The 243,793-nt window shown below is 42.7% G+C and overlaps 4 protein-coding genes and 4 long non-coding RNA genes across 20 annotated transcripts; 4 read left to right on the top strand and 4 right to left on the bottom strand.

Annotated features, from left to right (window-relative positions):
* Nucleotides 1-11,114: 11,114 nt before the first annotated feature.
* EXD2 (exonuclease 3'-5' domain containing 2) lies at nucleotides 11,115-24,076 on the bottom strand. The gene is made up of 9 exons (XM_080992707.1): nucleotides 23,920-24,076; nucleotides 20,321-20,674; nucleotides 18,755-19,014; nucleotides 15,827-15,953; nucleotides 14,645-14,964; nucleotides 13,950-14,056; nucleotides 13,249-13,384; nucleotides 11,836-12,192; nucleotides 11,115-11,564 (listed from the first exon to the last, which is right to left on the bottom strand). Exons 2-9 carry the CDS (start codon nucleotides 20,648-20,650, stop codon nucleotides 11,348-11,350), a joined length of 1,854 nt encoding a protein of 617 aa, XP_080848833.1. The 5' UTR covers nucleotides 20,651-20,674; nucleotides 23,920-24,076; the 3' UTR covers nucleotides 11,115-11,347.
* Nucleotides 24,077-29,563: 5,487 nt separating this feature from the next.
* DCAF5 (DDB1 and CUL4 associated factor 5) lies at nucleotides 29,564-72,897 on the top strand. 3 transcript variants are annotated; one of them, XM_080972254.1, is made up of 9 exons: nucleotides 29,564-30,220; nucleotides 38,757-38,900; nucleotides 40,764-40,800; nucleotides 41,879-42,018; nucleotides 46,258-46,387; nucleotides 54,135-54,348; nucleotides 62,123-62,189; nucleotides 64,069-64,196; nucleotides 70,055-72,897. In XM_080972254.1, the coding sequence occupies exons 1-9, from the start codon at nucleotides 30,007-30,009 to the stop codon at nucleotides 71,834-71,836; spliced, it is 2,856 nt and encodes a 951-aa protein (XP_080828380.1). In that variant the 5' UTR covers nucleotides 29,564-30,006; the 3' UTR covers nucleotides 71,837-72,897. The 3 variants fall into 3 exon arrangements, with proteins under 3 accessions (XP_080828380.1, XP_080828382.1, XP_080828381.1); XM_080972256.1 differs by lacking the exon at nucleotides 29,564-30,220 and adding an exon at nucleotides 31,057-31,663; XM_080972255.1 differs by lacking the exon at nucleotides 29,564-30,220 and adding an exon at nucleotides 32,346-32,369.
* On the bottom strand, nucleotides 62,198-95,153 carry LOC308474391. The gene is made up of 3 exons (XR_013984683.1): nucleotides 94,850-95,153; nucleotides 89,665-89,841; nucleotides 62,198-62,999 (listed from the first exon to the last, which is right to left on the bottom strand). It is a non-coding gene; the product is annotated as an uncharacterized lncRNA (long non-coding RNA).
* Nucleotides 95,154-103,214: 8,061 nt separating this feature from the next.
* On the top strand, nucleotides 103,215-191,912 carry ACTN1 (actinin alpha 1). 5 transcript variants are annotated; one of them, XM_080982294.1, is made up of 22 exons: nucleotides 103,219-103,689; nucleotides 149,504-149,618; nucleotides 151,693-151,812; nucleotides 157,171-157,257; nucleotides 158,370-158,457; nucleotides 159,404-159,482; nucleotides 161,648-161,729; nucleotides 163,481-163,566; nucleotides 171,366-171,458; nucleotides 172,543-172,773; nucleotides 174,295-174,442; nucleotides 175,913-176,063; nucleotides 176,708-176,816; nucleotides 177,623-177,763; nucleotides 179,288-179,470; nucleotides 180,132-180,266; nucleotides 181,730-181,909; nucleotides 183,613-183,759; nucleotides 185,184-185,264; nucleotides 185,792-185,857; nucleotides 188,199-188,357; nucleotides 190,096-191,912. In XM_080982294.1, the coding sequence occupies exons 1-22, from the start codon at nucleotides 103,585-103,587 to the stop codon at nucleotides 190,252-190,254; spliced, it is 2,745 nt and encodes a 914-aa protein (XP_080838420.1). In that variant the 5' UTR covers nucleotides 103,219-103,584; the 3' UTR covers nucleotides 190,255-191,912. The 5 variants fall into 5 exon arrangements, with proteins under 5 accessions (XP_080838419.1, XP_080838420.1, XP_080838418.1 ...); XM_080982293.1 differs by lacking the exons at nucleotides 163,481-163,566; nucleotides 185,184-185,264 and adding an exon at nucleotides 165,350-165,435 and having other exon boundaries at nucleotides 103,215-103,689; XM_080982292.1 differs by lacking the exon at nucleotides 185,184-185,264.
* On the bottom strand, nucleotides 118,167-128,032 carry LOC308460706. Of its 3 annotated transcripts, none has more exons than XR_013978739.1 (4): nucleotides 127,954-128,032; nucleotides 123,517-124,060; nucleotides 121,085-121,659; nucleotides 118,167-118,806 (listed from the first exon to the last, which is right to left on the bottom strand). It is a non-coding gene; the product is annotated as an uncharacterized lncRNA (long non-coding RNA). The 3 variants fall into 3 exon arrangements; XR_013978740.1 differs by having other exon boundaries at nucleotides 121,085-121,503; nucleotides 123,513-124,060; XR_013978741.1 differs by lacking the exon at nucleotides 127,954-128,032 and adding an exon at nucleotides 125,421-126,947.
* A 4,884-nt stretch (nucleotides 191,913-196,796) lies between the features above and the next one.
* On the top strand, nucleotides 196,797-214,031 carry LOC308471698 (serine/arginine-rich splicing factor 5-like). Of its 2 annotated transcripts, none has more exons than XM_080995993.1 (9): nucleotides 196,797-196,941; nucleotides 197,333-197,390; nucleotides 197,984-198,120; nucleotides 201,757-201,827; nucleotides 203,440-203,532; nucleotides 205,448-205,520; nucleotides 211,260-211,333; nucleotides 211,725-211,835; nucleotides 212,564-214,031. In XM_080995993.1, the coding sequence occupies exons 3-9, from the start codon at nucleotides 197,995-197,997 to the stop codon at nucleotides 212,811-212,813; spliced, it is 798 nt and encodes a 265-aa protein (XP_080852119.1). In that variant the 5' UTR covers nucleotides 196,797-196,941; nucleotides 197,333-197,390; nucleotides 197,984-197,994; the 3' UTR covers nucleotides 212,814-214,031. The 2 variants fall into 2 exon arrangements, with proteins under 2 accessions (XP_080852119.1, XP_080852120.1); XM_080995994.1 differs by lacking the exon at nucleotides 196,797-196,941 and adding an exon at nucleotides 197,041-197,181.
* Nucleotides 214,032-217,924: 3,893 nt separating this feature from the next.
* Nucleotides 217,925-238,111, bottom strand: LOC308473810. 3 transcript variants are annotated; one of them, XR_013984337.1, is made up of 6 exons: nucleotides 237,889-238,111; nucleotides 234,299-236,619; nucleotides 233,057-233,200; nucleotides 229,258-229,322; nucleotides 221,222-221,439; nucleotides 217,925-221,069 (listed from the first exon to the last, which is right to left on the bottom strand). It is a non-coding gene; the product is annotated as an uncharacterized lncRNA (long non-coding RNA). The 3 variants fall into 3 exon arrangements; XR_013984338.1 differs by having other exon boundaries at nucleotides 217,934-221,069; nucleotides 234,299-234,440; XR_013984339.1 differs by lacking the exon at nucleotides 221,222-221,439 and having other exon boundaries at nucleotides 217,935-221,069; nucleotides 229,268-229,322; nucleotides 234,299-234,440.
* On the top strand, nucleotides 221,437-243,556 carry LOC308474078. Of its 2 annotated transcripts, XR_013984494.1 has the most exons (5): nucleotides 221,437-222,129; nucleotides 224,526-224,592; nucleotides 238,122-238,232; nucleotides 241,869-241,929; nucleotides 242,055-243,556. It is a non-coding gene; the product is annotated as an uncharacterized lncRNA (long non-coding RNA). The 2 variants fall into 2 exon arrangements; XR_013984493.1 differs by having other exon boundaries at nucleotides 241,869-243,556.
* The last annotated feature ends 237 nt before the right edge of the window (nucleotides 243,557-243,793 follow it).

Below are 243,793 nucleotides of genomic sequence, written 5' to 3' on the forward strand. Positions count from 1 at the left end.
AAAAAATGTGAGCGATGCAGAATTGGCATCCCGGGAGAGTCTGCAGACAGTCTGCAATACTAACCAAAGGATCAACGTTGCCTTATCCATTTTGATGAATAAATCTCAGGGAGACAATTTGCATGGCCTGAAGTTTCAGAGCAAAAAAAAGAATCCAGCTAGTTTGTATTCCAGACTACAAAACTAGCATATTAATTTGGGGAAGACGTGAGGTTTTCTATATATAGTCAATATATATTTTTATGTGGAAGAGCATTCTTCAAGCATGCAATTCCCTCATTTCCAGCCTCAGTGGTACATCTCAGAAAATACTCTCTGTAGAGCATGAGAATTTTAATCTCAGGGTTGTGGGTTTGGGCCCCATGTTGGGAAAAAAGATTTCTGTGTTGCAGGTAGTTGGACTAAATGATCCTTGTGGTTCCTTCCAACTCTACAATTCAATGATTCTTTGCTCCATCAGACTATGTGTTTCAGCTCAAAGTCAACCTGGTTGGCTGACATGATTTCCAGCTTGTCCCCAACACTTACCCTCAGACTACAGTGGTACCTTGGGTTACAGTGCTTCAGGTTACAGACGCTTCAGGTTACAGACTCCGCTAACCCAGAAATAGTACCTCGGGTTAAGAACTTTGCTTCAGCATGAGAACAGAAATTGTGCTCTGGCAGCGCGGCGGCAGCAGTAGGCCCCATTAGCTAAAGTGGTGCTTCAGGTTAAGAACAGTGTCAGGTTAAGAAAGGACCTCCGGAATGAATTAAGTACTTAACCTGAGGTACCACTGTACAGGGCAAAATACTGCTCCTCTGCCACATTTCATAGATAGGGTGGCTTGTGATGCATTGCCAAAGAAGAGAACTTGCATCACTGAAAAGAGAATGCCAATCTGCATTAAAACTGCACAAGGTAATTTATATGTATAGATGCAAATTTAGAAAACATTGCTATAATTTAAATAGATATAATCTCACCATAGACACCAGATGTACCTGCTTGGTCTGCTGTCTTTTGATAGGCTTCTACTCTCCCTTTTGATGGTTTCTTACCTTTAGATCAAGCTTGAACACTTCAAATAGAGGACTGCCCTCATATGTCACATGGCCACCCTAGCCATACCCTTAGCTATTTTAAATAGAGAGCAGGCAAGCCTGGAAGTGTTGGATAGGTGGATTTCTATTCTAACACACCTGCACACACACTAACCTGGGTTTTGTGTTCATTGTTTTTCGCTGAACAGGCAGCCTGATTCACAATCCAGTTAAATCTAAACAGTTTATGGGGCAAAACAGTCTTAAATTCAAGTAATTTAACTGAGTTGTGAAACAGACCTTGGAAGCAGAAAATAAAGACCTTGGCTTTATTTACATATGTTAACAAGCCCTGTAAAGATGTAGCCAGGGAAACTAAACCTTTGCATGTTGATTTGCATGTAAGTCACACTGTGTTTAATTGGGCTTACACCAGGTAAACATTTATAGGGCTGTAGCCTCGATTGCCTTCACAACTATTTTTATTTATGTATGTGTAAAACATCTTCCTGTCTGAACAGAGCCCCAAGGCTGTGCACAATTAATTAAAAAAATGACGGCATCAATAGAAAGGAAAGCAAAATGCAATGGACGTTTCTTAGCTGCCAGTGCTAGTGAGAGTAAAGATACCTTTCACGTGGCTCCTGAGCATGGAGCTGTGGTGCCACTGCTAAGAAAGCCCTGCACCAAACCCCACAGGATTTCGCATCACACAAAAGAGTACAGTCACATTCATAGGCACCAATTATATGGGGCTCTGGCCCCTTCAGCTCCCCAATAAAATATTTAGGGGGGGAACACCACCCAATATTTTTTGCACACTGGTGCCTCCCTCCCTTGGGCAGCCACCTCCCCCTCAGCCCAGTGCCTCCTTCTTTTCCCAGCTTGCCTCCCAGGTTTCGATGCCATTTCTGAGCATGTCTGAGCCAAGGCAGCTGGGGAGAGGCAAGTAGGCAGTGGGGTGGGCATGGGGGAGTGGGCAGAAACTTCTTGTATACAGGTGGGGGAAGAGAGACCTGTGCTCAATTGCATGTGGCAGAGCAAGGTGTGCTTTGCAGAAGTGGAGGGGGGGGGAGATGTGCAGGGGAAGAGGGTCTCCCCAATATAGTGTTCAAGTTGGCGCCTATGGTTACATTACAGTACTTGGCTGTGGCATACAAATTGCTGCTACAGTGGAGGTTCATTTTTAAATTCTATTCTTAGGAAAGAAGCTGTGGCTTTTCAGCGTATGTCCGCATGTCAAGACCTTTAAAGGCCTGGCTTCCACCAACCCCCCGCCGCCAGTTTGACAGGAACCAATTTTTAAAGGCAAGAATACTGTCAAATAAGTGCCAACTCGAATCTGACATCTGCTAGGCTCATTAAAATGAGATGTAAATTAGACTGCTTACATGCATGCAGCTAATGTATTCCAATCACCTGTGCTCCCCCAGGTCTGGATGCGGCCTTTAGTCCAGCCCCCTCCTCTGCAGTGCTGGGAGCAGGAAGCAGGCGCAGCAAAGTGCAGAGCTTGTGAAATAGGCGTTCGCTCTGCAGCTCCAGGAGCAGGGAAGCCCCAGGGCCAAGACGTGGTGCAGTTGCAATAAACACAAGACAACCAATTGGGATTTAAATAGGCCACAACTTTATTGATTACAGATGTCAGCAGGTTTTGGCACAGCAGGTTTTGGCACCTGAATTAACCAACTCATGCACTGCCTCATTATTTGGCAGGGTTAATCCCCCTGGATCCATTTAAAGGGATGCCCTGGCCCTTTAATGGGGGGGGGGCTACCAACCCGTCCATGTCCACCTAGACTAAGGATCCAACCCTATGCTTTATCCGCTGTCATATTGTAACAATTGCTATGAGGCAGGCAAAAATCCAGACAAGCCCCAATTATCTGAAGGCGAATTCTTCCCTGGCCCTAAATGCGGTGTCCCACAACATGAAGAGTAGGGTGTCTGGGGACTCCAGTGTCCACAACCCCATGTTTAGGAAGCCACAGTGCCTGCAGGAGAGAGGAAACTTTCCATCTGCCACCTTCATTGATTTGTTTTAGGATCCAGATCACAGAGTTTGGGGTGTATAATAATAATAAGAATAAGAATTTATTATTTATACCCCGCCCATCTGGCTGGGTTTCCCCAGCCACTCTGGGCAGCTCCCAACATCATCATCAAGCAACAAACATTAAAAACTTCCCTAAACAGGGCTGCCTTCAGATGTCTTCTAAAAGTCAGATACTTGTTTATTTCCTTGACATCTGATGGGAGGGTGTTCCACAGGGCAGGCGCCACTACTGAGAAGGCCCTCTGCCTCGTTCCCTGGAACCTCACTTCTCACAGTGAGGGAACTGCCAGAAGGCCCTCAGAGCTGGACCTCAGTGTCTGGGCTGAATGATGGGGGTGGAGAAGCTCCTTCAGGTATACTGGGCCGATCTTATGCAGCTACAATTAAAAAACGATTCCTTAATAATCACGATAGCTTTTAAAATGTCAATCATGGAATTTTTAGGAGAAAAATATAGCGGCTCAGCAGCCTTTGGAAAGAAGGAAAGGGAAGATGAAATCATTCCTTCTGCACAGTCCCTCCGACTGCACAGTAATTAAATGTTCCTGCTGAACAAGCTCTGAAGCCTGCTCCCTATGGAAGGTTGCAGAGGCTGTTTGCATCCACTGTGGAGAAGGAGGCCATCTGTCCAGTCTTTTTATCACTTCTGTTGCTCTGGGCTCCTCTGCACGTTTGTTCTCAGAGTCCCCCGAACCCCCTTCATCAGCACCACTCTCGCTTTGTGTATCTCACGGTTGCCTCAGGCTGAAAACTGTGCTTTGATGCACTGGTGCAGGGTCCTTTCTTGTACTTTCTTACAAGTGTATGGCATAGGAAAGGGAGAGATAGCTCCCTTCCATTACAAGGGACCTGAGAACAAGGTGTGCATTGCAGCTAGCACACAGAGGCTGGCTGGAACTGGAGGCTGGAACTAGCACACAGAGGCTGGGCAGAGGCACTGGACTATTTCTCCATGGGCCCACAAAGGTTGCATACATGCCATAGATTTAAAGCACAAGACTCCCCCTCCTACAAAGAGCCCTGGGAACCGTAGCTGGTTAAGGCTGCTGGGGATCGTAGCTCTGCAAGGGGTAAACTATAGTTCCCAGGGTTCATTGGCGGAAATGCTTAAATGTGTTTTAAATGCATAGTGTGTATGCAGCCAAGGAGTTCTGCTGGCTAGATCAGTAAAACTTTGGCTGACTGACAACCTTTTGTTTTAGGCATCTTTGCCTCTTCTCTCCTCTGAGGCCTGCTTGCAAATTAGAAGAAGAAAATAGAAACGTGGGTATTTTTACATCTCTTTATAAAAAGAAACAAATCCATTACCTTTTCTTCTTGGCATCATTCTTAATTCTGCTTGCCTAGACCACTGGAACTGAATTCATGTTGATCGATTGTATATATCTCTCTACATATTTGATTGATTTCAAATTGATTTCATGTTTAATCTCTCTCGCTCTCTCTCTCTCTATATATATATTCATGTTTATTTGATAGATTCTATATCTCGGCATTTTAGGCTATGCTCTGCGTATCTGTGGCTTATTTTGGAGATCAGGAAATTGTTTATGTCTTGGTTCCTGCATAGCATTTTCCAAGATGCTTCTGGCGTTCAGAGTATCTGCATCTGTCCCAGATAAGCATAGCTGGACAATGTTCTCTTCTCAAGAGCAGAATCCTCTACCTTTACCCAGCATAGAGACGTAATTCTAAAACAGCCACACCTTTCTTTTTGCCACAGGGGCAAAGCAGAAAGGAATGATGACGATGATTTAATCCACCCTGTGCTATTGTGGGAAAAAGATGAACATGAAATATTATAGTGCTGGAACACAGAACCTTTGTTTTTCTTTTGAATTATTCCATTTGTATCCTGCCTTTCCTCCAAAAGGAGCCAGGGTGGCATTGGTCTTGCTGGCCGCTGCTGATGGTAGTTGTAGTCCAAAACATATGTTGACTCTTCCTGACTTCTGTGGATCGATGGCCCAATTATTTTGTGGCTTAAGACAGAAATAAAAATTATGAATGTGCTTAATTTCCACATATTGTGAAGCTGAGGCTCCAATACTTTGGCCACCTCATGAGAAGAGAAGACTCCCTGGAAAAGACCCTGATGTTGGGAAAGATGGAGGGCACAAGGAGAAGGGGACGACAGAGGACGAGATGGTTGGATAATGTTCTCGAAGCTACCAGCATGAGCCTGACCAAACTGTGGGAGGCAGTGGAAGACAGAAGTGCCTGGCGTGCTCTGGTCCATGGGGTCACGAAGAGTCGGACACGACTAAATGACTAAAGAACAACAACAACAACAATTTCCACGGTTCTCTTCTCTTTCACCTTCTCATCTTTCTTTTCCCCTCTCTTCTTCCGCTCCTTATAATGGCTTTTTAAAAAATCAACCTAAAATGCAATTCCAGCTTGAATTCAGAGGACTTGGTTCTATTTAATCCACGTGCTATACTAAAACATTCAAAACATAGCCTTGTATGGCAGTGGAGAACTTCTTCATGTTTTGGCTTTATTTTCCAAAGGATTGCTTTTTGGAAACTTCCTAAGCGGCTATATAAAGTAATAAATTACTTTCCAAAGCCCCCCCTACTTTGCTAAACTCAAGCCATATGTTCTTAGCGAAGCATTTAGGCTTTTGGAATGAAGCTGAAGGCTGAATGTGGTCAAGGATTTGATATGCCAATCTGCGTGACTAGTGGAAATGGACAGCTGCGTGGTTACCAAGAGGTCATTTTCCAAACGAATGCATCAGAATTGGCAACTGCCTGGAGGACAATATCATCTGGGACGTCAGAGACCATAAGATAACACCTTAACAGCTACATATGGAAAAAAATGTTTATGCCATAAAAATGGAAATCATGCAAGGTGCAAAGAAAAAGGGTTAAGAGTACTACCAGCAAAACAACAGGATGCCAATAATATCGGCTGGAGTGAGACAAAGATACTGGACACTCTGACTGCAGAGGAACGGAATGTGGAAAGAAAAGGAATCTATGGCAAGTGACAATGGCCAGAGAGGTGCCTCCTAACCTGGACACCAGAGTCACAGAAAATCCAAGTATAAAATTGCCATAAAGTTTGGGTCTGACAGAACAGAAGGCTGCACTGAATTGCAAACAACTCCCACTCAACCCCACCCAACCAAAACCTAGAGATATATTGAGCTCCTCCCACCCCGATTCTGCGCTTGAGTAAGTATGAATGTACTGTAGTTAGCATTGTGAGCAAAATTAGCATTGTAAACTTGCCATCCTGGTGTTAAGAATTTAAGAGGTTAATTCATTACTGCTTTGAACTTCCTTCTCCGCAAGATTCCTGCTCCCTGCCCAGTGGCCTGATTGCCAGAGGGTATTTCAAGAGATAAAATGACTGACAACATTGATTTGCTAGCAATTAAGGACCCCAAGTTCATTGTTTCTAGGAACACACCAAGTCCTGGCCTCAAATCCCACCTGCTTTGAAGGAGAATACTTTGCCTTCTGTCTGCTTAGGCAATAAATCCCAGGTAGAAAATTGGCACTAAGGCAGGTCCTTATACACAAATTCTGTTTTTCATTCTCTTGTATATTGTCTGTAAACTGTTTGTGTAGGAAGGCTAATGTAACGAGCAAGTGGAACTATCCCTCACCCCCTCACTTTTAAAAAGCAAAGTCAATATGATGTTATCTTTGGGGGTTAATTCAGCATCGTGATATATCGGCACATAAAAAAATGAAGTCTTGTAGCACCTTAAAGACTAACAATTTATTTTCTGGCATAAATTACTGTGGACCCTTCAGGACTTCCTCCTCGTGCTCCAGTTTTCCTGATGTGGTGGAAGTGTGGTTGGCAGTGACTAGAGAGAGGAGCAACGCCAAAATCGTGGAGCATATTACCCGTTAACATGTGGCTGGCAGCATCTCTTAGAGTTTTCAAGACCTTTCTACTCCAGCAGGCTTTTGCCTTGCAAGGTTACTAACAGTGATGGCTGGGTCCCATTGAGACTGGTACAGTAGAAAGCAGGAAGGCCCAGGGGAGGTGAAGGCAGATCTAATTCTAGTTTTGTCCCCAATCTCTTCCCTGATGAAGTCTACTAAGGAAACAGTGAGACGAGGGAGGAGAAAGCTAACAGGCAGCGCCACCCTCTGGCCTGGCTGTAACTAAGAAAAACAGATTGAGATTAGCAGGGCACCGTTCCCATTTGCCCTGAAGGACCAGACTCTGTTGGTCATTAATGGTTTTAAATACGGAGAATTGTTTTATCCACCATTTCTGCCTCTATTGCATTTTGCCAGTGCTTCAGTTTTATTGTGTGATTGTAATTTTCATTGTTGTAAACTGATCTGAGTGACGCGTAGACATCAGAAAGGTGGGGTAAAATGATTTAGAAGTGGGAGGAGTGGAGAAGGGTCTAGGGGTTCTAGGTCAAAAAGGCGTGAAGAATGAGGCAAGCAACCCTCCACTGTAGTCTATTAAAAGTCAAAGGAAAGAAACTGAAAAGGTTCACGGCTAGATGGCTCAGTTGGTTAGAGCATGGTGCTGATAATGCCAAGGTTGCAAGTTCAATCCCCATATGGGGCAGATGCATATTCCTGCATTGCAGGAGGGTGGACTAAGATGATTCTCAAGGTCCCTTCCAACTCTACAATTCTATGATCTCTAAGACTTGAAATGTGGAACCTGTGGCCCTCCAGATTCTGTTGGACCACAGCTCCCATCACACCTGACTATTGGCCATGTTGACAGGGGTGGATGGGAGTTAAGAGCCCAACAATGGTTGAGGGCCACAGGTTCCCTATCCCTGTTCTTCTTTAGGATCCAGGCAAAGGTGATACACTGCACTGGAAGCAGAAAGACACCCTTTCCAAACCTTGCAGAAGCAGCAGCACCCATAGTAGGTTACGGGACAGCTTGCACCTTTTCTAGTAGTTCCTGTCTTTGAAACATTAATTACAACATTAAGATTCCTTGGGTGTCATCTAGTGACTCACTGACATTAGGTTGCTTTTAGCACCAGAATCAAGTAGAATTTTGTACTCTGAAGGGAAGGGAAGACACAGAGAGGGATGGAGGAGGAACACTGTAAGAAGGGAAAAATAAATAATATACCTGCTTAGACATCTCTTAGGGGCTATGAAAGAAATTCTGTTTCTCTCATTATCTTGATGAGAACATTCACTTTTGCTCAAAACACAATACTCATTCATCTAATGAATTTAAACAGTGGGAAAGAGGAAAAAGAGGTAGAGTAGTTTTGAAGGAAACAGTCGGAGTTTTCATCAGGAATAGCTAAAACAGATCAGTCAAAAATGGATAGTACTCATGTGCCTGGATCCAAACCTGTTAATGCGACAAACAGAGGCACTTCTGCCCATGCATGTGAGCAGTGATTTATTTATTTCCTTCCCTTGTTTCAGCTAGGATTGCAAAAGAAACTCAAGTTTTGCAAACTTAATGTGCACTGATTTGATCCGCACCTCCCACACTGATGTGTGGATTAGAACAGAGCTATTTGGTTCTGCTCGTCTCCAAATGCTGCAACACAATTCTTAGCTAATTACAAAAACATATAGAAAAAGTATAAAACGTGTCTAAAGCTCATACTTGGGAGAGAAAAGGAGCTTTGTATCCTTAAAGAAAATGTTCACAATGTGTGTTTAAATGTGCTGATTTTCAGGCAGGTTGGCTTTTTAAAATATCAAATTATATGTGAAAATAAGACAAAAGGTATTTATGAGTCGAACAGATGGGGAAATGACATAGGCCCTAAAGAGACAGATTTGCCCATTCCTCTTTGTGGCCCTCAGAAGTCACTTAAATCGCCCAGGGGACTCACTGGAGGGGCATCTGGTGTGGCAGGGAGCTGCAGAAATATGGGTGACCTTACCAAGCACTTCACAGAATTTCCACTCAAATTAATGAAGTTTGGCGCCAACCCAAAGAGAAGAAAACAAAGCAGCTGGTGTATCATTTCTTTAAAACTAAGATTTATTCAACAATGTTAAAATGTGCGAAAATGTTGACACTCCTATCAAAAATTAATGGTGAACACAAATAGCCGGTAGTGCAGTTTTTCTTTCTTTTCTTTTCTTTTAAAAAAAAACCAATTAAATTCCCTAGAATGTATAAATAATGGTTAGATCTCACAGCACCCTGTGAGGTTAATTAAGTAAAGATTCATGTAGCCATTCCCCCCTTTCCATTGCAAGGCAGCTTGTTTCAATTTATTTACAGTATTTGTATGCCGCCCAATATCAGTGTTCAGGGGGCAGCAACAAAACACTAAAATACAGTATCAATGAAACAATAAAACAGCAGCATGAAAATGTCAGCGGCAGCCAGTAAAACATTACAAGATGCACAGCATCACAAAAAGTACACTGCAGATCTGAAATTCATTGCATTAAGAGGCAAAGATTTAAAAAGCCTGGGTAAATAAAAATGGCCTTCCTCCCGCACCAAAGAGAGCGTAAAAGTGACAGGATCTGATCAGACCGAGAGCCAGTACAAGCCTGGCAAACCTCAAATATCAGGATCATGTCAATGAACTATCAGTCCAGATGCTGGACTAAGCAAGTGAAGAAAAGTCTTATTTTTAGTTCTAGCTCTAAAGAGCTAATTGTGGAAAGCAGAAAAGACCCTATCTTGTAGCTTGTTAAGGGTATTAGGATTCCCCTCACAGAACTACAATTCCCAGAGTTCCCTGGGAAGAGGGACTGATCATTAAACCACTCTGGCAATTGTAAGTGTGAAAGGAATGGGACCTCTTAACAAACTACAGTTCCCAAGATTCTTTGGGAGAAGCCATGACTGTTTAAAGTGGTATGATACTGCAGATGAGGCCTCAGCCACTTAACTTCTCAAGATTCATATGCCACAGTGATTCTTGGTTAATAAGATAGCAGTCGGTTGTTGTTTAATTTTGCAGTAAGTTTTAGTAACAACCTCCTCTTTCATATGTCTGAAGTAGGGATGGACAGACCTGTCAGTCTCAGTTCTCTCAGATTAATATTTCTCCAATCTTAAAATCAGTTTGCCACATTTCTGCAGTAATTTGTGGGTTTCTTTTTAAAACTGCATGAAAATTGATCAGCGTTGATCCTCACACACAGACATTCTTGTATATCGTTTTGACCAATGCACATTTTCCCCTGCAAATATAATCATTTTTCTGCACACTTTCCCCTGATATATGTGTTTCTGTAAACATTGTTTGGCTGGAGAGCGGCATCTCAAAATTCAGTGAGGTGTGCATTTTGAAGGCTGGCTATGTTTTGGATCTTGTAATGTTCTGGAAAGTTCAAACTTAGGTAGGTTCACATTTAAATCCGATTTGAATTTCAACACCTTCCAGAAGTCAAGGTAGAGATCTTGCTTCAGACTAGGGATGACAAATTCATTCAGTTCACCTTTAGAGGAGAACCTACCTAATTTGCACTTTCTGAAACAGAATGAGAACCAAAAGAGCAACGCACTTGCTGAGAAGCTAGCGGACTGGCTCCTCCATACTTCATAGAGAAAAAGTGGCTATGAGATGCTGTTAAGGCAGTTTGCACCTAGTATTTGCCAGTGTGTCTTGCTTGGGTAAGAGAATGATGGACAGAAAGAAACAAAACATCCACATGCCTCAGTCTTTCAACAAAGGAGTGGTCTTCTCGAAACTGCCTGTGGCTTATACAGGAATTCCTGAACAGTCCCTTCCCTTCCCCTGGTGTCACCGGTCAAGTGAGTGCTTGAGCCTGGATGGATGGGAACTTGAAAAGCCCTTGTGTGGATGAAATTCAAGCACTCAACAGCTTCAAATACACCTTGTGCTGTAGCACCACCAGTCTGGCATTATCTTCTATTGCATACAAGGCTTTTTTCCAGTTACCACAAAGGTAAAGTTAAAAAAGGCTTTCTGCAGTTCGCTAAGGAGACCGGGACCAGAGGGAACACACTTGCTACTTTAAAACAGTATTCATTGCCACCATGACATCCTTCCTGATCCTGGAAGTTCCCCCCCCCCCGACAAAAATCTGGCTACTGTAGCCTTTGTGTAACAAAGCAGCAGAGAAACAATGGGTTCAAATGGTACTTAAAATTTATTCAGAACTTAAAAAAACGCACGTTTTAACCATTTCACACGGTTTTGCCGATTTGACACAGCTGAGCATTTCCTAAGCGACAGGCAATCTGAGCAGGATCCCGCACATCCATTATAGGCGCGTAATGGAAAACAAAGAGCCCCAGTTTATTTCCCAAGTTTCCCAAGTATATTTCCCGTCACCTTCTTAGCGTATTAGTCCTCATTACGCTTCAAGAAAGTTCGACCTGGAGATGCTCCCCATATTTTTGGATCAGCTTCTCATGATTGTGACTGACAGACCACTGCGTCGGGAGATACCTGGGCTGCATAACGTCCAAGAAGTGTTGTCGCCAGCGTCTCTCCAGCTGCATGAGAGAGCGAAGGCCCCCGCGGGAAAAACACTGGACCACTTTTAGGCCATGTGGCATGTAGTTCTCGTTACAAATCCTGAAAGGGCAGAAAGAAAATGTGGATTCAGATACAAAGACAGGACCCCATGGAATTCCAAACCACACACAGGCCTGTTATGCTTTGGCCTCCTGTATGCACTTTATAAAATTATCCGTAACACGAGCAGGCAGGGGACAAACAAACAAAAGCCTCGAGAGCGTGTTGCAAAGAAACAGGCAGAAATGAGAAGTGCTGGGGGTGAGGATCAGGTCTAGCCTCTCTCCATCACCCCTGCAACCTAGACACAGAGCGAAGTTTCCGACTGTACCTGGTTTCCAGTCCGGCTGCTTCCTGCAGCATCTCCGGAGAAACTGTCACAGAGTCAAAGTAGTCCTTGATCACCTGTAGCAACTCCTCCTTCCTGGCATGGGGAAGACTGTCTGCATTCAAGAGAGCCCTGGCGCCTGAGCGGACCTGCCTGCGGATGGGGTCTTCCAGGAGGCGGACGCCCTCCTCGCAACCAATGGGGGCGCCAAACTCCTCAGCCAGCTGCTGCTTGAGATGGTTGTCATAGTAATTGGAGATGGCATGGCAGGAGGTGCAGAGGAGAAGCACGTCGTGGGAGTTGTGGTCCTTCATCTGGATGGGGAAGTGCTTCCGGTACTCGTGAGGAACTATGTTCTTCCTGTTGAGGAAACAGCAGCGGTTGCCAACAGTCAGCTCTGAGATTGCAACAACCCACTGACAACCTGATCTAATGTGGTATCCTAGCCTGCTCATCCCCGATTCCTCCTTCCAAAGGCAGTTAATGGCACAAAATGTCAGTGTACAGAGCAGCAAAACACAGTAAAATGAGCAAAGCGATAAAAAGGTAGGGTATACTGTACATGTTTAAATTTTGAGGAAGTCTACAGGGTCTACAATCATGCTTGGTTCTAGTTACATTAAAGCAAACGCAAATAAAAGCCCTTGTCACGGGTCCCTTGGTTTCATCAGGACTGGGCATGGGGTGGGAATCCCAGACAAGGGAAAGAGGATGGAGATGGAGCAGATGGGGGACACGTGGAGATGAAGAATGCAAGTCCTCCCCCTTTTTACTCTAGATGTCAGGGCTGGGGAAGTACAGCCATCAGATCTCGCCGCCACCCCTCCTGTGCAGCAGAGAGACTCCTTAGGAATGGAGAGGATTCTGTCCAGCCAGAGGGATGAGCTGAAGAAACAGGAGCTCAAGGTAGACAGGCAGGAAAGTCTTTTCGTTGAGAGCTCAGGACCACCTTGGTAGGTGGGATCAGTTGCACCTGCCCAGGAGGAGTTGTGCTGGTGCACATGTAGAAGACAAGTCTCATAAACGCCCCACCTCATATGAGAGAGGTGTGTCAAACATTGAGACATCTTCGTAGTTCCTGTTCCTGAACTCTTGACTCGTGGACCTTATGTTTGATTCTGAGCCCATACTGCTATTAGCCTGAGTAAAGATCTCTTCCTTACCCCGAAGGAAGCGCCACTGTTGTTGTGTTGTGGGACAGGAGCCTGACAGCCCTTGGCAGACCTTTCCTGACCAACATGGGGAAGGCCAGAGACTGAGTGGGCAGGGCAAGGTGTATGAGGGCATTGTGGGATAGGGCACTGAGTGCACCCCTGCCCCCATAAATAGTTTCAGCAAACACCTGATCCCCTTTCAGCCTCTAGTATTTTGCTCTACCATAATAGAATGCCTTCCCTGGATTACTGGAGAACTCACCGAATATAAGACTCTCTTTTGCCACACACAACACACAGGTTTTCTTTGACAGTCAAGTAATAATCCACTTTAGATTCAGGGCGCCCAGAAGGTTCAAACTGTAGCTTCACAATAAATGGGTCCATGCTTACTAACTCTGTAATGGCAAAAAAAAAGTTGTTAAAATGTTTAATTTCTGCTTACGTGCCTTCTCTAAATAATGGGTTGCACAAAATAATAATGAATGTCTGAAGATGAATGCTTAGCAGTGGCAGGGTGTGGTGTATGTGGCAAATCTTGTTTTCCAAGCCAACATCTTCAGCCTCTGCATCTGTTTCAGTGTGGCCCAACTTTAGCCCACAAACCTCTTGTTGCCTTTCAGATACCTTTCATCCCTCACTTCCTTCATCCAGACTGAGGGATCTAGATCCCACATTGGAGGAAGAGGAACAGAAGAAGATAGAAGGGCATCATGTGGCCAGGAATGGGTTATGAAGTGAAGGAGGGCACACTGTGGTGAGCCTCAGATAAGCAACTTGATGGATTTTAATTGGCATGAATGGGAAGAGCATCTGCATCCCAAGAGACTGTCCAACAGATATGACCCAAATGTTGATGCACATTAGTGGGCTGTTTTCCGTATGTAGCTGAGCTTCTAAGTCACCATAACATTGGCCAAAAAGCTCAGAGTTGTTGACTAGTAAAATAACAGGCTCACAAACCTCCAATGCCTTTGTCAAGGTACCACTGAGCCTTCTTGCGATCACAAGTGCATAGAGGCTGCCCGTCTGGAGCATGTAAGAAGCAATTGTCATACAAGGGAGATTTTCTGCAAAAACAAAGTTTAACATTACATTGCCCAAAATATACAGTGGTAGTACCTTAATACTTCCACTTACTGCACACAAGTTCACGTGTAATAGAGGTGAATAATACTGTCACCTCAGTCTTTGGATTTACTCTGGTGCAAGACCTAACTTCAACAAGATTTCCTTCCAAGGAAGACTGCAATTTTATGCACACTTACTATGAAGTAAGTCCTACTGAACCTTTGAGTAAACTTTCACAACATCAGCCTGCAAGTAGATGGCCCTTCCCCTTAGCAGGCAGGCATGCTCATTGCCACCACTAACAAGCTGGAGAAGGGCTGCAGCTCAGGGGTAGACCACCTGCTTTCCATGCAAAAGGTCCCTAGTGCAATTTCCATCGTCTGCAGGTAAGGCTAATGATGTTCTTAGTCTGAAACTCGGGAGAACCATTGCCAGTCAGTGCAGCCAATACCAAGCAAATTCTGATTGGGTAAAAAGACAGCATCCTATGTTCACAAGTTAACCTGCAGGGCAGGGACTTAATTTTTATCTGGTGCCAATTGCTCACTATTTAATGAAAAACTATACAAAGCTGCAAACAGTTTTACCTGACAGAATATCCAATGCCCAACGGCTTTCGCTTGAGCTTCCGAGGATCCTTTGATTGTTGATTGACAGGGGAGTGTCCATCATTTACTGACTTTGGAAAGTTTCTTTTTTTCTCTGGGCCTCCTGTATTCTCGTCATCTCCAAAGCTACTCCTGTTTATTCCTTTGAAAGGTACATCTGCCAAACCCTGACACATCTTCAGGACTTTTTCCCAACCAGGAAGAAGAGCATATTTACTGCCTGCTGGAAGGAAGGGCAAGTTCAGCAGGTGGAGGAACAGAGCTACTGACACCTGGGCATCCCTGGCAGCATAAGCAACCTGAAGAGGAAAAGCAAGAACTCCGCGTTATAGTATGCAGGAGGGCCCAAGAGGAACAATTCCAAACATGAAAATAATGAATGCAGGTTAATAAGATAAGGAAATTAAGTTCCCTTATTCTACTTAGAACCCCCACACTAAAGTGTCAACACCAAAGCTCCATGAAGCTATGGTAAAACTGACTTCCAACAGTGTAAGAAAGCACCGTTTCCATTCTGCTGCAGTTCATCTTGCACCAACTACATTACTTGCCTTGCTGTCTGCTGTTGAAAAATTATGAAACTTACGTAATAAATTATGCACGTTAGGTTGTCACTACATTATTGCACCCCATTCATTTCAATGTAAAGGAAATGCAATTCAGATTGGGTGGGGAGGAACATAATCAATTGCATATCATCTGTGGACTGAAAGCAATATCATCAACTATTGATTGTATTCACTGAATTGATTTCTGTTCTGGACAAACAAGCAAACACCAGCAATTTCCACTCCCATTTCTGTTTTCACTACAATTTTCTGACATCCTTCCTTGCAACACAGCCACAACTGCTCCCGACCTTCATTTACACCCTCTGTTGTGGCAGCTCCTTATGTCACTCTCTCAGTTTTTACGTATTCACATCCTGGCTTAAGCAATGCAGTCCTAATTCAAATCAATATATATATATATTTAAATCCTTAAGATGTGCTTCAGTCCTCCTCATTTCTGTTTCTTGCAAAGCCTTGCTCCCATTTTCCCATGGGAAAAATGAGACGTTCCAACTGCCACAGTGAATGACTGCAAAACTACTGTGAGCTGCCTTGGCGACAAGACTCTCCAACCACTAACTACTACCAGTGCAGTGATGAAAAACCAAACCTGTTCTGGAGTCAGTTCTTCTTCTTCCCAGTTGCTGCAGCGCAGGTGAAAAGACTTGTCAAGTTGGTAGCTGAGGATGCTCTCAGAAAGAGCTTTGAGGCTGAGTCCATTTTGGAGAAGGACCTTACTTTAGGTTTTGTAAATGGGAGAAAGAAGAGTTATTTTTTTACACAGAAAAACGAATTGACTTCAGAACAGAATGATGCATATGTTTTTGCAACCACTATGAAAGTGCCATCTGTGTCTAGAACTGTCTTGGCGAGTATAACCGCTCACTGTTTAATCTGGGGATTTGACATCTAAATTGTCAGTGTTATTAACATGAAGTTGTTTCACAACTGCAGTTACTTGAAAAACGTAGAGTAACTGTATATAAAACAAATACAATTATTAAAGAAGAAAAAGCAGGCGATCTTCCCTTATGTATATACGAGTTTTCTATCCCACCTTTCTTGTGCCAGTGCACTAACATCATGGAAAACTAGAGCTAAATATTTAGGGATATGGCTGGATGGTGATACGAATAATATTTCAGGGATAAATCATAGCAAATTCATGACAAATTTAGTGAGTAATTTCTGGTTGACATGGGCCATATCATGGATGGGCAGAACATTGTACAGTTTGTTTTTATTTATAAATATATTCTTAATTGCTGCTGTCTCCAATCTGGATGCTTGGCAATGGCTTTAGTAAAAACAACAACATGCACACACCCTGGAGATTTGCATTGCAATCTTAGATATGGTTACTTGTAAGTAGGTCCCTCTCGGTTTAGCATGCCTTACTCCCCTATAAAAATGTTTAGGAACGCAGCCTTAAGATCTAAAACATCTTCTGAATTAGAAATAACAGGAGGTATTTCTCAAAGCGCTAATAGTAAATGTATCAAATGTGACTACATTGGTCAGAAAAAGAACTGTGGCTCTAAGGAGAAATAAGGAAAATATGCAGGACAACCTATTTTATAAGCTTAAAGGTAAAGGGACCCCTGACCATTAGGTCCAGTTGTGACCGACTCTGGGGTTGCGGCACTCATCTCGCTTTATTGGCCAAAGGAGCCGGCGTACAGCTTCCGGGTCATGTGGCCAGCATGACTAAGCCGCTTCTGGTGAACCAGAGCAGCGCACGGAAACGCCATTTACCTTCCTGCCAGAGCAGTACCTATTTATCTACTTGCACTTTGACGTGCTTTCGAACTGCTGGGTTGGCAGGAGCAGGGACCGAGCAACGGGAGCTCACCCCGTCATGGGGATTCGAACTGCAACCTTCTGATCGGCAAGTCCTAGGCTCTGTGGTTTAACCCACAGCGCCACCCGCATCCCTTTTATATACCGTATTTTTTGCACAATAACACTCACTTTTTTCCTCCTAAAAAGTAAGGGGAAATGTCTGTACGTGTTATGGAGGGAATGCCTACGGGTGGCATGCCTACGGATTTTCCTCCTCTAAAAACTACGTGCGTGTTATGGTCGGGTGCGTGTTATAGAGCGAAAAATACGGTATATATATATATATATATATAAGCTTGGGGTCTATATTGGGAGGAATTTATGTTGGCAGAATTCAAGGGAAATATTTTCAAAATATTTTCAAATATATCTGTGGTATATAGGGTGACCCTTTATGCATAGACAAAAAAATAGCCAGATAGGACACAACTTTCCATTTGTTGATCTCTCTCTCTCTCTCTCTCTCCCCCCCCTAAAGCGGGAAAGACTGTGATCAGGTGGCCTAAGGGCCCATTCAGTCTGCTGTCCTGATGCCTTTCAACTAGAAGACTCTCCTCAGAAAAACAAGGCACCTGGCCAGCAGAGTAGTATTCTATACATCAGCAAATGTGAGAGGCTTGGAGGAGAAAGGAAAGATCCCAGGCAAGAGCTGGGAGGGGTTACTACCTTCTGCAGGTGGTAAGGGTTAAGATCTACCTTTAAAAGAGGACTCTGTATTCTACTTGTACTTTTCTTAGATGTTTTTCTTACTCTTTTTTTATTTGCATTAGTTTTCTATATTGTATTATGTGTTATGAAAATCCTAACCCCTGCCCCCCAAAATGTGGCAAATTTATAAATTGGGTAATGACTTTTCCCATATCTTCCAGGCATGCCTACGTATTAATCTGTTTTGGAGAATGATTGATATATAAGATAAGTATAAGTGTGATAGTTATAACTTTTTTAAAAAAAGAAAACTGAGCCCAGAAGTAGTTTTATAATATTATCTGAAGGATTTAGTGCCAGAGACTAATTTAGAATTCCTTAGTAATTAATCTAACTACAGCCAAGTTAACTTACCAACTACAGCCAAGTATCACAAGTAATTGGAAAAGAGGTAATGCTCACCCTGTTTTGGAGTGCGAGCATATGGCAGGTTGCTGTGATGCCGAAGATAATTGGCAGAGCAATCCTAACAGACCTGCTGACTGCAGGCAGTTAGGATGGAGAGGAGGGGTTTCTTAGCTGGTTGGAGAACCATGTCTGTCACAGAGGTCACTGTTATACCTGCTGCTCCTGCCAGCACTAACTGGCCCCAAAATGTGGCATTGTGGGGGATAAATGTAAAGATGATATACAACAGTTTGATTTCCCCCTTTTATTGGGAGTTGTTGTATGCAATATGTGATTAATGTATTTTATATGAATTACATATAATGAATTCTGGGTTAATTTTATATTCCCCATATATGTATATATGGGGAATATAAAAAAAATAGTTAGCAACACTAAAAGGAAAGACCAACACTATTATGTACCAATTGCAATGAATAACACTCTAGGGAAAAACCATGCTAGCATCCGTCTCTGGTAATCATCATTAAAAATAAAATTTAAAATGTGAAAACACAATTCTATCTTACCACCAGTGCATGTGTGCGCGCGCACACACACACACACACACAAAAAAACCCTTTCTTGCAAGGATACATACTTCTGTCTTATAGCTAGATACCGAAGGTCCACGCTCCCTTTCACTGTTACACCGTAGCCATGAAGTAACTTGCAAGCATCTTCCCAACACCCTACTCCAACTTTCAGGATGCCACCATCTGCCAGAATGTCCAGCAAAGTCTTTGGAAGAACCTGTCCACCTCTGGTCAGCTGGGGCAAGCGAAGAATAGTGCAAAAACCACTGTAAACAGCCAGTTGCAAGATAGACACAGGCGGATCCTTCTTCCCTTTGACTGAGACCTTGAAAAAATAAAAAGATAATTTCTGGATTATATATATATATGCCATAACAGAACGGAAGTACAGAGTTAATTTTAACAACCTTTTCGGCTATCTAGAGCAAGCCTACTGGGAACATTATGCATTTTCAGTCAATATTTCTTGCCTATACTAATGTAAATTGATACAGGTTGTATCACCAGTCGTTAAATTTGCAAACTGACTCTGGGCTCTAAGACTGCTAAACAATACACCTTGTGAAGCACACAGCTTTCTCCTACTTGCATAATGTATGGGGCTGGCGGTGAACAAGCTCAGAAGCACTCCCATATTCAGACAGTAACATCATGCATTAGCCATTATTACAGTCGTACTTCGGAAGTGGAATGGAATCCGTTCTGGAAGTCCGTTCTACTTCCGAAATGTTCAGAAACCAAGGCACGGCTTCCAATTTGTTTCCAATTGTGCAGGCGTGCCAGAAACAATAGCAGAAGCTGCGCTGGACGTTCAGCGTCCCCAAAAAATTTGAAAACCAGAATACTCACTTCCGGTTTTCGATCGTTTGGGAGCCGGAACGTTCGACTCCCAAGTCGTTTGGGAGCCAAGGTACGACTGTATTGTGTTTCATTCAGAACCCTTAGGCTAAAATCCTAGCCAGCAGCTAGTAGTTCTTTTATTCTGGTGGGCCACTAATCTAGTGCCATAAACCTGTTCTACTTTCTGTCTTTATAAAGGTAAAGGTACCCCTGCCCGTCCGGGCCAGTCATGACAGACACTAGGGTTGTGTGCCCATCTCACTCAAGAGGCCGGGGGCCAGCGCTGTCCGGAGACACTTCCGGGTCACGTGGCCAGCGTGACAAAGCCGCATCTGGCGAGCCAGCGCAGCACACGGAAACGCCGTTTACCTTCCCGCCAGTAAGCGGTCCCTATTTATCTACTTGCACCCGGGGGTGCTTTCGAACTGCTAGGTTGGCAGGCACTGGGACCGAGCAACGGGAGCGCACCCCGCCGCGGGGATTCGAACCGCCGACCTTTCAATCGGCAAGCCCTAGGCGCTGAGGCTTTTACCCACAGCGCCACCCGCGTCCCTTCTGTCTTTATAGATTAGTTATATTTTAATAGTCTGCCATAAAACATGTGTTGTGATGTATTTTTTAGAAAAACACACACCAAAGGAACCTAGACAATTGCATCCTTTTTAACATCAGTAATAACAATGCAATTGCATTGGTAACCTCAAGACTGGATTATTGTAATGTGGTTGTCAATCATCTGTTTCTGCCCTAAGATGTTAAAGGAACAGACCTTCCCATCGTTTATGACTTACCCACTCACAGTCAATTCCAAGGACTGGACAACGCACCAACACTTTCTGAATAAAGGGTTCCACTTCATTCCACTGCTCTGCCTCAGAAATGACCACTACGTCTGCCCCAATAATCTTCTCCACCCAGGGGATTGTGGAAGAAGAATGGAGTGAGAGAAAATTCTCTTCTGAGGTGTCTTCCTTTTCTCTTTCTTGGACTGCCCTTCCTAGGTTAAGTGCAACACAAGATTTGTGTTTCTGACGGCGGATGAGTTTCCAGAAAATCAGGCCTCCTGCTGCAATGCCCAGCAGAGAGGCGACAGTAACAGCAACGGTTGTTTGTCTTGGCATCTTTCATTCCCCATACATCTTCACCTACAGAAGAAATGGCATTATTTAGAGTTGCCTTGCAACCTACAAACAAAATATTATGGAAAATATATGAAGTCCTAGACAGGCTTCTGGGAGAGGGGACCATTATGTCTCCAATCTTATACCTACTTACCTGGGAGTATGTCTCACAGAGCTCAGCAGAATATGCTTCTGCGTAAACATCCGTGGGATTGTGTCATATATTACTTTTAATTCAATCAAACATGCAACTGAGATGTTCAAGATCTGACAAACTAGCTGTTTAGAGCTTACTAGGTAAGGAGGCTTATAGTGATATAACCAACACAGTCTCGACCCAACATGGTCCTTTCGCAGGAGAACATCCATTTTAGGGAAATAAACCCAGCTTCAACTTCCTGCTCTTCATCAGATGCCTAACCCCTTAATGACACCATTTCTATTCCTCCAAATCCCTCCTCAATACTCTACTTTGGCACAATCTCCTGGCTCCTTTGCCCTACGGTAACTAAATCTATGTATGCAAAATGCAGTAACTGTGCATTCTCCATCCAATTTCCCCTCACTCCGTGTCCCTCTCCTTTCTCTGTTGTCTCCCTTGTGTCCATTTTATAGACAATTAGCACTTCAGCATAGGGATGTATCCTCTCATTCATTGTTACATGCCACATTCCATGGATGGCACTGAATGAATGAATGAATGAATGAATAATACCAAACAGTAAAGGAAAAAATATTAATATTTTAAGTTATAATGAGGGCTTACAGCCAGTTAAGTAACTTGGAGTTGCTTGAACAGCCTTTTAACAAAATCAACTAATTAAATTTAAATGAGCATGTAACGCACAATATATACATTTTTGAGATCCTAAGTTCAGTGGAAATCACACATTGTGCATGCTTACTCACCATTACAACATTACAACGTCACAGAACTCCAAGGTTCCATGGAACACAGTTTGTAAAATGCTGGATTAATTAATTCATCTACTGAGTAAGGGCCTACTGTATCCAGGCCTCGTCATAACAATCTATCATGCATTTTCTAAAATCGTGCACCTCAAGTTTTAAAATGAACTATTTTAAAAGTGTATTGCTTAGTTGTGTGTGGCTATTTCATTGCCTAAGACGTTAAACTGGTATAGTATTGGTTGGGAAATACCTTAGTATTTTGCACTCAACTGGCAAAAGAAATAGCTCTGCACTTGGTTGTGGAAATCCCTTTTAGATTTTTATTTTTGAGTTTTTTCAGTTTTACAATTACAGCTTTTTTCCATAATATATACCTTTTTTTTTTTTACTTCCTACCCAGCATTTCATGACAGCTCTTTTTACTTCTTGTTTGACTGCATATATATTAATTCCTTCACCCAATTCTCCACACTCTCTTATCTTTCATATTATCAACTGTTGGTCACAAAGTGCCTCCTACCTGGAATTTATATTTAAGGTCCAATTTTTGTAAATATTCCCCTGGGTACTCCCACTCACTGCTCATCAATGTGTCATCTTGATTTCTTATTTTAGATGTCATAGTGGCAAACTCTGCATATTCAACTAATTTGTATATCCACTGTTCTTTCCCTGGGATCTCTCTTTGTTTTCAATCTCTTGCATATACGGTCCTTGCTGCTGTTGTTGCGTATAAAAATAAGTTATGGGTTTTCTTTGGTAATTACACCTAGAAGAAATGCTTCTGGTTTCTTGGGAAAGGTAAATATAAATATTTTCTTTAACTCATTGTACACTATCTCCCAAAATTTTCTTGCCCATTTACATTACCTCCAGACATTTCCAGCACTTCTTTTATTTTATTTTTTGGTACATTTTAACCAGTTTGACCAGTGTCAAATACCATCTATACTGCATTTTGTACGTATTTTCTCATATTTGGTAACATGCTGAAAAGTTGCATTGTTGAATTCCATAATTTTTTCACGCAACAATTTCAATATTACACACAATATCAATAGCCCATTTTATCCCTGCCTCCTTAAAAAGTTCATCTTTAGTCTCCCACCCTAACAGTACTTAATATATTTTAGAGATTAGTTCTTTATTAGGCCCCAAAATCGCTTTTTCAAATTCTGATCCTTCTTGCACAAATCCTCTGGAAACCCCTTTTAGAATTCAATAGAAGTGACAGTTGAAGAGAGTTGTGAGGGAGGAAGATAGGAAGGAAGGAAGAGCAAACACAATGGGTTTAAGATAGAAAATGGCATTTTTTTAAAGGACTGCTTGAGAGACTGCTCCAGGGTTTTAGCTTTGTCACTCTGTGCTTCCCATGTGGTGGGATATAATAATAAATGTAATAAATATTTTCTCAATGCCAATTTGTGTCTGAGTTGAGCAGAGTGGCTTCAGTTTCCATTGTAACAATTTTGAGTGGCAGAGAGACTGCCACTCCATTACAACTGACCAACCTTCCTTATGTTTGTAAATCTTAATAGACTCAAGATAATTGGCTTCCCAGTCAGTCAGTTTCACTACAGGAGCTACCGACTGTTTTATATCACCATTAAGGTTTCTTAAATGGAGTTAATGGCCAGTAAGGTAAGCTTTGCAAGAGGCAAGCCTTCAGATCAGTCTATTTCACCTTATAAGACCTCCCTCCCTCCGAGTTTTAATGCAGGGACTTCTTTTTTTGTATCTGGTGCTTAGTGTTTTTAGGCACTTTGAATGTGTTGCATAATACGTTTTTTATAAAAAATAATAATCCGAACACACATATGGCGTTTGCATGTCAGAGTGAACAGATAACAACTAATAATAATAATAATAATAATAATAAAGTAACAGTTTAATCTCTCCCCCTACACCGTGAAACTTTGTTGAAGCTGAGAGAGGTAAGAAAGGCGATGAGTGAGGAAAGATCGCACAATATTATTTACTTGGGGAATGGGATGCACCTTGTTGAATTAGGACCAGGTTCAGAGATCGCCTAAGGAGCAGGAGGGTATCCTAGCTCCACTCGAGTAGACCCGATTAGTCTAAAGCCCCCTTTGCATCTTGAAGTTTTTTATACTAGCATTCTTAGGGCTACAGTCGCAGGCAGAAGCAGAGAGCTCCACCAACCTCTGAACGATATTACAACAATCTCTAGGAAAGAAAAATACCACGCGACGAGGAAATCAAACGCAACCATCTCACGGCGATTTCCCCTTCCCGCCAGACCCAACAATCTCGCTTTTTTTTTTTTTATCCTCCCCAAGGGCTGAACCTCTCAAGAAACGCGTATCTACTATCAACAAAAGACACGTGCATGTTACCTGCTTCTGTTGCGCGGGGCAGGAACTCCTTCTCCGTGGCCTGCGCGCTTCCCGGAGCCTGCTCGTAAGCGAACGCTTCCGTCCTTCGGGGAGAGGAACGTACACGTGTGTTGCCGAAGCTTCCAGGAACGCAGGGAGTCGCCATGTTGTACGGCAATTGTGACACTGGTTCCATCTGTCTGGGCTTCCGGGCTGGTTAAAGGAATAGCGCCTGGTGGACGAAGTTTTTCTTAAAACCAGGCCAGCCTTTACTAGAGAACAAGTGCGGTTGGGATTCACTGGTGTGTGTGTCTTGCGCGGGCTGTGCAATCCTATACACGCGTCAAATGTGCTTCGGATCGCACTAACCGCGCTTTTAGAGTGCGGAAAAGGAAGCAACCAGCCCGATCCTATCACGGTTTGTTTGGAACGAAGTTAATTGTGATGGGGTTCAAAGGAAGCGCCCGTAGGATTGCATCTTTGCACCTCAGTTTAATGCTTTTTCTTTTTTTTTTTAAATCGCCCTTTGTTCCTGGAACTCACAACTATCACTGCTGAGGCAACATGTTGGAAACTGTTGCCGTATGGATTTCCTTCATAATTTTTTTAAAATATGTGCTTGTTGGTGATTTTGTTTTAATGTAGATCCCTGTCCAGCAGGCAGGAGTTCCCCAAATATCAAATTTGCAGGTTGCACTACTGATAATGATTACATCACGGGACAGCAGTAGGTAGACTGGTATCTGGTCCAGATCTTTGAATGAATTGTAGACTAGCAGGATTCAGACCCTGGCCCTCTTCTAAATTAGGCTGCAAAGATGGAGAGAATGGGGCTGGGGAGATTTTTATATGACAGGACTGTGACCTCCATTATGATACTGACAACAAATTTCTGGGTCCTCAGTGACAACCTGATCAAGAGCATCTCTGTTTTGCTCCTGGCCCTTGTTGACCTTAAAATAAAAAACATCCTGCAGGCACCAATTCTTCCCTCACTTGGATTACCTAACAGAACAGGGAGCAAGTAATCAAAATAGGGGTTCAGAGAGCAGAGCTGGCCCCTGTGCCAAATCTAGCCAGAAGGTTGCTGCCTGGTTCTTCATTTAGTTGCCAAGCCAGAGTGAGACAGAAGTGCCTGTACCATAGAGCTTCCTGGGAAACTACTGTTGGGAAGAGGGTGGAGCTTTGGTCTCCTGTCAGATAATAATGTATACACAAGAACATATTATTACAGTATGTATTAATTTATCAGGAAAAAGTACTAACCTCATATTCTGTACTCCAAGACATAAACACAGATTAACCAGATTAAATAATAAACTGACAGGCATTGGTGTAACTGACATTTACCTAAACTTTTCAGTTTCTCTGGAGAACAGAAGGGGAGGTAAAGGAAACAGAAATGAAACAGACCAACATGATAGTTGTGAGACTGCATTTTCAGGGCAGATGCACTGAAATAATGTGAGGGGCACAGGAATGCATAGTCTAGCCCCTCCCACACCACTATATGGCATGGTCACACCTACACTGTAGCTTCCTGCAATATGAAATGTTTACCCAACATCCATGTGTTCGGCAACATGAGCAAGGCATCTCATTTGGAGATGTAGTAAACCTGTTGTCTAGTTTAGCATGAGGTGAGCAGCTTTATCCCCTAAGAGCTTCACAAATTTGTCTCAGTAGGCCTCCAAGTGCTCCACATTTCATTGGCCAGGAAAAATGACAAAAAAACTCACCATGTGGAACAGCTCTGCAGGATGGCCACCTGAGGCTGCAATGGAAGCAGAATAGTAAGACTGATGCAATAGTCATGATTAAGAACTCTAATTCATGTTTGGTCATCTTCACAATGAGATTTCCACCATCTGCACTCTAGCCATCATCTGACCTTCATTTTCCACAGTTCCCCAGAGAGCGAATGTGGGTTCATGATGTCAGTGTATCTTCTGGCTCCATAATTCAAGTGGGCTTAGTAGCAATTCTATCCTTGTTCAGGAGGCATAAGTCAGAAACAGGAAAATGAAAGCAAAATAACAGCTGTTGGATTGGAAAGCTTTTATTCTTCATAATATCAATATCACAAACATGTTCCCCAGTATTGTAACAGAGTATTCAAGTGTAAATGTTGAATGAAAAATAAATGAGAGTAACTGATGCATGAGTTGATTCTGGTAAAGGAGGAAATATTGAAACTCCGAACTAAATTTGACTGGCACATAAGACGGAAATGGCCACCAAGCTTTGGCCAAAAGCTCATCTGCGACTGTTTGTGCTTGAAAGCAACTGAACTGCCTTCTCAGATTAAAAAAATAATAATTTAACTTTCAAGTCTTACAGAAGATGTTATACAACACCGCCAATAAATCAAATTGCAAGCCATGACATACCCGAGGACAATTCCTCATTTTGTGATCTTCTGTGGCACATTAGTTGGTACCTAACAATTAAATGTGCATATAGGAAACAAAGATGATTCTTTGGTGCTTTTTCTGGTATACATCAGGGCTCTCCACCATCCTAAGGTGCTAGAAGAAATGTTAGAAGTATATAGATACTTTTTCTGAAACACATTTGAGGTCTACACCCACCATTCTTCCCATAATGTACCACACATTTGGGGATTCTCCCCTCTCTACATTTTTACCACTTCTCCCTCTTAAAAAAAATATGTAAGCACTCTTATCAGTTTTACTAATGCCAAGGTCTCCCTTCTCTGATTTCTGGTGAACCTGACAATGCTGGGGGAAAGCTTAGTCATTATCTCTTCGCTCTCCTTGTTCTCAATGAAACAGGAGAAGGTTGGGTGAAGGCCTTGTCAAGGTCACCAATACAGGAAATCTTCCATCTGCCCATCCCTTTCCCATCTCCTGCTCCAAGGGTCAGAGGATGTGTGTGTGTGTGTGTGTGTGTGTGTGTGTTTTTCTTTTAAAAAGTAGTATTTGTACACAAAATACTTTAATTTTTAAAATAAACTGGCAGGCATTGGTGTAACTAATAAGACATTTCCCCAAACTTTTAAGTTTCTCTGGAGAACAGAGGGAGGGATGAAGGATAGAGAAATGGAACAGGCCAAAATGATATTTGTGGGATTGCATCTTCAGAACAGATTGTCTTGGGACAATGAGTGACAGATACTGACAATGACCACAGTTTAGCTGGGTGGGAATAACTGACTGGGGAAATAAAAGATCAAGCTGTTTCTCAGTGAGTCTGTTAGTCAACTGAGGCTATAGGTAGCTGCTTGGCTCTAGATTTTTATCCACTGTTTTTCTTTTCCATATTTTTTTTTGTTCTGGTGACTGGTGCTTCTGTCAAGGCTCTTGTCACACTGTGGAATGGTAAGCACCAGTCACCAGATGGAAATCCCTCAAAGCATTCAGGAATACATCAGATTCTCTATGGGTGGACTATCTGATTTGGTTTTCCAGCCCTGCAGAGTGAAGTCATCTTGTGTTTTAATTTGTTGGAAGCCACCGAATGGCTGGATAACCCAGTCAGATGGGAGGCATATAAATAATAAATTATTATGATTATTATTATAACTGCATTCAGCCCAAATCTCAACAGTGATCTGTCCATGACAATGGAACGGATTTATGATGAGCTGCCCCCTCCATCAGCTGAGTATTGCAAGTCTGCTTTGTGGCAAATACCGCAAATGAAGGGGGAGCAGTGAAATAGCCATGTTTGCTGATACAATTTTTTTTTTCAGAATTGCTAAAACAAAAATAGATTTTAAGGAGCTCCAAACTGGGTGAATGGACACTAAAATGGGAAATGTAAATTGAAGTAAGCAAGTGTAAATTGATACAAACTGGGGCAAAAAGTCTTAATTTCACATATATACTAATAGGGTCTGAGTTGGCAGTGGGTGACCAAGAATAAGACTTTGGAGTCATAGTGGGCAGCTCAACAAAGACGTCTGCCCAGTGTATGGCAGTTGTAGAAAAGGTGAATTCCATGTTAGGGATCATTAGAAAAGAAATTGAAAGCAAAGCTGCCCATTTCATAATACAAATCTATGGTGTGCTCACACACTGAATACTGTGAATAACTCTGGATGCCACCTCCGGAGTGGAAAACACTCAGAAAAAGGCAAGCAAAATGATCAAATGGGCTCAACTTCCATATAAGGAAAGGTTAGAACATGGGTTTTCGCGTAGAAAAAAAGAGTTAGTTGGGGGAACATGGTATGAAGAAAGTAGACAAGTCCCCCTCTCGTAATACTAGAACACAGGGTCATCCAATGAAGCTGAATCGTGGAAGATTTAGGAAAAGCAAAAGGCAGCACTTCTTCACACAGTGCATAATTAAATTGTGGAATTTGCTACACTATGTAGTGGTGCATTGTGTTTCTATTGTAATTATCTCTAATTTTTTACTAGATCATATGTGTGTGTATTTAATTCCATTAATGTTTAACTGATCTTATTTTATCTGTATGCCACCTGGAGTCCCTGTCAAGGATAAAAGTTGGGTAAATAATAATAATAATAATAATAATAATAATAATAATGGTTCTATACTACCTTCAAGCATCAGAGGTGGTATTGCAAGTTGTTGAGGAACACAACCAGGAGACTGCTATTGTTATGTCTTACTTGTTGCCTTGTGGGAGGAACAGGATGCTGCACAGTACTAGAATGGTCTTTGATCTGATCCAGAATGAGTCTTTAAAATTTTTACTATGTTATAAACTTTTATGGACTTGGGTCCACTTCATCTGATACGTGTAGTGTGATTCTCAGTTACACGTATGTTGTTGTTGTTTTTGCTGCAATACACTAACCCAGTCACCTCTCTAAAAATATTTAAAATTTTATCATAATTCACAATTAAAAAAGCACATTCTACAGAAATCCATTTTTAATCTTCTCTAAAATTGAACTGATAAATAAATCCACTGTTCTACAAAACCACTGGCATTCCTTGAATGTACTGCTTAAGAAAGAAGAGTTATGTACACTTTAGATTAGTTCCTATGTCAAACTTGTCTTCATTTAGTGTTCTTTCTAGCTAATGCCTTCCAAACGTGTTCCCCATTGACCCCTTTCTCTTCGAATCTGCTTTGTCTGAATCAATTTCTAAGAAGCCCTTTGAACAGCTGAAATACTGGAGATTTTAAGAAGATCCTTTGGTGATCCAAAACAAACTTATCATGTTTCCATTTTATCTACGGGGAATATATTAAATGCTAGCAACTGTCTCAAGAGATGGATTAGAAAGAAACCAGAAAATCCGGGAAGCACACTCTTTCCCCAAAGTTTCTTCCACCTCATTTCTAATAAGGCTCAGGGAGAAGAGGCTAATGTTGGCACAGCAAATCAATCTTATTTCCGATTTCAGTCCTCGGATGGGCTTTGGTGATGGTAGAGAGCTCAAACTCCAGCAGGAAGTTTGAACCTGGCTGCCTCTTATTACGTCTGTCCAACTTCATAATTAAGTGTTGCTTTAAATTATTATGAGGAAGGGCCCGAGGGAGGTGCATCGGCAGTTCCAGGTTCACCGTCGTCGTCGTCGCCCCCATCTCCTTCTCCCTCCTCTGGCCCCACCCAAGCGCGATCTAGCGCCTTCCCGCTGTTGCAGCCCCTTAAAATAAAAGTGGATCCAATAACACGTTGATTCCTAGCGGGAGAGGGATGTACTTCCGCAGATTGTTCTTGTGGGGAGGGGGAAGGCGAAGGCGACTGATATAAGAAGTTAGGCAGCGTAAATATCTTATCTTTATTTAAAAAGCGGAGGTTTGGGGGCTCCGCCTGGGATCGGGGGCAAGTGAGACAAGAGCCACAGTCCAAACCTCCAAAGCCACTGACACCCCCGATCAACGTTCAGTCCAGGGCAGCAGCCGGCCGAGGAATCGCATTAGGAAAGGGGCTGCAGCTGTGGATCAGCTGCTGCCGCCGCCGCCGCCGCTGCTGCGAGGCAGGGGAGGAGTTTAAAGGGGATCAGGAAGCAACGGAGTGTCTAACACCTCTCCCCTGCTATGGCTGGCTAAAGAAAAATCATCATAACCATAACAAGAAGGGGGGGGGGAGGCGGAGAGAAGGCAGAGGGAGTGAGCCAGCCGAGCAAGCGAGGGGGTGGTGGGGGATCAGCAGCAGCAGCATGAGAAGGCGAGCTGATCTGGGGGGCAACATGAGGTCAGTGGTGGGCTTCTTGTCCCAGAGGGGCTTGCAGGGAGACCCCCTGCTCACCCAGGACTTTCAGAGGAGACGCCTGCGAGGCTGTAGAAACCTCTACAAGAAGGATCTCCTGGGCCACTTCGGCTGTGTCAATGCCATTGAATTCTCCAACAATGGAGGCCAGTGGCTGGTCTCAGGTAATGCAACCCCTCCCCCCTCCCTCAATTTTTATTTTCTTCTTCTCTTCTCTCCCCCACCCCCCACCCCGCCCGCATCCCCGAGCCCGCATCGGAAGACGACCATAGCGGCGTTGAGAGGCGTATTCTCTCTCCTATACACACAAACACCCCCGATGTTTCCCAAATAGAGATCTAAAATGGTTGACAGGTTTTTTGGGGGGGTTGTTTTTGTTCCCCACCCCAAGTCCTGTTTATGGTGGCGGTCTGGTTTGTGGGAGTGGAAGTTTCGTCTTCCCGATCAGAAAGTGTCGGCTACTCTGCGAGGCTTGATAGTGTGTTTTTTTTAAAGAGAGAGATAAAAACCGATGTATATTAATAACTGACTGCCTAGTCCTCCTAGTGTCGGGGGTGATTGGGAACAAAATGGATAAAGACCCGAAGGAATCCCAGGGGCAAATGACAAAAGTAAATAACGAGAGACGCAACATATCCCAAATGGAGACCGGGGTCGGTTTTTGTGGCCGGATCCGGAAGGATCCGTTGTTTCCCCCCCTCCACTTAATGGGGCGTGTGTGGTTTTGAAGGCAGCTGGCTAATTCAGGGAGGGGGCAGCCCTGCGGGGGGGGCACTTGTTTATTTTAAAACTGCGGGGTGATTTTATTTTGCGCAGCGCCTTTCTGGAAAGAGGTGGTGCAGACACTCGCTTCGTACCCACCCCCCCCCCCCGGTTTTAACTGGGGAAGAGTGTGTTTTGGGGGGGGGCTTCCTTATGGGGAGGGAGATCTGCTGTCAGGTGTCGGGGAGCCTCGGAGTTGATACGAGAGCTGCGCCCGGGTGGGGGAGGCGTAGGGAGGCGCCCCTTCCGGACGGGGCCCAGGGAATAATAACCCCTTCGGCCTGCCGCCCCCTTTCTGCGCCTGGCATCAGGGGCAGACCCCCGGGAGGTGGGCCAGATCCGTCTCCCTCCTCCCGCCTGCCCCGCTATAGCCGCCGCTCCCCGCTCTGAGAGGAAATGGCTAACTCCAGGCCGGGGCTTGAGTGGGAGCTGCAGGCCTCGCTCTCCTTGAGCTCCTCATAGCGACAGGCCTGGGAATCGATGGCCTATCCAGGGAGGGGAGGGCGACACGCGAGTGGCACATCGCAGCCCTTGCCAAGTGTCTCTCCCGTGTGTGTGTTTCGGAGTCGGGGTTTCCCTCTCTCGCAGCCGTGGCTGGGGTGTCTTGACAGGTGGCCAAAGGGAGGCAGCCCTCGCCTGCCTCTCCCTCTCCTCGAGGAGGAAACGTAGGCCACGGATAGGAGAGTCAAGATGCACAAGGATGCTTAATCCGGAATAACTACCGCCAAATGGTTCTCTACACCATTTATAATCTCACACTTGGCGGCTTCATCCACTCGAGTGCCTTCTCTCTTTAACCTATCCCGGCTTGGAAAGTGGCCCAGTGGCTGAAGCCTGTTTAATTGGTAACTAATAACCAATGTTAAAGGAGCCCTTTCCCTCTTTTTCCACTCTGAAGGCTTGTTGCATCTGCAGTCTGAAGGCAATTCTGACACAGCAAACCCTTTCTTCAAAAGGAAGAAAGGGAAACTGAGGCAAAGGGGGACCTTGCTCTTTCTACTGCCTTTAATTTGAGATAAGCGCAAAGAAGGGTTTTGGCATTTTACTTTTAAATTCTATAATCATTTTGGAGGGACAAGAAGCCTCTCTGGCTCCAAGTGCCTTATATAAGCTTCGGCCTCATCTGGATGGGCATAGCCTGGCATCAGTAGCCTATGCTCCTGTAATCTCTAGGTTACATTACTGTTTTTATAAATTGGGCTGCCTTTGCAGGTTGTTTGGAAACTGCAGCTTTTGCAGAACGTTAACGGAGACCAGGTGATCTGGACATAAAACACCAGATCTGGCCTAGCTGCGTTGGCTCCCAGTTTGTTTCCAAGCCCAGTTCAAAGGACTGGTTTTAACCTATAAAGCCTTACACAGCTCAGGACCCCAACAGCTTGCAGATGGCCTCTTCCTATATGAGCTTCCCCAGATCCTAAGATCATCATCGGAGGCTCTTTGTATGGAGGACGGCAGCAAGAGCAGGAGTGTTTTCAGGGATGCCCCCACCCATTTGTGAACTGCTCTCCTCGGGAAGGCTTGCCTGGCACCAATATTTTTTTGGACCAGGTACTTGAATGCTAATATAATTATAGCTCCTGCGGGCATTCTGCCTGAGTATTTTTAGGGAGTGTGCTTATGTAGTGGGTAGGGGAGGAGTATTCATCTATTATAATGAGTGGATAATCTATTTTAGTGTATGACTGCTGATTTTGAATGTTGTATTTGTATATATTATCAGTTGCTTTGAGATCCTGAATAGTGGCATAATAAAGGAAATATAGGAAGCTGCCTTACAGTGAGTCAGACCATTGGTCCATATTGCTCAGAGCCATCAACGCTGAATGGTAGCAGTTTTCCTGGGTTTCCAGCAAAAGTCTTTTCCAGCCCTGCCTGGAGAATCCAAAAATTTAACTTGGGACCTTCTACATGCAAAGTGTGTTCTGTACTATGGAGCTGTAACCCTTTTCCTAAATATATTTCAAGGCACTTATAACATGCTGTGATAGGGTCACTGTTTCCACTTCTCAGATATGAAATGGAAACTAGCACAAATTATTTGCCTCAGGCTGTCTGAGTCCATTCCTTAGCCCTTTATAGTCCTCTGCTTGGAAGGTAATCTCTCTCAATATCAAAGGGTATTTCTGCTATTACTGTTCTAGCAATAATTATGTTCCATTTGATTTAACTGGGCTTTAATCTAAGGTGAACAGATTAAAAAATTAGCTAATTTTCATTTTGTCTAGCTTTCAAGTGACTTAAATTTGCATATGGTAAAAGACACAGTGTGGGTGCTAGGAAGGAACAGTTTTTGTGAAGCGTGAGAGGTTTTAAAGTGGAAAAAGACAAAACTCATTGTTTTGATGAAAATGACATCTTTATTGCTTTACTACATCTCAGGATATTCCATATTCTACTAACATGCCAGAGCTAAAGTGCTTTCAGAAATAAACAAGTTCAATGCCCATCATTATTGTGGAAGCTCCAAGTTTAGAAGACATGTTAATAGAGATTTCAAGTGAGCCCTCACTACTTCAGATGTGTGATCTATATTTAAAGAAACAGCTGTTTCATTCTGGAAGTTGTCTACATCCCCACCCTACCCCCACTAAAAAAAAACAACAGCCTTGGTGTGTGGATGAAAGCTGCTGTTTGATGTGCAATATGATTAACCCTTTAGAATCTTTTTTTAGTCCCTGATTATTGGTAGGAAAATGTTCACCAACTTTTAAACACAAGCTAATCTACCTATAAGAGGCAATAATCCTAAACTACTCCTGTCCTATTTTCAATATTATTCAAAGGCTGCTTTGTTGTGATTAACTAAGTAATACATAGTAATCATATTTAGGCAATTGCAGGTTCCATCAGCTGCAGCTCCCAAAACGGGTGGATGGAGTACTATGCAGTATGTGAATGAAGAGGGTGAATAGATTGTGGGATTATGATTTTTCAGGAGAGGAGAGTGCATAAAACTAGCCTTGGTTGCAAACCCTTTCCCCTCTCTACAGCAGAAATAAGGCTATTTAATATTTTAATAATATTTAATTTATTTCTCAATGATTTATCAGTATCGATATTAAAACATACTAGCAGCATTTATACACTTTTGAGCGTATCTGAATGTTATGGACAGAACTGTAACGAATACTGGGTTTTGGCTTCAAACATTCATCACTTGTTGTAGAAGTGTATCCAAAAAATGTGGACTTGTAAGGTTTTTGAAACTTAAGCACTCTAGCAAGAAAGGAAAGAACGAGCTCTCCACTGAAAAGAGTATGGCTGCAGTTTGGATAATTAGGTTCAAATATATGGGAAAACACACATTTTATTTAGAGACCAGATTCACAAGACTATGGTTTGTGGAATATTTGTTGCATAGAAGAGGACTGTTGGCAGGTATAGCCTTTCCCCCCTGTACAAATATGACAGGATATTTCACTTGCAGACACTCTCTGAACTGCCCAGCTAGTAAATGTACTGGACCCTTGTCCTCCTCCACAGTTGTCGGACCATGAGGCAACTCACTTGAGATCCCTATACAGTACTGGTTCTCGCATATCTAGTACAAAGCCTTTAACTTCAGAGGTTTCTGTAGCCTTGCTCCATCTCCTGCCTTAGTTCAGATGATATCCTGCACGTGACCTTCGTTATTCAACTCTTACCAATTGTCTAAAAACCTCCAGTTTGCCCTCCCCTCTCCAATCATTGCACTGCCCACCCATGGATGTTGAGGGGGGGTGTTCTGTCCCTCCTGGCATACTGCTTTGTCCTTCTTAAATACCTCCTCAAAGCCTACCTTTTCCTGGCCTGTATCTTTAGTTACCTTTGGTTCCCCAGCTGCCATCTTGCTCTCCTTTGGTAACTTTGTTTTTCCTTGATGTTTAATGTCTGTTGACTGCTGCTGTTCTACTACATTTGAATCCACCTTTCCTCTAAGGAGTTCAGAGTGGCGAGCATGCAGAGGTGTATCTAGGGGTTGATGAAACTGGCCCCTGCAGAGCAGGGTGCAAAAATCACCTACCGGGCTATGGAGTGTATGATGTATATGTGCTTGGTGATGCAATGCCACTGTTGCAGTGAGATCAAACACAGGCTTTCTCTGCAGGAAAGTGATTTTTTTTTGGGGGGGGGTGTGCCAATACAGCTTATTGCCAAGGGCTTAAGGGACCCTTGGCACACTTCTGCCAGCATAGTTTTCCTTCTTCCCATTTTAGGTAGGTTGAGGTAGGTTGGCCTGGGTGTATTTGACTGCCCCAATAAGTTTCATGGCCAAGTAGGGATTTGAACTTAAGTTTCCTCCATCCTAGTCACGCATGAGCCATTATTCCACATAGTGTCTCTCTTTTGTCTACTTGACAGAAAAGTTGCCCACTTCCTAAACTTGTTACTAGGCTCTTCTAAAGTGAATAGGTTTCCTTTATCCTGAATGAAATAAAAGGGTTAGACTACTTCTAGGGCTTGATTCAATGCATCCTTAAAAGCACACCTTAGAATATTTGCCTTAAAGTAATATTCTGGTTATGACTTTCCCTTCTGTGAAACATGAGCAGGTTTCAAATATGACAACCATTGGTGAATTTGCAGCAGTCTATATTCTTTAGAAATGAAAAGGAGATGGTACTAATATTCAAAAGTGAATTTTATCTATTTGGAGCTATTAATTTTATTAGAGTGTAAATTGGTTAGTTCTTTACTTGATATAGACAAATTCTTAATGAAAAGTGTAGCAACGTATTTTAATGAACAGAATGTGCTTAGGCTTCTCATGTTAACTGTTATCTTTTTACTTGTCTTTTCTATTCCAATCTTTACCTTCTTAATTGAACCCAGAATTCTTCTGCTAGAATTATCTGCAGCTGGTTGGACCACATCAAACAGCTGTTGTTTTCTCTTTCCACCCCAGCAACATCTTTCTTCAAAACACTTATCTTGCTCTCTTGATTTCCCCACCCTTCCCATTCTCTCTCTCTCTCAAATTTTGACAGTCTCCAAGTTCTACCATTCTTACTCATTCTCCTATCTGCCTTTCCTAGATCAATCCACAAAAGTCCTGAGTTCTTCCTGAGAAATTCGGAACAATATTGATCTTGAAAGATGTACAAATAGCCTCATATCTGAACTGTTTCTCTGTGTGAAAACATTATCACTCCTTTCCTAGAGCAGCTCCCTGTCACAGAAGGAATGACAGCCTAATTCCATATGAAGAATATAAGAATTATAAGTGGGGCCCTACAATGAAATGTTGCAGCATGAGCTGCTTCTGTTCAGAGGTCCAGCCACTCCACTCCATTCCATTCCCCCTCACCCCTTGTCCAACCCCCTCGGCAACAGGAAGTCAGCATTTTGTGTCCACTGAGCATTCTTAATCCTAACTGGGGTGTGTTTGGGATTTTTTGGGGGGTGGGGTGGGAGGTAGAGCAGACGAACTAATGCTCAATCCTATCTACTTAAAAATCTTGAAATCTCCCTTGATTTCTATGTGCACTGTTAACATCTTTCCTGAGGAATATACTTAAGTGCATTTTATACAGGTGAGCCAGAGGAGTTTACCTCAGTGGGTGCAGAGAGTAGTGAATGCCTCAGTACAGGTGCAGGAGGTACCACTGGCCCTTAGATAAGCAGTGGGATGCCCCCTTAAGAGGACCTCCCTGGACCCAGAAGTGTTAAGCAGCCATCACCCAGTTGTTAGTTGTCCCTTGTTAAGCAAGGTGCTCAGGATCCTCATGGCAGTTCAGCTATAAGAGTGCTTGGAAGAAGTAGATTATATCAGGGGTTGGCAAGCTAAGGTCTGTGGGCCAGATCAGGCCCAATTGCCTTCAGGATCTGGCCTGCAGACTGTTCGTGGATCTGCGTGGGGATTCTGTTCATTTGGGCTGTGCCATTCCCCCCCCCGCGCCATTCCATTCCATCCCCCCCCTCACACACACCGCTGCACCCCCTCCTCCCTCCTTCCTCCTGGCTTCTCCCCTCCCTGCCTAGAGCAGGAAGGGGGCTGGGCTGGGCTGGGCTGGGCTGGCTGAGCGCCATTTTAAGCAGCCCCTCTCCGGAGCCAGCCCTTTCACGCCACTCATCTTCCCTCCACCACTGATGCCCTGGTGCTCCTGTGGGCCAGAGAGTGGAGCGGATGAGCTCCCTCTGTCTACCCACAAGAAGCAGCAGCGGTGGTGGACCCCTGGGAAGGTAAGCGCAGTGAGTGGGGAGGACGACTACTTGCCCCCCTCACCTCTTCTTCCAGCTCCCCCTTCCCCGGTGCCGCTTCTCCGGCCCATCACAAGGTCTGAGGGACAGTGGACTGGCTGGCTAAAAATGTTTGCCGACCCCTGGATTATATGGACCATTTTCAGTCTGTTCAGGCTCTGGTAAGGCACCTGAATGGCCTTGGTCACCAGTCTCTCTGCCTCTCTCAAATTCTTCAACACAGCTATTCCTTAAAGAACAGTGCACCAAGGTCACACCCATGACTTCTGTCCAGCAGTCATACATGTAACTTACAGTTCAGTACACTGTCCTCTGTACAGTAGGACACATGGCCAACCTAGAATCATTGAATTTTAGAGTTGGAAGGGATCCCAAGGGTTCTCTAACCCAAACCCCTGCTAGGCAGGAATCACAAGTAAAGAATCCCCGACAGATGGTAATCTAATCTCTCTGAAAACCTCAAATAAAGGAGAGTCCCTTGAGGAAACATCTGAAGGCAGCCCTATATAGGGAAGCTTTTTAATGTTTTACTATGTTTTTATATATGCTGGAAGCCACCCAGAGTAGCTGGGGCAACCTCAAGAGCATTCCACAGGGTGGGCACCACTACTGGGAAGGTCCTCCGCCTGGTTCCCTGTAGCTTCACTTCTCGCAGTGTGGGAACCGCCAGAAGGCCCTTGGTGCTGGATCTCAGTGTCTGGGCTGAACGATGGGGGTGACTTGGCTTCTAGACCCTTTGTCATCTTTGTCGATATCCTTCTTAAACTGTGGTGCCCAGAGCTGGACACAGTACTCCAGGTGGGGTCTGACCAAGGCAGAATAGAGTGATACTATTACTTCACTTGTACAAGTAGATAGACCTGTGGCAAACAGTTGTTGATACACTAGGGCTATAACTATGTCCAAAAGCTGAAATAGACCTGTAGTGCTCACTTCCAAACACTCCATCTTTGGGGACATCTTTGGAAGCACTGTTAGGAGTTACAATTATGCCTGTAAATAGATGAGATGTGCTCAGAAGTATACCCTTGGACTTGCTGCTTGGATTTATTATTCTGGCAAGCTATGTAAACACATCCAAGTATATTCAGTTCATAACAAGTCTACTTAAAAGGGCAAGATTGGAGATTAAGTACAAACCCAGTAGTAAAACCTTAATTTTCTCAAGTCTCCTCAAATTGTAGCCTGAGGTTGTCAGAGGATTTTGTAGGCTTTTGTTTCTTCCATTGAGCACATCGCAGATATCCATGATTTAATTGTTTTGGGAGCTAATTTACCTTAAAAACTTTCCACTTAATCATGGTGCATGTTGGAAAAGTGTTTCCTAGTATGATGTGGTGGTTAGACTTGGAACGGGGAAGCTGGAGTTCAAGTCCCTACATGACCATGAAGCTCAGTGGGTGACTTTAGCCAGTTACACTCTGCATCACAGTGCTGTTGTGGACAAAAACTTGGAGAGGGGAACCGTATATGCTAATCACGAGCTCCTTGGAGGAAGGGAAGGATATAAATGCAATAAATAAAACACGTAGTGTTGACTCTTGTCTCTAATCACAGATGATGCAATTGTTGTATATGATAGCTTCTTTCTGGAAAACCACTGAGCAACAGTGAAGAGATTTTGCTTATAATGGGGCTGTTCATAGTGCCACAGCAATAGAGGCTCCGTAATTTGGCTTTCATGTTGTAAATGCTGGTTTCAGCAGAAATTGTGCAGGTGCTTATAGTGCTGTTTTTCTCCACTCTCCCACATAGGTGGAGACGACCGCCGAGTTCTACTGTGGCATATGGAACAAGCCATCCACTCCAGAGTCAAGCCTGTTCAGCTGAAAGGGGAACATCATTCAAATATCTTCTGCCTAGCTTTTAATAGTGGCAACACCAGAGTATTTTCTGGAGGTAAGGAAGAAAAGCTTCAAGGGGAACATCTTCAATGGAAAATTAGGGTTTCAGAATCTTTCTGTGAATTTATTTTCTTTACAGTATACTTTTGGTTTTTCACTTGTGTAGGCTTGGCATCCTAACAACAATCCCTGCAAAGGGAATTCTGCCTTTTCTGAGCATAATATTTTGGATCGGGGAGAATTGTGTTCCTCCTCCCAGGTAGTCTGTGAATTGCTATTTGGGCAGTGGTTGTGGGAGTCTCAGAGACTCTGCTGGATGCTGCCTGTGACTTGGAGTACAATATGTTGCCTGCCTCAGTTAGCATATAACCACCATATTTTAAAAGGAGGAGAACATCAGCAGCAGGACACTTCCCCACCCACCATCCACCCCTGGTGCAGTTCTCCTTAACAGGTTGGCACTGAAGAGTGCATGAACAAATATAGACAAGCAAGGATGAAGAACAAGTTCTTCTGCTCAGCAAGATTGTCCTATCCTCTAAATCCATTCTGTGTGGATGGGCTATAAGGTAAAGGTAAAGGGACCCCTGACCATTAGGTCCAGTCGTAGCGGGCTCTGGGGTTGCGGCACTCATCTCACTTTACTGGCCGAGGGAGCCGGCGTACAGCTTCCGGGTCATGTGGCCAGCATAACAAAGCCGCTTCTGGCGAACCAGAGCAGCGCACGGAAACGCCGTTTACCTTCCCGCCAGAGCAGTACCTATCCATCTACTTGCACTTTGACGTGCTTTCGAACTGCTACGTGGGTAGGAGCAGGGACCAAGCAATCCCCCCCATCGCGGGGATTCGAACCACCGACCTTCTGATTGGCAAGTCCTAGGCTCTGTGGTTTAACCCACAGCGCCACCCGCATCCCATATGTGGGTGGGCTATATCACACTCTTAATATGCAAGAGGGGCATGTGGTAAGGAAAGGCAACTAGCGTATGCTTGGGCTGGATAAAAAAAATCATGTGACTTCAGCTAGGCTGGGATAGCTTAACCTGTTTGGGGCTGAACTGACCCATGATCATCAATCCTTTAGGAGCTGCATGTCAGAGTGGGTATTCCCAGAGTGTCAAACTGGGTGTGAGAAGAACTGTGGTAGGGGGCTTGGAAGGTCACACAGAAGGTTTTGATGCAGGGGATCTGCAGGAGCTGTCAGTAATGTTTTAAAAACTATAAAAAGTTGTTTAAAAAATAAATATTTAAGGAGTAGTCTTGGGCACTCACAAAAACCTTGGTGATGGGACTGGATATGGCCAGCATGCCATAGGCTAGCCAGCCTTTAGGCTGTCAATTCAGAGACAGGCAAAACCATGTTGAGCAGCAAACAGGAGTCCTGATCCTGTGTTTTCCTCTAGCATGTAATGTGATGGCATTGGCAAGACCAGGAGGGTAAGTAGGCTGGGGGAATGCTTGAGCTTCTTATTTCCCAGCCACTTTCCTCCACTCGATGGGGGCTAGCACCTAACCCTGGAACCAGGCAGAGGGCGAGATTGCGGAGGTCCGAAGAATGAGCACTTGGGTGGAGGGCGCTGCCATTATGATCTAGAATGGAGTGCAAGAGGTGGGGAAGCGCTGAAGTTTGGTGTTGCACAGGGCGCCACTGAAATTTGAGACCCCCCAGGTCTACCACTGTGAGCAGCACTTCCTCCCTGTACTTCTTCTCCCGGACAAATGTTGTCTCATTTCTGCTACTGGGTATGTCCAAGTCAAGCAAGCAGGGAATTGGGAGGAATTTTACCCTGGACACCTTGTGCTGCCATGAGAAAAAAGTAGCAGGCTCATCTTTTTTTATTTCAAAATGAAAATTGCAAGCACATTATTTCTCAGTTTTCATTACTAATATGCTATAAAATTCTGTTTCTTCATCTAGGTAATGATGAACAAGTGTTGCTCCATGACGTTGACAGGTAAATGCATTACCTGCAATGCCTGAACACTCTTGGTGTGTGTGTGTGTGTGTGTGTGTGTGTGTGTTTGTTTCCTAAATGCTAACCGGTTGTTGTATGATATTTTCACTAATACAGGGGTTGCCAGCATTGTGACCTCCAGATGTTGCTGGGGTCCATTTCCCGCCATCACTAACCATTGGCCATGCTTGCTGAGGCTAATGAGAGTTGGCAGTTGAGCTGCATCTGGAGGGCACAAGGTTGGCTAATCCTGACCATGTTGGCTGAAAGCCTATGCGAACACCCATTCTTGTTTGTCTTCTATTTACTGCTTTCTCATGATATTTTATCTTCGTCCTCTTGTCTTTCCCCTTGATATGGTTACTAGATAACATACTATGGAAAAACTGTATCAGAGCCATTAGGCTTGTTAAGCTATACAGCAGAATCTTAACCACGTCTACTCAGAAGTAAGTCCTGTTGAATTCAATGGGGCTTATTTCCAGGTAAGGGTTTAGAGCTGCAGCCTTCCCAAATAATGTAAAATAGCCAAAGACCCTGATCTGGAGAGATCCTAATGTATGTGCTTTCTTTCTTTCCTTTTTTATATTTAACCCTCCCTACCCTGGGGGCAGATTCACAAGCAGTTTTTAAAACATCTGAGTTTAAAGAACTGGTGATTTTTATGGATGGTGTGGGGAAATAAGTTCTGCCAGGTGTATAGGACCAAAAATATTCACTTTGCATACCAGCCCCCATGTGTGTTGATATTTCCTGCTAACTGAAAGCCCAATTCTATGCACAATAGGTTGCGCTTATTTCAATGGGGCTTACTTCCAAGTAAGTGTGCATACAATTGCAGGGATAGGCTACAATCCTTCCCTCATTTACCTGGGATAATGTTAGTGGACATGTATAGGATTGTACTGTTCAATCTCCAAATCTCTATTGTTAAATTTTCTACCTACTGCTACTCATATACAGGATAATGGACTTTACATATTTTCAAGTAACATTTTTCAGTGCTACCTGGCAGACTGTCCTGCCTAGCCTTAAATGAGAAAGAAAGATGAAAAACAGATGTCTGTGTCTTTTTCAGCGGTGAAACCTTGGATGTATTTGCCCATGAAGATGCAGTGTATGGGCTCTCTGTGAGTCCCGTGAATGATAACGTTTTTGCAAGCTCATCTGATGACGGCAGAGTTCTCATTTGGGATATCAGAGAGTCTTCGCAGGGAGGTGAGGGCTATGTTTGAGTGTGAATGGTGGTGAGCTCTCTCATTGGAGGGAGTTCGTCCTGAGATGTGAAAGTCCAGAAAAAAACAGAGGGAGAGGGAGAAAGAATACCTTTCTAGTCCCCCTCCCCACTTTTCTGAGGGCGGTTAAAACTTTCCAACAGAAAAAAAATGAACATTTTGGGAATGTTGGGGGGACTATTTTGAAATGTTTTCTTTTTTATAAATGAAATGCTTTACTGTAATGTATTATATAATCATAGTATCCACAATCCATGTTACTTTAAAAGTGTCATTGTATTCCTGCTAATAATTTCAGCTGTTTACAATGGTCTCTCAAATACGTTAGAAGGTTATTCCAGTCTTTTAAGAATACTTGGTCTTCCTGATTTCTCATCTTTCCCACCAGTCTAGCTATTTCTGCATATTCCATCAGCTTGGTCTGCCACTCTTCTCTGGTCGGTACTTCTTCTTTCCATCTCTGGACAAGAAACATCCTGCTGCTGTCGTTGCATACATAAACAGTCTTTTATTTTCTTTTGGTAGTTAAAATGCCTAACAAAAAAGCCTCTGGTTTTTTTAAAACAAAAGTTACCTTAAACATTTTTTTCAGCTCATTCTATATCATTTCCCAGAAAGCTTTTACTACCCCACATGACCACCACATGTGATAAAATGTACCCTCTTTCCTTTTACATTTCCAGCACACATTTGAACTGGTTCTAAACATTTACGCAGTTTTACTAGGTGCCAAATACCAACGGTACATCATTTTCATATAATTTTCTTTCAACGAACAGCAGGCTGTAAACTTCAAATCCTCTTTCCATAACTTTTCCCATGAAGAAAACTGTATATTATAACCAAAATCTCTTGCCCAGTGTATCATTACTGATTTAACTTCTTTGAGAGTGATCATTCTTATATATGCTGCAGACAGAGACAATGTGCAAATTCAGGATGCATTTCTGCACCTAGGAGGTGTTGTCATCTTCATATCTTCATGAGGGGAACACCTAGAACCTTAGTTGCTTGTGAGTTGCTGCTTGCCACCTTCTGGTGATCTTTGTTCTCATTTGGAGATACCTGAAGGAAGAATGAGGCATATGCTGTCCTTTTGGCATGACCCTTCACATCTAGTTGAACTTCCCACCTTGCAGACACCTTGCTACATAACTAAGCCATTTATACATCTGAGACTTCAAGCCTATGTGTGCCTACCTGGGAGTAAGTGCCACTATATTTCTGTATAAACATTCATAGGATTGTTCTGTAAATTTTTTAAAAAATACGTTCAATAGTGCAATTTTATATGCAAACCTAAAATGATGCATTCCATGTTAAAGCAGTAAAACAAGTGAAGGTTTAATACAAAAGTTAGCATTGCATATATTTAAATCGTCCTGGAATTTACCGTATTCTGTGTTCTTGAAGGGGGAAGGTCCTCTTTCCACCCCTGCCCCATGGCTTTGAGATTTCCAGAAACTTCACATCTCTAGAGTGTGTTAAAGGGTGAAATGGATTGCTTTATCCCTGTTGTGGTGGAGTCTTATTTGATTTTACAAGTATTTCTAGGGCAGCTGACACTAATAAAAACCAATGAAATGAAATGAAACTCCCACAAGAATAAAAGAGCAGGTCCATTTGTACTCTAAGCCAGTATCAGTGGAGATTTAAAAAGCCTGGGAAAATGAAACATCTGTACCTTGGGCCAAAAAATAATCATCATAATCCTAGGAATATAAGTGCACTGAATTTTGTGTTGGGGGGGGGGATGAAGGGAGGACTGTTGTTAATTGTAAGATTCTTGAAAACCTGAATAAAATGTTAATGACATGTTAAAGCCTCTCAAGGAAAAGCAAAGGAAGATAATCACAACCAAGAAGCGCCATCTCTGCTAGTTGGGTCACCTAGAGGACGGCTTCCAAAGATTACTTTAGTATTGTATGGGCTGGTTCATTGGGCATAGGCCCAAGGATGAACTGTGTCTGCCCGGGTTATACCTCTGCTTTTAAGTCTTTTCATGCACTGATTTTCAGAATGATTTGCTGAGCATTTACAATCGCTCCCTGTGCTTTGTACACTGGGAACTTGCCTATTGATCTGCAGAGGACTCTGTTGAATTTAACTCGCTGGGTTAGGTTTTGGACAGGGGTTGTGTAGAAGCCATGTGTGAATTCTTGAATTTCCTCGTTTAGTTGAAAGTTCAGCTAAATAAGATCTTTTCTACGATGTTCTTGTAAGCTGCTATTAGGATACCATACATATCGGTACAAAATGCCTCCAACTGTGAGTGATTTAGGGACTAGTGAAAAGAGAGTAGGGGAGTAGATGGCCCTTGAATATATTTCTGCATAACAGAGTTGCTTTTGTTGTAGAGTAGAAAGGGAGCTGCCTCCCAAGGCAGCTTAGCTTGATCACTGTCTAATAGCTCTTGTTCATTAGAAAGTTTCTCATCCTCCAAACCAAAATTTGCTTCCCTGCAATTTCTACCCATTGGTTCTAATCTTGCCCTTTGGCAAAGCAGAACACAAGTCTGATCCATCTTCCACATGACAGCTCTTAGATATTTGAAGATCTCCATCATAGGTCCCTGTAAACACAGGCAGTGACCATTTTAGATGTGTCTGATGTATGCACATTGTGCCAAACCCAGAAGTGACCTGAAAACACTGCAGAACGGGGCAGGGGTGGAACAGGGTGTTTGCAGGCTTTTCCTATGATGTTTCAAATATAGGCGATTTCACTTAAACGCGTGGTGCCTTGGAACGTAACCGACACATAAATTGGGAGTTGCCTGTAATGTAAAGATGGATCTGTGGATCCTTGAGGTTTGAAGATTTCTGTAGACTAGGTGTGGCTATTCTGTGTCCCTCTGGAGCTTGTTGGTATCCCAACTCCCATCTGTCTCAGCCAGTGAATAAGCTGCAGCGAAGCATCTCATGCTCCCCCAGCTCCTGACTTCCTTCAGCACAAGCATGAGTAGTTCAGAAGTTTCCGCCTTCTTTATTTTTTCCTTAACTACTTTTGCCTAGCTACAACTTCTTGTGTCATCTGAGGTCGTGTACTATGGTTTGTTAACAATATTTTGCAACATCAGTCACGTTGAAAGAAAAGGGGGAGTATTTGAGCTAAAGGCTCCCTCTGGCTTTCTTTCATCATGCTAAAGCTTTGGTTTACTGTAATGTCTGTCCGTTGGGTACGGGATCTATGACTCAAAAGGGCAATAATTTTATTTGACTTTTGACACAATCCTAAGCATACTTACTTAGAAGTGAGACCAATTATGTTCAATGGGTGTTATTCCCAGCTGAGTGTGGATAGGATTGCAGCCACAGTGTCTGATAATTCACAATTTTAAATATGGGTGTCTTCAGCGGTGAAGGGATTTGTGCAATGAGGATTTTTTTTTTGTCATCTGAGTGAAGTCTGTCTGATGATTTAGGGAATGAAAATAAATGGGTCAAATAAGGAAGCAATTGTTCATAGAATCCTAGATCTTGACCTATATTTAGAAATGCTAGACATTAAGGATTTTATTACAAACAAGCCTTTGGTAGAATGGCGGGAATGCTGGAAAACTGAGTAACAAGGAAAGTGTATGGATTTGGCAAAGATATTTGGGATTCAGAGTTCTCTCAGCAACTTGGACAAGTAATTCCAGCTTTAGGATGTTGATGGGGCAGCTACACTTGCTTGTTGTAGCACATTAAACTCATGAAATAAAACTGTTGAAAAACCTCTACTCTATTGAAATGGTTTCAGTGTCACATTACTTTTAATGCCATAATCTAGTTTTAATTAGATGAAATGTCAAGAACTTATGAGAAGTTCCCTTGTGGACTACCACAATGTTTTGTGTGCTAGTAAATGCAATGTTTATGGATTATACTAAAGTAATTTATTTAAAACTCTTTCAATAAGACACAAATCTAAATTAAAATATTTTCCACTCTGTCAGAGTTCCAAGATCTCCCACTTAGTAAAAAATGGTTTCTGTAGTAGATACTACTTCATCAGTACACTAGCACTGTACATTTCTGAGCCACAAATTACCAATTAGTATGTGGGAATTCTGTTTAATGCTAGGGAAAGATGCATAAAACCTGACTACCAACACTAAATAAATTCTTGAAAGGGTTGACAAATTTCCCATTAAGAAAAGGTTTAGCCAGCTGTCAGCATTGTACAAGAGGTGTTGTGCCTTTAAAAGTAAATTGATCTTATCTTGTTTTGTTAACAGAGCCCTTCTGCTTGGCTAATTATCCATCAGCCTTTCACAGTGTGATGTTCAATCCAGTGGAGCCCAGGTTACTCGCCACTGCCAACTCAAAGGAAGGTGTAGGACTCTGGGACATTCGCAAGCCTCAGAGGTAAGACTCTTCTTTCTTATGTATTGTTTTGTGAAAGTGGGAAGACAGAAAAAAGCTCCTACTGGAACTCAGTTGAACTTGGTGCTTGGTAATGTTGTGGGGAAAATACCCACCCAGCATTCACTGCCAGGATTGATCGATTAGGCAAAGAATGGTGAGTGGGTCTTTCCCCCCACAACAGTAATGTGGAGTAATTAAACTTCTCTAAGTGTGTATTTTTTCTTAGTTTATAAAGCTAAGTAATATTAGCTTCTCTGTTGAAACATTTCAGATAAACTGGATATATGTGTGCCCATGATTGAACATAAATCTGTAGCAGCTGGTTGATCTGTATTAGGCTTTGAGGCTTTTAACTGCATGTGGTATTGCTTTGAGTTCTTAATTCCCTACAGCTCACCAATAGCTCCTATAAGTTTTGAACTGCCTGGGCTGTTCATATTTGAAATTTCCATGGACCACATTTTTATGTTGAAAATTATGTTTGACTAGTAGTTCCGTGACTAGTAGTTCTCCACACCTAATGGCAATTTGTTGATGTATCCGTGTGCTCTGTATATGTTTCTCAAATCACTTTGTTTCAGAATGGAAGGAACCTATGGATCATCTAGCAGAATTAACTGCTCCAAGTGTGATAGTCTATCCAGACTTTATTTTGAAAACTGCTAGTGAAGAGGGCATCACTAAGCAGTCTCCCATCCTCATTCTGTATGGGGCTGTCCTTTATTGTCACTGAAATGTCCTATTCAATCCAAGTGTGTTTTTGTTCTGGCTTTGAAATTTGTTCCTCCTTGCCCTATTCTATAACAAATGAAATTTACTAAATGATCTATTGAACCCCTATGCTTCCACTACATAATGCTGGGTGCTTCCATGCTGGTCATTTTTCTTCTGTAGTTGACATGATTTGCTCACTCACGTTTCATAGAGAATTTGGATGATATCGCTCCTAAACCGTTCCAACACTGACCTCCCACTTAATCTCTCAGCCATTTGTAATCAAATGTTTTGGCTTCCAGCTAGAGTGCTCTACATTCCTTGCATACAGAGATTGCTATAATGCTGTCATTTCTCCTTTTTTGGAAGAGACTTGGATGATGTGGGCAGCGATGTAGCTAAAGACCGTGGCTCTATCTACATTGCCCTATATCTACCATTGCCTGCCTGCACCTCCACCACTACCTTGCCAGGAATGTGCCCCTCCCCGTCATTGCCTCTTCCTGGCTTGAATCTGCCAATTTTAAAATCTCAGTACAATAGTGCAACAAAAGTCTAATGTGATAACAAGCATGTTAAGTTTCACTGCTAATATTATACAGACATACGAGCTAGGTTCATCCTGCCTGTACTATACAAACTCCCAGGATGTACAGAACGACTTTGTATCTCCCTACTATTCTAGTATGAAAACCCAGATGTCACATACTCAGTTGCTAGATTTTGCACTGCCATGATGGACACACCGTATTTTTCCATGTATAAGACGCCCCCATTTATAAAACGCCCCCTATTTTTTTAACTCAAAATTAAGAAATTAAGTTGTTTAGCTTTTTGGGGGGGTGGGGGAGGTCACTTACACCAATCGCTCACCCACCTGCCCGCCACTGCCGATTGCTTGCCACAGCCACGGCCGATCGCACACCTCGCCGCTGCTGCCAATTGTCTGCCTGCTTACCGCCACCAACAGCCCACCCGCCCACTTGCCGCAGCCACCAATTGCCTGCCCAATAGCCACAGCCAATTGCCAGCAGGCCATGCTGCAACCACCAGTCACCCGATCAATCGCCACTGCCAATCTCCTGCTTGCTGCTGCCCTTATTCGCACGTTCCCCCCTCTGCATTCACTATCCGTGTATAAGACAACACCCAATTTTTGCCTATTTTTTTTTAGCAAAAAGCTTCGTCTTATACACAGAAAAATACGGTATGTCAGAGGATTGTTTGTGTCACAAACCAAGCCTAAACTTGAAGGCCCATAATGCAAGTCCTGTGCTGCTTCACATTCCCTCCCTTATAGTTGCTTTTAACTGCTTGTCTTTTGTTTCTGTCTACTTTAAGTTTATGTGAGTTATAACCACTTTTAACTATTTTCTTTTATCCCTCTCCTCTTTAAGTCTTATGTGCTTTATTTTATTTGCATGTTTGTATCTCATGATGGTCTGCGACCGCATTAAGTTTGTATGTTATGTACTCTCATTTTTACACAAATAGCAAATTGTGTGAAACCACACAGTGGTAACTTTTTGCCTTTCTTTGAAGGTTAAAAAAACACCTGTGCATTTGTAGTATGGGCAGGAGTTACAGCAGGGGTGAGAAACCTGTGGCCATCTAGATGTTGTTAAACTCTAACTCCCATCAACCCCAGACAGCATTGCAAATGATTGTGGGCTATGGGAATTGTAGCTCAAGAGCATATGGAGGGCCAAAGGTTCCCCACCCCTGGATTACAGGATTTGAGATAAAGGAAAAATAGGTTCTGTGTGGAAAGTGAAAGAGGACTGGCTGTATAAGCCCTGTAAAAGCACCTGCTGTCTCCTTCCAGGCGCCAACAAAGGGATCGTGGGAATCATTTACTGAATTTATGTCCCCCTTCCTCTCCAGAGTAGCAAACAGATAAATAATAAAAAACCAAGAACATTCTAAAAGAGGTAACATGTTCTAAAAACAATTGTGGTTAAAAGCTTCTTCCAACCATGCATGCTATCTTCCAGCCTCTCTCCTCTCAGCCGTGAGCTTCCCTTTCTCCAGTCTTAACTACAAAAATGTTTTTAGGTTGGTCCAAACGTAGTTAATGCTTGTCAGAAATGCTAGGGAGCTGCTGCCAGTCAGCATAGGCAATACTGAGCTCAATGGACCACAGGCCTGACTTGGTGGAAGGCAGCTTCCTGTGTCAACAGTGCACAACTCCTATCCAAACCTGCTGTGCTGTTCTGATATAAAAGAAGCTCTCAGAAATGGAATGCATGTAGAGTGTTGGCAAAAGACATGGCATGGGCTGTCCCAGGCCTTTTTTTGATTTCTTTAGGTCATTCAAGCAACCTCTGCTCTTGTTTGAGACCACAAGCAAACATTTCTCTTCTGAATAGCGTGGGTGGTTTAAACAAAGCTGTTATGAGGCTTCTCTGCCACAAGGAGGTGCCAACAAATCACAATGTGCGTAAGGCCAAGACATGGTAGCATATATAGAACTAAGTGTGGCAATTTATACATTGGTGAATATTATCCATCCAAATCCTAAGGCCACAAAGCATAATCATTCCAGGACTGTTTTCTAGATTTGGACTTCCTAGACTTGTCGATAAAGGTTTATGCCATTGTAAGGTTTTAAAAAAAGGCTATACTTCTGGAATTGTGAGACAGTTTGCTTACTTAAAACAAGGGTGGGGAACCTCAGGCAAGGGAGTTAAATGTGGCCTATCAGGCCTCTATGCCTAACCCTCAGAATTCTCCCTAGGCCTCACCCCTCACTGCCCCAGGTATTTTGACTAGGCTGCAATGTGTCCTTGAACTCTGATAATGTCTCTTGCTTCTCTGGATGGAGGAAAGGAGTGTGCAAAGAAACTAGCTTGCTGTACAAGATTAAAATTGCTTCACCATGGTCTCCGCCCCCTCTCCCAGCATGTGGCCCTTGGAAGGTTTCTCATGAGGGAATGTCTCCCCTTGGGCTGAGCAAGGTTCCCCACACATGATTTAAAACATCATGTGACATTTTTGCCTGTTTCAGCGGTCTTGCTAATGGCTGGCAATAATCAGTCATCATGTGACTTTTTTTTTTAAAGGGGCCTGCTCTTCATGGTTTGCATATCTGGGTACAAGGCTCATGTTGCTTTTAAAAAAACCTTGACATTTTTACTTCCACATAAAGCAACGTGGATGGTTCAGTTTTGGTTTGCTAACAAATAGGCACTTGAATATTCTAAGCAAATTTAGTCCTTCAGGTCGGATCTGCAACAAACGGTTGCCATGTGTGCTCGAGGGCAGGGTTCTAGCTGTGCCTTGGACTGGATACTCCCTTCCTCTCTCCTCACCCCATTTTTCCATTTCTTCCCACAACAGCCAGAAAGGATCCAGTGCCTGCGGAACATGCTTTTAAATATTGTTTTGTGCTTCTTCAAGCCTGCTTGTGGCTGTTTCTTGTGCATTGATGGTGCCATGTTAGTTGCATAAGGATAAGCACTGGGAGAATGAATTTGCTATCTGGGATGTGATAGGATAGCTCTGTAAGTCTGCACAGACTTACCTTCCACCTTCAAAGGCAATTTAAAATCCTGCCTTGCAATATCCTCTTCTCCCCTAACCTTTTGTATGCTTATCGTTCACCTTGATAAACCATTTTGATCAGGCTTAGGCAAACTTGGCTCTCCAGATGTTTTGGGACTGCTACCCGCATGATCCCTAGCTAACAGGACCGGTGGTCAGGGATGGTGGGAATTGTAGTCCCAAAACATCTGGAGGGCCGAGTTTGCCTATGCCTGATTTAAATTAACTTTACTTTTCCTGTTTAACTTTTGGGTCTCTCTCTCTCCCCCCCCCCCCGCCCATGCCATTCTTACTGTAAATCATTATTGCACAGTCAAAAAATATCAGATGGGTTAAAATATTAGCTTGGCAGTTGTATTAACTACTGTGTATTAGTCTGTTCTTGTGTGTTGAGTGTTCAGGGCATTGAGTCCTCCTTCTCCTTTAAAGTCTCTCTGCTTCCCCCACCCCCATTATACTGTAAACAGCAGTGCTAGAAACTGTCAGCTCTTTCCTGCCCATTCCTCAGCCCTTTCCTCCTCCGCCTCAGTGACTGTAATTTCCTGACACCCCTGGCAAGCTTGCAATTCAGTCAGGTGTGTCAGATCACGATATGCAGATTTCGTATTATGAATACAATTGTTGTCATTTCTTCCTCTCGCTTTTCTTTTTCTTTTAAAAAATGTCCCAACTTCGTGCTATGCCTTCCTTCTTTGCACTTTGTTGGCAGTAAGTGGCTGTTTTCAAGCCTCAGGAAAACAATCCATCCATAAAACTTGCCAAAGGGAGAAAAGCTTTATTTAGACTATCTTGTCTATTTTTCCTGGAAAGGAAACCATTAGCTGATGCAGACAGTAGCTCCCATTTGTCATATCCTCTCTCTTCTCATTTGTCTGTTAGCTACTGGTAAAAACTGATTTAACCTTTAAAAAATCTATTCTTGGATTAAGACCCAAAATGTTGCTGTTCCACAGATCCTGCTTCATTTGTCATTTTGTATAGGATCTGTGGCAAATGACATCACCATGGCCTGTTCACATATTCTGCTGCAGTGTAGAGGGTTAAATGTTTAGAATCATAGAATCGTCAAGTTGGAAGGGACCGTGAGGCTCATCAAGACCATCCCCTTGCAATGCGGGAATCTTTTGCCAAATGTCTAGCTCAAACCCTTGACTCTGAGATTAAAAGTTTCAAGTAAGAGACCAGCTGAGCTAATCCAGCTGTTCCGTTTCAGTTAACTTAGACATATGGTAATATATTTGCAAGTTTAATAAACAGGAAATACTTTATATGTAGAGAAATTCATAATATAGAATCATAGAATCGTAGTGTTGGAAGGGACGACAAGGGTCATCAAGTCCAACCCCTTGCAATATCAACTAGATCAGGGCTTCAGCAAACTTTTTCAGCAAGGGGCTGGTCCACTGTCCCTCAGAACTTGTGTGGGGCCGGACTATATTTTGATATGATGCAAGAGCACCACGAGCCACCTGTGTCTTGCGAGCAGCAGGCACTGGTGGCGGCAGTGGCAAGACAATGAGCGGCGCACAAAAGGACTCCAGAGAGGGGCTGCTTAAAATGGTGGCTGCTTGAACGCTGCTGCTGCTGGCACCAACAAAGCCCAGCCTCCTTCCTCCTCTAGGCAGGGCGGGGAGAAGCCAGGAGGGAGGGAGGGAGGAGGCGCTGCCGCCCTATGAGGGAGAGGGAAAGAACGCACGCTCTGCGATCCACGGAGCGATTCCCGGACCGTCTGCGGGCAGGATCCAGAAGGCAATTGGGCCTGTTCCGGCCCACGGACCTTCATTTGCCGATCCATGAAATAGATCATACAGGGCAGGTGTCCATCCAACCTCTGCTTAAAAACCTCCAAGGAAGAAGAGTCCACCACCTCTCATGCGAGTCTGTTCCCCTGTCAAACAGCTGTTAGAAAGTTCTTTCTGATGTTTATGTGAAGCAACAAGTAAGGCTAAAGGAATTGCTGTGGAATAACCGTCTTCTTGTTTATATAAATTGGGATGGGGAACCAAGCTAGGTTTTCAACCTGGTTTAGCTGCTGCATATTATTATTTAGCACCAATCATATAGCTGGGGCTCCATCCTTGCGCAGAAGATTTAATTTACCATTGTAGCTTGTATACAGTACTGTACGTTCTGTTGAAAACTGTTAGTATTTCCAAGCAAATTGTCATGTGAGCAAGGGGGAAATAGATTGATGATAGGGTTGCTACCAGACCAGGAAAAGAAGCAAAGCTTGGCTTGGCTTGGCCTGTCACTAACAGCAGTTTTGATCTGTAGACATTTGTAACAGTATAGAAGAGGCTGAGGACGTTACACTCCAGTATAATTTTTTTGTGAAAGATTGAAGAGAGGTTTGAAGGGGCAGGAAGCTGGTTGGAAATGAGAAGGAAGAATCACATTCTTTTGGCTTCTCTGACTGCGAGACTTCATTTGGATGAACTGAAAACTGTTTTTAGTTACAATGACATTCAGTAGCTGGGAAAGATTGATTTTCAATAGTTTAATACTTTTACCACTGTAAATTTAAAATTCTAATCCTGCTGTATGTAAAATCATTTTGTGCTGGCCTCCATGGTACTTCTGATCAGTGTGCAAACCAGCATCTCATTTTTTTTAGCAAAAGAAAAGCACTGATTATGATACAGAAGGTGAATGAGTTATGAATGCTTTTGCCGCAATAAATTCTGTGGTCCACTGGGAGCCAAACCCTATTTATATTTACTATCTTAATATTCCTCTGTGACTTGGATAGACAGTTTGTATCCATCTGATGCCATGCATTGAGTATTTTATTCCCAATTCTTTGGAACGCCTTAATAGATGTGATCAGAAAGGCTCCCTCCCTCTTGAACCTCAGAGGCTATTCAAGAGGTTATTTAGTTTCCTGTTTTGTGATTAATTTTAAATTAATTTTATCTACTGTACGTCTTTTGTAATTTGTATGTACACCACTGAGAAACCTGTATATAAATAGCTGAAATATTATTGTTCATTTATTAAAGTCCTCCTGAATTCAACAAGAGATTATTTCCTTGTAAGTGCAGGGAATTATAGTTGTAGACCATGAGCCAGTTTAAAGTTGAACCTGCATGTCCGTCTGAAATTATTAGAATGAGTTAGTTGTGGCCAAAGTTTTAGCAAATACTCTTAACTGGATTTGGGACTTGAAATAAACATTGCTACTTGTCTGAGATTTTGCCAAAAATCTAACTGAAATTTTGCGACACATCTAATTCATAAGTTAGTCCTAAGTATAGAGCTTGGGTGGCTTATTGGATACTCAGTAACGTTTCCTTCCTGGAAATTTATTTAGGACGTCTGAGTAATATATGGAGAAGTGTGGTTCATGGAACACAGTTACACATCTATAGACATTCTGCCTCCTTTGAACTCCTTCCTGCCTTGTTGTGATAAGGAGGGATGGCTGATAGATGCTTCATGGTAGTTAAATTGCGGCAGCCCATCTTATTCTTTCTGGTTTCTTGTTTCCTAGTTCCCTGCTCCGGTATGGTGGGAATCTATCACTTCAGAGTGCCATGAGTGTGCGGTTTAACAGCAATGGAACACAGCTGCTTGCTCTCAGACGTCGGCTGCCACCAGTCCTTTATGACATCCACTCCCGTCTGCCTGTCTTCCAGTTTGACAACCAAGGATACTTTAATTCTTGTACCATGAAAAGCTGCTGTTTTGCAGGTGATCGCGATCAGGTAAAGAGCCTCAGTTGCCAAGTCTGTGAGCTGAATAAATATTTCACTTGTGGCATTTATATCCCACCTTGCTCTCCAAGGATCTTAAAGTGGCATATATGGCTCTCTCCCTCCTTGTTTAATCCCCACAACAACCCTGTGAGGTAGGCTGAAGGGGAGTGACCGATGCAAATTAATCCTGTCAGTTTCACTGCCAGGTGGGGGCTTGGACCCGTCTCCCAGGTCCTAGTCTGACAATATAACCTCTACACCATACTGGCTCAGTGGGCACTTCAAGAGCATTGATGGCATGGCATTAAAACACAGGGTCAGTGTGCCTATATTTAAGTTTCCCCCTTGCTTAAAACAAAGAAGGGTGTTAAGACTGAGAGACCTGGACAACATACCCACATAACTTAGCCAACCCTGTGGGGTGAAGTAAGCCGAGAGATGGTAGTTGACCCAGGTTGTCCACTGAGCTCCTCACCTGGGTGGTCATTAGAAATTGTATGTCTCTGGTTGAAATCCACTGTCCACTTCACCCCACTAATGTGACTTTCAGACTAGACACATTAAAGGGGGGAAATGAAATACTTTGATACTAAACAAGGTAATGGAACTGTGGTGGCTAAGGCTCTGTTTCCACTCCATCAACGCATCATACGAGTTTATTCCAAAAAAGCCCCACATGGCGAGCTGTTTTAGTGCATACAGCTGCTTGCAACATGGCTTTGCTGCGTTTCACTATTTTACTGTGGTATGCAAGAATTTGGACCATGCTTCACAGCAAATAGTTGCAAGCAAATGGCACACCATGCAGAGCTGTCACATGGCTATATTTCCATACGAATCGTGCCTTGGCTAATGCAGAAATGTTAATTGGGAGTAGGTTGTACACCATGTTGCCTTGATTTGAGATGACTGGTGCAAATGTTTAGAAAGATGATAATGTGCTTATTTGCTTTCCCTTTGTTTCTACATATTTCTTAAACTTATATCCCACGTGTTTTCATCATGGAATCCAAAGGGGGGGGGTGCATGTGGTTCAGTCACCACCCAGGCACCAACCAGACTCAGAGCTGCTTTGTTTCTGCATGGTGATGACCCCATGTGTCTTCAGACCTACTCTTTAGGATATTGATGATCTAGCAGGTTATGATGACTTATCTGACCTCATGTGGCTCAGGCCAGTTGCACCACCATTTTTTTTGGAAGCGGGCGAGTGTTTTCCTTTGTTACAGAGGAGGAAAGAAGAAGCCTGGTGCAGTATGGTTGGGAGAGGGGGAGAGGGCTTGAGAAAAATTAAAAATGAATGCTGTTGGGAACTTGCATATATTTTATTTAGGCAGCGGAAGGGAGAGGAGAAAAAGCAGTCTTCAGAATGCCTGGTTTTGGTAGCATTATGGGAGGGGGAGTCTAGTTTTTTGTAGCCGCACTGATGCTATCACATAGGCGCCAACTCTAAGGGGCCCAGGTCCCTTCACCCCTCCCATAAAATATGGGGGGTGCCACCCCAATTTTGAGAACAATCAGTTGCAGAGGAGGCAGTGTGTGGAGCTGAGTGCAGTGCTGATTCAGTGGTTGGACGCTGCTTCTCCTGCTGCCACAGAGGGGAAGCAGCCCCGGGCAAGTGGCAGGAGGAGGAGGCCAGGCTCCAGAAAGGAGGAGTCACCAGCCATTGAAGCTGCACTGCTATTGTGTTTGGCTCCACCCCTGACTCCTCCCTGTGTCACACGGGAGTCATGCATGTGTCATCTCCCTCCAATTTTCTACTTAGGTTGATTCCTCTATCAATAAAAAGTGAGTAAAGTTTGGTGAAATATGAATTTCTTTAGCAAGATCTCAGCCTTCTAGGGAATGACTCCCAAGACTTGATGAGAAATTTCCTTTGTTTTAGATCAGTGCTGCCTCTTTCATTTCTCCTTAGTTCTGAAATTCATTTTTCCCTCTCCCTTTTGCTTCGCTGAAGACGTAGCAAAGCTCCAGGCCACCAGTAATAAAAAGCACTACTTTGCTGCTTTTTTCAAGCAAGAGTTAATGTGTGCTCTCTGAATAAAACTAAAATTATCTTTACTCTGTGGCATGTCCTCAGACATTACATCACCACTCAGTCTCCTTTGTTGATATTATGCGTGTGCAGGAAAGTTTCAGGAATGCAGCAGTCACTGGGTTGCTCTTCCAGCATTCCTTAGGATGAGTTCTGCACACTGAAAGACTCTGGTCAGGATGCTTTGGGTTTTGCCTTTCAACATGGTGCTCCTAGAAAGAGCAGTGGCTAAAACAACTCATTTACATGCTGTTTTGTTTTGTTTTTAAATAAACTAGGGAACTTGCTCAGTGCCACTTAAGAATAGAACTGGCAGCATTCTCCCCCCCCCCCCCCAACCTTGGGGAATTTTTTTTGCATGCTTTTGCAGCACTAGGAATTTGCCTTGGTTCAGGGTAGGAAACATTAAGCATTCTGAGGCTAGTTAAAAAATGGAAGCATTCACTTCCGGGTTTTCAGCGTTCGGGTTCTGAATCGTTCAGCTTCCAAGACACTCAAAAACCGAGGTTGCACTGTATCAGTTTTAGTTGGAAAGGGCAGGCACTTGACTACTTCATACCACGTGAATTCCCTCTCAGAAGCAGTGCTGTTCTCTAAGTTTAACTGATAAGATTTCCCTAATTCCACCAGGCATACAGGCTTGTTTTCAAATTATAAACTAGATGTGGACAAACCATTTTTTACAAGCCTAATGTTGAAACAAGGGACGCGGGTGGCGCTGTGGGTAAAACCTCAGCGCCTAGGACTTGCCGATCGCATGGTCAGCGGTTCGAATCCCCGTGGTGGGGTGCGCTCCCGTCGTTCGGTCCCAGCGCCTGCCAACCTAGCAGTTCGAAAGCACCCCCGGGTGCAAGTAGATAAATAGGGACCGCTTACCAGCGGGAAGGTAAACGGCGTTCCGTGTGCTGCGCTGGCTCACAAGATGCAGCTTGTCACGCTGGCCACGTGACCCGGAAATGTCTGCGGACAGCGCTGGCTCCCGGCCTATAGAGTGAGATGAGCGCACAACCCTAGAGTCTGGCAAGACTGGCTCGAACGGGCAGGGGTACCTTTACCTTTAATGTTGAAACAGTTGTACTTCTATGATGAACAGGGGATTGCAGGGAATAATGACCTAAATACACCTTATGAAGGTTTTCTGAATATCTTCAAATGCATTTACAATGATTAATTTTGAATGTTTTCATTAAGGCCGTAAGAAATATATTCTTGGTAACTTTAAGTAGCAAGCTTACTGAGGTGAAACGCTGGAATTACCCTATACTGCCAGTGGGGGGCAGCAGTGGCTATTATGAGACCTATTACATTGAAAGCAAATATAGACAGGGCCATGTATTTAATTTCTGATATTGACATGATATATACTGTTCAAACAGCTGAAGGCTAGGATTTTTTTTGAAGAATTATATTTGAGTGGTCAAAGAGTGAGGGAATTAATCTGAACATTTGAATGTTGAAGTAATTTTTATCCCCAATAGCTTACTCTTATTAGCATACCTTTATTTTATGCCTTTTCTTGCTTCCAGAAATATGTCATTCCTGATTTTCTGCCTAATTATCAGTTGTTATATTTTGGGTGCACATGTGTGTGTACAGAGCTGTAGAATGTGTTTGTTTAAATAAGCAGCATATCACAAAACAGAACAATTGGTTTTGCAGTTATCAGTATTGAAATTTATAGCAACCCTCATTTGCTTCAAAATTTATGGAATTTTATATTATATATCTGAAGAGATGTAAAATAGGAAGCTGCTCTTTGTCCTGTGACTATTTTGAGAGTAGGAACTGGCTTTTGCCACAGACTTGAGAGTTCACGCAGAAGAACAACCTGGGAAACTTTTTCGAGTGCTGCTGTTGGCAGGGTGGGGAACTAAGGGAAAGATTCAACGGCACTTAAGTGTGAAGATGGCAATCCAAACTGAACCGAATTTTTGAAGTTGCATGTGCTGGGAACGGTGTGGGTGGCTTTAGACAAGCCACTCTTCTCTTAAGCCCTGGTCTAGTTGTCAGTCATATCCCATACCTGTGGTGTCAGGCAGGCCATCCATTTTTTAAAGCAACATTTGTTTATTTGTTTCCTTATTTGAACAACAGCAAGCAATTAATTGAAGTGTAAAAGTGCTCTGGGGAGGAGAGGGGATTTCTTGGTGTCATAGCTGAGAGATTAAGGGTTAATAACACTCCAGTCCTCCACATTAGGGTGCTAATAAGCATTGGGAGCCCTGTGCTGGTGAACTGTGTAAAAACAAAAAATCTTAAAAGGCCCAGTTATGTAGCTAACCTAATGTGTAATTTGGCTCTTTAAGATGTAAGAAGCTCTGTCAGTCATGAATTGCCTTACACAAAAGAAGCAAGCAAATGTGGAGCAAGAGAAAAGGGCTGGCTTTAATTTTCCTCTTTAATACTTTGCATTCAGCAAAACCTACGGAAATATAAAAGCTTCAAGATGCCGACCATTTTCCAGCAGACAGTAGTTAAGAAAAATTTATTCCTGTTGGTGGCTGAATTCCAGAATGTGCAAAAAGCACTGCTATTAAGACCGCAGTAACCGCTGCTGATCATATTCCATTTTGCATAAGTTGCCTATAGTATGTTCTCCTTTTGGGGCAGAAATGGGAGGGGAGGTTCAGGCAGGCAAGGAAGCAGCAGAGCCAGCAGTCTGAGGATGGCTCATTCTAAACAATTGAGGCATGTTTATAGAGTTCTGGGATTGCTGCTTTGTGCAGCAACAGCTATTAACCATGCCTGGGAATTTTCTTCCTTCTAAGGCAAACTTCTGAATCAGCAGCTTGTCATCCAAAAGCCTTTCCTCCCCTCCCCTTTCGGTTGTTTGCAGCTAGTCACAGATGGAGGATGATTTACATCTTTGCTCATCAAATGACTTTGAATATTTTCCCCCAAAAGACTGTTAATGTTTTGTTTGAACACATTCTTTTAATGTTTGGAGATCTTGATGGGAGTAGGAAATGGGGGGGGGGGGTTGGCATGAGAAGCACTTTTTTTGCTGCTTTAGGTCACACACTTCCTGAGAGTAGGCTTGGGCCTGATTTGCATGAAACGCTAAGCTAAACCTTGAATTAGGGAAACCACGCAAGTGTGCAGGATCCCAGAGAGCAGCTTGCAGCACCTTTTCTCCCCTCCAGTCCCATTTGCTGCATGGCTTAGCGTGTTGTCTGAACTGGGGCTTGTGGTTCAGCTCTCTGCTTGCTAACCACTAGGTTAGGAAGGAGAGAGCTTAGCCATGAGCCCCAGTTCAGACAACACACGAAACCAACCCTGACGTGCTTTGGCACAGTGCTGCAGCAAAAATGACCAGGGAGGAGCACAGCGGCTATAAGCTTCTCTCCAGGAGCCAGCACAGGCTTAGTAAGGTAAGGTCTGGTTTTGCAGGCCTTGTGAACCAGGCCCATGGGGTCTCATGTGATGTATCCTCAGTGCTGGAGACACAGCAGGCAGCATATATTTCTTAACAACTTTCTTCATATTATCCTACAAGAGCAGCTTCTCTGACCACGCTCCTAAAAAACAACTGACTAGAACAGAGATGGGTCTTCATTTTTCCTTCTTTTAGGAAACGTCATCTCTTGAGGAACCTTCACGCAAACAAGGGTGGGGAATAAATAATAGAATTATTATTACTGCTACTTCTTCTACACTAAGACTATTAAACTGAGTGACTATGCTACAACTGTGTGTTGGGACACTTGCAATTGTGAAAGCTTAGTGAAACTCACCAACCACCAGCAGAGTGTTGGCTGCATTTGGCTGGCTGTTAAGTGCAAGATACTTTTTAGTTATTGGGAGGAAATGTGTAGTTGCATTCACATCTACAGCCTGAGCAACTTTCCTGTGCTAGATCCTTTTTTGGACATTGTTAACATTTGCCAAAAGGGACTCCACTGGCAGCACTTCTCTAAAGCTGTCCTCTTATAAGCAGATCTCTATAAAATTTCACATAGAAAGGAGTTCCTTGTGTGACTATTTTCTTCTGGCAGTAACTAGGCTGGAGTGCCAGAACACCTTGACTTTACATTTTGAGAATTCTGGTTAGGGTGAGGACAAAATATCCTTGCAGTTCGAATGAGCACATCCAAGTTCGGTAAAGCAGCTAGGCTTCTCCACATTGGAGTGTACTGTGTGTTTTACAGCTGCTTGTTTTTATTTCTCAGTCCTTGAGAATGAAGGATCTTCATCTTATTTACTTTGTCAATTTGTTTGGCTACTCTAATTGTTTAGTTTCTGCCTGTAAAGTATTTTAAGTGCTCTTTGATTAAAATTGAATCAACTTTGTATAAGGGGTAAAAACTAAACTTTTGCCTTATTTTCCCTTCTTTCTTTGTGCTACTGGGTTACAAATATGAGGAATTCTTTGTTGGCCATCAGGTTGGCACAGACTGGAGATTGGTCAAATATTGTAAAAGACATAACTTTCTGTATCCCCACAAAGTTGCTCTCAGGTGTTCTTCCTTTTTTCGTAACACTTCAGCTCCAGACTGGAGATTGGTCAAATATTGTAAAAGACATAACTTTCTGTATCCCCACAAAGTTGCTCTCAGGTGTTCTTCCTTTTTTCGTAACACTTCAGCTCCATATGCAACTTTTAAAATTGTGGTAGGAAATGGCCAGTTCGTTAGCACTTGCATACCTCTGCAGTTTCCCAGTTCTTCTATAAGTGTACCGTATTTTTCGCCCTATAGGACACACTTTTTCCCCTCCAAAAATGAAGGGGAAATGTGGGTGCGTCCTATGGGGCGAATACAGGCTTTCGCTGAAGCCTGGAGAGCGAAAGGCTCTCACTCTCCAGGCTTCAGGAAGCTCTGCGCAACCCTCCGGAGCCCGGCGCCAAGCCGCGCCGGCCTCCGGAAGGTCGCGCAGAGCTGCCTGCCCTCCCGGGGTCCGCACAGCTCTGCGCGACCCTCCAGAGCACGGCGCCAAGCCGTGCCGGCCTCCGGAGGGTTGCACAGAGCTGCACATTCCGAAGCCTCGGGCGCACTGAAGAGCGCGCCTGGGCTTCGCACAGCTGTCCGCAAGCCTGGGGAGACCGGCGCGGCTCCCTAGGCTTGCAGATAGCAGGCTGTTCTGGGGGCTGGGGTCGGGCGAAGCTCGGGCTTCCCCCGTGCCAGCCCCGTGCCTGGGGGGGAAATAATTTTTTTTCTTTATTTCCCCCCCCCCCCCAAAAAAAACTAGGTGTGTCCTATAGGGCAGAGCGTCCTATGGGGCGAAAAATACGGTAAATGTGTTTTATTTTCTTTTTTCAGCTAAACAGACTAGTAATGTACTTTGAGGAAGGAAGCTTTTAAAATTATCAGTACTGTACTTTGAACTTTCATACAGTGGGCATATTGAGTGAATTTGAGGGAGAATTCCATTGATGTTAAAGCAAATAAATCATAAATGAGGACTAGAACAGGGGCAGGTGTTTGACTTGTGTAGCATGATTTTTATGGGTATAATTTCAATGGGACTGGAAAGTAAATATGCATTAGATTGTAGCTTATCATTTTTGTTGATTTTGTTGATTTTTAAAATCAAAGCCTTCCCTCTCCCCACTGGTTTATCATGAATCCCTGGTCTTTATATTTTCAGTCCTTGACCTGCCACCACACGAACAATACGAATTCTAGGCATGTAGACTATATATGTATTGCTTCATATAATCAAGCTATTGGAGCTTCCAAATATGTATATTTCAAGGGCTGCCTTAGTGGTGAATTTGTTGTAACTTACTAGTATTTTTATTTCTAACAGTACATCCTCTCTGGCTCTGATGACTTTAATTTATACATGTGGAGAATTCCTCCGGATCCAGAAGCAGGTGAGTGTTCCTGTAGAATCTTCCAAATTAAGTTAATAGCACTAGGAAAAGCAATCTTCTAGAACAGTGTTTCCCAAAGTGTGGTGTGCATACCCCAGGGTTACACTGAAGAGTTTCAAAGAGTACATGGCAGAATTTGCTCTAGTCTAGATATTAAAACTACAAATTATCTTCTCCCAAAAAGGCCTACCACTGGTATAACCTCTCAAGAGAGGTATACAATCATTATAAGTTTGGGGAACACTATTCTACAATATTAGCAATTTACGCAAGAGGTGCATTATTGGGGCCGCCTTCCTGTACATGCGTACCTTTGTGTAAACTCAGTGATGTTTGCAATCCTTTGCATGTCTGCTTGGAAGCACTGAAGTTCTCCTGATTTGTGTGTGACGTGTATGTATATATCCTCGTCCCCATCGCCTTCTTAATCAAAATCATCTCTCCCCGTTAGCTGCTCTTTGCCTTGTAGGGGTGGGGAATACAGGTATCTGTATTTTTCACCTAACACTGTGCTATTCATTGATGCAATCAAACCGAGTATGTAACAGTTTAGAAATGCAAGAGCTAAAACACAAAAAAAGCATTACATATTCACAATATTAACAACTACTGAAACACACATGCATTAAGTTTAGTGCTTTAATTTTAGCTCTTTGTTGGTCTATGTATGTTGTCATGAGTATTACTGCTTTCTCACTTTTGTGTCCCCAACATGGCTGTTTTTTAAAAAACAAAATGAAGGTTCCTTCATGTTCCACTTCTGGGCTTCCAGAGGCATCGTTTGTTGAGCAGTGCGGTTGAGTGACCAAGCTGAAATACATGAAGTAATAAGTTCTTTACTGTGCTGCCAAGCGCTACAGTCAAAGGGCTTTTTGGAGAAAACTTGGTTCTCTTCAGTACTTTCAGCACTTCTAAGTAATTGTCAAGACTTGCCTAAAGGTCCATGGTTTTGATGACCGAACCAACCCAGCCTTATATTTGTATGACCAAGTGAATGTAGTTCTCCTGTGAAAAAGGAGACACAGACCTGTTGGGTTCAGAGACCTGGAATTCTTAGAAACATAAGAACCAGGACGTGTACTGTGTCTTATTAGATAGCAGGTTTGTTTTAGAGTTCCTTCCTTACTTGCAGCTACGTGCAGATTGCTGTTCTTCCTTCCAGAATTCCCTTTCCCCCAGTCTGCCTACTGTAAGTCCTGGGGGGAACTAGTCTACACTTAACTCAGAGCAACCTGGAATCCTGGTTTGGATCAAGGAATGGATCTGCCATAAGCATTACAGTGACTAATCAATTGGTAAACCACCAAGAGAGTAGATAAAAACAAAAGCATTTGTGTTGGCTTGCCCTTTACTTGAAGTAGCTTTTCTTCCCATCTCTGTTGAGGCCATCACTACTTTACTTTCTGGATAATAGTTAGTACCAACAGTATAGTAAAATGGAATGGCCATCTATCTGCCTGCCCATAGTTCTGAAGTTGCTAAGGGAAAGACTGACTATGATTTGGAAGCTTCATCTGATGAGAAATGCTGCTGTACGTCTCCACAAGGCATTCCTATCTTCAGCTTGTTCTGTTCCAGTTACATTGGTTATCAATATGCTGTTTTTCACAACTATATGTGGTATGCATGCATGCAGGCTTACTGGAGTTTTTGAATATTTCACCACTGGCATAGTCCAGAGTCAGGGTGTCCTTGACTTAAGGCAGTTTTACTTGCTGCCAATGAAATAGTGACTAATTTAGTGGAAGGTGCACAGTGGGATAAGGGCAGTGGTGGACTTATGGCCTGTAGCTGTACACAGCTAGTATTTCAAATTCAGTGCAAACAAGCCATTCTTTGGTATATGGAGCTATTCTCTTCTGTTGCTGTTTTTTTCCAGGTGGAATCGGCAGGGTGGTTAATGGTGCATTTATGGTATTGAAAGGTCATCGTTCAATTGTGAATCAGGTCCGATTTAATCCCCACACCTACATGATCTGCTCCTCAGGTGTGGAAAAGATTATAAAGGTGAGCCCTTTTCCTCCGCTTTGCCGTGGCTGTTGAGTATCCTCTTCTCAGATCTTAAAGTAAATGAAACTTCTTTTGAATGTGTAAACGTTTCCTTGCTCGTTCTCTGTGATGCGTGTTCTTAAGCAGAACAGTTGGTTGCTATGATCATGCAGGACTTGTGTTCTTTGCTAGAATGTGCTTCATATTCTTCATTTATTGGGGAATACAAGTTAAGGCAGCCACACACACCAGCAAATGGCATGTTTAATATAACTGCACTAATCAAAGCTAGTACAGTCGAGACACCCACACACTTTATCCCCCTCAGTGAGAACCAAACTAGATAAAATGTTGGCAGCCTGCTCATGTCTCCCACATATTTGGGTTTTGTGGGGGGTTGCTTGTTTACTGAAATGCAGCCATGGAAGGGGGGCGCTGAAAACTTGATCAAGGAAACAAAGGGTTTTCTTGAGCCGATTATTATAATATTTATTCATACCTTGCTTTTCCCCTTATAGGTTTCTAAAGTGGCTTACAGATAAAAACATGACTCACTAAAAACATTTTTAAAAAACCAATTAAACATCAATAGAATTAAAACTATATACATATATGAAATCTGTTTAGAACATAACAAATAATTGCAATAAAAACCACAAATGAGTTGTCCAAGGCATTTAAGCAGTTGTCTTTTATCAAGAGCAGCAACTGTATTGAGGGGTGCTTTTTGAGAGAAAGCATGTCCACTCAGGGAGGCCCTCTTCATAGAGGAGGCTTTTTCATTGTCCATGGATGAATACATGCCCTTGGAGGCCTTCCCTGACACCTGCAGGGTCCCATCCTCCCACCCCTTCCCTGCTGAAATTTGGCTTGGGAAAGTTTAACTTTTGCTCCCCAGCTGCACACTCTGGGTTGGTCACCCTCACTTAAGCTTAGTGGGGAGCAAAAGGGCGTTCCCAGGGCTAAATACTGGCAGGGTGAAGGGAATGAGTCTACACCCATGTGCATAGTTGTGGGATGTACATGGTGCTCCCAATAGTTTCTCCACTTTGTAAATATGTCCATAGCTGGCGCCCCCTGTTCTGTGGGTAAATAACCCTTAAGATCTGAAACAACACTCAGCTTCTCCAGATGTTCATGCAAGACACAGTTGTAAGGAGTGATAACTTGATAAATATTTATGAAAATAGTAGATGGTCTGAAATGTTTAATTGCTTGAAACACTCTCAGAGGCTACTGCCTGTGCGGCAGTGAGGTTATCGGAGTTGGGTGCAAACCACGACATGAGCTGTTTTGGGGATGGTGCACATACTTGGTTTTGGTTCTACCACAGAACACGTTGGCCGCATTTGCGTCGCCTTCCTTCAAATCCAGGATTTTACCCATTCTAAACGCCGAACAAACCTGTGAAGTAGCCATTTAGCTGGGAGAGAGGGAGTTTCATGGGTGGAGAGGGGCTTGAAACTCACTCTTCCTGGTCCAAGTCCCAACTCCCTTGTTGCTGCACCACACTGGCTCACTGACGTTGAGCTGAACCCTTGAGTAGATCGTCTTGTGCTCTTTTATGTATATACAGGTGCCCTGCAGGCTTAGAAAGCAGGTTCAAGTAGATTTAATTCTACGCCTGTTCTGTTTTCAACCATCCGCTGAAGAGCTTTGTAAATGTCTTTAGGGCAGATGGCAGTAATTGAGGTATATCATGTAAACACTTTAGTCAGTTGCACATTGACTGACTGACTGTAACCCTGTTGGCCATTTACAAGCTGGGGGTCATGGCTGGCCCAAATCCTGCCAGCATGGTCCACTGCCTGTCTGCATAATACAGTACCAAGAATCTATATTCAGTCAGTGTCTCTGGCTTGCTCTTTGAGTTTGCTACTGCTTTCTCACCCTATTCTCCAGATACTAATGCATATTTAAAAAGGGATATATCTGGCAGCAGCACAAGCAAGGATTTTAATTACACTGTGTTGTATACCATTGAAATGCCTTGCTTCTTGTTTTCGAGACGTCTGCCCTAACTGTATTTACACCAGTTTCTGCCAAACGGGTATACAGTACGCATAGACTTAATTGGTTCAGTTTGAAGCCTCTTGTGAAATTTGGGTGTAATAACCAATGAAGCTCTGAATCTTTCCTGGGTGACGGTACTTGGTCTGTTGGATTAATGTATGTATATAAACAGCCCCTGTGTTGCTTTTGTTGCACTTACATTTTGGGGGGGGGGGTAGTGATTCAGTTAAGTGTCTTTTTCAAGAGCTCTCCCAACCTGAAAGGTTGTGGTGCTTGAATGCCTCTGGAAAAGAGAATTCATGTTAGATCATAGGTTCAGCATGTGTATTTGTGAAACATGCCTATCTTTTCTAATGTACAAGCTTAAAACTAATTATGAGGAAGAAATATTGATGTATGTAACTGCCATGCTGGAACTCCAGTTTTTCTGTGCCTTGTTCTCATTTTTGCAAGACAACCTATTTTGGGACAAGAATGGCTCAGCTTCAGATTGCTCGCACCTAAGCTCATATCCTACGATCACACATTGTAGGCCAGCCTTGTGAGCCCCTTATAGACTTTCCCGCCTGTTCAGATCAAAATGTGAGGCCCTGCACTGGAATTTTCACCTGGGTAAGGTTGAATTGGCAGGAACCCAACAGAGCAATTCTTTGCAAGGGCTCCCAATTTTAATAACCCTTCAGAAAGCTGATCTATCTGGCTCCTAAATCCTTAGAGGGGTTGCCAAAACTTGGCCTTGAGAGTAATTTGAGAGGTGGATGAGCGGGTGTGGACAGCTGCTGATGACTTTTCTGTTTTGGCGTGTTATGAATTAAAGTAAATTTAAAATCCAGCTTTATTTGAATTGTTAGCATGGCTTGATGACAGAGTAATTTTGTGTAAAGTTTTTATGTGGACGATAGCCTTTGAGAAGAGACTTTAAACTAAATGGAGATTATGAAGCAACGCCATGATTCAGAGAGAACATAATGGTGAGTCAAAGGAGGAGACTGCAGAAAAGCTTACTTGGCAGGCAGATGTTGCTCTGCAAGCGGTAGAAAGGTAGAGTTGTGTACACTATTGAGAGAAACTGACTGAAGTCTGTAGAGGGCTTGACAGCAGGAGGGCAGTGTTGAACTGAATATTGATGGTAGTGGCAACTTGTCAAACTGTGTGGGAGGGAAAGTTGTAAGGTATTGCTGATTTATACTTTAATGAAAATTGAAATGCACTACTATGTAAGAGATGGAAGGTTTTTTCAGCCATGTTTCTATGGAGACAACCATAGAGACAAGCCACTATCTGTCTCTTGCTTTTATAGGATAATTTGATGTAGCACACCTAATTATATACACTTGCAGCAAAATCATAATTTAGCCTACCTGAACACAGCATAAAATATCTTGCTGGCATGTGACTTAACCTGACATCTCTGAAAGGTCACCTTCCTGCATGTAAAAGGAGTCTGAGGCTTTCCTGGCAACTGCAGGTGATAATAAAAAAGGTTGCTCCTTTGAAGGGCTTTGCTTACTTCTCAACTTCTATCCCAACTCTAAAATCTTCCCAAAGAGTAGCTGTGTTCATCTCTTGCAACAAAAAACAATCAGTCTTGTGTCTCTTGTGTCTCCTTCAATACGAATGCATATATCGTGACATAAGCTTTCAGGGACTCAAGCCCACTTGTCAGATGCATGAAGTGAAATCTTAGTTGGCAGGTAAACAAAGGAGAAAATGGTACGGTGGGAGTCATGTCTATCTTGTTACATTCTTTGGTAGTAAGTGCCTTTACAAGGATTTCTTCTGTAAAGTCATGTTTTTAGGATTCAGGTTTTCAAAGTGGGTGTGGGGACTAGGCTTGAGGATGGTATGAAAGAATGGAGTGAAGGAAGGGTGTGAAGTTCCTGACTTTATTTTCAAATAATTGAAGGGGAAATTCAATAGCCATTAAATTTTCTCCCTTTTGATTACTGCCTAACCTGTTCTTTGGTTTTGATATTACCGGTATCTTTCTAACCCAAACTTTTCTACAGATGCATGAGAACTAATGACTTGTATGTATTTTTTTTCCCCTTACTGACATTTGGAATCTCCCCAGATTCCACATTCATGTTGTGATCCAATGGGTGTTCCTTGCAGGTCTTCCTCAAAGTTGGACTATTCCGTTATTATGCAGAATTAAAATAGGAACAACCTCCGCGTGTCTGTACTTTTTGTTCTGGGGGAAGTAATTTGAGGGAGGCATTTCTGAATTCAGCTGCTTACTGAACTGGTTCCTTTAAAGGACTGTTAAGAGGACCTATCAGGACTCAGCAGGACTCAGACCCAGTCACAAATATCCCCTTCTTGGGCAAGGTGATTAAAAGCATGGTGGTGGTCCAGCTTTAAGCCTGTGCGAAGGAAGCTGAGCATCTGGACCCAATTCATTCTGGCTCCAGGCCTCTTCATTGTACTGAAACTGCTTTGGGTGCCTTGTCTGATGACTTTTGTTGAGAGAGAAGGGGAATGCAACCCTGTGCATTCTCTTTGACTTCTCTGACTTTTGGTAGTGATGACTATGGAATTCTTCTGGACTGACTGGGGGGGGCACCATTTTACTGGGGTTCTGTTCCTACCTCCAGGGTCAGTTCCAGAAAGGAGCAATTGGGGGAGGGCTGTTACTTGAAACCCTGGGAATTGACCTGTGGAATTCTGCAGGGGTCCATTCTATTGTCCATCCTGTTGTTTACTTGGCCTGGCCCCTTGGGGTGAAAGGCTGATAATAAATAGCAGAACTAAAATAAGATAAATATGTAGAGCACGTCTCTCGAAGGCCCCAACCCACAACTTAGGTGAGGGCTAGATGAAGGTGGGGAGGTAGGGCCTGCTACAGAAGGGCTGGCAAGCAATTAATTTTTTTAAGAAGCGGATTAGGATAAATGGGCATTACCTCCAAGCCCTACTATGCTGTTTACCTCCCATGTGCATAGATCTGCTAGCAAAAGAGGATGGATCATGTCTGCTGTTGGTGATTAAATGAGCACAGAGGTACACTAACAGGCATGATCATCCTCTTTTGTAAGCACAGCCTTCTGCCTGGGAGGTGAATGGTGTCAGGTGGTTCTGATCATCTGTGCTAATTCAACCATATAATTGTCTTTTAGTGCTAGCCTAGGTGTATTTTTAAGAAATACTTGGTAGGACAGCAAAATTCTAAGCACCCCCATCAGCCTCATAGGCATACATGATTGGAAATGGCTGCACTGCTGTTATCATGGCATTTGAGTATAGGGGAACCAACAACAACAACAACTGCTATTTTATTACTTCTACCCCACCCATCTGACTGGGTTGCCCCAATCACTCTGGACATCTTCCAACAAAATATAAAAGCACTGTAAGACACCAAACATTATAGATGTTCAGCTTACATTGTGCAGCCATCCACAACTGCTGAGATGCTGAACCATGCAACTTATTGAAACACCACAACACGTCTCTAAAACAAGCTCTAGCTTTAGTTTCCTGGGAAACAAATGCCTTCCTTACTGCCTAGACTTTTATTCAGAAAGCAACCTAGTATTCTTACCACCTCCTTTCTCTCTCTCCCCCCCCCCCCCACTTGTAAACACCTATTAGATAAAAATAGAGTTCTGCAGTCTGGCGTTCATTTCATTTCAAGCTGGAAGCATTTTATGAGTTGTGAATCCTCAAGTGTAGGTGGGGAAACATTTTGCACGTGAAATGGAACATCTTTGTGAAACTGAGTAAAAAGAATGGTTCTTTAAGATCAGCTACACCAATAGTCTTGCAAAATGATATAGGTATATCAGTAGGCTGCTGAAAAGCCTTAAAATAGCAACCGGGTGATATATATAAAGCAACACTTCTTTTTATTCTTTTTACAGATCTGGAGTCCTTACCGGCAGCCTGGTTGCACAGGAGATCTGGATGGTAAAATCGAGGACGATTCCCGTTGTCTGTACACACATGAAGAGTACATTAGCCTTGTGCTAAACAGTGGCAGTGGCCTGTCTCATGACTATGCCAATCAGTCAGTCCAAGAGGATCCACGGATGATGGCCTTTTTTGACTCCTTGGTCCGTCGAGAGATTGAGGGGTGGAGCTCTGATTCCGACAGTGACCTTAGTGAAAGCACAATCCTGCAGCTCCATGCCGGAGTAAGCGAGCGTTCAGGGTATAGTGAGTCTGAGTCCTCCACATCTCTGCATCACTCCCCACCTCACATGACGGAAGAATCTGATGAAGCTGCCTATAACTTGGGAACCTTGAGATCTACCGAATCTCCACCAGCCAGAGAAGCTGTGGCTTCTCGCCAGCAACGTTTGTCTGCACTGAGGAGGTACCAAGACAAGCGTCTCTTGGCCCTTTCTAATGAGTCTGATTCTGATGAAAATACTTGTGAGACGGAGCTAGATGCTGATCTCTTCCCAAGGCCCAGGTCCCCAAGCCCCGAAGAGAATGACTCGAGCAGCTCCAGCAGCAGCAGCAGCACAGAAGATGACGAGGAACTGAATGAGCGCCGTGCCTCAACCCGGCAACGCAACGCACTAAGGCGCAGGCAGAAGCCACAAAAGGAAGAAAGGACTAATGCAAATGCCAGCACAGAAAACACAAGTACCTACTTAGGCGAAGACCTCTATGATTATCCCCAGATCAAAGTGGATGACCTCTCCCCTTCTCCAGCCTCATCTCCCGAAAGGAGTACTGCAAATACTGAGGTCCGCAAAGAGAAGGTCTCTCCTTGCTCAGAAAGTGAATCTGTAGACAGGAAGATCTACAAAGCTTTCAGGTGGCTCCACTATTCTTATATGTCTTATGCAGCTAACAAAGATGGCGAAACTTCGCATGGAGGTGGTGAAAGTGAAGGGAGACCTGGAACGAGCAGAAAAACCCAAGGTGGGCAGGATCCCTCTACTGAAAACCGCAACAAGGAAACCTTCAAGGAACGTAGCTCGGCAGAAAATTCTAGAAATGGTCAAGATCATGAATGCGATAATCAGCGGCAGCTGGAGGATCAAGAGAACGTCACCCAAGGGAACGGAAACAGTGGGACTGTGGAGCATTCGTTTGAGATGAAGAAGCTCAATGGAAAAGCCACATGCAAAGGCCGAAGTAGTTGCACTGAAGAGCCACGCAGCCAGCCTGCAGGATTTGTGGAGCAGAAAAGTAACCAGAATTGTCAACCTGCCCCCAGCCACAACCCACTGGTTGTCTCGAAGGATTCATTTTCCACCGCTGCCACCTGTAGTGGATCTGGAAATTACTCTAGAAACCCAACAGATGACAATGAGGACAGGAACACGGACAATTCCTGTGCAAACCACAATAATGGTCACTTGCACCCTCGCTCTTCTTACCTTAGTAACGGACAGAGTTTTGGAGAGCAGGAGGCTGTGGCTCAAGGAAGACAATTACACTTAAATGCTGATAATGGCAGCCTTGTGCAGACATGCACATCCTTGCACAAGGAATGCAGCCTGTCTGCAACAGACTCTCCCAGTCACACCGTGAGCACGAAAGAGGAAGCTGCCGAGTTGCATCTTCCAGGCAGTGATGGCTCGCAGATCCGTGGGCGACAGAAAAGGCATAGAACAGAGTTTGAAGACACAGATTCTGAGAAGTCTTCCTCAGAAAAGAAGTTAAAAACACACGCAGCCTGGGTTTGAAATGTCACATTTCCAGTTCTCCATTCCATTCTCCAGTGGGTCTATTTTAAATTGCCAGGGGCTATGTTGTATAAAAAAAATCTAATCAACCTTTAAAATGAGACTGAGTATAGTGTACCCTTACAAGGTTCTGTTCAAGTAAATCCTTATTCAGACAGTTGACTTATTCTCGTGTGATGTGTGGTGTTTGTTCAGCTAGCTACCTAACGTGGCTATTGTAAATCTTACTCTTCTGAAAAGAATTATTTGCGTGTTGATACTGTGGGTTTTATAGCCTCATTGACTTGAGTGATAGGCAACTGACATCTATGACTGATGCTTCTGGGGTGTTTTTCTGCACATGAAAATGGGAGCAAATTGGGTGCAGCCTTCTAACCCTCTCCCATGCTTCTGAAGTCTTAAAGAAGAGTGACTGTTTGATTTGGTGGAAGCATTCTCATGGTTTATGTATGTAAAGTAACATCACACAGCTGTTTGTACTTAAAGTAATCCAATTACTCATTCAAGAAGCAGGAGATGGTTTTGTTTGAAACTGTTAAGGTAGTATCCAGAATGACCTTGCTCTTTTTCCTTCTTCTAAAGTTAAGCCTCTCCTCCCACAAAGTAGCCATATTTGTCATTGGATTAGAACGTAGACTCCACTCCAATTGAAATTCACTAGAGGTATAATCTGGAAGCACTGCTGTACTTCCCATGGCTTCATTTGCTGTCCCTAAGCTATTACCTGATTTACAAAATAACTTGCAGGAAAGCTACACGAAATCTTGTATGTAGCTACAACTCTTGTGTCTGCATGAAACTGGTGATACAGTCCAGGAAAGATGGTTAGTGTAACTCGGAGGAGAAAAATGCATATTGATGTACCTAACAAGCTAACTGTGAGCGTAAACTGAATCTTGAGACCCGGTTCTCTCTTCTTTTCTTTTCCTTTTTTAAAATAATTGATCTTCTTTGGAACAGTAGGCTGACTTTAGAGACCCTGGTTTTACAAGTCCTGCACTACTGTTCAAAAGGTGCAGATTGATGTATGGTTTCCAATTAAACAAATATTTTTGTGTGTATTGACTATCTTGTTTTTTATGGTAAACCATAACATTGGTATATATTTTTGTAATACAATAGTTATACACTGGAGAGGGAATGGCCTTGCAGTTCAACACTTGACACTGGTAAATTCTTCTGGGATTCCAAGTAAACAGAAATGTTAATCAGCCAATTTCCGTACGTTACCTGCAGAGTTTTTAATAATGGTGGCTGGCACAACCGTACTCAACAGGGTGGGGGATGGGGGGAGGGGTTCCCCTAGATGCTGTTACGATTTGTGCTCTGCTTTTGGGTGGTTTGCCTGTCCCTTCCCACCTTACAAAGTAGGTTGGTAGGTGCCAGCCCTACTGCTGTGTCCTTTAGTGTTAGCTGGAGCTCTTTTCCTCTAATACTTCACTGCTTATAGCGTGTCTTAATGATTTTGTGTGATTTTGGAAAGTCAAATATGGATTAAGGAGGGGTGGGAAGGGAAGATTTTCAGTAGGAGTCCTACTCCACACATGTTTAAGATCTCTTCCCTTTGGTCTCTTCCTGATTTTTGTACATATTGAGCCATTTATGAAATGGGCACCTATACAAATGTGAAGGAACTAATCAACTTTATACCACAAAACAAACAGCCATCTACTTTGCAGCCTAGTTCTATGCATCTTTAGTCAGAAGCAAGCTCCACTGAGTACATCTGGACTTAGTGTTGCATCTAACAAGGGCATCCCATTTGTGCAAAGACTTCTGTGCTTCCCCTCTCATGCTCCCCAAATATGCTCTGGTGGTACCCCAATACTGAAGAGCAGATTGGGCAAGGGAGGGGAAGGTTTGTTGGGCAAGCAGAAGTCCTTGCAACAACGGGACCACTTCATTGGGTACTGCCCTTAGTCCCACATAAGTTTGTGTAGGATTGCTGGCATAGTTTGCTGCACAAGATTTAGGATGGCTGTGTGAAATATTGTACTGAAGTGACTCTTACCCAGGGCTTTCCAAACTAAGTACATGAACCAGAGTTTCATTCAAGAGACCCACAAAAGCTCTCTTAAAAATACAATTAAAAACCATACAGCACCTGGCACGGCACATTACAATTACTACAACCGGTAGTGGTGGGGAATCATTAAGTGGCACCAGTATCCTCAGCAATATTCAAGTTTGGGGGGGGCGGTTTGGGAACACTGTCTTAAACAATAAATATAAAAATAAAATGCTAAGCATTGTGGCGGAGCATCACTAGTGCTGAAACTGCTTGAGCCTTCTCTTGGAATTTGAGGAGTTCTCCACGTTCCTTGGATCATCACTTGCTAGGGGATTCTTCTAATAGAAGCATCCTGCATTGCCGGGTCAGTGTTTTAGAACCAACCCAAAAATGACAGAATGAGGTGCCCTGTTGTGTAGTACTTTGCACAATTTTCCTTTGTGTATATTGTATGCTACTGTGTCAGTGGTTAAAGGGTGGGGGCAGTCATTAATTTGGGGGGCCTTTTTAACGATGAATGAAAAGGAAAGTATGTCTCTTGAATCTATTAACTGGTGTTTAGCTTTTCATTCAAAGGGTCTTCTGTAATACACAGCTGCTCAACTAAGCTCTACAGCCCTGGTTTTGGAAGCGTTGCTTTATGGCTAAGCTTTTACTGGGGAAAGGGAAGGGGGCTACCTTCATGAAATGAAAAGGGGGATTTCAGAAGAACTGGAAGACGAGGTAAAGGAGATGGAAGAAAATATACTGCCCAAGGGAGAAATGAAAGCCAGAGTGGATATGCTTCAAGTCGAATAACTTGATCTGCTTTACAAATAATTAATTAATATTAATCTGATTGTGGTGTGGTGAGTGTGTAAGTGCATTGAGGAGGGAGTTTCTTCATCGCAAAGATTTGAAAAAGCAAATGCTTATGGTTTTGCAATTGGAAAGCATTGTGTAATAGCATAATAGTTAGCAGATATATTTTCCTCTCCTGTCACTGTAACTTGAAAGCACAAAACTTGGGGTAAAACTTTTTTGTGTGTTTTGTAACTTGAACTTACTCATTCTGTAGTTTGGAGCTTTGCAGCTCTTCTCTCCCCCCCCCCCCCCCATTATATCACTTAAACTATTCTCTACAGGCACATACACTGGTACTCAAAACAGGTGGAGTTGCAGAGCAGCAGCTCCCAAACCCAACCAAGTCAACAAAGACTTTTCCTTGAGGACTATGTTGTCTTGACTGTTTCTCCTCTCCACCTCTTATTCCTCATTAGGAGATCTTATAGTAAGGTGCCAAAATTTCATTGACTTGTATCTCCCCAGTAATTTTAAAGGAAATGGGAACAAGCTTTGCCATTTAAAAAGCCAGGAAATTACTGAAATTTTTACTTGGAATATAAAATCATGGGTGGTTATGAATCATGTTGACCCGAATTTCTATGGTAAAAGGTCACATGGCCCCAGTTGCTAGGACTATAGCACCACCATGCCCATAGATGAGAAATCCCCTCTATCATTTGGCCAGTGGATATTGGGAGACATAACACTGAACCAGCTTAATTATGGGTTTGACAGAACACAGCAGTTCTTACATTAAAAAAACAAAACATCAAGCTTTAACTTACAGCTGCATTGATGGACCAAATCTGCAATTGATTTAAAGAAGGGTATATTTTTAATAACTGCAGAGTAGTCGTGTATGTGTTGGCTAGTTTGGCTCTGTTATGTTTCTCCTTATGGGGAACGAAGGATAATACTGCAGATGGCCTTTCCTTCCAATCATAAGTAGCAGCTTTCTGGAATTAAATTCTTTTACTACTTTCAATGTTCTCAAAGACACCTTTATATTTTGGTCATAGGTATGCTTGAACACCAGATAATTGTTAATCTAACTGCAGATAGCTCTAGTTTGTGTAAAAATAGATTAAAAATATGCAATGTTAACTGCTGCAGAAATATTCAGCAACCATCTGTGATTGATCCAGGGCTCATTTTAGCCATGTGAAAGAAAATACCTTCAGCAAAACTTTTATGGATATTGTACAGATGGTTTGAGAGACTTGTTGCAAAACCTAAAATAATAACATAGCTCTCCAAGTTACCTACTTGCACTGTAAATGAGAACCTCTGTTAACCAAAGATGCTGTAGGAGCATGACATCCTTAATTCTGCTGCAACATAGTTGTGGCTACGTCAAAGTTGTGCAGAATTAAAGACTGCATCTTAGTGCAACTTGCCAATTTAAGGTTAGCCTAAGCCAACTTAGACATATTGTATTCATAGGGCATGTTCAAGCCATCCGCAAGGTTGTCACTAGCAATTCATTTATAGAAGGGCTTTTAAAGAGTTTGAGAGGCCCACTCCTCGAGTCCAAAGACAACTGCCATCAACTGTAATCATGACCATCGTATATTTGTCCTGCCTTTGGGAAGGCTAGCTACTGTTCCTCTATGAACTGTTTTCAGTTCTGGGACCTGACTGTAGTGTACCAGACATTGCTTGGTATTCTCCATTTCTCCACTATTAAAATGGCACCCTTCAGGAAACCTCTGTTTTATTTGATTTTCAGCTAACATTATTACAGAGGAAAGAGAGAGTGATGTGCTTGCATTGTGCAAAGTATGTCCTTCCAATTTCTCCTCAGTAACCTTGTGAAGCAGGCCAGTGCTGCTACAATTTGATATAGATGGAAATGAGCTGAAAATTAGTGACTTGACTGAGGAGTTTGTGGAAGAACCAAGTAGAAATGAGTATGTGTTGCCCCAGCATAGACAGAAAAATAGGCAAGATGAATAAACCTTTCCAAGTATCCTACTTGCATATATGTACAACTTGGGCCTAAATTTGTTTTCATTTGAAATAAATAGATCAAGAGTTGTTATGCAGCCAAACTGGTCTGCAGTCCACTAGGTTTAACTTAACAGACTTGTGCTGGCTAGAAGCTTATGGCAACATTAACATCTGAAGAGACAGATTCCTCCATATGTTATTTGTTTCTGGAACTTAAAAATGACCCAGCCATGTGTTTGGGGTGAAGCGTGTGCTAAATTTTCTTTCACTCCAAGAGCTAAATTAATTTCGTGCCAAGTTCTGCTCTTGAAAGCAAGAAAATCGACTCGGCCATAGTGTAGGGGTGTGTGGGTTTTTCCCTCTATTCTGAAGAACACAATTATTGGCTTCAAGATTGGAAATTTCTGCTGAAGGCTATATTTTATGGTTTGAATCTAAAGTCATTTTGTAGCTGAAATCTGCTGAACTGTTGTGGTCTCACTGCAACTGTAATCCTAATTTCAAAAGGTGGAATAAATTCAATTTCTGGCAACATGCCATTAGGCCATGCCCTTCTAAATAAAATTTCACCAACAGTCTCTGAAAAAAGTCTTGGCTTCATACTTTTTTCTCAGTGAATGTCAATAAATGGTCATCATTTGACATCTGCTCTGCATCATAATAATAGTTTTTTTAAATTTCTATACTGCCCTTCATCCAAGAATCACAGGGCAGCTTACAACATAAAATCACAAAAATACATACCATAGGAACAAACAAAACCAATAGTCCCTCCATAGTTCAAAAGGCCATAATTGTTTAATTAGTAAGTACAGTAAGATCTTTGAATGGAATGAAGTTTAAGAGATATATTAACCCTCCTGCATGTGGTTAGTAAAATCACTCTTGTATCTGATAGTGGACCCAGACACAGTTCCACTTCTAATGTGAATCCGATTTTAGCCTGGCCAGTTCCTGGGAAAGGGAGTCGACAAGAAACCCTATAACTCTCAACTAGAAAGAGGACAAGGTCCACCATTGCAAACAGCTACCATTAGCCACACCATGCCAGCTATTTGATTAAGTCAGCTAGGTGCATTCATCGTTACAAGATATTTTGCAATGCTAATTAAACTTCTAAGGTAGGACTGGAGGACCTGTAGTTCTTCAGGTGTTGTTGGACTCCCAAATCCCATCATCCCTGACCGCTGGACATCTGAAGTCCAAGTGCATCAGTGGGGTGGGGGGTGGGGCACAGATTCCCCTTAAGGAATAACTTGGAGCAGGGTGGTTAGTAGTTGGAGTTTCAAATTTATTTATTTTTTAAGAGAAAACTATATCCTACACAGAATTAATAGAAGACAACCATGGTCTTTCATGTCCTCTTTCACCTACCCCCCCTCTGCCCTGCTATGCTTAACATATCTTCTCGAACAGACCTGCTCTCTGTCCCATCTGGAAACATTATGGCAAAGACTGACAATTGGTTCAGCATGTCTTACTAAGCAGATTTCAGTGGCACTCTTCTACTGACCAGCTTTTGGAACTGATATGGTACAAAAGCCTTCTCCAAAAGTGGCAGTTTTTAACGTTTTAATAGATGTCTCAAGTTGGGTTTCCAGAGTCTTCAGCTGTCCTTGTGTGCTGCTTTTGTCATGGCTATGGCAGCTGAAATCCTTGCCCTGATACCTTTGCAAAGAATGTAAGCACCAACTGTACTTGTGCACTAAGTTAAAGCATGTGTGAAAGCTTTACAACTTATTTAGAGTACCTTGCAGAGTTCAGGAGCCCTATATCTTTTTACATCAGACTTGATAAAAGGGCCTTTATGTTTAGAAAGCTTGCCTGTTAATATTGCACAGCCAGGCTACCAGACTTCAATATAATTCCCAAGGCGTCTTGAATAATAACTGCCTCTCTGGGTGTCTTGGTTTGGATCGAGAGACGAAAAGGAGAGCACACAGGAACAAGTGTCTCTGGTGCACAAACCAAAGCCAAAAACATCTATCTCTGATTTGCTGGAAATTTAGATGTTCCTTACCATGAGCCAGCCAAGGACTGGAACTGAGCCACATCAGTGTAAGTATTCCTGAGAAACATGTTGAAGCCTCTATAATAGATAAAACATGGAATGGCAGAACTGATTTGAAGTCTGCAGATCGACATCATTTATTATTTTTGGCTGGTGAGCAAGTAGTGTCATTAAATATGCATAGAATTTAGTGAAAGACTTTTAACATGTCTGCCTTCTCAGTCTGTGCACTAGTTGCTCGTGAGATATAACCTACGTTAGTCAACTGAGGCTGTTGGTTGGATATGCTCAGTACTTAACTGAGTTTGCATTTCAGTTATACATAGTAGTAATACCCCACTTGCTTTGGTCTAGTGTTTCTCCATGCGGCATCAAAAAGAATTAACACTTCAGACATTTTTGTTTCACCTGATTGCGACTGTCCCACAGGCCCTTTATACATGGCCCCAAAAGAGGAAACAAGTCTCACACTTGTGTGTGAAAGAGGACAAAACTGGGCCATGACTTTGACTAAACAGATGCATATGCTCATCTACATGAGCAGATACTATAATTTAATTTAAATACAATCCATTTCTCCATAGCAGGAGAAGAGAGTGGGCAGGTGCCAGCACAGAATCCTATACAAATGCTAACTATTCAAGGCCTCTAGTCTCCCTTCTTTGTCTTGAAAGCTGGCACAAACGAGACAACCCTTCAAGAGGACTGCCCTCTGTGAAGTAGGAAATATGGCCACCCTACTAGCTTTCAGTTCCTTCATCAGTTGAAGGTTTGTTTGCCGAAGAAACAGGAGCCATGCAATGACAAAGAATGAAGCATTCTCTGCTTACGAACACTCTTCTCTTATTTCAAATGTACAAAATTTGAGATCCAGTCCAAACGAAAGCAAGCTTAGTGGGCAGGATTTGGCCCAGGGGGGCTCCCATTCTTGATCCCTAGTCTATGACCCCCTGATTATGGCCTCTTGCTTAGAGCATATTCCTTACCATGTCTGCTCAGGTCCTATTGAATTCACTGGGGTTTACTTCCAGGTAGGGATGGGGTAGATGGCCAATTCAGTTCACATTTAAAGGTGAATCGAATATCAAATTCAAAATTTCCAAAACCATGCAAAAACCAAAACACACAGTTATCCTTTGAAATTTGCACTCCTCTGAATTTTATGATGTAGCTCTCCAACCAATTTTTACAAAAAAATACAAATATTAGGGGAAAGTGTGCATAAAAATATGTTGGTGAAAATTATATACCAAAATGCATTTTCTTGGGGAAAACTTGCAAAAATGTGTACATTACAAAAAAGTGTCTATTAGAACAATTTCACACTGAAATGCTGATGAATTTTCATGAGGTTTTTTAAAAAAGTTTTCTAATTACTGCAGAAATGAGAAACAGAGAAAACCAAAATCGCCAAATCTTCTCATCCTTACTTTCAGGTAAGTGGTGTTAGGATTGCAGCCTGAGTCCACTGAAGGGGTAGATGAACATTAGGGTGCAAGAGAGAAAGAGGCCACAACATTTTCTACTTTCTACAAGTATTTGGAAGAAGAATGACTTCTCTTCTGTGGCAGACCTAGTTGTGTTAGGATTTTAGACATTCTTTTGAGCTGGAGATAGATTTTAGACATTCTTTGGACTAGAGATAGTTGCAGCCTCTCTCCCCAGTTTTTTAAAAATCACATGCAATCTCCTGCTTGCAGGTCAGCAGCAGTGATAAAAACCCACCATCTGGTCATGTCTGAAGTAAATATTTAAGAAAACTAAATGCTATATATCATTAACTGGGCTGAGAACTTGCACGACCAAATTTAATCTAGGAACCTCAAAGAGAGCCAGCATTTGAAGAGCCATCTCATTAGTACCTTTGGTGAACTGAATCAGGCTCCATTTCATTTTTGTGTCTATCACGATGTAGGAATTGATTAGACTAGCTAGAAAAGCTGTCACCGTGCAAACAAAGAAATGGGCTGAACTGGCACAAGTACAGGATATGTGAAAATCCACTGCGTCGTTCAATTACATTAGCAAAGAAAGCAAACTTGCAAGAGTTCCGATTTTTTGACATCACTCTAGCATAACCCTATGCACCTTTCCCTGGTTATAAATTATCTTATTTCATCAAATTTATATCTTCAGTGCAGGAATATGCTTGAATGAAATTCTTTTCTTCTCGCACAGCTGATTACACAATATTTAAACTATTTCAAAATATACTCAGGCAAGGATGCAATATACCAGACCCACATTTTAAAAGCAGATGCAACCCTCTCTTATGTCAAGTTTGGTCCTGATTGCCATGACATTAAGCAGTTGGCTGGCCCTTGTATTTTGGTTTGCTAAATAGCAGCCAAGGGGCTTGATCCAAACTGCTGCTGTTTAAGAACCAGCAAGATGCACTGCTAACGGGCTGTTCCATATCATAGCCTACATGTGTACAATGCATTGCAGAAGGTATAAGAATATGGATGCAGGAGTAGAGGAAGGGGGTGCAGTGGAAGTGGTCCGCCCCAGGTGTCACCACTGAGGGGGGTGACAAAATGCTGGCCGGCACTCACCGTGCGGCCTGCAGTGCGCCTGAGCCACGTGTCTCTCCTGGGAGTGGCGTGCTGGCTTGGGCACCCACAGGCTCCGCGCTGCCCAAATGGTTCACCCGCTGCCTCCCCTCCCAGCTGTAGGGCGGCTGAGTGGGAGGAGGCAGGCAGACTCCAAGGCCCTGCGGAGCATCCTGCCCCAGCTGGCCCTGCCCCTGCCCAGGTGCCCGATCAACTTGCTCTGCCACTGCATGGATGACCAGACACAGGAGAGAGGGGCCGCTGCTGGTACCTCAGCTGGTGGAAGGCTCTACATGTCACGGTAGCCAGTTGGGTGTGTTAGATCAGCAAGCACTCACAAACTACAAAGGGAACTTTTTTAAATTGCAAAACTGCTCTAGAGATTGGTGGGAGAGTGGGACAGATGTAAAATGTGGGCAGGGTAATTGGCATGTATCTTACCTTTAGACACCCTGCCTGCCGTGGGCAGTTGAGAAGGGATGCCAGCATTAAGAGCTTTAGAGTCTCTAAGCACTTAATAGATTGTGGTGCACCCATACCTACTTACTTACCTACCTACCTAGCTACTTACCTCTCTCTATGACACTTTACCAGTTACCAGAATCTAATTTTGTTGTATTTCCAAGATTAAAGCATATTATATTATTTTATTTCATTTTATTTTATTGTGTGTGTATATGTGTGTGTATTTTTCTTTTATTGTGGGAGCCTTTTTTGTGGAACTTGGTTCAGCTACAACATATGGTCCAATGTAAATCTAGCACTGGAAAAATTCTGTGGTGCCCTCCTTCCCTTGATGTCTTAAGCACGTGCTTATTTTGCTTAATGGTTAATCCAGCCCAGATCAGCACCGATTTCAGGTAAGGTGGTGCTGATTTCCATCAGTATCTCATTGAAATTGTGTGAGATCTTGCAGAGTGCGTGAGATCTCATGCAATTTCAGCAAGCTCTCACCCAAAATTGGCACTTCTCTGCCACTAGCGGAGGTGGCAGGGCAGGTGGCACAAACAGCAGCAGTGGCAGGGTCACACTTCCTGTTGTGCCTCAAGTAGTGAAACAGGACAGGCCATCCCTGTTTACCTTTGTACAATAGGCTACATTCCAGTCACATAAAAGCCAGAGGTTTCTTTACACTGCTCCCCAGTGTGGATGTAGTGTGCAAGATTAACTGTCCTCTATTGGTGAATATCCATCAAAAATGTTTCAGACTGGAAGCAAAAATGTTCATTTCTGCAGTTTTGAGCAGTTTAAGTGCTTCATTTGTTGTGCACTAGTTTAATGGCTGGCTGTTGCAGTGTATTTTTTTTCATAAAGCCAGAAGGATGACATAAAATGTATTTGATTTTAAAGCAACCATGACAGAAGGCCTCTCAAGTTTTCTTCCAGACATAACGTGCTCCTGAGGAGTGTATGTGTGCAGGGCTTGCTTCTGTGCAGACTGGATGGAATGCCGACAGCTTCAGTATTAAAAACATGACTAAATAGAAGAAACATTTGCTGTTCATTAAGCAAGTCCATAAAAGTGTTCACTATGAGAAGGGAGCCAGCATTTCTGCTTTCATTGTTTGAGGGTGGAGGAAGGAGCGTCTTGGATCAAGAAAGGAGTTCTTCTCTGTCACTTTTATCGCTTGGCACAGTCTCTGGTTTGTCTGCATCCAAATTGAAATGAAAAACAGGGGGTGTCAGGAGCCCTATCGCTAGGAATGCAATCCAGTATTCTAAAAATAATGTCCAGAGGAAGTTTCATATCATTTTTAGAACATGCTACTTCTCAGAACTAAGGGAAGAATCCAACAAAGCAGGAATGCAAAAGTGATCCTCTTTTGCCTGCCTGTGCAGCTGACCAGCTCAACCAAGTGTGTATATTCATATCTACAACTAGGCAAAAGTGGCTCAATATTGGATGCTGGGCTAAAAAGTCACAATAGTCAGTTTCAGTGCTCTGCCTATACAAACAACTGCAATTGTTGCTTCAGTTCAGCCATTTGAACAGACCTTGCTGTGCTGTCTGGCAGGGGTGCCAGCTCCTGGGGGCCGAGCCCTTTTGGGTCTCCCAATATTTTGGGGGTGGGGGCCACCCCCCCATGTCCAAAAAGCATGGAGGTGAAGCATGGAGCCAAGGGCAGTGCGATTCCAGTAGCCGATTCCTCCTGCTCCTGCTGCCATGAAGGGGAAGGAGGATCAAAGAAGCCACCTGCCACTGGTGGTACCAGGAGGGGGAGCCACTGGCCACTGAAGCCATGTGGCCATCACATTCAGCTCTGCCCCCAACTTCTCCTGACATCCTGATGTCATGCACATGTTACCTGCAACATCATGCATGTGATGTTGGCCCCCCCATTGCCCTTGCAAGCTGGAGCCTCTGTTGCCAGGCAAGTTTTCCAGAAGTGCAAGAGTGTTTTTGCAGACTTAGCAACATAGCTCAAGACCTAGCTTAACAAAAGTGGGGTGGTAACATTCAAACAGAGAGGAAACCAAGAAGCGTGGAGCATATTTTGAAGAGAGCTTCCTGCAATTCTGGCCCTCTAAATGCAATCACATGGGAGTTAATATTTTTGCCCAAACGTGTAAACTATCCTCTGATCTCTTCCCTACCCTCAAGCAGGTGAAGGTGTTCTTTTGGGGCAGTTCATATATGGAAGTTAAGATAAACTACTGCCACATTTCCCTAAATTGCTTGGAGGAGAGTGGAACACTGCCAATAAGAAAAGCACAACAGATCTGAAGCGCCATGGGATGCTTTGCTGCTATTTTGCCAGGTAGGAATCCTCATGTTTGAATGGAGTGGATCCAGAACACAGATGAATGCAGGGGAGTCACTGGAGGTGGATGAACTGCTCCTGAAGGTGCGTAAATCTTACTCTTGCACACACACTAAAAATAAACCTTCTGTGTAGTATAGGGTGGAAGCGTCCCTCAAGTTTTAATTCCGGGAAGGGGTGCTCTTTAGTCATATCAGGCATTTGGGAAACAATGCAAACAGTGCTGGCCAGAGGCTGGTCATGATTCCTAGTTTTGAAGAAAAAAGCTTGTTCAGAGTTTCTGCAGTGGATTGGAGCAAAGGGGTATGGCTGGCAAGACAGAACTTGTTCTTGAAATAATTCAAAGCTCCTTTCAGAAGTGTAAGGAGGGGCAGGCAAGGGAGCACACAGGCTTGGTCTACAGAAAGACCCAGACAGTTCCAATGCCCAGCACTTCCAGTTCAACAATCAGGACAGGGGAAGGCTCCTTTCTGAAGACCCTTGAAAGCCAAAGCCATAAGACAATGCCTAAGAAAAGCCTTCTGCACCACAGTAAAGACCTATCTAATCCCAGTAGCAGCATGTGTGGTGTGATGGATCCACCTTCACAACACGGGTGTTGCTGCTGCTTATTCGCTTACCAATCCAGCAATCCTGTTCATGCAACCACATGACCCCAACGTCCCCCTTGCCCACCCCCATCCAGGTATGCAGTGGAGATTTCAGTGTTGGGAGGGTGGATCTGCAGAAACCCCACTATCTAGCTCCCACAGTGCTAACTAAATACCTATAGGAAACCCACAAGCAAAGCATGAGTGCAATAGTACTCTCTCAGTATTGTTCACCAGCAATTGGCATGGCACATAGAGTTAAGACATAACCAGAATGTCTACTATCCAATGGTTGATTAAAGCCATTCAGGTTGGTGGCCATCATTACACAATGTGGCTGAGTGGAGAAGTGCTTCCTTTTGTCACTCCTGAATCTCCCACCACTGAGCTTTGTTGGAAGATTCCAGATGCCAATATTATGAGAGAGGGAGAAGTGGGTCTCCTTTTTTTCTACACCGCACATAATTTTACACACATTATCTTGCTTCCTATTTACTTGCCTTCTCTCCCCCCCCCCCCCGCCATTGGCTCTTCATCCATCTAAGCCATATCTACCATTGAAATTATTCTTTGGAAAAGGAATCTGACTTTGAGGATGTGCACCACAGGCCCCAGGTCCTTGAAACCCAGTTTCCCCTCCTCTCAGTATCACTTCCCTAACCCACTGGGCAAACCAAGCACAATGTGCTGCCCCCAACCCCAGCAATATGCAGGAAATACATGCAGCAACCTTTGCCTATTGTGGTTGGAGGGTGGAGAAAGGGGTCGTGCTGGCCCCTCTTGTTTTTCTATAGGGTCTCTTTCTTCCCCTTCCCCGTATTCTACCATCAGACTCTGCCCATGGATCTTCTTAAAATTGCACCACATTTCTTTGCACTCTTGAGGGTTGACCAGGTTGCCCTATCACACTTCGATAATGGCTTGTTGACCTTCTAGAGAGATGAGGGATATGGCAAAATTAGATGTTCAGATCACCATCAAACTGAGGATTCCTCAAATACTCCTTAGCCAATCTGCCTTCCTGCCTCTCCAGCACAGTTCCCCGTTTCCATAGCAATGGTGTATTACTTTAAATAGGTTTCATTCCAAAACAATATTGTGGTTCCTCGTCTATTGTGGTTTAATTAAAAATAACCTTTCTTTCCTGAATCCCCCTGGCATAAGTCTTTGTTTTGTCTGCCGAGTGAGATGTTAGAGATGACCTTCCTAATTAGCTGACTCCTCTGTCCAAGGACTAGAGTTAATCATGATATGTTTTGTAAATGGTTTCAGCAGAGAACTGAACTTGGACCATCATGATTAGAATGCATTTTAAACCTTCAGCAAGATGAGCTAAAATGATTTTTCCCATTACCTGAAATTTCAGTGAATGCAATTATTGTTCAGAAGCTGCACAGCTCAGCAATGGTCTTAATATGCCGTATCTTGCATCAGCATGTAACTCTGATTTTGCAAAGAGAAGATGTGGAATCAGAACATAAGATAAGCCTGCTGGATCAGGCCAATGGCCCATCTAGTCCAACTCCTGTTCTTACAGTGGCTGACCAGATACCTGTGGGACGCCTGCAAGCTGGACTTGAGTGAAAAGGTATTCTGCCCACCTGTGATTCCCAGCAACTGGTATTCAGAGGCATTGTGCCTTTGACAGTGGAGGCAGAACACAGCCATTGTGGCTATTGATATTCTCCCATATTTGAATTGGGGTGGGGGGAGAAATACCTTGGGAGTATTGTTGCTTTCCTGTTGCTTGGTTGAACCATTCATCAACATACAACATTCATCAGCTGAAAGCTGAAAGCACTATAGTTGTGATCTGATTTGTTGCAACAAGGGTCATAGATAGAAAAGCATTCCCACATGCTGGAGGATATATAATAAACCAGGGGTCAGCAACCTTTTTCAGCCATGGGCCGGCTTAGAGTCTAAGGCTTAGACCATGTGGTGGGCCAGACTATATTTTGAAAAAAAATATGAACGAATTCCTATGCCCCACAAATAACCCAGAGATGCATATTAAATAAAAGCACACATTCTACTCATGTAAAAACACCAGGCAGGCCCCACAAATAACTCAGAGATGCATTTTAAATAAAAGGACACATTCTACTCATTGGCAATTGGGCTGCATCTGGCCCATGGGCCTTAGGTTGCCTACCCCTGTAATAAACTAATGGTGAACTCAATTTTCTTAATGTGGCCTCTTGTGTAGCCAAAATGGGACCATCTACACATAGGGAAAAGGTATTGGCTAGTTTAGGGGAACCCAAAGGTCTGCATAATGATTTTGTAAAAAATGAGGTGGGGAGCTTAATAGGGAACCCCAAACAGGTCAATGAAGACTGAGCATGCTCAGTGGCCACAGAATGCTGAATGTATTGAAGTTGGGGAAGAGAAAACCAAGGTATGGAATAAAGTATACCAAACAAAGGCTTGGACACTGAACTGGAGCACTCCATGTTGCAACATATTGTTGAGAAGTCCCACTTGTGATGCCTTCAATAGAAGCCTTATTGCCTCCTTTATTTATTGGAATGGAAGGTCAGAGGCCCACTATTATAGTTCAGTGAACAGCATGTGGGTTCTACCAGTCTATAGCAAGCACACATAAAGAAGAAATGTAACAGGGAAGATTCCACTTTGTTCACATAACAGGCTTCTGTTTTGAGGTAGTGTCAGATTCTTTACCGCCCTTTTGAAGAAAGATGTGAGTGGGATGTGCAAACAAAGCTTCTTTATTAAAGCAGAGTATGGATCAAAGGAGGAATACTGTTCTAGCCCTACTTTCTTTGTCCCTTTCTCCCTGAGAGTTGCCTGTTCACATATGGATGGGAACCACTCCCAGGCTGGCCTGGAAACCCAAACCGGAAAGAGGAAAGGCCCAATGGGAACTTGATTGTCACTCCTTCCCTACACTTAATTTGTCTGTTTGCACTCAGTAGTCAATATCAAATTACTCAGCAGACAACTCCCATGACTTTGCTATGGACATTTAAAGATGTGTCAGTGAAATGTTGGCTTGTAATCTAGAGATAATTTGGAGAATTTTGGTAATGCTGATATTTTCTTTTCAGTTGTATTCAGCTCAACTTCCTTGCCCCTTCCTTGTGGAGAGAGGAAGAAACTTAGAGCTGCACACACTGACAGCAGCCCAACAAAAATGCAAGTGTGCCCAGCCCATTCAATGGCTTACCAGTGGATGAGCATGCTTAACTCTTGATTGTGGCAATGATAATAGTTACATGTAAAGTGTACCACATTAACAAGGCAAACATATGTTTGCAAATAGTGAGGCAAATGTGCACTCTGAGTAGATGTGGGTATTATATAAGGACGTTCACTAGGGAACATTGATGATGTGTACTTTGACAAATATTAACATCTTTGTGTGATGTGGCTTCCAGGCTCTCTGTATCTCATGGGATCTACTTTTTCTCACTGTCAGGGAAATAGTGGGGAGTAAAAACCATAGCAACTGTGGATGAGCCCCAGGGAAGAGCTATAGCTCAGTGGAAGAACATCTATTTTGCTTGCAGAAGGTCCAAGGTTTAGTCCCTGACATATTCAAGAAGAGCTGAGAGAGGTCCATCTGAAAACCTGGAGAGCATCTGCCAGTCAACGAGTACATATTACTAAGCTAGGAGCACCCATGATCAAAGGCACTATAAGGCAGCCTCCTGTGGTCACATTTGCACCATACATTTCAGGCACTCCTATACAACTAAGAGTCATTGCTTTCCCAAAAAAAATCCTGGGAAATGTAATTTGTTAAGGATGCTGACCTCACAAACTTACAGTTCCCAACTCCCTTAACAGGATTCTCCATGATGGTTAAAATTTGTATAAGATTTAATTCTATGTTTCTATGAATGCCATGAAAGGAAGCGCTTCTTGGAGCTGGAGACAGTGGAGTCTATGATGGCACAATCCTAACTCCATTTACCTAGGAGTTAGCTGCACTGAACTCAGTAGACTTAATTATGAGCAGCCAAGGTTAAGATTGTGCTGTTGGTGCCCTGCTTGCACCTCTGTGAGGACTGTTTCCTCCGAGTTTTCAAGTTGTCATGATGATGACATGGACAACACATTACTAGTTGAGTGGTCAAAATATAAGCAGATTTTGATTGAACTTGTAGAACATTCGGAGAAATCATAGCAGAAAGTACCCTTAGGAAATGGAAACAATGGGAAATAGAAGTAAGTCACTGAAAGAAACCCCAGACGAAAAGATCTTTGTTCTAAAGGGCTTATTCACAAGAATCAGAGAATTTAGCCTTCACAAGTCCCAGTTCAAAGGCAATAGCAAGATTTCCTGCTATGCACTAGTTGAAGGTACAAAGCTGTTTGCCCCTTTTAAAAAATGGGGAGGGGGAGAGAAAGAGAAAAAACAAGGGTATGTGTATCCTTTGTAATAAGAGAAGGAGTCCCTACCATCAAAGAACTAAATACAAGTGACATTTAAATAGGATAGGGGGAGTATGTAGAAGGATGGTACATAGATGTGGGAGGAAATGACTGGTGTTTGCTTTCCCCCCCTTTTTTCTTGACTTGGTAAACTGTTTTGCAATGTTGCTGTACAGGAGAAATTACATGTTACTTCCATAATTTCCCTTTTCTTTAGAATTGCCAAACACTTTTTACAATGCATGTAGATGATGATCTTGTAAAATTGTCACAGTCCAGGGTTTTCTTCCCCCGGATCAGTTTTCTGGCAAAATTAATGGTAATAAAATGTGGTCGCAGCACCAGCCTGCCCAGTGTGGAAAAAGAGTGCTGCTGTATAATATAAACCTATATTAAGTGCCGCTGGAACTTGTTCTAACTCTACTTGCAGCGCATTTCAAAAATTCGCAAGGCCTCTGAAAAAGGCAAACTTTTAAAAGTCGCAAGATGGAACAGGAGGTCTATCCTGCCTTCCATCGCACTGACTGAAAACCATAAAGAAAGGAACATCAAAGACATCTTGAGGAAGAGAGTTCCAAATGGAAGGAGCCCCAGGTGAAAAGCCTTTGTTCCTGGCACCTACTCACCTGACATCTACCAAAGAACAGAGCAAGGCCTTGCTAGAACCTCTTAACCTGAATCAAGTAATTACAGTACAATCCTAGCCATGCCTAAATTCTTTCCTACCTGATATTTCCCAGGTCCAAGTTGTTGCTAGGTGGCTTTCTGGCTTTCCACAGGGCAAGCTGATTGGGGAGGCAGTACGGAGCAGGGGAAACAGTCCATAGGAAAAAGGGAAATGCTTCTACTCCCTACCATTTCTCCGACTCATAATGTTCAATTGTGTTGAATGTAATCAAATAACTTAACCTACGAAAGAGAAAAAGAATATATTAAGACACTTTATGTAACTCTGAAATACTTACCTGCTTAACTTGCTCTGAGACAGCCAGTAATACTTTTTTCATTCGTCATTGTTGTTTTTGTTTATGCAGGAAAATAAAAGTTTTTTTTTAAAAGGATGAATGGGATGTTAAGTACATCTGCCTTTAATGTTAGCCTCAAAGACCTTCATTACTTTAATGTAGTTGTTCAAACAAGCTGATCCATATAAGGCAGAAAACTGTGCAGCTCCCTCTACTAGGAGGCTGCAGTGTTGACAGAGGAATTGCTTTGCGTGAGCACCTTATCTATAAGATTGGTGATAAACTGAAAAATTCCATGTGATCAACAGAAAGCATTTCATTCTTATCTGAAGGGAAAACCAGAGAGATGTGCATGAGATAGCTGGAGGGGAATGTTGGTGAACATGTTTCACAAAAAACTATTCTTGCTTATGGGTTGTTTGTTGTTTTGCTTTTGAACTGAATGATACCAATAAAGTTAATGAAGGTTTCAAACCTCTTCCCACTCTCATCTTTTTAGGAATTTATATCTTAACGTTTAAACCCTGAATATCAGGAGTCCTGTTGTTACAGCAAACTTGATTTTGCGTTAAGTTTCGCATTGTTGAAATATTTATATTCCACTTTAAAAATATACTTGAAACAGCTTATAACTGTAATAAAAATCAGCTGTCTATAATAAATTCATGTAAATATTAAAATGCAAAAGCAATAAAGTTCTGGCTTATTGGTGCTAATTTGTAAAGAGCTAACCTTTTAGTGTTGCAGCACCTAGCTTTGGAACCCCTTGCCTACTGATATCAGGCTGTGTTGTTCTAGATGCTGAAAACCTTCCCCCCAGCAAGTCTACTGGGACATATAATGTAGTTGTAAACATTTGCTTTAATTTTTTTCTATTTTTGTCTGTGCTTTATTGATAATTATCTAAGTAGACATGGTTACAATTGCACTGAAAATCAGTCATCTGCCACTGCAGGCCCCCCATGCAAGGCCCATGACTTCTGCGATGGGGAAAAAAATCTACTTCCCTGTAATAGGGAAAGAATGTAAATCTGTATTTCTTTGTGAATCAGACATACTCATACCAAACAGTTGTTCTGACTTGCAAATAGAGTCCCCTGTGACTTCTGTACTTTTGCCTCTTAATCACTGGAGAAAATAATGGGGACACTTCTATGAATAAACAAAAGTCACCAATTATTATTATTATTATATAATATAATGTGTAATGGTAGGGACGTGGGTGGCACTGTGGGTTAAACCACAGAGCCTAGGACTTGCCAATCAGAAGGTTGGCGGTTCGAATCCCCGTGACGGGGTGAGCTCCTGTTGTTCGGTTCCTGCTCCTGCCCACCTAGCAGTTCGAAAACACGTCAAAGTGCAAGTAGATAAATAGGTACCACTCTGGTGGGAAGGTAAACGGTGTGCTGCTCTGGTTTGCCAGAAGCGGCTTAGTCATGCTGGCCACATGACCCGGAAGCTGTACGCCGGATCCCTCGGCCAATAAAGCGAGATGAGCGCCACAACCCCAGAGTAGGTCACGACTGGATCTAATGGTCAGGGGTCCCTTTACCTTTACTAATGTGTAACGGTAAATCTGCTATATAATAAGCTTTGTTGGGAGTCTACACTACACCATGTTGGTTACTGCTGTCTCTGAAAGCTCCTAAAAAGTATTATTCGTACAAATGGAGCTATCATCTGAAGTCTTGTGAACTAAGTTTATAGTTCATGAGATATGGTGGGCACCACTATCTGCGCTTGCCAGAAACAATTGAAGACATTTTTGTTCCAATGGGCTTTACCAGTGGGATGAACAGTTCTCTGCACTGGGTGTCTACTTTGAATTGTTTTAGACACATATTTGCTGTTTCCTGTGCTGTTTTTCAGCTGTATGTGGTGCATATATGTGGGGGGTGATGAATAAATAAAATCTAATGGTACAGCTTCAGAGCTACAGTGGTGCTAACTGGAAATAAATCATTTCTGTTCTTGCACTGATCACATGAGTATATTTTCACTTTTAGGAGGATAATTTTTTTGTGAATCCTTCCTCCCTGAGTCAGACTCCTGACTCTGCTTCATAAGCATTTTAGAGCTGCCTGCTGAACTTCCTTTGTTCTAGCCTAGGGTTAGGAAGTGACTTTGTAGATCAGTTAGGTAAACTCAGCAGAATCTCTTCCTTGCCCTTGTCTTAAATGCAGAAATACAGCAGACATGGTTAAACCACCCAAAGGACAGAGAATGAGCAATGTCTGTGGAAAACTGAAGATGGGTAGACAAGTTGTGCGTTGCAATCTTATACACGGTTACCTGGGATGGAATAAATCCCATTGAACTCAATGGTGCTTACCTATGAGTAGACACATATAGGATTAGATTGTCGATTGTCCTTTCAGTTTATATATATATATATCATTCAGGTAACTAACCCAAATGTTTCTGAAAGGAAAATTGTTCTTTTTCAAAATTTAGCATTTTTTCTCTCTGTGTCCTATACATGTTCATGTGGAGATAGGTCCCCCTAATATTTGTCTCAGCATGGTCTTAAACCAGGACTCATGGTTAAGCTCTCTCCTCACTAAACACGATCTCTGGCAACAAAAAAACCTAAGCTTAGCTCAGCACAGCAGTAAAAAGGACCAGGGAGGAGCAAAGGGGTGACAAGCTTTGCCTCCATGTTCTCAAGATCTTGGTGTGCCATAGTTTGGTTTAGCGTGTCATACAGATCAGATCAGAGAGTCCTACTAAAGTCTGTTGCACAATGATTTCCTTGACCAAGGGGGTCCAAGTCCAACACTCCACCTTTTGGCCATGATTGGCTCTCATGGTAATTTAAATTAATTAACACATTGAATCCAGATTACTTAATCTTAGGGTGGGAAAGAAAACTCAATGCTCTTTAGCAGTGATGTGGGTTTTTTTGGGGGGGGGGTGTTGAAAATTTGGCTGTTTTGGTTAAACCACCCAAAGCATGCCCCAGAGAGTGATCTAATTTGGCATGCTTATTTTACTTGTTTTTATTAAGCAAAGGTAAGCACTTTGAAACTGCCATGCCTTGCAGTTGGCATTCGTTTATTTTTCCTTGGAAAAATAAAGCATTCAAAAAAAATTGGACCTACATCTTTGCTGTATGTAGGCATGTTGAAGATTGTGATTTCCTTTTCAATCAGTCACCACTTGTGCATGGTATGTCAGCACAGCAGTAGAACTGCTAGAACATTTGCAAAGCTAAGCAGAGTCTAGTATGGTTTCAAATTGAATGGGGGTCATGTGTTGAGATTTCTGCATTGCAGAGTGTTGGACTAGATGATCCTTGAGGTCCTTTCCAAGTCTTTGTTTCTTCATCAGTTAAATGACCTCAGAATGTATGAGTATCATTATTTCTAATTGTATCATTATTTTTCAATCTTGCATTACTAAAAAAAAAAGCACTTGCACCAGAAAACCAAGATAATTTTTGTACACCCTGTTTTTTGGTAAGAGGCAAGAAGCAAGTACAAGGTGAAAGCTTCAGTCTCTCTAGGCCATGTGCTGTTCAGGCCAATTCCTTGAAAGGGACTGTTGACTGATTGTGGTGAGCTGACATTGTCAAAGAACAGCAGCATTGTAGGGCCAATCCAGACACCATGGCTTTCCTGGAAGAATCGTTAGAGCTGTGACTCAACTGGCCCAGATATCCAATGGCTCCTATTGTGAAGGAATCACCATTTCCAAGCATTTTAAACAGCTAGGCACAGTTGCTGGGAATTATTTCTTCCTCCAGTAAAGTGGTATTATTGCACACTGTTTGCTTTGGAAATGAGAGTTGGGCTATTGTGCTATTGTCATGGGTACTGGACAGCACATTCCTAAAATCACCCCCCTGTACCCATCTGTGCCATTCTGTACCACCACCATTTTTTACTTCTATGTATATATGTATACATACATACATATATATACATATATATATGTACAACAGTGAACAGTAAAGTGTGGATCCTTATGAAGCCTAAAGAGCACAAGAGAGAGATAAAGTGTGTTTTGTTCTCATACCAGAAGACTTAAGCCACATTCATTTCGTACCTATGAATGGTGTATCATGATTGTTTTTGTTGTTTTATTATTTATACCCCACCCATCTTGCTGGGTTTCTCCAGCCACTCTGGGTGGCTTCCAATACATATAAAAGCATAATAAAATGTCAAACATTAAAAACTTCCCGATACAGGGCTGCCTTCAGATGTCTTCTAAAAGTTGTGTAGTTCTTTATCTCTTTGACACCTGATGGGAGGGCGTTCCACAGAGAGGATGCCACCGCAGAGAATACATTGGAGCCAGCCACCACATATGTACAGATGAGTGTGCATGCGCCAATGACAGCCCCAAACTCCTGTTTTTGAAGCTGAGAAACAGAAAAGGTCGTGCTCACCAGGTGGAGACATCCCCAATCACTCTGAATGACATATACCGTTAGGTCTGAGATTACGTTGCAATTTCTTTCTAGCAGGGACAGGGACCTTGTGGCCCTTCTAGTGCATCACTGGACTCCGGCTTCCATTAGCCCCATGGTTCCCAACGTGGGGGGGGCACACACCCAACGGGGGGCAATTTGATTTTTAAGGGGGGCAATTTGAGAATGAGTTATTAACAGTGAATGGCATTTTAGGCTTCCTCCAAGTGAATAGGAGTTCACTATTTGACTAATAAGAATTATATGGGGGGGGGCCTCAGGATTTTAGAGATGCTTAGGTGGGGCATGGCCAACAAAAGGTTGGCAACCACTGCATCAGCCGGAGCCAGCAAAGCCCAGTGGTCAGGAATGATGGGAGCTGGAGTCCAGCAAATCATCTGGAGGGCAGCACCTCGACGACCCCCTACAGTTTAAGCCTGACCTTGGTGACAATGTTCTGCTCCCCTCTGCAGGGCTGGCGGTGTCTGGCTGTGCTTACTCAGCGGGGAATGAAAGAAAGGTTATTCCACACGCTCATCACGAATGTAGGTTTTCCTACACTCCCTGCTGACAGAGACAGCGCTCCCATTCAGCCCCACACCTGAGGCAGCCGCAAGGAGGGTGGGGGGCGCGCGCCTGGTCCCCCCCCCTCCACCTTTCGCGGCGCTGCGTTCCGGGAACAGCCGCTTGCCTCCCAGGGTCAGGGCTTCGCCGGCGCGCTGAGGAAACGCGCGCCCAGCCGCAGGGTAGCTAGGCGCTTTCCACTGGGGGCCAGACTTTTTCGCCGCCTCCTTCTAAGGTAAGGCCGGCTGCTCCCCGCGCAGGACTCCTGCCCAGCCTGCTCACCAACAGAGCCAGCGGAGGGAAAGGTGGGGAAGGCCGCCTGCCTTTATATGGGCATGCTCGCACGCTTGGGCCCACGTGGGAAAGTGACGTCACGGAGCTGGAAAAGATGCCCCGAGGCTTCCTGTGGTGGTGGTGGTGCCGCCAGGCTCGCTTCGGGCGGGTTGGGAGACCTTCCCGCACGCCCAGCTGGCCGCCTTCACAGGTCACAGTTCCCCGGGCTTGCCGTGGGCAGATGCACCTGGGGGGGGTGGAGGCAAATCGACTCCTCCCAGGATCCCCGCCCCTCCCATCCCAGCCCTGGTTTCTTCTTTACGCGCCTAGAGCAGGTCGGTGCGGGTGCTGCTCTCCTCTAGGCGCGTGAGTCAGCCAGACGCGCCGGGAAGTATGTGGAGTCCGGGGAGTTTTAAGGGGGCAAAATGAAAGTCTGGCCAAAATATAAAAAGCGAGGGGAGGGGGAAGGCCGGCGAGCCCCACTGAGCTCTCTTGAAAGAACTTGGCAGCCAGGCTGAGGAGCGACTAGTGTTTCCTTCTGGTAGTGTGGCTGCGGTTTTAATAAAATTGTCATGGTTAAGGGGGTTGCCAAGAGCTTTGCTTGGTACAGCCAAGGCGGTCTATATACCAGTGTTTCCCAAATTTGGGTCTCCAGCTATTTTCGGACTACAGTTCCCATCATTCCTGCCCACTGATCTTGCTAGCTAGGGATGATCGCCATTCTCAGTAGTCCTCTGTTGCACTCTTCAGTGTCTTTGCCTCGCTGGGATGTCCCCTTAAAGTCCGATAATGCCTCCTTTGCCTGGATGGAGGACCCAAAGGCTGCATGTGTGGAAAGAAACTAGCCTATGGAACACCCACTTTTCCCTCTGGCCTTGCTCATACTAATATGTGCCCCCTGGGGGTTGTGGGCTGGGGAGAGGGTACAGCCTGGAAAGAGTCCTGAGGACTAGACAGAGATGCTTGGAGGGCCACATTTGGCCCCTGGGCCTGAGGAACTCCGCCTGGTTTAAACCTCTGGTTTAAAGCACTAAAAAGCTTGGATCCCTTTCCTGGCCAGGCCAGGTCGGACCTACTTGGAAATGCCAGGGATTGACTTTGGGACCTTCTGCATGCAAAGCAGATGCTCTCCAGTGAGCTATGGTCCTTCTCTAATTACTGGGAGCAGTGCCGTCTTAAGCATATTCAACGCCGTGGCGGCAGATAGAGGCTCCGGGCACGGCACTGCTTCATCACGGCATGGCAGAGGCGGGCATGGGCGGTGAGCTGATGCCAGGAGGTGCAGTGTCCAGCCTCCGCCTCCTCCCTGGCGCCCTCCAAAACTTGGCGCCCTGTGCCACTAGCCGCTATGGGTAAGACATTGCTCTCTTGACCCCTTACATTGGGCATTCTGCTGGCCCAGCCCATGGGTGTACTTGCCTGGGTGTGGCTTTCCTTGTGCAGACAGCCCACAGCAATGCATAGATGTCAGGGTCAACTGCATTCCTGATTCCTGAAGGGGGCTTTTGTCTGTGTCCCTATTAACATGCAGAGTGCTTTGCATTCCTTATCTAGTCTTCAAGGCACACATGCCTGCTGAATTGCTGGTATTTCCATTTTACAGAAGGGAAACTAAGGCTGAAAGAGAGCCAGCCAGAGCTGGTGTATTGTACTAAAAAGATGAGGTGTGAACGGGGAAATACACTGACCTGTTCTGGTAACCATAGGTAAGCATGTAAAGGCAATTCCCCATTTGCGCAGGGGTTGCATTCCAAGGCACTGCATGCATCAGCAGGATGCGCATAGGCACAACCTGCCCCATTCCACCCCTTGCGGTGCTGAAAATGGTGTGCATGTGCCAGTCACATGCAAATGGGAGGCTGCCTGCCTTTCCTCAGATCGTTTCAAATCCCATATGCAATATAATGACAATCATAAGGATTTATTTAGAGAACCATTGTAAGGATTAGTAAAAATAATTTATATTAAAATCTTTGTACACTAAATGTTATTATTACTCATTAAAAGTGAATGAGTTCATAGCAGAGTTGGGGATCTAAATTCAGTTTTCTCAAGTCTCTGCTGACTCCTGAGCTCAAATGTTCAAACACAGGAGAAAATTGCTTGTTTCCTCAAATATAAAAAACACACTTTTCACAAAGCATTTCATTTTTTAAAAAGTTATTTTACCTTGAGCTTTTGTGGAACGCTGAGAGTAATTTACACTGTTTTAAACACCTTTGGAATTGACTCGTGATGTTTGTTATTACCGTAACTCCTCTCCAAACTCAACACATCATTGAGAGTAATAAGGAACAGTTCCCACATGTAATAACAGTTTTTGTCAGTTTCCTTCAAGCTTGAAATGATGAAGTGCATTGGTAGCATTTGCTGCTTAGCTTTTACAGGTGGTTTGAATATATGGTTTGTTTTCAAAATAAGTCCTTGAAATCTGATAGAAATTATCAAATTGAGATATAGTATGTTACTTTTTACTTGATATCTTATACTGATGCCACTAATGCAGAAATATAGTTGCTGCAAATACACCTGATAGTGGTGGAGAACCCACAACCAATACCGTCTCCAGGGAAATCAAGAGAACAGATATTCCCATTACTTTACCAGCCTACAGCTTTCTATGTGAAGCAGCTGTAATTTACTTCCTCTTTTTTTTTCCCCTCCCAGAAGAGAGAAATTCCCCATCAGTAATAGTCAACGTCATTCTATGCAATTGGAATCATCTGGTAGCCAGAGAGCAGAAGACCTGGCCACTCTAGGAGACAGGCTGCAGATACAGAATTTCATGCCCTGGGCCACTTGATACAGTATGTAGCAATTTTGATCTTATCAGGATAAAAGGCCTCAGCCTGCAGTTGCTTGATCTCTGATGCCTTTCTGTAACAACTGAGGGTGACTGAGACCCCATGAGCACAGCTGAATGCAAAATTCCTGAGGCTGTTTCAACAGAAGAAATACCATGTTTTTCATCTCAAAGTTTAAAAACAAGACAGTCTGTCTTCTCTACAGTATGTATTGCCTTACAGGAGTTGAGATGTGTATGTTTTTGTATCTAACAAGTACTTCCTTAGTGAAATGTTCCTTTTTTATATGCAATTTAGCATGGTTCCCCCAGAGAGAGAGAGAGAGAGAGAGAGAGAGAGAGAGTTAAATTCTTCCATTCCTAATCTAGAACAAATTATCATTTTTGCCAACTAGTACAAACTCCAAGCAACTACTACACTCCTCACACATGCCTATGGTTGTGTTGTACTACTTCAACCAGTGTACTACTGGTTATGTACTTAATTCGTTCCAGAGGTCCATTCTTAACCTGAAACTGTTCATAACCTGAAGCACCATTTTAGCTAATGTGGCCTCCCGCTGCTGCCACGCCGCTGGAGCACAATTTCTGTTCTCATCCTGAAGCAAAGTTCTTAACCTGAGGTATTATTTCTGGGTTAGCGGAGTCTGTAACCTGAAGCATATGTAACCTGAAGCGTATGTAACCCGAGGTACCACTGTACATGGAGAAGAAAGTATTGCATAGGAAGGTAACAATGAGGTAGAACTGCACAAAATCCTAAACTGGGCCTGCTGTTTATGTGACCTCAGGGTGCTTCTATAGCTTTACTAGTGTTTCCTTTATAACAATAGTAGTCTCATGAGTAGCAGAGCTATTTAAAGCCCCAAAAGATACTAGTGGAAACTAATGTAGACTTTGTCAGGTGAGATAATATCTGCTGTGTACAAATTAATTTGGGGCGGGGTGGGAGGGCTACTCTTATTGGATTGGCTCCAGCCATATGCCTCTCTTGTCAGCTGTCAGTGGCCATCTACCTGCTGCCTGAATGTCCTTCTTGGTTACATGTACATCTAGCAGCTGCTGATGCACAGTTATTGGGACTTGATTCATCATTTAAACAATTTATGGTAGTGAAATATGAAGCTAAGATCACAAAGTGGAGGTTGCCACTCAACATCAAGAACAGGACACACCATGTAACATTCAGGAAAATTACTCTGTTCCTGAGATGGATGCTTGATAAAACACTAAAATAAATATACTGTTCAACACTTAAATGGATTTTGTATCATTTTTGGCAGCAGATGCATATAATCACCACTTTCAGAATTTTCATGCTGGCCATATGACCCAGAAAAGCTGTTTGCAGACAAACACTGGCTCCCTCGGCCTGAAAGCAGAGATGAGCGCCACACCCCACAGTTGACTTCAACTGGACTTAATTGTCCAGGGGTCTTTTACCTTACCTTACCTAGTTAGGGAACCTGCATCCATAAGCCATTATAATTCAGTTTTACTTAATTTTCCATTATAAGTAGTGCAATTAGTCTAAGCTCCTGCTCTCAAGCACACTTACTAAAATCAAATTTAATTGAAATAAGCGCAAGCTCATATTCATGTACAAATATGCTTCTATTTCATAATACACGAATTATCCACACTCACTCGTAGTCCCCCCCCACCAGCCTTAGGAAATAAATGCTTGGGGTCACTATTGATGCAGTTTAAAAATACATACAATGTGCAGAGAAATATGAACCTATCAGTATGAATCTATAACATGAACATTGCTCCTGGGGCTCCACTTGCTTCTAGATCAGGGCCAGAGAACCTGTGGCCCTCCAGATGTGGTTGGACTTCCAGCAGCCCCAGATAGCCTGGCCAGTGGTCAGTGATTATGAAAGCTGTCATTCAGCAAGACCCAGAGAATCACAGTGGGGAGTGCGCTGTTGTGCTCAGGTCCTTGTTTGTGGGTTTCTCATGGGCATGGGTGTTGCACTAGGATTTTGCACTAGGTGGCCTGATCCATCAAGGCTCTACTCTTCATAGGTCAGTGGCTTTTCCCTTTTGCCTAAGCTACTATAATATACCAGTACAGGATAGTGTAGAAAAGAATAGAACTGCTGCAGGGGGCGGGAGAATTGCATACAGAGTGATTCAAGGTATGTTCCACAAAGGCAACAAATTGTTGTGCAGAAAGAACAACAATGTGATACTGTTGCTTTCAGACTCATTGTTAAGCTTCACCTTAGCACTTTGTTAAGCTCCTTCCAGCAAGTTCTAACAAGACAGTTGTGCCGAGGGACTGAATTCCCTGTTTATGGAACATAAATCTGTCCTCCCCTTCGGTGTCCAAAGTAAGGGTGGGAAGTTAAGAAGCAGTGTTTCCAGACAATCAGTGTGGAAAACACATCGCAGAGTCTCTCAAGCACAAACCCCAGCTTCACTCCCACTCCTCCTTTCTCTCATGTTAGCCCCCGCTTGACCAGGAGCACCTAGGCTGTCATCTTGCTTTAGTTTTCACCTCAAGCAGTTGCGACCCCAGGAATGTCCACTGTGCTGCACTGCCAAATCTAGTTTAAAGGACTGCAGAGTTCTCTTGCAGAATTATGCACTCCCCCAGTGGTGTTGCCAGAGGGAAGCAGCCTGCAACCCACCAAGACAAAATAGGAGGCAAGGAAACTTCCTCCTCTGTGCTATACATGCAGCTGCTACATTGGAAGGGAGGGGACACAAACACACACACAGAAGGGCAGTCCATCCTATTTCACAGCCTGAGGCAAAACAGGAAGGTGCTGCTGCTGCCCTGTGCATGTGCTGCCTGCCCACTTTGTTGCCCCCTACCAAAACGTTGCTTGCTGGGGTCACACAACTTCCAGGTTCTGGTGAGATCTCACAGACACCTCTGCATGGTTTTGCTGAAATATTAGCACATAGAGATAGGTGAGCCAGCTGTATAGTGCAGTTGGATCACCTCCTGGAAATGTAGTTTCAGTTTATGTCTTATGCAATTGTGGAAGGGACAGGTATTTATCCTCCGAGTTCACATTTGTCCTTCTGGAAGGCAGTGGCAGAGCTTCATGCTCTGGCATTGGGGGGGGCGGAGAGCAGGTGGGAGCGGGGCTGGTGTGCGTCCTGGGGACATGGCGTGGCGTGCCGCCTTTGGGGGCGTGATGCCCAGAACAGGCGAGGGGGGCCGCGATGGCACCCCACCGGGATTGCACTGCCAGGGGCAGTGCACTCCCCCCGCACTCCTCTTCCTCTGCCAGTGCTGGAAGGATGACCTTGTTTAAGAGACGGGAGACTCAGGTTCAAATTGCCATGAAGTTCACTGAGTAACTTTGGATGTGTCATTAAATCTGAATCTGACATACCTCACAGGGCTGTTTTGTGGGTGAAGGCAGTAGGCCGAGAACCAGCTGTGATTTCTCAGCTCCTTTAAGGAAGGGTAAGATATATATATGTACTAATAAGTAAATTATAAATTCTGAAGCACATCTGCAGAAGTTGAAGTGCAGTCTTCCTGAGAGTAAGTACACAGGATCAATTGACTTGTATTTCACAGGCTTACTTGTGCAAAGTAGATATGAACAAAACATGAAACTCTGTAATTTTCTATGTGACAAGTTCTCCTGGTTATAAAAGTTTTGGTTAAATTAATGTACACAGTGTTAGTCATACTCAGAGTAGACAAACTGAAATTAATAGACATGACTTTGGTCCACTGATTTCAGTAATCCTGCTCTGAGTAAAACCTAGTTGGATACAATCCATCTTTTTAAGCTTCTACAATTTGTCAAGTTAAACAGCAGCAAAATAAAATATGCAATTTCCTATAGGGAATTCGTTACTTGCAATAATTGATAATAAGCCACAGCATTGCATAAAATCAGAATATGACTAGGCATGGTTGGTGTAGAAAGCAGCACTCCAACCCCTCATAGACTAGAACTAACTTGGGGTCACTCAGTGCAGTTGGTTAGCAGTGGATTCAGGAGAACAAACTCAAGGAAGTACATACGAAATTGGCTGCCACACCATGTCACAATGGCACCTAGATGGCTTTTTAAAAGGAACTAGACAAATTCATGCCGGATATGTCTTTCTACTGCCACAAGGCATGAGAATGAGTAAGAACCTTCAGGGTTGGGTGCAGCAGATTTCACAGATCCAGATGCTTGGGAACATACCAAGAAGGAGGCCTCTAGTAATCCTCCTCATGCCTTGTTTGTGAGCTTCCAGAGTCATCTAAATTGGTTCCAGGGCATGGATAGGGAGCCTATGGGCTCGTAATTCCCACAGGACCACAGCTAAAAAAGTTACTGCAGCTTCCATCACCTGGAGTTGTGGTGCATGTGTATAGCCAAGATTTTTTGGGGGGGCAGGACTTTTGTTAGGGGAGGGGCAGAACTGATGTGATTGGTCAGTTAGTTAAGTATTTCAATTGTTTTGCTTGATCTAGGGGGGCAGCTGCCCTCCCCCGCTATGCCCATGGTTGGGGGGGGGGGAGCTGAGAGTCCTGGCAATATCTGCATGGCTGTAGGTTCCTCCTCCCTGGCCTAGTCTTGATCCAACAATATTCAAAGTGTCTTGCCTTTTGGATTGGAAACTCTCACAAAGTATTTCTCACAAACCCTTTTAATATGTTGCTATCCTAAAATAACAGTATTCTGAAAAGGATGAAATGCCCTTCAGAAATTCTGTCCTTGCAGAGATCGAAGTTTTAGTGGGTAAGCATTTAGTAAATTCAAATGTTGCTTTCGAAATTTTGCTACTAGATTCCGTTCAAATTTGGCAATCTACTGAATATGCTGGGTTCCTTCCCCTCAAAAAATAAAACAAATCACAAGCCTTTATTTTTATTTTTTAAGAGCTGTAGGTGTGAAGTGTTTGTAGGCAACCAGAAGCAAATCTCCTCTTAAATTATGAGAGGGCGGGGAGAGAGCACGTAAAACAAAGGTGGGAACAAACCCCACTTCATTTCAGCTTTGTTTCCCAGTGTCTTCTGCTGCAGGAGCTTCTCACAGACACCGAACTTCTCGTAACGGTGACTGACTCTATGCTCCACGTAAGAGAAAGGAGGCGCTGAATCCTACCGAGTCCCCTCACATTCCTTGCATTGCTTTGCAACACATGACCACGGGCACCAGTAGGTTAAAACCGCATATTTGTCCTCTCAGCAGCTTCTGGGACTAGAACTGTAAAATCTCCCCCGAACTCAAGGGAGACGTCACCACGCCGCTCCCACGGAGCAGATGAAATTCAGACGTCACATGTGCAGAGGAAAGGAAACTGGAGCCGGGAGGGGGAGAGGAAAGCGCTCTTAAACCGACCTATAAGAGCTGCTGGAAGTTGCGATTGACACCGGAGAGACTCAATCGGGGTTAGGGTGGCCCTCGAAAATGAACTTTGGGCAACTCCGCTGAACCAATAAGGTCAATCGGGAGGCAGGGCCGCTTTGTCCCCCACCCCTTTCGGTGTGTGCGAAGATTAGGTTGCGATCTGGCAGGGGGAGCTGCCTTATTCTCTCGGCTCTCGCTGCAAGTGGAGCTGCGCCTTCAGCAGCAGCAGCAGGGAGCTGTCGAGCCCAGCAGCCCCGACGAGGCGAAGCAGCACCGAAGGACCCCCGGCAGCCTCTCGCAGGAATGGATCATTATGACTCTCAGCAAACCAACGACTACATGCAGCCCGAGGACGACTGGGACAGGGATCTACTTTTGGATCCGGCTTGGGAAAAGCAACAGAGGAAGGTAAACCTGGATCTCGCCTCCCTCCGGCGGTGGGCGGTGGGGAGGGGAGCAGAAGCCCCATCAGTCTAGATGAAACCGAGGAGGCGGCGGCGGCGGCGGAATCTGGGAGCGTGGAGGGAGCGTGTGGGATCGGCATCCCGTGGGGCGCCGCCGAGGAGATTCGTGGGCGCCGCCAACCCGCACATGCTGCTGTGCAGTTTCCATTTGCCCCCTGATTTTTGCCCAGGCTGTGTAGATCCGGAGCAGCTGCTGAGCCCAGGATACCAGGCGCTTCTGCTGCGCCCGTCTCCTGCGCCTCCGCCGCCCTCTCCTCGGGAACCTCGTGGAATAATTTCAGCGCCGTTCCATTCCTCTCCGTCTTCTAGTGTCAGGGCGGGCGGCGGGGATGGGGTGGGCGCGACGCTCAGCCCAGCGCGGCTAAGGATTTGTCTCCAAGGGAGATCTTGCCGCTTCCCTCCCTCACGCACGCTCGCTCGCATCCTCCTCCGCCGTCGCCAATCTGACACGGAAATAATGTCTTGTGTGGACGGTGGCGTCTCGCTCCCAGGGCGCAATAATTGGAGAGGGCTCATAATAACCAAGAACTCCCTTTAAAACACACGCGCAGTAGGGCAGGGGTTAAAGTTGTTCCATAGGCTTGGCTAGGGATCTATTTCGTTCGGAATAGACCAGCTTTGCCAGATCATGCTTTGTCCGTATGTAGCCTTTTTTTCTAAAATAAAAAGCTTTTTTATTTAAAAAGAAACACCGTCAGAGGCAAGCATGAGGTTGCTAGCGAAAGGCAGCGGAGGTGACGTGCAGAAGGGGGAGGTGGGTCGGGGTGAGGGGGAGACGCTGCTGAAATAAGGCGGTCGGCCGCGGAAAGTGTGGCGGAAGGTAAAGGGACGGAGCCGTTTGCGTTGCTCAATGCCTCGGCGCCGAAGTTGCCTTCCTTCCTCCACCTCCTCCTCCTCCTCCAGCAACAGATGTTTTCCTCGCCTGCGGGCGGGAGACAGGCTGGCTCTGCTGGCCTCTCCAGCGTTTCGCAACGCCACCTTCCCGGAGGGGCTCTTCGAGCAGGGAAGTAAGTGGCTGGGCAGTTTGCGCGCCTTGTTGCTGCTGCCGCCGCCGCCTTGCTAGGTGGAAGCAGCGGGGCTCCCTCTCCTTCGCCCCGAGGGGAGGGCGGCGCGTAGGTAGCGCGTGTTCCCTGCCACACAGTGTCATTATGAACGGCAACACTTCCTCTCCCGAAGCAGTTACCCGCCAAGGAAAGTTGCTAAAAAGGAGGGGTTGTCCCCTCCCCACTTCCAGCCGCCAGAAATCTAAAGGTGTCTTTGGGAAGGTCGAGCAACCCGGGGGGAAATCCAGATCTCTTTGGCCAGCGGCCTCGTGCCGGCGGCCTGCAGTTCTTTCTTGTAGGGCGAGAATCCGGAGCGGGGAAGTGGGGGTCCAGGGGGCTATGTCAGGCCGATGGGTTGGGTTGGTTGGTGTTCGTGACCCGCCTGCGCGCAGAGCCACGCTCTCCCTCGCTCTCTGCCCTTCGCTAGCGGGATGGTGGCTCACTTCAAGTTTTGAATGGTGCGGTTTAGGGCTGGGCTTGTGCAAAACTCATGTCCAAAAATGGTAACATTCATCCCATTTTTAAATTTAGGGAGGCGGGGGAGGGAGGTTAGGAGGCGTTCTAGCTTCTTCATTCTCTCTCTCTGCCCCCCACCCCCCAATAACCAAAGGCATCCTGTATTAGCTCACTCTGGAATCCTAAGCCCTTAAACATTTCCCTTTAGTCATTTGTCAGACGGCAAAGCCCGATGAAGAGGAGGGGAAACATTTGGCAAAGTTGCCTCCTAGCTATGTGACACACAGAAGAGGTCAGCAGAGGGAATGGCTTCTGCTGTCTGGCTGGAGCTTTGTATGTATTTTGCCACATTAAAAGGACTTTGATGGAAGTCTGGTGGGTAAAAGAAGCATATTTTTAAAAACAGCAACAAGTGACTCCCCTCCCAAGGAGCTCTGAATAGAGGTGGGAATGTATCAGTCCGAGGGATTGACTAATTGGAGAATACCCTGTTGTCGTTCCCCTTGCCTAGTTTATGAAAAGATGTATAGATACTTTAAGATGATGTGCCTTCAATGGAGGCTAAGTTAATTAAAGAACTCCCGTCAGCGGTATGCATCCTGGCTTGACAAGGGTTCGTAGAGAAAATAAAGACAAGAGAAACAAACCCGGAAAACAAGGGTGCTCATTGAAGAATGGGGTGCAGGGCGGATGACCTTGGCATGACAACAAAAGGGAGAGGAATGGTAATTTAATTCTCAGTCCATGTGGTGGGAATGTTAAATCACTGGCCCATGGGATGCAGCAGAAGTTGCTACTGAGAGATTTAAATTACCACAGAAGAGTTATGGGCAGATGATTCTTCATTCTCACCCCCTTTTTTTCTTAGAACAACATGACGCTTTGATTAGTAAACTTTGTGCAGCAAAGGGAGAAATTCTGTATGTGGTAGAACAAAGGGATTTGTCCCTCATCTATCGTAGACCAATTATTTTATCTCTCTTTTTTGCAGTTAATGTCTACATGCCAAGCAGAATTTACATGAAATCAGCATATAAAGACAGTAAACAACATTTTTTAATCCTTCATAAAAAATCAAGTATCGTTAAAGCTCATAATTTCAAGACAAAATATCAAATACTGTTGAAACTGGGTAGAAGAGAAGTTTCTAGTGTATGCATCTTAACATGACAACTGGAAGAACTTTAAAAGGCTTCATAGTATTAGTAGTTAATTCCAAAGTGCTGGGGGGCACTGATCAGACCCTGTTCTGCGCCCCTGTTATTCTAACCTTTTAACCATGGGGAAAATCCAAGCAGAGCTGAATCTGTCACTCTTAACGAGATCGGCTCACATTGTGAACAGTCTGCTGTAAGACAGGAGACAGGAACCTGTGGCTCCTCAGGTATTGTTGGGACTCCCTCTCACCAGTCCCAGCTGGTATGTCCTGTGGCTAAGTATGGTGGGAGTTTTAGTCCAGAAATATATTCCCTAAGGCATAGTGAGCTCAAGCTTTGTAGGACTCCAGTCCTAAAGGCACTTGTTAGGGAATTAAGTTGAACTCTGGGACTTACTTTTGAACAGAAATGCATAGGATCACACTGTTTGGTTTTATAGTTTAAAAACCAGCAGCACCCTGAACTTTGTCAAGGAGCCAACTGGCAGCTAATGGAACTTACACAATCTTGCAGATGAATGGGTCATGTGGGCATTCCTTGTAGGCCACCCCCTGATTTGGGGATGCAAGGAGTATGTCTGACAAATTAGTCCTTATTTTAAATGAACCTAAACTTCAATTATTTTGTATTCCAAATATTTTCCAGTTACTCTGGAAAACTAACATTAGGAAGTTCTTACATCCCTTCTTTGCACTAGCTAGATGACCCTCGTGGGTCCCTTCCAACTCTACAAATCTGTGAGTCTGTGAACATTCAGGGTGTGTAACAACATTTCCTTATAGTATCCCTATAAGTCACTCTTCCCTTGTATAGGAGCTATCTAGTGAATCTGCAGGTAAGATGGGATTTGGATCAAAGTCTCATTATTAATGCTGTCCTCTGGACCAAAGCAGCACTTGGAGTAGTAGATCTGCAACACCACTTGGCATTTCTCTGTAAACTAAGCATGAGGAACCTTCTGCCCTCCATTTTGCTGAATTCTGACACTCATCAGCTCCAGCCAGAATGGCTAATGGTGGTGGATGATGGGAGTTGTAGTCCAACATCATATGGAGGGCTGCAGGGTAGCCACATGTTTCTCAAACTGCAGGACATAAGAAACTGGAGGGGATAGGAATAATTCTGCATGTGCTCTTGGGAATGACAGACGAGCAGTGGGGGAGGAATAGCATCAGCAAGCTGGAGAAGTTGGAAAGGAGGAGTATGGGGAATTACTGATTTAGGGAGGGACCCAAGGGTGATATATTAGTGGTTGGTGTGATTTCATAAAGTTTGAAAAGCAAAAGAAATGTGCTTGGAGTTTGGCTGTGCTGTGGCTTGCAGTCTGGTACTTTCAGGTAGGAAGTGTGACAAAGCAAGTATGTTTCTCATAGGCTAGAAAGTGTGGCTTCTGGTATGGGGGCTGGCCTCATAACCACAGGGAGAAAAATGGGCTAAAGTCACCAGTGCCTGTGACAGCACATCTGTTTTCACAACAAAACTTCCATGTAGATTGGACCCTGAATTTCAATGTGTCTCCCCTTGGTGGTATTTCAGCAAGATTTTCTCACCTTCCATTGAGTCTCTGCTGTCTATGGAGATATACAGAGAGAAGCTGCCTGAGTGTTTAAATCAATAGATAAATAAATAAATAAGCCTTGACCCAGGCAGAGGGGAATTGTGAACAGATTTAATATCTGGTGTGTAGGAAGGACCATAGCTCAGTGCTTTGCTTGCAGAAGATCTTGGGTTTAATTTGGGGCACCTCCAGGTAGGGTTCACCTTTCTGAAACCTTGCCAGTTAGTGTAGAGACTACGGAAATAGATGTGCTGTTCTGTTAGTCTGTTCAGTATTAGGCAGTTTCCTATGTTTTGCCTTCTCTCAAAAGCCAGCCTTGGGACCTCACAAACCTGAAAAGGACTGTGCAGCTCTTCTGCTCATGTGTGGTGTTGGCATAAGTGTGTGTGTCTTGCAGGCAGGTTTTCTATTTTAAAACTTTAAAAAAGCTCATGATAGCCTCAATCATTTAAAAGAAAGAGGTTAGGTTATGTTTCTTGAATCTACAAATCACTTCCCACAACAAGTCCCAATGCAATTTTCAAGAATAAAATATGATAATAAAAATTCATAAACATATTCAAAATATGATAAACATACATCTACATTAAATACATTTCCATATAGGCTTTGCACTTTCCACATGAGGTTTAAATTACGGGGTTAGTGTGCTTTTTTTCTTTTAATACAATTTTTTTTTGGAAGTTCCTGTTGAATTGCTTGAATAGAACTTCCAACCTTGACCTTTCATTCCCCAGTAAAAATAACTTTCTATAGTGGCCCTGGCACAGCTTTTATAGGCTAACCACTGTTTCCTATTGATACTCAATGAAACTTGGGCTCATTCAGTTGTGGCATGTTGCAGGCAGGTTAGAGTTTTCTGTTGTAAAGTTGGCAGAATCGAACAGTTCCTGAAACCTCATGCAACTAACTGCTAATTTTGCAACCAGTGAGATTCTTCTGGTTTCATAACCAAAGGAAGTCAGGTTGCTACATGGCCCTTGTTTGAAGAACTTGCTCACAATGCCCAGTGTTTCCAAACATGGCATCTCGGTGGACAATAGTATATGTCCCCTATTTGGGAAACATTTCAGCTACTTCTATGGCAGTCGCCTTTATAAGTTGGCTTTAAAATGTGCTTTGTAATCTTTGCAAAGGTAAACAGCAAGCCTGACTCAGAAAATAATGCACTCAGCCACCCTATCAACCCCAAGCTGTTCTTTGCACTGACTAAACCTATTTTCTCATTAGGATCAAGAATACATTCTTGTGTTCTTTTATATTTAAAATTGTTACAGTAAACTAGTCCTAAAAAGGAAGGCAACTCACCAGGTTAAAGCAGCTAATTTTGTGTTCTCATAAGTCCTCTGGGTGTCAAATCATACGAGCATACATTGCCCACAAGGCTGTTAACATTAACTTACGGGTTGACAAGAAGAATGTTTCTACTTAGCTAGCCCAGGTTGGAAAGCAAACCAGTTAAACAGAATAATAACCCAACCTTGACTTTAAAGGAGAGGCCTCTAAGAGCACATGGAAAGCGTAAGCAATCTGAAATCTAATTTGCAAAGGAATATGGGGTGTGTGTTTGTGTGTGTGTGTGTGTGTGTGTGAGAGAGAGAGAGAGAGAGAGAGAGAATAGCTATTAGTAGGAGGGTTATGTTTAGAGGTCTCACAAACAACTCTGCAGGAGTCACACATTATACAGGATGTTTTTAATGCATGGTGCCCTAGCTGTCACCTCACAAACACTATTTACACTGTGTTGTGAATTCCCAGAAGGATCCCAACAAAAGAGGCAAATTGTTCTAGAGTAAAGGTAGCTGCTTGTGTTACAGATGTGGGAGGTTTTCCTGAGTTTGTAGACACGGACAAGTAGTGTCTCTTGTATTACTAATTCATACACCCCAGATATGTGCCCTGTGGAACTGTTTTATTGAGTTTTACATTTCACGGGGTGTGTCAGAGTCTGCTGAGTATGTTACTAATTCACACAAGAAATTGGGCACAATTGAAAGCCGGTTTTGAAAGCCATCCAACTTTCACAAACTGCTTTCCATTAGGCTTGGAGGGAGGGTAAGGAGGGAGGGTGACGGCTGTGCCTTAAATCAAACAAAGGCTGGCTGTAAACTTTGATTTGCCACATGCACTATTCTGGGTTGTAGTAGCTGTTTCGTGAATGCAAGCTGGCTGGGTTGTAGAAGGTGATACATGAAAAGCACCTGTGCCTCTGGTAGAATGCTCTTTTCTGGATGTGTATTGAGGTTTCAGTCAGCAATGAAGACAAGCAGACAGAAAGGACAGGTGAAGGGACTGTTGGATTAGTGAGGACCGAAGGCCTACACCTGGACACCAGTGCCTGCAAAAGGTGGGGATGACGCAAGTCCCTCCCACCCTGCCAAGCTACTTGGACTGGCACTTTCTCTTGGCTCCACCCACCCAAAGCTCCTCCCCTTTGTTCCACCCCATGCAAGCCTCAAAAGGGATAGAAGGACTCAAAAGAGAAATAAATAGAGTCAGGTGATGGTTGGGGTTACTATAGTGTGTGACTCTCTTGCAAGAGGCCATTGGTAGGACAATAATTTGGATACTGAAAGCTACTGTCACAGGATTTTTACCCTTTGAGAAGGGGAAATGATTTGGAGGTTAGAGGTAGGGACTGAACTACAGAACAAATCACAGAACAAATCGCATTTCTAAAGCAAGGCAAGAAAGAAATCACATTATTTTGTCTCCAAGAGCTAGTATCCGAAGGTATACTGAATCTCCTGTTCGGAGCCAATTTTCTTGGATAGAAGGACTCAAAAGGGAATAGAAGGAAACTCTGCAAAGCGCTTTAACTATGATTTGACTGCAAAAAAACCACCTTGATATGAAACCCTGCTCAGTTGTTGGCTTATAAACTTTTTGTTTAAGCTATGACTTGTAATTTACATGTGAACCCAGCACCTTTCCTTAACCATGGTTTGTTTGACCCCCATCCCAGATGTTCATCCCAGTAAAAAGGCTTGAGACAACAGCCGTTGGGAAAGAAACAGAACATGGGAAGAATAAGCTGTGGTTTGTTCTGTAGTTCAGTCCCTACCTTTAACCTCCAAATCATTTCCCCTTCTCAAAGGGTAAACATCCTGTGACAGTAGCTTTCAGTATCCAAATTATTGTCCACACTGAGAGCCAGTGTGGTGTAGTGGTTAAGAGCGGTAGTCTCGTAATCTGGGGAACCGGGTTCGCTTCCCCGCTCCTCCACATGCAGCTGCTGGGTGACCCTGGGCCAGTCACACTTCTTTGAAGTCTCTCAGCCCCACTCACCCCACAGAGTGTTTGTTGTGGGGGAGGAAGGGAAAGGAGAATGTTAGCCGCTTTGAGACTCCTGAAGGGGAGTGAAAGGCGGGATATCAAATCCAAACTCCTCTTCTTCTTCTTCTACCAATGGCCTCTTGCAAGAGAGTCACACACTATAGTAACCCCAACCATCATCTGACTCTCTTTATTTCCCTTTTGAATGCCTTGATTACAGGGCTGGCATGGCATATATTGGGGTGGTTTATTGAGGCGAGGATGGAGGATGGAGAAAGGATGATTCTCCTGCCTCTCTCTCACACACACACAGAGGGAAGAATCAAATTAGAATTGATTTGTTTTTCACAGTATAGAAAAATGGTTTATTTAGAGTAGAAAGCATTAACATTTCCTTCACAAATTTTCTGTTATTACAACTGTTTGGTTATAAGAGAAAGCAGGAAATTCAGATAATATAAGCACAAGATCCGGTGTAATCTGTCTCCTCCATTGCAGAGGTTTGGACTAGATGACCCATGACTGTGTCGCTGCCAACTATGATTCTGCCATGAACTTACTAGCTCAATTCACACATAATGCCCAGTAAACATCAGCCATTTGTTCTAGGAAACTTCTGGACAATTCATCTGGGATCTAAAGTGCTACTTAGGGTCATCCAAGGGCCCATTTCCCCCCCTTAAATTGCTGACCCCACCCTTAGAGTAAAAAAAAAAAGGCTCATAACTCATACTCTATAAAATAACCTCTCTTGGTTGGGTTTCTCGGCACATTTGTATTTCTCCCTCGAGAAGCTTTCATGTGTTCCTTTTCAAAGCATGCCACAATGTTCTTAATTTCCTCCCCCACCCCTTCCTTTGAGACAAGCTGATGTATGGATAAACAAGCCACAGCAGAAACCATAAAGTCTGCATTAAGATGCTAGTGAATATAGTTCTTACTCAAAGGAAAATGCCTGAGCCACCTCCTAGATGCTACATGGTAAATAATAAAGCCCATCCTTTGCAACAGCAGTTATGATTCTCCCACTTTTCTTACTGCAGCTGGTAAGAATATTGGCTGTGATCGAAATTGTACAAAGTCCTGGTTACTTTGTTTTAACTGCCTGATTTAAGTGGAAAAAATAATTTTGTTGCTGCAATTATTAAGCAGTTGGGAGTCGGAAATCTTTGCCGATCAACTGCAAATCTCCCAGAGCATACCAGTAGATGCTGATCTTCATTCTGCCCACCTCTGCCATGCACTCTCAAAACTGATAGGGGCTGCAAGGCCATTAGAACCTGGACTGATAAACTACACTTCTTTAGGCATGGCAAACACTTGCAAAGTCATAACAATATGTTGCTTATTATGGGCTGGTTCTGCATGGAAAACTGCTCTTGAAACACCCTGCTTCTGTGGTTCCCAGAGGCACCTGACTCACTGCTGTTAGAAACAGAATGCTAGGCAATATGAAGATTTGTCTGACCAAGCAGGGGTTTTCAGAAGTTGTTAAGCAACTACTCCTTAGCCTGCATGACCTGGCTGAGATGTTTCTCTCTCTGCAGATTCATTTCCCATCCAGGTTTCCCCTACAGATTATTACTTCCCTCCCAGATGCCCACCAAATAATTCCCACTTGTTTGCGTGTGTGTATGATGCTTCCTTTCCACAACTGGGTCCCAAAGGTTAGCACAAGAGAGAAATACACCTACTATGATGTTGCAGCCTAACTTATCCTCCTCCCACATCATCCAGCTTGGCCCCTAATGACGCTTAGGGAGTGATCCCTAATATTTTGCCCTTTATCAGTATGGTGGTGCAGTGAGCTGTGCAGTCCATGTATGAAGCTGCATTTGGGTAAATTGGTCAGTTGTGATGTTACAATCGGCTGAGTCCTAATTTGTGCACGTCTGCTTGAAGTTCTGATGACTAATTAGGGTTTTGAAACTCTGTTCCTCTTCCCAGCCCCACACAATATCTGCTAGACTACAGCAGCTACTGATATGAAGATGAAGTAATATCAACCACAGTTTTGGGTGTGCAGATCTGTGCAATGTATTGAGAAAGATTTAACACTGGCTATCATTGCATCTTTACTTGCACTAGAACAGTCCTCCCCAACCTGGTGCCCTCCAGCTGTTTTGGACTGAAACACCCATCAGTGCCAACCAGCATGGCTAATGGTCGGGAATTATGGGAACTGAAGTTCAGTAAATAACAGGAGGGCAGCAGGTTGAGGAAGGCTGCTCTGCAGCATGAAAGCAACTCTCTAATGCTCACTGATGCCTTAAATATATTTGCCATAAATGTGGCACCATGTAGCTATCAGGGCTTCATAGTTGTAAGGCACATTTGCCCGGCCATAACATAATACATAGATATGTACAGTGATACATTCAAAACCTTTAACATTAAAGATTTAACATTAAAGTGTGGAATCTCCATTCCTATTACAGATTGCAAACATTTTTGTTAGGGCCAGAAGGATTCTGAAATAATAGCTCTGGGATGCATCTAGCCTATAGGCCATACATTAGCCATCTCTGACTTCACTAGCTCTCAGTCAACCCCTCTATGGAACACAGATTGTTGTTTGTGAGGTGGCAGAGTCCACAGTGGCTTTGCAACTTTACCTGTCAGTCAGATTTTACAAATTAATTACAGTAGCATGAGATCAATGTCAGGCCTGGAACAGATACTTGCCAGGCAGGGAAATCCCAAAGCTTAGTTTCCACCATGGGCTTAGGTCCAACAAGCCCATAAACAGCTGGCTTGTGAAATCTTCCGCACAGTGGTTAATTTACACAACACATTTCTCATCATGAAGCAACTCTTTGGACTGCCACTGTGTAGAGAGTGGTTGTCTTTGAGCTTTACTGAGCACATCTCAGCAGAGTAGGTGGACATACGATGAGACTTTCCATGTGGATGTTTTCCAGTTTCCACTTGGATGTTTTCCACTATGAACAGACTGTAGGCATCCATCTGTCTCAAGAGACAATGGAGTGCTTTTCTGAGGGTGAAGTCAAACCACTGCTTAGCAGCACCAAAGTTGCTCCCAGTATGTTTCTGAGCACAATTCAGTGTTGGTGCTGACCTTTAAAGCCCTCAATGGCCTTGGCCCAGTATACCTGAAGGAGCATCTCCAACCCTATTGTTCTGCCCAGACACTGAGGTCCAGTGCTGAGGGCCTTCTGGTGGTTCCCTCACTGCAAGAAGCGAATTTACAGGGAACCAGGCAGAGGGCCTTCTTGGTGGTGGCACCCGCCCTGTGGAACTCCCTTCCATCAGATGTCAAATAAATAAACAACTATCTGACTTTTAGAAGACATCTGAAGGCAGCCCTGTTTAGGGAAGCTTTTAATATTTGATGAATTTTTGTATTTTAATCTTTTGTTGGAAGCCTCCCAGAGTGGCTGGGGAAACACAGCCTGATGAGCGGGGTATAAATAATAAATTATTATTATTATTATTATTATTATTATTATTATTATTGTTATTACCAAAGTGACCTCCCCAGAGAACAAGCCTGGGCAGTGTGTATGGAGCTCCTGGGCTGCCCAGACGACAAGACCTTCCTCTTGACCTCGTTGATGTGGTCCAAAGGAAAGCAAAGCAATATGTTTGGCACCAGCTTGGCTGCTGCAGTTGCCAGAAGAAGGCATGCAAGGCACCACCCAACCACCGCCTTTGGAACTCCGAAAGCAGTCCTGAGGGCTTGATAGAGAACACCCAGGCCTGAGGAACCCCACCTCACCCCACTCCACTTGTGGGGATTGCTTTGTGACTGAACTCTTAATAGCTAGACATGACCTAATAAAGCAGCAACAGATTTTTTTTTACTTAGTGAGTTAAGTCTTATCATACCTGTCTCAGAAACTCTGCACCAAGCAACAGAACGTTGAGCTGATAAGATCAAGGCCTCAAAATGAAGTCTTGGGCAGGAATGAATACGCATAATAAGGGCAGTGGGTTGTTTGGCAATGTCTGCAGCAATAAAGGCTGCATGGGGGGCGGGGAGAGGAAGGACAGAATGTTGAAGCAACCCAGAGGTTGCCAACAAATGGCCTTGCAACTAACTGGAAGTTTTAGTAAAATTAGGAAAGACTCATTTTCCTGTTTCTGATTCTTTCGTTGTATTTTAACAGTGAAGGGCAATAGCATGTTTGCGACAGGGTTTGGAGCCAAGGAGTTATCTCCCTATTGTGCTGTAAAGTTTTCCTCTTTGGTATCCATTTCCTACCATACTGCTGTACAGTGGTACCTCGGGTTAAGTATTTTAATTGGTTCCAGAGGTCCGTTCTTAACCTGAAACTGTTCTTAACCTGAAGCACCACTTTAGCTAATGGGGCCTCCTGCTGCTGCCGTGCCACCGGAGCACGATTTCTGTTCTCATCCTGAAGCAAAGTTCTTAACCTGAAGCACTATTTCTGGGTTAGCGGAGTATGTAACCTAAAGCGTATGTAACCTGAAGCGTATGTAACCCGAGGTACCACTGTACTGATATTCCTGACACCTGGCACTTGGTGGCGGGGCTATTGCTCTGTTTCCCTATACGTATCTTATAAACCATACATTTAAAACACATGACTTTTCCTAAAGTTTTTCTGCTTCTCTAAACAGAAAAGTGTGTGGAGGGCACTCTTCAGTTTATATTTACAGTATTTATCACACCTTAGCAAGCAGAACTGCAGTCCTAACCTGGGAGCAAGCCCCCACAAAATTTTATAGGACTTATGTCTGAAGAATGACTGCGATCCATATGCAGGGAGCCAAATCTGAGTTCATTCCTGGCAGAAGTTCCAAATTTCAGGGCCTGTCAAACATCTCCTTGGCACAAGCTCTTAAGGCTGGTTCACTACCGCTAGATTTTCCTTTGCACCCTAATAGGGGATCCAATCTGCAGATTCGGCATGGCTGCTTGATTCCAGGGGCCAGGTGAAAAGTGGGGAGACTGCAATAATATATCTAACCAATAAGTGATTTTTGGGTGGGAGGGAAACAAGAGGACCTAATGAAGAGGCTTGTTATTATGGAGCTGAGAAACTATTGTGGGCTTGGTTCAGAGAAATAAAAGCAAACATTGCTTCCCTTTGCTTTCAGAGGTTTTTCACATCACGGTGGTGAGCAGTGGCAGGTCCAAGACAGTTTGCCAATATATTTCTACTTTTCAGCAGAAAATCTCCTGGGCTGCACATTGAAGATCACTTAATGTGCATTAATCACCCCTTAGCACGCTTAAATTAATCTCATTTGTAAAAACAATTAAATTGATTAAAGAAATAGCAAAACTATTTATGTGTGAGTGTAATTACACCATGGTATAACCAAGAATTAAAGCATGTGACTTTGTTATCTGGGGGGAGAGATGCAGAGAAGCCTTTCCTGACCATGATTTACCTATCCCCTCCTCAACAAATGGCAAACTGGCAGGGTACAAAGAAGCCACTCAAAATCAATCCAAGCTGTGTTACAGGCACAACCTAATTTACATTAGCAATGAGAGGCTGAAAGTGGAAAACCTGTGGCACTTTACAAATGCCGCACATTATCCATTCCCTCTGTCCTCTACTCTCTCTCTCTTTCTCTTCTCTTTCTCTCTCACACTTTCATTCCATTTTGATTTCTCCAAATTTCTCAGCTCAGTTTCTCCCCTCTCACATGCACCCAGTGCCCAACCATCTGCTTTCTGACACTCCCAGCCCCTCACCTTTACCCTCCTTGGTGGGAAGAGGGCGCAGGCTGCTGCTCACAATGGAAGCTTGAACAGCTTCCTTGGGAGTAAATCTGCTAGTCGGGAATGCGCTCAAGTTGCTGCAAAGCAGCAATATGCAAAAGGAAACTAGGCGTTTTTTCCTCCCTCACTTGGATGCAGCCTATTATGAGGATGTGGCTGGGTTGGTTGTTTCCTGTTCTTGGAATGCTGAGGGATGGGATGAAGCGAATCAGGCTCAGCGTGGTATGAAACCAAGTGCTGATATCATAGTGTTGGCAAATGTGAGAGGGTTTGTTTTTTGCTATTTTATATGTGTGAGTGGGCATTTTCTGCCTCAAGGCCTGGAAACCTGAGATGTGGTTTAATGTAAAGGCTGAGGTTTTGTTCAGTTCCCTGATTCATGCTTCAATCCTACACTATGTAGGCATATATAGTATCATGCAATCAGTTGCCTTCAGCCTTGACTGGTCCTTCTCTGTGCTTGTCTGAACAGCCATTGGTAGTTGGGGGGGATATTTAAATAGTTGCATAAAAGGCAACAGTTTAGGGAATTCTTATTTCTCAACATTTCCTCTGAAATATATGTACAGATGACCTTATAGTGACTATTTTGCAATGCTCATAGTTACACCCTTCTGTGGCACGTAACAATGTTTAAAGTATGATAGAATAAGGTTAACATATTAGCCTACCAACTGCCTTAATGTTTTAATAATGTAGACATTACAGTCTATGAACTCTGTAAATACAGAAGGTAACTTTTGATTTGTAAGCAATATACGTAGAAGCACCTATTCTGCTGCCTGAATTGATGTACCCATTCTCTGGCACATTACTAGTGAGGCCTTTGCAATTGCTTTTCAGGAATTCCTCTCACCCTCTTAATGAGTTTTCAGTTTTGTCTACTGCTTCTGCTCCTTGGTACTGATGTAGATATATGTGTTATTATTGCTATTGCTATTTCTGTTGTCTGGTCTTTGACCGTAATAAAGATTGATTGATGTTTTTGCTGTTTACGGGCTATATTCTATTCATTACTATGGTGCTGTATGAATGTTAAAACTGATACCGTCTTTGTAAACAGCTGGAAAAACCTCTGCCATGGACTAGTATGGAAAATCTGAAACTTGGCAGGAGGGAAAGGCTGACAAACAAGATACTGGACATCAAAACTGGAAGGCATTTGGGGCTAAAATACCGTATTTTTCCATGTATAAGATGCCCTCTATTTTGAGGGACTCAGATTTAAGAAAATGGGGAAGATGTATCTGTGTATAAGACGCCCCCTAATTTTTGACATTATTTTTTAGGAAAAAAACCTAGTCTTATACACAGAAAAATACGGTACCTTTAAGTGTGTGTTTCAAGTATTTGTGCTCCCAGTTTGTGTACGGTACTTCACAAGGACTACCAAGATCATTCCTTTTGAGCTGTCTCCTAAAAGCCACATGTTGTTGCAGTGGGGACTTTAAAAAATTGTTTTAATATCTTTGACTGCTGGATAACTCTTCTAGGTTTCAATTTTTTTGTTGAATATTTTAAGCAGATTCTGTCCCAAAATAATGTGTCTTTATCTGAGACCTCTGGTGTTGACTGCTGTGTACTATCCTGCCTTATGCTCGAAGATGGCTTCCAAGCCGGATCCTGAACTGGGATTTTGGGAGTCTTGCCTATTCATGGATGCATGGTCCACAAACAGATGTACTGAGAGGGTGTTTCCATACCAGGTGTTTACTTGACAATTGCCACTCGCTTTTTACAGAGCATCTGGAAAATGTACTTGTGAATTTATTGTTCTCCTGCATTTTCTTCACAGTGCTTTCCTCTCTTTTGAGAGCTCACAATAAAGGAATAGAATCGTGAAGCGATGTGACTAGAGGAAAGTAAAGGGGAAATAATGCTTTAAAATTAAATACAGTATTTCTTTTCCTGCTTAGAGGTTAAATATGCTTCCAAGCCCTGAAGCACAACTTTATTTTTCTAAATACGTCTCAGTGAGTCAATCTTCTGTCTCTGCTGATTCATTCATGGCTGGATCCTGACTTTCTCCTTTTGTCTCTTCCATTGTTGGGGCAAGTAGTGGCAAACCTAAAATCTATTGCCCTTCTGTTACCCTTTCCTCTATCTGTCTGGCTACTTTAATAATCTCTTCACATGCACCCACCTCCTCTAATCGTCATTGTACTGCTCTAGATTCATTGTCTTCTATTGCTAAGTATCACATTATGGACAACAGCTAGCAAAAACAACACAAAGCTTAAATTGATTCCTGTGTAGGAGAGGAAGCATCATGAAGAATATCGATTTCAAGCCTCTTCAAAAAGCCCACAGTATTGTGGCTTGAAGTAACTTGGGTTGTGGGTAGCAGAGGAAGGTAGCTTGGAGAGGAACAAAAAAAGAAAGATGTGACAGTGTTGAAACAGTGGTGTGTCGTGCTGCCAAAGCTCTGTCAGTTTTCAGACTAGATGTGCTGTGAGATTGAAGTGCCTTGTTCTTGTGTGTGTTTTGACCTATGGTGCGACTGGGGAAGCAACAGGAAAACCCAGCTGGGATTCATTAAAGGAGGAGAAGAAGAAACATTTATTGCTGTAGACTTTGTTATGATCTTGGCATATTTTAGGAGTCAAAGCCGTTCATTCTTCCTTGGGGAGGAAACAAACAAACAAAAGCATTGCCCACAAAATATGCAGTTTTAGTTAATTTTGCATAAACACGCTTAATTTGCATGCTTGGTTACTCCTGTTTAATCTGCATGCTGTGCTTGCAGAGCCATAGGTGCTGTGCAGAGTGGGGATATTATGCCCAGAGATGAGAGAAGAAATGTGAGAGAACGGAGAGCCGAAAAGTTGTTTGTAGGAAGAGGATATGACATAGAAGCACAGCATGCACCAAAAAACCGCAAAGGACATGGAAGCGCCGCTTAAATTCCCTGAACCCAGTGTTACTTAGTCAACTCTGTTTTATTTTGTTTTTAGTTAAAATTTCAGATTGTCAGGAATTCCAGTTTCGTTCCAGAAATTAAATCCTGTACAAAGTGTCCCTATTAATGGAAGGTGAGCAGATCTGATCTTAATTCACTGTGTTTACAGGCTTGCATCTCCTACTGCATCAAATGCGCTTCTGAAATGTTGACGACAGACTGGAGAATATATATATATATATATATATATATATATATATATATACACCCCATTTGTGGAAAAGACGCTATGCTGTTCTTCTCTACACCTGAAACCCTGATTCTTTTTGGAGTTGGAGAACTGAGGAGACAATTATTGATGGTGGTTTTGATATTAATTTCATCACATGCCTAATAGCATTTCTCTTGAGTTTCTGCAGCTCAGTTTTGTATGAACCAGATTGGACGATCTGAAGGACAAAGGCAAGTGGCTTGCTAAGAAATGGATGGAATCCTAATTTTTCCCAGTACCCAAGTCAGTCGCGCAGGGGCTGGCCTAAGACATTTTTGCACGTGAGGCAAACCACCAAATGACTTTCCCCTCCCCGGTAGGAAAGAAGGGTTGAGTGAAGATATTTGGAACAAGCTGGGAATAAAGATCTACAATGAGATCTTCTGCCCCTGTGGATCCTGCTGCCTGAAGCAATTGCCTCCCCTTACCTCATGGGTGGGCTGTCCCTGCTGCCCCCTGTAGTACATAATTAAAGCTAAGCATCTTTAGAGAGCAGAGTTGTAAATATCCATGTGCCCTCTCATCCCTTTTTCTGAGAACTAATGCAGAGGTAGCTAACCTGTGGCTTTCCAGATGTCATTGCATTCCAGCTCCCATCAGCCTCAACCAGCATGGCCAGTGGTCAGGGACAAAGGAAGTTGTAGTCTAGCAATATGCGGAGGCCCCAAATCCCCACCTCTGAACTAGTAGAAGACACAACAGCGTGTAAATGTTCCCTTGCACACAGTCTGCTGTCCTAGCTTACCTAGCCATGCACACACCTTGATATATGGCCTTCAGTTGATCTCTGCTGCTTAACAACAATTGGACAGTGAAACCATCACTAGACATTTTGGTTTAGTACAAATTCATTTCCTGATAGATTGGCTTATGCAGCCCCTTCCCACCCACTGTATTAGTTGCTGCTACCATTAAACATTAAACGCTTCTGCCACCATTAACCTTGGCTGTTGTACTCACTGTTTAATGTGTTGCTGTTCTCAGTGCTTTGGGGAGTTTACCTTCCCCTTTCAAGCTGCCCCGGCTTCTGCTTTCCAGTATATTCATGAATGGATATGGCCATGGAAGGGAAGTAGTAGGAAGCAATGCTACTGTCGATAGAAGATCGGCTGTTACCTCCAGTTTCTGCTTTTTGTATAGTGCCCCAATTGTGCCATTCTGGGAAGAAGAAAGAAAACTCACCTCCTCTCCCTGGTGGCTGACTAATACTTGCCACCCATGCCATTTGTTCATTTTCTTTCATGTATGGCATAACTGGATTATGGGAAGGTAGTTTAAAGAGTGCATTCAGGAACAGTCTCTTATAGGGAATGCCACAGTCCTTTCTCTAGAACTCTGTGTGCTGTATGGAGCCTAAAACAGGCTGTATGTAAACAGACCTAAGTAGAAGGAAGGGTGGTTCTTGAGCCTAAGATAACAAACAGAGATTCTGAAGCATTTGAAACTGTTGGTGGCTCAGCCATGCATTTCCATCATTGCAGTGAGCAAGGAGGTTGATGGTGGTAGCATACATGAGACATTTTGTTCCACATATCCTAAAAAAAAAATCAAATCTCCACAGTAAAGTCACAAGGTGTAAACCTATGCATGTCTACTTGGAAGTGAATACCACTGAGTTCAATGGGCCTTAATCCCAGAATTTGCAGCCTGTCTCCTTGTTTTCAATTTCAGCGGCCTGGTTTGCACATCACTTTAAACTATAGTTTAAATTTAAGCTATGGTTTAAAGTGTACGAGCAAAGCGTTTGGCATACTACTCAAAAGACCTACAGTGCTCCTCCCTGATCCTTTCTTTAGCACACCTGGAAGCAATATATTTTTATTGTCTCACAAACTTAAAAAAAATACAGCTTCTTGTGAGTGCTCGTAAGTTTTCCTGCAGTAGTACACTTTAGTTCCAGCTGATGAGGTTATGCTAACTGTTTGGGCTTCTGAAGTAATAAATCATGCCTAAAATATGTAGGATTTATCATGACAAATTTATTGTCAGGAATCCAGAATGCCTGACCCTGCTTTTTAAATCTTCCATCACTAGCTAGGATTACCATATTTTTCGCTCTATAACACCCACCTGACCATAACACGCACGTAGTTTTTAGAGGAGGAAAATCCGTAGGCATGCCACCCTTAGATATTCCCTCCATAACACGCACAGACATTTCCCCTTACTTTCTAGGAGGAAAAAAGTGAGTGTTATGGTGCAAAAAATATGGTAAGTATTGTAGTCTTAAAACTATAACATTGGAAGGGATCAAAAGGCCACATGATTCAACCTCCTACCAGAAGGAAAGCCATCATTGCAAAATGTCAACCCTGTAAATATACGCTCATTTGTGTCATCTGAGTAAGGAAAAGTCTTCTCCAAATGACCAGGTGAGGAAGCTCTATTCAGGTGTTTGTGAATGGGTAGCTTCACCCCAGGTTTTGCCTCCTGCAACTAGTAATTATTAACATTTCTCAAACACTTAAAGCAATTAGATGCTGTTCAAAGAATTATTAAATGGTCTTTGCATCTACCCACAGATTTATAATCTAAGAACTATTTTTCTTGTTATTTCTAACCTTCTGAATGCTCTTCTCTCAGCTTCCTTTTGTCCTATAATATTCTGTGTCTCTTTGTAGAAATGTAGAAGGGTGCACAGTGGGTCATATCACATTTAAAGAGAGGTTAATATAATCTTATTTATAACCACTTAGGGATACTCCCTTTTGTTTTGTTTTTTTCTTGCAATCTAAGGTAGACATAATGTATGAGAGAAGCAAGGGATGAAATGTAACTGGAAACCAGAGAGGAGGTACCAAGCTGAAGAGGGTGGAAGGAGAAAGAGAATTGGTTAGAAAAATCATGGGGAAAGATGTGAGCTTTGAGCAGTTCTTTACAGTAGCTAAAGATGAAATAGCATGGGTATATAGAGCAAGGGGTTTCTGGCAATAAGGTGCTGCCCTACAGTATGAATAGACAGAGGAAAGAACTGAGAGAGGCTGAGGTTATTAAGATTGGAATAAGGAGAATAAAAGGAACAGGAAGGAATATAGATGCAAAAAGCAGAGCATAAAGCGGCAAGAGTGGTGAACTTTAAAAGGCAGGACCTTATTAGTATGAAATGGATATAATAAACCAATTAATATGGACAGATATTATTGGAACCAGTGAAAATACAGGTGGTGGAGATTGAATTTTAGAGACATGGCATGGGCTGGGGTATCAGGTTTAGCAATGGATTGAATCTGAAATTAGATAGTCAGAAATTAATCCCAGTTTATATGATCAGGTAAGGATGTATTGATGAAATTGTGATCTCAAAAGAAGCATTTGACAACTCTTTAAATAGACTAGGTTCCTCTAAAGCAAGGAAAGGGTCCAGAGAGAAAAGAAAATGATAACTTACTTACTGATAACAAACTGAAGACAATCGGGATGTAGCTTGAGGAGAAGTAAAAAGAGGTTTGCCGTATTTACAGGGCTCAGACATACATGGGGCAGAGAGACTCCTTCAGAACTTCTTTCAAGTCCTTCAAGTCTCAACTCCCTTTCTCTGTCACTGACAGCTAACTCCCAGCAGGCTAGAACCTCTGGCCATTCATAGTTTGCTGTCAGCCAGACACATCATGGTGTCTTCCACTAGTTCTGGTATGGGGAGTACAACTCCTACTATCTCTGATCATTGGGTCTGCTGGCTGGGGCTGATGGCAGTTGGAGTACAACAAAATCTGGAGGGCCACAGATTCCGCCCCAATCTCTTCTAATGGGTCAGCCGTACACAGTATAGTCTGGATTGTCTGTTTCTTTTAGCTGCTCTTCTTCTTGTGAGGTAGAGTAGACTGTTTGCAGATTCCCTTCTTCCTCATTTTCCTGTTACCCACACGTCAGTTTTATTATTATTTTTGCACTCAACATTTGATTAACTGGCAAGGAGGAGACAGCCGAGAAGGAGGCCTGGAAAGTGAGCCAGATTTGACATGGAAACATTACACTTGGCTAATAATCTAAATTGGAGCCCAGAACCTTTTAGGATAGTAAACTCTAAATGTTTTGCTTAGCAACTGTTGCCAAGGAATAATCTGTATGATAGCAAGACAAACAGAGCTTGCTGCATTCTCATGTTAATATTAATTTACACTCGGAAGGTTCCATGCATCAGATATATTACTAATGCTTTAACTTATTCACTCACTGAGTGAAAGACAGAAAATGGGCTGTGCAGGGTTGGAAAAATGTATTTTGGTTACGTATTAAATGAAGTTTAATCAAACAGCATGCATTTCTAGCTGCTGGTGTGGTATTTGACTCTTTGTTTTCCCCAAAAAACCAAATGTAGCCATGCTGGTCTGTAAGAAATTTCACAGCAGAGCATATAAGGAACAAACATTGGCTTAAAAGTGTTGGGGTCAAAGCTGTTCTAAACTCCTTTCTGGGAACCTGCTTGTTTGTGAACTCTTAATAAGAAAGAATTTGGCTTCCTGTGTTGTGCAAACCAGGCCTAAGCAGCGTGGATAATCAGTTTTAATGTCAAGGTGTGTGCGCTAATGAGATTCTTCATCATTGACATGCATACATATAGTAATACATTTTAAAAATGGCACACTCTTCCTCTCTTTTATTATGTTTCAAGTTATAAACTAGAATAGTTACAGTCTACAACTACTTATATTACAGTTGTCCTCAGTGATTATCTCATGAAACAATAGAACTAATATTTGTAAAAAGCGACTGTAACACACCTACACCCACATGTGTCCAACTAAAATTCATTTATCATAAATGCATAATATTCCTACAGGCAAGAGATGATATTTAATGGGACACAGCTATTGGGGATTAAACTTAGAAACATGCTGAAAATAGAGACTAAGTTTGTTTAAATGATGACATCTTTTCTTACTGCTTTTTCACAGCCATACTTTATAGACTTTCCTTGGGTTAGAACACATGTTGGGTGCTAGTATTAAGTGGATGCCTCAGTTTTTGAAGAGAGGGGAAAATAACTTTGAATAGCTCCTGTTTAAAATTATGGTTTTAAGCAGCTAAAGCACAAACATACTTCTTTGTTTTCTTTTGTTTAAGCAAAATGGTTCTTTCTCATGATCTTGCAGCTGAGTACCTCCAGAATAGAAGTGGGGAGTCTCAGGCCCTGGGGGTGTATGTGGCCCCCCAGGCTTCAATATCCGGCCCTCTGGACTTTCCCCCGCCACACTGCCCTCTACACCTCCACCTGGAGTGAACCTGGAGTGGCACCAGGTGTCCCAAATCATAACAGATCAGTGTCAATGTAGTTTTAACATACTTAAATACACACCGTCATCTTCATCTTTGTGTGTGGCATATCCAGCCTTTTGTAATCTTAGCATTTTTTTCTTTTTAAATGGATGTTACGTAGTTCTTAATGCAAACAGATTAGGCGTTATGTTTAAATTTGACTTGTTTCTCATCTGCAGCCACTTTCTCCTTTTCACCCTGCTCCAAATTGGGACAATCTAGATTAGTTACCATGTTACTTGGTTACCATGGCAGCTGATCTCAGCTTTATGTGTCTTAAGTTCTTCATATCTGTGACTCAATTCAGTTGGCTAGGTTTCTCTCTCTCTCTCTTTTTAAGTGGAGTACAGCATTGCTACTGCCTACTATATGTAAGGAGGTGAGGTGAGAGAGAAAGTATTTTGAATATGAGGATAGCTAATTCCTGCTTTGTTTGGCGTGCATCTTTAAAATCAGAAGTATTAATCACAATAGTATGCATACCTAGTTTGAGCTGCCAAGTAAGTATGGATTCTGCTTGAACTCATTGGATCAACAAGCGTGTCTGTCCTTGCTCCCTGCATCCTTTTTTTCTACCCCACTGTATCTTGACTATTTATAGCAGGAGATAGAAATTTTGTACCAGGAATACTGAGACAAAGTGCAGACTCTGAGGGCTGTAGCAAGATTCTGAGAAATCCAGCATTTGCATCTGGGAATAAGGACACAAGAAGAGCCTGCTGGACCAGACCAGTGAAACATCTGGTCTGGACTCCTGCGCTCACTGTGACCAACCAGATGCCCATAGGAAGCCTTCAAGCAGGACTTAAATGCAGAAGCACTCTCTCCCATCTGTGATTGCCAGCTACTGATATTTAGAGGCATACTACTCAGCTGACTGGGAAGGTTGAACATAGCCAGTGTGGCAAGTAGTCACTGGTAGCCCATGGAATTGACTAATTCTCTATTAAAGCCATCTGAGTTAGTGGCTAGCACTGCCCCGTATGGGAGCAGATTCCATAGTTCAACCAAGCACTCTGTGAAGATCTTTTTGTCTGCCCTGAATCTTCCAACATTCAGGTTCCTTGGATGTTCACGAGTTTCTAATGTTATGAGAGAGGGCCAAAAACTTTCCTCTACCCCTTTCTTCATACCGTGCACCATTTTATACACTTCTGACATCTTGCCTTCTACTCCCAAATACTGAAACCTTTCCTCACAGGGGAGCTGCTCCATCACCTTGGTAATTTTGGTTGCCCTTTTCTGAGAAACCCGAGGTCCACTTCTGCAGGACTAGAGAGTGTTTTAAATGTTTCCTCAAATTAGCTGATTATTTGACTTCAGGTTGTTCAGTTACTGGAAGATAATATGAACAGTTGGTACTTGAGACAGGACTGCTTTATGTCCTTCTGGCGTTCACTGTGAAAGGACTTAGGCCCCAAATATCTGCAAGTCTATCTTATTCCCTACAGACCCTCTGAAGTGTTAAGATCACACCACTCTTGAGACATTTGTGGGGGTAGAAGCCACAAGCTGTGGAATTTCCTTCGCACATACATGGATGTCCATAGGTGTGGGCAGTTGTCCCCCCCTGGATAAACCACCTGAGATATGAGACAAAATGTATAGATACTGTACACACACTATATAGCCTGCCCCTTGCCTTTCTATATTTTACTCCCTCCTCCACTAAAATAAAATAAAATTCTGCAGATGCCCATGTCCACAGAGGTGCAACTGCCACCTTCATTTATAGCTTTCATCATTAGTCCTGTATTACTGTGGTGTTGCAACCTGCCCATGGACCTTATGGTGAAGGGTGGGAAAGAGATCCATTCAACAACAACACTAACACATCCTTATCCTGCTCTGTATCGTACCTGGGCTGGCCACTTGCACATACCAATTCTACATAGTTGTGTAGCTTGCTTGGCTTTCTTTAATGCCACTCCTCACCTCACCCCCTAAGCCAGTTTGTACCAGCTCGATACTCCCTGCTGATATGCTTCTTAGCTGCTGCTCCCCATATATAGCCCATTGGAGTCTTTGTTTGCCTTGCACTGCCTTGTACTGAAGCGAAACTCCCCTGAACCTTTTATGGTTCTCTGTAAGCGTTAAACTCCTATCCCTCTGGAGCAGCAGAAGTACTTTCAGTCAAGGCACTGCTAAGGACAGGAGAATTCTTCCCATCTGTGGCTGCAGGAAAATAGTACAGATGCTGGCACAATAACTTTGCAGGGTGATGCCATGATTACTCCCACTTTGTTAGACCCAGTTCTAAGAAACATAAATCTTCCATGCCCTTAATGTTCCTGCCCTCTTTTGAAGGCCATTCCTGTTTCTTGCGCTCAAATGGTATTGGCAGCAAAAGACAAAAGGTTGCTCACATTAGACATTTACTGAAAGGGTAATTCTTCTAGCTGTGAGAGCTTCTGCATATTTCAGTTGCCCTGGCATAATAATTGCCAGTTGTCTTTAGATGGAAGCCCTGCTGCAAATCAGGAAGGGTTTAGACTTCGTGTGACTTCTGTGGAATGCAGAAATGCTGTGAATATGCCCAGTCCATCTTGCTAACCTGAATTTAAGATTTATACCTGCAAAAAAGCACTTAGTTATAGGAGCGAATGGAGGCTCTCTGTGAAGTTCATCTGCGTGTTGATTAGACTGTCACACAGCTGCTATGGTGTCGGGTTGTCAAGGTGCTGGGAATGTTTACATGCTCAAGGTTACCTCTGTCTCTTGGATACAGGACTGACTGCGATGACTTTTCGCTTGCACTCAAACCTCCTCCATAGTACCATTTTAGCATTTTTAGTTTGGGGCCTATTCTGCCCTGCCCAAGTCACTTTTCTATCCAATTTGAAAAACAGGGAGTGTATCTCAGGCTGGCACACACCTGCTCGCCCACCAGGTTTCTAATTCCTTGAAAGCAAGGATTGCATCATAGTTTGAGGGATATGCTGAAATAAGCATGGGTAAAAAGGTAAAGGACCCCTGGATGGTTAAGTCCAATCAAAGGTGACTATGGGGTGCTGTGCTCATCTCGCTTCAGGCTGAGGGAGCTGGTGTTTGTCCACAGACAGCTTTCCGGGTCAGCATGACTAAACTGCTTCTGGCTGAAATAAGCATGTCACCCTCTGGATCCATATGGGGACTAGTGCTCTCATACATTTGGGATATGGGAGATAGCATAATCTGGAAGCTGGTTCAGAAACTTGTCTGCTGTTTGTGGCACCCCAGAGTTCAGTTGGGGGTCTTCCCCTCTCTGCCAGTCACCTCACATCTGTTGAGCCCTCTGCTGCAGTTAATTTTAGGTACTCTCTTAGCACCTGGCTCCAGTAAATCTGTTTAAACCTATTGCCAGTAGCATCCCCCCCCCCCGCAACTTTATCCCCAAACTTCAGACTGATGAGCCAGTGTGGTGTAGTGGTTAAGAGCAGTGGACTCGTAATCTGGTGAACCGGGTTCGCATCTCCGCTGCTCCACATGCAGCTGCTGGGTGACCTTGGGCCAGTCACACTTCTCTGAAGTCTCTCAGCCTCACTCACCTCACAGAGTGTTTGTTGTGGGGGAGGAAGGGAAAGGAGAATGTTAGCCGCTTTGAGACTCCTTCGGATAGTGATAAAGCGGGATATCAAATCCAAACTCTCTTCTTCTTCCTTCCACAATAATGTATCCCATTGCTCATTTCCTGGATTGGCCATCACATGTGCTTCTATGTTCCCCATGAGGGCATGAAGATTCACAGCAGGACAATCCTGATCCATTTGATAAACACTCCCCCTGTCTCGCACTGTTAACATTTGGATCAGCTTGCAAGGGGAGGCTATTTTGGCAGCATCTCTGGCTAGCAGTATGTGTTCAGGCCCTCCATGTTCTTTAGTTTCCATGGCAATCACAGCTAGCCAATAGCCTTACCCTTTCCCTGGGCTCTCTCTTAGTAGGTGTCTCTCCCACGAGGTTCACTACACTAAATCATCTTCACAGAGCAAGGCAGCTTCTCCACCTTACAAGGAACTTCAATTCCTTTCGTGCAATTTGGTGTTCTGTTTCTAAATTTGTATTGTTGCTGAAATACATCTCCAGCACGCTCACGAATTTGCCGCCTCCTACCCAAATTGGCAGCATCCACTCCTCAGTCTTCTGCCAGTCTTTTTGTATGAAAATCAGCATGAAGTACACATAGCCTTGATCCTCCTTCAGAGATGCGATTCATGTATGTTGCCCTGATTAACCTCTCCAATTTTCAATTTATTTAGTCAAACAAATGCCTCCTATCCAGAGGAGGGAAAGTTATTGTGCCTTTTTTTTTTTTTTTTTTAGCTTTCTGTATTTTTTGTACAAATCTTCCTTTTTTTATTTCCAGCAAGTTGATGATACAGGATGCCAACAACCTGGCAAAAATGTTCTTTGCATGCTGGTTCCCCACCCACTTACCTCTCTGTATGCAATGATATTAGGAGGAGGGAGGGGACCCACCTGCTCCCTTTTCCCTCCCCACCCTTCCCATGCTTCCCAAAATATATATTAGACAGAGGGATCTAGGAGGAGGGGATGGTCCCCTGACAGAAGGTATTAAATAGCCTTATGCTGTAATATAGGGGCTAATATGCTTTTTGTTGTTGTTCATTTTAGGCTTCCATAAACCAACTTTCCATTGATATATGATGTGGCTTAAAAACATTAAAAATGGAGAAATAATGATAATGCCAGCAATAAATAAATAGAATAACAATTGACTGGGGGCATCAAATCCACCTTACTGCCTCTTTGAAAGTTTGAGTTGGCCACCCAATGAACCTGAAGAGAGGATTTGTTTAGAATAAGAGACAACAGATTGTGAACTTTAAAGAGATTCTTCATCAGATATAAGTGGTCACATAAACATTGGTTAACCATGCCAATGGTATACCATTAGTGTCATTAATCCCTTTTTGCTTGGTGCCATGTGTTGGTCTGCTGATCAAAGTTTAGAGATATTTGCCCCTTCTCTTCCCACAGTTAGTGCAAAGATGGCTACATCAGACACAGTGTCTCTCTTGTCAGTTATCTTGCAGTATAAGCTGATGTGCTGAGGAGGCTGTGTTGGAGATAGGTCTCTGTGTGTCCTCCTCCTGTTACGAAAGTGTCATGGATTTCACCAACACCATTCCCATATTCCACAGCACAAACTGTGAAGAGCTGCCCTGAAGAGCACAACTTTGAACACTTCGTTCCCATCTCTCTGAAGCAGGGGAGACACTGTTCCCTTCCAATGGCTAGGATTATGCATGGAATATATATGCATGCATGGATGGATAGATAGATAGAGAGATAGATAGATAGATAGATAGATAGATAGATAGATAGATAGTTAGTCATGGTCACACCCTAAGGTGAGCAAGAAGGGTAGGGGACCAAGGTCAGCAGAAAAGAGAGGAGACAGGCTCCAGTGCTTGTTGTAATAGGCTGCTTATTTTGCTCAGCTATAATTTGAGGCTGACGTGTTTTGGAGATAAATGTCATTCATCAGGAGCAATAAGCAAAAACAGTGAAAATAAAGATAATATACAAGGACAATATTAATACTTAATAATGCAAAACCTTATAAATTTTTAAAACTAATACATTCAAAAATTACTTATCAAAAAGACAAGTTACGATAACATTATTATACTAAGGAAATACATAGCATGCATATCTGAAGGCAGCCCTGTTTAATGTTTGATGTTTTATCGTGTTTTTAATATTCTGTTGGGAGCCACTCAGAAGTGACCGGGGAAACCCAGCCAATAAACTGGAAATTTAACATCAAAAATCTATACAACTTCCATTCTGTGTTTATAGCTCTTCTCTGGTCCAATGGTCGCACTCTAAACCGAGAATTTACTAAACACAGTATTTCACCTTTTCAATGACGCATGGTGGTTCAAATACAAGGCCATGTAGTTAATATTTATAATGAATTCCTATATCTCAACTATTAGTCCCTGAGCTCGTGAGAACCTTTCCTTTGGAAAATGGCAAGGAATTGTGTTTTACTGCCTTTGTTGTTGTTGTTTTTAAACAAGAGGGGAAGAAAGCAGGCTCCATGCTAAGCAGCTTAGGACATTGACCTTCATATAATCCAAACAGTATTGTTTGTGAGTACATAGAGATTTTCCTTAGCAGACAATGAGTTTGAGAAACAGTACTGACAGCATGAAATAAGACGTATTTGGGATATTCTGAAACTTAACAAATGAAGCTTAAGACCCACTAAGATGGCATAATGGGGACAGCCATGTCTGTAATTCATATATTTGCTCCATTCACTTTTAAAGTGGGATATGGGGGTGCTCTAATTTTTACAGCAGAAGTTGTACAAGGGCAAGTGGAGCTGAAGCCTATTTTCTTACTGCTCTTGAGTCATTTTGGGTGTCCTCAGTCCTGTTCCATTACCAGAAATGAGCTGAACTAGGAAGAAAAATGTCTTACGTGACAGAGCACAGTTAGGTAAGTCAATGAACATAAGCAGCTGCCTTATATGGACGCAAATTGTTGATCCTTCTAGAAGTAATGTAAACACACCAGCAGGAGCACCAGATTGTTTCTGCTGGTGTGTTTGCACCACATCCCTCTCCCCGCTGTCTCACCCCAACTCCTGGCACGGTCACTCATACCCATTTCATAGGCTAGTACAAAGGCCTCATGGTGTTACAACTTGTAGCTACAGTGGTTCCTTGGTTCTCAAACGCCTTGGTTCTCAAACAACTTGGAACCCAAACACTGCAAACCTCGAAGTAAGTGTTCCAGTTTGCGAACTTTTTTCGGAAGTCAAATGTGCTCCATTTTGAGTGCTTCCAACTTGAGTGCCACACTTCTGTTTTGAATGCCACACTTCCGTTTTGAGTGTTACGCTGAGGTCTGTCTGTTTTTGCTATTTATTTTGCATTTTTTTGCATTTTTGTGGCTCTTTTTCTTTGGTGTGTGACTGTGTGGAACCCAGTTCAGCTACTGATTGATTGTGTGGCTGCAGTACATTGTTTATTGCTTTCATTTTATGGATCAATTATCTCGTTAGATAGGAAAATTCATGCTAAATTGCTGTTTTGGGGGTTGTTTTTAAAAGTCTGGAACAGATTAATCCATTTTGCATTACTTTCTATGGGAAAGTGTGCCTTGGTTTTGGAATGCTTTGGTTTTGGAACGGACTTCCAGAACGGCTTAAGTTTGAGAACCAAGGTACCACTCTATTTGTTACCCTGCTTTATGCCCAAGGAGCTTATGGCAGTGTACTTGGTTCTCCCCTCCATTTTATCCTCACGACAACCCTGTGAGATAGGTTAGGCTGCAGGATGGTGAGTGGCCCAGCAGGTGGGCTTCACGGCTGAGTCGGGATTTGACCAGGGCCTTCCCAGTCCTGGGCCAACTCTGTAACCACTGTACCACATTAGCTCTACAGATCCTTGGCACACCAACAAAAAGTGTTAAGGCTGGCTGAGAAGGGCAGCTGATTGGACCAGTAGCCCACTTGATCCAGTATCCTTATTTAGGAATGTTCTTGAGGACCAAAGTAAGTTTAAAGGGTGATTTCATGTATATTTGTGAGGAATCTGGCCACAGTTGAAAGAGCTTCCCAAAAGCCAATCAGTAAAGGGTGGCTGAAGTACTGAAATGCTTCAGTTTGGCTGCGGATGTATTAACTATACTAATGTGTAATCCTTTAATCCCACTAAGCATTTTACTTCAGTGACAGACACTGCAGTTAGCAAGTTCCACCGGCTAAGAAAGCGCTGAATGTGAAAGCCTTGTTTTCTGTCAGATCTCTTTCTTTTTTGCCTGATTCTTCCTCTGGTTGTAAGGGAAATAATTCCATTGTGTTCTCTTAAACTTGTCAATGGTTAGAGTGTCAGACTAGGACCTGGGAGACCAGGGTTCAAATCCCTACTTGGTCATTAATCTTACTGGGTGTCTCTCATGGTTGTTGTGCTAGTTAAGCAAGGAGGTGAAGAACCAAGTACACCACCTTGAGCAACTTGAACATAAAGGTGGGATATCAATGAAACTAATAAATAAATAATAAACTTTTTTGTATGGATCTCCCTTTCAGACATTTTGGCGCTCTCTGAACACATTACTCTGCTCCCCCAACCTTTAAAAAATGAAGCCAATTAACATCACTTTGCACCTTGGCACATTTCATTATTCAGTATTCACAAACGAGTTAGTCATTGCCTTAATTCTGTTTGTCTTTTTAAAACATTAAGGCATATGTGTCCTGTGGTACCTGAGAGAGAGCGAGAGTGAGAGAGATCACAGTTAATAAAGAATGAAAGAGGACTCAATGCAGACTAAAAGTGAAAATAAATTTATGAAAAGCAAAAGGTTTTCAAAATAGTAGGACACAGAATTGAGAAAAGGTTGACTTCTGTGTATTAAACATGTCCCTTTTCCCCCTCTTACAAGTGACGCTATTGATTTGATGTGGCACAGTAGGAGAGAACAGAGATCCGCAAAACCCTTTAAACTTTTAATTTTTTTTTATATGCCACTTGATTGTAATAAAACTTCTAAGCAGTTTACAAGAAATGTTGAGATTTTCAGTAAAAACAGTTAAAAACAAATCATCCTACATTGAAAAGAGAATTAAATTGACAGTAGACCCAGGGATTTGTCAGTTTCCATTTTGGCAGTTTGGCCTAGACCTTTTCTCTCATTGCCACTATTTGCCTCAGTCCCTCGGAAGTTAGTTTTGGCACTGAGTTCTGACTTACATATTCAGCTGTGGAGGCAATTCATTCAGCTTCTCGGAAATCTTCTTTTCTTTCTTTAGCTTAACTTCTCCTTTTCTTTCTTTAGCTTACCTTCGACTCCCTTCCCAACCCTTCCTAGGGTCTCTTGCTACTAAAATATCTAAATTAATTTTTGTTGCCTGCCTTTATATTTTTAGCAATGTGCTCAATTTTTTTTTTTTTAGCATTCCTTCTTGTCTGCCTGCATCCCCCCCACCCCCCAAGGTTTGTGTTCCTTTTTTTGTTCTGCTCATTTGGAAAGACTTCCGTTTTTCAAAGGAAGCCTTCTTGCCTCTAGTAACTTCTTTGACTCTGCTCCTTAACCACGCTGGCATCCTCTTGGTCCTTGTGGTGCCTTTCCTGATCTGTGGTATGCACTCCAGTTGAGCTTCTAATAATGTGTTTTAGACAACTCCCAATAATTTTGAAGTGATGTGGGGCCTTTCAACTTCCCTTTTACAAGAATACACGATTTTATGTTTTAATGTAGGTTGTAAACCACCTTGAGATTTTTCTTCTTAAAAATATAAAATGGTATAGATGTGAAATGAATTAATAACAACCACAGTAATAATAGTTAATGGAATTTGTAACCCTTGATATATGGAGATAGCTGTTGATTGTTTGTTTTAAAACAAATTAAATGAATGGAGAATTTATCAGTGAACAGTAGGTAGGTTAAGCCAAATGGAGCCCCCATGGTTAAAGGCGCAATGTTCCTTAATTGAGTGTCAGGGGCAAACATTTTTGTGGCTAGATCAGCAAGGCTTTTGCTCTCAGCCAGCAAGTCAGTTCTTAAGAACATGAGTGCAGCCACATACTGTACTTGTTGCAAACTGTATGTTCTTGTAGATTCATAGTTATGCTTGAGGAGGCTAGAACAGTTGTTTTCTTGACCCCAGGACAACCCACTATGGCACAGTGTGAAAACTTTTCCTCTACAGTTGTGCCAGTCTCTGATTTATGACAGATGTCACATGCTCCATTCTTCAGGTTTCATAGCAGGGGAACAATAAGATTTTCTCCTTAGCCTGCCCTTTTTAGCTAAGTAGAGCTATCACTTATGATCACCATCAGGGAGGGATTTTTGCACCCTGGTTTATATTTCTGGCAGCTGCGTGACAAAAGTGGCAGAGTTGGTAAACTTGTTGAGCAAATAACTAGAAGAATTTAGAAAAAATAATAATGAGCGGATAAGAGTTTGAACTATGGAAAATTCCTCTGCTTTCAGAATGTTGAAAGACTAGTGTCTGGTTTAGGAGCCCTTTTGAAATTGAAGTTTGAAACCCAAAGTTGGCAAAAGAGCTCCCATGTTTTAAAAACAGAGTGCAGAATAGAGGTGAAAAAAATCCATCAGCATCTGATTTCATTTAGAAATGTCTGTTTCAGTGATGGGTGTGTTTATGCTGAAGAGTCTAGCACACAGTGAAGAAAAATCCTAATGCTCTCAGCATCTGCAAGCACCTTGGAATTGATCCTGTCTTTTTTCTTTTTCTTTTTTTGTAAAAAAGCAAAATTAAAACTAGCTTGGCTGCTGCCTCTTATCTGGGATGGTCACATCCTATCCTAGATGAGACCTGGGTACCCTGTAAGGCAGGGTGGCCCAACTTTTCATACCAAGTGGGCCACAAGAGTACTTCGACACGGAACCCATGGACCACACACTCTCTGCCTTGTTGGGGGGTGAGGGGAGAGAGGTAAAAATTAAATGCCCCCCTCAGCTCTTGCACTGCCTTTTTTGGGAAGGGGAGGGGTCCTAGAGCCCTCACACCTCCTTCCCAAAGCTGGGAAACTACTAACTAGTGTTTGCGAAGGAGACATGGATGGGGATGCTCATTGGTCATGTGGCTGAGGCCAATGAGAGTTTAAGTCCAACAGCCACAGGTCCTCCAGCCCTGTTTTAAGTTAACTCCCTGCTTCATTGCACTGCTGTAGCTTTCCATCTGCTTCCTATATCATCCCCCACATCTAATATACTGTAGCACAGACTTTCCCAACCTGGCTACAGCTGGTGGCAGTTGTCCAAAATTTCTGGACGGCACCAAGGTGGGAAAGACGGCAGGATGTAGATATGGAATAGTTTTTGTCTCCATTTTTGTAGCATCCTAACAACTCTGTGAAAGGGGGGTCAGATTGGCACCCATCTAACTTTTCCCTGCCACAAGGCCTTGAAGATACTAGGCTGCTGTCCAAAACTCAAGGCATCAGCCATTCCCAAAGGCAGGAGGGGGCACCGTGTGTCATTTGCCGTAGTGCTTCATGATCAGCATGAAACTGGTATGCTGATCATGTGCAAAATTTAATTGGAGTTCAAACGTTAGTCCAAAGGCTTCTCCCCAGCCTTGCCTTCTAAGACTTTTTTAACTGTGTAAAACTGGGGAGGGAACCCAAGATTGTTAATATATAGGAAAGCAGAGGCTTTGTTCCCGACGTGTGCTACACTCCCTTTTCTTTTGTCCTGTATTCACACTTCTCTTCACTTCTGCTTTGTTTTTCAAACGGTGTCTGTCTTGTCATGTTTAGAATCCAGAAGGACTGTGGAATTTAACACCTAGCATTCTGCAGGTTTGCCTTCTGCATTTCTCTTCTGTCTTCTTTGGTCTTGTAAATCTTATGGCTGTAATTTTAGCCACTGCTGCTCAAACTCCTTCCTTTCTAGTATTTGTAAACTTTCCCTGCTGTGCCATATGTTAAATTACTCTTTTAGCCGGATACAGTAGCACAATATTGGTAACCTAGTCAAAGGGTTATATGTCTGTCAGATCTGAAGAGAGGAATGATTGGAAACTTCAGAAAAGTGGGACTTGGGCAAAAAAAACCAAAAAGCTTTGAGTAAATGGAACTATTTCATGGATCCAGCACAAGTAATTTTCTTTTTTAATTAAATGAATTTTGTTCCTGGAAAACTTAGACTTTTTTCTTCTTGAAGCACACTGGGATGAAAATGTTTTCTGAAGAGCTGGATTTGGCCACTTGATATTTTGGATTTGTTTTTGTTTGCTTGCTTTCATTTATTTTCCCAATGACCCCTGGCAAATTTGTTTAAGATGAAACAGCATCAGTTCAGTGTTGATGTTGGACTTTTCTGGAGTCACTTTCTCCAATAACTCTATTTAGTCCATTCCAAGCACTGGCAGGAGCCTGGAGATGTTTGGGCAGATCATTCATGCTTTTAGCCCTCATGTGTTCAGGCAAACACTTGAACACAACCTGAAGGACAGAGAGAACACAGGGACAGAACACCCTCAATATTTTGGTAATGCCCCCCTCCCATTTTGTGGCTGAACCTGCAACACTTTAAATTCTCCAAATGTACTCATCAACCCCCAAAGGTTGGGGAACCCTGCTTTAACATTATGCTTAACCATTTGAATTTTCTCCATTCCTGGAGTGTTGGATACTACTGTGACAAGCACACACTATGGACAAAAGTTTCCAGGTGACCAGTTGGCCATGCTACTGAAATTAAGAGTACTATTAAGCCGTTGAATATCCTGTCAGCCAAGATTATTTTCTCTTCGTATTTCTAGTCCACTTTCCACAATGTTCCCTCCCCTATTTCATTGGACTTGGTCTTGGTACAGCCTTTCACCTTTTCCAACTCAGCTTTCAGTAACTGGAATCAGTGCCTCTCCTTCTCTAAACTGAAAACTGTCACCTTAAGAAGATTTATGCATGGGTGAGGGGAAGGAGGTCTGCTTAAAATGCTGTTAAAATTGGTGCTGCTCATTATAAAAGACCTGGGCATTATATGTCTAGCTAACCCCCATCTTTTAAAGCTGCAGGTTAGTCTGCAGTCATATCGAAGTTAGTCATTTCAGAATTTCTCTTGTGTGCCTTTTTCTGGAATGAAAGCTGAATCACAGGCAACTTATGACAAATCTTCCTAACTGGGCAAAACTGTTCTGCCTGTCTCTGCCATACATTAGGTATGCCTGGTGAGCATGCTGACCCAAGAAAGGTTTTCGAAACTGAAAAGGTGTGAAAAATCAAGTTAACTGTCAAAACAGCTTTGCTTTGCAAAGAAGAGCGCTAATTGCAGTTTTGGCTCCCAACAAGTCAGATGTGACTGGAGCATTACAAATATTTTGCATTGCCAAATCAGTTTTATATTGAAAAATACATGGGTTGCATGTGGAAAGAAATTAGGGCATTTGTTATCTAGATTACTTTCTTTGGCAGTTTTATAAGATATTGCCCCTTACTGGTGGTAGGTTTGCTAGTTACCCTGAGGCTGTGATCAATTACTTCAGTAATTCTGCTTCCTCTTCCTCTTCCTCCAATCCATGCCCAATTCTGACAGGGCCATGGGACTCATGACAGCATAGCATTAGAGGAAGAAAAACTCAGTTTAAAATTTTACTGCTTTCTCTCATGCCCCAGCTTGAGGAATCCTCTTCAGCGGATGATCTGGAGCTCCCAGATCGAAACATAGCCTGTCTCAAGGGACTGTGAGGTAGACCGGGGGTGGGGTCCAGACCCTCAGCGATCCATCCTTTCATTCACAACCCGGGTAACCCCTTCTCAGCTTCAGATGCCAGGTAGGCACCAAGCCCTAGGGAACAGAGGTGCCTAAAGGTGTCCAAAGACACTTTAGGAGTAAAGGAATATTTGTGAGTAAGCTACTGTATGTGAATACACCAAATCTGCAAGCAATAAAGATGGCTTGCAGCTGTGTCGTGAGTGGAGACTCAAATTAAAAGCCCTTAGTTCCAGACCGAGTGCTAGAGCAGCATCTTTGCTCCAGTTCCCTGACTTCTGTTTATCTAGCTTAGCTGGTCACTAGATATCCCCCCACACCCTGTGTTTGGATTTTGGACTGTTCCTGTGTTGCCTGCATTTTGGCTCTGACCTTGCTTCTCATGCTAGTCTTAAATCTGGACTTTTTAAGATTGGGATGGCCCTGTGAGCTCCCAGCTGTTCTTCCTGTGTGGCACCTGGAACAGGACATTTGCTGATAACTCTTTCAGACTCCACATTATTTGATCAAGTTTAATGAGATCATCCAGCTTCTCTGCTGTATCAGGTGATGTGTGTATGTGTACATACTGTACATACAGGAAGCATAAACATAGGATGCACATTTTATAAGCACATTTACTAGCAGCACTTCTGTGGAACATCCAAAATATCCTGAATGAAGCGCATTTAAAACACACAAAATATGTCAACGATTGAAAGACATTTATGTGGCAGGAGCTCACTTGGTCCCCAGAGCTCCTATGTAAACAACAGCTGTGTTGAGATCAGTCCAAAGTTGACTGTTCCAGGTTTTGGCTCACAACTGAAAGAAAATTTGGAGGTGTAAACATTTAAAGGGCCGTGATACACTGCCCTTCCTCTGTCTTGAATCAGTTACACAAACAATAAACTAATAGTACTGTCATGGGGCAGGAGCAGACAACACATGGGGAGGCAAAATTCCAAGGCTCTAAGATCCTCAGAAACCTTATTCAAAGAGATCATGATTTCATCAGCTTCCTCAGGAATTTATGCCTTTCACCCCTGCCAGGTTTTCCTGATTACCAATCTTCTTTCCTTACCCCATAGAAATGAATGAAGCAAAAGTATTGATTCATTTCTATGGAGCAGGGGAAAGGGGTTGCAAATACAATCAGGAAAACCCTCACACAGGAAACACAATTTCCATCTTACAACGTGAATAAAAGAAGATATACCTGGAGGGGGACTTATTTTTGTTTACGGCAGCAAGATAACTTAGCCCTTCTGGGTTAGAAGCTTTTGACTGTTTCAGGTGGTTGTTGTTTTCGATAAGGAGTGCCCTTTTGATTTGCCCAGTGAGAAGACTGTAGAATGCTTAATTCTCATACTGATTCTATGATTCTACAGAAATGCACAGTTTCTACTTTGCCCAGTGATTGCACCAGGTTCATTCTAGTTGAACTGGCTTAGGGATTATTATTTGATCATCTTGCCATGTGCTCTGGTATTTGTAACTCCAAAGTATTGCTACCGGACACTCCAATCTCTGCTGAGCAGTTCGAGATTTCAGCAGTCTTGGTGCTCAGCCAGGGCTGGTGTTTCCTTCGGGGGAAATGTGGCATGGCGGAAGCTGTAGTGTCTTTATGAAATATGGTTTACTTCTACATATTTAGCCCCGAGTCTGGATGGAGTGAGGGATCAGAGCATCACATCTCATGAAGGGCTTCCTCCCTGTAACAGCGCATCATTGGATTCAAAAGCAGCCCAAACGCCATCTCTCTGTCTCCTCCTCACAGCTTATCTGTCCCTCAGCCCGCATGGCCTCTGGCTCCACCCTTCTTCGTCCCCAAACCCTTGCTAAAAATGCAACCCATGCCTCAAGTAAAAAGGACACCCCCCCCCCCCCCGTGGTAACATCACACCCCCTGTAACCCTGGCAACCTCCCCCTCCCAACTCTGCTATAATCTTTCACTAACTAACACACAGCTGGGGGAGGGACTCCACCCCCTTATTGTTTTCCTGTGTGCAAGGACACCTAGCTAGCCCTAGCTTGACTGAACAGCTGCTTTACAAATATGGTGGCCTCTTGTAAGTGACAGGAAGCTTGGGCCAAAAGGTGAAAGGAGGGGCAGACAAAATATTAAGGAGGTAAAGAGAGAGTAAAAGAGCAGATGTAAAGGTCAGTTAAAACCCGAATGTCACATTGAAAGCCGTCAGGAGACCAAACTGCCTATTTGTCTTTTTAAATAACTGGCATTTGTATGATTGCGACGTCGACATTTAGACTGCAAAAACTGTTAAAGGACTCAAGTGAATTATGACTTCAGTATTTTTTTTCCCTGCAGTGGTGAGCTCCTCAGTGTTATTACAACTGTTTGATGGTCTGCTACTTAGTGATGAATTAATGCAGCTTTTACAAAGCAACATAATGGCGGGATTTACATAATACAGGAATTTACTGTACCTTTTTTATTTCTTCAAAATGGTGTCGAGAAGTGAGTTGTAATAAAATTGTAGGAATAAGGGCAGAACAGCCAAAGCAGCTACGTTATGCTGAGGTTGTCCTGCCCTCTCTGTAATGTGCAGTACAACTTACTCCTACGTTCCTGTTATTGTTGCCCAGAGCATTTGCCCACTCCTGCTAGTGACAGCCAGTGATGTGGGGGCTGGGAAAACCCAGAGGCAGGGATGGCTTACAACAAACACTCAGTTGCCCTGAGTGAGGTGCCAAGAATGTCTTCAGCAGGTAGGAGTTGCAGGCTCTCTCATTCAGAGGTAGGATACTTTGGCCATAATGCTGACCTTAGTCAAGCCAAAGAGCTATGCTAATGGACCAATAGAGCCTGAGGAAGACTGTTGAATTGATAACATCCCTTTGAGATGGTTGTTTTTTACCTTCCGAGATATCTACTGAGTGGGTAATTTTGCTTCCAGCAGTATCAAGGGTGCATGGCATATTTGTTATCTTTACTCTTGTCTTTGTTTCATTACTGGGCACTTATGAAAGTTGTGACACTATGACTTTCTTTTGCATGTGGAACACTCAAAAGTTTTGTTGCTTGACTCTGACGTACCTGTTAATACAATGGCATTTGCTTTGTGAGAGTGGGAAGGCTTGCTTTTCAGTTGGCTGGACTGCAATATTGCCCAAGGCAGAAACGGCTAGGAATGATCTTCTGTCATGGTTCTTATTGTGAGTTGTATTGCCTTGAAGTTCATGTTTCATATTTGTGGTTCTGACCGAACTTGTTACCAGTAGTTGGAATGAAACAGAGTTGGGTGCCCATTGTACAATTGCAAAACATTTCCCTTGTTCTAAAGCCCTATGGAGATAAGTGTTTGCATCAAAGACACAATGTTCTAAGGCAGGATGCAAAGAAGTCAGATGACAGCAGTCTTGTTCCCATAGAGAGGGCAACTCCTTTCAACAGCTGTGGGATTCAGCCAACCTGACGGAACAATTTCTGTCTCCATTCAAATTGATATGCTCAAAGTTGACGTTTCTGCCTGTATGGGACTTATATTCCCATGCACCCCTGCATCAGGTTGATGGCAAGTTTGGAGGGGCATGATCTAGCTTGGGAAATGGCATAGAGTGAAAGGATTAAGCACCACTTCTTTCAGTGCCACTGCTAAGATCAAAACTGGAAACTTCAGTGGCAACTTTATTTTATAAAGAGTCAACAAAAGCTGACCTTTGCATTGTGTTTGTTTGGTTTGGTTGTATGTTGTTTACCACTGCTCCATTCCATTGTTGCAAGCAGTTATACCAGGTGAGATTAGTTTTGCAAGACTGAGGAGCCTGCCACCAATTCTCTGTTCCAGAATTGGTCTCCTAAAACAAATTTCTCGGTTACTCTTGTAAAAAATGTTTGGAACCCTGCATGGGGAAAATGTGATTTGATGTGAGCAGGGGCGGGGCGGGGTGGTGGTCGCTAGAAGCAGCTTTTTCCAAAATAAAAGAGTATCATGTTTTATTTATTTATCAGTTTCTTTATTTATTGCAAATACTCCTTCCTCCAAAAGAAGCCCAGGGCAATATACAACAAAAGATAAAACAATAAAATACATAAATAAAGAAAATGCACGGGACAGCCAAAAATATATGTAAATGAACAAAATAATTCAAACACAGAATAGTCCACTGTGGTCAGGCATTAGTGAGCAAATTGTAAAGGCTGGAGTAAATGAAATCGCCTTCAACTGATGTCTAAATGCAAACAAGTAGGACAACAGTGGACATTGCAGTTAGGGTGGCATTGTGGAGAAGGCCCTGCTGCATGTTCCCAAATCACAAATCCTAGTGAGGACTGCAAATAGACACACCCACCCTGGTAGATTTAAAAAATTGAGTCAGGTGGTATTGGAGGAGCTCCCAAAGATGCTTGTGTGTAACAGTTATTTAGGACATCCGGTTCATCCGCTGGTTCAGCGATGACATAGGAGCAAGATAGGAAGCTGCCATATCCAGAGCCAGACCTTTTGTCTATTTAGCTCACTGACTGGTTGTGAGTCTCCAGGGTCTCAGACAGGGCACGTTCTCAGCCCTGCCTGGATGATGCCTTGTTGAGAGGAGGTTAGGATACAGACAACCAAATGAATCAAAAGTAGCTATTGCAAAATCCTCTGTAGCTTAACCAAAACAAAATTTACTGAGGCTCAGCAATCGACAAAAATACGTTAGTCTACTTTTCATTCATGCCATGGCAATAAGGTGTGCACACAAATGTACACATCAAAAGAGCCGTTGCCATGGCCCAACTCTGCTTTCTGCCACCTTCACTATCCTTTAGTTTGAAAGATGTGAATATCAGCAAGTCCAGCCCTGATTTGGGGTTAATTCTTTCTTTGCCGCCATGCTTTAGGTAGGCTGTCTGTCTTTTTATTTATTCATTTTTGAACAACAAACCACTGCTGTTAAACCATCAAAGACTGTAAAATGCCTATGTGGATGATGGTGATGGGGAGATGGGATCATGACATCACAGCTGCCAGCCAATCAACACTGCGTGTGGTTTAAGTCTGTCACAAACCTACTGAATCCCAGTGGCAATGAGCGTGCTTCACTCCTACCCTGCCCTCCAGGGGGAGCCTCTGCTGGATCTGGGTTCCTTCTATGAAGAACATGTCAGGATCCAACCCATTATTTATGATTACACTTTAGTGTCATTCCTTTAAGGACGGTGTACATGGGGCGCCTGTTTCCTCCTCCTACTTTTATTCTCCTAGCGGTCCTTCGAGGTAAATCCGTGTGAGAGATGGTGGTCGGCCCCAAAGTCAACTTCATGACTGAGCTGAGTTTGGTAGCCAAATAATTATTATTGTTCTTGAAGAACCTACACAGCTGCTCACAAGAATCTCAGGAAACACAGGTGCTAGTATTCCGCTTATCACCTCTTCTTGTCCCTGTCCGTGTTTGTAAAGGAAGTGAGTTTGGCATCTTTCAGCAAACTTTCCTTCTTCAAAAGATTTCCCCTCCCACACAAGCACAACACCCCTTCCCATAGGAAGTGTGGCAGCACTTACTGGTTTCCTGCTGCTGACTGGCTTCTGCTAGGTGTAATTTAGTGTTGTACGGGGAAAACAATATAATGGGTGGTATTGTTGTCAAGAGGGATGTTATGGTCGGGTTCTGTAATTCCATGTGCAGCCGGACTTTGAAATGTCTCAGCCAAGCGAAATCTACGGTTAGAGGCAGTGTTGGACATGTTCGGCACGTACAAGGGAGGCACCAAACCGAATCAAGCTGCTTTAGTTTTCAGTGAAGAAAACGTGGGTTTCTGCTTCAGTTTGTAAAGTAAGGCCTTGTTTCATAGTCTGCATGCCAGTATTGTTTGAGGTGCACAGAAGAGTCCGTGGTTTGCAGAACTTAGCAGAAGAACCTCTCACATACAGCTGCCAACTTCTTTGGGCAGTGAGGGAAATGGAAAGCAAGTTGCCAGAGTGCAGGAGGAAGGAGAGAAGGGGCAGCACCTGCTGCTGAGTGAGCTGCATTGTGAGCACTGGCTGAGGAACGGGGGCGGACGGGGGAGTGTACTGCCCATAGCACCATCAGGGAGGGGGTACCATCGCAGCTGCCCCCCAACAAGCGCCGCGCACCATGCCCCTGGGATGCGCGCCAGCCACACCCCCACCTGCTCTCCACCCCCGGTGCAGCTTCGCCCCTGATTGTGAGTCCACAGATATAGAAGCAAGTGCACACACACATAGAAAGGGCAGTCACTCCTGCCCTTTCTGACACATGACAACATGAACTAAATGAGGAGACAAAGCTACTGTTCAAAATCAAGTAGAATTGTGAGCATGTACTATTGGATTGCTGTGATATATTTGACATTATTGACTGAAGTCAATTGAATGTTAAATGGTGTCGATTGACCACTTTGTCTTAGAAGCCATAAGTTCTAATGCAGTTGGCCTCCAATCAACCATTTGGCTGCTTGCTTGCTTGCTTGCTTATTTATTTATTTATTACATCTATAGACCCACTTTTCCTCCAAAGAGCTCAGAGTGGTGCACATGGTTCCCTGGTCTCCATGTTATCCTTACAACAACCTTGTGAGGTAGATCACTCGAGTCTATGGTGGCCCAGGATTATTCAGTAAGGTTCATGGGTGGGTTGCAATTTGTACCTTGGTCTTCCAGTTCCTGGCCCAACACTCTCCTATACCATACTGGTATTTGTGGATGACACAAAGTAAACTAAGATGGTAAAAATGGAAGGTTTCTGCCAGGAGCTTCAAAAGGAATTCTCCAAACCAGGTGAATGGGCAACAAAATGCCAAAGGTAGTTCAAGGTAAGTAAAGTGCTGTTCATAGGGAGGCAAAAAACCCAAATCCCATCTTCACAGTATAAATTGACTGGGTTTTAACTGCCAGTTACTGATCAGGAAAATTATATTGGAGTCATGGTTGATAGCTTAGTGAAAAATCTGGTTTAGGCTAAAACAGCTAGGAGTTACTAGGAAAGGGATAAAAAAATAAAATCGCCAGTATTGTAATGCTCTATATACAAATCTATTGTGGAGTCAAATTTGAGATAGTGTGCAAATTTGGGTCACCATATCTCCAGAAGAACAGCTAGAAAAAGTGTAGGAAAGGGCAATAGAAATTATTGGGGGTGAGAGGAGCACTTTCCCTACAAGGAAAGGCTACAACAATTGGGGCTTTCTTGTCTTGTTTAGGGGAAAAAAAGACGAATAAGGGGAGACATTACTGAGATTGTTCACTTTTTTCATTCTATGTATAATTTTAGCAAATATACCCCCCTTTCTCTCAAAGTACTAGAACCAGGGGTCATCTGGTGAAACTGAGTGGCAGCAGAGATAAGGTGGAAGGCACTTCTTCATACAGTGCACAAATAATGTATGGTTTGGCTTCCTGGGTCATGCAAACCAGGGCATAGGGGATTGTACTACAGAAATTAGTAGCAATAGCACACACTGGTGGCTTCTGGAACAGGCAGAGTTTTTGCCTTGGAGCAGGACATTACCTATGCTGTCAGCTCCATCAACCTTGTCTGTAGTTTTTCTGCAATAACCACCATTGGCCTCTCTGCTGTTAAGGAAGCGAACAGTACAAAGGCTATCCCAACACTCACATTGCTCAGGGAACGAAGAGCACAATAGCACGTTCCTGTTTGCAACCTGCACTTCAGTTTTTTTATTGGAGCTTTTTCCTATTTTTGACCACACTGTGGCTAAACCATCATCCTTGCATTGTGTGGTTAGACTGCAGAATGTAGCTGTAACTTCATAAAAACACCTTGCTATCAGCATGCCATTCTTCTCTTAGCCTTTGAAAAGAAAGTTTGTCTCTTCTTTTGTTTTTAAGGAGTAGCTTGAAGAACAGCGATCCATAAAACATGTTGAGATTATTGTACTGCATTTCTTAGGTAGGAGTATTGTATCTCATTCCATATTTTCCTTAAACATTTTTGGTTTAAGATTATTAAAATACTAATTCTGCACCTGGGTGGTTGCCCACAATTTCCTCTTTTTTCTTGATTGGGATGCAGCCCTCTTTTCTTTTTTCTTACCTTGTATCAACAGGTGAAGCAAATGTGTTTTCCTTTTTTCTAAGGGAAAATCCTAGGTTTCAGTTACATGGTCCTGTTTCAGATCTCATATCACGCGCTCAAATTAATGCTAGTCAGAGGCAGAAAACTCAAATTTTAGTCCATTCATCATTCTCCTAATTAAGAGCCAGCTAATGAGTTGCCAGCTCAAATGCTTTACTTTCATTTCGTGGTGCTTTCCTCTCCTTAAAGCTGCATAGGCTGAGACAGGCTTACGCCTGCTTCCTATGGAGCAATAATACGTCTCTTACTGTTTTCCCAACCATTCTCTGTATGGAACCTTTACTTGATGATTAGCTTCAGATTGATGGCTTTTCTCCAGTGCAGCAAAACTGTCTTATTTCTAGCTACTACGTGGCATGATTCCTCTCCACCCACTTGGTTAGAAATCACTGGCTCTGCCATTGAAACAACAGTTTTGCTTGCTCACAGGATGGTAAATTGTAGCCAGTGGCTCTCACCGCTGTGAATAAGAGATAAGGTGGATGGTGCACACAATAATTCCTAGCCTTGCGTGTTATGTGTGTGCGACACTGTCCTTCAGTAGCCATCTCAGAGCTTAATATACAGAAGAGTCAACATGATTGTTGAACAATAGTACAGTTGAACCTGATAGTTGATGTCTTTGTGGCTCAGAAGAAAATGAAATACATCTTGTTGCTTTGTAACTTTTATAGAGATTTCCAGAGCTGATTGCCCCAATAATAGCCATTTTGGATCCCAGGATTGCATATTACACTTCTCATTTCTTCTCTGTTACAAACAGAAACCGTAGCTAAAATTATGTTGAGCGCAAGGAGGACACTGGCTGAAATCTTTTCCCAAGCGAATGTAACCAGGGTCCCTACCTGTCAGTAGAGCCATTTGATATTGTATCTCATTTTTGTATGTTAACAGATGTCTGAGTCCTACTGTGAAGTCTGTTGACTGGTTCAATAAATTGATTGAGCCGTACAACTGAAGCTATCTGTTAAGGGTGTCCTTTTGTTTTCAGGCAGCTTTTAAGTTCTTGGGAGGTTTTACTATTGATTTTGTTGGGGCTGTATTTCTGTATTACTTTCCTCTTTGTTCTTTTATCGTGAGTGGCATTGTTCTGCTTGGAGTTTTGAAATTTTGCTTTTTGATTGTGAGCCATACTATTGGCACTGAACGTATGGGATATTTTTTTAAAATAGAAATAAATAAATATGTAAAGCCAGCTGCCTGGTGCAAAATGTGGCTCTTAGAGCAACTTTTATCTACTTCCCTGCCCTGGCAGAAGCGCACCTGATTTCTTTTTTAAAATCAAGGTTGTTGTTTTTTAAGTGAATGGATTGCCCAACATTGCACCTGTAAGGAAAAGAAAGCTGTTCCCAAATTCACATGTGTGAAAGAGACATTCTCAAATGCATGCCCTCCGTTACTTTGAAACCATGACTGCTAAATGGTGCTGACTTCATTAGAAAGCCTGGCCATCTGTGAAGAGGGTGGGTTGTGCATCCTAACACAGTGGCCCACGCAGCTGTCTGGAGAACAGCATTGCCCTGAGGTTTGCCCTCACGGATAAAGAGGGACAACTGGGAATAAGTTAATTCCTTCCCTTGCAAATAAGCCAGCCGAAATAACTGAGACAACACTTAAAGCCAACCTGCCTGTCCTCTTCAAAGGACAAGATGTTTGCCACGATTCTAGCTTCTGCTTTTTTGGAAAACAGCAGCTATTCCCCATCCTTCTGACCCTGACCTTCCCTCCTACATGTCCGCTTTCTAAGTTTTCCATCCATCCCAGCACCAGCTGTCTGTTCCATAGCAGAACATGCATAGATCCTTGCATGCATTCATGCACATGCACTCTGTGGTTTGGGGAACTAATCCAACTCTGGCATTAGAAAGGGGAATGGAGTCATATTACCCTAACCCCACACCCCACACACATCCTAAAACCACACAGGAATGCCCCATACAAACCAAGCAGTTGTTATGCTGTAACAAAGTTGAGGTGATTGGGTAAGTGGGGCAGTAGTCCTTGCCCCCAGTCCAGTGTGAATCAATAATATCTGTTGCTAAAGAGCATTCAGCCCAAACATGACTTGCTTGGTAAGAGGAGAAGTTCCACTGCGTCAGGATCCTATTCCCCCTTCTAGGTGATCCACGCAGTCCAAGACGGCTTGCCCTATACTCTGAGAACAACTGCTGTAGAATACAATGGACAGCACGCAAGAGTTGGAGAAAGAACCTACCTGTTTCCTAGCTTTGATAAAGAGACAAGCTTGCAAACCTCTGGCCTGGAAGGGAGCTTCTGAACCCTTGAAAGCAAAACACCATGGAGAAGATTTGTCATTTCTACAGAAGCAGTATGGTGGCAAAAGCTACACTTGCTAGCCTTCATCCTGCCATTCAGCCACTTAAGATATTGGCGGTTTTCTTGCAATCTTGTTGTTGTTGGCATCCGTCTGTCTCAGGAGACAATGAAGGAAGTGCGCCTTTGAGGGTGAAGTCAAACTGCTGGAGGGTTACAGCGTCTGCTGTGGCTTGGAAATCATAGCCTTGTTCGGGGAAAATGAGTGTGCTCTCTGTTTTTGATCAGAAGCCTATTGGAAAACAGTAAATGAAGGAACCCTGTTGGGAGGGTATCCTTGCATTCAGATCTGTAGAGTGCATTCAGGCTGCATGGGCCAAATTGCCTTGAATTTTTTTTCTTGCCAGCACTCATTCTCACTGATGGCCTTTTTATTTCCAGGACATTTCTGCCCTGCAGAACTTTGATATAATTATTCCTTGACACTCACCAAGTAAATCACAGCACCGGTGCTATTGAAATATGGGTTCCTTTTCAGCAGCCCAGTATGTTCTCTTTGGAGATTAATTATTCCCTTTTCTTTTCTCTTCCAGACATTTACAGCCTGGTGTAACTCTCACCTCCGCAAAGCTGGCACGCAGATTGAGAACATAGAAGAAGATTTCAGGGATGGCCTTAAACTTATGTTACTCCTGGAAGTCATATCAGGTAAGACAGCCATTGTGGAAAGGTTAAATGCTTTGGGGGAAAACTCCAATCTAGTGAGTCTGCTAAAGCACAGGGGCTAATAGTTCAAGCTTGCACAAAGGTAAGGAAGAAAAAGCATGTGTGGCCATCTTGTGTACTAGCATCATGGACTTAGGACATGGTTTGAAATTTCAGCTGGAAGGAGGAAAATAACCTCAAAGATACAAAAGATGGGGATCCAGTGGCATGCAGTGCCATTAATTAGCAAAGTACGGTAACTTTCATTTCCCCACATTGCACCACCGTAGCAGTTCCTGTAAGGAACCCGCTCTCAGACTTCGTTATATTGTCCTATAGGGCTTCCCAGGTGCTTGTTTCTGTCCTTGTTTATATCCTTGGGGAAATACAGAATGTTCCTCCTTCCCATGCCTGATACAAATGGGTCAGGGTTCGAAAGGCTGCAGAATGCTGAAGCGAGGTACTGAGAAGGGAATCCATGAGCCGTGGCTTCTTTTGATGCTTGCCAGAAACCAGCTGAGTCGAGTCCCTCGCATTATTTATTTTTGTCTTGTTTATCTTGTTAGTGAAATGCTCACTCATGCATAGGCAAGGCGGTGAAAGCTGAGAGGAAGCAGTGCAGAGAGCATGATAGGAGGGACACAAATGACTGAAGGGAGAATGTCTGGGTGCTTTTCTGTTCAGAAGTGGCATGTGCCTGCCCAGAACACATCTCTTGTCTCCTGACATTCATTTCTCTTTCTGTGCTTTTTTAAAAAAAAAACGTGCAATCTTTTTGAACCCAGCCAACATACTTTAGGAAAGTCCCTTGCTGCATGCCTGGCACTGTGGCATATTCAGTCTTGTAGCTGGGACCAGGGCATTCTTGATCTCTTCAAGGCCACAATGACTCCTCTTTTCCTGTAGGAAAAAACCCCAGCTTGGAAACCCCTTTTTTCCATTTAGCAAAAGAGGATCACACATAGACCCTTGTCAAGTGTCAGTGATCCCCTTTGAAAGTGTAGGACAAGCGCCCACTTTGTTGTGGCATCGTGTGGTAAAAAATGCCATGGCCACAGAAGAAGTCAATAGGGTCTTGTCAGAAGAAAATGGGGCTGTTGTTCTGTCTCTCTCAGCTTCAGTTTTCATTGCTCTTGGCTGCAGTTCAAAGTAAACACGAAGTATAAAGGCTGGGCACGCAGTAATTTAAAACGAAAGGGTAAGTAACAGCAGGAAAGCAAGGGTGGTGGTGCCCTGAATCCTTTGCAGTGCAGGTGGGTTCATACCCTTCTACGAGATTTTTTACTGATGGCCATTTGTCCTGGGACATATTTAAAAGTGATCTTGGTGAAAATATGCGCATACACTTCATACAAAAAATCATGTGGAGCCAAGCCTCCATATACGAGTGTTAATCTTGTATTTAGTTCGAAGTGTGCTCTGTATGAAGACAACTGAGTGCAATATTTAAAGCACTTTTTTTTCATTTGGCTGGGTTCCTATAACTGGTCCAACATGAGAGAATTGCTCTTTAATTTTACTGGAAAATAAAACATTTTCATTTTTGAGGCATATTTAGATTATTAGAGCTGTGGTAGCTAACCTGTGATCTTCCAGATGTTGGCATAGCCAATGAAGGGATTCACAGTCTAGCAAAATACAGAGGGCGACAGATTAGCCACCTTGCATTGGGGATAAACATGTGATACTGTCCTCCTGGAACTATACCACTTGAGGGTACATGTGTTCTTACTGCATATTTAAATCTTTCTTTGCTGAAAAGCTCCCTCCTACTATGAATGAAGATTTTAGCTTAGTGTTCTCTCAGTTTCTTATGAGCGGGGTGTTAATGTGGAGAAGCGTTCAGACATGTGATCCCTTTGATTGCTTTCTGAAATGATATGGTCTTTGCGAGTGCATAACATCTCAACTGTGAACACAGCTCTGTAGATTGCAGTTGTGGTATTGCAATAAAAGACAAACGGAAAGTTTCCCAAGGTAGACTGTGTTCTTTCGGTTGTATATCAGTTGTTTACTGAAGTGGAATGAAGAAGTTCATTGAAAAAGTGGAACATAACTCTTTTCTCTTTCTGACTAGGTGAACGTTTGGCTAAGCCAGAAAGAGGCAAAATGCGAGTGCACAAAATCTCGAATGTCAACAAAGCCCTCGATTTCATTGCTAGCAAAGGAGTCAAGTTGGTATCCATTGGAGCAGAAGGTAAGTCAGAACCCATACTAGTGGGAGCATATAAATGGGTCACAAGGCTACTAAAATGATTACAGGAACTGACCAACTTTTCCACTACAAGGTGACGATTGTACTACTGTGGTGGTGATTGTTATGGAATCCCCTAAGTTCGACATATGTGTTTAGCAAGCAAAGACTCTTGAGTCCTGTGGGGGACTGCAGACAACCATATTACATGTTGAGCCCAATTGCAAGTCTGGTTTCTACCAGGCTCCCCAACAAGTAATGTCTACCAAAGTCCAGAAAGTGTGTGGAATAAAACTGCACTGGATATTTGATGCAGTGCACTACAGGTAGATCATCTATTTTGAATCCCTTTGTGATTTATGTTGGCTAGAAACTTGCAGAACACAGGGTGAGATGGCCTGGAAATTATCCCTGTAAAGCTTCAGAAAGAGTTGTGTTCTCCATGCTCCTTCTGACATTTTCATACACTTCCTGGATAATTATTCTGCCTGATTGTACTTGAGGTTGAGGGCTAGGAAACCAGATAAGGGGACATGCTTCTGTCCAATTCGAAAGAGAAATTTTTCACATTATGCCATAATCCACTAATTCACAATCATGGTGAACGACATCTACATTTTGCATCTGGACGTTGGCTTACAGATCATGCAGCTTTTCAAAACTAAAACTCCAGTGAAAGCATTAATGATATATGTTATTACAAACTCATTTGCTTATGTAGCCTGAAGTGGCATGGCTCTCATCTCTATGGAATGGTCTAGGGGCTAGGAATGGGGGAATATAACAAGGGTGTGTGTAAGGTTAAGGGGTACTTTAAGGTTAAAATATGTTACCATCTGTCTGTCTCTGGAGACAATGGAGGAGTGCACCTTTGGCGGTGAGGTCAAGCTGTTGAATGGTTGCAGTAGCTGCTGTGACTGTAGAGACTGATGCAGGAGAGACATGTTTTGTTGCAGTTGGGGCAGATAAAGGCATCTGGTTGTGCTGCTCCAGATGCACCATGATGTTTCTTCTCTCTGAGCCTGAGGAGTTCATACGTTAGTCCTTAACTTCAGCATGAGGTATTGCAAGAGTGCGGAGTCTACCCTGGTCAATGTGTTTCATGAATCTGCTTTGTTTCCTCTGACTTCTGCCTATATGAATGACAGAATCAATCCACATGTCAGAATAAATGCATGCCTGGTGTGTGGCTTCCACCCTACTGTAGGCATTTTGTTTTGCATGAAGATGTTATCATAGCAGTTCAGTGGGCATCTGGGGTTGACTGACAGCTTTCTGGTGCGAGGACTGCCCGATGAAAAGGCTTATAAAGTTTTCCAGACTATGAATTTTAAAAGGACTCAAATTAAGGCTTTAAATAGCTGTCACTGTTGTAAACTAGAAAGTAAAAATTAATGAGGCAGGCAGAATGTATTTAATGTGGCTCAGGCAGGAAATGCCACATCAGGCAGGTAGTACTTAATGAGAAAATCATCTTGAGTTAGTACCAAGTTCAGGGTTATTGTTGTTTTAAATCAACCTTAGCCATAATTTTTTTGTCCCAAAGCTCTCCAGTGTCATTCAGCCTATTGAAAGTTTTCAGCACCAGGCTGCTGTATATCATATAACCCCGAAACAGCAGCATCACAAGTTTGAGAAAACAGGAATGCAGAATTGATCTAGTAATGGCAACATCAAAATGGCTTTCTGTGTGGTGATCAAGGAAATGGCTATTGAGAATTAGAAATGACTATGAAAATAATTATTTACACAGCCAAGGCCCCTGTGCAAATTGGCTTAAAAGAAGCTCTTTGCTGGTGTAGTTCACAAACTATTTTCCACCAGCCAATGAGCTTTTCATCCTTCCTGGATCCTGATTAGCTGCACACCAGAAGCTCATATTTGATTGCAACATACAGTTAGAGTTAGATACTACTGGGATAATTATTGAGATAAGCATTTTTATTCTCCCATTCATGCATTTCCAACATATCAAATAGCTATCGGCTTTTCAGACTCTTGAGCCCTGCTTCCATGGTATAACACTGATCTGAAATCCAACTATGTCAGCAAGGAGAAAACTTAAGCTTTTAGCCTGTAATAATGAAACAGTGTTGGTTGATCACAACCAGCGTAGAGAGCTATGCAAATATGCAGGGCTGGCTGTTATTGGGCAGAAGACACGTATTGCTTGCAGCATTAAAAACAGGCAGCTGTTTGTTTCTGTCTTCTTCCCACTCATAACTGGTGAAGTGCGGAAGTGACTGACAGGGCTATGGTCTGTTTTACCTCAATTCTATACATCAGCCAAACCTATTGAAATTGAAGCCATAACAAACACATGTTCCAGCTTACATAAGCTTATATATAATGTTTTTAAGCTCTATCTCTCATGTTTCATTTAGTTCTCAGTCTAGAAGGATGCTCTTTATTTCAGCTGCAGTCCATGAACCGTTTAAAGCAGCCACTGGATAGTTAACATCCCAATGCAGTGGGATGTTGCAATGTGCAAGGCAAGGAGTGGGATAAGACTAGGTACAAAGGCCTTATGCTAATGGACCCTTCGGTATCCTGTTGGTCCTCCAAATGCTTTTGGACTACAACAACTCCTATTATAGCCCCACATCAGGGCTATTGGGAGTTGTGGTTCAAAACATCTGGAAGGCATCAGGTTAGTGAAGGCTGTGCTCATGCAGTATTGAGAGTTATCATGTTGCAACAGCAAACAGGGATGGCACAACAGTGCTGAGATGAGAAAGTTCTTGCACAGGTTTTTAGATGAAGGGGGACATGGCAGAGACTGGACAAGTGAATGGTGGTGCTACCCATAAGAATGAGAAGAAGGAGCTTGTACTAGTTGAAACGCTGGTGCAGCAGCCCTATAGGCTGGGTTCCTGAAAGTCCTTGTCCCACTGACACCAGTGGAATGAAGCTACCAGTTATTTTGTCTTAATGATCTTGTGGTTTCGCTGCCCTTAGGTTTTGGAAACCCAGCCAGATGGGCAGGGTATAAATAATAAATTATATTATTATTATTATTATTATTATTATTATTATTATTAGGTGGGAGGTATATTGTTTGCCTTCCTTTGGAATTGAAAGTGTGGTTAATACACAGCAGTTTAAATGTGCTAAGGATGTTGAATGAATATTGAACACGTATTCAGTTGTGAGCAAAACTCTGTTTTCTTACCCATCATTTAGTCCTCCTGACACCTGTTTTCGTAGAATCAACCTCCTTTCTCCACTTCTGCGTGGCTAGAGGTTGGGCTGCCTCTCAAAGTATATTCAAACAGCCAAAAAATCATATAGATCCTAACAGTGAATTTTCAGCTTGTCATTTAAGACTAAAATAGAGGAAGGAGACTATTTTACACTCCAGAGGGTTAGGATTACTAGATTGTGAATGTGATGGCATTTCAGAACCTTGTTCTTTCCAGCCACCAGGTTTAATTCTGAAATATTAAATATTTATTGCTCCTCCAGCTGTTCGCCAAAGACATGAAAATACTGTCTTTATTTGCATAGCCTGTTAGCAGAGAATAGTTGTAATAAAAGCAATGGGATGGAAACAAATTCACTTGAGCAAAGCAGTTTTTTGTTTCCTGTGTGTCTGTTCTGTTCTGGTTCTTTAAACAACTCTCCCTCCTTCACTGAATGTGCATTTCACTAAGAATCTCTGCTTGCTAGTAGTGCTGCAAAAAACAGCCTTCTTCAAGTATATATGGATATTTGTTTCTGAGGCAAGACTAAAATATATTTTCCTGCAAACAAGGGTCTTAAACTTTCTGAAGGATGGGGAATGCTTTTGTTTTAGATCCCACCCCTTCTAATATCACTTAAATTGGAAAGGGGTTGCACTCTAGCAGATGTTTGTTAGGAGAAACAAACTCCTTCCCCTTTCCCCCAACACAAAAGACCCTCTTTTCTTAAGGGGTTGCAGTGTGGGTCTATATATATTGCTCTCCCAACAATTTGCATGGTGGTGTGATTCTGATTGGCTGGCTTTGGCAACAGGTACACCAGAAGCATTTAGGGATCATCATGAACCCTGCTCCCGCTGCATTGGCACAGAATTGCTTGCTAAGTTTTATCATGCTGCTAATGCGGTTTATATCTGCTGCCACTGGTAATTTGAAGACCACAGGCGGTGTCTTGAGCTTATTCAAGGGGGCAGGAACTAGTGGGAATCCCTGAGTAGCAGATTGGGAAAGACAGTGCACACAACCTTCTCTGGCCTCCACTTCTCCCAATATCCTCAGAATGCTTTCCACAAGCAATAATGAGCTCATTAACAGTATCTGCTGAACTGCTTATTAAGTGCAGTTTTGTAGAGAGGCTTGGGATGGCATCAATTAGCAAGCAGAAAGTACAAATATATGATGCTAATCCACATTTCAAGAATAATGACCATAGAAGGTCTTTCTAGCAGTTAATGCTCTGAGAACAGGAAACAGTCATTAAGGCTGTCCCAAAGAGGGAGAAAATTCAAATGGACAAAGGAACCATATTGCAACAGAACTAGTAATATAGTTGAGCCCTTTGATGTTTTCCTTCCCAACTTAATGATTGCAGATCTTGATCTCAATGAGGGTATTTGCTATTGTTTGTAACTCAGTGCAACAGCATTATCTATTTGCGGTTTAATTTGCATCACATACCTGGCACTTGTTCTCTTGTGAATGTGAAGGCAATTTTTGAATGGCTGTTGCCCAGCTACGCATGCCCAAAATAATCATTGTGTTTGGTTGTTATCCTCAACCAATAGTAATCTCAATTCTCCCAGTGCCAATCCAAATAGCAACCGAAATAGTCTCGCCTAAAAGCACAAGGAAGTTATAAGCAGACCCTGGGGAACCCTGAGGTTTTCAGAAGTTTATATGGTGTGGATCGGCTGGATCTCTATAAATAGAAGAACTCCACATTGCAGCATTTTGTTGCAGGTTCCACCTGGATATACTGATAGCCATCTCAGTTTGCCTAGCGCTGGTCCTCATGCAACTAAAACAGCACCAACCACACATAAGAGAGAGTTATCAGCAGACTTGGGGAAATCCCAAGAACTGGAGAAGTACACCCCCCCCCACACACACAATCTGTTGGGGGAAAAACCTTTCAAGAGGCTGGGGCAAGCTCCCAAAACATTCTAATGAGAAGTGGGCATGGATTTTTTTATTTTGGTGTGTAAGGGGATAGAGACTTAATGGGAAGTAGGATTATAATGGAATCCCAGAAAAGGAGCAGTCCACTCTGCAACATTTTGTTTGCAAGCCCCACTTGTTTTCCTAATTCTGAAACACTTGTGACTCTTGTCTACCAAAGTTCCAAAGATGTTTTGAGCACCGGTAGCAGCTGCTGAGAGGGTATTTTTCTCTTTTGCAGAAATTGTTGATGGGAATGCGAAAATGACCCTTGGAATGATCTGGACCATCATCCTCCGTTTCGCTATTCAGGATATCTCAGTGGAAGGTACATCCCAACGGGCCACCATCTCTCACAGAAGCACTTGTGGAATATTTTGTGTGTTATGTATTTCCAAAATAGATAGCATACGAAGCTCCTGTACAGATTGTCATAGCTGGCTATTGTCTACAGGAAGGGAAATATTGTTCCCAGAGCATGATCCAGGAAATAGCAGGTGGTACTTCTGCTTGCTTGTTGGTGTTACTACGATGCCGACCATATTTACAGTGACAAAATCCAGGGCTCAGACACCTCCATTTTTTTGAATTCAATTCACTGCAGACCATTTTCCTGATCTGGAAGGCCATATTGACTAGTGTCCTGAAGGCAGAAATGTGAGGTCATGAATTGAGCTCAAGGGGTTCCTGAGAACAACTGAGATAATTATGTTCCTGCTAGCCTACAATGCAAAACCTCTCCTTTTCTTTTGCATCGATACATCCCTCCCTCACACATAATGCAAAATTAGATGGGCAAAATTACTTACTTTGTGGAAGGAGCTATTTTGACTGATTAAACTACTAGGAAAAAACATCCTCTGGGCTAGATTTGAAAAGCAATAGTTCTAGCATAGAGATTTTAGGGAACTGTTTACCCTTTCCGAATGTAATGCTAGTGCTAAATAACATGTTCTGCCAGCACATCCCTTGAGTCCATTGTGGACTTTCTGTGCAGCCTGCTTAGCTCACTTGGTTAGAGCATGGTGCTGAAGACGCCAAGGTTGCAGGTTCGATCCCTGTATGGGGCAGCTGCATATTCCTGCATTGCAGGGGGTTGGACTAGGCGATCCTCAAGGTCCCTTCCAACTCTACAGTTCTATGATTTGGAGCCTATGTAATCCTAAATATTGTTGGGGTTTTTTTAACTCTGTACAGCACTTGATCTTTAACAACTGGAAGAAAAGGTCTAGCTAACAGTGGTCAGGGATGATGGGAATTGTAGTCCCAAACATCTGGAGGGCCGGAGTTTGCCTATGCCTGGTGTAAATGGAAAGAATTGCTCAAATCCTCCTCAGTGGCTTCTGACGTATTAATGGTCATGATGAAGAGGCAGCTTTAAAACCCTAGTGAAAGAGCCTCACAGAGGTTGGCTAATACTTGTATCTTTTTGTTCCCTAGAGACATCTGCTAAAGAAGGGCTTTTGTTGTGGTGTCAGAGAAAGACAGCCCCATACAAAAATGTGAACATCCAAAACTTCCATATTAGGTAATATAAAGGTGATGGGGAGCAGCCTGCGACTTGTAGTCTTTGCATGGCCTAGAGGATTTGGATGCTGCCTGGTCCTTACCTCAGCTGTTTTAGCAGCAATGTTAAGACCATTTGCAGTGGACTTGCCATCACAGTCCATTAAAGGCTGTGTGTGTGTGTGTGTGTGTGTGTGTGTAGCAATTGTACTCTGAACGCTGCCCTACCAGCTCAGGGGAAAGGGCTGAGGCCACGAAAGGCTTCTTCCCACACTATACTCGGCACACAATAATGCCCTTATTATCCTCATATCTTATGTAAATTAAAGTGCTTGTGCTGTTTACTTTTGTACTTCCAAGTTTGTGGATACATAGCCCAGTTCAAACATTACTGCATTCATGGCTTCTTAAACCATAGTTTAACAAGCCAGGAATGAGTGTTGCCCCCCCCCCCCGAACCTCCCCTGCATATCACCTCATTCCCATAATTGATGCACCAAACATTGATGTCTGTAACAAGGAATGGTGCCTTAATACTGATTTACTAACCAGGATTTTAGACCATGTTCAGATGAGGAACCCTCATTTAAGCTAACTGTAGTTTCAGCTAAACGATGGTTTAGCAAGCTGGGAATGTATTGTGGCTGTATAAATATGTAATGGCATGTAATCCTGTTCTTGTACACATAATCTCCTTTGGCCTGTCATTAGCAGAGGATGATTTATTGAGCCAATCCAATAGCGATCAGTAAAAGAATATATATTATTTATTTTTATTATTCACTTGGCACCAGAAACCTCAGAACTTTTTTTTACATACTGAAAAGTTTTGTAGTTGGCATTGTGGAAAGGCTTCAACTGAAGCAGAGGTGAAACTTACTCATGCTCTGATTCTTACTGAGTATAGGACAAAAAACAAACCCCATTCCTGAATGAGTATAGTTAATAGTGTCCTATCTCTCTCACAGCTGGAAGGATGGCCTTGGTTTCTGTGCCTTGATTCACAGACATCGTCCAGAACTCATTGACTATGGAAAACTAAGAAAGGTACCTTCTTATGTTTTGGGATGTTCCAAGTTCAGATGTCGTGGGAGGATGGAAACCTGTGCTGGCAACTTGGATAACTAACTTGCCCATAAGATGAGAGAAAGGAGGTCTCTGAAGAGCTCAGATGTTTTGGTTTACTTGATTTCTGTCTGTTAGTTCCTGGTGGAGATTTAGACTAGCAGCAGGTAAGGAAGTCTTTGGACTTTGGAAACACAACTCAGGTAATTCCCAAAGTTAGACTGGCACATTCAGCCAAGACACATTAGAGACTGATATTTTCTTAGGCTGACTGAGCTTATCATCCAGGTGAAAATTGGGCTTGACATCCTTGCAGAAAGCATGTGGGTGACCAAGCCCAGCAATGTCTTTTGGGAAGCTGTAGTGGAAAGCATGGCTCCAGTTCCATAGTGGAATGCATAGTTAGCGGAGTCATCTGTTGCTTGTACAAAACTGCATGGTTGTCCACATTACTTCTTTAAGCTACAATTGTAAGCCCCTTGGGTTTATAACTTTCAGAAATACTGTTGCAAGCTGCTGTGAGCCATGCAATAAGGTAGGGCATAACTCAGATAAATACCCCTTTGCTTACCCAGCTTAAATCATGATAGGCAGAGGTAACAGGAAAACTAAATTCTGCTGCTGGGCAGATCTGGGAATGTGGTTGCCCAAAGAGGCATCATATATTCCTTCCCACTGTCTTGTAAAAGCTGTTAAGTTGCTATAGTCCCATGGTAAGCCATGAATCTGATCTCCTTGTTCATTAAGGAAACTGGATAAAAGTGTAACATTTTTTCTCTAGTAACCTAAGAAGCATGTCATCTTGGTCAGTAAAAATAGCATCTTTTTTGTGACTGACACCTCCAGCCCTGACTATTTTAACAGTAACCAAAACCATATATTTACTAGGTGAGGTTCCTTGCATCCCTGACAGACATAGCTAACAGTGGTTGCTCATTCCTTCTACCCTGCTTCAACAGTTTTGCTGATTCGCTGTTGATAGAAAGGTGGTGATTGGTGACATTATAATTATTGCCATGGCAACATCATATGAAGTTGCTAGGAGGGGAAGATGTCTGTGCGAGTCAGCAGTTTTATGCTGAGGTAGGCGAGATGCAGTAAGAGACTCTAGCATTCATTTCTTATGTCAGCAAAATCAGCATGCTTGTGATAATATTGTTAGCAACCAAAAGTGAAGTGATCCTTATAGTAACTAAGGTTCCACACACAGAGACCCCTCTCGTGACTATACCTGAGCACAGCCTGGCTCTGTGTTCATGGGTCTATATATACCTAAACTTCCTAATAACTATAGTGTATGCTGTCTGAGAAAGATACCTCAACAAGTATACTTGTCTGAGACAGACAGTCCCAAGCTGGTGCAATTATTTGCACCCTTATCTTGGTGCAGGCCTCATTTAGATCAGTTCTACAGGCTGCAAGTCATGAAAAAATAGTTTTTGTATTCTCAAATTTTAACAAAACAAAGGTAGATATTTCAACTAACATATCTAACAATTTTGGATAGGAGAAGACAGAACAAAGGAAAACTGGGGTGGGCTCCATCTTCTCTAACCTGTTTAACAATCAGCGCAAGAGAACCCACTGAAACAAAAACCCTATATAGTGTAGCGGAGTATAGTGGAGATTCTATATGTGTAGAGGGCGGCTTCTCATACTGCACCTTACCAAGACAGGGCATTAAAAAGATTTGCACCTTCTCTAGTTGCAACTTACACAAATCAGGGACAAACGTCTTAAGCTGACAGCTCTCCTGCTCAGTACAGGTCCAGGAAGTAAGCAGACTAGTGGAAAGGGGATATGACAAAATCTGTGATGTCCTTTCAAAGTCCTTAAAGAAGATGTTACAGAGAGGCCTTTTGGAAAATGCACATAGCCCTCATAGTTGCCCTTTACTGAATTTGTGGTGGTGGGAAGTGGAGGTCCTGTCAACACTCCACCTCCTAGTTCACTAGTAGAAACAATCTGACCTGGGGGTGTTAAGTGCATATTTTTGTGGTATGTGCATCTCATATTAATGTTGTAATTATCAGTTAGTCTAGAATATGACTCTAATGATCTCACTGATCAATGCCCTAGTATGGTATATAAATTGTTTCTCCTGCCGTGTTTTTACGTATTGCTAACTTAAATTATTTATTTCCTAGGATGATCCTCTCACTAACCTGAACACAGCTTTTGATGTGGCTGAAAGGTACCTAGATATCCCCAAGATGTTGGATGCAGAAGGTAAAGTAGAATCAAATTTTGATTTATTTCCCCCCCCCCCCCGCACACAACCAAGAAGTTCCACAAACTCTCTACCTCTACTTAACTCGTTCTTCCAAAAGTTCCCCACCCTTCTTATTAGGTACCTAGACTAGAATAACTGCAATTTTTTTTCCTGTTGGCTGGATCCGATCCTGATAACATTTGAATAACAGCACAAGAAGTGTGGATAATGGAAGGTTCTATGTCAGGGCCCCTAGGGAGCAGCAGCATGGATAATGGAACCTTCTAACATGATCTGCCGCATAATTCTGACGTGAGATCTGACCTTGATGAAGTAGTCTCCATGCATCACCAGAAATGTATAAGCCAGGCCTAAGATTAATAACAGCATGGCTGCATTTATACTTTCTCCCAAATTTCCCTAGTATTCTCTGTACTTCCCAAAACTGCTCCGTAGCTTGTTATTGTGGAGCTCATTTGTAAATTCAGTAGTAACAGGACACCTGTTTCTGACTGGGCTGGGACTCCACCATGAACAAACAAGCTGAATTCTCAACAAACAACAAATGACATGGTATCTCTACAGTACATAAGGAGAGGTGGAAACAAAGGCAGATCATCCTTCATTGTCTCTTACATACTAGTTACATTTCTCTGGGCATTTTATATCCTGAGCCACCACACTTGTTAATCAAGGGATCTAGCATGTGACCATTATAAAATTCAGTTCGCAGCTGCTAGATTCCTGGAAACATGTGCTAAATTTCCCCTTTTGCCATGTTGTTGCTTTTGCATTTTGAAAATCTACACTGGCTCTGAAATCCACAGTTTTCAAGTTGCCTTTGTTGCTCTGTTCCCTTTTGTGACATTTTCTTTCTCCCCTCCCCCCTTAAAATTTGGGAGAACATTTTGTACTGGCTATGCTCTGTCCATTCCTCATTACCTCTATCCAGGGAGCTTTTGTGAGCTAAAGAGGACAGTGTATTCAACTAGATTTTTTTTATTTTAAAAAATCATCTTTATCAGGGCTTCTTTCATATGCATAGTATGGTGTTAGATGCAGCTAGGTAATGAGACCTAATTCATCCCAGCAGGTAGCCTCAGATGGAGTCCCAAAGTTGCTGGCTCTGAATTTTACAAAGGGCATTTCTTATCCTTTGGGATTTGCCACCAAACTGAACTATCACAGGTTACTGAGACAAATGTAGGTCCCATGAAAGCTCACAGAAGAAACAGATGGTTAGGTGCATGGCAATATGGTTCTCTTTTTGTGCTGTGGCAACTATTGTTCTCCATCACCATTATCATCCTCAAAGCAGCAAGGAAACACTATGAAAACATTACATGGCCTGAGCTTGAGAGGTGGTAAGCACCTGCTTTCCTTAGATGCTTGGAAAACTCAGACCAACAGCCTATTGAGAATGGTGCAGAAGGTGGCCATTTGCTTTCATTCACTGAAACAGCAGCTTAAGATCGTCTTTCAACTTCCCAATTTAGCACACACAATTCTTCTGTGTCCTACTGGGCACTTGCATCAAGAATATGTATTTTTTGTGGTAAGGAGAAGAGGACAGGGACAATTGCCCTAACCAAGAGGGGAAATCATCTTCCAAGAAAGTATCTAAAAGACCTATATGTAGAGAATGTGTAGGTTCTAATAGTCACTCCCACCCCTCACCTGGCGTCCCCATAACCTTTTGGTGATCCATCTCGCTTTGCTCATGTCCCATGAGTTGATATGCTCTTTAACTTCAGGTTTTCTTTGACAGACATTGTTGGAACAGCCCGTCCTGACGAGAAGGCCATCATGACCTATGTTTCTAGCTTCTACCACGCCTTCTCAGGAGCCCAGAAGGTATCGCAGGATTCCAAGCTCCCTCCACACAGAGCACCTGGTCCTCTTGCTAATGTCCAAACCTTTTTTTCTTTCTCTCTCTCTCCTATCTAGCTACGGGCATCTTTATTATTATTTTTGGCAGAGTTGGCTTGTTGGCTCCGAATGGCTTTCTGTGTATTTATCATTTTGGGGGTGCAGATGGGGTCAAACACAATCCCACAGTCAGTGATGTAGTGCAGATCTGTACTTTGGTGCAAGTCAGCGGGTCACTCTCATGGCATCGGGAGCTCTGCTTTTATCCACAGGACACAAAGATCTCTCTCTCTCGAGGTGAATCTCGGGGGGGGGGGAAGTATTTTGCATAGTAATTTGTCATGCATAGTGATCCAGCATCATAACATTCTACATGCCAGCTAACCCATGCTGAATTGCTTTGCTGATCAGCAACAGTGCTGTGCGATTGAGCCTCCTTATTTTGCAAAAGAGCACAATTTTAAGAAATAAGGCCTGGATGCCGCAGAACAGAAAATGTGCATTCTGTTTGCCAAATTCTCTGAAAACATTACTGACAGGATGTCCCAAACAGGAAGTTTCCACAGAGCATTGCAGTTTGATGAATCAACTGCTCTTTGGTATCTGAGAACTCATCGTAGAGCAAATGGGTTGTGCAGTACAAGTCTCTGCTTGTTCACTCAGAAGTTAAGTCACTCTCAGTTCAGTAAGGTGTTCTCCCAAGTAAGTGTGTAAGTAGGCCAAAGCTTGGAAGTGGATCCAGATATCATGTCATTTCCCTCAAAAGTAGACTGAATGCTAACCTTTCACTAGCTACAGCTTAAGACAGTGGTAGATAGAAGTTGTGGAGCACCTACTTTTTTCTGGGATACTTGCAGAAAATGCTGAACCTGATGGTTCTAGTTAGGGTACTCCTCATGTTCTTAAGCAATTGTGCATTATTAGATTATGCCTTAATTTTTAAGAGATCCTGCGCATGCATTCTTGCTTGGTGGGCCAGAAGGGGTCTGATAGAAAGTAGACCATGCAATACTGAAGCCTTGCCTAAATGGACAGATATGCATGCCTGTGTCTTCTAAAGTGAAACAGGGAGCAGTATGATAATACTTCAGATGTAAACTGCATTTCTAGAACTCCCCTGTGACATGCCATTGTACCAGGCAAGGGGTTACTCCACATCTTTTTCCACTGCACACAGCTGAAGTTAAAAAAAAAGTCATCCGTTTTATAGATGGAATATCTGGTAGCTGTGCCCACAGCACAAGGGGAAGAGCTGTATGCTCAGAAAACGCACATGGGACAGCCCTAATAAGATGTCAAGCACTGGCACTGCAAGAACAGATCTTCTCTGCCTTGCATCTGGGTTTTGTCATGCCTTTTAACTTCTATATAGTGTCTTCAACAAATTTAGCTACTTTATTCCTGTATGTAGAATGGGCACATGGCACTGGCTGTTTACTCCCCCAGATAAAGCTAGATTTGCCCATCTGCAAGTGGGTTGAGGCTACTGACTGTGGAGTTGTGTCAAAGCAGTGTGGACTAGGCTGGTTGCTTGGAAACCAAAGCTGAAAATGGGAGGTGGGAACGAGTGCCACAGGACTCCACAAAGCCAACCCTTCCGGTCACGTTCTGATCCGAATTCCCAGCTCTCCGCATGGAAATCTGTTTCGCCTGTCCTGCAATGCATGATGGGAAGTTTCCCCCTCTCTTACCACCCATGACTGTTTTATTTTATTCTGTGTGCTGCTTCTTACTTTATCCTTTCAACCTCTTCTCCTTCTTTGCACAGATATTATAGGCACGCTAAGGCCGGATGAGAAGGCCATTATGACCTATGTTTCATGTTACTACCACGCCTTCTCAGGTGCGCAGAAGGTGAGACTTTACTCCTAACAAACCCCCTCCTCTTCCTTCTGTTTCCCGCCCACCAAATTTAGAGGAAGATACCCTAAACCGTTAGAGGTATGGAATCCAGTGCTGGCTGTCCTATTGAGCTATCTAATATTGTCACAACTTCCTTAGCATCTTGGGTGATTAAAAAAACACTCTCTAGCTTTGTTGAGAACTCAGTGGATTTTTTTTCAATGTTTCTGGCCTAGAACACCCAAGTTGCAGCCTACTGGTTCAGATTAATACTGTAGAATATATTCAGTACTTTGCTGACAGATCAGATGGCTGCCTATTGGAAAGTGCATTGCTAGTTTCAGCTGGCTGCTGGTTTCCTTAGAGCGCTCTGTTCTCAGTCATTTTTGGTGGCTGATACAACACTGGTCCACCATTGGCAATGCTAAGCCTCTTGGGAGTGTTTTAAAGACCCAGCTCTAGAGTTGCTTTTAGCCATCAGTAATAATTACTACAGGGCTAAACAACTGAGGTCAAAACTCCAAATGATGCTCAGTTGCAGAAGTTCTCTGATATTTTCCTCCATACTAATCTTTTGCTCCAGACTGTAATTTCTGCAGCTGGATTTAGTTAAGAACATGTTCAAAAAAAGCTATGCATGATTGAGCATCATGCATAGATTGCTCCCCATTCATGCAACCTAAAACCAATTGTTCAGCAGGGTTTATTTTATAAGCAAGAGGTCTCCGTTATTATTGGCAGTGGACCAACAGTGGTCGTTAATTTCCGAGCAGCTACTTTTCCAAGTGAAGTCAGAAAATTGCCATTCAGCCTTTATGTGGCCGTAAAAACAAAATCCCTCCGCTGCTGCTGCTGCTTTACCATCAGTGGAATCTGGTCATGTCTACGTGGATATATATAAATGGTCACTTCTGCTTTGACAGGTGTTCTCCCAATGGGAGACCTCAGAAGGTCTTGTTCTGTAGATGCCAAGCTCATGGAATTCCTGCTCAGTTTACTTATTGTTTCATGGCCAAACTCTAGTGAATTGTGTAAGTTGGGATGGCTGTTCTCTTACATCTTTTTCACACAGCCAGCCTTTGATGCCCCAATTGATTATCACAGTCTCTGCATACGCATTTTAACTTTTTCTCTGCCCCATGTTGCTTCTCTTTGCTCCCATCCATCTGTGTCCTTCCTCTGCCAGTAGTTCTGTTGCTTTCCCTCCTTGTACCATTTACGGTGTCCCCTTACCCTTACGGCTTTTTTATCTATGTAATCATCTCTCAGTGGATTTATCCTCCCTTGACATTTTGTACTCGTCTGCAAAATATTTGGCTTCTGTTGGTTCTGTATCACGGCTTAGATGCATTTTGTGGAAAAGCTTCGATTCAAACACAAGTGTGTCATTAGCGCTGGCGCTGACATCGTGCATCTATACCTGAGTAAAAGATGCCAAGGGGAAAACAGACCTTAGTCCAGGCTCCTTGGGCACACATTGGGCAATTAAACTCTGATAAGGATAGCTGGTAATGTAACAAGACTCTCCTTTACTGAACCAGATAACCATTCCACAAAGTTTTCTTTCTTGGACCCTATTCTCCATTCTGCAGTCACATTGCATTCATAACTTTTTCCTATCCCATATTTGTTGGTAGATTCACAGGGGTTCTCAGGCACAGGTGTAACTCTAAGCTGAACTGAAATATTGCAAACTAAGTTGAAAATGTTCGTTCTGGGGCCTAATTCATATGTTACTGACATGCCATGTTAGCTGCTGAAAAACTGACTTCACTGTGGCCTGCTCCCTTGGGCCTAACTCTCCATACTGAATGAGATGCAACATAGTGTGAAAGGATATCCACCATTGCTATGGGGCTTCTCTTTCCTCTGTTCTCCACAAGCAAATTTCTGTTGCTTAAGCAGGCAGACAACATCGGATGTCACCAATATTTACAAGCATGTTCTCTGAAAGTACTAAAGGACATATTTTGTAGTTTTTAAAATATGTAGTGACAGCAGACCTTCTAAATATGTATTTTTTAAAGAATACATTTAATTCACTAATTACCCTTTCAGCACAAGCTTATAGAAAATCTGGGACATGAGTGTTTCTGCAGGGAGTGTTCAAACTTTGCTCAAAGGCCATGTTTCCAGGTTTTTTTACCCTGAAATTGTGTAACACTACTCTGGATTTAATATATATCTAGCAGACAGCACAGACTATGGATCTCAGTGCTGTAGTGTTCTAGAATGGGGCACAAGAGCTTTGTTCAGTGGTGGGGCCTAGTGCCTGATGCCTTGAAACGGCTGATAAGATACAAATGAGAACATCAGTTGCACAACATCTAGATAGTTCTCGGAAGATCCATATATAATCTCAAGTTTAGCAGAATCCAAAGTTTTATAATCTTTTTTTAAAAAATTGAATGCACTGTCAGCTAGCTAGCCGGTCAGCCCAGCAATGAATTCATGACCTGGAGGAAAGAGTTAGGGTCCCTTTCCCTTTGTAGCAGTCCAAATCTGGGGCTATTGCAGAGTGATTAGCAAGCATGCATTTTGGCCTTGCCCAGGAGCACAGAGTGTCTTTTCAAGCTCTGCCCTCTTACTTGACAAGGTGACTTACTGTGATGTCGCTCCATTTCTCATTCAGATTTCTCATTACTGCTACCAGCCCTGAAGGGGAGGTCACATGATCAACTTTCTGCTTCTTTCATTCTCTTATACTGAGTCTTTAAAGGTACAGGGGCCCCAGCCTGCCATGACGTGTATGTGACTGGCTGCTTTTCCTTCATATGATTTTGTGTGTGTGTGTGTGTGTGTGTCTATGTATTTCTACACATATACTTGCTTTGGTCCATTTGCTTTCTTCCCCCCGCCCTAACTGCTTCCAACTTTAATAACACTAAACTGCATGAGTGTTTTTATTACTAGATGGTTTTAAATAATGTGTTTTTAATACACTGTCGAAGGAGATTCCTGGAAATAATTATAGGCAAGTATTTTGATTAAGCTTCCATTTGATGGGTAGCATTTCAGGATTCCATCATTAATCTGTGATGAAAAGACAAATGTCCACATTGTTTTATATACCTATTATATTAAGCCTTACACTCATTCATTTAGACACCAGGGGAGATAGGGAGCCATATCTATGCTGTTCTTTCTTAATGTTGAGACAAAAGGCGAGGCATTATTGGCACTATCTAGCCTTACCTGTTCTGTGGGTAGCATCTGGGATTAACAGTTGAGCCACCTATAGGAAAATACTGTGGGCATGTATTTGCTTAAGATACATTTTGGACCCATTAATGAAAGTATACCCCTTTTGTTACTGGACAGTGGAACAAGTTACCCAAACAAGTTATAAGTCTCTGTACTTGCAAGTTTTTAGGGAAAATAGCAAGATTCTTAGTAGAGTGAACTTACCAGTACTTTAATATCAATACTTTAGGGATGTCAGATAGTGGCGGCATAATACAGCCTTTTCCCTCTGCAATTCGCATGTATAATATAATACATTTAATTACAGCACCAGAAGAGAACAATTTATATTGAGAATGTTCAAGTGCTGCCAACTTGAAGTGGCTAAAAGAGGCCTGTTGAGTTTGAAAGCTTGCATAGTCCTTTCAGTGGTGGAGAAAGCAGGTTGTTTCTGCTCCAGAATTCTGTGCAAGCCCAAAATCATAGGATTTCTAGAGACCAGCGAATGGTGCTTCAGTGCCCTTTCTAGTTCTGTGATTTGTCGATACAAAAAATATGCAAAATGAGAAAGTAAAGTTAATGCACATTCAGTTAATTTTCATAATGTTTTAGAATTCAGCTTACCTTGGCATAAAAAATTGATTATTATTACTTTAAACACCACAAATCCCTGAACACAAAAAAAAAAGGTAAATGTTGTCATTTTGGTTTATCTTCTCTGGAGCCAAAAGCATAGTGTTGAATGTGAGCATCAGCATTGTAGGAAACTGCTTCGGTGTCCTCTCAGTTTTGATATGGAAGCTCCCTGCCTTCCGATGGGATAGCCTGGCAGGGGTTTTTAAAAGCTATTTACTTATTTATTATAAATATTTTTATTCTGCTTCATCCCTAAATCTGCCCAAGATAGCTATATCAAGATGCTCAGAATGCTCAACTCTCTGCCAAAGTAAAGGAATTCTTAGAATGGTTTTGAAATATACTAAGACTTTCACTACAAGAACTCAGCAAGGAAGCTGCTGGGAAAAAATGTCTCCATGCTGTAGATGTCCTGGGTTGGCAAGTAGATGGTTTCATCCATCTTGGGGGATTGTGATGAGGCACGTAGAACTTCTCATATATGTTGGGCCAGAGCAGCCTTCTCTAACCAGCTGCTCTCAAAATGCTTTAGACTACAGCTCCCATAAGCCCAGAGCCAGCATTGTCCAGGGGCAAGGAACTTCAGGCCTGGGGGTGAAATGCAGGATTCTCCTGAAGGCACACGCCCCTCCTCAAGCACAGCCTCTTTCCCAAGGCCAGACCACTTCTCTGGCCTTGCTTCACACACCCCCCCCCCTGAGAGTTTTTGCTTGACTGGAAAGTGGTGTTGGATTCTGATAATGACTTGTTGGCGTGGCTGCAAGACAGAGGGGAAGGTGTTAAGTGGATGTAGAAACTAAGCCTACTGTACAAAGGTAAAATTGTTCTACCTAGTTTTGACTGTCCCTGCCCACTGCTGGCATGTCGCCTACAGAAGGAAACACAGCCCTTGGGATGAAATCAGTTTCCCTCCCCTGTTTTTGTCCAAATCAAACTGGAGGACACCAGTTTGGAGAAGGCTGCACTAGAGGGTTGGTTTTGTTTTTGTTTTTGCTAGTTCCAGTGAAGTGTAAAAGGAAAATAGAAAAAGGGTTTCAAAGTTTTAACAAGCAATGGCTCAGCTTTTTAAAAAAATGAAATTATGTTGCTACCCTCTGAAGATCTGAAAAATAATTTAGTTGATATTGTTGCAGTTCAAGTGAAAGATACAAGGGACAGTTTTGTAGCCTCTTAGGACTGTTGAGCAGTACAACTCTGGACTTCAGGCTTTATTTCTCTTCCTGCTGCCCCCAGTCTGCTCTTTTATTTAGGCCCTCTGCCCTCATGTAACTTTGAGGCTGAATTGGCAGGTTGGGATGAGTCTGTAGACTACTCAAACCCAATTCTACCTTTGGCGTTAATTCCTAAAAGTATACATCAGTTATTCTATTTTTAAAAATCTAGTACAATATATGTAATAATGAGAACTCTTGTAAGATTAAGGGAAGTTCATGTTTCTTCCAAAACCTAAGAATGTGAGACGATCACAGCAGAGATACAGTTTCATATGAGAACACTTTGATAGCTTTGAACATTTGGATATGTATGGAATAGATGTCAACAGTAGACCTGTGGCTTCACACTTTCTTCAGGGGCAAGTTAGTTTTGGTGAGAAGTGATTCCTTGTAGCACCTCAAAACAGAGGTGGAAGAATAACTACAACCAAAATGGAAAACATTGATCATTTGAGGTGGAAGAATGTTATTCTACAAGCAAAATGGAAACCATTGATCCATCGAGACAAATGGGGTTAGATTTTTACCTCATTTAGTTTTATAGGATGGCCTTAGAGAAGGTTTGGATAGGCACTTACTTGTTCGAAGAATAATTTTCCACTTTATGCATTCTATCTCATACCAGACATTGATGTGCATAGATATGGATGTGCACCTAAATGGATATGGGCAAGTGTAGAGGGTAAAAAACCTCTTAGGCATTGCAAGTGTACATTCACATCAAAACTCTCAGAAGAGAAATGACAGCAAGAGCACTTCAAAATCTTCATAGTGTGGAGATAAATTTGGACCAGTAACATTCTCTTAGACACAGAGTGAACTGTGCCTTTCCTAAAAGGCAAGCATCAAGAAGCTGAAGGAAACATCTTTGTTAACAATGTATTTTTCTTTCTTTCTAAATTTCGGTAGGCGGAAACAGCAGCCAATCGTATCTGCAAGGTGCTGGCAGTTAATCAAGAGAATGAACAATTAATGGAAGACTATGAGAAGTTGGCCAGTGATGTAGGTATTCCTGATTTCAATTTCTTGACAGAGCTATGTGGAAATGGAAAGATAGATATTCCATAGAACATCCTTCTGCAACCTGGTTCTCAAAATGCTTTGGATTATAAACTCCCATCAACCCCAGTCAGGGATGATGGGCACTATGGTCTGAAACATCTGGAGGGCACCAGATTGGGGATGACTGCTATGGGACCTATATATTTCTCAGTTTTGGATCCCAGATATCAAAGCAACATATATTTTTAAGTATGCAGTTGCAAGAGTCTATAGTCATGTTAAATTCATTCTGGTGTGACCTTCAGGTCCATGTAAGTAATGTTCCTTTAGTGATCTGTTTATTTATTTATTTATTATTATTTTTTAAAAAAAACCCAAATAGCATTGTATAATGCTGGGGCTAAGAAACTAAACACTAATAGGGGAAAGAAACTGATGACTTAGGTTATAGGAAAGAGTGCATTAACTGATAATTAGAAGTTGCTCCTGACATGTGAGTGGAATAGTGGCCTGCAGGTGGTGGCAGCAGGCATGGGCAAAACAAAAATGTTAAATTAACTCCAATGCTACTGCAGAAATTGTCAAAGGAAACCTATAATCACCCCAATTGTAGTAGTAGTAATATCACCACAAAATGAACTTAACTCAAAAGCCACAAGAGCTAGGAATATATGCAGCCCTGGGAAGACTATCCTCAGAATTCGTCCTTCACCAAAAATCAGCAGAAATAAACTCAGAAGCATGATGTAGAAATACTCATTAGCCCTGTTGAAAATTAAAAGCTGGATTGCGTGCTTATCTTACTTGAGGTTTCAGATCCTTAAATATGCTTGTTAGTGTAAAGTCTAGAGATGCAAAGTGTGAAAACACACACAAACATACAAGTCTGTTAAACTAGATTTCTGCCAGTTGCTGAACCTTGCTGGCAAATAAAATTACAATCATGAAAGGCAAGATAATTGTAGGACTAAAACCACAAATAACAAAAAAATCAAACCCTTGTCCCTGTTAAATGTCAGCACTGATGGGTTTCTAATCTTAGCACAGTTCCCGCTTTCTTTTTTGACTTGCTTCCTTTTTTCAGTTGCTGGAGTGGATCCGCCGCACCATACCTTGGCTGGAGAATCGGGCTCCAGAGAACACCATGCAGGCCATGCAGCAGAAACTGGAGGATTTCCGAGATTACCGCCGCCTTCACAAGCCTCCCAAAGTCCAAGAGAAGTGCCAACTGGAAATCAACTTCAATACGCTGCAGACTAAGCTGCGGCTTAGCAACAGGCCAGCCTTCATGCCTTCTGAAGGGAAAATGGTATCGGTGAGTGTGTTTGGCCGAGTTCTGAGCAAAATACAAGTTTTCTAGGTACATGCTCTATGGCTGCTGACACTTTCAAGTGGCCCATGTATCCCATCCTGGTATTCAGTGGACTTTCTCATCACAGCCTGTGGTCCACAGAGATAACCATTCATGAATGGTATAGCTCTTGCAAGTTGACAGCATGCTCTTGTCATCCACTATAGAACATGGATGCAAAACGATTATTATGGGTGTCCCAGGTTGCTGTTGCTCAGGATCCACTCACCCCTGCATCAACACAGAAATCTTGGGGCATCAAGGTCCCTGAAGGCAGTGGAAATCCTTCCACTTGATCATCTCAGGAAGGGGCCACTCCTTGCATTGAAATGTTTTGATAGAGGCAGAAGAGCCCCAGTAGGCTGTGCTTTCTTTCTGCTGTTCCTGTTCATGTTTCCTTGCTGATATTCTCAGATCCCAAAACTTCAACTCCATACATCTTTCACCACTGGTCCCAGAGGCAGTAGGAAGTACACTACTTTGGCAGGATTGCACATCTTCATATCATATTGCACATCTTCGTATCAGAGAGCTGGCTTTTTAGCTGGGGACAGGGAGGTAGCAACTAGAAAACAGACCTCTTGCATCATCATCATCGTCATTTTTTATTTGTATGCCGCCTTTCCACAGTTAAAAAACAATGCTCAAGGCAGCTTACAGCATAACAAGATTTACATAATTACAAAAGTCATAAACAAGAAATAAAGCACATCAAAAAAATACACACCCAAATGGGAAACAATTTCCACATAAATCTAAAACTAAGAATACAGCATTAATTTCAGTTTAAAATGACATAGGTAAAAAATAACAGCAATTTAAACAAAAACAAAACAAAATGGAGCCCTCTCTGCCCAGCAGCGGCAGCAGCAGCAGCAGTCCTTTACAGAGCGCATCAGGCCCCGCCCTGGGCCAGGTGGTGAGTGGCAGGACTGGGGCCCTCAGGCGCTGAGCAGGGGAGCATTGCTGCCATTGGTAGGTGGCAGATCAGTCCAGCAGCAACTGTCCAGGTCAACTGCTCTCCCCAGATGTTGCTTAGTTAGCTTAAGCCTTGCCTCTAGTTCCTACTGTCCCTGGTTCTGGTGCTGTCTGCCTATCAGTTTGCCATGCTCTGCAGCCCATCCATGCCCAGGACTGCTGGTGCTTCAGAGCCTTAGCCCTCCTCAATGGATTAGTGGCAGGCTTCTGCAGACACTTGTTTTCTAAATTGCTTGTGGACCTTCCAGTGGTTTGCATGGTTTTTCTGTTAAAATGCCATTGTGCTCTAGTGTAATGGCAAGCAGTTGCCATTCTGTCAAAATTATTTGCCCACTTGGAACTTCCTTTTCACATCTCCTTCTGGCGTGATGCTGACCTTCAGCTAGCACAGGCCATTCGCCAGCCAGCTTGGGGAAACTATCTGAGGACGTTTCAGAATATTTCCCTTCCTCTGAACTTGCTCATCCTTCCTTGACCGTGTTTGTGCTTCTGCTTTGATCGCTACAGGATATAAATAATGCATGGGGGTGCCTAGAACAGGCCGAGAAAGGCTATGAGGAGTGGCTTTTGAATGAAATCCGAAGATTGGAACGGCTGGATCACCTGGCTGAGAAGTTCCGGCAAAAAGCTTGCATTCATGAATCCTGGACAGACGGTAAAACAGATCCTAAATGTGTCCTATTGCCAGGGCTTTGTGTGCACTGTGTAACAATAAATTCATGCATCGTTATTATTATGAAATAAGATGATGATCCATGCCAAGGTAGCCTAAATTCTCATCTTTATTAGTAAATTAGCATGCTCTTCATACTTTTTTGGGGGGGTAGGTAGAAGGGAGAATTGATGATGAATAGATCTCTGGGCAGCTCTGAATTTTAGTTGTTTCTCAATTGCAATGAATAAAGCTTAGAAGAGAAACCAGAAATGCTTATGTGTGCGAGAGAGGTAGAACCTGCAAGCTGGAAATCTGCCTACCCCTGCTTTAGTTAACGCCAAAGAGCAATACTTCTCACCAGAAGCAGCTTGCTGAGTGGGGGCACAGCCACTGTGTTAGCTTCCCTGCAGGGGAATCATTATCGCTTACCAGGAGGAGGAAGAGGGAAAGGACTGAGGCAGCCAGGAAGTAGGTGTGGTGCAGATGCAACAGCAGGGCTAACCTGGTGTTTCTGTCAGTGAGTTTGCACTGCATCAACCTTCCTGCCACCTTGGCCCTCTCCTTCCTGGTAGACAATAGCAACCCATCTGCCAGGAAGCTAGTACAGCACCTCTGACCCACCTGGCAAACCACTTCTCCCCACGTGGGTTACTGATATTGGGACTCCTGGAGATCTTGTTTGGCTGATCTCTAGGCTTTTAAGATCTACTTGGCGTTTCAAGCCTGTCTTTCTAGTCATTAGGGATCTGTTTTTATTTTTATTTTTAAAGAATTAAAGCTAAGATTCTCAGAGAGCTGTATTTTGTGTCCACTAGCACATACTGTGTTTCTGTTCTGTGCATGTGTTAAATTGTAGGGTTGCAGGCAGATGTTTTTTTAAAATAAACATCCTTGCAAAAATATGGAAGCTTACAATTCTCAGATAATTTATGCAGTCCCAAAATTGCCTGTTCTTAATCCAAGGCTTTCCCCATGGGTCAAAATAAAGGCAGCCTGCAACAAATCTCTGTTAATGGTAAAATTTATTCACGTTAACTTGAGGATTGGGCTTGATTAAATTGTTATTAATTATTATTACTTTCTATTTATTAAATTTCCTTGGGAGAGTATTGCAAAAGTGGGGAGTTACCACAAAAAATGGACCTCTCATGGAGAAGGAACACAAAGATTACATGCATTGACTAATATAAATGATGAGGACAATTTTGTTGAAATATGGCATCCTTTTATAAAATACTTTGCCAAGAACCCTGAAGAATGGCAATTACCAAAATCACAGATTGGATTTGGGCAAATTTAACTAGATTAGGCAAATTGGAATCCCCTTCCCTTTTTGTAATTGTTATATATTGGAAGTTAATAAAACTATTTTGGAAGGAAGGAAGGAAATGCTGCTTTATCAAAACTCCTCGAAACTCCTTACCTGTTGGTCTTTTGCTCATTTTTCCTGTGTTTTGGCACCCCCTTCAGGTAAAGAGGCAATGTTGCAGCAGAAGGATTATGAAACTGCCACCCTCTCAGAGATCAAGGCCCTGTTAAAGAAGCACGAGGCATTTGAAAGTGATCTTGCTGCTCATCAGGACCGTGTGGAACAGATTGCTGCTATTGCACAAGAACTCAAGTACGGCTTTCACCTAGCAAATGGGCTTCACCTTTTGACACAAAACCAAACAGTGGCCTTTTCAACAGTCAGCAAGCCTGGGGAACCCGTTGAGCTCAAAGGCAAATCTAGTTCTTTTTAGACACAAGGACTATAGGGAAGCACTCTTACTTGAAAGAAAACATTGACAAGGATGAAAGCACAAAAAGAGGGGTGTAGGCTGGTGAGGGGAGAAAGGGACCTCTTCACTATGACACCTAACAAAATGCAATAGGGGTTTAAACAACTGATGTGCATAGATTTCATTGATCCATATTTGAATACCTGCATCTATATGTTCATTTTGCCTGCAAGCTCAAGGCTTACCTGAGCCGATAAGAGTCGTCATCCGTGTGCAGAGGCTATATGCCTCCGAAGATGAGTTGCTAGGTCAAGGTAGGGCGGGGGGGGGGCGGAGAAACAAGTGTGGGAGACCACTTTTAGAATCAGGATACTGAACTAGATGGACCTTTGATCTGATCCAGCCAGGGTTCTATTCTTCATCATTGTAACAGCATTACCAGGTTATTCAGTTTCAACATGTTTGGGTTTTTTTTTAAAAAAGAATAGATTCCAACTTTTACCAATGTGTTTGGTAAACCACTTTTTCAACTTTTTTTTGCTAGTGAGCTGGATTATTACGATTCCCCAAGTGTCAATGCCAGGTGCCAGAAAATATGTGACCAGTGGGATAACCTTGGGGCCCTGACCCAGAAACGACGAGAAGCCCTGGAGGTAAAAGGTTCTTCATATGTTTCATATACAGCTTCTTTCTCCCTCTTTGTCGTATGAGGGCAGCATGGGGTGGCAGTTTCACTCAGTGAAGCTGACATCGCGGTCTGCTCCTCATACCAGTCCTGGGCGATATATTGATATATCGCCTAGGCCTGCTCCCAGCACCAATCTGCCCAGGTTTTGACATTAGCAGAGGGGGTCCTTCTTGTTGTTCCCATGGTGAGTGTTGTTTTCTGCATGAGGATGCAAGATATGGCCTTCTTGGTAGTGGTGCCAGGCTTATGATGGACCTGCTTTGTTTTATGCCTGGCACCACTACCAAGAAGGCCTAGTTTTAGATTTTGTGATGTTCTAGTTTTAGATTTTATGATGTTTTACAATGGTTTATCCATTGCTTTTAAATGCTGTATCATAAATCAAATGATATTTTTTCATTGATTTTCCTGTTATTTTGATGGTTGGGAACTGCTTTGAGATCAATTCTTTAATTTTTTTTTTAAAAAGCTTGAAAAAAAATCTGTAACTTGAAACTGCTTCCTAACTGTGGTTTTGTGGACTGCGGGAAAAGGGAAGGTATACTGTTTTAAATGTCAATAATGTTAAGTCCTCTGCTTGGATTGCTTTGAGAAGAAGGGTGGCATATAAATTAAATAAATATAAACGTAAATCACAGCTTCTTTTAAAAAAAAGAAAACTAGGAAAAAGGACTGTGAGGAGTAACAAAAGAGGAAATGCCATGTTTGGTGGGTCATTAGGACAGGGAAAATTCAGAGTACCTAACTTCTTTATCTGGGTGGATTTCCTAGAGAACAGAAAAATTGCTGGAGACAATTGACCAGCTATATCTAGAATATGCCAAACGAGCTGCCCCTTTCAATAACTGGATGGAGGGAGCCATGGAAGATCTTCAGGACACCTTCATAGTCCATACCATTGAGGAGATCCAGGTAGGTTCCCTCTCTCACTGGATAAGCCATATTCATCTTTGGCTCTTGTTCATAGGGTGCAAAATATCAGCTGATACTAATGTTTCCTGCCAAACCCTAGCAATAGAAATAAATCACCTTCTCTCAACAGCTCAGGCAGGTAACAGCAACTGCCTGTAAACTGGTGGGAAAGACTGGATGGTTCCCTCTGCTTGTTAGATATACAAACTGAAGCAAATGAAGTGAGGAGAAGAGAAAAGGAAACACAAAAATCAAAAGTAACAAAGAGTCTTACGGCATTTTAAAGACTAACAAATGTATTATGGCAATAAGCTTTCAAGGGCCATAATATATGTGTTAGTTTTTAAGGTGCCACATGATTCTTTGATATTTTTGCTGCAGTAGCACAACTACGCCTCTGGAAATGGTTACCAAAAAAATTAAAATTTCCCATACATTCCCATTTCCCAGGCCTATATCTATTTTGTGTCTTGTTCCGAAAATAAACACTTTGTTCTCACCTAACCCTTTTGATTCGGTGATCAGGGCTACATTAATTCCAGGTCTCAACAACTTAATCTGTTTTCTGCAGCATGGCAAAAATACCTGGCGTATGTTTAGTAATGTGCAGCAAAAAGTGCCTCCTGAACACATAAAAAGTGCTTTTCTCACCTCTGGTTAGTCATAGTCATAGCCATTCCCTATGCTAAGGATTGAGGAACTGCCCTGTCGTCCTTCAACAATTTTAATAAATAATAAAATAAAAGTAATAAAATAACAGGCTTTGAAGATCAGCTGATATACTGCAGGAGTGGGGAGCCTTTGCCCTCCAGGTGTTGTGAGACTCCAGCTCCCATCAGCCCCAGCCAACATGGCCAGTGGTCAGGCTTGATGGGAGTTGTAGTCCAACAACATCTTGAGAGCCAGAGTTTGCCATCCCTTTGGGCTTAGGCATCTTTCTCTTTAGAAAACAAGTATTCGGAACAGTTAAGTAAGTAATGCCTGCAGTAAGTAAGCCTGCAGTCTCACACCAACATATGGAACAGGAAGCCCTGTTGAAATCAGCAGGGCTTGCTTCTGAATAGACAGGTGTAGATTTGGGCTCTGACTAAGTTTTCCTTTACCTTCTCCTATGCTAAACCATCTACTACCAAAGGGGAGCTTTCACCATCCCTGCCTGCAACACAGAAATGCCAGAGCCCAACCCCTAACTGATGTAAGAAAATGGCCTCCAAGAATACTAAAAAAGAAATGTGCTTTTGGCACTCTTGCCTTAAAATCTTTCCAGCGTGTCCTTCAGTGGTCATGCAGTAGGAAGTTTTATTTGCTGCACAATTTAATTTTCCACTGCTCCAGTGCAGTCCCCTGCCTTTATAATTCTCATTTGTAGAAAAGGGAATCTTTCCCTGACACTGTTTAAATTATTCCAATGTCCTGTTGCACACACAGATTCTTCCATCCTGTGCTGGCGTTTTATAACGCAGCATTATGGGGAATGGGCTTCTTCTTTTTAAAAATTGTTTTTGTGTTTTCTGTTTCCTTCAGGGATTGACCACAGCCCATGAACAGTTCAAAGCTACCTTGCCAGATGCAGACAAGGAGCGACAGGCCATTCTAGGAATCCACAACGAAGTGTCAAAAATTGTTCAGACCTACCATGTCAACATGGCAGGAACCAACCCCTACACCACCATCACCCCACAGGAAATCAATGGCAAATGGGACCACGTGAGTTGCTTTCTAGGCTTGGCAATTATTCTTCTAGGTTGGAAGCCTGCTTTTGGAATTCTGGCAAGCAGCTCAATCTCAGACGTTTTTACTTGGGAGTAAATCCCACTGAATTCAATGAACCTCCTCCCAAGTAAGGGTGCATAGGATTGCAGCCTTAGTTGAAATTCTCATAGATGTGCAATGTAATATCTTGACTCTTAGTTTGCAGGCAAGTAATCCACAGTGCAGATTATAAAAGGTAATTCTGAACTCAGTTTTATTCTTGTGCTGTAGGAAATAATTTCCGCCTGCGAAATATATATTTATTGAGCGGTCTGGTGACTTAAGTCACCAATGCTCCCACCAAGTAGAATTAATTTATTTGGAGCACTTACAGAAATATTGGCATTCCATCTTGACTTTTGGATGATTTGCTGACATTTCCTACGTTGCATCTCACCTATAATAGATATGGAGGTGTTAATTTTCTTTTGTGGACATTAATCCACTTAAATGGAAATTTTTATTTTAATACCTACTTGTTCAGAAGAGGGCTGGATTTATCCTTTTGATTAACAGTGCACAGAACTTGTCTTCTCTGACTTCAGAACGCTTTGTGTTTATTAAGGCTTAACAGCAGTAAGCTCAATTTTTCTAAGCTTTTTCATATTTGCTGAAGGTGAGACAACTAGTTCCCAGGCGGGACCAGGCTTTGATGGAAGAACATGCACGCCAGCAGCATAATGAGAGACTTCGCAAGCAGTTTGGGGCTCAGGCCAATGTCATCGGGCCCTGGATCCAAACCAAGATGGAGGTAAAAACTTGCTAATACTTAAAACTGCTGTTTTTCTGTTGAAGAGCCTCCTAGTTGGGCATTGTCCTTTCATCCTTTTAGTGAAAAGGATTTGTGCTGAGAGAAGTCACCACTCTCTTTGGCCTGGTTTGCACAGCATGAAAAGCCAAACCATGACTTACTTACTTTGCAAACATGCTAGCTTCCAGAACAAACCTTGGCTACAGACGGTGGCTAAGAAGGAGAGAGCTTTACCATGATCTTGGCTTAGCTGCAGCACTGTGCTGAGCTAAAGGACTGGGGAAGAACAAAGCAGCTGCAATCTCCCCCCCCCCCCCCGAGCCAGTATATCTGCGCTAAGCTATACTTGCAAAGTGGCCTTTCTTTCTCTCTCCTTACTAATCTTCATAAATACACATGTTCTTTGTTTAAGATACTCAATGGCCAGTGGTTACTTCTTATTTAAAAACCAATCTTATACAAGAAATTATTGAGGGTGGCTTTCTATAATAAAATGCTAAATTAAGTAGGTACTAAATTAACTGAGATGTGCCTTAGGAATAGTTTGTGCTTTGCATTTTTCGTCTGCATGTGCATGTTCCAGACTTGCTCCATCAGAATTAGCTTCAGATTGGTTTTAAAACACATACACCACAACTGACTGTAGCTTCAGACCACATTGTACGTGCAGCTGTGCATATTTGTTTGGCTGTTGTTTTTTAAACTTGCCTACAGTCTGAGTACATGCAGGGGCATCTGGTCACAATCATAATACACATGGTTTTAAAAAAATGTGTAGCTCCAGATCTGCTAGGCTCAGGTATAACTGATCTGTAATACGTACCCAATAAATGAAGCGAAGCCCTAACTTAGGGCTCCTCCTGACTTCCTTTTAAGCCATGTTTCTAGGCACAGTGTTTGGCTTTGGGCCAGATCATCTCCCCTCTTTGAAATGGATCCAGTGGATCTATCACTGCCTACCCCCCCCCTCGACTCTGCCTCCACCCCACACCTGTAATGCCTCATTTCAGAGCCCTATACTAGTTACCACTGGTGGGAACACCACCAATGATAGCTTACCAACAGCCTGTGCTTTAGCCATATTGAAGATTTCTGCAATGGCCCCAGTCAGCGGAGGGACACCTCCACCTAAACCCACCAGCAGCACTGAGCAAGGGATTAGGATAGTTTTGTAACTGTGCTAAAAAGGAAACAAATTTATCTTCTGAAAGCCCTTAACACAGCTGGGCAGGTCTTCAGTTGGTGTTAAATATTTAACTCAGTAGAGCTGCAGTGAATTATTCCAGCGACTCGGTTTTGTTTACCTGTTCTCTGAAAAACCTGCAAGCAAAGCTCTTTTCCCCTTGAGATGACAAGGCCTGTGGTTAAAGCATGTTTTAGTCCATTTAGGGAACAGTTGCAGACAAATGCTTTACATGTTGAAACTTGTCACTCATCTGCTCATTTCCTTTGGGCTCGTGCAGGAGATTGGCCGCATCTCCATCGAGATGCACGGGACTCTGGAGGACCAACTCAATCACCTGCGGCAATACGAGAAAAGCATTGTGAATTACAAACCAAAGATTGATCAGCTGGAGGGAGATCACCAACAGATTCAAGAGGCGCTCATCTTTGACAACAAGCACACCAACTACACTATGGAGGTAAAGGCCAGGGGGAGTCTGTGCTGGTATAGCCCAGGCATGCAAGGAGTAATACCCTGAGCCACCCAACCCTGCTCTTGATTAAACTGATGTTGGGGGAAAGGGTGCTAAACTAGCAGCACTGACTAGCCATGCAGACGTGTACAGATATTGACATAAAGCACTTCTGGCTAAAGCCTTCACTTGTACAAATGACAGAGAGGGTGACTGATTTAACGTTCAGTAGCACAGTCTGGGACCCCACCGGATTCACCATTGCTTAAGACCCATAGTTTTCAGCCAAGATAGACAATTTTGACTGTGAGGAATAAGGCCCTCACATAATGGGGACTGGCTGGCACATAAGAGGTTACAGGTTTGAGGCAACAACCTTAAAAGTGTAAGAACAACACTGCAGACAAGTCTGAGGAGTCCATGCAAATGTGAGTGGGCAGTCGCTGGAGCTCGCCAGCTGTTTAATTGGTAAGAATTACCTATTAAAGTAGATAGCATGACAATATATTTTTTATATTGTGATTTTTTCTGTGAACTGCCCTGAGACCCTCCGCGTATAGTACGGTATATACCATATTTTTCGCTCTATAAGACACACCAGACCACAAGACGCATCTAGTTTTTGGAGGAGGAAAACAAGAAAAAAAATATTCTGAATCTCAGAAGCCAGAACAGCAAGAGGGATCGCTGCGCAGTGAAAGCAGCAATCCCTCCTGCTGTTCTGGCTTCTGTGATAGCTGCGCAGCCTGCATTCGCTCCATAAGATGCACACACATTTCCCCTTACTTTTTAGAAGGGAAAAGGTGAGTCTTATAAAGCAAAAAATACGGTAAATTCAATCAATCAATAAGGAATTCTGTGTTAGAAGCAGTTTCTTATCAGCATTGTCTAAATGTGGGGTGGGAACTGGGGCTAGGGGCTGCATTGCTCCAGTGGAAAGCTTACCCCCCCCCCAGCTCCTCAACTGATCAATACAGATCAGCTAGGAAGGATATTTCCGCACCTACTGCAGTGCCAGGATGGGAATGAGAATCATTCTTTTTTCACTTCTCAGCTGATTGGCACAGACCATCTGAGGAGCATGGAGGGTCCGATTTCATCCCCATTGCATCCAGCTGAGTGGGGAGGTTTAAACCTCCAGTGCATGACAATAGGGATGAAAACTGCCTACCACTCCTTGGCTGACCCACACATCAGCTGTGGGTGATGGTGGTTCTCTTCTCCATCACAGGGTGCCAGGCAGTTTAAACCTCTCTACCCAGGATACCTTGATCAGGAAGAACAGCTGATTGGAGTGCTGAGAAGCAATAGGCAATTTTCATTCCCATGTAGAGGAAAAACCTTCCACCCAAAGTACCATTCGGTGGATGAAAATTATGCCCTCCCCACTTCTCCAATGGTCCACGCCAATGTGCACACACCTGGGGAAGCCAAGGGAGTGCTGTGGATTGCATAGGAAGGTCTAGTGGGCTGGATTAGGCCTACCCTTGTTTTAAATGAAAACCTAGGTCAGCTTTCCCCAACCTGGAGCCCTCCAGATGTTCTGGACTACAACTCCCATTATCTGCAACCAGCATCGCCATGTGCTTCCTCTCCCTACTGAGCAGCACATTTTCCAAGTCTACAATCACTTTACTGCATTTTGACTAGTCTCCAGATGCTGCTTCTCAACTTAAAATGTAGGCGGGAAATCGTTTTTTCTCCTCCAGCACATCAGAGTGGGCTGGGAGCAGCTCCTCACAACCATTGCTAGGACTACCAATGAAGTGGAAAACCAGATTCTGACTCGGGATGCCAAAGGAATCAGCCAGGAGCAGATGAATGAATTCCGCGCCTCCTTCAACCACTTTGACAGGGTAAGTGGCATGGGTGGTTGGGATGGTGGAGTTTAGTAGTGCCTGTAACTTCAGAGAGTTTCTCCATAGAAGCGAATGGAAACCAAGGCTCAGATTCTCCTTGTGAAACCACAGCTCAAGTAAAACTTTTTTAAAATGTGGCAGAGTCCATTAACATTAAAGCATTTGGGGACTCAAAGGAAATGCTAACACAAATGTTTAAAAACCTTATCTCTTTGATTTTCAAATCCTTCTCAGATTTAATAGAAATGGCCACATTAACCTAATGAGCCTCCGTGAGAGTAGCTAATGGTTGTGGGGTTGTTTGTTTGTTGAACTTGATTACATGCCACTTCCTAGCAAAGCTCTTGTATGTTATCCATCCATTAGAAAATGTACAGTGATAACTCATTGCAGTACAAATATTCTACATGTGTAAGCTCACAGGTCAGGTATCGCTGTCAGTAAGCCTCTTGTTCAGGCCACACTGTCTGTGCTTCACATTCTTCCTTCTGGATTGTTCTTACGGTTTTTGCCTCAAAAAGACCGAGGCTAACCTTGCATGGAACAATCTTCAGCTCAAGCCACTGAATCCAGACAAAATACTGCTATGTCAGCAACAGCACAAAGGAAGACATCTGGCTGTACGGAATGGCTGTAGAAAATGTAGTCACTTCATGCGCTAATAGTGTGTAGCTTTTAGGCGTGCTCTGTCAAGTCCTCTATCTCACTCGCATTTTAATTTAGCTTATATTCACTATGTGAGTTGTTTTTGTTTGTTTTTTACAATTTAGAAAATACAAAGGCAATTTAATGTTGCGTCATATCTCTGGGTAAACGTCTAAGTTAAAGACAAAGGTCTAGTTTTCAGTGCAGGGAGCATCAAGCAGGAGACTTGGTCCAAGTTCTGTTGCAAGAATAAACTTTTGGACTAAAAATGGCTGCAGAGTTGGGGCCACTCTAAACTACATGAACTCACATGTTCTTCTAAATCCAAGGCTCCTCTAAGTGCAAAGATGCTTCAGCAACAGGATATTCCAAATGTGTCCAGTGCTTCTCTGCAGTCCAGGTGGCTCAATAAATGTTTTGCTTCTAAACTTGTTGAAGAAAATGTAATTGTTTCTAATGAAAAGCAGTCTTCAAAGCAAACATTTGTCCCTGGCATGGTCATATTTTGTGAGAAAGAAGTGCAAAAGAAAAAAAGAAAAGGCAGCATTAGCACGATACAAAATGTAAGCACAGTATCTAACCTTGTGCACTTTTTATTTCTTCCCCTGTTTTATTTCCTGCATGCCATTCTCCCCCCAATCTCTCCCCACCTGCTGCATGGTGCACCTCCTCCTCCTTCTCTCCTTGCCCCTTTCTTGTTCTCCTTCTCTTCTTCGTCTTATGCCACCACCCCACTGGCACTGCATGCCCTGCTGGCTGGCGCACTGCCTAACCAGGACCACTCCGGCACACTTGGCCCCGAGGAATTCAAAGCCTGCCTCATCAGCTTGGGTTACGATATTGGAAACGATGCACAGGTACTGAATGCTAGCAAGGAACTCAGGCAAATATCAAACCATAAGGGAATAACATATTTCTCCCTTCTCTTCTTTTTTGTTTTAATCCGTCTTGTCAATGTTCTTCTATTTTATTGTGCATATTTCTGCATACTATTGTATGTTCTGTCTTAATTCCATTCTTTTCTTTATGCATTGTCAAATCAATTTTTCTCTTCTCGGTTACACATTCCATTTGCTTGATTCCCTAAAACTCTTCTTGCCTTCCTTTCTCTTCTCCATTTTAAAAAAAATTATCTTCCTATCGGTACCTTTTTCTTCTTGTTGTTGATCCTTAAACTTTCATCTGCTCCTTTATTTTCAATGGAATGAATCCATCCCTTTGTTTTCTTCAAGTTATTTTCGTAATTTCTTTTGTTGTTCAATATATCTCATCTTCCATTTTTCCTTCATGCAAATCCATTCTTTTAACACCTTCCGTGAGTTCGTCTCTACTTTCTATTCCTCTCTTTTCCCCTTCATTCTACCATCCCTTTATGACTGTGTAGAAGAAGACTGGCATGATGGATGCTGAAGATTTCCGCACCTGCCTTATCTCCATTGGTTACAATATGGTAAGGTAGAAGCATCTGCCACTTATATTCACAGTGGTATATTTGACCCTTAAATGAGAAAAGGGCATACTGCTAGTGAACCCAGGTAAAGCTTTGTCAGTCCCGTGACTTGTGAATAAAATCCATGGCATCAGTGGCATATTTCTTTACAAACCGGATTGACTTCATACTTTATTTTTGGAAGAAGAATCAGAATATAATCCAAACTGATTCCTGGTTGACCTCTGAATAAGTAGAACAAAACAATGTCTAAGCCTAGTTCTCCCATGGCCATTTTGCTTTGTTTTTGCATTATAATTATGCATTTGTTGCTAATTCATTGTGAGCAGCCCACACAACAACCCTTCACACTTGTCCTTCTGCTGTAAAAATAGTCCATTTTCCCACATTTAAACTGCGAGATTTGGTTTATCAAAAAATGATTTTTTTCTTCTTCATTATGTACATCCATTGGGGACGTAAGAAATTCAATGATCAGGGCTAGCATTTTGGCTTGCCAGACAGAAGCCCCCCCCCCCCCGCATTCAATTGCAGAAGTTCTCTCAACCCCTGCCCCCAGAGCCAATTTGGGGCGGGGGGAGAAAAGGCAGGGACAGCCCTATGACACATGTGAAAGTTCTTGCTGAAGGCTTCTACTTGACAGGATTCATTAGTTGAATCCTGTTTTAAGGGGATTTTTTATTCAAACATTTTCAAAGCTCCCCTTTGGCCAAAAATGGTATTTTGTGTCGGTCTCACAAATCCACAAAAACAACTGGATTTATTCGCAATAAAAACAAACTGCAAAACCTGCAATATATCAACCAACAGATGAAAACCATTTAACTATGCAGTGTGGGATGTAGCTGCACAAGAGTCTTGGGCACCTTTTCTGTTAAATACTCTATGCATATTTTCTGTGACATCAATGTCAATGAGCAACACAGCTCTCTCTAGGCATGTCTTTGCCATTTTGTGAACAGTTCATATTTTCACTGTGAAAGGCACACCATCTTTACTCAGAAGAAACTCCTACGGTAGTTAGTGGGGTTTATTCCAAGGAAAGTGTACACAGAACTGCAATACCACAGGGCAACTGTATACTCACATTTTTCTGGAACTGGAGCTATGCTGGTAGAAGTCGTTGGAAGGGAAATTAGTTATAGCCATCAATTGAAGGGGTATAGGATATGGTGACGGTCTGTGCCTTCCATACTGCCTATATTCCACCCATAAGTCCCAGTGGCCCCATGGCAGCTAAGATTAGTAGTACTAAGAATGCAATGCTATTTTCCAAATAAGTGTATTTTCCAAAGTTATCCGTTCTTTCAATCAACAGAGACAGGATGCCTCATAATATAATCTCATATCTGGCAGTACTACTAATTTTAGCTGTCAACAGGGCCACTGAGTTTATCTTCATCAGACTCTGTGATCTCAAATCTTTGGTCTGGAGCTTGCCCCATCCATGTAAGTTGCTGCAACTGAATTCCATGAATTTTGATACCCCACTTGTTACACTGCTCATGTGCATAGCCCATTTGCATGGGCTAGAAAAAAGGAGGGGGAATTCAGCAAAAACATGCAAATCAGCCCCTAGGCTTATTCTTGCCACAAAATTTATAAAGAGGGAAAAGGAAGTTGCTAGTGAACACATTACAGTTCTCAAGCACCCAGTTCTAAGATGTGAAATCTGGTGAATCTTAATCTCCAGTGAGATCAGCTTTTGTTAACCATGTTTCCTAACCATGAAACTGTCAAGGGTACTTTTATTGTGTTTCCCTTCCTATAAAGAGGGTGTTTCTACACAGCAGCTTCTTGTGGACTTGGTGCCATGCAGTGCCCACACTCAACAGCAGCAGCATCACAATAATATAGCATTTGGGCGGTGTTTGGTTGGAGCTTGAGGAAAGTCTCTACCTGAAGCAGTTACGCCATTGGCTTCCATTGGTTGCTGTCTTATCAGACCTGTGATAAGGGGTAGCAGCCCCATTCTTTGGGTGTCAGTGCTGAGACTACTACTTGGTGCCAAACATTTATGAGCTTGTCTTCCTTATAACTTCAAATGCAAACTACTTCAATTAATTCTTCATGTGATACATCCTCGATGCCTTTGGAACAGCCTTCCCGAACTTAGTGCCCTCCAGATGGATTGGACTACAACTCCCATCAGGCCCAACCAGAGCAGCAATTGTTAAAGAAAATTGTTAAAGAAATTGTTAAAGAAAAAGTCCAAAACATCACTGGGGGTGGGGTGGCCAGTTTGCAAAAGGCTATGGTGTGTTTCCATAACAAATGCCTATTTCATCCTTTCCTGTCACCAGTAGATTGAGTTGTTGCTAACTCTTGTATCTTTGTCCAGGGTGAAGCAGAGTTTGCTCGAATTATGAGCATCGTAGATCCCAACCGCATCGGAGTAGTGACGTTCCAAGCCTTCATTGATTTCATGTCCCGGGAAACTGCAGATACTGACACAGCTGACCAAGTTATGGCTTCTTTCAAGATCCTGGCTGGAGATAAAGTGAGTTCAGACTTTTGTGCGCTACGTGGTTTTAGGATTGGTGATGTCAGGGACTGGCTAGATGAGGAGTGGTGGAAACAGCCTGACCAAGATGTCCCCCAGGGAGAGTGCAGTGGAAGACAATTTAGACCCGGTGTTGGTGTCTTGGTGTTGGATGACCAAACACACCCCAGAGGAGGAGAGCTGGGAGATACTGGAGTTGAAAACTTGCCAGCTCCTTCTCCCACTCCCTAAACAAGGCCCTTTCTTTATGTAATAGAGCAGAAAACTAGGCAGAGTCCCTTGGGACTCACTGTAGGCAGAGGGAGGGATATGACACAGAGAAAATAGACTAGCTGGGGAGGAGGAAGACACCCTAAGCAACAGCTTATGCTGAGGGAGCATATGTCATGAGTCTCCATGACTCTGATTCTTAATGAAACTGCTAGCTGCAAGTTTCCTGTCTGACCTTGTCTCTCTGATCTTCGCTGAACTGTGCTACATGTCAGCGCTTCCCCGTGACAGCTGAAATGTAAAAATATAACCTGGGTTTTTCAAATAAAGATTTTAGGAATGTGTTGTAATGAAACAAACCCTTTATTTCAGGTTGGCTGAAACATACATATAACCTGTTTTTGCTTATGGTAATTTGGCCCAATTTGGCCTGCAAGGCCATTTCCCTCCAACCCACACAACCACTGGTCACGAGTGTCGTCAGCTGATGGGTCAGAAGACAGGGTTTAATCCTGCATTTGGCCGTACACCCTGTTCCCAGTAGGGAACAGGATCATACTGCCAAGGGAGCAGGCTTTAATCCCTACTCATTAGCTGATGGGTGGAGTTTCAAGCTCTTTCCAGAAGTGCTGTTTGAAGCAGGTCACACTTCTTCTTTTTTTACTCCAGTGGGGTCATGGCAGCAGGATAAGGGAGAGGAGTCTCCCCCTCCACCCCACTGAGACGGCCTGCCCACAAGCTAAAAGGAGGAGCATTTGCAAACACCGCTTTTCCAAAGGCAGCCTCCAGTAATAAGCAGTACTCCATATGCACATTGGCTGATGGCAGGGTGATCCTGACTGATCTGGGTGCGTGTGAGAACTCTCTGCAGGGAGCTCTCTCACCCACACCTGAACCTGCTCAGGTAGGTTTTCCGCATGGCAGACAGCAAGGTCCTGCTAACAGGAAGATTTTTTTCCTTTGAAATGAAGTGGGGGGTCTTTCCGTTAGCTACACCTTGCTACCTGCTGCTTTCAGGACTTCAGAACACCAGATCCCCTGATGTAATTTGTGACATTAGTTGATGGATAAGGATCTGGCCTGTGGAGCCAAAAAGGTTCCTCATCCCTGTCCTAATACTACAAATTATAAAATAGGCTGCACCCCAATTGGGAAGCAACAGAAAATGCATATCAAATAAAACCACTAGTCGTACCTTGGATCCTGAACGCCCTGGAACTCGGACGTTTTGGCTCCTGAACACCACAAACCCGGAAGTGATTGTTCCGGTTTGCAAACGTTCTTTTGGAACCCAAATGTCCGACGGGGTTTCCGCAGCTTCTGAAGCTTCATGCAGCCAATCAGAAGCCGCAATTTGGTTTTCGAATGTTTTGTAAGTCGAATGGACTTCCGGAACGGATTCTGTTCAACTTCCAAGATATGACTGTATTTAATTAATATGGAAATAAGTGCAATTTACATTAATAAAATTGTGCCTGCCTCATCTAGTTAAAATAAAAAAGGACACCCCTCTGTTCTCTTACAGAATTATATCACTGTGGATGAATTGCGACGGGAACTGCCTCCTGATCAAGCTGAATATTGCATTGCTAGAATGGCACCTTATACCGGGCTGGATTCTGTACCTGGTGCCCTGGACTACATGTCTTTCTCTACAGCTCTCTATGGCGAAAGTGACCTTTAACTATTACCTATCTATCCACCACACATCCTTACCCTCTCCCATCCAGGAGCACTTTTCTTTCTGTTTGCAAAGCGGGCTCTGCTCTGCCTTTTCTCTCCCCTCCCCTCCGCCCTTCCTGTTTCCACTTCAGATCCCATTTGGGGTGGGGGCAGCAGAGGGGGAAATGTTGAAATGAAACAGTTTATCATGCCCCTAAAAGATGACGGTTTACAAAATTATTTTCTGCAGAAAAAGAAGTTACATATCAGCAAACGTATTTTATTACAGAAAAAAAGTATTTTTCTCCAAGACTGAAGCGTAAATAGAAAATGTTAAAAGTATTACACAAAATGTATACGGTTTGTTTTTCTTCTTCTTGCCATTCAGACATAGGAAATGGAGTTCAGTGTTCCATCCTAAGATTCCCAAGCCCAGCGCCACTCCCCCCCCCACCTGTCTCTATTTCCTTATCACATTTATTTTAAGAGGCGGAGGCACACAAGTGCATGTATTGCTGGTTCACTTGTTTCATGAAAATATTTTACAATAAAACTTTTTGAAATTGCTGTGTTTTTTAGGGAAAAATAATGTACACAGCTCATGTTTTCATATTTAATTAAAATTTCAATATGCCTACTTTGTGTTGTTGCTGAAAGTTGTCTGGTTTCCAAACATGGCGCTTGAGAGTTGGCATCTTTGATATTGCTTGTCACAGACCATATTAAAAAGAAAACTTATTGTGATAACAAATCTAGACTTCATTCTTTTGTCTAGTTAACTTGTTTCTCTATAACCAGAAAGGCTTTCCAACACTATTCAGAATGCATTGGTAGCTTGGAGGGTTTTTTGTATATTATTCTGATGTTCATGTTTTTACCTGTTTTCTTAAATGCAAGACACCAAAGTGCTTTCCCCTCCTCCACTCTGCTTTGGAATTGTATTGATGTTTATGTGGCTTCAAATGGAGATAATCTTAAGATAACGAAAGATAAACTTGGACCAAACATGAAGTATGCAGATTGCTGGAACTTGCAGCTTTTTTTCCAGCAAAGAAATAATTAGCAGTCAATTTTCCTGTTTTAAAAAAGGTTTTTAAGTGACTGACAACAGTCTTATACATGTCTTACTCAGAAGTCCATGGAGTTCAATGGGACTTCCAGCTAAGTGGGTATAGGACTGCAGTCTTACAGCATGTTCCTGTGCAAGTTTACTCAACGTTAAGCCACATTGTACAGTCATACCTTGGGTTGCGAACACTACGGGTTGTGCATTTTTGGGTTGTGGACTGTGCCAAACCCAGAAGTACCAGAATGGGTTACTTCCAGGTTTCAGTGCTTGTGCATGTGCAGAAGCACCGAATCGTGTCATGCGTGTGCGCAGATGCGGCGCTGCAGGTTGCGAACATGCCTCCCGCACGGATCACAACCCGAGGCATGACTGTGTTCGCAACCCGAGGTATGAATGTATTCAGTGTGTCTTGCTCTTAGGTAAGTGTGCATAGGATTGCAGCCTTAATTTTATAAATACTCTCATCTTATTTGATGAGCCATTGCATTATTTCCAATCCTAGGCATTGGAAGATATGACATCCACATCTTCCCGCCCGCCCCCAATGTACAATTGGCTTTAAAGCAATTGTTTTCGAAACCAATAAATTTTGTGTGTTTAGTTTGTCTTGGGATTTTCTTCCAGCTTTTGTGTATGTTTTTGTTCTCGTATCCACATCTCTGTAGGTGTATCAACATATTCTTAAACACAGGGGTGAGGGGGAAAGGGAAGCTTTGAAGGACGGTGAATAGAAACCTGAAGATTTTACAAGAGGAAGTACCACAGGCGGCTACTGTGAAAAGCTGGCAGCACTGTGCTGAAGTGTCTCTTTAAAGACACACACACTCTCTCTCTCATCTTTGTTAGGAACAAATGTTTTTCTCCATTGCCAGTTTTCCCCCAAAGGTATCTGAGCCTGTGTAAATGATTGGGATTCTTGCTGCAGTACTGTAATTTAATTGTTGTTCCAAGAACAAGATCCCTATTGAGCAATAATCTGCAAATTCACACGGGACACCTATATTTGTCTGTGGTTATCCAAGTAGCACCAAGGCTGGTTAATAAGAACTTTGCTTCAGAGTACCCTCACTTTTAAATTTTGCTGTGATGGTATCAGTTTTTTATTTAACTGGAAGGTCATTACAATATTGTATACAAATACAGCAGCAGCAATAAAATTAAAATATTTTGCTTCTAGCAGGCCTTTTATGCATGTTTTAAAACATCTTTGAGAAATTAGCTTCTTAACAATTCGCTACCTTTCTGCACATACCCTCTTTAGCTGCTTTACTTTCATACTATATGTATCTCAGGTGAACAAAATGATTTCTGCTCTCATTGGCATTTGGTCTGCAGCCTATAAGGTCGAATATAAATTTCCTCCAAGGCACAACGCACATCTTTAGTAGTACTGGAGAATCTCTTATTTTCTGTAATCTGCACCTTGCTGAAATTCCCTTTTCCACCCACGTATGTATATGTGTATACAGTATATACCCACAGGTCTCAGGGCGGTTAAAGATGCAGAAACACTCCTCTTTTTCACCTGTCCATTATGAAGTCTAAGCATCCAAAAGGCCCTTTGGAGGGAAATATATATTCAGTGCTGCAGCTCCACTGGCACAATAGATGTGCGCAAAACAAAGCTTCCTCTTCCTCTCCTGCCTGCCACCCCGTGTTCATCCTCAAAGTCCGCTCCAGAGGGTTGGAGGACCCTCTGGAGCAGATTGGGGATGGGGGAATGAGAGGGAACGGCAGTCCCTAAGGCTGAGCATCAGAAGAGGAGGAAACTGGGAGTATCATCTGATAAACCTCAGCTGCAGAGAAAGGCGGGTAGATAAAAGGAGTAGTAGCCAGAACTGGTTTGAGGCCTATTCATGTGGGAGGAGCAGAAGCTGAGATGTTGCTGATAGGGAATTCTAGGAGCTGTGGGACAGGATGGGGGGTAGCAGCAGCTTGTGGTCCTGCTGGGTGACCAGGTAGCTGAATAGTACAGACCTGTCTGCTAGAACTAACAGTGGAAGAGCCAGAAGGATGTTAGCTGAGCTGGTTCTACTGAGCGTGGGTGGGCACTGTTGCATGCCATATGCTGCCATGCATTTTTACCCATCTTCTGAGAAGATGAGCACAGGGATGCTAACATCCCACTACTATTTTGAAAGGTGAGTTTGGTGAGACTCCATAGTTGTTGTTCTTATTGATTATCAGTCATAAAATTTATATGCCACCCTCCACCCAAAGAACACAGGGATGTTTACAGTATAAAAATACAAAATACATAACATAGTAACAAAAAATACATACACATACACACACATGTTCTCCAAGCAGACAAACTTGCAGGCCCAAAGCAGAGCCTAAGCTCTTCTCTACTCCCACTATCTTGCCCCTCAGGAGGCAGAGGACCCTGTTGCACCTTTGCTGACAGGCTGCACAGGAGGCTGTGCATGGTAGGAAATACAATATTTCCCACCATGTACAGATAATCTTACTGGATTAGGCAGTATCAGTCAAAGGGGTCTCTTGGACGGAGGGCAGCAGTAACCACTATTAAACAGTGTCCCCAAGTATGTTGGTGTTACCAGTTGGGCAGAATTTTGCTAACCTCATGGGTGGCGCTGTGGTCTAAACCACTGAGCCTAGGGCTTGCCGATTGGAAGGTCGGCGGTTCAAATCCCCACAACGGGGTGAGCTCCTGTTTGCTCGGTCCCTGCTCCTGCCAACCTAGCAGTTCGAAAGCACATCAAAGTGCAAAGTAGATAAATAGGTACCGCTCCGGCAGGAAGGTAAACAGCATTTCTGTGCGCTGCTCTGGTTTCACCAGAAGTGGCTCAGTCATGCTGGCCACATGACCCGGAAAAACTGCAGACAAACGTCGGCTCCCTCGGCCAGTAAAGCAAGATGAGTGCCACAACCCCAGAGTTGAGTTGTTCGCGACTGGACTTAACTGTCAGGGGTGCTTTACCTTTTTTATAAAACAATCAGTAAAGTTGGGGTGAAAATTTGGTAAACGGGGGGGGGGGGGCGCACACACACACACACACACACACACACACACACACACACACACACTGTCTGCTCCAGGTGCCTGGCTCTGCTTATGTAAACCAGCAATTTCTTTCCTCATCCACACTATCCTGATCCACCAGATTCTATCTTTACAACCCGTGATTTACCAGGCACCAATCATAGACCGGTATTTTGTAATTTAAAATCTGGCAATCTGGCTATAATGCCAGCATTTACATTTCCCAGTATAGATAGATGACTGCCAGTTACCCCAATGGGGCATAAATAAAGTGCTTGTCCGTCTGTCTGTCTGTCTGTCTGTCTGTCTGTATCTCTGAGGCCAGAGAAACCGCACACATCCTCTCTTAAGATCCCAGCACATTGGTGCGCTCTGCTCACCTGCAGCCTGTCATTTGGTGGCATGGAAGTAAAGAAGCAAGCTTCCAAGTATGCCCTCAATATTATGACTAGGTGAAAATGTGTAACAGATTTCTGTGGTATTTGTCATGTTCCGCACTGGCTACTCTATCAGGGCAACAGCTCCCCAGGGTTTCAGACAGACACCTTCCCAGGCCTGCCTGGAGATTGGGAACTTCTGCACAGCAAGCAGCACTGTGGTCGTTCCCCAATGCCTATAAAAACAAGGCCACCTTTGTCAGTCACAGAGTACTTGGCTGCACACGTTGGTGAAAAGAAAAGGAGCCATTTGTGTGCAGGGAATCAACAAGAGATTCTTATCACAGCCAATTCATATAAACTGTGGCAAAGAAGAAGCCACTTAATTGTGGTTGTACTATCACATGCTGCATTAGTACAGTCTGTGACTGGCAGGACCTATGTGGGCCAAGTGAATATTACACCACACACCAGTTACTACATTTATTGTCCATTTGGCACAGCAGTGATATGAAAAGTCTCTGCCATCCTCAGCTTACGCAATGGTTTGCAATGGGTTGGGAAAAAACAATATGGTGGCATCCTTTTATGGAGCAACCTGCTATATATATGGCAACCAGTTATGTTTTGGAAAGCCAAGGTTTAGGTTTGTTAAATTTGTATATTGCTCCCCACTAAAAAAAATCCCGAAGTGATATACAGTAAAACAAATGCAATGAAGAAATTTTTAAAATGGTATTTAAAAACTGATGTAACAATATCATACAATATCACTGACGTTGCCGAAATGCCTGGGAAAACAAAACTGTTTTTGCCTTGTGCCAAAACTGGGGAAACCATTCCTCAGAGGCCACGTACCTCAGAAAGATCTGAAGTAGTCTTGTTAAAACAAAGCAAAAAAATCTTCTGACCTATTTTGATAAGGAAATGCTGTGTTGCATATTTAGCTTTTAGTGATGTGGAAATGTTGAAAAGCTTGTGTGCCAACTGTGTTCATTAATATGTAATGAGGCACAACATCTTGTTTCTACTCCCCCCACCCTGTAATCTTTCTTGCACAACATTTAGCCCAGATCAAAATATCAGACAGGTGACAATTCTCGTGCATTTGCCTTCCTGCGCCACCCTCAAAGCATTAATGCAAAATAGAGAGAAAGGCATTTTATAATCATTTGAATGAAATTGCTTTGTTTCGATTTAGGCTATTGGTCTGTGAGCATCTGCAAGGGGGGCAGTTACTCCCTCCTCCCTGGGATGAACCACAATCACTAGATTCCCAGCTTTTTTCTTTTTTAAAAGGGTATAGTTATATAGAACTATATAGAATCCCATCCCCCACCCCTTCCCCAAGAGCAAGGGGCAAGTAACAATATATTTATTAATCTGCCATGCCTCTGGTAGTTAAACAGCTACAGTATTATAAACAAAAGCCCTTTGTATCACTTCAGGAAGAAAACGCAGCTCAGGCTTTCAGCAGGGAAGAATTCAAAGTGTGCATTTTTATTTTATGGCTTGAAAACACCCAACAGCAGCGAAGGATAAGGACCTCAGCTTGCATACGTAAACACTGTGCACAAGTCGAAATAAAAAAATTCCTTCCTGTAGCACCTTAAAGACCAACTAAGTTAGTTCTTGGTATAAGCTTTCGTGTGCATGCACACTTCTTCAGATACACACAGTGTGTATCTGAAGAAGTGTGCATGCACACGAAAGCTTATACCAAGAACTAACTTAGTTGGTCTTTAAGGTGCTACAGGAAGGAATTTTTTTATTTCGACTATGGCAGACCAACACGGCTACCCATCTGTAACTGGAACTGTGCACAAGGAGAGCCCGGCAGCTGCTCTGGATGAATTAGCCTGGCAGAGAAGCATGGTTTGTATCCCCGCCCGCACTGACGTCCCGAAATGGCGCGATCTCCATTCGCGAGAGCTGTTTGCCTAACTCTCTCCCTCGGAAGGACAACACCTCCCGGCCTGCCTCTCTACCAACCCCCGCTCTCCACGAGGCCCCTTCGGAACGGCAGCCGCCTACAACTCCCAAGCGGGGCAGCGGGCCCTCCATCCGCGTCCAGCAAAGGCGTTCAAACCGCGGCCTCTGGCGCGTTGCCTTCTGGGAGTCGCAGTCCGCAAGCCGGTTGGAGAGAAAGGGGCCTTTGCGCAGCCGCAGCCGCCTTCTCCGCGGCTCCTCCTCAGGGAAGTAGCGCCGCCATTTTCTCTGGCGGACTGAAGCGAGCGTCGCGTCCGGGAACGGGAGGTAAGCGAGTTTAGTTGGACGCTGGCACCGCCGGCGAGTGCGCGGTTTTCCTCACCCGGGAGAGGGGCCGAGCCGGAGCAGGGGCGGGTGGGAGAGCGAGGCGGCCCGTGGCGTCGGGGGATAAGAGCCAGCGGGCTCCGTTTTATCTGCTGTGGTAAACGGAGCGGAGCCAGGCTGCGAGGCCGAAGCTCCGCCTTGCCTGGGCCCTGCGCGGCGCCCGTTCCCTGCATTGGGTCCCGGGTGAGGACTCCCTCTCCGCATCCCCCGCCCCGGCGCCCCCTCGTCTTCGTCCCCACTTCTCTCGAGCCTCTGCCGTTAACACTCTCGTTCTTTCCCCCTTCCCCTTTCCCTCCCTGTTTTCTGCTCCCGAACCGCTTTTGCATCCCTCCAGATCGGGCCTTGCAAGCGCATCTCAGCAGCCGAACTTTTCATCCATTTCCACTCAAAAGGTAATGATTGAGACGGACGATAAGGGAGCACATTTGTTTTTGTTTTTAACCCTCCTCACGATCTCTCTCTCTCTGGACATTTATATTTTTGTGTGCACGCGAAAATGGCTTTATTATTCCGCCCCCCGCCCCGGTTTTTTTTTGTAGGTATGTCATGAAAAGGAGGCTGAACGGCCTCTGATGCAGAAATATCATGAATCCTAAACTTGTTATCTGCTAAGGTGTTGCCTTATCTACTACCAGCTTCTTTTGGTGGAGGTAGTGGCTTTTGAGTTACACAAGAGCTCAGCTTGAAGGGTTTCTATGCTCCAACACCAGTGGGAGTTGGCGCCAAGTGAGAGGTGGTTTTAATTATTTATTTCTATGCAGTGGATGTTTGACTACATGTTTTGAGAGTGTGCATTGGGTACATTTGTGATAAAACTATACTCTAAAGTTGTTTGCATCTATATTGGCGTGATATAGTGTTTTAAGAAATATGTTTTAAACACTGTCTTCAGTTGTCTCTTCTGTCCAACATCTGTGGGACTGAATTTTAGTATTGATATAATAAAATACCTAACGTGAACACAAAAACTTATTTTTTTTTGCAGCTTAGGCTAAAATGAGTGGCTGTCGTGTCTTCGTTGGACGTCTAAGTCCACATGCTCGGGAGCGAGATGTGGAGAAATTTTTCAAGGGATATGGCCGTATACGTGAAATCAATCTGAAAAACGGCTTTGGTTTTGTGGTAGGTATATGCGTATTTAAATATTTTCCTCCCAATCTAGATGACTGTAGGCAGTTACATTGTAACATACAAATCACAGGAAATCTGATTAGGCAAAATATCAGAAATGTTAAACTTCCATCTTCTCTTTAACCTTTTAGATCTTTCTGTAAATGGCTCTTAATATGTGCAAACTTCCTCTTTGAAATTGCTAATATGGTAAAATGGAAGGCTGCTTTTTAGGTAAGAATGAAATAAATTAGCTTTGCAATTAATCATAGCCGTAGGTTGTATATGCCATGGTTCCCTCACCTGAGCCTCTCCCTCCAACCCAACATTTCTCTCTGCTGCCATTACATTTTCCTTCCTCCCCCAAACTCGTAAGAAAAATAAAAATATGGAACTTAAACTTAAGGTAAATACTCAGGATGGTTGGTTAACGCTCAAAGTTTTAAGTCGGGGAGGGAAGGGGAAAACTGACAGCTTTCTTCATAGAGGTGAACTAGCCAGGTTTGTGTGGTTCTCTTTTTGTACTGGAATTCTCTGTTACATGTACAAAACAAGAGAGCATACTCTGAACACAAATTACTTACATCTTGAGGGGTTCTTAGTATTCAGAAATTCCAGCAACCATTAGGTGATCCTTCTTTCAATGAGAAAGAAGCCAGCCAGTTCTGCTCAGGTGGGAAGCACAACAGGTTTGGTGGGACTCGTGTCGTCTTCCTGACCCATGCTATCAAGCAAGAGGAGAGAGGAACACAGAAGGAAAAGCAGCAGTCTTCTTTTCTGTATTTGCCTATCCAAGCAAACTCAGTGGGACTGTGGGGACTTGCATTTTCTCTTCTCTTGCTAGGCAAGCTAGGCAACTTGCCCCTTTGCATCTGCCTAGCTGGGGTAAAGGATACTTGGATTCTTTCTTCCTCTCTCTGAAATAGACAGATAGGGAACAAAAGTCCACCCAACTAGTGCACATCCTACCAAACAGAGGATGATAAAGTTCCATTTTGGGGGCAGCATGTGTGACTTTATTCCCCCATTCAACAAGCAGGAGACAGGGAACCTAGCTTGCAGCTGTTTTTCCCATGCAGGAGGGGAGAGAAGTAGTTCCATGTGCCACCTCCAAAATGATAGGTAAACTGAGCAGAAATCTAGTTATTTCCCCTTTTCTGCAAGGCAGGAAGTTGAATCCCACAGACGGGGTCTTCAGAGCTCATGAACAGTGTTAGAAACTGAGATCTGAAAGCTAGGAGTTAAATGGCACCTTAAGCCTAAGGTTATGGGTGCCACAACAGAATGTCTAAGTAGGTGTTTTTTATACAAAGCTGGAAATGAATGAACTGCAGCAAAAAAATTCATTTTCCATATGGTCTCATCCTCATCTGAAGACTGCAAAAAACAAAGCTATACTTCCTGCCCACCCTCCTAATATTCTTATGTGGGTCACTCCAGTCTTCAGAGAGTGGCTGGAAGTGGGGAGACAGAAAAAGGTCTTCCTTTCTTTCCACTTTGCAGACAAGCCCTGGATTCTTCCTACACCCCCTTTCCTTCATATAAATAAATCTTTTTGGCACCAAAATTTGCACACATTACAGGTCTATACAACTGATGGCAGAGACACCCACCTTGAGTGTCCAGTTCACAAACCTAAGACTTCATTGTCCTTCAGTGATCCCACTCCAAAATTGGTTTCGATTTTAAGCATCACTGTGAGAGAGTGAGGTAGATAACACTTTAAAATGCACTGCTTAAACCAAACCTATTTAAATCAGTCTGAGGCTATAGAGTGCAAAACTGCCTTTCTGTAAGGCCAGCTGAGAGGTGGAACCTCTCAGCTTGCCTGTAATGATCTCTTGGAAGTCCAGCAGGGAGGATTTTCTCCTCCCATGCCCTCAGCGCCAGCAGTGGCAGTTTTAATCTTAAATATTAGGTGCAGCACTGCACCCAGATCTCAGAAACTGCTCACACTAATGAAATTCCCTGTCGCAAAACGTGCCTAGAACAACAGGAGTTTTGAACGCTACTTATGGAGGTTGCATACATAGGCTGCATTCACCCATCACAATAAGCAAGGGTTGATGGATTATAATGGTATACTGTGAATGTGCACTGTGCTGGTACCTGCAGCCTGATGTCTCCCACTTCACTTATCTCCTGAAATGAGAGAGAAAGGAAAAACCAGGAAGCTGCAGTTGTTGTGACTTCAGATATGGGATCCTGATTTGTTGTTCCCAAACAAGCCAGCATCACCGCAAGCCTTTGTTGGTTTGCAGATCCTGACTAGTTTGGGAACTACAAACCAAGGTCTCTAGTTAGATATCACAGAAAGCCAAGCTTATCTACAGCTTCATGGGTTACTTCTCCACTCACATCAGGAAAAGCAGTCAGGCTTAATGTACCACCACATCGCTTGCTCACCATGAATCATAAGCAAATCTGTCTTCTTGTGGGAACACTGACATGGTTTTCTTGCCTGGAGGCAATATTTATTTGCCCCAGGTGAGTGGTAATTTTTCTTTTGACTTACACCATCTTCATCAGTAGATTTGCCCATATTTTCTTTTGACCATAAGTCTAAATCACAGCAGCAAACAGCAGAACTAATGCTTTATTCAACCTGCATGCCATTATGCAGAATGCACAGTTCTCCAAAGCTTGCCAATTAACTTCAGGCATAGGTGGATGAAATGGGAAGCATAGGAAAATATCAGGTGTTTTTGTAGTCCCAGACCACTCTGTTAGGCAGCTGTAGCATATTGTGTGAGGCTGTTTGGTCTGAAGACTGATGGGAATTCATCACTAAACCACTTCTTCTCATCCTGTGTGATTTGACAGCATGACATGACAGCATAGGTGTGCATGCTGCTGGACACAGTCAACCTGTATCATGAGTCCATTCTCATAATAGCACATCATTTCACCTGTATTTGGCAGATTTCATATATAATGAACTTGCATTGTACAATGGCATGAGATGTTACATTAGAGGCAAGCATTCTACTGTATTGGGTGTTGGTGGTCTTCTATTTTTTGTTTTATTGTGTTTCTTATTTAAAATATTTCTACCCTTCCCTTTATTTAAATATTTCTTTTAAACTACAGAGCAGACACATGTAGGCTAGCTGAACTACTGTTCCACAAATGCCTAAGCAAATAGATGTTTTAGTAATTTAATGGTTAAGTAGATAAGTTTTAATTTGTTATTGAAATGAGTCAGTAGCTTCTGTACCTCAGGGGGGAGGGCATTCCTGACAAGACCCATTGCCATGTTGCCACAGAAAAGTATCTCCTGCCAGAGGAACACGTAAGATGAACTCCACAGAACTTGAAGCGTGGGCAGGCTCGTTTAGGGAGAGATGACACTCCTTTAAGTAGTTTCCAAGTTAGGGTTTACAATTGTTGTTAACTTTCTCACATATTCAGTACTCTTGTGCTGATATATACAAGTTGGGTCCAATACATCTTTAGAACCACCTGAGCATGTATAGCCTAGCCCACTCACTGAGATCATCTGGAGGAGCATTGTTAATAGTCCTCTGTGTTACAGAGTCATGACTGTAATAAGCTGGAAAAAGGAATGGAAAAAATCCCCTATTAGGGCAATGAGATTTCACTCATAAAGAACTGACTACATGATTCGTTCCTTCTTTTCCTTCTTAGGAATTTGAGGATCACAGAGATGCAGATGATGCTGTTTATGAACTGAATGGTAAAGAACTGTGTAATGAAAGGTAATCTTTAATTATCGTAGAATTGTAGGGTTGGAAGGGACCCTGAGGACCATCTAGTCCAATCCCCTGCAAAGCACACAACTAATTGCAGATAAATTGCAATTTTGTCTGCTCCAAGTAAATTAGATGGGATGGTCTGCATTTGATTTGTGCTGCTTGTGGGGCAGAAGGCTGGTAGCAGATCAGGATGCAGGATTACCGCCTTACTTTTTCAACTGCTTTCTTTGAAACTGAAGAGCAGAAAAACTGGTGCCTACTGTTAACAAAAGAGACCTCACAAGAAGTAGGGCTTCCTTTGTTTTTGGCAGATTACTAACATCTGTTAATCCTAGATTTGACTCCCTATATTGATCAGAGCATTCTAATTTGTGTAGTTGGTAACCCTACCAAATATACAGTGTTTTGTCAGGGACAACTTACGCTTTCTATCTCCTATGCCTATTCAGTCTACATATATGCCTTACTGAGACACTAAAAGGTTATATATTTCATTTTTTCAAGAGAGGCAAGGGGAAAGTTTGCACTCAGTAAAATACTTTTTTTCAGCTTCTCAAGAGTGGAACTGGTTTTCCATATGTTGTAGTTTGACCTCTGCACATCTTTGGGTTTGTTTTATGGCTGACAGCAGCTTCATACATTTAACTCAGTTTTCAAATACCTTCTAGAGTCAGTTCTGATAAAAGGGAGGAGTTTTGCAATAAGAAAAGCTAAGTCTTAATTTGCACAACATCCTTGTCTCCCCCATGAAACTATATTCCTGGGCATCATGTGTAATTTACCAAAAGCAACTGGACTAAAATTACTATTGTAATTTCAGAAATAAAGTCATTCTAAGCTTTTTCTGTTTTTACTGAGTTTTCTAGTATTTGTATTAAAGCTACATTGCAAACTTTAAAGAAATACAGGCACCCATAATTCACTTGCCAGGAACTCTTTGCCAGGATGCCCAGCAGTGTGCATACATGTGCATACTCTTCCTAAACTCATTTGCACTACAGGTTGCATAAGGTAAGAAATAGGGATATTTTCATGTGCAATATATTTTCTCCCTCCAGACTAGGCAAGCATTAGAGTTTGGGAGGGAGTTGGAGTCTTGCCTGTGTCTGCAAAGACTTGGTAAGCTAAGAAGAATCAGGCGTGTCTCTCCTGCTGCTTCTTAACTATCTTTATTCCCCAGCAGCAATGAGAAAAACACCTGCCACCCCCACCCAGCTCCCTGTATATGCAGGGTTGGTGGTAAGCACAGCTATTGCTTTGGCCTTCTAGCTAGCCTCTGTCAACCCCCAAACTAATACAATTAAAAAGCTGAAAGAACTATGATGATATTCTCTCTTATTCAGTCATCTTAAATTGTGTACAATAGATGGATGTGTGAGGAAGTTAAGATTTGGCAAAAATGAGAGGGTTTTTTGGTTACACACGTCTGAATAGACAAATATTTGCTTCTGTTTTCAAGTACCTCAAAATAGCTACATTTCATTTATGGAAATGCTTGGAGGAAGATGCCTATTTGCTTTGTGTATGTTTCCAGTAGAAAAAGATTGATGTGCTAAAGAAGCTATGTCTATTTTTCATTTAATATTAATATTTCATTTTTCATTTAATCTTAAAGGGTTACAATTGAACATGCCAGAGCCCGAAGAGGGGGTAGAGGCAGATACCCACAACGGTTCAATTATTACCAATCCTATGGGGGTGGATCTAGGTAAGAAATATGTTCTTTTTACTGCAAAGTCACTTGTTAAGCAGTTTATATTAGACTATGAACATTCTCCATACACTCAGGATTCTTAACAGTTCACATTTCTAGGGGTAGCTGCATAACATTTTAAGGTGTTCTTAATGAGCTGTGGTTATTTTCCCTACCTTTCATTACCTTTTTAGTAAGACCAATGCAAGGAATCTTAGGCTAACAATCTTTTCATTGAAATTGCTGAATTCCAACTACCACCTTCAACTATAAGAAGGAGAGGTGTGTGCTGTTGAAGTCATTAATTATTGCTGCACCTTGCCTAGTGGGTGTATGGTTAGCACTTGATACCTTTCATGCCCATTAATATAATTATGATGCACAAGTAGTGTACTCTCATGCCCGCAGCAAGAGTTTGTTATAGTTTGGTTTCAGCCTGTAGTACTTTGGTCCTGTACAAGCCTTACTGTATGGAATGGGCTTTGTGTGACTAGTACTTAATGGACTGTGCCCCTCTTTGCTTAAACTTTCACTGGGAGCCTAGGAGACTATAGACAAGTACTACTTGTATAAGTTAGTTGTGCTCCAAGGTCAGTAGAACCTACAACAAAGCAAATATGTCTACATAGAAGACTCTATAAGGCCAATATTTGTTTGAAATACACAGTCATTATAGAATGTATTTCTGTGATGCATGTCGGACAGTATATATGAGGAAATAGTACTTTAAAATATATTTCTCTCACATTAAACTATTTCACTGTGTCTGCTACAAGCTGCTGTTAAGACATCTGTTTATGAAATTGTTTAGACACTGTATTGATAATAATTGCTTTGAAATAAAATTTGCATTTTTGCATTTCATTCAGAGGCAGCCTTCTTGCCGTTCTCGTGCTAAACAGAAACCAAACACATTGGAAACTACTAATTTTGCATATTGAAGTATGCTGTTTAGATTCTCTTTTCTTTAGTGCAGTGATGTTGCTGCAGTAAGAGTGATCCAAGGTCGAGGCTAAAAGTGAACTTTACTAAAGTAGGATATGTGACTGACGTTCATGGGCATCTTGCATGGTAGTTACGTTCATGACATCAGGCACATGGTGCCAGACAAGAAGAGACTACTATTTCCAGTAGTGAAAAGTGGGACTCGGCCTTCCAGTTGGGGGATTCTGGAACTTCTTTTAAATGCTCTGAAGATCTGGATATTCTGAAAATATGGGGCATTTAGAGGTATGCAAATGAAATGGAGTTGCCTCTGCTTAAATTTCCAAAAGATGCACTTGTTGTTGGTTGAATTTCATATTATGTAAAAGAGCCATCATTTGGAGTGGATTTTGGTAGCTAGCCTGAACAAACTAATGTACAGTTCTCCAGTTGTTCATACTAGCGCTTTATAATATTTTGGGGTTTGATGACAGTAAGCCAGATCTTTTACTCATGTAAAATTGGGTAGATAGTGCATCAGCTCCCACAGCTTATTGAAGTACTATAGTGCTGTAGTAAGCATGCAGTCTCCACAGCCTCATCCTCCTGGGGTGATTCATGCCTGTGTGTTCATAATTTGATGTGTGTTCACAGCATGTAGGGACTTTGAAAAATGTTGTTAGGTGATAGCTTTGAAAGCTGTTTATATGCTGGCTGTTGCACACATGGAGGTCACTGACTGATGAACACACTTGCGTGAACTGCCCCATAGTCATTTAGCGTGTGTCTTGCAGTTTGTGTATATATTCCACTTGCCTTCCCTATTACAGACAATAAGCAACTGCCCGGTAGCCTTTCCCCCCATTTAAATAGAACACAGTCAAATTTCTAAAACATTTTCTGGTTTACTGAGCAATGTGACGCAATCTGTCCCAGCATAATGCACTTTCATTTTCCGCATGAAGTATAAATGAACAAATAATGGAAAAATGTGTTTCTCTTGTAGCCAGTATGGACCACCTCTTCGTACTGAACATAGGCTTATAGTTGAGAATCTTTCTTCACGTGTTAGCTGGCAGGTGAGTTGGAGTTGACCTTAAATACTTATTTCTTCTCAAAAACAAGTCGTCCCCTTGAAGGAGACACCATAAAATTTAACTTTGCAGCTAAAGCAGTCAGAACATTTTTTATTAAAACTCAGGCTTAAAGTTCTTTGATTTGCATACCAAAAAATAAGCATTTAAGCAGCATGTTTTTATTTTTAAAACTGAAGAGCTGATTAGTGTTTCTTGGACAACTATAATCCTCATCTAATAAGAATTGTGAAAAATCTATTTTAACACATAATCTTCATAATTAAAGGCATGTCTCAGTGGGAAGGTCTGTAGTTTGTATCTGGCTTCAATAGAATGAACAGAATGACTGCATGGTTAAAAGAACTCTGTGTTCATAATGCAGGAAATTTTATGTATTACTTAATTCTAAAAGAGGTTTGTGGCTTTCATTGCATAGCTGGTGTGTGTGTTAAATAACATTCAACATATACATAACTTCACATTTAAGTATTGCCTCTATTTGGTTTCCTTGCAAAGACAATGCTTTTTTACTCTTCCTAACTGTAAGGGGTACATGACTAACATAAACCTGAAAATTTCATGCCACAAATTAGTTTGCTTTTCAGGTGCCCACAGGACCCTTGTCTTAGAACACCAATTTCACATGCAGATACAAAATATTTATTCTGAAATTGGATAAATGAATCCTCACTTTCAGTATTTCAGCTTTCTGGCATGTTTTCCATGCAAGTGTGGATGTGCTTGGGTAGGGAGAAGCCTATATATACCATCTTGAGTGAAGATTATTCAAGTATTTTACCAGGTATATACTGGAAAAAGTTGCTATCATTTGCTAGGTGGCACATAGTCTGGCAGGTTTGCTATACCAAATAATCCCTGAAGTTCATTTTGATTCTACTCTTTAGCAAGGCAGCAAGCCTTAAAAGTACACCAGCTTCTGTTATCATTAGCCAGTGAATCTTCAGCTGCTTCACATACCTTTCATTCTAAATATTTAGTTGTGAAACAAAAAATGAGATTTCATTGAGCCAGTAAAGTAGAATGGAAATGTAGAATGTATTTTTATTAGATTTATTTATAATAGGTTTAGGCAAGTAGCATATTGTCAACTTAATAATCTGCTTTAAATTAGGTTATGGTAGCCTTCATTTTTAATAATATCTATGTGTATATCATTTCCTACAAAGGAGGAATCTGCAAACTAAATACTTCTTTTCTGCTCTTTGGCTTGCATGTATGCTAACATTTGTTGAGGCCCTGAACAATATTTCACCTATTAACTTCTGGGTATAATGGTTGCATCCACAGTGAAGACTAAATTTTTTGTTTTTTAAAAAAAGCTGATTCTGGTGTCCTGAGTTCTCTTGTAATTTCCTTTTGACTAGTTGCTGTTGTGCTTAAATGAGGGGCAATTATTACCTTGATCTTAGCACTACTGTCATCAGTGCATGATTTGTCACTTTACCTAACCTCAGTTTTGTCTTCATTTTAATTTGTAAATTTCAACATGGGGAATGCCTAGCTTTTTAACAGTGCTCTAAACATGTGTTCGTCAAACAGGGCTTTCTTTGGAACCCAAAGGAAGAAGGAAAGGGAAGGAACAGGTTGTAAATAATTGCACAGTTCAGGAGCAAGATAGCTGTCAAGAGAATAATTGCAGCAAACTATTTAGCATACTGCACAATAGCCTTAGCTGAAAGTAAAGGAACAGGGCTTACTAATATAGGAAATAAACCTGAGGCAAGTTAGCGTTTGTTAGCTGATGTAGTAAATTGTAAGAATAATGAAGAGCTTAGTGTAGGATGGAGAGGTCCACATGGGTGATGAAGGGAAGCCTGGCATATACATTTGGAGTTCTCTATTTGTGTGGAAATACAGAACTCAACAGTTGAGTCCACTGTAGAACAAAATACATATATTGAACTACTTGTGTAATTTGACAGGATTAAAATTGCTGCCTTTCCAATAAGTTGCTCAGGGCAACCTATAAAACGTGAGATGCATAGGGTACCAGTTTTTCAGTCATTTGACTTATGATCCTGAAGTCTTTTGATATCAACACAGGACTTTTTCCATAGATCAGCATTACAGATCCCTTTTTGCATTTTAGAAAAGTTTTATGAAATAACTGGGTGGGCCTGTGTCTGGCAATTTATTATTAAAGTGCTTAAATTTGAACCAGTCTCTCTCACTCATATGAGAGATGCATGGGAAGAAATAACTAAAGGGAGGAGAGTTGAGCACACGTGAGTCCCGATACGTTGCATTTGTTTTACAAGTAGCTGTGTGGAATGGCCCACTGGGAAAAATCCTGGGTATGAGTCCAGTGCCACTTATTTTTAAGAACTACTCAATTGTATCTAGAGGCCATCTCGCTGAGTATCCAGTTTCCAATAGAAGCCAGCCAGATACCTTCATGCCCTGCTTATATATTTCTCAGAGGCAAAGACTGTTATTTTATTCCCAATATCAAAAGTATACTGTCTCTAAACATGAAGGTTCCATCTGTCTACTATGAATAGTCTTCCATTTATTTGGTCCCAGCCAAGTTTCAGTTGTCATTGGTTATAAATGCATGTCACTTCTGTGACGCTTCATTCTGAGGCTTGTATCTCACAAAATTTCCCAGTACACTTTCTGGTGTTGGTAAATGCTGTACTTGTATTATCATTTGCAGCCATTGGGAAAGCTCATCAGGTCATTTGAGACCAGCATGTATGTGCTCTGGTGGGCTATGTCTAATACAGCTACACTGATGCTGCCTGGTGGGTGGGTTTGGGTGGGTGTATGATGGTGTGGTGCAGTTCTTAATTTGATGGAAAATTCACTGATGTGATAGCACTTCCATCGCTGCTTTTAGACTGCTGTTTATGAAAAGCAGCTTGTATGAAGGCACTTCAAACCTTGCCTGGCTCTGCAGAGGTGAAATTAAAAATAGCCAGAACCATTTAGTAAGGTACTTCACACAACATCTTGCTGAGTGGAGCAACTTCTGTGTGATTCTGTTTTGAACATCTACGGTGCTGTATCCAAGTGAATGAATCAGGCCTTGGTGCAAATTAAGGCAAGGCAAGCAAACAAGGTATGTTTCTGTTCTGAACAGCATAAAAGTCATCACTTTGCTCCTGAGGGTTTTACATCACAAAGCAACATTTTCTGTTCAAATCTGTTTTGCTGCCATGATACAAACTACCTGCTGGTTTATGGGAAAGTTGTACTTTTGGGATAGGTGAGATTACGATTTGTATGAGAAACACTAAATTATTGCAGGCATTGGTTTATCTCAGAGGTTACTTAGTGCTTACAGAAACATGTTTTCTGAAAACATCATGACTTTATCCTGAGGAGATTCTGGCAAATGTTGTGATCAGAAACAAAAAAAATTGCCATGCTGCTTCCATGGCCATTTCTTTGCCTTCACTAACTAGTACATAATGTATGCCTGGCTTCATCATTTCCATAAGCTTTGAATAGTAACAGGAAACACTTTTTAATGCATCCTTTCCCATATCAATGAGAAACTGTTTTCAAGGTCCATTGAAATCAGTTTCTGGTTGTCTTGTCTACCTTAGTGGGATTTTGAAAACTAATACTCATCTGCCCACTGTAGCAGTTGCCCTCAGATAAGTGCCTGTCCTGTGTCTTTTTACTAGCCCTTTAAATTTAGAGCGAAAAGTGGCAAAAGTGTACAACTGGGAGCAGTAGCGCAGGCAAGGTTGAAGTTGAGCTGGATTGTGTCCTGATGTTCAAAACTTACTAACTAGCATCTCATGTTCCTAGCATGAAACCAAGCAAGCTTTAAGATGAGAGTGCATACATCTTCTTTTGAAGGCCAGCACATTCTGGTGTTTAAAAGTGTTCCAATCTCTTCCTTATTGATTATGACTTCTAAAATCTAGAATCCCAGTAACTTTTAATAGCACATAGTTTTTACTGCTGATTTTCCCCTAACGGCTGCAAGGTCTCCATAAGCCTAAAGCTAGGAAACTAGACCCCTTGGCTTTCTGTGGAAAGTTGTTGCTATACAGCTACTTTAGTCTTCTAAGCTAAGGTTTGTCTAACTAAGTTCTCAAGAAACATACTTGAGCTGTGAACATCTGTACAGACTATTTTGCTTGATGTTTATAGTGTACGTAATCTTACAATAGACAAGAAATCAAATTTCAAATACATGGTATGGTTGTATTTTTAAATTTAGATGCCTGCCTTTATAGGTTTATTCACCTGTACTATCAAAGCTAATTGAATTGCATAAGGATCAATGAAAATGTTTTTTGGCTTTGTCTCCTATTTACTGTGGATATAATCAGTTTGAAGTATTGTGAACATCATTTTGTATTGTATGTTGTGAACTTTGTATTGGGGAGAGTTCAATCCTACAGATGCTGAGTACCCTGATCTTGGCATGCGCAAAACTTTTGTGCTCATTGTGCAATTAGAAATTTCACCATCACTGGATTTTACATGTTAGAGGGTGTGCATGCATAAATATCAAGCAGATTTTGGGCTGGAGTGCTCAGTATGTTGTAGAATTGAACTCTGCCATGAAATGTCTGCTGTTAAACTTGTTTCATGTTAGGTTAAAGGCTCAGGTTTTCAGACTGTTTTATTCACATGTTAGTTTGTAAAAACTAAATTGAACTTTATTAAACACTAAAGTAATTGAGGCATCCTGTAAACTGTAGCTCAGTTTTAGGCTTTTTGTTTGTATTTTTTTTCACAAATATATATCTAACCAAGTTCATTTTGAACCTCTTTTAACAGCCTTGCTTTGGGTTAGCCCTCGTTTCTCTTGTGTGGAGGAGAAAGAACCCAAGAGGTTGGGGTTCCTAGTGGCTGAATTTCTAGGGCTTGGCCTGTTCTGAGTTTTCCCTTTGGTACCCATGACACACCTATCTTGGCGATGTAGATCTTGGTTGGCCCACAGCTCGATTGGCTAGCACAGGTCAACCTCAGGTTCTAGAGCCGCTTCCGGAGACTGTGTCCAGTGCTTTCAGGGTCTCTGGTACATCTCCCTGAAGCACATTGCTATGGTCCATTCCTCTGTCCCTCCCATGTAAGGGAGTTCCTCTTGGTCTGCTAGGCAATTATTGGACAAGCGACTCTTTGCTTAAGGTACCTGCTTATATCATCTGACCACTTGTGGTATGTTGTGGTAAGTAGCCTATGGCTATAAAATGTCAGCTATTCTTTGGGGCACTTTGTAAAGGTTAAGAAATAAGTCATAAACAACTTATTTTAAAATATCTTTAACACTTAGTTGTGTAGTGTTGCAGCATAGACTCAAGCTCAATTACATTAAATGCAAGTCTCTGTTAAAATAACACTGAGGTTGTGACACGAACTGATGAAAGCAGAAAAGTTGTGCTTCTGCCTTTTGACAGCTTGTGACAGAATCTTAGCATTAACTTAATAAAGACATTTGTGTTTAATTTGTATAGACAAGAGGAAGAATGTTTGCAGGCAAACCTTTTAATATACAAGTAAACTGAGACTTCATTTATGATCAAATGCTTGCATTTAATAACACCATTTGTGACATAGTTAATATATGTGGTAATCCTTTAAATGGTATGTTATATTGCCATATCTGAGCAATGTGATTAGCTTAATTTTTCTCATTATAGCTGTAATATATGGGAGTTTACTATAATTGTTAGCCATAACAAGGAGACCTGTTTAAACACGATTTCTTTAGTTCTATGCATCATTTTCTAAGCTGAACTGTGACTTTTACTGCAGGATTTGAAAGACTTCATGAGAAAGGCTGGAGAAGTTACCTTTGTAGATGCACACAGAAACAATCCAAATGAAGGGTAAGATTTGAACTTTGCACCCAAGGTAGTTAGCTTGATCGGTTCCAAACGCAATGACAGTGGTGTTAGTGTTGTTGCGACATACACAGGATCAGTAGAATAAAATGAAGCACTATACTCCTGTGCACTTCTATTTCCAGATTGGTTGCCTAGGCAACCATGCCACATTCTATTTGGCTAGGAATAAGTGATCATGTGGAAGGTACAAGGAAGCTTTATGTTACAATCTGGAATTAAGGGTTTGGGAAATTCACACCATTGTTTACTATAACACTGTTAATTTGAATATGAGCATTGAAGGAGGGCAGGATCATTGCTCTTCGGTAATCTAAGTAGAAAATAAGCTCTATCATATTTGAACTTAAATGTCAATTTTGTTTTGGCTGTGCAGTGTGGTGGAGTTTGCATCATCCAGTGACATGAAGAGTGCATTGGACAAGTTGGATGGCAGTGAGTTGAATGGGCGGAGAATTAAGCTAATTGAAGATCGCAAAAGGCGCAGGTATGTCACCATATGTGAAGATCTGATGGACTTGGCAAGAAACATGGCAATCAGGGCAGGGGGTGGGAAGCAAGATGTTAGGAAAATGTTGCTGCCCCAAACCTTCTCAAGGTACAATTGAACTGGATCTCTGCCCAAGTATTTCCACAGATAGTAACAGAAAATGCAGGGTGACAACACTTGGTATAAACAAATAGCTTCTAAATTTTATAGCTTTATGGAGATAGCCAAAGTGATGCCCTCCCCAGGTTTGCTAGACACCCACTCCCATAAGCCCCAGCCATCATGGTCAGTTGGCAGGAAAGGGAGATGGAGGACACCACCTTGGCGACCCCAGTGTATGCAGTTGGAGAAATTAGAATTAGAGAAATTGGAGTACAGACTGAGGGATCTGTATTATGCCTGCTTTCTACACCAAGCAAGCTTGTTTACAGTGGCACTGAAATAGGGATCAAAAAAGAGCCTTGAAATTCTCAAGATTTTTTGTAGACTTTTAAGTATGAGAGGGAGTCAGGGTGAAAAAGCTACTTTGGGCTGCAACATTGCCTGTTGGATGAACAGAAGTCAAAAGTTCCATGTTTCTCTACCGTTAGAGGAGAAATACCACTTTAGATGGCATTTTAAAAGACGACCCAGTTGTGTAGTGGGAATATGCAAGACTGGATACAAAAAAGATATTTATGAATACTGGATATAGACTGTCATAAGATCTGTTCAATCTTTATCAGAAGCAGATCCCGTTCACGGAGTTATTCAAGATCTCGCAGCAAGTCTAGATCTGCAAGATCTTCCAAGTCAACAAGCAAGTCTCGTTCTCGAAGCCGTACCCCTGAAAAGAGGGGCTCTCGAAGCCGCACACCTGAAAGGAAGGGCTCAGAGAAAAACCACCACTCTGGCCCGCAAAATTCCTCTCCATCTCCTCCCCCAGCCAAGAAAAGGTCTCGCTCTAGGTCGAGCTCTGCTGAAAGCCGCAGTTAAGGTATTTTGAGAGGTGTATAAATATTTCATTTCTAAGTCAAATTTTCTACAAGCCTGAATAAGATGCAAATGGGGGTGGGGGGAGGGACAATTCATCAGGTGAGCATAGACCTCTGAAGAGAGTATGTAAACTTGCCCTCTTTATAGCGTTAGATAAATTGTAACCAATAATAAAAGCAATTTAAATCGGCAAATTATAATTACCCACATGTACTATGTACTTCTCTAGGTGAAGCCTTACTGACTCAAGCAGTACACATAATGGGAGTTTTGTCCTTATTGTTGAATATGATAAATTTAAGACATGGACTGTGGTGCCACTTTTCAGAGTCCTTTGGCTGTGCTTCTTGTTTGCACATAGAATATCTTCTAGTTAACATTGAGTAAATCACCATGGATAGTTCAGCTGACTATTAACATGCTGTTTTGAAAAGTCCCATGCAACTTCCCAATATACAGTTATCCTTTAGTAGTGCACAGGTGGGTATCTGAATTGTGAAGGAAATATTTTTCCTTATTCTTAATGAGTATTTACATTTAAAGTAGCAAGCCAGGGAATGTGTTTTAATGTGTTATCTGGTTAAGCAGATGCTGCTGTGAAATTTTTAATGCTACTTTAGAGTAAGGTCTAGTCAAGAAGTACATCTTCCACACCAAATTTTATCTGGACAGGGTACAAAGTTTCATAACCCACTTCATGATATAAAAAATCAAAACATAATGGATACTTTAATGCAGCAACTTAGAGTATTTAACCTGGCAGTCTTGCAAAGGCATTGTTTTACAGAGATACCCTTTGTGAAATAAAAATACACCAGTTTTACTGAAGTTTTTATTTTAATACTACAAAGAGAGCGACCAGAGTGTCACACTTAAATACTGCAGGTACATGTAGTATCAGAAGCAGTAAATTGTCAAATTTAATAGGGGAAGGTTATTTTCAAACTCAAAACAAATTTCCAGTCAAGCTTCATGTAATGTGAATTTATTAATGCTAAAGTGTAAAAGGGCATTTTCCTTAGGTTTACAAAACATGATTTTGTTTTTGTTAGTAAGTAGTACTCTGTTAATCTTTAACAACTTTGTGATCACTAAACTACCTGGCTTCCACATACCTAAATGAGGGAATCTGCTTCAAATATTTGTAAACTGAACCCTAAAATGTTTAAATGTATTGGTGTGATACAGTAAATACAATAAATGTTTCTCCCCTGCTTACTGCAGCTTCAGCGGTCTTTCTGTGATGCTCATTAAAGCTAAGTTTGTAAACTTTTTTCTTTGTTAGCAACAGTTTTATTTTCAATAAAATTGATACATAATAAAATGTTACTTTGTTGGATCATTGTTCAGACTCATTACCAAACAGAGTTACTCCTCTCCAGTGTTTATTTCCATTATCTTGGATTAAATAATTTTGAAAGATTAGGGGAGGTGTGTTTATCTGTGTAAGAAAAATACTTGCTTATAATAATTGAGTCCCAGCCTTAATACCCATAACACTCCAGGATTAACTTTTTTAAAAAATGCTCTGTTTGTTATACACACTACAGGAAGCTCATTTTTTACCAGTATCTCAGTTTATGGCTATAGACTTCTGCATGTAACACATGAGCTAGTGAATGCATCGTGACATCTCTCTCTTACCTTTTAAAAGCACTTTATGTGTGGGTTAACTGTTTTCATTGGTGTCATTTCCTTATTGGAAATTGATATGCACGCTGCTACTATTAACAGGAAAAAAGATGGGGGTACCTCTTTCTTTTCTCCACTGTACCTAAGAGCAGCAAGGGGGGTGGTTTAATCCCATTCCCAACCTGCAAAACTGATCCCAAGGGAAGTTGAGGTAGCTGCTCATAATGTCTGATGCCTTCATTTTGAGGATTCGGTGTTGTTCCCAGTGGACTCCTAATTCAGAACAATGATACCTTCTAGCCTTCTTCACGTATGTACTCTTCCCCCGTCCCCTTCCATGTGTTGAGCAGGACATATGCAAGGAACACAAACAGTGATCCCGGTCATATGGCGCGTCTACATACACAAATGTGTGCTCCTTCATATACAGTGGTACCTCGGGTTAAGAACTGAATTCGTTCTGGAGATCTGTTCTTAACCTGAAACTGTTCTTAACCTGAAGCACCACTTTAGCTAATGGGGCCTCCTGCTGCTGCTGTGCCACCGCTGCATGATTTCTGTTCTCATCCTGAAACAAAGTTCTTAACCCGAGGTACTATTTCTGGGTTAGCGGAGTCTGTAACCTGAAGCATCTGTAACCCGAGGTACCACTGTATATCACTCAATTTGTGGATAAGGCCTGGGCCCACCACACGTTAGTATGTCAACTGCAGTGTTTTGGGGTGTTCTCCTGCTGCGGTTGGAAAGGGGTTAGTTTAACTTCTGGTTAAAACGGAATTGCTGTGTTGTGAAATGATGTCTGTATAAAAAGTGTCACCAACATGAAAAGTTTGGAATGCTCTGCTTTAGAAGTCGCTGAACTCTACCTTCCATCAGCACCAGCCAGTAATCCGGGATGGATAGGATGTAGTCCATCTGTTGATGATGTCACTGCCAGAGAGAAGGTATCTGAATTTTGCGCAGGGTCTTCCCCTCCAGAGAAGCATAAAATGCTTGATGTATCTAACAGGGTGCCTAATTTTTTTCAAATCACACTTAGCCCCTTTTGCAAATCAGATTGGAAATATGTTGAGTCAATTGCTTTTTTAGAACCTAGAACCTGCTGTACTGCAGGATTATGAATTTAAAAGGTGGCTTTCTTCTGATCAAATATAGCCAGGATATTGAACACTGAAGATTTAACATTAATTCTCCCTTTGGAAAACTTTCTTGAGTTGAGGCTTTTTTCAACATACCTATGATACGCACATCTTTCTCAAACTTCTACAACTTTTAGTTTGAATACTTGCTTTGTAAATCTGTGCAGGCTTTGCACTTCTTTTCAGTAAAGCAATTGTGTGGATTTTAATTACCAAAGCTGACAGCTTATTTTGTTAAAAACGGCAATAAGGCTGATTTTCCACCTTGGAGTGGGAGGTTTGCACTGAGGGGAAGCTGTGCTGAACAATTTACACCACTAGGGGATGCTCTTGGTTTTTTTTCTAGGCAATTCTTTTGGCCCGGATTTAGGTACATAAATCCAGAGTTGGGTTTAGGTTTCAGATATATATCAAGCACCTAGAATCCTGGAATCTCATATGTATATATAACATTTAGAGAGGAGGTAAAAATGCAAGAAGTAATGGATGGTTTTTATAGAAAGCTGTTTTGGGAGTAAGTGGCAAATAAACCATTAATATGAAAGGCCTGAGTGAAAATCAATTTTGTTTGGGTGAAATCTAAAGGCACATTTCAGTCACTAGATGGCGTTCATGCTGCAGCTAACTGATCACTATTGCTATAACTCTTTAAAAATAGCATGCAGGCTGTAAAGTTCACCAGTTCTGTTACAAGCGTTTTAAAAAATGACCCAAAGTCAGGTCCCATGGATGGCAATAGGAGAATTAGCCACATGCTTAACTTTGGCTGGACTGCTGCACTATATATTTGTACATGTGCACATACAGCCTGGTTCTGTTTGTGTTGACTCCAAAGTTCATCAGTAACCAAGTTCAATGGGGCTTGCTTCCAAGTATAGGATTCTAGCAAACGTACTTTGACCCAAGTCCTGCTGAGTTCAGTAGAGCTCCCTTCCAAGTAACGCACTGTGAGAAAGGCATATATAATGCTGTAGTTTGACTGGTCTTGGACCTAAATTAGACATGGCGTTAATTATGTAAATGCAGTTCCCAAACTAAAGCACTTCACACAACACTGTTGGGATCTGGGGCAGAGTCTTGCCTCTCCAATGCTCAGAGAAGCTTTTCTGTTTGAATGTAATTAAGGCTGTTGCTTATCTGAAATTCAGTGATGGGAACTGCAGTGGTGAAATTGCCACACCTTCACTCCTCATAGGTTAGTGTAAGGTTGTTGTCTGATGGTTTGTTCTAGGTCATAAAGGATTTGCTAGAGTACTAGAAACAAGTTTCTTAATCCAGCTCTGCATGTGCTACGTTAGGATGGCTGGGACTTGTTGCTTTCTTCAGTATGGCATCCTCTTGATTGTGCTCAGCTTCCGATCTGTGGCCCAGCTACTCCCTAGAACGTTCTGTCGCGGAAGCTCTCTGTGTATTTGGTTATAAGTTTAAACCACTGGGGGATATCCCACAGCAATGAGCTTTGACAATTTCTCAGGAGCTCTCCCTCTTTTCCTGCTGTGGTTGACTCATAATACAATTCTTGCCTCACCTTGTCCTGACCCTGCAAGCCATGTCTTGAATTACTCAAATCTGTCCTGGCTGAAATGTATTTCTGCCCAGTCCCAAGTCCTTCAAATCATCTTGTTCAGTCATTTGGCTTGATATTTATCCTTGCTTTCCAAACAAGTCTTCTTTTTTACATCTCCTGTTGAAGATTTGCTACGACAGGTAACGGGCTTGCTTGCTTCTTAGAGTAAGGCAGCAAACTGCTTGAAGCAACTTAACACTGAGCATGAATGAATTTGCTGTTTGTACTTTACAAGACTGGCTTCCCTTACCTCAATGCATGTTTGTATACATGTATCTTTGGTTTATAAGCCCATGCTGCAGGGAAACTGATTTGCATATTTTATTATAACAATGCAGAATAGGAAGCCAAGTCTACCAAGGTATAGGTAAACGATAATAACAGTTCAATCTTCCTCTTTCATAGAAGCAGTGATTTCTGCTGAAATTAAATCACATTAATATAAATGAAGGAAAACCTATATTAAAACAGCTTTCCCTTTGGGCTAGAAACACAGGAAAAAATTCTAAACTTTTACATACTGTATTTGCTATGGCAGGGGTAGGCAACCTAAGGCCCATGGACCACAAGCGGCCCACAGGGGTCGTTTAACCGGCCCATGAGCTGCCCCCAAACTGAGCCGCCCGCTTGTCGAGTCCCCGCGAGCTGCGCTAAACCAGCGCCGCACGGGGACTCACTTCCACTGCACCAGAAATCGCAGATGCCGGAAATCGCAAGCACGCGCACATGAGAGCAATCCGGCCCTCAGGGATCTCCACTGGAGTGAACCTGCCCAGGCAAGGTAAAGCCTGAGCTATGGCAACCCATCTCAATGTTACAGTTTCATAATGATCTCTGATGGCAGGAGCAATGGGATTCTCTAAATTTTTGTATTATCAACATAACACACTAACCACATTTAAGTCTTGCCCTTCTTATAAGGAATTCAAAGTGCCCTCCTTTTCAGACTGGGTTCCTTCTTACGTTTATGGCCATGCTGGTCAACCAGAAATTATGAAGATGTGGAATGTATATAATCTGTTGATCTAGTAATCCCATCCTTGGCTTTGCGGCTACATTAAAGTACTGCTACATTAGGTATGGAAGTACCCCTGATTCTAGCATGCAAGAAAGAGGCCAGAAAGTGCTCTGCAGAACAGAGTTCAACTGGGGGAACTGGTTACTTTTAGTCAAGGCCATCCAGACATTGCTTTCTGAGGCAATAAGCTTACCACAATATTGTTACTCCTCATAATAATGCCGTAATAATATTTTTAAAATTTATATCCCGCCCATCTAGCTGGGTTTCGCCAGCCACTCTAGGCGGCTTACAACATATATAAAAACACAACAAAACATCAAACATTAAAAAACAAAATATTCTATACAAGCCACAAACAAACCAATAAATCAATATAAATCAACAACAACAACAATAATCTTACACTAACCTGGCACTCTCTAAATGAGTGTGTGTGTGTTTGTGTGTATTTATAAATTTATTACTTGTCTCTCACCACAAAGTCCCAGGGTAGATTACAACAATATACAGTAAACACAAGTAAAAGAGTTCTAAACAAAAATAAAACAGTATAGATTAAACGGTACAGATTTTGGACTTCAACACCCCATTCGTCCCAGGAAACATGGTTATAGAACTGAGGGTCCTTGGAGATTGAAGGAGACTGCTTGACCTCATCAATTTAATGTGACAAATATTTCTTTTGGATGTGCCCTCATCCAACCCGTATATGCCACACCACATAAGCTTCTAAGTTCGCAAGCTTCTCACTCTCTTTCTGTGATGTTGAAATCAAGGAAAGAAAGAGTAATCATGTGAAACTGATTAGACAAGGTAAGCCTATTTGATATTATCATTTCAAAATGTGTTAAGCAGCTCTTAGGATTCCCTTTTGATAGCCTGGGATGAGCTGAGTACAGCTGGGGTTAGATAACAAAATAGCCAAGCCCATAGCTTAAACCAGGGGTAGCCAATATGAAGCCCTCCTGATGTTCATATAATCCACAAAGTTGGAAGGGAGGCTGATGGGAGTTGTAGTCCAACAACATTTGGAGGACATAATGTTGGCTACTCCTGGCTTAAACTTTCTGCGTCGGCGTTCTGCCCCATTGCTGATCAAATTTTAAGGGGCCTTGCCTAAGAATTGCTTCTGTTTTCATTACAGTGCCACAGCAAAATCAGAATAGCAGTCAAGATTTCTAAATGATAGTACCCAATTAGAATGTGTATATAGACATTTATAAAATGAAGGTAATTGGGTTAAGTAGTCTACCTTGGGGAATTTGACACATCTGCCTGGTTCCACCCATTCAGAATCACCGCATATAAATTACCTCACTCTAGCTAATAACTACTCTCCTCACATTCTCTTCTCCTTCTCTGTCCTTCTCAGACCCTCAGCGACCTCTTTTATGATGACTACTTCCAAATTTGCCTTCCATCTTGGCTATGTATACCTGAAGGAGCGTCTGCACCCCCATTGTTCTGCCCGGACACCGAGGTCCAGCTCCGAGGGCCTTCTGGCAGTTCCCTCATTGTGAGAAGTGAAGTTACGGGGAACCAGGCAGAGGGCCTTCTCGGTAGCGGCACCTGCCCTGTGGAACGTCCTCCCTTCAGATGTGAAGGAAACAAACAAATATACAGTATGACATTTAGAAGACATCTATAGGCAGCCCTGTTTAGGGAAGCTTTTAATGACTGATGTTTTAATGTATTTTTAATCATTTATTTACCGGTATTTATTATTCATACATACATACATAAATACATACCGGTACATACATACATACATACATACATACATACACCAGAGCTCCTTTTTGCCCTTATAGTGTTATGGGGCCAAACAGTCATAAAGGACATCATTAGCATGTTATAAGGTATTCCCATTTAAGTGCCTGCCCTTGAGATAATAATATGCCTTTCTCCAGGAGGTTTTTGGTGGGTTCCACAACTTTGGAATTCCCTTCCCAAGCAAATCCAGGAGGCATTTTCTGTGAATTCATTTGGGCACCAGATTATTATTATTATTTAACTTAACACGGCTGTTCTGTTCTGAAACTACTATAGTTTCAATTATAGTAGTTTTAATTTATTGTCCATTTTAGTGTTTTAATTTGTATAACTATATTGCTTTTTAAGTTACTGTAATTGCTTTTTAATACATTAAAGAATTTGAGTCGCTGCAGAGTTCTGGCCATCTCTCTGCCACATGGTGATGATAAAATATCCTAATTTCCCCAGTCAAACCATCTCCTCTCTATTTTTCACTGATAAAATTATTTTTATTCTCCTTTTACCCCCCTCTCCATGATCCCAGTCGTGGGTGAGTTGTGACTCTTGCTGCCCACCTAATGCAGAGCCAGTTGTTAAAACCTGTCTTTTTCTGATCAACGTTTCTAAAATCTGACCTGGTGTAGACTGCATTTAAATATGTGATACATGTCCAGGTCAATTTTGTTCAAAGATTGTCCTCTCCATTGCGGCCCCCTGCTCCTGCCATTCCTGGTTATTTCTTTCTTGGTGCATTTGAGATGTTGTCAATGATGAACTAGTCATTCCAAAGACTAGTGTTGCACAACAACTCCCTGTTTATAGTGCTAATACCACTTGAGGCTCCACATAGAGGTCCGCTTTCACTTCTAGCCCTTACCATGAGGTGGGCTTCTGCTTGTTGTATAAAAGTTCACAAGCAAAGATGCTGTTTGCATCTTTGTACACAGGCCATGCTAGAGGTCACTACACGCCTCCTTAAGCAAACAGGGATCCACGCCAGCTGATAAATCATTTACAAGAAGAAGTCAGAAGCGAAGAGCTGGAGATTAAACAGGTCACTAGGTGTCCTGATGGAATGACGTGTTGGAAGAGCTGAACCAGCAGATCTTGGAACTGCAACCAATAAGTTTCCAACAAATGGACTGAAATGCACGAGAAAAGAGAAAAGCACCCTTTAGAGATTGGTTAGAAAGAAGTATTACTGCCAGCATGGATTAGTGGCTAAAGAATTTAGCATTGAACTCAGAAATCCAAGTTCACGTTCTTACTCAAATATGAAATCATGAGTGCATACCCTCCAAGTGTCCCTATTTTCCAGGGACAGTCCCAGAATTATGAAAACCATCCCAGCTTCTGATTTGATCCTGGAATGTCCTATTTCACCATCACCAGTGCTGAGCTCGGGGAGGATGAGTGGGTGCTTGTCCTCAACGGCGGCGGCTGTGAGGGGGCATCCCATTTCTTCTCCATGGCCATCACTGCTGGCCTCCTCCATCAGGCAGCTCATAGCGGCTGCTGGAGAGTAGGTGAGGAGGAGAAGAAAAGGCAGCCATCGCTGAGACCCAGCCCCACCTGGCTCCAAGATGCAGACATGGGCAAGGGCTGTCCTGAGTGCGAAGAAAGGGGAAGCAGAGGAGGGTGCAAGGAGTCTTGATATATTTTTTTAATGATTTGTGTGTCCATGTCTAATCTTGCCCCTTTCTAAAATGTATTTATTAGTGTGTGATTTTCTTTTTGTAAATCTACCATAGAATAGAATAGAATAGAATATGGATTAATGGTTTTTTTCAAGACAGTGGAAGGTGTGTGTTCCATTGGTGTAGTGGTGGTGAAAATGCTCGTTTTTGTTGTTTTACAAAAAACGGAGGGTCGAGGAGGATCAGTTGTGTGTATGCATGACAAAAGTCCCTATTTCCATCTGAGGAATGCTGGAGGGTATGTGAGTGGTTTGGGGAAAGTCACTGTCTTGCAGGCTCAGAGGCCTGTATGTTAACAGGACCCCTGGTGGTGGCAGTGATGCACTATCTTTAGGCAAGCAAGCAGTGGCCTGGTATGGAATTAAACTCCTTTGCACCAGGCTGTACAGCAACCCAACAAGCAGGCCCCTTCCTTAAGAATCTTATTCAGATTTCCCCACTTGCATCTTGTCACAGTAAAAGTCAATAATATTCATGGCCGCTGTGATCCAAGCAGATGTGAAAGGTAAGTCAAGACCGATGTAGGAGGGTGTCAGCAGAAAGGAGAAAATCAAACCGTTTTTGTCTCTCTTGTTTCCGGGACATAATTATAAACTGCCGTGATGGTTGTGAGAATCGCTTCTTCCCCCTCCTGAGCTTGACAATGCAATGGAGAGTGGGTGGGTTGAAGGAATTTGCAGGAGTGCAGGGCAGAGGGAGAATAGGGGAACACAAATGGCAGATTCCAGAGCTACAGCTTGCAAAGAAAATGACTGTTATGAACTGAAAATATGGAAACAGCTGCTAAGCACAGTGCAAAATCTTCAAAGATTTGTGCAGGCAGGGCTAGGCTCCTTAGGGGAAAGAGCTTTCAAAAGTTTGGGAGTTGGAAATGCCCTCAGGTGCAGGATTTCTTTCTTTTTTAAAAAAAAAGGGGGGGGAGAGAATTAAAATCTTCATACCTCACCCTTCCTTACAAACCAGAACTATAAAATACAATAAAAGGCTGTTAATGGTTCTCATCAAACAATGCAATCCTTCCTCTCCTGTCATAATATCCTCTCCACACAGACACACACAAAAGAAACTACAGCAAGGATCCAAAGGAGATGCTTGTAGAAAATGTTGGTTTTATCACCTGGGCAGAGTATAAAGTTAGATTACGATCACAATTAATATTATTCATGTAGTGCCAAAAATGTGCGTGGTTCTTTCCTAAGTAATCAGGGCAGGCTCTACGGTTGTGCCGCAAGGAGGGTTACAATCTAAAATCTGATACAGGAGAAGACCAGAGGGAGTGAGGGTAGCAAGGAAGGAATATGCATTTTGTTCAACTGGCAACCAACTTGCTGCTTAGGAAGAGAGGATGAGTACATTAACTAGAGATATCTGCTAAAATGATCAGCAGTGAGGCTTCATAAAATAATCATAACATTTAAAATAATCAGCACTGAATCTCAAAAATGCCATGGTGCACCCGTAGTAGCAAAATCGGATGCCTTCATCTGCCCCACCTGCAATAAAACATGTCTCTCCCTGATTTGGTCTCTACAGCAGATGCTGTAACTCTCCCAATGGTTTGGTTTTACCCCTGAAGGCACAATCTTGCATTGTCTCCCGAGACAGACAGATGCCAACAACAAATCCTAGAACTGAGTTAATATCTTTTTGCTGAACGAGAGTAGCACACATTGCATACAAACATATATTTATTGTGTGGTTCCCGTTCTGTGAGTTGGGGGTGCAGGGGCAGGAATGGTACCCAGTGCCCCTCACCTTCAAGGCTGGAACATTCCAACATTGAAAGTACACTCCTGTTGAGACATTGGGCCAAGGTGTAACAAGAAGGGAGCTTAAGGTAATTATGCAAGCCACCCACCCCCTGGGCCTCTGAGAATCTTTTAAAAGAGCATTTTCTTATCACAATCAAAGTGAAGGAAGTGATATTGTTGCACACCACACCAATCTGAGCAGTATGAGATTCCAGGGGTTCTGGGCGCATACCCAGGCTTTGTGTTTCCTTCAGAATGAGGCACAGCAGAGACTGTGGTTTCTTTATTGTATATGGTTTATTTACACATGTATACAAACTGAGTCTGTGATGGAGGGTCTCACAGCATTAACGCCTGTGTGGCTCTGTCTCTCTGTTTCCAGCCTGCAATTTTTGCATCCAGCTTCTAGCTCACACAACTCAACTCTCAATTCTGGCCTTATGTCTTTCTAACTAACAGACAGTTGAGGGAGGGAGGCCCACCCATTCCCCTTCTGCCACAGAGCCACTGTTACCCTATAGGACCTATACTTAGGGGGCCGTTACCAGGCTAGCCTAGCTAGTCCAGCAGTTGAATCCTTGCTGGTTCCAGGAATTAGAAGTTGTCCCCAACTCACAACAATATGTTTCTATTCAGAAGTTTGAATTCAGGAGTTAAAATATCAACGAGTAGGTGTATGATTCCCATGTCTAGGATTGCCTTACAATATTATTTTCTAGGGGTCTGAGGAAAAATCTAGTCGGGCAGAATCTAAGAGGAGGCTCCCTCTGTTTCTTTGGGGTTTTAAAACTAGATTTTGAACTAGTGGAGCATGTCTCACTCACATTTTGCTTCATTCCCTCCACCTCCCCAATTTTCTAATAGGCTATTCATCTCCTCTTTTTTAAAAATAGAAAATGAGGTTTTAAAATGTTGGACATCATGGTATATTTCCACATATTTCCTCCCCCACATGCCATGTTTATTATGTCTCAGTAGAAATGGCGATGGGCCTTCCTTGAATAATGGCTTTTTACAGCCAAGGCCCTTCATGAATGACAACCCAGACATTTGTTATTCTGAGTAGCTTGTACGTGCAGTGCTAAATGTAGTAACTTTGATACAAGTCTGGGTGAAGGATTTATGGTTTGTTTTCTGTTTTAATTAAAAGAGCACTGAAGCATCCTGCTAGAGTTAAGAGGGTGATACGGACTTTGGATGGAGATCTAAAGGAAAAAGTATGTCATTTCTGTTTCTTGAATGTGCCCCTTTAATTGTAATCGGCCACAAGCCAGGTAACCTATTAAACCCTTTGCCCCTTGCACTGCAAGAGGATAAGAGCATGTAAAATCCAGTAACTCTTTAACTAGGAGACCAAGCATTACTTCAGTTCAACAACAAATACTCTTTTGTTTCTTTGGCTCAAAGTTGCCGACCAGAGTATCTGCTTCACAGCCCACAGTACCTGAAAGAGCATTAGCTCTGCCAAAGAGAGACCGAGATACAACCTACCTCTTCCCCTTGCTTGATGACCCTTCCTCTGGAGATCCTTGTACTCAACTTGTATTTCTTACTTGTCCCTCACAAGACAAAAATACAAACAATACTGAGTTTCTCATCTCCAGATTTTGGAGTGTTTTCAGCAGCCCTTATGGCTTAGCTAACATAACCCTGTGGGGTGCCTGGAATATAGCCCTTTTTGGCCCTTGAGTCTGAAGCGTTTGGTCAGTGGAGATTAAAAATTTGGATGAATTCTGTCAGAAAAGGAAATGAGAGTGGAAATAGCCGCAGTTTGCATGTTCAGTTTGCATGTATTTGTAACGTCAAATACAAGAGGTATTCACTATTTTTTTAAAAAAGTCCACAAATGCCTCCTAAGCTGATGCTCTAAACCACTACACTGATAAACTAGCCTGCTTCCCCCCATTCTTTAACTTTGCACACGCACCCTGGAAAAAGTGCTGTGGACAGCCATGTATGCCGCAGCTCCAGAGACAAGTAAGTGACTGAGACTGAAGCTTACAGGTCATCCTGGCCTAGGGCTGTGAAGCCAGAGCCAGATATGAGAAAATAAGGGTGGAATCAGGTTCAGGTTTGGGTTAAGCCCTATTTAACTAGATGTGACTTAGTTTTGAGCAAAAATGTATAGAACTGTGCTGCAAATCACTCATTTGCATATCACTCAAGAATTATACTCTTGTCTCCTCTTTTAAGATACCCATCTTAGGTAAGAGGAACAACTTTCTTCCCTCTTTTCTCCTCTCTGTTTAGAAAGAACTCTAGTTTGTTGTTGTTGTTCAGCTTGTTGGCTTTCCCTTTTCTTATTCCAGGAATCATTGCAGGGATTGGGAGAAGATAAGCTAGAGGAATTGCACACTGCTTTAGACCATTCTCTCTCCTCACCTTTCCCACTGAGCCTCTTGGGCTTGCTGATCAGAAGGTCAGTGGTTCAAATCCCCACAACGGGTGAGCTCCCATTGCTCTGCCCCAGCTTCTGCCAACCTAGCAGTTTGAAAGCATACCAGTGCAAGTAGAGGTACTGCTGTGGCGGGAAGGCGGGAAGTAGAGGTACTGCTGTGGCGGGAAGGCAAACGGCGCTTCCGTGCGCTCTGGCTTCCGGCAGCCACATGACTCTGAAAGCTGTCTGCGGGCAAACGCCGGCTCCCTCAGCCTGAAAGCGAGATGAGCGCCGCAACCCCGTGGTCACCTTTGACTGGACCTAACCATCCAGGAGTCCTTTACCTTTTTACCTTACTACCAATACCAATACAACACCAGGTCCCATAGATCCTTCCAAAACAAGAGGCTGCTGGGAGGGAAAGTCTGGCTAGCCAACGTGGTAGCTTCTTGTTGTTGCTGGACTCCACATCCCATTAGCCCAAGCCATCCGGGCCAGTAGTCAGGGATGATAGGAGTTGTAGTCCAACAACATCTGGAGGGCATAGCTGTCAACGTTTCCCTTTTTTTTAAGGGAAATTTCCTTATTCAGAATAGGATTCCTCACAAGAAAAGGGAAAAGTTGACAGCTATGCTGGAGGGCACCACGGTGGCTGTCCCTGTTGTAATATGTTCCATATGTTCTCCAGGTGGCTTACAAAACAGTAAAATATATGCATAAAAGAAAATTAACATAGCATTCCAAATCAAAATAAAAGTGTCAGTAATAATCATGACTGTCAAAGATTATTTTTTTAAATCACTTAAGGTGCAGGGTTTTTTAAAAACAGGCAGGCATAGCAACCAGGAGGCAAGCTGAACTGGGAACACAATAGGCTGGGGATGGATGGAAGTTCTTTTTGCACCAAAATACCAACAAAAATATCCTCCTAAGCCTGCTATTTGCACTGGATATAAAGGTCTCATGGATGCCAATTTGTCCTCATCTCTGCTTAGAACAGTGGTTTGACCAAAGCTGCCTAATGTCTTTATGACTTGAAGTTAGATTTGAACTAGGGACTTCCCAGTTGATACTCAAAGCCACTACACAACATCATCTCTCAAACACTGACTAGATTATCTCACTGATAACAAGGAGAGTTTTGATTTTAGCCTGCATATATCAACCAGACACATGCATGTTAAAAGTATTTGCCTACGACTGTAGAAATACATGGGTCTCATATTTGAAACAGAACGACTATGGATTTCCAGAGGTGTTTTCAGAGTATGTAAAACTTCCCCACATGTTGGAAATATGCTTACAGCAGCAAATACATGAGAACCTAACGATGAAAGAGAATGGCCTCTTAAAATGGAACTGTTTCACTCACACTGTGAGTCAAAATGAGAAAGCACACAGAACTGCAGAAAGTGAAGAAGGTGTTCAATAAAGTTATTCAAATCATTAAAAAAAGGACTTAGTGTGTGAAAAATTAAAAACAAAACAAAACACTAGACCTAAACAAGACGTGAGATGGCTGCTGTGTTAAGTTTCTTGAGAACAAGATCTTAAAAATAGGTAAGGGAATATCAGGGTAGGTCCCTCTTCTGTTCACCTAAGCTTGCAAGTTATCCAGAACTCTTCGTTGGGCTACCTTACCTGCTTACTTACATATTTACAAAACATTTGCCTCCAGCAAGTTCCAGTTATATCAACAGGATTTACTTCCAGGTCATAATGTTGTAAGATCCGGGTGCCAGCTACTTTCTAATTTTGCCTGATAAGGGATTCTGTGCAGGATCAAAATTCCCATTCTCTTATCACCCCTTTTGGATATTGTGGATAGTGTTCAACATAGCACTAAATCTCTCAGAGATTTCTCCTTGCATAATGGAACTTTCTCCATCATTATTATTATTATTATTATTATTATTATTAACTGCCCTTCATCTGAAGATCACAGGGTGGTTCACAACATAAAAACACACCTCTCTTCCCTCATGCACCCCCTAAATCTGTTTGTGGGGGTCCTCCAACCCTCCAGAGCAGATTTGGGGGTGTGGGTATGCAGTGGGAGAAAGAGAAGGGAACTTCCTGTTTCACTAATAGTAAACCAATGAAGCACACAACTGTTTCATTCAACCCTGCTCACAATTCATTAAATCTAATATATGTTTTTTAAAATTAAAACAGAGGGCCAGTTCAATACATGGTGGTCTTCACCCAGCAGATGCAGAAGCAGCTATGTGTCTCCTCTGACAACTATAGAATCCATTATTCTGACTTTTCTTGTCAAAATTAGGCTTGTTTGCGAAGAGTAGTAAGGCCAACTCTGTTTTTATAGGTGCTATTTTGGTTAGCTGAGAGCTCACCATAGGTTCAAATATATATAGCAATGAGTCAGGAGACTATGAAAACTTCAGGTAGAATTGTCTCTTTTCCATTCTTATCTCATTGGCATCCAGTAGCAAGCCAGGAAGAATCTTCCACACATAGGAATGGGCAAATCTGTCAATTTGGTTTCTCTTAGTTTTTCCTTTTTCCATTCTTAAGTTCATTTCCACATCAGCTTGAAAATTATTAAGAAATAAGTCCTAATGAAAATTTAGTGTTTTAGTGTGAATTTCTCCTACTATACACATATTTGTGCAATTCTGCCTACTATACACATTTTGGCAAAGCAATTTTCACTATGCATCTTTATACACACTTCATTCCAGTACATGCATTTTTGGACACGTTAATTGGCTAGAGAACCGCTTTGCAAAATTCGGATAAGTGAATTTAAATAGCTGTGTTACTGTTTGTGCATTGTTTTGGAAAGTACAGATTAGGCAGATGAATTGAATTTGTTTCCCTACACTGTCACCCCTTGGAAAGACATCCATCAGGGACTGATTTGAATGAGGCACATGCTTAGACATCATATGCAGATGTCTGGTCATGACTATACCATCATATTGAAAAAGCATAATAAGCATTTGAAAAATAAACCCACTTTGCCAAATCCCCACATACTGAACTGATTGTAGTTACTAGCCCCAAGTTAAGCATATTATGTTCTATGAACCAGGCATGTTCATGTTATACTGAGTACTGGAGCCGAGGGGGATTCTGGAACAAAATTTTTACAGTGTTTGAAAGCAAGAATATATTATATTACCATATAATCCAAGGCATTCTCCCTGCAGAAAAACACAAAAAGTTATTTAATGAACTCTGACCGAAGAATTTAAACATGGCACCATAAGCTCAGGTTTCGCTTCCTAAAAGAGAAACCAAATACAGAAGTGAAGACTTTTGAAAGAAAACACAGGCTTATGGTGGAAGGAGTAGAGTTGTAGCCACATCCTGACTGGTCATGCTGTTTATAACCGGTGAAAGTCCCTCTAAAATTAACCTCCCACTGACATAACCCAAGCGTTATTAATTTTGCAACATCAATAACTGACATTCCTTCTCCCTTCTTCCCGGTTGCTCTTCTTATCTAGAGTCACAGAGTTTTTAAACAGAAAGGGAATACGCTTTCTCACCTGGTCTGTCATTCTTTTTGCATAAATCATATGTAACATTGACACACAGGAGACACTATAATGCACAAAACACATGTTGCTATAGATCCGGCTGGTAGTAAATAAGAGCTCCAAGAATGTTTAGAGTTTTATGACACAGAAGCACACTTGGTTATATGCCAATGGTTTAAAAACAGGGGGGGATTATTATTGTTATTAAATATCTTATCAAAAAATCACTCAGTTGCAGATTTTAAAGAAATTCTGAAAATTGACATTTATATTAAAACTGACATTTAATATAAGGGCCCACTTTCTGAAAGGAGCCCAGCAGTTTCCATGTCTAAATTCTCTAACGAAACTGACAGTGGACTAAAGGCACATAAGTAGTGTTATGTACAGTGGTACCTCGCAAGACGAATGTCTCACAAGACGAAAAACTCGCAAGACGAAAGAGTTTTTCGTTTTTTGAGTTGCTTCACAAGACGAATTTCCCTATGGCCTTGCTTCGCAAGAGGAAAACGTCTTGCAAGTTTGTTTCCTTTTTCTTAAAACCGTTAATATCCAGGGTGCATTGCTTGAAGAGGTGCAGTTGCGACTTGAGTTCGAGGAGCAACTCATAGCACGCGGTGTGGTAGCCTTTTTTGAGGTTTTTGAAGACTCTGGTGATTTTTGAAGCTTTTCCAAAACTTCTTTTGCAGCCATTTGGTAAGTTAAACTTTTAAAACTATTTTGGGGGTTTTTGGATTTTGGGTTGGGGTGTTTGGAATTCAAGGACTTGGTGTTGGGGAGGGGTTTGCAAGAATCTGGAAGCTTGTGTGTGTGTTTTCTGCATTTTTATGATTTTTTGTGACCATTGGGGCACTCTGCTGTTGTTAAAAAAAAAGATTTCTGGGTTTGGATTTCTGTGTGGTGGGTGGCTGGGGGGGGGGTCAGGGAATTGTTGAGAAGGGGTTTGCAAGAATCTGGAAGCTTGTGTGTTTTCTGGGAGGTTTGGTGCTTTTGTATTTTTTGGATGTGATGCACTGATATTTTTGGACTTTTTTTGACCATAGGAACGCATTAATTGATTTTCAATGCATTCCTATGGGAAACCGTGCTTCGCAAGACGAAAAATTCGCAAGACGAAAAAACTCGCAGAACGAATTAATTTCGTCTTGCGAGGCACCACTGTACTGAAATTCTCACCCTGGGCCAGCAGGGGGATACTGTAGATAGTTATGCAAATGAAAGGTTGAAAGTGATGTTCAGTGATTGGATAGTTTTAGAAAGTTGTTACAGTAACATGGTAATAGAGCTCTATATAAGCAGTCTGACTGAGCCCTTCAGTTCAGTTCTGTCCTGGCCTGTGAATAAATAAGAGCTGTTTGAAGAATCGCTGTGTCATCTGATATGTTCACCCACAACTTAACAAGTAGTGCTTCCACTGATAATGCAGATCAACATTCACTTTAGTTGGGAACCAATTTGGCAGTTTAAGACTTCTCAGAGGGGGATCAGCACACCACTGGCCCTTCCACAGTGTCAGTAGCAAACGGCAAACCTCCGGATGTTGCTCCCAGTGAACTTCCAGTGCAGCCCTTCCGCCAGGGATGAAAGGAGAAACAGACTCTTAATTCCTGGGCTTGGCATTTGAGCAGCTGCGGCTGCAGGAATAGGAACTGGAGAACTGGAGCAGGGACACACATGGTTCAAGGAATGGTAGGATGCCAGGTCTTGAGCCAGCCCAGATTTAGGATAACTTCTTCTTTGGCAGGGCATCTGTTCCCTTCACACGATAAGATCCATCTAGTGAAGCTTTCCACATCAAATTCTTGCTTTTTTGTGTAGATATTAAAGACATAGCAGAAAAGTTAGTACACTAGGCATGTCCAAAGTCCAGCCCGGGGGCCAAATCCGGCCCCCTGGTCAATTTAATCTGCCCCCCCGAACAATTCTGAGTGCCTGCTGTTTGGTTTGTTCTGCCCAGGAGTCAACGCATCAACGGAGAGCTGTCGCTCTCCCGCATCGACCCTTGAAACTGCCCACCTGCGCCCTGTTCTGTTTTCTGGCTGCTGGCCGGCTTGTGCAGGCATCCTGCATGTGGCTCTCTATCGTGGCCACTGTGCAGCTCGCTCTCCCGCCTGCCTGCGGGCTCTTGCAGGGGTTCGCCATGCGGCTTGCTTTCATGCCCGCAGGCGCTCTTGCCTGTTTATCTACCCCTCAACAACTTTGGGGTAAATCCTAAAAAAAAGCCCAACAACTTTGACCGGCTCTCACACATGTTCACTTCATCAAATCTGGCCCTCTTTGAAAAAAGTTTGGACACCACTGCCTTACACTGATCATGGGCTAGATTCAACTAAGTTGTTGCACTAGTGGAGGCAGCACAAACGAACTTTCCCTTCCCTTCCCCCCAGCACCCCCCCAAAAAAACTTCTCAGGAAGGTCAGGAGAAGCCCCAGAAGAGCAGCTGGGGGTGGGGAGAAGAGTGGGGATTGTTCAGTAAAGGTATAGGATCCCCGGACGGTTAAGTCCAGTCAAAGACGACTATAGGGTGCGGCAATCATCTTGCTTCAGGCCGAGGGAGATGGCTTTGTTCACAGACAGCTTTCCGAGTCATGTGGCCAGCATGACTAAACCGCTTCTGGTGCAATGGGACACCATGACGAGTGCCAGAGTGCACAGAAACACCATTTACCTTCCCGCCGCAGCAGTACCTATTTATCTACCTGCACTGACATGCTTTCAAACTGCAAGGTTGGCAGGAGCTGAGACAGAGCAACAGGAGCTCACCCTGCCGTGTGGATTCGAACCGCCGACCTTCCAATCAGCAAGCCCAAGAAGCTCAGTGGTTTAGACCACAGCGCCACCCACTCCCCAAGTATAAGAAATGCTTACACTGATTGTATTAGCATGACATTGAATTCCATCCAATGAACAGGATTGAGCTCAGTTTTACTCAGAGTAGTTCCATTTAAGTCTATTAATGTTACCCTGAGTAAAATTTGGCTGAATATCACCCAATAATAATACAGGGGTACCTCGGGTTACATACGCTTCAGGTTACAGACCCGTCAGGTTACAGACTCCACTAACCCAGAAATATTACTTTGGGTTAAGAACTTTGCTTCAGGATGAGAACAGAAATCGTGCTCTGGTGGTGCGGCAGCAGCAGGAGGCCCCATTAGCTAAAGTGGTGCTTCAGGTTTCAGGTTAAGAACAGACCTCTAGAACGAATTAAGTTCTTAACCCGAGGTACCACTGTATCAACATATAGGGTGGAATTCAACTATATGTTAAGGTGATCATTCCGTTGGGGCAAGCATTGGAATTGCGCCCCAACCCCACATGCTGTTCTGGGGGTTATCCAGCTCCACCCCACTTACAAAATCTGGTCACGGGTTAGCGGATCCTCTAGAGCAGATTTGAGGGTGGGATGGGGTGGCAGAGCTACAGAGGAGAAGAAGGAGACGTCCGCTCAAACAACATTGGATATCAGCTATGGGTACCAGTGCTTCCCACCCTCTTCATCCTACATTTTGAAACTTCTAAAGGAATGGGGAGTAGATCAATTCTAAGAAATATAAAGAAATTAATGAGCTCTTCATCATCGTTTTGCTCAGGCCTTGATGAGAAAATTGCACCATTGAATCAAAAGCTTGATGGCTTCAGATCCCTGTGAAAGCTTGGTTACTTTCTCAATAAACACATGGTTGAGTTTCAAGAAGAGAAAGTCTCTGTCTCACATGGAAACTTAACTTGAAAAGTACTACTATTCACAGGGGACTTGAGTTTATTTCTGTGCAAATGTGTGCAGGAAATACATACCCAAACAGTGGCTGCAGGAGGAAGTCTAAGCCAAAAACTCCACTGCAAACAATTGCCCATTGTACAGGTGAACTATTTGAAATGAACTCTGTGAATCTGAAGTCATTCAGCGTCTTCTTAAGCTTTGAGAGAGAACTCTTGTCACTGGGTTTTCAGCGTGCCATAAAGAAAGAGACAAAACAGGTCCAACCTGGTCTATCTTGTGTGATCTGTGAGTCATTCTTGTAAATCTTATTAGTCTGCTTCAAAAGACTCTTAACATCTAATAATGAACAACAAAGAAGGGGAAGGAAAGCAGCAGAACACGCCATCTTCTCTGCTCTCACTTATCATGAGCTCATTTTGTCCTGGTTATCAATTAGACCGCCAGAAGTTCAGCCTCCATTTAATTGGCTTGATTCAGCTTTCTTAACATAGGTCTGCAAGATGCCTTATCAGTGGTCTCACCTAGCAACTGTTTCCCAGCAAAGAAAATATGCCTTCCCTGACTAACACTTCTCTGTGGATTGAAGTACACCTGATAATTTTAATTAGCCGGTTTAGAAAATGCTGAACTCTCTTGATGCACCGCTTAGGCACTCCCCTGCTTCCTCCAGGGGTCAGCCAAGCCAATGGACTGGGCTGAACATGAAGGTGAATCTGTAACCTTTTGGTGATGAGGAAGTCAAGCTGGCCGGTCACACAGCTTGGGTCTTCCTGCCTGTGGTTTACAAGGTTGCAACCCAGAAATCCCACCTGCCTCTTTAACAACTCAGCAGTCACAAAAAGAGGATGCAGCTGCGGCTTCCCCTCCCACAGTGCCATGGCGCATCCTCCTACCTGCAACTAGAGCAAGGAGGACTCTGGTTTTGCCTCACAGCCGGGAGGGGTAGTACCGCAGCTGCATCCTCTTCTGCTGCATTGAAATCTTTAAAGCGACAGGCAGATCTCCAGTTTACAAGCTGCCACCCTATGACAGGCTGTCTTCCAGCTTCTCTTAAGCGGTCCATGAAAATTATGCCTTAGAAAAAGGTGATTCACCTTCAATATACTCATCTGCTCTCTAGCCAGACTATGAGAGGGCTACTTTGCTTTTATGAGCTGGGTAAAAAGAATAAATCCCACTAGACGCAGCTTCTGTAAAAGCTGAAGCATTGCAATACAGCAAACCAAATGCAGCCCACCCTCTTGAGAAACATCATGCTGTTGCTGCCTGCCTGGGACTGTAAAAACAAAGAAGGGGGAAAGGGCAGATCACAGTACCTTGGCTCATTGGTGAATCACAGGCCTTGCATTTCCTCTTTCAATGTTTTTCTTCTTCTGGCTTTCACCAATTCCTTTCATCTTCTTCTGAATGCCTTACCTTGCGAGGCAGAGCCAGGTTAATCTATTTTACACTGCAAAACTAAAAATACAAAATGTTCTCAAGTTTTGCAGTCACTTTTGCACAACAACAGGCCTCTGTCGGTGTAAAATGAGAACGTTCATTTTAAGCACATCAGCAGATTGTATCGCTTTAGATAGAGCACGTTGTATTACAACTCTTAACTACTTCCATTTCTTTATCTCAATTCTGTGCCTACAGCATTCTTGCTGAATAATCACAAATGTACATTCAAACGTAGAGGTCCTGACAACATACAAGCATTCAAAAGCAGTTGTGTTTTTTAAAAAAAAAAACCTATAACACACATTCCCTGTAACATTACTTATAATTTGTGTTTGCCATCATGGAGTTCATCTTCGTACAGAGTGTGTTACACACTTTTTCAATTCTTTGCTGATCTACCATGACAACAGATAATAATCATAGGGTTGTTTGGCTGAATAAAATCTGAAAGCCAGTTCTTGCACTAGAACAAAATCCTATTTTAACCCACCGAGATACCATGATGCCCTGTATCTAACGTTCACCACACTTGAGGTTATACATCTCAAACTATGTGTCTTAAAATGTAAAGCAGATCAAGAATTGCCAGGGCAGGTGTGAGCTCTATCGCCACCTCTCTCTGCTAAGTTTTTGGGAGTTACGTAGTCATCAGGCAGGGAAGTGACAACCTAGGCTTTTGCTATCAGTACACTGCAAGCAACTGTTAATATGCACCCACCAATGAAGCGTACAGAGTTCTGTCTGCCACATGCAGCTTCTCCAGTGACCCTTCCTATGTGTCAAACAGGGCCATAGGCATCCTTGCCGCCTTCTCAAGCCCGTTCCCTTTTCTACCCCGAAAAGCCCATTGTGGGATGCTACTGTGCCACCTAAACGCTTTCGACCTGGCATCTCACTGCCATGCTGTAGGGTTCAGGGCTGTTTTCCAGCTTTGGAGGAAGGAAATGATCCTGGTGGCTGCTCTGGGGGCCTGGTCTGGATTCTACACTCTGCTGCAGGCTATCAGCAGAGCATAATGCCAGGGCGTATGCCAGCTTCCACAAGTTGTTTAGCCTAACCTACATACGCCTGCACAAAACGGTGCATTTCTGGTACACTGCCAATGTTTTGTTCTGGGCCGTGGGTATTAATGCCTTGCGTACATAACTACTATTTTACTCTCTGATGAAAACAAACCAAGCCAAGGTTATTGTCAGACACCTTTTTCTCATATAGCCACCCAACCCTTATTACAATAACAATAATTATTATTACATACTCCCTTGTTATTATGCACTGGTGCAGGTAGCTTTTTTCCCACACATTAGTAGCTTTGCAGAGCTCCCATGAGTCACTTAGGAGTCTTTCTCAATGTCCCAGGACTAATTGTATGTGTTCTCCTCAAAGTTGCAGCTACTTTAAAGTAAGAGGTGCAGATAACACATCTCTTACATCATATGTCTCCATCATTTTAATGTGGCTTGTGTCTGGCTTAGTCACCCACTTGTGCCATGGGCTACACAAACAGAATAAACATGGACTATGTATCGGGGCAACCCACCCATAGCCAAATATTAAAATGAAGATGGAAATCTTGGCTTTTTTCCAGTGTGTGCAGACATTTTCACCCCGAGTAAATTGAATGGGCATGAAGCAACTTGTTTGTGGGCATTGGCCATGCCGTGTGTCTATTCAGTAATGGCATTGCACAAATGAGGGTAGAGAATGGAGCAGCCTGAGAATTACGGCTTTTGTTATTAATGAAAATTTAGAAGGGAGTCTCAGGGATCCTTAAAGCCGCAAAAACAGGTTTCAGTGCATGTGAGCAACACCTGGTGAAACATCAGCGATCATGATGGGTGAATTGTCCTCATAGCACATTGAAAGATACCATTAAGCCACTCTCCATCCATTCATTCATGCAGGGAAGAAAATGACTGCCCAGACTCTATTAAGCCATAAGCATTTCCTTAATCTGTCTCTCTTAAAATACTGTACCAAGGTTTCATCTTGAGAAGAGGGCATGCATACAATAAATAAATTATGAAGGAGTAGTACAAACCCAAGTTCTATGCATCTGCAAGTAGTTCTCTTTCTAAACAGAGTGAATTTGGTTTAATTTGGACAGGGTTTCATAAGGCTCCTCTCTGATCTCACAGCTTCCTCACTGCCAAATGTCAAAATCCTGCTCCAAATCCTGGAGGCAGTTCTAGACCTAGTAAAATATATATAGTTTGAAAATATTTAAACATTGGCAAAACTGACAAGTTCTTTCACTTGCCTTCTTGGAAATTGCTGCAGCGTTCTTGCTGATGTTTTAATGAACGCCTCTTGCTGGCAAGGAGATCTAGTGTGGAAAATTTCGGCACAAGCAGGATACAATTTTGTCAGGATGGAATGTCCTATGGCACCATAAAGCCACTGCTGCATTATAGGTTTATGAATATAGGCTCAAATTTATATCCTGCCTCTTCTCCAAGGAACTCAGGTCAGCATATTTGGAATAACCCTATTTCATCCTCACGATGACTTCATCCTTTTTATAATTTTTGCTCAGTTGTATTTCATGTAGTTCATGGAGTAATGAGTCATCAAGTGATAAATGAGTGGAAGAGCTCAAAATTACTACCACTATCTCACTGACTTTTCTATTTCTAACACAACTGCGCAGCTTGATTTTACCAAACATTGTTAGCTTGATTGGCGTTTTGCCGTGAATTTTGGGGCCTGAGTATGATAAACTTTCTGGGTTTGGGCAAAGCATTTTTAATGTTGTTTCCAATATTGCTAGTCACCCTCAGAACTCAAACGCAGCCCTGGTTCTTCTGCCACAAAGCACCAATCTAAACCCTCCCTTCACACCAGGGTCATCAACCTAAGGCTTGGGGGCCGGATATGGCCCAATCGCCCTCTCAGGCCGGCCCACGGACAGTCCGGGAATCAGCATGTTTTTACATGAGTAGAATGTGTCCCTTTATTTAAAATGCATCTCTGGGTTATTTGTGGGGCATAGGAATTAGTTCATTCCCTCCCCCCCCAAATAAAAATATAGTCCAGCCCACCACATGGTCTGAGGAATGGTGGACTGGCCCACGGCTGAAAAAGGTTGCCGACCCCTGCTTTATACATAAAGATATAACTGCCATGTTGCTTGCCACAACCCATTTCCCATTCCACTGGAAAGGCTGAAAAGAACCAGTTCTGACAGGATGGCAAGGGAAAATTTGGGACCTGGCTCTTTCCAAGCATCTACCACAACACACAAGGGCTGTTCAAGGCCAAAGAAAACATGCTCATTTTTATACGATATGATCCCCATGACGTAAACAGAAGTGATGTTAATGTAAGACCTTAGGCCACCCTGTCCTGACATTGTTGTGTTGCTTGGAGTTTTCCACTGAGTTTGGGGACCTGAGTGAGAGCCCTTCCACACATAAGCTGTAGAGTAGCCTACAAATAGCTTATAGCCATGTTGGCAACACACCCAAGCAGATGGTCATGCAGCAGTGTGAAGCATGGATGGAGTTGTCGTTTTCAGCATCCCTCTGAGTTTCTCATTTTTCAGAACTTAGGTTTAGCTTGCTGTATTTCTGCATCAGTTTGCAATTTTAAAAAGGGTAATCAAAAAAGTTCATCAGCATTTTAGTATATATTTCTCCTGATAAACATATTTTTGCAAACAGTTTTGCACAATATAATTCATTTTATTATTTCCAGTAATATTTGCATTTTTATGCACACTTGCCCTGAATATATGCTTTCTGAAGACTTTTTTGTTGTTGCTGGAGAACTGCATTATGACATCTAGAGAAGCACACATTTCAAAAGGTACATGCATTTTTAGTTTGTTTATTGTTTCAGGAAGTGTGAATTTATCCCCTCATCCTGTCTGCGGCAGAATCATAGTGGGACCTACAAAAGTAGGAGAGTAAGTTCACTGACAACAGCTCTGTGTCCCCTAATCATTCCTCCTCACTCGCCATACTGAGATGATCTCAACACTCCAAAGTGCACTTGTTGAAAAGCAAAAAACAGAAGGTGGCGCTGGAGGAATTGAGCTTGTGCCACACCTTCAATCTGTTTCTTTTTCTAAGATGACCTATTTTATTGTTATTGTGGATTATCAAAAGCACTTACGCAGCCCTGTGAACTTGTGTAGGGCTTGACAAACAGATAAGACAAGCTCCCTGCCCTGAAGCTTTTATGGTTTAAGTAAGAGCAAGACAAACACAAGATAACACATGGGGACAACAACATTGGCAGAGCAGGGTGTAAGGATTATTAGCAGAGAGGGAAAGGGTGTGTTTTGAGGAGAGAACCGGAGAGGGGGTGGCTATGAGATGAAGATATCAGAACTAGTGGCGCAGCTCTACAGCTACTAACACATTTGCAAAGCTCAGCAGTGTCTGGTATGATTTCAAATTGGATGGGAGACTCCATGTTGAGATTCCTGCATTGCAGGGGGTTGGACTACATGAGCCTTGAGGTTCCTTCCAACTCTACAATTCTATGATTTTATGAACTGCAGGAGGAACAGAGCAGGATTCCTCAGAATTGCCCGTCTTACGCTCAATGGAGTGGGTGTAAAAATGCATAAGCACTTCAGAGTTGGGAAAGCGCAACACTTTATTTAGTATGTAACACTTCACAGAAATCCACAGGTAAAGAAAGATAGGCCTTTGTTCCCCAAATTACAGCCTAATTTTGACAGCCAGGAAGACAACTGTGAAAGATGCATATGACAAAGGCAACCAGAAATGTGTAGGACAAGTTGCATGTCTTGGGCATGTGAGCCAGGTGGGAGGGATTGGTCTGTATGCATGTCCTTCCCACCTCTCTTCTCAGGCCTAGGTCATACATGATTTTGTGGTCATTCCACCAGCACAGCAGCAGTGTATCCCTGGACCCAGCAAAAAGTAATATCATGAGTTTGGGGTGTTACGCTGTATGCCAAACCCCTATAATCCTTGGATCCAGCAAGTGTTAAAAACTAATCAAGCCTCCAAATTCCTGGAATAGCCAAGATAGCTTCCTGGTTAGGTGAGGGGGGATTAAGGGACTTGATGTGAGATGGCAAATGAGTGGGACACCCCTCCCTCAAGAGAAAAAGTCAGAGTTGAAGGCAAAGAGTTGGAGTGATGTGAGCTAGAGGAACAGCAGAAAACTGGAAGACAGGGAGACAGAGCAATGTTTGATGTTTGCTTGAATCCAAAGCTGCAGCTATGGGAGAAACAAGGCTTTTTGGGGATGTTAATGCTGTGAACTCCTCCATCACAGGCTTAGGTTGTACATATGTGTAAATAAACCATATATCATAAAGACACCAGAGTCTCCACTGTGTCTCATTTCCAAAAGGAAACACAAACCCTGGGTGCCCCTGCAATCTCACACCACTCAGAGATTGGGGTGACATGAACAGTTAGTATAGGATTGCTCAGTAGGAGAATTTTAAAAAACAGAGGAAGGAAAGAGTACCCTGGCCAACTCTTGATCATTTAATGTGCTATTGTTGTTGCTCATTATACAATAAGACATGGAATGAGGCAGAGGCTTGGATTTGAAGTACAGTGGTACCTCGGGTTACAGACTCTGCTAAACTGGAAGTAGTACCTCGGGTTAAGAACTTTACCTCATGATGAGAACAGAAATTGTGCACCAGCAGCGCAGCGGCAGCAGGAGGCTCCTTTAGCTAAAGTGGTACCTCAGGATAAGAACGGACCTCCAGAATGAAATATGTTCGCAACCAGAGTTGCAACTGTAGCCCAGAGTACCTAAAGACCTCAAACTGGACCTGCCCCCATGTTCTGAACACCTGACTATGCCAAGTTGCAGAATTCAGCTTGCAGAATTCTACAGACACTCTCTTGCCTTGCCTTCCACCCACCTTTCCAGTCTTCACACCTTTATTACAAGAGCACATCAGCTTTGTGCAACAATAGCTGCCCCCACAAAGCCAGAACACACAGGCACAAGGAGATTAGAGAGGAGACCTCTTTTTTAAAGGAGCCCCCCTTCAGCTAGTATGATTACCACAACTCATGAGTTTTGCTTTTCCTGTTTTTAAATACCCCGCCATCCCTTTAAGCTTTTGCAGGAGAAGACATTCACCTACCTGCCTACTTTGGTTGCTGGTCCAAACAACCCTGCAACTATACTCTGTTGCAGTTCCACAGGCATTATTCTGACCCAACCTTGGGCCACTTTCAGGTGGGCCTCTGTGCCACATCCTGCCCAGTGCCTCATCATTTGACTGCTCCATCCCCATACCATACAATTTAAGCCTTTTGGTTAGACTGATGCCATTTCTTTAAAAAAAATATGCTGTGCATATACATGTGCCTTTGAAAACAAGAGACGCACACGATTTCCTCAGAGCAACAATAGCAACAGCAAAAAAGGATGAATTGATGGCTGGGTTTTTGCCACCATTAGACTTTCTCCTCAAACTGAGGAGGGGTGAAGCAAACTGGCTTGCAAGTTATTGACAGGGTTCCCTCCCAAATGTCTGGTAAGAGAGGTAAAATGAGGAGGGGGGAATCCGCTACCAACTGTGTAAATCTATGGGAAAGAAACGAGTGGTGGAGAACTGTCCTTCAGACAGAATGCATCCGCTCACAGGTGATACAAAAAAAATAAATCCACTTTTCTACATCAGCATCCTTCAATGCAAATGTTATTAAAACAACATTTCTGTCTTTTATGCATACATACCAAAAGTGAGAGAGACTAAAATGTGTTTTAAGTGGAACGTGTGAAATAAGTCTTGGGATTTATTCGTTTCTAGTTGGTCCCAGATATAAGACTCTCAAGATGACAGGAAAGATCTAAGCGTCTCCCTTTTGAAATAAAAAGAGCATTCTCTTGGGAACACACATGCCATTGGGAAATACTGATAGATGCAACATGTGCAGTTAGATGTAAGACTGTATTGCAATCTGTTCAGTTCACTGGTTACAGGAGGAGAAGCAGCCTAAATGGTAATTACTGTGGGTTTGGCTTTTGCAGGATGAAGCTAAAACGAAGCTGGAAACGTTCTCATAGGTACTTTCCATCAGTGATTTGCTAACTGAAGAAACAGTGTGAGAATTAATGGAGATACATATAGGAAAGACACAGTAGAAGTGGGGTCTGGGGGATTGAATTGTAGAAATTAGTGTGGATTGTTAAAATATTGAGTTAATATCCAAAGAAAACTGGCTTAGGAAGCATTTTGATACAGAAAATGAGAGGCTCTTCTGTGCTATTTGCAAGAGAGAGGATGGTGGAAAGTGTAAGCACTGCAAAACAGACTTCTTTGATGCTACAACAACCTACTTCCTCTTCAGCAGCCAAAGAAGTGGTTATTGGTAAAAACAAGTTGAAAAGTTAGTTCAACATCCTACTCTATAGACACATTACACATTACTTGCATTTATATTTCCAGTGGAAACCTTAACGTGACATTTACGTTCTGTTTATGTACAGGACAGCATATCAAAATGACACCACCGTATTTTCCAGTTATCTTGAGACTGCCACCACCACAGTGAGTTTCACAATACTGCTATATTACCCCTTGCCCAGGAAATCAAAGTATTCAGCAACCATTACAGTGTTTCACAAAACAACTGAACCCAAAGTGCTTCATGTACATTTGCCTTGATCCAACAGGAGGTGACAGAGGAGACACAAACAGGTGCTGTATGTCATTTCCCCCAGGCTAAGGAGATCAGCTATCTGTTTGAGGTACAAGCAGTCAATCAGATTCACTTCCCTCTTTCCTAGAATGAATGATGCTACTGATGACAATGCGACAGGGGCTGCATATGCATTGCCCAAGTACTTTCATGTCCAGGAAATCTTCATGCACCGCTTATTTGTAAACCTTTTGCTTCCTGTTAGATTGGGACAAACATCTTTATAATCATCACAACAACGCTGTAAGAGAAGCCAGTGTAATTGTTCACATTTTATGGAGGGGTGGGTGCTGAGATTGAAGGAACTGTGGCTTGCCTAAAGCTGCCTTATGAGTTCACAATTTAGGCGAGATTAGAACAAGGAGTTTCATGCTCCCTGTGCTAAGTAGCTCTGTTACCCCAACCTACATTATATAATATGGTTGTATGGCCTGGTCTGGAGAAGGGGATCTGTTTTTTTGTGTGGCCTGTTTTTTGGTGACCGTACAGTACTATGCTGTTGGATTGCTAGGTTGAGTAATGTGGGACTGATTTAAAATGTTATATATTTATTTTATTGCTGTGCTTTATGTCAACCATCTTGGGGAGAATTTCATTCCTGAGAAGCAATATAGAAAATAATTAAATAAAAGTATATGAGCTAGGGCAGGCATAGGCAAACTCGGCCCTCCAGATGTTTTTGAGACTACAATTCCCATCATCCCTGGCCACTGGTCCTGTTAGCTAGGGATGATGGGAGTTGTAGCCCCAAAACATCTGGAGAGCCAAGTTTGCCTATGCCTGAGCTAGGGCCTTACAGCTTCTGAGAAACTGTTTGACCCCCTTATAAGCAGCTGGCTCAAGAGCACAACTTGTTATGAAGTTATGTAATCTTATCTCGTTCTCGTTACTCTTGTATTACTCATAGGTATAAAGTCAAGAGATTACAGCTCATAATGCTTGTCTCGTGCTGTCTAAGGATTCCTGCAAAGTAATGGTATTGCCTACTCAGGCTTCCTGCTAACAATATGTACAGGTACACACTCCCTCCTATAAATGTTTGCACACTAAGCTGCCAATAATCTTTCCTCCACGGCCCTCCTCCTTCAATACTTTATTTCGTATCTACTAGCTTTACCTAACAGTGCATGTAAAAAAGTAATGAGTTCCAGTTTGACTCATGCTGGTAAATTCATACTGGTGTGACGCAACGGAAGTACAGCTAACATAAGAGGCGATGTTTGTTTTTCTTTAGGGCACATACTCTTTTGAAGGCGATTGGCCATCTTACAAAGATGATGGGCAGTGGCATGGAAAAAAGAGGGAACCTGATTGGCTAGGGATAAATGAAGCAATATTTACCTAACCCTGAAAAACAAAAAGGAAACAAGAGGGGACTTCCAGACCGTTGCTATTTTAAATCAACAGTGGGATTCAGTTGCATACTGGGAAATTCAGGTTGTGCAACTGTAGTTGGTTGGGAGGTCTTCCAAAATAAACCCACTTGCCACAAAAATCATTTTTTTTGCAATAAGGAAAGTGAAGAGGGAATGCACTGGAAAGTGTGGGATAACGTTTCCTTGACACAAAAAATTTGTCCACACATCCTCTTGTACCCTGCCTAGAAAGCACGGGTCCAAGAGGTTTTCCACTTGTCCCATACTTTCAAGGCATGGGTCCGAGTGGTTTTTCATTCGTTCAACTGCTTTCCCCTGGGAAAACCTGCAGTTTACC

Source organism: Podarcis pityusensis, assembly GCF_964106645.2.
Source record: "Podarcis pityusensis genome assembly, chromosome: 1".
Classification (NCBI taxonomy): domain Eukaryota; kingdom Metazoa; phylum Chordata; class Lepidosauria; order Squamata; family Lacertidae; genus Podarcis; species Podarcis pityusensis.

What these genes read in the sequence shown, in the direction of transcription:
- DCAF5 (XM_080972254.1), top strand. Translation starts at nt 30,007, where the DNA reads ATGAGAAGGCGAGCTGATCTGGGGGGCAACATGAGGTCAGTGGTGGGC. An exon ending in GACATTCGCAAGCCTCAGAG is followed by an intron (nt 46,388 to 54,134) that starts GTAAGACTCTTC and finishes CTTGTTTCCTAG; the next exon opens with TTCCCTGCTCCGGTATGGTG. An exon ending in TTGCAGGTGATCGCGATCAG is followed by an intron (nt 54,349 to 62,122) that starts GTAAAGAGCCTC and finishes TATTTCTAACAG; the next exon opens with TACATCCTCTCTGGCTCTGA.
- ACTN1 (XM_080982294.1), top strand. Translation starts at nt 103,585, where the DNA reads ATGGATCATTATGACTCTCAGCAAACCAACGACTACATGCAGCCCGAG. An exon ending in GGGAAAAGCAACAGAGGAAG is followed by an intron (nt 103,690 to 149,503) that starts GTAAACCTGGAT and finishes TTTCTCTTCCAG; the next exon opens with ACATTTACAGCCTGGTGTAA. An exon ending in CAAGATGTTGGATGCAGAAG is followed by an intron (nt 161,730 to 163,480) that starts GTAAAGTAGAAT and finishes TTTCTTTGACAG; the next exon opens with ACATTGTTGGAACAGCCCGT.
- LOC308471698 (XM_080995993.1), top strand. Translation starts at nt 197,995, where the DNA reads ATGAGTGGCTGTCGTGTCTTCGTTGGACGTCTAAGTCCACATGCTCGG. An exon ending in TCCTATGGGGGTGGATCTAG is followed by an intron (nt 203,533 to 205,447) that starts GTAAGAAATATG and finishes TTTCTCTTGTAG; the next exon opens with CCAGTATGGACCACCTCTTC. An exon ending in GAAGATCGCAAAAGGCGCAG is followed by an intron (nt 211,836 to 212,563) that starts GTATGTCACCAT and finishes AATCTTTATCAG; the next exon opens with AAGCAGATCCCGTTCACGGA.
- EXD2 (XM_080992707.1), bottom strand. Translation starts at nt 20,650, where the DNA reads ATGCCAAGACAAACAACCGTTGCTGTTACTGTCGCCTCTCTGCTGGGC. An exon ending in AAGAACTGACTCCAGAACAG is followed by an intron (nt 14,965 to 15,826) that starts GTTTGGTTTTTC and finishes TTTCCTCTTCAG; the next exon opens with GTTGCTTATGCTGCCAGGGA. An exon ending in GCAGCCGGACTGGAAACCAG is followed by an intron (nt 11,565 to 11,835) that starts GTACAGTCGGAA and finishes CTGCCCTTTCAG; the next exon opens with GATTTGTAACGAGAACTACA.